This window comes from Strix uralensis, chromosome 2 (assembly GCF_047716275.1).
Source record: "Strix uralensis isolate ZFMK-TIS-50842 chromosome 2, bStrUra1, whole genome shotgun sequence".
Classification (NCBI taxonomy): Eukaryota; Metazoa; Chordata; class Aves; order Strigiformes; family Strigidae; genus Strix; species Strix uralensis.
In genome coordinates this window covers 69146864-69398255 of record NC_133973.1, presented here as the reverse complement: position 1 = coordinate 69398255, position 251392 = coordinate 69146864, and the positions used below count along the sequence as shown (strand labels likewise).

General features: G+C 40.6%; 5 protein-coding genes across 25 annotated transcripts; all 5 read right to left on the bottom strand.

The window, feature by feature from the left end:
- Positions 1–9499: 9499 nt before the first annotated feature.
- CCDC138 (coiled-coil domain containing 138) lies at positions 9500–52089 on the bottom strand. Of its 7 annotated transcripts, none has more exons than XM_074859154.1 (15): positions 51976–52089; positions 49867–49927; positions 49092–49230; positions 48210–48325; positions 45549–45733; positions 44345–44503; positions 39464–39583; positions 37968–38045; positions 37778–37888; positions 35425–35589; positions 34530–34646; positions 33232–33421; positions 29708–29884; positions 11537–11675; positions 9500–10415 (listed from the first exon to the last, which is right to left on the bottom strand). In XM_074859154.1, the coding sequence occupies exons 1-15, from the start codon at positions 52036–52038 to the stop codon at positions 10244–10246; spliced, it is 1992 nt and encodes a 663-aa protein (XP_074715255.1). In that variant the 5' UTR covers positions 52039–52089; the 3' UTR covers positions 9500–10243. The 7 variants fall into 7 exon arrangements, 6 of the variants coding, with proteins under 6 accessions (XP_074715255.1, XP_074715256.1, XP_074715257.1 ...); XM_074859155.1 differs by having other exon boundaries at positions 49092–49173; XM_074859156.1 differs by lacking the exon at positions 51976–52089 and adding an exon at positions 51847–51916.
- Positions 52090–53058: 969 nt separating this feature from the next.
- RGPD4 (RANBP2 like and GRIP domain containing 4) lies at positions 53059–93471 on the bottom strand. 3 transcript variants are annotated; one of them, XM_074859151.1, is made up of 29 exons: positions 93148–93471; positions 90636–90703; positions 90045–90156; positions 88970–89122; positions 87916–88146; positions 87339–87484; positions 85342–85534; positions 84560–84650; positions 83495–83704; positions 82804–82982; positions 82543–82718; positions 82103–82226; positions 81580–81741; positions 81122–81259; positions 80885–81031; positions 80233–80415; positions 80066–80149; positions 79411–79549; positions 79152–79249; positions 74031–78618; positions 68385–68552; positions 66870–66962; positions 65764–65960; positions 58623–58851; positions 58013–58111; positions 57698–57840; positions 55835–56108; positions 55354–55688; positions 53059–53628 (listed from the first exon to the last, which is right to left on the bottom strand). In XM_074859151.1, the coding sequence occupies exons 1-29, from the start codon at positions 93220–93222 to the stop codon at positions 53323–53325; spliced, it is 9141 nt and encodes a 3046-aa protein (XP_074715252.1). In that variant the 5' UTR covers positions 93223–93471; the 3' UTR covers positions 53059–53322. The 3 variants fall into 3 exon arrangements, with proteins under 3 accessions (XP_074715252.1, XP_074715253.1, XP_074715254.1); XM_074859152.1 differs by having other exon boundaries at positions 65764–65957; XM_074859153.1 differs by lacking the exons at positions 87339–87484; positions 87916–88146; positions 88970–89122; ... (1 more) ...; positions 90636–90703; positions 93148–93471 and adding an exon at positions 86682–86840.
- Positions 93472–96687: 3216 nt separating this feature from the next.
- LIMS1 (LIM zinc finger domain containing 1) lies at positions 96688–172721 on the bottom strand. Of its 9 annotated transcripts, none has more exons than XM_074859147.1 (11): positions 172594–172721; positions 114431–114590; positions 108223–108289; positions 106029–106149; positions 105017–105166; positions 103685–103835; positions 102758–102850; positions 101287–101335; positions 99014–99089; positions 98568–98759; positions 96688–98186 (listed from the first exon to the last, which is right to left on the bottom strand). In XM_074859147.1, exons 1-10 carry the CDS (start codon positions 172632–172634, stop codon positions 98612–98614), a joined length of 1056 nt encoding a protein of 351 aa, XP_074715248.1. In that variant the 5' UTR covers positions 172635–172721; the 3' UTR covers positions 96688–98186; positions 98568–98611. The 9 variants fall into 9 exon arrangements, 8 of the variants coding, with proteins under 8 accessions (XP_074715248.1, XP_074715251.1, XP_074715246.1 ...); XM_074859150.1 differs by lacking the exon at positions 172594–172721 and adding an exon at positions 140046–140131; XM_074859145.1 differs by lacking the exon at positions 172594–172721 and adding an exon at positions 132055–132176.
- A 6669-nt stretch (positions 172722–179390) lies between these two features.
- GCC2 (GRIP and coiled-coil domain containing 2) lies at positions 179391–211341 on the bottom strand. Of its 3 annotated transcripts, XM_074859140.1 has the most exons (23): positions 211240–211341; positions 208284–208346; positions 207538–207622; positions 206385–206452; positions 205446–205550; positions 202160–204649; positions 201407–201476; positions 200618–200718; positions 200439–200537; positions 198089–198208; positions 196520–196684; positions 196038–196142; positions 195303–195465; positions 194659–194759; positions 194454–194531; positions 193595–193732; positions 191383–191504; positions 189448–189624; positions 187746–187963; positions 186125–186319; positions 185188–185327; positions 184108–184309; positions 179391–182963 (listed from the first exon to the last, which is right to left on the bottom strand). In XM_074859140.1, exons 1-23 carry the CDS (start codon positions 211339–211341, stop codon positions 182893–182895), a joined length of 5178 nt encoding a protein of 1725 aa, XP_074715241.1. In that variant the 3' UTR covers positions 179391–182892. The 3 variants fall into 3 exon arrangements, 2 of the variants coding, with proteins under 2 accessions (XP_074715241.1, XP_074715242.1); XM_074859141.1 differs by lacking the exons at positions 179391–182963; positions 184108–184309; positions 185188–185327 and having other exon boundaries at positions 186146–186333; XR_012627579.1 differs by lacking the exons at positions 179391–182963; positions 184108–184309; positions 185188–185327 and having other exon boundaries at positions 186182–186319; positions 189443–189624.
- Positions 211342–217879: 6538 nt separating this feature from the next.
- SULT1C4 (sulfotransferase family 1C member 4) lies at positions 217880–225718 on the bottom strand. Of its 3 annotated transcripts, none has more exons than XM_074859136.1 (9): positions 225559–225716; positions 225076–225138; positions 224415–224590; positions 222644–222781; positions 221267–221364; positions 220824–220950; positions 219493–219587; positions 219100–219280; positions 217880–218942 (listed from the first exon to the last, which is right to left on the bottom strand). In XM_074859136.1, exons 3-9 carry the CDS (start codon positions 224584–224586, stop codon positions 218830–218832), a joined length of 924 nt encoding a protein of 307 aa, XP_074715237.1. In that variant the 5' UTR covers positions 224587–224590; positions 225076–225138; positions 225559–225716; the 3' UTR covers positions 217880–218829. The 3 variants fall into 3 exon arrangements, with proteins under 3 accessions (XP_074715237.1, XP_074715238.1, XP_074715239.1); XM_074859137.1 differs by lacking the exon at positions 225559–225716 and adding an exon at positions 225466–225527; XM_074859138.1 differs by lacking the exon at positions 225076–225138 and having other exon boundaries at positions 225466–225718.
- Between the last annotated feature and the right edge of the window lie 25674 nt (positions 225719–251392).

The following is a 251392-nucleotide window of genomic DNA, read 5'->3' as shown; positions in this document are numbered from 1 at the left end:
TCCTCAAACTACAGGCTATAGTGTCTTTAGACTACAGAGAACCTGGAGTGACAAGCTTTGATGTAAACATTTATTCTACAGATGTCAAAAGTTAGATGAGATGAATCTTACCAAGTAACCAATGAATTTCAGGTATGTGACTATATTTCAGTTCAGTAACATCTCTGAAAGAACTGCAGCCAGCAAGCGTGGAATGAAGATGAACCTCAACCTATTAAAAATTATGGTAATTGGTGTTCTGTTTTGGGGAATTATTGGAACAGATGAATGCTTGAGGTGTACATAAGGTTAATTTCTCTGGCACTATGTAATAATATTTTTAGTATTTACAGCGAATTTGGCTCATATAACGTTAAAGTTATGATTGACTCTGCTATCCTAAATATGATAAGGAATTTGCAACAAGAAGTTATACAGAAATTTCTGCATTTTCATGTCAAAACATTAAAGATTTTAATATGTTGCAGTGACTTTATCTCAAGACTTTATCTTACCACACAATCTTAAACCAAACTCACTTCAGTGATCCAAACTCAGTAGAAAACATGACCACCCTTGCTTAGAAGTGGCTCTTCTCCTCTATAGCAAGCAGTTGATCAACTACAGACTGTCTTCTTCAGAGCAAAATATCAATCTTGCTTTTGATGTGGAGAAGCCATGCTGCTTTTAGAAAGGATTTTGTTTTCAGCTCCTGATACCACTTCTTTAGAAAACACTCATCATCTTGGTCTGAGCTTTTAAATCTAATGCTGCAAGACCAAACTGAAGAGGGGGAAAAAAATCATAGAAACATGGAATGGTTTGGGTTGGAAAGGACCTTTCAAGGTCATTTAGTCCTACCCTCTGCAACGAGCAGGGACATCTTCAACTAGATCGGGTTGCTCAGAGCCCTGTTCAACCTGACCTTAAACACTTCCAAGGAGGTGGCATCCACAACTTCTCTGGGCAACCTGTTCCAGTGTTTCACCACCCTCATCATAAAAAAATATCTTCCTTATATCTAGTCTGAATCTACCCTCTTCTAGTTTAAAACCATTACGCCTTGTCATATCACAACAGACCCTACTAAAAAGTCTGTCCCCATCTTTCTTATAAGCCCCCTTTCAGTACTGAAAGGCCACAATAAGGTCTCCCTGGAGCCTTCTCTTCTCCAGGCTGAACAACCTCTCTCAGCCTTTCCTCACAGGAGAGGTGTTCCATCTCTCTGATCATTTCTGTGGCCCTCCTCTGGACCTGCTCCAACAGGTCCATGTCTTTCCTGTACTGGGGACCCCAGAGCTGAACACTGTACTCCAGGTGGGGCCTCATGAGAGCAGAGTAGATGGGCAGAATCACCTCCCTTGACCTGCTGGCTGCGCTGCTTTTGATGCAGCCCAGGATATGGTTGGCCTTCTGGGCTGTGAGCACACATTGCTGGGTCATGTCCAGCTTTTCATCCACCAGTACTCTGAAGTCCTTCTCTGCAGGACTGCTCTCAATCCCTTCATCCTCCAACCTGTATTGATACTGGGGCTGCAGGACCTTGTACTTGGCCTTGTTGAACCTCATGATGTTCACATGGTCACTTCTTGAGCTTGTCTGGGTCCCTCTGGATGGCATCCCGTCCCTCAGGCATGTCAGCTGCACCACACTGCTTGGTGTTGTCTGCAAACTTATTGTGTGTGCACTTAATCATATTATGTCATTGATGAAGATATTAAACAGTACTGGTCCCAATACAGACCCCTGAGGGATACCACTTGTCACCAGTCTCCATCTGAACATTGAGCCATTGACCACTACTCTCCAGATGCAATCGCCCAACCAATTCCTCATCCACCGAACAGTCCACCAATCAAATCCATATCTCTCCAATTTAGAGAGAAGGATGTTGTGGGGGACCATGTCAAAGGCCTTACAGAAGTCCAGATAGATGACATCTGTAGCTCTTCACTTGTCCACTGATGTAGTCACTCCATCAGAGAAGGCCACTAGGTTGGTTAAGCAGGACTTGCTCTTGGTGAAGCCATGCTGGCTGTCTCGAATCACGTCCCTGTCCTCCACATGCCTTAGCATAGCTTCTAGGAGGATCTGTTCCATGATCTTCCCAGGCACAGAGGTGAGGCTGATGGGTCAGTGGTTCCCAGGGTCCTCCTTTCTATCCTTTTAAAAAATGGGTGCAATGTTTCCCTTTTTCCAGTCACCAGGGACTTCACCTGATTGCAATGACTTTTCAAATATGGAGCATGACTTGGTAATCACATCAGCCAGTTCCCTCAGGACTCTGGGATGCATCTCACCAGGTCCCACAGATTTTCCTTACAGAGGGAGGGACTTTGCTTCCCCAGTCCCTGTCTTGGGGTCCATCCACTTGAGAGGTGTGGAAAGAGAGATTGCTAGTGAAGTCTGTGGAAAAAAGTTGTTGAGTACCTCAGCCTTCTCCTTGTCCGTTGTTACCAGTTTGCCAGTTGTGCTCATCAGGGCAAGTATGCTTTCTTTGAGCTTCCTTTTCTGGCTGACATACCTATAGAAGCCCTTCTTATTATTCTTTTGTCTCTTTCCAAGTTCAGCTCCAGCTATGCCTTGGCTGTCCTGACCCCAAAATGGTTACTTATATTAGCGTATGTGTTCAGGTACAGTGATTTTAACTTGACTAACTCATAAAATGTCTTTACACAGCTACAGATCCACTTTGATCATCCATGGAAGTTTGTTGTCTTATTCACCACAGCAAATTCCAAAGTCTAAGCGTGTCCTCGTGATAAAAGAAGATGAAAAAAAAAAAAAAAAAAAGACAGTTACAGTACATTATATTCCTTTATATGCCTTTTTATAGCAGAGTGGAAAGGCCAATTGCCACAAACTGTCTCAGGCTTTTCCTCTGGGCAGAGGAAAAAATTGCACCTTCTTTAAGAGCAAAGGAGCATGCCACCAGCAAGAGGGGCTTCAAGAGGCAAGGTGGGAAAGGTTGTGAGGCAAAGTGAGAAAGGAGAGACTCTGCAGCACAACAGGGAATGTGAGACCACTGGTAAGAGCAGGGGCAGGTACAGGACAAGGACTCAAACAGCTGTGATGTAAAGATTAATGTTTCTGGGAGTTAGAGGAGATGCACAGAATTTGCTGCAAACAGAAAGATATTAAGAGTTGGAATTAAAATTAAGACCCAATCCCTAAGGAAATGAGCAAGTCAGGCAGAAAAATTATCGACAAGACCTTTTATTTCTTTTTTGATGTGCATTTTTCTATTTTCCTCTCTTAAAAGCCAATTGTTCTTCTTTATACTCTGATAAAACCCAGCTTTCAAGTTGAAATGACCCTTTAAGCCCTTGGAAATACTTGCTTAAAATAAAAGACTTAAGAGCTTCATACAAAGCTCTGGTCAGCTCCAGGTTTTGCCACAGGGACTTCTACATCCCATGTCACGGACACTGTAAAAATAGCATTAAGGCTTTTTTCTTGTTTTATATCAGCAGGTCCTACTAGAGAGAGCACTTAACTGTGCATCTACAGATAAACCTAGTCCCAGCTCCATCACTAGCCTTTTGGGTGACTTTGTGGAAAGTTCCTCCCAAGTGAGATTAATACTTACTACCTTGCAAGACCTCTCCTCCCTAATCTCATCTTTCTAGACTGAACAATATCATCCCAGTTTTCCCTTAAAGAAACTTGTTGGACTTTGCAGACTCTCTCTGATCTTAGGCTGAAGTCAGGAACTGCCCTCTACACAGTGTTTGATCTCTGATGGTCCTGGTCTGATGACATCAATAAAAGAAACAACAGAGGTGAGGTGGGCTGAAAAGGATGGGTCTTTGCTTTGCAGCATAAAGCAACAACAGCAGACTGCCTCCATATTCTATAATTTGGGATCATTAATCCATTATCCATGAACAAAAAGATAATGTGCATAAATGCCCAGCAGTAAGGGCTGAAGAACGAGCTGAAAAAGCATGCCAGTTCAATTTCTCCCCATTGAACTCAGTTTAGAAGTCCAGCTTTTTTTGGTAAGGAGGGTGTATTTAAGAGAAAAAAACCCTACGGTTGCAGGTGAAAATCATGACCAGAAGTAAAACAATGCCTTCTGTATACAGAAGTCATTCTTCTGCAACCAACCTCTATACCCCCCTGTGATAATGAAAAGGAGATCTCATGTCCTTACTATGTATTGGATAGGTTTCCTAGTGCATATTCTGGTAAATATATTAATATAAACAGGGTAAGAATGCACTGTCTCAGTCTATATCTAGTTCTAGACACATAATATTGCATATATATTATATTTCCCCCACATCCACATAAGTTCTTTTGATTATTTATTGTGATATGATTTATAATGCATAGCACCTGTTACCTCAGGCATTAATTTATCACTATCAACCACTCTTCAAGGACAGAAAAGTGTTGATTCCTTTTTGCCAGTGTTCTGTGAAACTAGACTATCTGAATAGTTATAGAAGAATGATAAGAAGCCTTTGCATGCTTTGCTGCAGGAGATGTCAGTGATTAGGTGTTATACAGGTCACACACAGGCATCTCATTTGTCCATCACCTTTAAAAAAAAAAAATTCTATTTTTTATAGTTGAGGCTGCTTTAAAAACAAGCTTGTAATAGGATTCAAGTTAGTATCACGAGACAATTCAGGAATACACAATGATTTTTCAATTTAATCCACCACACAGAAGTAAATGAAAAATCAGGAGGAGGTAGCACTGAAGACTGATTAGTAGAAAGACAACTGACAGAGGAAGGAAGCAGAGTTAGGCGTCTGTTTCTGGCATTTGGCCTTGGTGTGCAAGCCTGCTGTGAAAAAATATCGTAGTCACACTTCAGTGTGGAGGAGGACAAACCAGGAGGACATCAAACTGCTACATTGTGGGAAGGACCATGGAACAGAGAAAATCTGTTTATTTACATTTCTTATATAAATAGCTCTTGAATCCACATACTAGAATACTATTTCTTCTGAAGGACAAAACCAGTCTGGCAGCACTAGTTATCTTCGACCTTCTTCAAAGGCATACTACTTTTCCAAAAAGCTGATGTGTGGGTGGAATATTATGCTCCTGTTTGAAACTCTAGCACATGATACTTTTTTTTCCTGTAAGCTAGATAGATTATTTCTTTTCTCCATAACTAACTGCACCAAGGATGCCATTTTATGGAGCTGAAGACAACCTTAAAGTAAACTTATTAATAGCAACGTTATCCTGTGCCGAACTTTCATAGCTACTGTTGTTAGCAGTATCCTGGTCACTGAATTTGCAGCCGTAGTTTGTGTATGTCTACCAGAGCAGTTACTTACCATTAAGTTGCAGTGATCAGAGAGATGTGGTGTATTTCAGGGAATTATTCCTTAGGACTAGCCTAAATATCCTTGAGTAATGGGCACAGAGAGAATTGTTTCTGAAAAAAATAAATATGGCTTCTCAGATCTCTTTTTCTCAGGTAATTCAGTGTGACTTTAGAAACTGGAATGTCTTGTGAGTTATGTCTTGTTAAATTTTGACTCGGGAACATTCACTCAAAAAAGTAGTTACAAGCGAGTAAACAGTAAGTGGTTTTGTTCAAAGTTATCTGTTCTAGTAGCAATCAGGTAGTCATAAATACACAAGACACTTGCTTCCAAAATTATGTGAAAAATGGAAGTCTGATAAACAGGAATGTTCCTAACCATGGTCAGAAGACAGCATTAAAGGCTTTCATCAGCCCAAAACACATCTATTTTTGACGATGGATAGTGGTGGTTTTGACACAGCTCAATACAAGAGTCAGTGTAACACATGAAGATGCCTTTGCACATCACAGCGTTTCTCAAGTGGGATGTCAAAGGTAGGATCACAACACTGCACAGTACCATTACAATAATTTTTGTGAGCCTTAAATACATGTGAACATTATATCATTAAGAGGAGTACAAGGGGTCACTGCTTTGCCACTGCAGTTCCTATAACCATTTAGAAAATAGAAGATTACCAAACTGTTTCATAGATCAAATTTTCAGACTTTCTGGATTACATTTAAATATGTTAACCTGAAGATAAATGTTTTCTATCAGACCATCAATCCCTGAAGTCATCTAAGTTTTAGGTGAAAAATTCAGTATATAATTAACGGATCCAGTGTCATAGCTCTGAGTTATGAGCTCTACTTACAGCTCCTTTTAAATCTGGTCTGGTAAGTTAAATCATGTATTTGAGACATTGATGCTGATCATGAATAAAAGTTCTTCAAAAATATGTTGCCTTCAGCATACTTTCACCTTCCGGATTAATTTATCTGCTACAAGAAATTTTTCCCCATAAGATATTAAATTCAGTCATATAACATTAGAAAAGATGCAAGCCAGTCATGTTCAGGAGAACTGGAAGATAACTGAAATCCCACTTTAAGAGACAGACCTTTTATCAGCTGGTGAAAGTCACAAAGATGAAGACACAGAGCACAACTGTGCAGGCTGGGTAATGTTAGCCTACTTTATTTAGATCTGCCATGCTTCTACAAACACAACTGTCCTCTGTCCAGGGAATGATCTTTCTTACAGAATTGCTAAATCTAGACTTTGTAGATCAGGTCTGAAACATTGTCTTGCCCATTTGTCAGTAGGAAGCCTTTGATAAATAGCAAGGGCGATTACAATTCTGCAATAGATGGATTTGTAAAAAAAATAAAAATATTTCTCTTCAAGTTTGGTAGCCTTTTCTGGGATGAAAACTATCCTAACATGAGCAGATGCAATGTTCTTGACTTTCCCAATGCGGACTCGCACAGCTGTCCCAAAAACCAGCAACATAAAATTGTGGGTCAATTCTTTATCTTCCTTTAAAGTCACAGGTTGTGACTACCAGAAACTTTCTTTGTTTCATGCCAGTGACAGTAGTTGATTGCTTCTGGAGACCTACACACAAGCAAGACATTATAGATTGTAGCTAGTTCAAAGCTACATGTTCTGACTGATCAGCTGACTGCTCCCAGAAAGTGTGAGAGTCCCCACCTTTCTTTGAAGTGCAAGTATTCATAAGGTCTCTCTCTTCTCCTCAAATTCACTCAAAAAATAAGTTGAAAATTAATATTCTCCTGCCTGCTGACAAATCTGACCAGAGGTAGCTGGCATATTCCTTTTCAGGAATGCAGATAGACAGTGATCACATAAACCATGTTTCCTTGGAGAATCAGGAACCACAGGAAATAGCTGGATTTACAGTTAACTTTTTCAAATGTCTCCTGTAGACAATATTCTGAGAGAAGGATAAAGTAGTAGATATTCATACGCATAGTACCCAAATACTACAAAACCAGAAAAATCCCAGGAAATTCTAGGTTCCATCTGAGAAGTAAGACTATATAAAGAGATGCCCAAAGTGTGGCCAACTGACAGAAATCTATCCTTCCTGAACCAAAACCAAACCCTCAAAAGACAGTGGGAAATGCAACTGACTTCCTCTGTTCGCCTTCCCTGCAGAGACTGCCAAGGCCACTCAGGGGAATCATAACAGGATGGGGATGTCTGAGCAAGGCCACAACATGGACTGCTGTGGACAATTGGGGTGGGCTGGCCCCCAAGATTGATGTCCAAGCCAGTGCAACAAGGAGGTGTGTACAAAATTTGGTATACCTAATATTTACAAGCAGAAATATAGAAGTAACTGTGATTTTGGTACAACATTTATCCTAGTACCTACTTCTGCCTGTTAATGACAAAGGCAAGCTAGGTTACCTATGCTTCTAACGTAGACAGTGTTATTAGTTAGCTTAGTTACTCTAGATCATCAATTACAAATTGAAACAGAATAGATCTAAAACCTCTGTTTCAGCTTATTATTTCCAATCATTTTAGTTCCATTCCTGGTAGACAGATATTCTACTTTCCTTGAAGACACTGATCCTGAAATCATATTGTTGTAAGACAATGTTTTCACTTGCATTTATAGGCCACATGTCCCATAAAACTATGCACATTTAAAGATGCAATGCAACACAAACTGAAAATCTAATGGCAAATAAAACCAGTTACAAATTCATCATTGTTTTACCTTTCTAGATATTAGGAGGCTTCATAAATATTTCTGCATTAACAGGATCGATTAGTAATAAATTTGGGAAAAGACATGACATGGTTTATATTCTTTAAAGATCTTACTGAAAAGGTTTATGACAATGCAGTGAGGAACTATACTATAAGCTGGCAACAACTGGCTTCAAAATAATTCCCTTCTGCCATCACAAGTCTAGCCTCCCCATGACTCTACTAGACTATATTTGTGACTCTCATTTTCTACCCAAGAATTATTACTGTGAGTCAAAAATCACATGCATAATTTGGAACTTTAATATAGCTTTTTTATTTGAAGAAGTATCCTTCATAAGACATGTCATATTAATTTGCATAATTCACTTATTTCTGATACTTTTTATGTTTACTGTAATATGAATGCGAAATCAAGCACTTGTATTTTTCTTCAAAGCTCAGATAAAATTTACTTAAGATCAAAACCATCAGTCTGATCCTTAGTTCAACAATCAATTTAATTGCATTAATATTTAACAGATTCAAAAACTTTTTTTTTTTTTTGTTTTAACAGAAACATTCTAGATCATAAAAACTTGAAATTAGCAGTGATTCATCTTTTCAGGGACCGATACTAAAAGCTACACCATACTCTATGCACCTCTTTTACTTCTGCCATTATTAGATGAACACATTGTGTTAAATTGGTACCACAAGGAAGATCAGTAGATTAACAAACAGCGATGAAGGCTGAAAGCCAAGAGCACAGTCAACATTCCTGTGGATATAGGAAACCTAACAATTTCTATAGCATTTTTTGGTTATTAATTTTCTAGTATTTTTAATGACCAAGCAGATGGAGAAGCACGAGGACGGAGAACACGCTTCCTAAATAAGAGGATTTTATCTCCAGCCAAAGACATATACAAGCTTTTGCACTGCTGATAAGTCTGATAGAAAACTGAAACTACTGATGGAGAAATACTTATTCCAAAACATAGTCCATTGTCAGCAAAAGCTTTTAGCTATGATTAGTGTTATTTAAAAATTACCTAGAATTGGTTTCCTGCCCAAAGAGTACACACTGCTTGCTCTCTCTTCTGGACAAACTTGGTGCCAAATCCGGTGTAGACTCCTTTCATAGGAAAGCTTGTCAGAAATGTAAGTCCGATTGCTAGAAAAATATTTGCAGTTAGAATTCAACTTCAAAGACTCAGTTCAAAGTCTTCTGGTAAAAAATACAAAGGAAAACCAAGAAAAAAATGTATGAAAATGAGAAGTAAACCTCTCTGAAGTTTTATACTAACTGCCAGTGTTAGTCAAAGACTAACATACAGCAGATCTTTAAATTTTAACCACAGTTTCAACTTGACAATTAAAGAGTTCCAAAAATTACAGTACAAATCAGAAATAGAAGACTAAGTTGAATTTTTTAAAAGTATCCTATTTCCTATGTGTAAGACCTTCTCAACACTGAACTGTAGGAGACAAAAAAACATATTCGTCACACTCAGAAATGTGGGTACTATGAGGATTGTATTGCAAATTAATACAAAATATAGCAGAAACAATAAAACATAGTAAGTTTACGTTAGGGATTACTATTGCCAGGCATTTTCAGAAATATTTTTATTTACATTTGCAGAGATAAATCAACCCAAAGTTACACTAGAAATTCATACAAAGCAGGATAAAATACTAGATGCTACATAAACACAAGAAAAGATCAAACGTTAAGACATTCTGAAACCAAAACACAACAGAATTTCTCATTCAACACATCTAGTTATGTTAAATCAAAATCTGGTTTTAATCACTAAAACTGTAATTATCTCAAAATATAATTTGATACATGTCTGTTGGTTATCAACCATAAAATATATAAATGAATTTATAAAACTCTCTGAAGAGTCAAAGGTAACTAAGATTCATATCAGTAAGGAAAGGTTGGTATTTCTGATCTGCTTACTCAAGGGATCCAACTCCTTAGATTGCGTGAGTCAATCAGAACAGAAGCATTATTTCACCTTTTTAAAAAGTATTGAAGAAAGCCATTTAGCATATTATGCATTTTTTCATTTTCCTTTTTATTAATGGGGGAAATATCAATGAGATTCCACATGATACAGAGTTACTTATATAGTACTGAGGTTCTGCTTAATTTTTTATATAAAACAGTAAAAAAAAAAATCTCCAAATTTCAAGTAACATAGGCAGTTGGTATAAATTATGCAGAACAATAATTAGATTGAGAGACACTGCTAGTGACTTGTGCTTAGACTGGAGGTAAGAGAGTTACTCCTCGACAATTCCAAATTCGACAGAATTGAATTGAGGTTTATGCACAGGAAAGCATGATCTGGATTTGTAGTCCTATGCAGTTCCTGGATCATTTGGTGAAGAGTAAACAATTCAAACATCTTCCTATTGCTTCTGCAAAAGATTTTACATAAAATAATTGTCAGTTGAAAATTGAGAGGTTTCATCTGAACACAGGATTCTACAGAAAACTATTTTTTTAATGAAGAAAAATGTGTATTATATTGGGATTTTCATATAATTCTTCTATGTTGCATATAATGTCCCTAAGCAGAAGGTTATCAATGTATGGTTAGAAAAATCTTGGCAAAAATCACAAAAAATCATTTCACTTGAGTAAGTGGTATTTACATGTAGTATAATGAAAGCTCAAGGAAAGGCTATAACAGGGTTTCACTCATGTGAAATAAGATTCCAGAAACAATAAATAAAAAATTTTAAATAATTAGGATTCCTGAGCAAATTTTACTTTTAGTATATTTCCAATGTAAGTTATGATTTATATTAAGATTATTTTACAGGAAAACATATTTTTTTTCCTAGAGTTCAATTTTGTTCTTAATAAAGCCAAATGAAAAACTCAATTTTGTCAACAGCTTTATGTCTAATGTAGAAGATGGCTCAGTTCAGATACCTGCTTGTATAAATGAAACAATTCCATTAAGTAATACACTAATGGAGCTCAGCAGCACATTACTAATGATATGATAAAGACCTTTGTTACAATAAACTAATAACCAGTAAGCAGTAAGAACATATTTTATAAAGATTAACATTCCCAAAAGGACTTACATGGCTCAAGACTTTAAATTTTGTTTTTGAAGGAAATGAAAACTGATGAAACTTGAATGCAAGTCACAGATGAGGCTAAATTTTCAAAGATTACTACCAAATACCCAAGTAAAACTGAAGGTCGGGGGAAAAAGAAGGGTTCTCTTCTAAGCATTCTTCTCATCTGCATACATAAGGTTTACTTCCTCTTTAGGCTAGGTTGAGTTTTTTAGTTTGTACTCTGTAAATTAAACTAGATTTATATGCAAACTGAGAGTCTTGTCTTACATATCTGTGACACAAACAGTTTAAATTTAACTGCTAACAAAGAAAGTCCAGCATTGTCTATGGTGGAGCAAATAAACAACAAAATAGAGATGAGTTTTTGAAAAAGGAGAAAGATAAAGGTCCCCAAGTTTGCTGATCTAATAACAACTAACAGAATAGTGGTAATAAAGGATTACTTTATTCGGGAGAGTTTCTGCAGTATAACACAGAGCTTTTCCAGAACCTGAATATCTAGTTTAGAACTTCGAAGCAATACGGAGCAAGTACGGAAGAAGGATTCGTTACTGCAGGCTTCTAGGAAAGGCTGTAAGGAACCTGTAAAAGAAAATAATTTAAAAACTGTGTCACAGAGCGCAGTGCAGGGAAAAGTACAACAGCTATTGATACTTTTAGAGGGCTTTAAATGTCTCATGTTGTGCAACTATTAGAACAATGAAATAACTCAGTTTATGCTAAGCATGTGATGCAAAACTCAGGTAAATCTAGGAACTGAAGAAATGCAAGTTCCTAAGAGTTCTGACACTACTGACCCTTGTATTAAACCAAGGTCTATTCCGTTGAGAACAAAGGAAAACAGGAAACAGAACAATTTCAAACTCAAATAAAAATTCTTATCTTGAACATGTTTATTCAGTGCTCATTTATCATGGTTCTTTCTTTTCGATCATGTGAGGGAACATTAAGCCGTGCAAAAAGACTCACAAGGAAATATTTTAAGCTGCTGCAAAACACATGGACAGGGACAGTACATGTAGAAGCTAATGTGATACCTGACAGCCTTTCATTATAAAAATACAGTCACTGTACTCTGTCTCAAGACAGGCAAAATAATAATTGAGAGGTAGAAGTAAGAGCTAGATAAGAACACTTAAATACCAACAAAACTTCCTTAAAATACTGGATGAGTTTTTAAGTCACATTGTGTAACATTTCCCTCTATCCTGTTCCCCAAAATCTAATGACTTCAGAATAAGGTTAAATCTGTTCCTTTGTTACCTCATTCTTGGTTCTGACATTGCAGATTAATTTATAGCAAAAACGTAAAGAAAATAAGTAACTATTTTTTTGTTAAATTAATAGTCTTTCATATAGCATAGGGCATTTGCATTGGAAGAATACAGATGCGAGGTAAATATTTTAATGTTTACATAATGTTTAAAATATTTAATTCTTAATTAAATTCTTAATAAGAAACTGTAATATGCAAATTACAGCATAAACCAATAAATGCAAACATTAAAAAAATTCTTTGCACATACGCTGAATACCGTAATTTATAAACAGGATGTCAAGATGCTTTTATGAGTACAAAGAGGACTGGATGTGTCTTTTGGTCAAAATTTTCTCTTTCCTTGCCCAAGGACATACAACTTATTAAATATAACAAGTAGCCTTGGAGTGAATTCAAGGTTTTAATTTATTTCAGGAGGCTTACTGATACAAAATCAGAAGAAATGCTACAGAAAACCGTCTGGAATAGGCCTTTTAAAGAAAAAAATCAACTTGGCAATTAAAGTCAGCCTGAGAGCCTAAACAACTAATTTCCTCTGAGCTGGGCATTTATACTGAATATTCAGTAAGGACCCAGTAATTACTAGACCTTACTGTTAGGCAGACCTTTCAAAACCTGTATTTTTTGCAAAACAATGGCATGTCATTAGGTTACACCAACAAATGACCCAGTGCCACCCCGCCGATACTGAGTACATCTTATCATGCCTTATACTATACAGTGAAGTCAAGGAGATTTGTGGGCCTTTGCTGATTTACACCGCCAGATGAAGAGACCACGAAACAGCAAATGCCTTTAGCACAGATCAGAGAAGCTATGGCCATGTAACCCTTCCTCTCTTTTCAGCAGAGGTGCTTTTGGCAGAACTGACTTAAAATGCTGGATTCAACAGGCAGAATCCACAAAATATGTAATTGAATGTGTGGAGGGAAACTATAGGATAATAGACTTTGGTAGCAAGGGGCCAACCTTGCAGCAATAAAAAGCAAGACAACAACCGATGTACTATGAAGTTTAGAAAAGGTAGGCAGATGTTTTGTGGATTGTGCAGCTGAAGCGTCCTCTGTTCTTTACCCAAAGCAACACAAACCAGTAGTTATTCCAAGAGACATATATTATCAAGGCAATAAATGCTTATAAATTATTTTTCTGTTTACTTCTACTTCCATGTTTCTTGCATTCTTTCTACCATGTTCAATCCACCTATGTTTTTATGCATACTGTCCTCTCACTTTCAGTACTATTTCCAGTTATAATTTGCTGTCTCAAAATTGCAACAGTAATATAAAACCAGAATGAAAGTAAAGTAGGAATGTAAGCAGCAATCAGTAGAAAAGATAAGGAAAAAATAAGTACATATACATTTTTATTCTCTGTCAGTAAAGATACTATTTCTCTCTTTTATTTCAGCTTATGATCTTCAATTAAGGATAGAATGCTATGACTGAAGTGATGTATTAAGCACCACTGACAGCTTCTAAGACAAGAAAAACATCATGGATACTGGAATTATGAACTACAACTGCATTTCTATAAACCTGTAGATACCACAATACATTAAAAGAAAATTAATTGAAGATTGGAAGTTACAGAATTCCTAAAAGAAACAAAGAAAAGGGCACAGCCTCCTTAAGATGAAAAATAAGGTTCATGCTGAAGAAATACATTTTATATGTGTGCATAAATACATATTTATATAAAATAGATACATATAAAGAAACCATTTCCCAGATATGTTTGAATTTACCTGAAAATGCCTCTTCATCAAATATCACAAGGGACCAGTAGAATGTTGATTTCCCAAAAAAATAAAAAAACATGAGAAGAATATATTCTCTAAGGAAAAGTTAACTTTGGAATGGGGGAATAGTCTAATGCACAACTCAACAGGTAACAGAACTGAACAAATTTGTTGGGAGTCCAACAAGAGAAGTTACTACTGCCTGCATTCTGCCCTTGCCACGTACAAACACAGTCCCCAGGATATAGTTACTCAGGGCATGCCACTTTTAATATTTCTTTTAATATTTCTCTACATTCACTGCAGAAGGTATTATTTTTCAGAAATTGTGACATCAAAAACTCAGGGCTATCTGTCAATTACAGCAAGTAGAAAATCCTTAGATGGGCTCACAGCATGTGCTAAATTTAGTGGTGCATGACTGACATACAGTCAAGATTCAGTGCTCTTTATTGAGCCACTGCTCCCTAGGACAGAACTTTCAAGTTATTAAGTACATACAGCAGTGTCTTAAACCTGGAAAAATAATTAACCCAGAATTCACTTCTAGTATGATGGTATCATGCCCTAGTGAGTCTAACTTGTTAAAATCCATGAGAAGAGGTGACAAAGCTACAAACAGAAACTACAAATAAGCAAAGCCCAGTGAACACAATCCGACCATCTTAAGACTACTTTGCATCAAAATATTTTCATCACTTAAGAGTGTTTGAAGTAAAAATTTCTGTACATTATAGAAAAAGAGATAACCTTCTCTAAAGCAAGAAGGACTACAAATTATGTTATTATGACTTTCTAGAAATTCCATAGGACTACAATTTTATAGAAATTCTTCTACAATTTGCTAGAGTTCCTACAAACGACTGCTTGTTCCCAGGAAACAGAAATGATCCTATCAATCTGCACTGCACCACTGATGAAGTCTGCTTTAACAGCAAAAACTTGAAACAGTTTCTCTTACTTACAAAGATGTTTATCAGAAAGGTAAGTGTAAATAAATGTGTAAGAACACTGACATTCAAGAAGTAAACTGAGAAGAAAGGTTTTTCTTCTTTCTACTGCCTGTTAAAACAACAAATGGCTTTAGAAACCTCTCATTTGGCATGACTTCTGACTCAGACGAGGTCTGATTCATGAGACATCTGAAGGTAACAAGACTGCTGGGATGAAGAGGGTACTCCTACAATGTATTCTTGTAAATATCCTTGAATAGCCATAAAATGCTTTACATTCCTTTTCTGCAGGGGTAAACAAATACCATATTCAGCTGACCTGGACATTTCTTTGCTGTCTTGCTCTTACTGGTTCCTTAAAAATATTTCATTTAAGAAAAAAATATACACACTAATGCTGTGAGAATGTTTTGACTGTGAGTTTACAAACCAATGTAAAAGATATACATTACTTTTAAGACAGAAGGATTTTTACTATAGAGAAGAGCCAAAATGGAAATAATTTCCAAAAGTTTGCAAACTTCAACTACGTGAAAGCAAATTGATAAAGGCACGTGTTTAAATGGACTTTCTGTACATTGTGCATATATTCACTTCAGATAAGCTTTTGCAGAATATATTCTAAGTAATCAGAAAATGTACAAAACAAGCACATAATTTAAATGCATGTCTAGCTGATGAACTAAAAGAACATAAGCTTTAAATTTTTAAATATTTTGGTGGTTTAGATCTGCATAAATTTTGTTTTTATGAACTATTTTAGAAAAACTAAATTGGAATCCATCCTGACAGGACTTTGGCACAATTCAAAATAATGTGCAAGTGCCTCCACTGGTATCCTTAAAAAACTGCAGCACGTTGTAGTTGCATTAGCTTAAGTTGATTGGTAGACTGCAATGAACAATGAGCAATTTATCACTGTTGACAGGATCCATCTGAAATTTACCCTCAAAGTAATCAGTCACAGCATAAAATCTCACCAGCTATAGTTATCCAGAAAATTCTGGTTTATACCTAAAGCTATGCCAACTCAGAAAATGAAGACTGTCAGGAATGCCAACTTTAAGTTCATGTTTTAACAAATTAACGATTGCAGTTTTGCCTCATTTCTAATTGCATGAGGATCTGCCGAGAGAATGGAGAACACATGACGGCAATGCAGGTCGAGTGATGCACCGTCTACTAGCGCAGAAAAATTAACTGATACAAAAGTTAACTATGAACCACAGCAGAAACACTTAAAAGGAAACAGTAATACCACTTACATGTTGCTAATAACCAATTGTCTATAAAGTCACCTGTAAAATTTAACCATTTGCCAAAGTGTGGGTGCCTACATGGGTGACTCTGAGTTAAGAGAGCCCAAATGGCAATTTCAGCTGGTCACCCAATATGTGTTGACCTTAGTATGATCTGAAATGCTCTTCAGTTTCCTAGGATGTGCAAGACATTCACGCAGACATGAGACAGGTCATTTGGGAGACCAATGTCATTCTTAAATGGCAACTGGAGGTTATACACACAAAAAAAATGTTAAAAATTTAGCAGGAATACTTATGTCACAAGAGATGCTTGGAATGAAAAGAAGCCTACAAGGAAAAGAAAAAAATCAGAAAAGAAAGCTATGCTTTGGAGGTCAGAAACCATCTTTAAAATAAAAAGGATAGTATGAAAAGTCAAGTTAAGTCAGACGTTGTTAAGGAAAAAAAAAGTTCTCCCAGCCATTTAAGTACAAATAGAACAAAAAAGAGGTAGTGAGGTCATCTGTGGTCAGCACAAGAAAGATGGGATAGAAGCTAATGGTAGTTTAGTCTTTTGGTTGCACACTTCGGCTAACACGCTGTTTTTCAGGAGACAGCTCTATCTTGATAAAAGGGACAAAAAAAAGTCCCCCAAACTCGTAATTCCAAAGGAGTCCTTTAGTCAAGGATACCAGAACAGACTTCAAGATTCTGGAAGAAACGTTGCCTCAATTTTATGACAAGAAGAGTTAAACAATTGTTACTAACAAATCAGGAAGCAGCACTTTGTAAAAAGAGAACAGCCAATGCAATATATATATGGGATTTGGACCAAAAAAAAAAGGCAATCTGAACACATGTGCCCTTCAGTAAGACTCTCAAGATATTTTCAGGAACTAAACGAGACAAAAAATGAAATTAAGTATAAAGCTCATCTAGAAGTATGTGTATAGGAACTATAGGTATGCTGTGTCAGAGCAGTCAGATACTTTTGCTTGGTAAATAAATGCTACAGCCATTATAACTCAGCTAGACTTCCAATAACATTTGATAAAGCAACACATGTGATATCATCTTGGAGAAGATGGGGGTTAGTAGAAGGACTGGAAGGTGTGTAGTGTAAGGAATTGGCTAAAAACAAAGCAAATGATTTTGCCTTGAAAAGTGAACTTCAGTTTTAAATACCGATTTTTGCAATTGGGTTTATTTAGTGTATTAATTAATGACTGTGGTATGAAAACTGACCATTAAGAAGGCAACAGGTACAAAATACATGAGAAGTAGGATTATCTTACTTCCTAGAATAGCAGGAGCATAAAGACGATACACTAAAAAACAACAAACATTTTTCCTGGAAAATCAATGATTAGATGAAAACTTTTGGTGTGCTGATTGAACTTGGTATGTCTATGAGCAACCAACATGGTCTAACCATTAAAGACTGATTCTAATAAAGCCTGAGAGAGAACATCATCATTTTACAAATAACCTAGACAGCATTATAAATTGAAGCTATGCACTATTGTGAGTTACTTTGTTCAAGAGAAAGTCTAATGAACTATCAGAATCACTACTCTCCCTTACAGAGGACACCTGAAGAAGCTTTGTTCCAACACTTTTTCTCTCAGAGCTCACCTGCCTTGTTTCCCCTGCTCCCATAACTCCACTCCTGTAATAATCAGATCAGAACTAAGCACAGTATTTCAAACACAATGACAAACTCAAATAAGGAAGCCTTTACATAAATAAATGTAACCTGGCATGACCTGTAATTCTGCATCAGATTGCAAGTAAGCAGGTAAATAAAGTCTGAACTCTGACAATGCATAGATGTTACTCAAACTGCATAAATTGTACTATGTACTTCCAAAAAACCCCTTTCTTGATGAAATTATTTCAGTTTGACATTGCTCTAAATTCACCTTGAAGTTACAGAAAAGTCAGCTAGTGAGTACAGTAGTTCTGCTAGTCTAATAATAAATAGTCTATTAAAAAACATTTTTTCTAATTAAATTGTACTTTGTTCTAAATTAAACCATTTTACAGAAAGCTATAAAACTGTAAACTGTTTATAAAAATACAAGTTTAGTAAATAAGAGCAAACAAGATCCTACTTCAAAAAACTTTACTGTTCTAAAGATTTCATAAATTAAATTGACATGAAAAGGGATGTAAAGTACTGATACAAACAACTCCTTTTTACATCAAATACTTTAAAAAAGTTAGCATTCGCATCTACCTTCAAAATGGTATGCTGCTTACAAAGTACAGTATTACCCTGAATGAACAGTGAAGCTTTATTTACAAAGTGGCTACTTGGCTCTATATAAGTTATATTTAATGCTCCCTTTTATTTCTTACTTTGAAGTGGATGAGACAGGGGTCCAATATTCAGAATGGCTAAGCGTTACACAACCGTTACTAGAACAAGAAGAAAATAATGACAAGAACATTTTTTCTTATTAGAGAGAAGGCTACTATTATTTCAACAGAAATCAATTGACATTATTCCATTTACTGCATGCATTTTTAAAACCTGTAAACATGTATTTTATCAAAATCAAAGTATTCAGACTAAGCTTGCAATTAACAAAAATCTGTGCAAACTTTTAGTGTACTTCACAGAATCACAGAATCGTCTAGGTTGGAAAAGACCTTGAAGATCATCCAGTCCAACCATTAACCTAACACTGACAGATCCCAACTACACCATATCCCTCAGCGCTATGTCAACCCGACTCTTAAACACCTCCAGGGATGGGGACTCCACCACCTCCCTGGGCAGCCCATTCCAACGCCTAACAACCCGTTCTGTAAAGAAATGCTTCCTGATATCTAGTCTAAACCTTCCCTGGCGCAACTTGAGGCCATTCCCTCTTGTCCTATCACTTATTACTTGGTTAAAGAGGCTCATCCCCAGCTCTCTGCAACCTCCTTTCAGGTAGTTGTAGAGGGCGATGAGGTCTCCCCTCAGCCTCCTCTTCTCCAGACTAAACAACCCCAGTTCCCTCAGCCGCTCCTCCTACGACATGTGCTCCAGACCCTTCACCAGCTTCGTTGCCCTTCTCTGGACACGCTCGAGTAATTCAATGTCCTTTTTGTAGTGAGGGGTCCAAAACTGAACACAGTAATCAAGGTGCGGCCTCACCAGTGCCGAGTACAGGGGTAAGATCACTTCCCTGTCCCTGCTGGCCACGCTATTTCTGATGCAAGCCAGGATGCCATTGGCCTTCTTGGCCACCTGGGCACACTGCTGGCTCCTGTTCAGCCGGCTGTCAATCAACACCCCCAGGTCCCTCTCTGACTGGCAGTTCTCCAGCCACTCCTCCCCAAGCCTGTAGCGCTGCTGGGGGTTGTTGTGGCCCAAGTGCAGCACCCGGCATTTGGCCTTATTGAAACTCCTACAGTTGGCCTTAGCCCATCACTCCAGCCTGTCCAGGTCTCTCTGCAGAGCCTCCCTACCCTCAAGCAGATCAACACTCTCACCCAACTTGGTGTCATCTGCAAACTTACTGAGGGTGCACTTGATCCCCTCGTCTAGATCATCAATAAAGATGTTAAACAGGAGTGGCCCCAAAACCGAGCCCTGGGGGACACCACTCGTGACCGGCCGCCAACTGGATTTAACTCCATTCACCACAACTCTTTGGGCCCGGCCATGCAGCCAGTTTTTTACCCAGCGAAGTGTGTGCCCATCCAAGCTGCAAGCAGTCAGTTTCGCCAGGAGAATGCTGTGGGAAACAGTGTCAAAGGCCTTACTGAAGTCAAGGTAGACAACATCCACAGCCTTTCCCTCATCCAACAAGCGGATCGCCCTGTCATAGAAGGAGATCAGGTTTGTCAAGCAGGACCTGCCTTTCATAAACCCATGCTGACTAGGCCTGATCCCCTGGTTGTCCATTATATGACTTGTAATGGCACTCAAGATGATCTGCTCCATGACCCTCCCCGGTACTGAGGTCAGACTGACAGGTCTATAGTTTCCTGGATCCTCCTTTCTGCCTTTCTTGTAGATGGGTGTCACATTTGCCACCCTCTAGTCCATTGGGATGTCCCCAGTTAGCCATGATTTCAGGTAAATCATGGAAAGCAGCTTGGCGAGCACATCTGCCAAGTCTTTCAGCACCCTTGGGTGTAACCCATCCAGCCCCACAGACTTGTGTGCATCCAAGTGGTGTAGCAGGTCTCTGACCACCTCCTCTTCAACTGTGCTGACCTCAATCTGCTTCCCCTCCCCATCTCATGAGGCTGGGTGTCCAGGGAACAGCCAGTTCCACTGCTAAAGACTGAGGCAAAGTAGGCGTTGAGCACCTCAGCCTTTTCCTCATCCTTAGTTACCATGTTTCCCTCTGCATCCAGTAAAGGAGGGAGATTTTCCCTAATCCTCCTTTCGCTGTTAACGAGTTTATAGAAACATTTTTTGTTATCCTTAACAGCTGTAGCCAAGTTGAGCTCTAGCTGTGCTTTGGCTCTCCTAATGCTCTCCCTGCATAACTTCACTACATCTTTATAGTCTTCATGAGAGGCCTGGCCCCTCTTCCAAAGGTGATAGATTCTCCTTTTGTTCTTGAGATCCAGCCAAAGGTCCCTGTTTAGCCAGGCCAGTCTCCTTCCCCGCCTGCTTATTTTTTGGCACACGGGAACAGCCTGCTCCTGTGCCTTTAAGACTTCACTCTTGAAGTATGTCCAGTCTTCCTGGACTCCCATTTCCTTCAAGGCAGCCTCCCAAGGGATTTTGTTAATCAGTCTTTTGAACAGGTCGAAGTTAGCCCTCCGGAAGTCTAAGGTGGCAGTTTCACTAAACCCTCTCTTTGTTTCTCGAAGGATCGAAAATTCGATAATCTCATGATCACTGCACCCTAGACGGCCTCCAACCTTTACTTCCCCCACAAGCTCTTCCCTGTTCACAAGAAGCAGGTCCAGGAGGGCACCTTCCCTGGTCAGCTCACTCACCAGCTGTGTGAGGAAATTATCCTCCACACATTCCAGGAACCTCCTGGATTGTTCCCTCTCTGATGTGTCGTATTCCCAGCAGATATCTGGGAGGTTAAAGTCCCCCACAAGAACAATGGCAAGTGACTGCGAGATTTCTCCCAACTGTTTACAGAAAGCTTCATCCACCTCACTGCTTTGGTTGGGAGGTCTATAGCAGACTCCCACAGCAAGATCTGCTTTATTGGCCCTTAACCTAATCCAAACACTCTCAACCCCATTATCACTATACTTGATTTCTGAGCTCTCATAGCATTCTCTTACATACAGGGCCACTCCACCACCTCTCCTTCCCTGTCTATCCCTCCTGAAGAGCTTGTAGCTTTCAGCAAATATACAGGTTGGTCATAACATTCTCATAGGCTGTATTTAGCAGAGTTAAAGATCTCTATCTGTGGTTAAAATATTAAACGAAAACATCTATTAATCCAACATAATTCTTCACTGTTTTCAGAAGAATGCATAAAAAAATTACAAAGGTAAGACAGGATAATAGAGGAAGGATTTCCTTTTAAACTGTTTGTATTTCAATGTTTATCCCACATAAGCTGTAAATCATTCCTTTTGCTATAGCTTCAAACACAGTTCCTCAGGATAATTTCACATCTGCCTTTTGCACAGGTGAGAGGGAATCCTACCTGAGTATGGTATTCACAGACTTGACATTTTTACCCTTTCAGTACTGCAGAATAAGCTCATTTGAAAAGTTTCAATCCTGCAAAGTTACCAGTAGAGATAATATGCTGAAAAATACTGTTAAATTTTAATCTGTTTAAGCATACAGGCATTTTTTACTCCATACCTTCACTGCTTGTAGTCTTTAAAGTCTCAAAATGCTAAGACTCAAAAAAATAAAGGAGTGGGTTTGGGTTTCCTTGACAGATTCTGACTGACTTTTTAGAAGTATCTGTAGAACAGTGTGAATTGTGGAATACCTAGCTTTAGTTATGGAAGTATTCCAACTCGAAGGAAGAGAGGGAGTGCCCATATAGGCAGTCCACATAAAAAGACTTACAAGTTTACAAGTAAATAATCACAACTTCTTACTATGGAGACAATCTTTTTATCTCCACTGGCTTGATTAACTTCCCTATGAGATGAGTAAATCTGGACACAGACTTGGTTATCCATGACCATAATGTTTTCTTACAAAAAAAAATTTGAAGGTTCAGTGAATGTGTAAATACACCTCAGTTTCGCAGTTACTAAAAATCTTAAGTGATGTTAATATAGTTAAGAAATCATTCTTAAGCCCTAACAGAATGTGCCTAAACTTATAGTAAGCATGAGAGTCATTCAGAGATTTCTTTTTAATATGCGTTCATCTCAATTTGTGAATAAGCACATACTAATGCAAAATATCCTCTCTGTAAAACAAAAGTAAGCTTGAAAACAAAGCAAACAATAGCTTTATTTAAAGCAAAGGCCAGTGCTTTGCAATGTCTAATGAGCAAGTAAGTTTTGATTTCCTTGAATGAACATAAGGTTGGGAAAAGGGAACCTACTAATCTACATGACAGAAGTCAGCTATCACTGCAGGAGGAATTTAAGATGTATGCTGTCTTTGTGTAAAAGTGCACAGGGTGAAACTGAGGCAGGCAGATCTCAAATCAAGCATGAATCAGACTACAGTTGAACAATGGTATTTTTGATAGGTGACTATAAACTCACTACATCCTTTGGAACCATTTTAACTGATTCATAGGTAAAAAAACCACAGCAAGCTGCGTGAGAAGCGAGAAGACAGGAACAACAGTATTCAACAAGATTATATATGACAAGTATTCAACTACAGGGTGATTTAATACTAATGATGTGATGTTCTTCAACACCCACAGAACAAATTTTCTTGCTGAGGTCATGCTACTTATTACTAGATTGTTTCCAGATAACGTTTCATGTCTGGCATCCAGGAGTTCTCTTGAACAGTGTGTTGCAACTACTGTCCTAGAAACAAGATCTGCTGAGAAAAGAAATTTGTAGTCTTAGGAGAAAACTTTGGGGTAGGAAGACGCCCTGGAAGCCACTGGTGTCATACTAGAACAATCTAGATGATTAAAAGTAACTATTACTTTAATTATTAAATATTAATTTTAATAGTAATTTAAATGGGTAATGGTAAGAGCTTTGTTAAGCAATAAATACATTATAAGCCATTCAACTAAATTGAAACCTATCATTATTTAGCAGTTAATACATTTTGCTCCCAAACTTCCAAAGGTGGTCAGAGCACTGCATTTGAGGAAATCTATCACTAGGCACATTCATAGTATATCAAGAAACTGAATCTGCTTTCTGGGACAGTACTATCAGAGTTCTTACTTCTATCTTCAGACAGATTCACAGCTTAGAGATGGGACTAAAAACCAAACATCATGGCTTGGTTGCCTGCTTTCCTTAACTAAGGTAAGAAAACCTTCAAAAGCCTTGGTACTGAAATCTTTCTTCCCTGTCAAATGAGCAGGAATGTATCTCTTCCCCTTTTACTCAATGGGAAGCAAGAAAGACGTCTTTATGGACCACTCATTAGTTTCAAAAGCCAAAGAAGGATCAAGTTGAATTTTATGGCACTCAACTGAAGACGCAGATTTGAGCAAAATACCATCACCATTAAAAAAAGACTGCTGGACTTGCTCCCTTGATTCTGCTTTTATCAGTCAATCTTTGCAGCAAAGGAAAGACGGGCATCCTCCAGAAAACACACATGGATTGAAATCATGGTAATGGGTGTGGAGAGCCAAATAAGAGACTGAAAAGGATAAACCTGAACTGGCACTCATCCCCATTTGACCATGAAACAAAACCAGCACTGATGACATAGCTACAGTGAAAATATAGCTAAACCACTGCTTCAGTGCTGTGTTCACATGTATCAGCTACTGGAAAGTACATTTAAAATAGAAGACTGAACAGGCTGAAATATACTAATCGATGCACCATTACAGACGTTTTTAGACAAAAATATTAGCAGAATGTAGTAAGAGAAAAGGGATAAATATCTCTGCTGAGTTGATTTTCTACTGTCAGGTTCATAACAAGCTGTTAAGTCTCCCAACTGAGGAATTTAAAAGCAACCTATTACTTCCACTGAAGGTCGCAGACTAAACCAACTAGACTTCAACTTAGGCCACTGAGCTCATCCGAAGGAAAAGAATCATTCCAGCATGCAAACACCATGAAATAAAACATAAATTACTTAAAATTATATTATTTATCCTAACAATTACCTATAATTTAATTTCAGCTACTTATTAAGTTTCTAGCGTAGGTTAAATGAAGCAAGTATTTGCTAACAGAAAGCAAATGGTTAGGTAAGGACTCAGTTGCAAAGTTCCTTTCCTCAAATAACAGTAAAAGTAGTGAACAGAATCCACAGAGATACTGGAAGATGGGGGGGAAAAATACTATTATAGTATGAAAGTACGCTGAAACTGATGTTCTCTTGACACAAAGCTCTCTGAAATTACTGCATAACATCTCTGGCAGCTCCTCTCACTCTTACGCCCTGAGGAGCTGGCCAAAACTAACCTCAACTTTTTTCACCCCTGACATTTAAAAGTGAGCCTTTGTTCCAACTATGAATGTTTTTGTACATTAAAAGAACAGTAATCAGTATAACATTCTACCCTCTTCCTTAGGCTTTAACATTTTTGTAAAAGAGGTGAGGCAAACAGGATTGGCACGCATATATATATATTCTGTATCTGTGACATACTGTTACAGTTGCAAAAATGTTAATGATTGGGACAAAATGGTGAGATTATTTTTGTCTGGCACCACACTTCAGAATTATACAATGGCATGAAAACTCACTGATGTCTGGGAAATGCCAGTGCAGTTGGCATACTATCCAAGTTCTGATACCTAAAACATAATGTAGTCTGGTGACATGTATGCAATTTGAGATCCCTATTTGATAAATACACATAACCTGAATCCTTCCGAGAAATAATGTGACTGTATTGTAGACGATAATGTGGGCTCTGGAGCTTTGTATGCTATGATGATGCAACTAAGCTTCAAGAAACATACACAAGTAAGCTTCCCAAGGGTACCAAAAGTCTTAATCATGCCTTCACAAAATTCCTGTTGTGTTAAGATGACCATGTTTCTATGGCCTAGCTGGATGGGTACACTGGTGTTATCCACTCTTGTACAGAATACATGTAAACTCAGACTAATTTTTCATGAAGCTGTGGACCTCAAGCGTATATTTATGTATAGTTTTAAATAAGCTTGCAGCTGGTTTATGAAATCTACCAGACTGGCATAATTCCTGTGGAATATGGAAAAAGGTCACTAACCTCGGAATAAAAAAGATTAAAGAGTAAACCCTGATCCTAGTAATGACCAAAAATGTTCCAACCTTGAATCTGAAGTAATAGAAGAGATGAAACAAAAAGAGCACCTTGAAAGCTGATAGCCCATCTTGTGGCTCCAATGACAAAATGATGACAAATGGTTTTACCATTAACACAAATGGATAGACCTCTTGACACAAAGTGAGTCAAAATGAGCTGATACTCCCCATTTGTCTTTGGAGTAGGAATGAAATGCCTAATCCCCGATTACGAAGGTTACATTTTCCACTCTTCTGTAAGATGTTGCTTCATCAGTACCCTGTCATGAAGGCATGGATGGGAAAAGTAATGCAAGAGTACAAATTCACTGAAACTATCTAATATTCACTTCTCACTTTCTTGCTTTCGTTAGATCTGGGGATTCCAAGTGAGGTTTCCTGGAAGAAAGTCTGTCACTAGAAGTTGTGTAGGGGTCATTTGCTGTAGTAACCAATGCTTCTTCCTTTGTACTTCACACAATCAAGTTGTGCAGTGCAAAAAACTGACATCTGCTTCTTCCTTCACACTGGAATGCATAAGCTCACTGAAAACACAGAGGAGCTCCAAATTCTCAATGAGCAAAGTGTTTCATTAGCCTTTGAACTGAAGCAGTACTGATCTTTAAATGAAGTAATTTTTATAGCTTGAACTCCAACCCTGATATTTATCTTCATCAGCCACAGCCTTAAGGGCATGGATGTGTCCAAACAACCAAAAACATGTGTGGGCACACTGCATACAAAGTGGCATGATACACAAAGGTTTTGGCTATCAGCTGCCTCTCACCATATAGATTTTACTTCTTCCCACTGCTCTGTGTGAGTCTTTTTATAAACAGACAACCTGTTTTATTAAAGTTAGCCTTGTCTTGACAGAAGCAAATGGTGAGTGTCAACACACATTTAGAGAATGACAGAGAAGTAGATCTTGCCAACCAAATCTTGGTTTACTGTCCTTTTCCTTTTTTCTGCCTTTTTTTTTTTTTTTAACTAGACTTATTTTAAGTGATCCTTGTTGCTTTAGTCTTTCCCGGAGAGTAGCCATGAGATGCTGACTAGTGCAAAGCAAGCCATAGAAAGAATCATAGCATCTCTAAAGTGCCCAAAAGGGATGCTGCAGTTCTATTACCAAAAAATTCCTTGTTAAATGTTATTCCCAGCCTACCAGGCAAAAAAGAGTACATAACGTTTAACACACGATTTGGCTTTCTGGCCACAGTTTCCATGAGGAACTGAAGAATCATTCATGCATTTTTTTCAGGCTTTGAAATGCCCTGAAGCCATCCTCTGGACAACCTTGTGATCTAGCAAGCTTTGTCAGACAACTAAATCACTCCTCCACCTCTGCCTGATGATTCTTCTTTTCCTTGTGAAAAAAAGATCTAACAGAAGAAGGCAACAATCAGAACAGTAGAAGATATTGCATATGAATGCATATCCTGAGCTGGCCAGGACTGATGAACACATAATAATGAAGTCACAGGTAGACAGAGAAAGAAATAACTGAGGAATGCTACCCTTCAGTCCTCTACCATTTCCCACTGAAATGGTGGTGTCAGGACTCTCTCAGATCCTTGATGTGAAACTCCCGAACAGAAATGGAGAGGGAGTGCATGAAATGCTGTGTGCCAGTAAGATACACAGCAGTAAGACTATTAATTTTAATTTGCCATTAACTTCTTGTACATAGATAGAAAACAGATAATACCAATGCCTCAACTGTTGCATTTGACATCATGTTTTCAGTAACTGAATGCCTTACCAGCACTGTCAATGTTGTATGAACTTGCAAGGGAAACTTGGATCCTGGACCTGTTGTACTAGATATACTATGAAGCCAAAAGCAATGACACTGATCAAAAATCTGAAAATGTGGATACCAAAACCAAGTCAGTCAATGGGCTTAAGCAGTACTGCAGACTCTCTTGTTGTAATTTCTATTAGCAAAAATACCCATCTTAGACTAGGAGGTACTTTCTTCATATGCAGCTTAAGTAATTTTCCTTAATATATGAGGGAAATCTAGGTTTCATTTCTGGAACATGAGGAAGATCATTTCTTACAGGGAAGAGAACCTACATAAGAACCTCAGACAGGCCTGAACTGTACAGAGCCATTAGCATTCATTGCTTACTATAACAAAAGGCACACACAGTTACAAGGAGTAGTAGTGCAACATAGTAGTTATTTCACATCTGATTCACATCTTTCAGCCTGGACAACTAAAATTTGAATCTGTAAAAATACTTCGCAAAAAAATTAAAACTTAAGAAATGAAAGTTATAGAAAAGAATATCCAGGAAAAAATAGAGCACTGGCTTTTTTTCCAACTTAATTTCTAATCACTTCAGCTCTAAAGGTATACTCCTACAGAGCCAGAAAATTATTGCAGCAAGTTGAAAGAAAGCCTAGGATTGTGTATCTTACAGAAAAAAATAAAAGTCTAGACTTTGCCTCCTTTTGGTCAGATGCTGTCTTTTCGGGCAATATGATTCCCTAATCAAGGCTAACTACCTATGACTTCATACTTAAGTCTGCACATCAATACATCTTTAAAATTGAGCACAAACTTCTGTTTTCATCTAACATAGAAAGCCCTCTTAATATTCACTGCCACCTTCTAGTTTGTCATTTAATGACTTTTTAATAGGAAACTTACAAAGGAATGAAAATATGATTTCCCATCAACAATAACATTTCTCATTGTTAACAATTACTTGCAAAACACTGTGTATTGGAAAAGAGCAGAACATGCCTATAATTGTGTATTGACACTTTATTCTACCAAAGAGAAAGGCTCTGCATAAAGCTTTATATCCAGTTGCCAAGAAATAAATTCTCAATCAAATGTCAATTCAATTAAACATTACTCCTCCTTCCCTGATTTCATATGTATAAATCTTCTCTGAAAAGCAACAAGGCACAATGTGAATCTCTCACAGTGTATCTTCATTATTTTTCAAACTGCAGGCATCTAGTGCATCAGAACGACTACCACTAGGTAATAGAAGATGTACTGTTACTGGCATTATCCAAAGTCATACCAGACACCATCCGTACTACTCAGGTTACTTTTGTGTGTACAACTCTCTCTTTCCCAATCACTTTACCAATCATAGTTATGACTATTAGGAAGAACACTTTAGTGTAAGACCACACTAACTACATGGTCAGAAAAAGAGCCTGCAAAGAAGAATAAAACTTTATTTAAATATTTCTGCCACTTATGTTGCTACAAAATGGCTTTTAACTCAATGCTGTTTCATGCCAAGTCAAACATGCTTTCTATTTTTACCACTACAATGCATGGTAACAAAATACTTCCAAAATAACAATACACATTTCCAAAATAGCAGCAGCCCCTTCCCCTTTTCTGTTCTAAAAGGCAGTGAGTGATTTTTGTCTTTAAAAAAAAACAGTGACAAGATTTATTTAACATGCCTCACTACCTTCATGTCCATCCAGTTGGTTATCAACTGATTCTTAGCGTGTTTCACTTGGAAAAGTGCTGTAATAAATATTAACCCTTTTATGGGGCCACAGCCCAGTAAAATTCAGCAAAACATAACCATCTCTTCTAAAAATGCCATTTCCAATTACTAGAAACTGAAAAATTATTGGGGATGAGCTGTTCATTCAAACTAGAAAAAGAATTTAAATAAAGCCTATTTTTTATCTCCACCTCTGTCAGGTTTTCATGATATGGCTTCCCTGGCACAGCCTGACTTCAAAGAAAAACATCAGCAATGTATTCAGTAGAATAAACTGAAAAGTGAAACCAAAAATAACAACAAAAAAATTCACATAAATAAATAAATAAGAGAGCAGCCAGGACAAACATAAAGCATAGGTGCTGAGAGGGAGAAGAAAAGACAAGAGAACTCAGAAAGAGACAGACAATTCAGAAATACATGTTATGTCTCTAATGAATTTACATGATATGAATGAATGCTAATACTAGAATAGATTACTTATACAGAAGAATCATGCTACTTTTATGTTGTGTTTATGCTTACCTCACCTGTTTTCATCATGATTTTATATTTTTTTTTTAATTACCCAAATTTACCAGATTCCATGGTCATCTGAAGTAATCCATCAAGAGCACTGGAAAGCAGACCTCTACTGGATACTTTTAAGTGACTTAATATGACAGGCATGCATTGGTATTCCAAAAATAAGGCTTTCCCTTCATCTGTCTTCAAGTCTACGCATAGGGAATCAAACGCCTGAGCCAGGTAATCCACTGAAAGATATCAGAATACAGGCAATAAAACTTCTATAACCATAGTTCCATTAAGCAATATGTGAACAACTATCCTGTGAGTTACTGTTGCAGATATATACTTAAAAGTTAAATGGCTGAAAACATTAAATTTCATTTTTATGTAAAGACATCCTCTGCCTGTTTTTATTCCTTAACAATTTGTTGTGAGTGGAGAAGACAACTAACTACAACTCATATGTTGAAGAAAAATATACTTACAAATATAAAGCCCTTCTAATATTTTTCTTAAGAGGAAAGAAATTACAAGCTTGTATAGTTTGAGACAATGTTGGTTGCAACATCTGGGAAACCTCTATTAAAGGACACAAGGGCTGATTTCTCTGAATAAGAGCAATTATTTTCATGAGAGCAACTACTCCCATTCTTTTCTATAAAAAGCTGTAGTTTAAGTTTCAGTGCATACATTTTATATACTAATCCATTGTGCAGTGCACTAAATTATACGAAGAAGGTAGATCAAGTGAATCAATCTAATTTTCTTAATTTCTTGATGTCAAATCTTTCTGAGTATCTTGGAATAGCATTGATCATCTGGAGGGCAAAAAATTAAGTACAAGGAAACAATTTATTCCATAGCAAAAGTTTAACTCTGGTGCCATCTGCTGGATACTGGCATTTTGAAGGAAATGGGATATATGTTCAAACCAAATGTGCTACTTTATCACTAGATCATTAGTGCCATGTGGTCAGAGCAATCAAAATTTATACACAGTGATATGCGACATATGTTTAACAACAGATCATATTTTACATGTTACAGAAGCCGGCAGTAAAAAGCAAACATGAGAAGCTAAACTGATTCATTCTAATCAACAGCGTTCATCTGCTTAGGGTAAGTCTCTACAGTAACTATTTTATGAATCGCTATTCTTTTTGTATCATTTTTATCAAACATTTCTAAACATATGAGTCTCAATTTAAGAGTAATTATCATGCTTCACCAAAATATCTTCACTGAAATAGTTCCCTCCAACAGCTGAAATGCTGTGTTTGTCCATTAATGATGCCAGGGTGGTCTTTTGCCATGTTCAAATCCTGCGTTTACTGTAAATACTCACAATATAAATACTGCACAGGTCAGTTATGCATAAAGACATACTAATCTGCTTAACCATCTAATTCAGAAGGATGACTTCCATGAACAAGAACATTGTTTGTTATATACGGATTTAAAATCTTTGTCATCCCTGTTTAGTGTCAGTCAGGGTGCCAGAGATTGCAGCAATTTTGTGATGTGGATCTCTGCTAAGAAATAGCCCAGAATTCATAACCTATTTCATGCAAGAGACTTGAAAAAAATCAGTTGCCAAAGTAGGCATCTGATTCTGACATTCTGGCATGTTTTTTCAGGATTACCTTGAAAATTAACATCTCTCTAACCTGTCTCCATCTCTCTGGGTTACTAGCAGAGGGGATGTGTTACTAGTAAAGACATTTTAAAACACAAACCATGCTGAAAACAAAAGATTGCAAAAATAGAATCATGGCATAATTTAGGTTTGAATCTAGTCCAACCCTCCTGCCCAAAGTAGGACCATCTCTGAAGTTAGGTTAGATTGCTCAATTGTAACCCCACTGAACAATTATTTGCTATTAAAATGATCTGTACTTTCAAGATGTCTTTGAAAAGGGAAAAATAAGTGGTTAGTATCACAAAGAGTTGGAAAAGGGTTATAGAGACATTCATTCTTATGCTATCCTTGTAAAACTTATTCTTGCAGAAAATCCCAGTTATGCAGCACCACAGTACTCCTGAGCTGCTGCAGGTAGGCAGTAATCAACTCTTACACTTGCTTTTAATGGTATATAGTTAGTGTTTTCTGCCTGATTTCCATAAAAAGGATCTGCAACACCTCTTGTTCCCTTTCTCCCTTGAAGAGAGAAGGCGGCAGTTAACAAACCAGTTGAAGTTTCAAACAAGTCCTATATAAATTAGAAATAGCTAAGAATTTGTTTAAATGACCAAAGTTAATCTGTGAGTTAATTTTAAAATATCTCTATATATCAGATTGATTGAAGGTTTTTCTTTTCTGGCTTCTAACAGAAAAGTGTACGCCAGTCTCTATGTCAAAAGGATAAGGAAGGAAAGCATTAAAAATCTGAGTTTGTGCCTCTTCTCAGTGTGCTCAACACTCAGAGCTCACAAGAAACAGTTCACTTTTGTCATCACTTCAAAGAAAATGTTTTAGTCTTTTCAGATCATACCAGTTTTCAAAGAAGGTCCCACTGAGGAGATTTGCCACAGCATCTTGAAAACTGCACAAGTGGAGTAACCTGTCATGATCTGAAGCAGAAGTCACTATTTTCAGAGCTGTGTTCTCTCCTGATAAAACCTTGTTTGCTTTTGCCTTGTTAACAAAGTATGTTACTATACTACATCAACATAGGAATTTTGGAAGACTTTGGATAAAAAGGCTACTTTTCATGCTAGACAGGTAGTTTTGAAGTCTAAAACATTTTTAGTTAAACAGAACATGGTACCTTTGTAAATTAGTCTATTTAACAGGGAAATCTGAACAGACAATCATATCAAGAACTGACAGTTTCACAGAGTAGCATTTTTCAATGTTGATTATGTTTATGGATAGCCATTTGCAGTGCAAGACTCGGCAGGAGAAGAGGGGAGCATCAGACAGGTAAGGGCTGGAGTATGAACTGTATACTAAACTTAGACCAAGGGAAAGCTATTTCAGGACATATATTGTATCACAATTCAATCTAAGAATTATAATCCACTACACAAGTGGCTTTCTCTAGGTGACTACAGATACATTAGAAATTCCTGTGAACATCAGATTTATCTATAAAGAAAAATGCAGCTAACTTGTAACTAACTATGTCAGAAAAGAAACACTTGACACTGCAGCTGATGAGCCTTTCAGGGGACAGGTAAACAACCTACTAGCTTAAACAGGACAGTGAAATTCTAGAACCATGCAAAATCTGCTACTTATTTCAGTTTGTAAAAGAGCAATTAGATATGCCACTCTATGCAGCTAAGATCTTGGCAATCCAATCACTGCTGTAGTTTGACAGAATTACCAACATCTTTTCCCCTTCTTCAGAAATGTTGATTTGTCTGACAAGAAGTTGTCATATTAAAAGGAACACAAATTCCAACATGAAATGAATAATAGCAAGATTCATATTTGTTTCCAGTATATTTTGCTTCACAAGATAATAAAACTCAACTAAACACACTTTTCACTAATAAAGCATAATAGACTCTACAATATCACTGAAATGTTTTTTGTCCAGGCACATGACTGTAATAAAAAAATAAATATGAAAAAATCAGAACTTGCCTTGTGTCACTGTTTTAAGCACAATTAAAGTTGACAGAAACCTCAAAGGCATACAGGAACTCTTAAAGAAAGCTGCCGATTTCGGTTTACTCTCTGTAGACTGTTCAGAACATTGTGGGTTTCTCTTATTTACTACGCCTTTGAAAATATCTTCGCCAAGTCTCCTCATTGTTGATGTCATTGTTGCATGCTGCTTCAAACAATGCATGCAGTTAGTGTAAACATTAAACCACATTGAAATCCTGTGTACTACATAGAGATACATATGTTCCCCTAGTGATTAAATATTAAGTAGCAAATGGTTTGACCATATATTGGAATGCAATCTGTACAGCTGAACAGAAAGCAGTTGAACAACATTATCACGGTGCCTTATCAACACACACTTCTCAAAGAGACTAGTTAGTGAGGGCCCCTGATATGCTGACATTATTTAAGTTGCTTCTGGTTCCAGAACAAGCTCAGCTTCAGTCAACTCCATTTTGTAAGGTTGCCTGAAGTTATGTCCTGTAAAAGCATTTACAGAATCAAGGTCTAAACATGAGTCTTAAGAACACTGTACAGGTAAGAACTATTAGACTTTTCATCATAAACTATACAGAAACATTACTTCAGAATCAAATTTCACAATATGCTCATTTAACATATAGTTTCTTGTTAACACTGAAACCAACAGCATATTATTCTGTTGAATTTAAACTCAAATATTTACAGTTTCCTACCTTTTGCTTTAACAAAAGCACTGCTGACAGCACTATGCACTATACTGAATCTTTATAGTACAGCTACTGTCTTCTTCTTTATTATACTGCTAAATATTTTCTTATAGCAGTCTAGTCAAAGCAGTAAGGAATATCTGGTTGTTAGACACTGAGCAAAGAACAGAAAAATCAAAATTTCTTACTGCTTTGCCACACATTTCCATCAATTTCAATAAATCTCATGCATAAAGTTAACCTAAAAATATTGCCTTTTCTAGTGCAAAAGTTTTGTAAATACATTTGTAAAAATATAATTTCTGAGATGCTTAGATACCACAACAGAGATCACATACTTACGAAAACTATGTTTAGATACACAATGCAAAATTTAAGCTTAACTTGAAAAAGAATTTATTCTTTTCATTTGCCACCTATGGTAAACACTATAAATTCATGCCTTGCACAGACAGCAGAGTTTCTTTTATATATACTACTTGAAAACATCCACTTTTCACATGTATTTAAAACACAAAATCCATTAATATCTTTTGTGAATTTAGTTTTAAAAAAACCATACTGCAAGTGGACTTGTTTTACCTGAATACCAGTGTCTAGCTGTCTTATAGACCAGTAAATAAATTTAATCACAGGCATGTGTAGTTTAGGATTCACAAATGGCATCCACTGGAGCTGCTCAGAAGCTATAGGCAAAAGCTGTAAAAATATACAAAAGTAAAATTACATGGTGTATCAAACTAATGTATAAGCTAACCATAAATGAAAAATGAACAAACAAAACTCCCAACTTCCACTTGGAGTTTTACAGATTAAATATGCAAATACTCACTGGGCAGATCCAGTACAGGTAACAGAATTACACACATACACAGATTTTAAATTTTACAGAGGTTTACATGTAAAAGTGGAGATAGAACATGTGAGCTCAATCTCAGTAAATCCAATCCCAATACTATAAATCTTTAATATAATGAAGAAAAACAGTAAAAGATTTTCTGAACACCTCACTGACTTCCAAACCTTGGTATCCCCAGAAAGAAAACAATAAAAGCGTTACAAGTATAACATAGTATCACCTTTCATCAGTAATAAATTGAAACTTTAATATAGGCATCAAAATATTTTCAATTAGACATGTTCATCTCCTTAGAAAAAAGGAATTATGCACAGAATTACACATAAAACATAAGACAAATTATCGTCTGACAGAGTGACTTGAAATAAAATGCTGAAACTCTCAAGTTGAGACTGAACGCCACACTCTTCCTTAAAAATGAACTGTATGCTTTACAAATGACAAATTATCTATTATATCTCACTGCCAGAATGGATTTGGACTTATTAGCAGTGATTTTAATTACTGTATCCAAAACACGTATAAAACAGGCTGACTTGTTATATTATCAGAATCATTTTAAAAAACCCATAAATCTGAAAACATATTAACACAAGCAAACAATCCAAACCCATTTACCTTCATACACCTTTCCTGGGTGCAGGTTTTTTTGGAGGTCTGGGTAACCAAAAGTTTATGACTGTCCTCTCTTTCTTCTTGTATTTTTATTTTGCTAAGGTGCTGATCTGAGATCCAATCCATAAGAAAAGTTAAGAGCTCATAAACTTGTGAATTCAATGGTAGCTGTAATACATCCACATCATCAGATATTTCAGCTTTCAAGTTAATGATTTTTCTAAGCCAAAATAGTAACAGACTGAAATATGACAGTACATTAGTTCTGAAATATTATGCATAATTTAAAGGATGATAAAATCTGATGAAATAAAGCCTGATAAAACCTGGGAGGTAAGTTACTGTATTGGGAGCCTGTAGAAAATGGTATATTCAAGGAAATATTGATCTTGAACAGGCTGTGTGTGCTCTGTTGGGCCTTGTGCCTAGGGTTTGAGAATATAATCTCAGTAATAACCTGTAATTTCTAATATCTCTGGGAAAGGTAAACTGTATGTGGATCAAGGGGTGGAAGGTGATGATCCTGACCTGGAGACTACTGTACACCAAAGAATCAAGAGATCCACATCACAGCTAATCTGAGTAGGTGCAGCCTGTGCTGTGCTGCACGGATCAATCAACTGTACAGTTTATCCTGTGCTTGGCTGGAGGATAAACTCAGCCAGCTCACTGTAACAAGAGCCTGGAGGCAGCTCCCACTTGGTACCAGTGATCGTTCCTCCTGCCTGACCTTGCCTTTCTCTAAAAGGGCAATAAGAACTTCTCCTGTGAATGTCCTTCATGAATAGAGTTGTTTCCTTGTAAGAAAATTACATAATAGCTTGAAGGACCAAAATGGAGGAGCTTCTCTCCATGTACAGGACCTGCTCAGCGTGCCCTGGGAAAAACCCATCCGGTTCCCAGCATCTGAAGGGATGTAAGATTTACTTGCTATCTATATTCCTCCTCTTACTCTGTCATATTAAAACAGCTGTTTCATTAAGCCATTAGTTGTCAGACCTTTCTTACAGAGATCTAGAAAGAACCCTGCATCGTTTCGCTCTCTCTCACACACCTCATTCCCCTCCCCACTGCAGAACAGGTACTATTTGTGATGGTTTCTGCGTTTGAAAAACTTATGTACGTAATTTATTTTGTACTTAGACAAATGGTTATAAACGGCCTGAGAAAAAATTTTCACATACACAATCACTCAATTTTATAATTCTGGCCAAAAGAATTACAGGAGAAACCAAAGCTTTAATGTCCTTTGCATGTGGAAATTCTTATCTCAAGGCACTGGACCTCCTTTGCTTTATTTCATACAATCCACTGTTGCTAAAATTTAACAGGGTAACTAGCATTGTTAGAAAAAGAACAAAGACTTCATGAAGCTGTCATTCTGTCCCTGTACTACACTGCAGTGAAATACTCTATGAAAGATATCCAGAGGTACCTGAAGACAGGCTGCACAAACAGTTCCCTAAAGACTTTAAAAGTTTTCCTGTATCTACCTTCGGATAATTGTTTTCCTCTTCACTCAGAAGTATAACTCCTGATACTGTTTACATTTCACTTGCAACCAAAGTACACTAAAACCTATGTAAACAGAGAAATATGATGGCTATATATAGACAGCACAGTTTTAAGGCATCTGATGTAGATTAATTAAGTAGGATGGTGCGAATATCTCTTTCCCATTTCACAGTTTAGCCTCTAGCTGGAGAAAATCATTACCAGTTGGGAGATGTTGGCAAGAGTACTACCAGAGGACTTGTTACTAAATGGAACAACATGGAGACAGAAAGCATTTCATTAAGTGATATAAGAAGATATTTTAAGGAAAACAAGGTGATCGTTTTGGAACTGTGTATGAACACTGCGTTTACTCTCCTTCCCTTATTAAAGACTATTTCTAAAAAAAATAACAGTAGTACAATCACTGTTGTCTTAGAAAATTAAAATTCTTTATCTGATACTTCTGACTGACTACTTCGTAGCTGGTGTTATTCCTAAGAACAGTGCTGTACTGTAGCAGTAACCAGAATGAGTTTAAGATTTGCTCTGACAGAGCAAAAGAAACCAGTTACAGTGTAAGATGGTGACAGATCTGACAGATGATGTGACAGGAAGAGGACATAAATAAAAATATGACCACATAAATAAAAATATGAAATCCAACAGACTTATTTTTAGAAACAAGCTTAATTCTTTGTTAATTGCCTGTTTTCCCTCACTATAATCTGTATCTTTTCTCACTGTAACTAATTCACTCATCAAATTGGAAGTTATATTTTCTAATTTCTAGCAGATACACAGAGAATGTTCCACCGCCTAATGTCTTTTGAACGAGCCTTTTGCTTTGTCCAGTTCTTACCTTAGCAATTTTTGATGTTACCATCACTTTTTCTTGCTTGACAGGTTTACTTTGTTGCACCACTTGACATATGTCCTTAGACTTCTGTACCATTAAAAATTCATGCTTCCTCTACAACAAAATGTAACAATAAATTATATTTCACTTGTTACCTATAAAGGAAGAAGGTACATGTAAGAACAAACCTTACTTGTAGATTCTCTAAACGAGCTTGTACTTTTCTTGCTTGACCTTCCAGCTTCTTGTTCAACTCAGTTACATCAGTTAACTGCAAGAATCGGAAAATATTAAAGTATCTGTAAATTCAAAACTCACTTCTTGACTTGATTATCACATTGAAATAATTTGATATGGTTGCTGAGCAGCTAAACTATTAAAGTTCAAGTTTTTTCTTCTGAGTACATAAAGGGATAGAAACAAAATCATCATCCATCTCCTCAACAAATGACAGAATCACAGACTGGTTGAAATTGGCAGGCACCTCTGGAGGTCACCTGGTCCAAGCCCTCAGCTCAAGCAGGGCCACCAAGAGCCGGCTGCCCAGGACTATGTCCAGACAGCTTTTAAGTATCTCCAAGGTCAGACTCCACCACCTCTCTGGGCAACCTGTTCCAGAAAAAAGAAGACAGCAGTAGTTCTTTGTTGACCTACAGCCCAACCTTTCCGTTTGCAGGGGAAGAATAAGCCCTACAATGCCACTGTAGATACACAGACACTACACATTTAATTACTTTTCATTAGGAAGTGAAATAAAATTGGAGCGCACATTTCAAGAATGGGCCAATAGCCTTGTTAATGGGGAGGGTGAAAGTTTTCTTCTCTGCAGAATGAAACAGTTACTGACCATGCTGAAAATGGTTTGCTCTGTGAGAAAAGATGAGGAACACTTTAACCTCCATTAAAATATGAGAAACATGCTCTATGCATACAACAATGAACAGCATGATTATCACAAAGCCTCCAGTTTGCACAGAAATGCAAAGATTTTATAGTGAGAGGAAATAGAGAGACAGATGGGTTGCACCAGAACCATCAACATTCCAGGAGTTAGGTCTGACCTTCTCTAAAAGAAAGAATAAGGCTCTGCTGTAGATTTTTATTGTACTCAGACTATCAGGACTGTAATTAATTCAATGAATAAACAAAGGTCAAATAGTTTAGATAGCAATTTGTGGGTCAGCATTTTAGGTCAGTCTTAACAATCACGTGAGATGAAAATTCTTACTCTCTGTTATGATGAACCACTGTTTCAGTTTAAGAACTGAGAAAATACTGCCTTAATTAACATTTGTAAAAATAACTGAAAATACTGAGCAAACATGAACTTAGAAATATACATCCTACAGCAATTCAGCACAGGGTGGATTCTATTATGTTGTAAAACACTTTCTCTCCATCTGTTCTCAGTTTGCTTCAGAGAGGACATGGATTTGTCCTTCCTAACAATTAGCTGTTGCTAGTGGGTCAGAGGAGTAAGTCTAACTTTTTTTATACGGTAAAAGATCAGAGAGGCTAAATTTCAAGTACTAGAAAAAGGTGTGCAAAGTACTTTCAGTCACTCATACAATTCTTGTCTTACAGAAACAAAAAATCAGCAATTTTGCAAACTTAAACTGTTCAAACATTTTAAATTGTTTTAAACTGTAACTTGTAAAATTACTGATAATAGGAAATAACTAATTTTACCTGTTTTCTTAAAGAGTCATTCATTTCCTTCAAGGTGCCAAATGACGACTTCAGCCTCCTATTTTCTTTAGTTATTTCTCTCAAGGCTTCTGTCAGCTGTTTAACTTCTGCCTCGTGTTGCTATAGAAATATAAAATTTAAAAATGTGATTTAGAAGACACTATTTTAGAAACAATTTTAAGCTAAGTTCCATTTTAGTATTAAAATAATAGGACAAACTTACAAAGAACAAGTTTGTAATTCTGCATGGCCAAATTTGCACATTCAACAAGTAGTGAGAAAAACAACATCCACACTGCATATTAAGAAGAATCTACAAAGAAACTGAGAGCAACGTGCACAGCCTATTGCTCTTATTCCTTCCAGATTCTAACCAAAACAGATTTTATCATTACACACAGTTCTCAAACAAGTAAGATGTGGGAAATGTTGTGAACTAAAATCAAGCTTTCATTTACAGCTTATTCTTCCGTATAGTTACAAAAAATTGTGATTCTGTTTTCACGGAATCACAGAATGGTTTGGGTTGGAAGGGACCTTAAAGACCATCTAGTTCCAACTCCCCTGTCATGGGCAGGGACACCTTCCACTAGACCAGGTTGCTCAAAGCCACGTCCAACCTGGCCTTGAACACTGTCAGGGAGGGGGCAGCCACAGCTTCTCTGGGCAACCTGTGCCAGTGTCTCACCACCCTCACAGTGAAGAATTTCTTACTTATGTCCAATTGAAATCTACCCTCTTTCAGTTTAAAACTGTTACCCCTTTTCCTGTCACTACAATCCCTGATAGAGTCCCTACCCATCTTTCCTGTAGGCCCCTTTAAGCACTGGAAGGCTGCTATAAGGTCTCCCTGGAGCCTTCTCTTCTCCAGGCTGAACAACCCCAACTCTCAGCCTGTCCTCAAAAGTGAGGTGCTCCAGCACCCTGATCATCATCATGACCCTCCTCTGGACTCACTTGAACAGGTCCATGTTCTTTTTACTTTGGGGGCCCCAGAGCAGACACAGTACTCCAGGTGGGGTCTCACGAGAGTAGAGTAGAGGGGGACAATCACCTCCTTCAGCCAGCTGGCCACACTTCTCTTGATGCAGCCCAGGATACGGTTGGCTTTCTGGGATGCAAGTGCACATTGCTGGCTCATATTCAGTTTTCCATCCATTAATACCCTCAAGTGCTCCTCCTCAGGGCTGCTCTCAATCTACTCTTTGCCCAGCCTGTATTTGTGCTTGGGATTGCCCCGACCCATGTGCAGGATCTTGCACTTGGCCTTGTTGAACTTCATGAGGTTTGCACAGTCCCACGTCTCAAGCCTGTCAAGGTCCCTCTGGATGGCATCCCTTCGCTCCAGCGTGTCAACTGCAGCACACAGCTTGGTGTTGTCAGCAAACAAAGGTGTTGTCTCCAATAAAGGTGTTAAACAGCACCATCCCAACACCAACTCCTGAGGAATGCAACTTGTCACTGGTCTCCACTTGGATATCAAGCCGTTGACCTCAACTCTTTTAAGTGTGACCATCCAGCCAATTCCTTAGCCTCTGAGTGGTGCATCCATCAAATCCAGGTCTCTCCCATTTAGAGACAAGGATGCCGTGTGGGACAGTGTCAAATGCTTTGCACAAGTCCAGGTAGATGACATCAGTTTCTCTTCCCTTATCCACCAACACCGTAAACCCATCATAGAAGGCCACCAGATTTGTCAGGCACTATTTGCCCTTAGTGAAGCCATGTTTGCTGTCACCAATCACCTCCTTATTTTCCATGTCCCCTAGCACAGTTTCCAGGAGGATCTGCTCCACGATCTTGCCAGGCACAAAGATGAGACTGACTGGCCTGTAGTTCCCCAGGTCTTCCTTTTTTCCCCTTTTTAAAAATGGGGGTTGTGTTTCCCCTTTTCCAGTCAGGGGGAACTGCACTGGACTGCCATGACTTCTCAAATATGACGGAGAGTGGCTTAGCCACTTCATCTGCCAGTAGCCTCAGGACCTGTGGATGCATCTCATCAGGTCCCATGGACTTGTGCACCTTCAGGTTCCTTAGATGGTCTTAAACCTGATCTCCTACAGTGGGAGGTTCTTCCTTCTCCCAGTCCCTGCCTTTGCCTTCTGTGGCTTGGGAGGTGTGGCTGAAGCACTTGCCAATGAAGACTGAGGCAAAAAAGTCATTGAGTACCTCAGCCTTCTCCATGTCCCGGGTAACTTGGTCTACCGTTTCCTCATGGAGAAAGCCTACATCTTCCCTAGTCTTCCTTTTATCACCAATGTAACTATAGAAGCTTTTCTTGCTGCCCTTGATGTCCCTGGCCCGATTCTGGCCTTCCTAACCTGATCCCTGGCTGCTCAATTTCTCTGTATTCCTCCCAGGCTATCTGTCCTTGCTTCCACCCTCTGTAGGCCTCCTTTTTGTGTCTGAGCTTATCCAGTGGCTCCTTGTTCATCCATGCTCATGTTTTTGCTTGACTTCCTCCTTGTCGGAATGCATCACTGCTGAGCTTGGAGGAGGTGATCCTTGAGTATTAACCAGACATTACAGGTTGGAAAAGACCTTTAAGAACATCAAGTCCAACTGTTAACCTAGCACTGCCAAGTCCACTGCTAAACCATGTCCCTAAGCGCCACAGCTGCACATCTTTTAAATACCTCCCGGGATGCTGACTCAACCACTTCTCTGGGCAGCCTGTTCCAATGCCTGACAACCCTTTCAGTGAAGAAATTTCTCCTAATACCCAATCTAAAGCACCCCCGGTTTGTATGAAATGACAGATCCCCTTTTCATATCAGTAAACATGCTGATGCTGCCAACATACAATTGAGTGCACCCTAACACATCATATGGAATGTTTCACTTTCATTTTCTACATACACAGTTAAGACCTTTATTTGAAGTTCAGTAGCTCCTCTAGGAAAAATCAGTAGAGAAAAATTAATCTAAAAGGTAAGTAGAACCAATTCATTTGTTAAGCCACAGGGTTGTAGGTGATGCCAGGATGTCTGAGCAATTCACTTCCATATTCAAATCAGGCGGTGTCATCCACATCATAACACACTATACCATTTCACTCCTGCCAGATGTTTGCCTAGTCTGTTCTTAACTCCTCCAATACTGGAAACACTGTAGCCTTACCAATCTACCTGTTTGCATGCTTAACTATTTTTGTTAGATTTAGTTTTTCCTTTAATTTTCCCTTACTACTACTACTACTTCTCTACAACAGACATGAAAAAAATATTAGTTTCTTCCTCTTTGTTGCAGCCTTTTATGTAGCTGAAGATTGGCACATTCACCCTCAATTCATCCTGTATAACCCATGCATCCACTCATCATCCTCTATTTCTGTAGCTGATATTTCTATTCAAATGCAATACTGTACACTCACACCTTCTGAATAGTATACTGTTTTTTTTCAGACCTACCATATCTTCAATTTGTCAACATCAATTTTAACCCTAATGTTCCTTTTCAGCATTCGTGAAATTCCCCCTCACTTGCTATTTTCTTCAAATTTAATAATGTGCTCTTTCTCACCATCAAACTTCTTATTGAAAATACTGAATACTGGACTGAAAAGATATTCCAGAATCCACTATGTACATTCCTTCGACTTTACTGTGAACTACTGTCTCACTACAGCTTTACACCAACCACATTATATTTATGTTATACTTTCCTAATATGATCATGAAAATGGCACGCAAAAGTGTATAAAAAATTTCTAATTGAATCCATATATATATATAAAACTATTACTCCTCTATCAGCAATGCCTGTTACCTTTCTGTAGTAGAAATGAGACTGACTTGAGAATTTATGATTAACATACGCTAGTATTTACTGCATTGGTTTCTGCTTTGTGCTTCCCACGGTTTGATCATAGATTGTTTCAGGATCTATTTACTTATTTAGAGAACTGACATTAAGTTGATGGCTGTACAACTCTTTCCCTCTTGAAAATAAAGGACCACATTTTTTTTAGTCTTCTAATACTCCATTTGACGTCCACAAATTTTCATCAGCCAGTTCTCTAACTGGTGTGACATTCTTACAAGCTCAGAAGATTTGAAACATCTAAATTAACACCTTAACCTATTCCTTCCCTGTTCAAAAGTTGAAGTTCTGCTCCTCTGACACCCTTTTCCCCTTTTTAACATCTAGTCTATCCTCCCTTAACGACTTGTGGGAAAGATTTATCTGCACACTTCAAAGAAATTTAATTTCTCCGCTTATGGTTTTGACACAAAGTACATATATTTAAGGATTTCTCTTGGTGATCTACTGGATAATAACCACAACTTTTCACAAGACTTAAATTCAACACTCAGCAAACACTCACAGGAACATTGTTATGAATTACTACCTCTTCTTATAGCAAAATCATACCATTTCATTTCCTCCTATACCCCCAAAGTTAGGTTGATCTTTTCTTCCTTTGAACTTTTTCAGTGTTTGTTTGCTAATGCTCTCTGCAATAGCTGTTATGTCATAAGATCTCATTGTGTCTTAAAGCCTTCTCAAGCAAATCTACTTCAACTACAGCTAATGCAAAGATACTCATTTAAGTTACATACAATTACAGATAGACCACACTTTCTTTTCTAATACTGGTCATATGGTTTTTGCTATTTTAGAAACGAGTTACTTCTTTTCTAAATTTTAACAGTAAAATGTACCTACCCATCAGCAACTAAATGCACCATTCTGAAATAGAAGCCATACAAAAACCCTACCAATATTGTTTGGTATTTTTTATGTAAACCTTTCATTTGAGGATTTCAAGCACTTTAAAGAAATAAGCATTATATTGACAAACATGTGATGGCTTAAGATAACTACAAACAAGTTAAATGGCATGTAGAGTAATAAAAATCATTAAATAGATTACTGCACCTCTTTTATAATTCCAATTTTTGTGTGAACTTCTTCCTCAACACCTCTTATTTTAGCCAAAGCTGCTTCATGTCTAAAAACCAATGCTTCTCGCTCTGTTAGAAAATGCTCTCGTTTCTGGAGTTGCAGAGCATACTCCTGCTGTGCTGAACTTTCTCTCTATATCAAGAAAAAAAATGTAGAAAATGCTTTAAAACCTGTGAAATTGTCACAATTTATAACTGAATTTGATTATTCTCTCCCAGAGATATGCTTAGCTTTTTGTAAAATTATAGTGTTACACAATAGCTTACTAATTAAAAGTATCCTGATGGCCATCTATGTTCAGTTTCCCCACATGTTAACCCAAAGGACATCAATGTGTGTTGGGATGGCTTGGCCTCCCAAAATACAAAATCTAACTCTCATGACTGTTCAAGTACAAACCTAGACAATTAAACTTGGGCTTCTGCTTCCAAAAGTTTTGGATAATGGTATTAACTGTAAGACAAAACAGAGTCTAATGTGACTGTCTACACTAAACACTAGATTATTATATTGTTTCTTCAATTAGTGGGAAGCATCCCTGAAAAAATGGTGAGGAAAAAGAGATACAAAATTATTTTTATCTCATATGGTACAAAAGACAGTCCTGGCAAGGAACCTAGCAGAAGCACGGGAGCTATTACAGAATAAAACCATATAGGAGGTTCTGTTAGTGGCCTAGGCCTGCTAGGGGATGATCTGTTGGGATTCCCCAGCAGCACAGAAGTAAAGATAAGGCAGAATGGAGGGGTTTCGCAGGAGGCCATGAGGGCAAGCACCCTTGAATGCCTGGAGTCAGGAGAATAGTTTCAGATGCTCTCAGGGGAAGCAATAGTTGCAGGTGTTTCCCTCCATGCCCACAGTGTGCCACAAGACACTCTTGGATGTAGAAGCACTGTGTTCTAACTCCCTCCAGCTAAATTTTATCAGATCTACCCACTATGCAAGTCAAAGCACCACTCTGTGAATAAATTTAGGGGAAGAGGTGGATGATGACAGAGTTTTAGTATCTAAGTAACTGTGATTAGTAGAAGTAAAAGTAACAGTTTCAGTATATAAGTAAGTTTTAGTATGTAAGCAATAGTGATTTAGTATACAAGTAATTTCTGGATTCTCTGTCAGAAGTGAGAATCTTCATAACATTACTCCCCAAAATTTTTAAGGCGATTCCAGTTCCTACCTGGAGCTTCTGATGTATGACAAATAACTCATCATAAATTTGACTGATGTGAGGCGGTATTAAGCCTTGACTAGTGCATGCTTGAGCATCAGTTCCACCCTCAATTTTCCTTACCAAACCATTGGTAATATTTTGGTCACTATTTTCTTGCGTATTTGCAGCAAAATGGGATGGTAAGGCACTCCCTATGGGAGGGAAAAACACATTTTACATTAAAAAAATAGTCCTAAATAATGACATGATTGTTGCTTCAAAACAGCGAAAACTTATTTTAGGCATTTAGAGTGATAGGTATAGAGCAAGAGGTATCAAAATGAGAAAGTAATCTCTTAAAGAATTATGGAGAATTGCTCAAAGCTGTGTTCATGTCTTGTCTGAATTGACCAGTGATCAGTGGAGTTTTCTAAGTAAAACTGTGCCCTCCACTTCAATATAGAAATCCCATAAAAATCTGTATGAAATCTACGTACAGACTGAATCATAATGTAGCCAAAATCTCCTATTATTTTTGGCTTCAGGCAAGTGATTCGCTGCTGACTAGACCTTGGCCTGATATCTAAGTTAATAGAACAAGACTTCAGAAAAACTGGACACAACATGAGAAACTGCTAGACATGACAGATTACAGTGTAAGAAGCTGATGAAAGTTGCAGATAGCACAGTGAGGAATGGCTGAATTTCACAAATAAGTCAAATGGCCAAAATTCACAGATAATTGAAGGGAAGTATTGGGATCTTTTGGGGAAAGACATCTTGCAAGGTCAGCTGCACCTACGTGCATCAGGCGAAGGTTACCTAAGTGATAGTATCAGAAATACAAATTTGGGTACTGTGCTGGTTTTGGCTGGGATAGAGTTAATTTTCTTCACAGTAGCTCATATGCTGCTATGATTTGGATCTGTGATGAAAACAATGTTGATAACACAGGGATGTTTCAGCTGTTGCTGAGTAGTGCTTGCACAGTGTCAAGGCCTCTTCTGTTTCTCACACCACTTTACCAGCGAGCAGGTTGGAGGTGCACAAGAAGTTGGGAGGGGACACAGCCAGGACAACTGACCCCAACTGATCAGAGGGATATCCCACACCATATAACATTGTGCTCAGCAATAAAAGCTGGGGGAATAAGGAGGAAGGGGGGGACTTTCAGAGATGAGGCATTTTTCTTTCCAAGTAACTGTTACGTGTGATGGAGCCCAGCTTTCCTGGAGATGGCTGAGCACCTGCCTGCCCATGGGAAGTAGTGGATGAATTCCTTATTTTGCTTTGCTTACACATGCAAACTTTTGCTTTACCTATTAGTGTCTTTACCTCAACCTGCGAGTTTTCTCACTTCTACCTTTCTGATTCTCTCCCTTCCTACTGCAGGGAGAGAGTGAGCAAGCAGCTGTGCGGGGCTGAGCTGCCCATGGGGGTTAAACCACAACAGATACAGATGTAGCGAAACTCAGGCCAATGAGGAAAAAGTAATTAAGGATAGGTTGTTTATTTGGCAGGCAACTACGGAAGAGACAAGGTCAATGAGAAGGAGCATCAAGAAACAGGAAAAAGGTTACTAGATAAGCAAATGGTGTAATCAGGGCTAACTGGTGGTATGTGTTAGGCAGCCCTGTGGTTGATCACTCATCACAGCTGGAGCAGGACAATAAACCAAACCTGCTGTTCTGCCAGTGTGTCTGCTTCAGGGGTCAGGAAGGAGAGCATAACTAGTACAATGCCACACAAATCATAACAGAATCAGGAAAAAAGGGGAAAAGAAATCAGAAGAAAAAGTAGTCATATCCAAAACAAATGTGTTTGACATTTACCAGAGTTTTGTATTTGTTTTGCCTTTGATCCCAAATACTGTAAACCATGCATTTTTCCTGGTCCAATGAAATTATTATTTTTTTTTTCAGAAAGAATGTGTTTTCAGAAAGCTCTTCTTACACTCTCCCCACCCATTTAATACAACTCTTGGTGAGCATCTATTACAGTTCCATTGATCTGCCTGGCTTCTGAGATTCCTTTTAGCCACTTTGGGGTTGGTTGGCTGGCTGTCTCCACACTTCCAGATACACTTTCAAAAAGAATACATCAATGTTGTTCTAAACCTAAAACTCCACAAGAGGCAGAGCTACACTGATTCACAAACTCCTCCAATTGCGGCAGCATTTTCAAACATTTGCAGTGAATGAATGCCAGCCGGTCGCTGCTACAATCTTTTAGTTAGAATTTCCTGAGTTAACTGAACAACAGATAAAGCTCTCTCTCTCTACCCATTGCCGGTTTTCCATCCTTAAGCTGACAAAAGACATCTGACTTAACAGAATTGTAGTAATACAGCTACTTAAAACAAAATAAAACAAACCAAACAAAAAACCCCAAATCCACCCTCTTTCTTCATTTATATTATGAAGTCACCTGGCAACCGGTTTCATAAAAGGTTGATTTTTCTTTTTAAAATATATGTTAGTATTGCATCAAGTATGTCCAGACTTCCTAAACTAATTCTAAAAGAGTTTCTCATACTTACATGGAAGGTTAAACACCAAATTAAAATAGATTTTAGCTGATTATTGTATTTCTGAACTGAATAGAAATACATCTACTAGCAAGTTTTTTAAATTACATATTATACTCCACACAGTTTTGTAAAACTATTTAAAATTCAACATTTATTACCCGTTTCCATGTATATAGCTGTATTTTGAACTGCATCAGTTTCAGAGCAAGTAATGGTCTTTTCTTCTATTTCTAGACCACTTGAATCATAAAAAGAATCTTGCTCATCATCAAAACTGAAAAAAGACAAAAAAAGCAATAATTTGAAATTACTCATTCTCTTTCTAACATGCTAAATATAGAGCATTGAGAGAAGTCTGTATAAAAATGTAAACATTGCTCAATCTAAGTTTTGGATATTTGACTGATAACAGATCGCATAGTTAATTCATTTGGATGGAAGGCATTATTACTCACAAGATTCTAACCGCAACATTAGTAATGTTGTTGACTTAAAAGTAGTAGCAATAACCAGAATTTTCATGCTGTAAGCACATATATGCAGCAGGTAAAGCCAACACTCTTTTCTCACCTCCAACCACCAAATTCCAGGAAAGCTAAAAATACAAACCCCATTTTTAAATTATTTTTTCGTATTTGGTGTAAAGTACCCCTGAAAAGAGATTTCTTGTCTTTTGGAATCAAATCATCTCTAAATAAACTTGAAGCTGCTCAACAGTCTGACCTATTTGCTTTCCTCCTAGTTCAGTTTATATCACCTAGTTCAGTTTATATCACCTAGTTCAGTTTATGTCATCCCTGCGTCCCATTAGCAATTCCAACATACACAGATTAGATTAGAAAGTGAGTGAGACGATACCCCTCATCAAAAATCAGCATTCACATTATTTCATACATTGGACACAAACAGTTCTTAACAAGAAAACAAGAATCTTAAAACAACTTCTGAATGCAATCTGAACATATTGTTTACTCATGGTTTATCTGGATTATGAGAGATAATAAATGATAAAGGCTATCTGAAGAAAAGACACCTCTTACCAATCCCAGTCTTTAAAACTTTGTAGGAAATCACTAGAAGATCTGATGCTGTTCTCTCTTCCACTTTCAGTAAGTTCTGTCTCTAAAGAACATTTGGATAAAGAAATAGTTGTATTTTCTGGTGAGCTGTCCATGTCACCTGGAATATATAAAATAATAATAAATTCATTTTGCATTTGAGAAGCCGACATTAAGAAATCGACAACGGCTTACTCGAAATGCTTGCCATGTAATCACGTACAAAAAACCCCCCACTGACGCAGCCTGACGAATTAAGAATTATAACAGCTTAAACTATAGGGAAAATGATTTAGTTTTCAAATCAGATTTGCCTTTCTAAAGTTTTACAGCTTGCTTTCATATACTAATTTTTCTATAACCAAAGTCTGATAAATACACGGTTTTACCCTGCTGTCTGTGTTCACCAGCAACATGTGTTTCTCAAGAAGCCCAAAGACATTCTAAATATTAAACGTATACGTATCTTTAAATTAAAGCCAAATGTATGCATTATGAGGTGGACTGCTACCAACTACTTCAAGCAGCACTTAATCATGAAAAGTTGGGAACCATTGTTCTAAAGCATCCTTTGTGCTCTTTATGTGAATGTTAACATTCCCAGGCAGGTTCCCAGATATCACAAAACCCTGATCAAGAATGTCTACCTATTTAAAATGAGAAAATATAAACCTACTTAAAATAAATTTAGGAATGATACAGTTTTAGTATATATTTTCCCCGGAAAACACATCAAAGCACCATTGTTTGGTATTACCTTTGTATATTAGGGAGCTGCCACTCTTATATTCAGTATGTAACGCTCCTGAAAGGTAATCCTACAAGAAAGCACAAAACCACTGTAATATAGCCAGAATTTTCAGGGAAACTGTATATTACAACTTACTTGTTTAACAGCTACAACACCTTGTGACAGAATTCTTACTACAAACTACTGACTTTGAAAAGGGAAGTGTTTTTTTTTCAATATATAAATGTAAATGGCCCTCATATTAATATAAAGAGGCAAACGTTCCCCAGTCGAATAATGAAATATTCATAGTGTTAGACGTTAAAATATTTGAGAAACTATAACACACTATGAAGACAATAACATAAAATAAGGGCATAGAAGTAGGATTAGGTAATCGTGGAAACAGTGCCATCTATCTTTATATCTAGGCTTTTTATGTCAAAGTTTCCTGCTCTACTTTTTCCTACTAACTTGTAACTGCATACTATAAAAACGAATGACAGAAGTGTTAGGCTACAAGCAAAATCAATTAAATGTACTTTAGAAAAGATCAGACTCAGAGCAGTTCTTGTGATCTTAGTTGTGTTTCAATCCATCTCTCTGCTATGCTCTAAATGGAAGGATCAACTGATGTATTTTCTTGTACTTAAATACTGCTTTTTAATGAAATAACAAAATGCACAAACTAATCTAGTATTTCCTTCCTTCAAAGTCTCAGTGAAAGTTTTTTTAAGATAACTTTTGAAAATTACTTTTCTTTTAAGAACAGTTCTGTAATTCAAAGAATATTCCCCAAGAAAAACGTAGCATCTGGAGCACCACAAAATGCTACCCGAGCTGCAAATCGTTCTGGAGAAACTAAGGGCAGACACACCCCAGTTTTAGCTGCTAAAGAACTCAAATCTTCACTTCATATTTGGGATGGTTCCTGATCCTAAAATGGCAAGTCACACTTCCTCAGAAAAAAAGGCTGGTCTCTGTATTCATTTGACAATTCCCAAGACCAACTTGATCTCCCAATCCAACTGTGTGGCCAGTTCAAATCCAGCTTTTAACCTCTCAATCTTTGGCTGCTCACAGGTATTTTTACAACATATTACTTCCCTTGCAGCATGAGTTTGAACACTTAAGGTCTGTTATCCCCTGGTCACACTGGAAGCATCTGACCCATGGAATGCAGATGCAAGAAAGCAACTGCAAGAATTTGTCTCAGTGAAAGACAAACAGACTTCAGCCAAAATAAAAGTGCCTATGTTTGCCAGTGAGTATTCCTTCTACAAAGTGTCAAAGACTTTTGAAACACCAGCATGTGGGAGGTCTTTGCTGCTGGATTTTTAGGCAGATCAACTGTCTAATCCACTGTGCAGACCCATAAATGCTTATACCAGCACAACAGAAACAAGAGGAATCACAATTCAGTCCCTTCAATTCATATCGGTGCAAAGAACCTGGTATTCTCTGGTGTAAAATAACATTGCTTTACCTCATCATAACTTATTGTCTGGCCAGCGTGACAGTCTCTGATTATGGTTTGAGTCTCCTGTGGTTGACTAGATGTGGAACAATTTCCTGCTCCCTGAAAACAGAGCTAATCCCTAGGCTTTAAAAAAATTCACAAACACTCCTAACACATTCTAAATAAGACTAACAATAGCTGTGGTAACAGAAGGTATGAAAGAAATGAGTTCTCCTATTATATATATTTCATACATGCCTACTATACTACTTCTATGAGTATTCACACATTATCTTGCCCAACGGGCAGGCACCAGAAGGTTTTAGGCAAAAACTATGTGCCAAGCTGCTCAGACTGTGGTTGGGGAATGCATAAAATTCGGAATTGCAATTTCCAGGGAAATTTCACGTTCAGACAGGGCTGACCCTTCGGCACTTCCACTGTAAGGCAATCAGAGTAGAGTGACAGCGGTGGGCCTAGAAAGTACAGAGTTTCAATCCCATTTCTGACCCTCAGACTGTACGCGTATGCAATACCCCAGTGCTTACCATGAACCCCGCGGGAGGGGGCACGGACCCCCCTCTCCAAGCACTTCAGGGCTAGGCGCGGAGGAACGGCTCTCCCCTTTCTCCCACCTCCCCACCTGCCGCGCACACCCCCCGGCCCTCCCGTCTCACCCCCGCCGGCCCGCGCAGGTGGCGCCGCTGCAGACGCTGGGCGGAGCGGCCGGGGCCCGCCATGGCGCACGGCCGCGCTCGAAGGAACCGCCGCCACCGGCAGCCGCCGCGCGCAGGCGCGGGAGCGGCGGCGCTTGCGCGCTCCCCGCGCCCGTTGGGGCCGGTCAGGCGCAGGCGCGTGGATTCTCCCGCGGAGGGGGGAAGCGGCGGGTCCCGCCCGGGAGCGGGGCCGGGGGCCGGCCTCAGCCCGGCCGGAGGGTGCCCAGCGCCCCGCCACCGCTGGGCTTCGCGGGACGGGCCCAGCACAGCGGCGGCTGCTTCCCTCCGTGGCGGCGGGACAGCGCTTCCTGCCCGCCCGCGGAGCGAGGGCTGGGCCCCAGCCTCACAGAGCCTGCCGCGGCACGTCTGCTCTACAGTCTGGTGCTCCTACTATCCTTTAAAAAAAAATAAAATCAAAACATAGCTTAAAGCTGAATACAACAGATCACAATGCCAAAGTGTGGTTACCTTGAAGAAAACCCTTGATAATGCCAGCATTTGCTGTAGCGAAGTTTTAAAAAAAACCCCACATTTATTCATGCATATTCACTAAAAGCTAAAACCGACCCTGACATGTAAAATACAGTTACTCAGTTCTGCAGTGAAGTCAGAGAGAAGTCTGCCCCAGGAAAGGGAGCTAATAAACACTGAAAGATAGATGGGACGAGCCAGTCAGAGCAGTAGTAGGGGGTTGTACTACAGCATTTCAGGTGAAATATCAGTGTTAAGTAGACATTTTTCACTAAGTCGGTTAGAAATATTCTACATACACAGAAAAAGTTGGTTACACTTCTCTAGCAAAATATCAAAACGTTTTGATATTCTCTAGCTTTCAAGTATTGAAGTGCAATAAAGAAGCAGCACAAACCACCACCTACCTGCTTCCTGCACATTGGTGTAAGCACTAACTTTCAAAGGCCTTCAAGTTTAGTGACCAGCAATTAGCACCCACAATTTGCATATTCAAAATAAAGATTTACAAGAGCAGGAAGCCAAATTATTCAAGTTGTTCTTTTTTAAACAAATCAAAGTGAAGACAAGACCTTTATTTTAACAAGACTAAGATTTAATTTTTAAAATTTGACATTTAATACAAATATGTCAGGATAACACAAATACACCTGAAATATGCCAGTGTCTGAACTTTTTATTTAACATGCAAAAAAATCAATTAGAACACATAAAAAACCCAACTATAAGCTGTAACTTTACATTTATACATCAGAAGTGTCCATTTTAAGAAGTTGGAATAATTAGTCTGTAACATCTAAATACTGCTAGAACATCTGTATACTCAAAGCAATAATTCTATATTTGCCCACAGTCTGTAATGACAATTCTTCCATTTACTAGCCCTTTAGGAGAACCAAAGGATTCAATCTTTTTCACAACATCCATTCCGTCTTTCACAAACCCAAATACCACATGCTTGAAGTCCAAGTGTTCTGCTTTTTTAAGTGTTATGAAGAACTGAGAATTATTTGTATCCCTGCCCTTATTTGCCATTGACAACAGTCCAGGACCAGTGTGTTTCACTTCAAAATTCTCATCTTCAAATGCTGCTCCATAAATTGACCGTCCACCTGTTCCGTCATGGTTAGTTATATCACCTCCCTTAAAAAAAGAAGGGCAGAGCATTAACTTACAAGTGCCAAAACATAAACCAACAGCACAACTATATTCCCTTTCAACAGCAAAGACTTTGCTTTGAAATAACTCGGTCTTCAGAAGTACTGTATTTACTTAGACATAAGGGTTCCCAGATTCAGCAGCTTTGTTCACAGTAATGGAAACAGTAGTGGAAAGTTTATCCCTTGTTTATTCTGAACACAGCATTTTATCTTCCTGTTCCACACACTGACCACTCCTCTAGGCCCATCTTTCCCACTGCCTGCTTCCTGCATCAGTTGGCCCTGATAGCTGGGACCTGCTGAAGGCCTGTCCTTGCTTAGCCCCTACAAGCATGGAATTATCACATGAAAAAGGTTAAGGTACCAGTGAGCAGTAATGTCTTGCTTCTGTGCAGGCAGCAGCTTTTGCCACATTACTGATTGTTCAGGAGAGCAGCTACTGCTAGTGAGCAATGCCTTTTGTCTTTCTGCAAGGCAGCAAGCTTCTGGCTCCTGATTATTTGACAGTATAGGTTATCATATCTTTGAAGGAAAGCCTTAATTCTCATTAAAAAGCTTCTCACTGTACCTGGAGAAAGTTTAGGCAAACTGAGCAAACTTAGGATATACTAATTTAATGTGATAAAACCTCACTTTTCATCAGGCTATGCATGGTGCAGTTAACTGTTTTAGAAGAAAGTCTGCACCTTATAGGATGTAGAATACACTGAAACAAGCTTAAACCCTAAATGAGCAATGCTGCTTTCCTTATCAGAAAGGCATAAAGTTTTAACAAAAGAGCCATAAAGGGCATACTTCAGACACAGGTGATACCCAATCAGGAGACTGGATACATTTTTTAATTCAAGCCATTCACATATCACTGAGTTTGCAGGTCAATGCCTTGTCTTCAGGGATGTGACATGCAGGAACTTCACAGTGTAGTGTGTAAGGAAGTTGGTTCATTCTGCCTGTTACAAGTCACTAAAACTCACTGAATTATTGATGACAGTTTTAGGAAAGGTTAAGCTATAATCAATCTCCAAAGCCTTCAGCATTTATGAAGAACTTGCCAGCGCTACTGAATGCACAGAGGTTTAAAACCAACACTGTCTACATGGGGGTTCAGATGCACTGCAAGCTGATACTCTTGGGGAAAAATTTGAGTATTTTAAGGAATAATGAGATCTAGAAGACTTATTTTAGATGGAAACTCGAGCATTTAAAATACTTGGAATATCAGTTTTAAAGTGCATGTTATCTGAAATAACAAAGTGCACTTTTTAAAATGTAAGAGAAGCCTGGAAAGTAAGTGCTCCTAGCAGGTGAGCATACAGAAGTTCGCCTCTGTAGGGAAAGAAGGCTGAACAGTAGTTTTGGGAACCCCTACTTTCCTTGGTGTTCTTATTCAGCAGCAGGCCCCTTGCCCATTGTAAGAGGAGATCTCCATCTCGTTTTTTTGCTTCCACACTAACATGGCAGCACAAGGTAACACTAAAGCATAAGGCAGCTGGTAGACACAGGTAAAATCATTTGGTTTAGGGCAGCATGTGCTGCTTGCACCACTTCTCATCTCCTTGTAGGGAAAGGGCAGATGAGAGTATCTTAGCACACTGAATCCATGCTGCCAACAAGAACGTGCTATCCTGTATAAGTGATTTTCTGAAGTGCCATTGGTGGTCAAGATGCATCTCATTATCTTGATGAAGAACCTTCCCGTTATGCTTACCTGACACACAAAGTCAGTGACTATTCTGTGAAAGCTGGAGTTCTTGAAGCCAAATCCTTTCTCTCCTGTGCACAGAGCCCTGAAATTTTCAGCAGTTCGAGGGACAATATTTGAGAACAGCTCCATGGTTATGTGCCCTAAAGGTTCATCATCAGCAGAAACTTCAAAATATACAACGGGGTTGGTGTCCTTTGACAGTCCCGCTGCCAGAGATAAGTGTCCCTTCTGCAGTTCTGACAAACTTTGCTGGCATTCTTCAAACCTCCTCTTGAAAGAATTAGCCATTTCTTGGCTTTTAAATCTGACTGCAAGTTGTTCTACTTTTACTTCACCATCTGAAAATAAATCCGAGAAGAGGTTTCTTTAGTTCTGTTCAGTACAGTCAGAAACAAATAGCTTTTATCTATGATAATCTCCAGGGAAAAACAAAGCCACAGAAACTACCACCTAGAAAAAACCAAAAACCACCTGAAAAACTCACCAGCATAATCTGTGGCTGTCCAAATTAAAGCATTGTTTGATGTATCAGAGGACACCAAATTCATTTCTTTGGTGATGACGTGGTTTGCACAGACTTTAAGAACTTGGTCTCTTCTCATTAGGACTCTATAGTATTTCTTCTGTGTATGGAAGAGGATCTTTATCTCTCCAACACCACGCTCCTTCCACTGAGTAGCATCCCTGTCCCATCTGTAAAGTTTTGCCCTCTCTTTGAAGAGAATTTCTTCATCTTCCTCTCCAGATTTTACCTCCACCTAAAAAAAAAAAAAAGCAATGTACCTGTGATTTCCCAGAGAGCTGCTGTCACCAACGATATTAAATAGTATTACACTTATGATGATTTGACATATTACAATAGAAAATTATTGCATGTGTCGCTTTCTCCACCACCATATTCATCACACACTCAAAATGATTAAAACATCTAGCCTTTTAGAATTTAAGAGGCCAAAAAATTCCACTGTTTGAGATTAATTATAGCACAGCAATACTACTTCACCATGCTGCATATGGTTTTGGTGGGTGTTTGCTGGTTTTTGCTTTGGGGATGGGTTTTTTGTTTGGGTTTTGGGGGGGCTTTGTGTGTGTGTGGTTTGTTGGTAGTTTTCCTTCAAAAAAACACCATCAAGTGTTCTGGCAAGTTTCCCTGGAAAAGTTTCAGGTTTGCTGAATGATGTACACAATGAGAAGTGAAGATACAGTACTATTACCATTCCAGGTGTTACCTTTTGAACCTTGTTAAATAACTTGATACTTGCATTTGAACAGCATAAACACCAACTGAGCATATACACTGAGTAAAACAGAGGCCTGACAGCCATATCTCCTCCTCACTTTATGTATGCATATTACTGACCTCTAACCTCCTTTAGTTAACATATCTTCCAAAGATAAGGAACACTGAAGAGAACTGGAGAAATACATGACAAACAACTATTTGTGGAGGGAGAAATGAGACTGAAGAGAAGCAGCAAGTAAGAGAAGAAAGAAAATCATAAAGTCATAATATGACACACAGATGAGTAAAGGTATACTAAATTTTGCAGAAGGTGGTTGAAGGCATGTTATAAACTACATCAAATTTGTTGTTCAAATTAAAGGACACTGCATATTGTTTATTTGTGCTCTATTTGTCTTGCTTAATAATTATACTGATCTATAATTCAATTATATTATTTATAGGAAAGCCAGACAATGTGTCTACAACATCAGAAAAGTTTGCAATGGTTGTTAGGCACACTACAGCTAAATACCAAATCAAGACATGAACAGCTGTGTGAAGCCTCACTATGTTACAAGGCTATCGACAGTTTGAAGGCTCTCCTACTTCCTGAAAAGCAATTTATTTTTAAACTAAGTTAGTTCCCCTTAGCCTTCATGTGCAGTTAAGTGTACTACATCTTTATTGCTTAGTGACTCTAGGCATCTCTCACCTCGCTTAGAGTACAAATTTTAGTTGCCATGGCTTTCACAGACTGAATCTACAAGTCATTGATACAAAGCCACAGCTGAGGTGTATTCAGTTCCCCATTGGTTTTCACCTGTGCTATAATGAATCAGTTTTAGCTTTTACAAGTTATGTGTACAAATTTGCACACCGATCAACGCTCAGTCAAGGTATAATAAAATAAACATCGAAGATTTTAACTGATGCACCAGACACTTCTCCAGCGCTATGCTGTACTAGGATTTAAAACAGCAGGTGTTGCTACATAGGCAGTGCAAGAAATACAGAACAAAGCACACAACACAAAGGTAGTTAAGCAAAGCATTTTTTAAAAACTTGCTGTGTTATCAGGCCTCCTTATCTTAATGTTGGTTTACATTCCAGAAGTCACCTTACCTCTGGTAAGGACACAATTGGCTCAAAGTGGATATCATCACTATGTACCACCTCATCATCACTACCACCTTCATCTTCATCTGCTTTACGGGCCATCTCTCCAAACACAGCTGCTCCTGTATTCGCCCATTTGAAGTTTTTATCTGTAATTAAAAGAGTTACATTTTAAACTTTGTATAGTTTTTTCTTCCTGACAAGCCTTTGCAAAAACCTGTTGTTAATCAATCAATCAGTAGAAATTTGGTGCACAAAAAGGTGTATTGTATGAAGCAGAAGTTCAGCTGAGTGTCTGTCTCAGAGACTACTTTAACTCACCTTTTGAGCCAAAAGCAAAGTCCCCAGAGTTTTTGGAAGCCAGATCTGCAAATGACAAGCCTGCAGTATTGCCGAAACCAAATGAGATGATTCTGTTTTCTATCAAATAAGAGGGAAAAATCAAAGGTTTTTCTCTGCCTTAAAGAAAATGTGTTTAGTGTTATGTAGTCACAAGAATGAAGTGGAGAAGTCTCTACAGTATTTTTACCTTCCAACAAATTTCAAATTTTCATGACACTCATTCATTTATTATGGTTTAAAAAAAGGGCTCAAGACTGTGTGAAATAGTGTCAGCATGCTACTTCTGTGCAGTTCCACAGAGCTCTAGTAAGCATTCATACGGTATTTAACAGTAAAATATGATATATTTTCATTAAGAGTTACACAACAGACACTAGCATTGCTCTATAGTAGTGCCATTTGAAAACACCAGAATTTGATGTATATAATTATTTTAACCCCTAGTCACATTTTTACTAGATTGGTATTCATGCTTCTAATTCAGTATTGGTACAACTTCTCTCCAAGGCAGCAACTACGTTAGATAAACTAATCTACAGAAAAGCATACTTGGGTTCCTACAAAAACCAGAACATACCTCTGACCTTACCTTGTGATTCAGACTGTTCAGAGTCAACACTTTTTTTAGTTGACAAGTCTACAGGTTTGTCATCAGCTCCTGATAAAGTCTGTGATACATGCACAGTTTCAGTGGTGGAATCTGGTTCTTCATTGTTGGCAGCTGACTGAACAAATACTGTCACCTCACTGGTTGATGGAGTAGGTACTTCTTCCTGACTGGTACACACTAAGCCAGTTGAGCTTGTAATCTCATTCTCCTGAGATTAATAAAAAGGTAAAGTGATAAGCAAATAAACTAGAAAACCCTAGTATTCAAATCATGTAGGGAATGGCACTCGGAAGATCTCGCGATGTACGGAAAGAGTAGTTACAACCTCCCCTCCTTTCCTTTGTTACTAAATAAGGTAATAGGTAAGCCTGTTATGCTGAAGGCACACCCATGGAGGAGGTGCTTAGCGAGCATATATATGCAAGTTGTGCAGTTCAATAAACGGACATTTTGTAACCACCACACTGGTGTCTGTACTGATGTCCCCGAGAACGTCTTAACCCTCTGCGGTATCTGGCCCTGCGACCTGAGCGCCACCAACAGGTGGACAGGCAGGCTTAAAGATGCAGAGCCAGCTACAATAAGTGGTGACCCCGACGTGATCTACAGTCATGGTCGTTGGTTCCCAGGACGGGAGACTCCACAGCGTGCCATGGATGCCATAATTAAGGTACTGAAAAGATGGGGCAAGCAACATAAGACTTCTATGAAGTCGAAGACACTGAAAGCTATGCTACAAAATTTGACAGGGCTCGGCGTGTTGCCGGAGCCAACAGACTGCATGAAGCCGGAGCTCTGGCCACAGATAGAGGCAGTGCTGACAGAGCAGGCGAAGCTAGGAAGGCCAGAGCACTTAGTGGCTTCGGGAAAGGCAAACGCGATGATGATAGCTATCCGGGAGGAGCAACAGGCATGGCGGGATGCGAAGAAGGGTCTGCGGGGTCTCGCGGAAGAGACCACCCAAACGGAGGAGCTCATGGCGAGCTCCGACGATGAGGAGGGGGAAGACATAGTAGGGAAGCTAGAGGCGTGACCCATAGAAGGCAAGCCATCGGGGGGAGACAGGGGCAGAGAACAGGGGAAGAAGGGTGCGATCCCATCTGCGCCCCCAGCACCCCCCCTCCGTGTACCCTTGGGAGGAGATGCAGAGGGTGGAAACCGAGGTGCGTAAACAAGAGTCAGCAGAAAAGGGGCGCGCGAACATGCAGCGTTCGGGGGTGGATATGGGGGCGGTCCAGCAACGACAAGAGCAGGGGCAAGTCGCCCAAGGGCCGGGCCAAGGAGGGCAACCTGGGCAGGACCCGCTCCTTGATCGGTTGCTGGGCGCTCCTCAAACCCCCGTAGGTGCCGTGCCATGGAGTGCAGTGAGGCCGGCAGAGCCTCGCCATATAAGGGAACCGAGTGACCCGTTCGCTCATTGGCGGGAGCCAAGGACCCGGATAAGGCTGGATGGCGAATCAGAGAGCGACGAAGCAGAACATGACCAAAAATGGAAGCATGAGAGAGGTTGGGGGGCGCAGCCCAACCAGCGGGAGGTCCACCCACCGTTAGAGCCGCCTGCGGAGGGAATGAAAGGGCTGATGACTGATGATGGAACTCGCTAGGGCGGTGCAGGAACTATCCGCTGCAGTTAGAGAGAACAGGCAGCTGGTGGGGGGGGGGCTCGATGCCATCCCCTGCGCCGAGGACACCCACAGATTGGCAACTTATAGCCAAGGAGTGCATTATGTCGGGGGTGAAGCTTGAGCCTGCAGCAATACATGCCTACCCAGTCAGGGTTACCCCCACAGGGCAGCAGGAGTGGTATCCACTTGATGCGAAAGCCGTGCAAACCCTATTTAAGGCAGTTGCTGAACACGGCTTAGGACACCCAGAAACAACTTTACTATTAGAAACCATTTTAGCATTGCCACTGACCCCCTCTGACATGCGACAGCTGGCAAAAGTGGTGTTAAAACCAGCAATGTATTTGCTGTGGAAGGAGGCATGGGGAAGCCGAGTTAATGCTGTAGTCCATGTGGCCGCCAATCAACAGCACCCCTTACAAGGGACTACCCATGACCGCCTATTAGGGTGGGGCACCTTTACGACGATGCCGGCTCAGTTACAACTGCAGCCCAGAGAATTCACGGCCACTACCGAAGCTGGCAAACAGGCCTTTATGGACGTAGCCAAATTGGAGAAGAAGGAGCCCGCTTGGACCTCCATCAAGCAGGGGCAGAACGAGCCATTCTTGCAGTTTGTCGACAGGCTTCATGCTGCGGTTTTAGAGTCAGATCTACCCGATGGTGCAAAAGAGGCCGTGCTAGTGGAGTGTATAAGGCAACAATCCAATCTGTTAATCAAAGGCATTGTAAAGGACATTCCCCTAAACACACCCGTCGCCACCCTCCTCCGGCAAGTAGTACAAAAGGAGGCCTTAGTACATTCCCCAGGGGACATTCATTTCACCGAAAGACCCGTATCCCATGGGAAAGGCAATATGCGAGGCACCGATAAGAAGCCTCAGCAGGCAAACCGACAGGGGCAGCGGTCCTCAGGGATTGGGCCATGCTGGGTGTGCGGAAAACCTGGTCACTGGGCACGAGACTGCTGGCATAAGCGGCTACAGCCGGGAAACGGGAGCGGGGGAGCCAGGGATGGGGGCAGGGCTCCTCCTATGCGTTACAGACAGCCCCCACAGAACAAAGGCGACTCCTTTTATACTCCCCGAGTGATGGTGAGATATACCCAGGGATACCCTCCGGAGAGCGACCCAGGGAGGGCCCCTCAAGCGATGGGTACACCAGAGCAGGAACAGTGGCTCCGGTCTTAGACTGTAGTGACAAACCCATGGTCACCGTTTGGATAAGTCAGCCCCGCCCCGAAGGAACCGAAGAGATAGTAGTGCAGGCCATGATTGATTCAGGAGCTGACGTGACAGTTGTGGGCAAGAGATGGTGGCCAGGACAGTGGAAAACCACGTTTGGAGGGTTTGTGACAGGAGTAGGAGGGGAAAAGCCAGTGTACAGAGCCATTACCGTGACAATATTTAAGGTTCGAGACCAGAACAAAGGGACCCTAACCGCGACACTAAAGCCCATTGTATTGACAGAATTCCATGGGGTCCTGCTAGGCTGTGATTGTATGCAGCAAATGAAAATTGGCATCACAAGTTTAGGGTAAGGGCCACTGCCAAGCACATACCGCCTCTAAGGCTTACGTGGTTGACAGCCACACCGGTATGGGTCGAGCAGTGGCCACTTAACTCAGAAAAATTAAATGCACTCTGTCAGTTAGTGGAAAGAGAAGCACAGGCGGGTCACTTAGAACCCTCTACAAGTCCCTGGAATACTCCCGTGTTTGTCATCCAAAAGAACGATAGAACCAAGTGGCGCTTACTTCACGACCTCAGGGCCGTGAACCAACAGATGCAGGCGATGGGTGCCTTACAGCCGGGGTTACCCTGGGGCTCCGCTATACCAAAAGACTGGCCCATTGTGATCATTGATATCAAAGATTGTTTTTTCAGCATTCCCTTACACTCTGCCAACAAACAGAGATTTGCCTTTACCGTGCCATCCGTGAACCTTACTCAACCAGCTCAGCGCTGGCAATGGACCGTGCTACCACAGGGTATGAAGAACTCGCCTGTCATTTGCCAGCTATACGTGGCCAGGGCCATCGCACCCTTAAGAGAAGGTGAGCCTAACCACCATGTAATACACTATATGGACGACATACTACTAGCGGCACCTACAGAACAGCAGGTAGAACACCTGTTTCAACGCGCCAAGGCCTTACTTCAACGACATAATCTGAGCATTGCCGAAGCAAAAATTCAACATGGTATGCGATTACAATACCTGGGCATGACGTTGACAGGGAACAACATAAGTCCGCAGCCAGTGGCTCTCACCCCGAGCGTTGCCACTCTCCATGATGTTCAGAAATTAGTTGGGGCCTTACAGTGGCTCCGCACCTTTGTCTGCATCCCCTTGGGATTTATGAAAGCCTTTTATGAACTACTAAAAGGCGAACACCTGTGGGAGCCCAGAACACTCACGAAAGAGTGTCAAAACAACTTGGAACTCATACAGGCTATCTTACAACAACAGCAGCCGTTGCAGCGATGGGACCCGACACAGTCAGTCGCAGCAGGCTGCTTCATTTCTGAACATGGGACAGTAGGCATCCTGTTCCAAGGCACAGATGGTAAGCCCGTGCCCTTAGCCTGGGCTTACCAAAATACCAACAAAGCTGCTTTTGTCACCATTGTTGCTGTTTTGGCAGACCTCATAGGACACTTATGCAACATGGCTCTGTTACACTTTGGAAAGGAACCTGATATGATCCTCGTCCCCTGGAAGCAACAGGTATGGGAAAATATGGTTGCTCTTTCTGAAGACTTACAATGTGCCATCTTTGACTTTCCGGGCTCCATAACAACAGGAAAAGGCCTACAATGTATTACCCACCTGAAAACGCTCCAATTACAACTTACCCTACCTCTATCAATGCGCCCTCTCCAGGGCACAACATATTTTACAGACACCTCGTCGCCATCTCAGACAGCGCAGTTGTGTGGAAGACTGAGGGACACTGGGAAAAGAGGACGTGGACCCAAACCGACAAGTCTGTACAGTGGCTGGAGGCCAAAGCGGTCCAAATGGCACTCCAACAGGAGCCAGAAAACCCTATTAATGTTGTTACAGACTCTTTGTATGTCTATAAGCTCGTGCACAAAATGACAACAGTGGGATTCGTGCAAACAGAAGCCTCAACTCTACTTTATGAGGCTCTACAACAACGCACAGGACAGGTCTTTATTACCCACATAAACAGTCACCAATCCCTACCGGGTCCAATTATAGAAGGCAACCATCAGGCGGATCAGGCGGCGCAGAGTGTGTGGTCAATAGACGCCACAAAGAACCTACACACCTTCCTACACCTTGGAGCGAAAGCCCTAGCAAAAACATGCCAGATTCCCCTGTCACAAGCAAAGAACATAGTGGCACTTTGCCCCTATTGCCAAAAAGGCCCACTGTGGGAGGCAGGCGTCAACCCGCGAGGCCTCTCCTCTAACCAGATTTGGCAAACCGACATAACGGAATGTGACTTATTAAAGCCAAATAAATACCTTATAGTAACTATTGACACCTTTAGTTCCACAATACTAGCCACGATGAGTCATAAACAGACAGCCAGACACGTCATTGTTCATTGGGAGGGCGTTATTGCATTATTAGGAAAACCACAGGAAATCAAGACAGGCAATGGTCCTTGCTTCATTGCTAAGTGCACAAAAGAATGGTGCGCTTTATGGGACATTAAGTTAGTACATGGCCTCCCTTACAATAGTCAAGGTCAAGCCATAGTGGAGCGTGCACATCGCACCCTAAAAACGAAACTCCAACAGCTTGGGGAGGGGGAAGGCCACGCAGGAACAATACCTGTAGACCGTCAACAAGCTCTCTTGTCACGCACCCTGTATACTCTAAATCATTTCGTTAGGGGTGAGGAATCCACACCTCCCCTGTGGAAACACTTTATGCCAACGCAGGAGACGAAAAACTATCCCTTAGTCCAAATCAGGGAACCAGGCTCGATAACTTGGGAGACGGGGTGGTCGCTGAGAGTGCCTGGGCGTGGGTACACGGCAGTGGAAAAAGATGGTATAATTAAGTGGGTACCTGCATGGTGTGTAAAACCTGATCTAACATGAGATGGAGCTTTGTTTTACAGCATTGGTGGTGAATCACCCTCCTTGGCTGTGCATTGCTGAGTCACGCAGGATACTGGAGGGAGTGGGCGCGAGCACATCACCGCGAAGACGTCTGCTTTCCCTTAGATACGGGAGCGGAATCCTGCTATGTCTTCATCACAGCCGCCTTTCATAACGGGTCTAGAGAGCCAGTGCCCATATCCGAATCTAAGTATGTAACCGAACTCATGCATAAGGATGTACAAGAGCGCTTCCAAAAAACGCAGTATGTCTTAGAGACCATTAACATGCTGATTGACATAACTGCGCAGGGAGGCTATAAAAGTGTGATGTTTAGAAACCTAACCTTTTGTGCATACAAGACAAAGACTATGATAAAATTGGGAGAGAAAATGTACTAATTACGCAGCTGTTGGAGAACATCAAGAAAACAGCTACCTTTACGAACCGGAATGGTTTGGGCAGCTTGACAATGTGTGGGCTTGGTTCACTGGTTGGTTTAGTTGGGATTGGCTCATTTGGGGAGTCACTGGGGTATGTAGCGTACTCCTTGTTATCTGCATTGCTTTTACCTGTATTAGCGCTATGGTTCGTAAGTTGTTTAAGAAGGTTAACGTTTTATTAACAAGATAATGTTATAAAGCATGGCGGGGGGGGAAGTGTAGGGAATGGCACTCGGAAGATCTCGCGATGTACAGAAAGAGTAGTTACAACCTCCCCTCCTTTCCTTTGTTACTAAATAAGGTAATAGGTAAGCCTGTTATGCTGAAGGCACACCCACGGAGGAGGTGCTTAGCGAGCATATATATGCAAGTTGCCCAGTTCAATAAACGGACATTTTGTAACCACCACACTGGTGTCTGTACTGATGTCCCCCAGAAGGTCTTAACCCCCTGTGGTATCTGGCCCTGCGACCTGAGCGCCACCAACAGGTGGATAGGCTGGCTTAAAGATGCAGAGCCAGCTACAATAAAATCATCTCCTCAGGAGACTAAGAATAGTCATTTTAGGGAAAAAACACCAAGAAAAATTGTTGTTGTAAGCTTTCTGACATTTTTCATTACATTTAACACACAAGGATATTAACTTGACAAGAGACTACAGTAACTTTGAAGTACTATGCTTTCAAAAAATTACTATTACGTCCTGAAATTAAATAGTCCTTATATATAGACATGAGGAGTGATTTTACTAGCTAAACCAGTTTATGAGAACAGCTGTCCCTCCTTTCTCTTCCCAAAGAACTTAAGATCTAAGCTTCTGTTTTAGTGTTGGCAAAGACTTGAGGCACAGCCAGAAAAGAGTCATGGTTTTTCCTCACTGGATGTTCTAGTTCTCACAAGGTGAAAAGTATGCGAAGTCTCACATGTACATGAAGTAATTGTACAAGTTTAGTAAAGATTTTGTTCTTACTTTCATTTCTTGACTTTTAACTTCTGTCTGAAAGTCTTCTGGACTGTCATCCTCAGTATCACTGCTGACACCACAGACAGACGTAGGAGGAACCTGCAGAGTTTCTGCTTTAGCGTTCTCCTCAGGAGTTGGTTTCTCTCCCCAAGTAGCAGCACATTCCCCTTCATTGTTGAATTCACTTTTTCCTGTGATGCCTACTGCAAAGAATAAAAGTTAGTGGAAAAGAGCTTGGAAAGCAGCTAAATACTGAAGTAATTTTTGACACCTACATTATAAAATAACCTCATGATAGCCAGAGCAACTTGAAGTAAAACTGCAAGAGTTTCAAATAGTATTACTGTTTAAACACTGGAAGTGAAAACTAACTTACTTAACTCCACTCAGGGTGACTAGAATTGTAAATTCATCATACTTGGTCTTCTGTTGCTATCAGGGAACTTCCATGCAATGATGAAGAGTTCCACCTTGCAGCTGCCACTACTAATAGCTTCCTTCAACATTTACTCACATTTCAGATGGCTCAATATATACTACCTCCTTCTAGCACATATCCTCAAAAAACCCCCAAACTTCACTTCTAGAACTATCTTCTCAGATTTTCAGTTCTGCAATGCTGAAGTCTGAGGCACAGACAAAGTAGACATAAACATAAGCCACAAATTCAATCTTCCACACCAGTATTTTTAGAGTAAAGACCAAATATCTTTTTTTAATTGAACAACAGTAACTCATAAGCTGAACTTAAATTGACTATCTGCAGAAGTAGCAAATATTCACAGGTGTAGACAACTTTTGTCCAGTACCATGTCAAGCTGAATTCTTCATATTCAGAAGGGGCCTAAGGTTGGAAAACACTCTGATGTTCTTGTTTAGAGACAACCTGAAATGTACCTTTCTCATCCAGGTACCACTTTACTTACTAACTAACAGTTCAACACACTGAACTTAAAGCTGTATTTTGAGATGGAGCTTTTCTGCTCCTAGCATCAGTGCCTCTAAAAACTATCTCAGGAAAGAAAATAAATCTCAGTGTCCATGTGCCCTTCAGATTTAGTGCTTATGTTTTAGTATATAAGAAACTTTAAGTATTGTGTTTTAAGACATACCATTTACAGGATCTTGCACTTTCTTTTTCTCTTCTGAATCACTGGGATACAGTTTTCCATTAAGTTTCTTAACAGCTGTTTCATAGTCTTCATCTTGAATACAGGAAACAAGAGTAAGTTCTCAGGCATTCTCAAAGTACAGGGAAGTCAGCTAAGCCCTTCCGACACACAAGCCTAGCAAGCATGCATAATTTTTGCTTATGTTTTAAGAGTTTCATAGCCCAGCCAGTAAGCTTTCACTTCCTATTTTGCATACATGTGCTTCAGTGTGCTACCAACACTTTTCTCAGCCTAGATTGTTACAGATGCATTGCACAGGTTTTGTTTTCAGAAAACATATTTCTTATTGAGTGATTTTATTAAGAGTACCACTAAACAGAACTGGGAAGGAAGACTGAAGATCTTTTATAAAAGAACTAGCAAGCTCAGATATTTGTGGAAGGGGGCTTGTCTTCCATTTTGTTGAATAGAATGCTTCAGAACTTCCATTTAATATATTTGCTGCTGAATAAATTAAGAGTAATTTAATTGCATGCAATAAGATATAAAATATGTCCCATTTTAGTACTAGGAATTTGCTTTACAAGAACAATAAGCCATTAGCACCTAGGGAACCTGAGCCTGTTCCCTTTTGGTAAAGACTACATTGTATTTGTCTCTAAAAATAGTTACAAAAGTAAGCCTCTTGCTCAAATGAGACTAGGCTCTAATATCGGATTACTTAGTCTTACCTAACCAATTGCATTGGTAATGTGAGTGTCAACACCCATAAGACATCAATACAAATTCACTTTAGCCATTCTTGGGCCTCTATTGTACATTCTGTCTTGAAGACCTGAGTGTACATTTTTGGCCATAAGGAAGATGATAGGATTATTTCCTACCAGTTCAAACAAAATATTCAAGTGTCTATAATGGTTCTGGTAGTATTCATAGAATCACACAATATCTCAAGTTGGAAGGGACCTATAAGGATCATCGAGTCCAACTCCCTGCTCCTTGCAGGACTACCTAAAACTAAACCATATGACTAAGAGCATCACCCAGACGCTCCTTGAACTCTGACAGGCTTGGTGCTGTGACCACTGCCCTGGGGAACCTGTTCCAGTAACCGACCACTCTCTCAGTGAAGAACCTTTTTCTTATGTCCGATCTGGACTCTCCCTGGCGCAGCTTCATTCAGTTTCCTCGTGTCCTATCACTGGTCACCAGAGAGAGGAGATCAGCACCCCGCCTCTGCTGCCCCCCTTGAGGAAGTTGCAGACTGCCATGAGGTCACCCCTCAGCCTTCTCTTCTCCAGGCTGAACAAACCAAGTGACCTCAGCAAGTTCCTCGTAATCCTGGCCCTCAAAGTCTTTCACCATCTTGGTCACCCTCCCCCAGACACACTATAATAGTCTGATGTCCTTCTTACATTGAGGCACCCAAAACTGCACACAGTGCCTGAGGTGCAGCTGCACCAGTGCAGTGTATTACACCCTTTCCCCACAAAGATCAACTTTGGCACTCCTTACCATCATCCTCATCACTCACGTATCCAGGCTTATTCTTGTAACAGAAGAATGTTGAAGGTAGCTTGAGAAAGCCAGCGAGAGCTCTCTGTTCAGGGGTAGGTGTTAACTCATAAACTATTATAACCTCATCAGATGGCAGATCATCTTCTGACACCATCGTCTTCTCAGCTTTTTACAGAAATTGAGCAAACCATTAAAACAATCATTTCAGAACAGGGAATAACAATAATCTCATAGTGCCATTATTACAGAACTGAATTAATTCTAAGGCAGTCAGAAATACATTTGGATCCTACATATTTTCCATTGATCCACAGGAAACAAAAATCAAAGATATGGGATGCTAGGACAGAGTATTCTGTTAAAACTTAAAAAATTCTAACCTGCATGCCCAACTACATCCTTTCTATTGACTTTGGAATTTAAGTATCGGAACAGAAAGAAACCTGCGTCTTTATATTGTTACAAGGATTATTTAACTAATGTCCTCATATCAAACAAAATATAACTACGGAGAAGAGGGCTACAGGTGTTATCTAGAGGTAGAGGGGCAAAGTTTAGGCTTGAAAAAAGAAAAAGTGAAGTTGTCTACAGCAATATGTCCTATTGCATTGTTTAAAAGTGCTTTAAGTTCTAGAAAATATTAAACAGCAACTGAATAGACTTATTTCAGATTACCTATGGGAAACCTGAGCTTTTCATTAGCTAATCTCAATGTACCATAATAGCTGTTGCTGAAACTTTTGTTACAAAAGCAAAGTCATTTATAGTTCCAACAACAAAAAAATATTGCTTTCAGCCTATTTAACTAGCTTTTCCAGCAAGGACAAATACCACTATGAATTTTATTATATAGCTTTTTCTCCTCTCTCCTTCAACATTAAGTTGCCCATTCCACTTGTATTGAAAAAACAGTGCAGAATCAAAGGTTAAAGCTGAAAGCACAGCCTAGAGCCAGCTGCAGAAAAACATCTGGCTATAAGAACAACGAGACAGCTTTGGAAACAAAGATTTGAGTTTATTACAAGAATGGAAGCAGAGGGAGGATATACCAGTTTAAGCACATGTACTGTTTGTTTAGGGTTTTGCTTGTTTGGGTTGGGTTTTAGTGTTGTTTTGAGAGAGAAAGTTGGAGGGTAAAAGTGTGAGAAACAAATTTGTTAGCTATTTATAAGAATTACCCCATAAATACATCAATATCCATGCATCAGATGTTTCTAAGAAAAATTTGATTGCTTTAGTCAGTCAACCTATTTATCAGTGTTCTCCATGTTTGAGTCAGCAGAATTTGACTGAAAAGCAAATATTTCAGTAGAAAATATTTGATAAGTTTGTGGCACAGTGTAGTCAGTGGGAACCTAAATCTTCAGCTAGGAACCAGATTACTGATCGGTTCCTGAGGAACAGCAGTTTTCCTGCCCATACAAATTGATATTCATCACTGAAAGAGGAGACAAGGACAGAATAGAAGGGCAATGTTTATAGACATGCCCTCTGATGGTCTGACACACTAAAATAAATCTGCTTTACAAAAGTAGCTTTCCCACTAGTATCTTCCAGTAGAGTAAGAGCAATAAAAAGAATAGTAGAGTAAACGCAAAATCCAAAGTACTAGTTCAATTTAAGGCTTTTTTGAAAAGTGTTCCCTTCCCAAACTCTGCCCCCATTGACTCTCCCTTTGATGACAAGTTAATAATTTCAGGCATTTACATACCAGAGCATAGCTCAAACCCATTACCAGCACATACAGTCTTGCAGATTAATTGTTTTTTGCTTACTTTTTTTATATCTCAATAGCTCTTCTGAGCCTGTATAAAGGAAATGTAGGATAAAATTCCTGAACAGCAAATTTCTAAGTTCATATCATAACAGGAGGCTATAGATGTTTACATATATATTCTCAGAATCTTATGCAAAAAACTCACTAACCCTAGCTGATTTAAGAATTAGGAGTACATCTAGTACCATGTTACGAAGATACGGAGGTATCCTACATATTGCTATGTGTTCTGTTCTCTCAGATTAGTTAAGCAAGTGTCTCAATTGAACTAAGCAAGTTTGCACCAAGTTCATCACAGAGGTTTGAAAGTGTGGAGTATTTAGTCTTACAGCCATTAAAGGTTACAAGAAGAAACAGCTTTCCTTAGGATTAGAGAATTTTCAAAAAATATATCTTCAAAACCAAAACACGTCTTCCAAAGTCGGTCAGATAGATGGTAAAAGTGTGAACTTTCTTTAATCTGAGCAGTATAACGCTAGTTAGAAGACCCTGGCAACAGATGATACAGTCCATCGCACTGGACAGACAGCATTCCCAAAGAATTATCATGCAGTAGTCTTTGTGTAAAGTAGCTGAGTAAGAGAAATACATTAAAAAGTCACTTCAGATTAATCCATGAGTGAAGTTCTCCATGAAGCTCATCTATCAAATACTGGATTAAGATTCTAGTGTTCCAAACATCCACTCAAAGTGACAAAAGGGTTCAACAACAAAGATTAAGATTACAACACGTATTTGCCCTCAGAATACTAAAACGGAACAAGTTGTTCACTGGTTCGGTTAAGTCAGTTTCTACTCACCCTCCCCACAAGAAAGTTAACTTTTCGTATGCAAAAATGCTGCAAACAGCTTAAATATACCTTCACAGGCAGCCATGAAAACAAAAAGCCATGCATATGTACAACATTCTTAAAAGACTGTTGGTTCTGTGATAACAGAACTGTCTACTCAGGGGAAAAAATCCACACAAAACACTGTTAGTCTATAGAAGGAACAAAATAAAGAACAATACCATGCACAACAGTTTTTACTGGTGTATTGTATTTTTGCTTTTGTTTCAACTGACAGTAAGACCACCTAGGCCTAAATACCTAGCTAGTCACCATAACAGTACTTTTTTCTTATCCATACATCAATGAATATCTCCTGGATATAAGAGAAAAGCACCAGTTTAAACCTTAATGCATGTAACTGATACAATAACATGCAATTGACATAACTTTCATTCAAACTTGTAAAGCACTTCTAAAAAGCTCATGACCTGACAAAAACTTAGTAGTTCTGCACCTCCACGAAAAAGTACTTACGAGGTTAAATTTCTTTTGAATGTTGCTTTAGCACAATTCAGAAGCTGCTCCCCAAAAGACGGTCTCCATGAGAAAGTCTCAGACTGTACTAGCATTGGGTAGCTTGAAAACTTAATTTAGAAAGGACTTCTCAAAGTCATTTGCTATTAAGTCAGAGCTCAAAACAAAGCCACCAAAAAGCTATGATGAAGACAATTATCAACTGTAAATATATCACTAAGTATATAATCATATCCTAGTTATCAGAAAAGTAAAAGTGAAGAACAGTCTGAAGTACCAGAATGGCGTATTTTGTTTGTTTTTTTTTTTTTTTTTTAAACGCACACAATCTACACTCACACCCCCCCAATATAAAAACAGAATCAATTTGACGTAGCAAAAGTTCTTGCACGTATGCATTGGCACAGAATGTGTAACCACTTCACATTATGGACATCGAATGATGAAAATAAAACTGAATTGTTAATAAACTCCATGCACAGGGATGCCTAAAAACACAGAACAGTTGACTTTAAATCATATATACATGAGTTCAGTGTTTAAATAAGAACAGCTTCTCTAGAAATACGATTTTGGGAAAATGGTGTTTGGAATGACTTTTTGACATTTTTAAACAATGTAAAACACTAACATCAGAAGACTGTCTTCTGCAGACTAGAATAAAAATTTGCTTTTTAAAATTAAAATGCTATTGAACTGTGTAAATTGAGTATACTTGCAAGAAGCAGTGTTAGTAATGTCTTATAATAACATAGAATCAAACTATAAGCTGTAACAGTTTTAGTTACAGGTTCTGATTGTAAACAAATTGGTTATTCAGCAAAGGTTTCCCGACCAGCTAAGGTGGACTTCATATTATACATGAAGTATATACACATAAGCAGCAGCTAAGAAATTGGCTTTCTCATTTCTGTGCACTCATTGTTTTTAAAAGTGCAGTAGTTAACATTGATAATTGGGAAACCAAATGAAACATTTCCAACAGAGAGTCTAAATACATTCAAGCGCTTTGATGGATAACCTGTCTTGAGATCTTCAAGTATATTTCACTGAAGTGGAAGACCTCAGGCACTAAGACATGTATTCTCTAAAACAACAGGAGAATGTAATTTCTTTAGGAAATGGGGCATTTTAGAGATCCAGTGTGCATGTTCAGTAAAACTGTGATGGAAAACTGCAAGGCAGACACCTTCAGAAAATAAGGCAAACAGAAACCAAAAGCTTAAACAGGGCCATCCATTGTGCTAGCTCATACTAACATACTAAGGGCTAGAGACATTCTCCAATAGGACAAATAACAGTAGACAGACACACAATTTTTAAGTACTCTTCCTCAGCATGCATGTTAATTATAAGGATTACTGAGCCAACTGTTTTGCCACAGTTGAGTTACTGTCCATGCCTGCTAAAGTGTTTTTATCACACATTCAGTGCAGTATGTAAATACCTTTACTATCGGGTTGCAAGGAAGATGTGCTTGTCCAAAAGGCCATTGGATTAGATTTAAAAAGGCTAAAATTAAATCCTAAAAAAATAAATCGTTTGGATAGAAGTGTTTACTTGGAATTTTAAAAGGGTAAAACAGACTTATCTATGTTCTGGAAGCATTCCATACTTCCATTTCACAGTAGGAAATTTCAGCTGTTAATTCTACACAAGCTTCTCCAACCCGTGTGAATAGACTGCAGCTATCATCTTCCACCACATCACTTTATTATACTTTAGTTAATAGACAGACAGTGTGTCTTGATAATTCTGAGACTAATATGTAAATTAAAAACCTGTCATCTGATTAAACAATCTTGCACTGATGGGAAGCGGCTCATGAAGCCTTCAAAGAGAACTACTCTACCGTTAAAACGCTAGTAAACCCCATTCTTCTCACACAGACACTTCAGCACATTATAGTGGTCATGTCGCAGCCACAACTGCTGCAAGTGAATTTTTTTCAATGTCATAAACTGTGTAACTGAGGATGTAATCACATGTTCTCTTTTCAAGGCTAAGGAAAGAGGCTAACATCTGGTGTTAAGCTACACATCTGAAATTGCAGAGGTCAGTAATTAAGACTTCAAACAAACATATAGAGAGCAGTTTAGAATACTGGTCTGTTCAATCATGGGGATAATTCAAATTTTAGCTGAAGCATACATTTGCTGTTCTCACACTTCATCACTGGGAGCAAGGGCTCAGGTACATACACTACCAATCCAACTACCTATTTAAGTCTCAAAAAGTGAATCTACAGCTCCTTCTTTAAGCACTTAAGCCTGAGATTCAGGTACACCACTTCAGAGTTATAGCTCCTACCTGAAATCCCTCTTCTCACTAATTAACAAAACTCTATCCTGTATCATACATTTTCATATGAAAATAATTACGACTTAAAATTCACTCCTGTAGTTGAAACTCTTGAGGATTTGTGAAGATACAGGTAACCCGCATTAAAACCAAAAGGAACTACATATTATCAGGACAACAAAGAGTAATAAATAGCATAGAGATGACTGCTTAGTAAGTTGCACAGTTGAATAAATTACTAGTTCAATTGACACTCACCTTTTTCCAGAATTCTAAATGAGAAGTTAGAGGGTCCATCTTGTGTTGAAGCAGGCAAGTTGTCTACCTTGCTGTCTAGAGGCTTCTGAGCACTAGAGCTTTTTGGTGGTTCAGAGGCTTCCAGTTCTTTCTGTGCTGTGTTCTGAGACACTGGAATATGGTCTTCACTCTTTCTTGGAGGATTAAAGCTGAAGCCAAAGAGAGAACCAGTGGCTGAAGTATTTCCAAATGTGAATGTCTTTGACTTTTCATTACTGAAAATGCTCTTGACAGATTCAGATCCAAATACAAACTTTGGAGGAGAAACCACTGTTTTTGTTGGCGTTTCAGAAGTGTTTGACACCTCTGCGACCTCTACAGTTGCAGCAGAAGTATCATCACCATGGCTGAGGTCAGTTCTTTCTCTGGTGGTTTCTTCTAGTACAGCTACAGCATTTTTACCACATGGAGATTCCTTCGGCGTATTGGCACGAGAGGAAAGAGGCGTTATCAGTGTGTCTCTCTCTTGGGCATGCTTTGCTTCATCAAAAATTTGCTTAAACGAGTCTGCAACATCTTGCAGCTTGAATCGCACAGCTAGAAGTTCTACTTTCCTTTCCCCATCTGCAAAGTCACATGCAGTCCATACCCATGCTCTATCGGATCCTTTCATTTGTTGCATATTCATATCTGGTGTTATTCTATGATTGGCACAGAGTTTTAGTACCTGGTCCCTTCTCATTACTATACGCACTTGTTTGTTGTCGTAGTTCTGTAATATCTTGATATCCCCAATACCTCTCTCCTTCCACTGATTAACATCTTTGTCGTATCTGTAGAGCTTAGCTCTGTGACTGAAGACAACTTGCTCATTTTCCTCACCACTGGTCACTTCCACGAGATCAGGCAGAGGTACCACAGGTTCAAAGTACTGCCCATCTCTCTCTTCTTCTTGAGTAACATCAGAATCTTCATCTGTGCCTACTGATGTTCTACTCTGGTTCTGTTTGGCAGGAGATTTGGAGGGGCTTAAGGCAGATTTAAAGCTGAAACTAAAACCTGTGGTAGACTCTCCAAATCTAAACAGATTTTTCCTTACAGGGCTACTTGCAAGAGGTGATGCATATACAGAACTACTTACACTATCATCCAATGCTTCTTCACGCAAGTCATAGTTATCCCATTCCAGGGTAGGCCCCGTACTTTCAGCATGCGGCTTTATAACCAGATCAGAAGTACTGCTGGCACAAACAGAGTTTACATTTTCCTCTTCTGACAGTTTAGTTTTGTCATCCGTTAGAAATGTTTTGAGATCTTTTAAGCCACACTTCATTTCTTCTGCTTTCTGAATAAGTTGAGCTGTCCTACCTGTATCAACAAGTTTATGGGGTGTCTGCAGTGGTATATCTAGTAGTAGCCTCTGACATTCTTCAAACTTCTGTTTGAACTCCTCAGCCTGCTCTGGCGTCTTGAATTTTGCTGCCAGATGTTCCAGCTTTGCATCACCATCAGAGAAGTCATTGGCCATCCACATCCATGCTTTATCTGAGCCAGACAGCTGTTTCAAGTTCATTGTTGTTGTTATCCAATGATTTGCACACACCTTCAGTACCTGCTCACGCCGCATTAATATTCTTACTTTGCCATTAACTTCGTTTTTAAGAATCTTCAGGTTGCCCACCCCACGTTCTTTCCACTGGCTTGTTTCTGGATCAAACCTGAACAGCTTTACTCTTTGGGAATATAACACTTTCTCATCTTCTTCTCCTGTAAATGGTTCTACTTTTTCAGGCATCTGAACGATAGGTTCAAAATGGATATCATCGCTGTCCTCTGTCTTATACACATCATCATCCTTCTCGCCAAGGTCAGCAGATGTGTTTGCTTTGTGATCTGTTTTAGCATCCTGTGAAGAAAACAGCTTTTCACCTGCACCTGAAAAGCCTTTGAAGTTAGGGTCTTTTTTGCCAAACTGAAAACCTTCTGCAGGAGTACTTTTTGCAAGCTCAGCAAAAGTAGAAGTGCTGCTATTCTGCCCAAAAACGAAGTCACCTTTCTCCTTGTTTGCTGTTTCTTGAAATTGGAACGTAATTCCGCCATCTGAAGGCGGTTCCTTTTTGTCTTTTTCATCAGTGCTTTTTAAGAAGCCAGTTGTACACTCTTTGGATGGCTCATCTTTCTTAGTGGTATTTTTACTAGACTCCTGTATCCCAAATTTAAATCCATCTGCAGGCACTGGTATTGAAAAGCTAAATCCTTCCTTTGCGGACTTAGCTTCAGCATCAGAAGGAATCTGAAATGTAAATGTCGGTGTCTTGCCTTGCTCAGCATGACCAAACTTAAAGCCCTTTTCTAAGAAATCACACTTAAAGCCTGTTCCCAACTGTTCTCTAGCAGGTTCAGATAATTTGCCTTTGAAGCCAAAAGCAGGAGTTGATGAAGCATCACTGGCGGGCTTACCAGATGGATTTGGTGTTTGGCAGGCTACACAGGCTGGTGAAGAACCTTCATTTCTCACAAGACAAGTACTACAATCCCACTGCCCTTCCTTTTTAGCAAAAAGCCCTTCAAATCCATTTTTCTGTGGCTTACTTGCATCAGCAAGGGAACCAAACCTGGGAGCAGCGGATGCCTGAACAGTAGGTATAGGCACATTTGGTTGACTTTGAGAGTTTGGATTCTGACAAGAACGACAGTTCGCATCTTTTGCTTCATTTTGGACTAGGCATACAGAGCAGTCCCACTGACCTTCTTTTTTAGAAAAAGCTGTTCCCAAGTCATTTTGTATAGCCTTTGGAGCAACTGCTTGGCCAAGTTTAGAGGAAGTTTGCTGACCAGATACCGCTGTACTAGTTTTGTTTGGATTCTGGCAGGCAACACACTTGGAGGCAGTGGGTTCATTTCTTACTAAACAGACACTGCAGTCCCATTGACCTTCCTTTTTCACAAAAGCAGACCCAAATTTGTCCTGCACAGTGTTACCGCTGTCTTTGAAACTTGCCGCAGAGTCAGCTAATGGGGTGCCATGTGTTTCCCACACATCTGAATTTGGACTTTGACATGCTACACAATTCTTTGCAGTTGCTTCATTTGGAACTAAACATACTTTACACTCCCACTTATCCTTCTTCAAGAGATGCTGCCCGAACCCACCAGCAGTTTGCGGAGCTTCCTTTCCAAACGAAAAAGTGGTAGGGCCAGACGCAGCTGGTGTGGCTGTAAGGCTGCCTTTGCTGTCAGATTCACTGCTCACCCCATCTTTTGGGAACTGAAAGCCAAAGTTCAGGGTCCCAGAAACGGATCTGCTAGGCTCCTTGATGTCCTGATCTGTCGTTTGTCTTGCAGTCCCACTACTCTGAGTCACCACTGTGTCAACATTTGATCCCAAGGTTTTTAAAATATTCTGTGACTCCTCAAACTTACTTTTGAAAAGCATTGCTTCCTCAGGTGTTTTAAATCTAATTGCAAGCTGTTCTGGTTTTGGCAACTCATCTGCATAATCTAAAGCATGCCATACAAATGATTTATCTGATCCAGCATTTGGAGTTAATTTCATATCAGTATTTATGTAGTGATTTGCACAGATTTTCAGCACTTGGTCCCGTCTCATTAAGAGACGAAATTTGCCAGATACTTTATGTTTCAGTATTTTCACATTTCCAATACCCCTTTCTTTCCATTCTTTAGATTCTGCATCAAAACGAAAGAGCTTGGCTCTGTTGCAGAAGAATTCTTCTTCATCTTCCTCGCCTGTCTTTACTTCAATCTTGTCAGGGAGTGGCACCACAGGATCAAAATGAGGACCATCATCATCCTCATCTCCACCATGAGTGCTTCCTCCCTCTGTTTCATGACTTCTATTGGCCAAATCTGAATTTGAAGTCATGAATACAAGCTTGCTGGGTTCTTGGACACTGAACATATCGCTCTTCTCAAAACCCAGGTTTTTGTGTGCATTTTGTCCCACGCTTTCTCGAAAAGAGATGCCTGAAGTGTGTTTATTGCCAAAATTGAAAATATTTCTTTGACTATTTGTCTGATCGTTAACTGGTTTTTGTTCGATATATCTATCATCCTGTAAAGGTTTATCAGATGTCAGAAGATCAAGGAGGCTTTCGCTGCTGTTAAAAGCTGCATTAGGAGGCTGCGTCGCAACTTGAAGAGAAGGAAAAGTAAAGTCTCCATCGTTGGACTTGAAGTTAGTGTTGAATTTAAAAGTTGTTGGCTGACTCGACTGTGCTGGTGTTGGCAGAGATGTTTTTGATCCTTCTGCTGTTCCTGGCTGTCCGAATTTAGATTTTGGAAATTCTATCACTTTTGATTCTGCAGGCTTTAAAGCTGGTGGTGGGACTGAAGGCTTTGTGAAATAGCCTGGTTCAGGCAACGGTGGATTTGTGCTTGCCTGTGGAACACTATAGTTGTAATAATCGTCACCCCCACGAGGTGAAATGAGTCCAGGAGCAGGAGAATCAAAACGCAGAGGTGTGCCATATATTTCTTGGGAAAACATACAAGCAGAAGTATTTTGCAGTGGCGGTGTATGCATCGGTTGTTGATAAGCATATATATGTTGCTGAGGTGTAAGTCGGTTCATGCCATAGACAGGAGCCTAAACAAAAAGCAGAAAACAATTGCTTTGCTTATTATGGTAACACAGAGGATGAAGTCTTACCGTGCCGAAGCCCATGTAACATGTACTCTTAAAAGCAGGGCATACTTTCAATAGTTTAAATCTAAACTAATTTTAACCTAAACTGATTAGTTTAAATCTTGAAGAGCATCTGAAAACAAACACTGAAAAAGGGACACAAGATGAGTGGGTTGTTTTTAATGAAAAAGCATTGAAAACCCCACTCTCTTTTGTCATACTACTTCAGGGGGAAAAAAAATAAAGTGCTATCATACATACCCTGTAGGGGACACGTACTAACATATTACAGACATGACAGCTTTTCCTCCCAAGCCCCACATGCCAAAAATTAGGCAGAAAAGTAAATTATCAGTTTATCCCTAGAAGTCCAAGTTTACCAAATACTATATAAGGAACTGCAACTATATCCAAATCCAACTACATACAGAATCAAAAGCAGTCATTTTCAGTAGATCATTGTAAGTAGCTTAAGTGGATAGATTTGTTCTCACCTTCGTTGGTGTTACATTGGTTGCGGCAGTTCTGAGAAGATACTGAGAGTTATAAGCAGGTGACTGGCTGTAGTAAACAGATGGGCCAGTGGTAGCAACTAAAAAGTAACAATAGGAACAGTTTATACTTGATTTTTTTGAATGGACTCTCCCCAACAATCAGTTTTTAATTGTGAATCATTAAAACATTTCTGCCTTATTTTGAAAAGTCTTACTTGGTTTAGCTAAGCATTTAGATAAAAATTCAGCAACAACTTACCTGTTAATGGAGCTTCATGAAGATTTTGGGCTCTCTGATAACCCTCTGACATTGTATCTGTTCCATAGCTTTCTGCAGGCCACCGATGAGATGATGCATTTGAGTTGGAATTATTAAGTTTCATTTCTTGCATTTCATTCTGTCAAGACAGTGTGCCAATCAAGAGCGTAAGTATATATGATAAAGGTATTTGTAGAAGAAAACATAAGGAATCATCCCTACCCTCTTGCTATTTAAAAGCATGTTCAACCTCCGGGAAAAAAACCAAACAACTAAAAATTACCAAGTACCTGCCAGAATCATCCAAGATCTGCCCATGCAGTACAAATACTAAGATTGTTTTCTAAAGCCAGAAACAAGAAAAATGAGCCAAGTGGATGAGAAGCAAGCTAGCAAGCTGATAAAAGCAGAACTCTTTCTGCATGAAGTCCTTAGACAGGTTTGCCTTTGCACTCCTGCCCAAATCCCAAATAAGAGTTTTTTAGCAAAAAGATTTACTCTTGCACTCAATTTAGTCAGATGTTTACAGAAGATAATTCCACCAATTTAAGTAGTAGTCTAGGAACTGTAAGTTGCCCATACTATTATCACTAAATCCTTACCATAACTAAAAGGCCAACTATGCTTCACTGAATATGGTGACAAAATTGTTTACCTTTAAAGCTTCCACTTGCTGACAGATCATTTGAAGTATAGATCTGTGATCTTCTGCCCACTGAGGAGGAGTTTTAGGAGAAAACTAGGAAAAAAAAAAGTTAATTGACTCTTGTGTATTTTTCTTCAAACATAACAATACCCTGAAATACCAGCTGGCTAATATACCTTGTAGCTCTTAGTCGGTGAAAGACAGAACTTTGTTGGTGATGGAGTAGAATGTTTCATCTCTGAATCTACAGCTCGTGACAGACCATTTCTGAAGGCAGGATTTCCCTCTTCTCCATTCTCACCAAGTTCCTGGATCACTGTATCTAGCATTTCCCTCACAGTTTCAATAGACACCGGCAGCTAGAAAGTTATTTGAAACAGGAGCCACAATTACAATTCTCTCTCAGAACAAAAACAGATGACATTCAGAATTCTACCTGAACAATTCACAAGGCTTTCATTACACAAATACTGTTTTTTCAGCAAAGCTCTTAATCTGTTAAGATTATTGCAAGAAAACAATTCACACAAACATTAATTCTATTTTTTCAAACTATTGACTTCTATAAAAAGGCAGTGGCAAAAACTATTTGTTTCCATTAAAGTCTTCATCCACAAAGTAGTTGGAATACTGCATGATCTGGTAGGTTACAGAAGTTACCCAGAGTTTATCAGCCCACTGGTGCTAAAAAGGTTATTTGCCTTAAGAAATAAGTTTAACTTGCCTTAATGCAAAGCCTGGTCTAAAAAAGCTAACAGAAATGCAAACGGTTTCATTTTGAAACAGTAATCAAAGCCACCAAATCTTTTTAAAGCAAGAATTACTTACTTTCTCAGCTACTAACATATCTGAGGAGCTTTCCTCAATGATCTTCATTAGATAATGCTTGCTTTTAAGAAGATAGGTTTTATGTTCTTCTTGTTCTTCTGGCAGTATGGCATCATTTTCAGCATCTTCTGCCTTTCTTTGGAAGATCTAAAAAACAGGATGCAGATTAATTAGGATCAGTCAGAAGGCAACTGAATAAAGGAAAGCATTTCAGGGTAATGCTATTTATAAACTTACCATGGCAAGATTCCAGTATGAAACCACATTCTTAATAGCTTCAAATGCTAATAAAGCATCATCAGTTTTGCCATCAACTGCATCCAATATTGCAAATGCTATACGTGCCTCTTCTTCATACGCCGCAACCTGAAAGACCTACGAAGAAAGTGAAAGACAACTCATACTTAACAATGGAATAATGCAACCGTTATTTTTTTTTCCTGTAATACAGGGAAAATGCTTTTTAAAGGAAGTTGGTACTAAGGGTGTTCAGTGTCTTCAAATCATATACACAGGCAAAAATAAAGTTGTAAGGAGATATTTTTCCCCCCTTTATCAGAGACTGATATTACCAAACCATTAAGTTTTATAGTAGTAACAGCATGAGCTGTACAACACAGAGAGAAATCCCACAACTATGTAAGTTTCTGACATAGACCTTCTCTTACTTCAGCTTTGGCTTATTCAATCTGTACCTGAATGTCTACACTATGGAAGTGTTTGAAAAGAGGATCGATAGGTTCAGGAATACTCCTCTTCTTTTTTATAGTCTCCAGCATAGGCAAAACTTTCTTCCAGTAGTAGACACTTCGTCCAATGTATTCCTTCTGATCATAGAAGGAGTTAAGGTTAATGCCCTGGTGAAAAAGGAACAGAAGCACACATAATTTCAACAAATTCAAGTCAAAATGCTATTCATACGTATCCTTCCCCTGTTTTCTTGAAAAGTTTTGAGTGCTTCTCCGACACTTGAGATAAACCTTAGGGAGGTTTATCTCAAGAACTACGTACAGTAACATACATGTAGACAATAACAATACAGTTTAAGACAGAGTACTTCATAGGGTGACTAGAGCAACTAATCTGCCTGACAAAATAAACAGCAGTTCTCAATAATACTTTCTCATCTGATTCCACCTCCCCAGTCTGTTTATAGTTTGGAAAATAAGGGAGAAAAACACTTCAGCATCTACATATTTAAAAACAATCTCAGCTTACTGTTTTTTGCAGGCTTTTTGCCCAGTGTATAATTAAGGCAGGTTGAAGGCCATGCTTCTCCAGTGTTCGCAGAGTACTTATTCCACGCTGTACGGTAAGCCTCAGTTTTGCTGCTGTTCCTGGTCTAAATATCAGAAGAAATATTCCTTGATTAGCATTCTCTACTTTTCATCTGTTCACATGTCATTTGCTTGATGAATATAACCTGCAGTTTTAGTCCTAACCTGCCTCTAGTTTAAAAATGCATTGTTCGAAATGAAAATTCCATTTTTAGAAGTCTTTCAAGTATATCAAGTCCCTACTGTAACAAAGCTTCATAGTCCAAAATATGTCAAAAAAGAAATTTAACTTTACAAGTATCTATCAGGACAAATCCAAGCCGCTGTAGCAGAAGCTGCCTAAAGGCTTGGTCAAACATTTCCAAACTGAAAAAGCCTTACATTGTTTTTCTCTGAGTAAGAGTACGAACGGCATCCCACCAGGATCTTTGATTTTCCGTATAGAGCTGTTTGCACACTTGCAACAATAAGAATTGAGGCTGATGCACGCCGTAGTGAGAATTAAAGTTCTCTTGCAATTGCAAGTTGCTAGTGAATACCACCCCAAGTAGGAATACCTGTTTTTGTAAAAATAAATAAAAGGTATTAAAAACCAAAAAAAACCTTAAATCATACACTTAAGAACTTGTGAAGTTTACTTACTTCAAGGTCCAAAAGGCAAATGGATTCAGGAGCATCTGTCTCAAGTCTCGATGTTTCTTGGGGCAAATGAAAGAGCTGTTTTAACCATTTGCGCATTGGGGGTAAGACTGACATGGAGTTCCACTGCAAGCCAAGCCACACAAGGTGCTGAAGACTGCCATTGTGCATTTGAACAGCACCTGTGCAAAAACAAAGTTGGATGCAGATGTCAACTTCCTACAAGTCAGCAGGACTTGAATCTGATCAAAGCTGGGTTTCACATATCACTGTCAGAGCAGCTGAAGATACTTTGCAGATCAATGAGCAATTCAGATTCCAATTTTCACTTGTGGAAGATTACGAATTTCAAATTAGCCAAACATATTAAATAGACAGTTCATCTGAGTGCTCAAGCCATCAAACCGTTAAGCTTCTAAGGGTTGAGTCTCAGATTTCCCTTCGCTTCCATCCTCATGGTATTCAGTCCAATAGGTGGCTATTTTTAGCAAACCTATTTACTTCTCCAAAATATTTAAGGTATTATTCAATAAACTTAATGCAAAGTAAAGAAGTGGTTAAGTCTTGCCTAGGCCATTAGGGCAACTTTGGACAGTTACTTCAGATATTTGTCTTCTGTTGCAATATGAAGTATTTGTAGAAGAGCTTCTGGTACAGAAAGTTGTGTTGAGTTTCAGAAATTAACACCTCTTACCAATATCGTATTTATTAAGTTCCGCTTGCACTGGTGCTTGTGTACTGACATTTCCAATATCATCTGTGCCAATAAAAGATCTCTCTCTAGAAGCTCCACTCTCAAACAGGCTATCAAACAACGTAAATGAACCACTCTTGTTTGCAAATGATTCCACAATCTCTTTAAAGAAGTCTTGCTTGCCATGGCTTAAGTTCAGCAGCATATGACCTAGAAAACAAAAATCATCACTTCACATAAATAAAGCAGTGAACATAAGGAAAGTAATATTTGATACACTGGTCTGCTTTTGCTACTGAAGGCTGGGCAGGAATCAGGATTTCCCCTTATGAAACCTACAGATTGTTATGTTCTCTCTGTAATTAGGTCAGTGTTTCAGCACATAGGCTTTCCAAGCTTTTAGTGACAACAATCCCAAGGCATCTGTAAATCCAGTTCTTCAGGAAAACAAAACCATCTTCTTATTATTACTACTCTAGGGGCATTGCAACTGTCCTTAAAGGAAGTAGCTGTAATACAAGTAGAAGTCTGTCTTAACAAAATCCATTTTGAAAAAACTGAACGTGATGTCTAGTGGGTTCATTTGTTTTCACCTAGGTCCTGCAAGAGTTTGTAAACAGAAAAACTGTCTATTCTCAGCAGCAAGAAGAGCAAAGATGATGAGTAAGTAAGAGGATGGAAAGGACAGGGAAACAGTCATGTTTTCTTTTCCTCTTGGAGCTAACAATACTTGCAAAATAGTATCAGCAGGCAGAAGCCTGTAGATTAAGAGACCATAAAAGTTAAATTCTATCTTAGTGTGGTAGAGAGGCAAAAGGAGGAAAAAAATACACTTGAAAAAAGACAATACACTCTACTAGCATGCAAAAGAGAAAAAAACTTTAGGTGTCAGGATCAAACTACTGTTTTGTTTCACATATGTAATCAGAATCTAGAAGGTTTTATTGCATATTGAAGTGTTAACGTCACATTTCAAGGTAACGAATGTGTTCTTTAACAAGCCACTCAGCCTTTAAAGTAACTATCCATAACACTAAAATGGAACTATGTAGCTATTTTTATTACCAGACTGGCTTTTGCGATCACAGGCCAACATTTCTAGCACATCTTTTCCAGTTTGATCCCCCTTTATTAGTTTTGACTTCGGTTTAGGAACCTGGTGAAGGAGAAAATTGTTACAGCTTTTTCACAATAAGAATGGATCATTTAAATTAGTTTTAAGAATTAGGAAACGAGCTTCTTTTTAACATTAGAAAGCTATAGAAAAAAAAATACATTATTCATTCTGAAGGTACTATGTCACATATCCCAGGGAGTGGGGAAGGGAACAGGGAACCCACCCAAAACACACAAAACCCCGAGGTGGGCAATTATAACTATTGCAAGTAACATTAAGCACGCACAGACGAAGTAACACCTGGGATGCAAGTAGCTGCATAAAAAGGACAATTTTACTTCGTAAGGCAAAGAATTAAGCTTGACTTCTTAGTTCTGTTGTCTATGCAACAAGTATATGGGAACTATTCGGTTCATCCCCTTCGCTCCCTATAGCAACAAGCCTAATATTGTATGTGCACAGAAAAGGAATATACTGTAGGAAACAAACTCACTAGCCTTTAAGAATCAAGGCACTTGGACAAGGGAAACAGCTGAAGATACACTTTTACCCTATTCATGTCATTTGAAAACTTTTAAAGAATTGTGAAAGAGTAGGGTTTGGTGAGTGAGGAGGGAGTCTTTCCTTCAGCACACTAACACTAGTTCATCTCAGGAACGCAGGAGTGCAACACAGCAAGAACATTTCAAGAACTGCATCAACTAAAGGCTTAAACTGAAAAATTACTTACCTGGAAACTTATCAGATAACACAATGCTGCTAGTTCACACACAGCTCTCCACTGTGCCTCATTGTGGTGGGCCATTTTCAGTAGCAAAGTTCCAGCATGCATGTACAGCTGTCCTTTCATTTCCACAAAGGTACGAGACAACTCATCAGCCCCATTCACATATGGTTTCACTGACTGAAGCACACGATCAAAACTAAAATGTAGAGAAGATTAATTCTAAAGAGAGTCCTGGTAAAAGCTACAGCAGATGGTTTTGGTTCATGTTATTTAACTGTGAATCAAGTAACTTCATGAATCAATGATTAGTACTGTCTCTGTTGCTTAAACCCAAGTTGCACTAGAAAGTACAATAATGGTCTCAAACTCCAAAAGCTCCCAACTTCTGTTTATTGAAGTAAAACATATTAAGTATTACCTAGATATTTACAGTGTTTTTTCAGCACATCTTCGCACAGCTGCTTTCAAAACCATTCTCCCAAACCCCGTGGATAAACCTATTCACTACTGCAGATTTAGAGACACACAGGAGGCACCAGTCACCCTGCTCTTCCCTTTCCTTCCTTTATCAGAAAGGCCTAAAATACAGCTAGACAGGTTCTTCAAAAATAGAAGGTACTGTAGAAATCTGAGTAGCTGCAGGCTAGTATACAACCTCCACTCAGGAGAGGCTTTCCAGAAAACAGTTAAAAACACTCTTTCAATTACCTGACAAAACTATAATGGCTGTAAGCACTGCCATGACCTGGAAGTGCTTCAGATGAAATCACCTTAAAAAGCTCTAATAAAATGGCTGCAGAAAACCCAAGATGGTTCTGGTCAATGTTAGAGAAGAAAAAGAAAATAAAACATACTTGGGCATTAAGTATTCCTCCATTGTCTGTATTGCTTCAAATACTCAAGATTAACAGACTGAAGACAATTTAACAGCCATTGTGTAATTGGGGAACAAAGCTAAGTCAATAAAAGCCAGTAAGAAAGATAACAAAGAAAGGAACACAGATCTTACTCAATATATTGACTACAAACACTGTTTCGTACTACTCTAGGTGTGCCACAGATGATATGCCTTAAAGTCAGCTGGCTTAGCTGGCTCTGCAACACCACCAGTTTCCCATGAAGGAGAGTCTTCTTACTGCAAGTGTCTTCCTCCCTCCCAATTATACTATACACCTAAAGTTCCTAACTATTCCACTATGTGTTGCGTTACTTTAGACCAAAATGACCAGGACAAAGCTGATACACAAGCGGTGGTTTTGGCTTTTTATTGTTATTGTTGGGTGGGGTTTTTTTTAAATTGCCTGGGAAGTCTGGATGACTGAATTGCCAAAGTACAGACCTACATTCTCTTACAGAAGTAAAAGAAGGTACAAAGTTAATTGACCCAGGATATCAATGAGTCTTCTCCATGGCTGTGTGCTGACTACTCAAACAAGGCTTGCATCTCCATCAAAAGATAGCCTGGGGCTCAAACCCAGTAAGAACCATTACAAAGTGTCCTGGTTTAACCAGGATAGGGTTAAGTTTCCCCAGCAGTGGGGGGGAGCTCTAGCCGGGTTATTCAGATACCATGCGGACGTCACATCCTGGCAGGTCACATTTTCCTGGCGCTGAGCGCGGTGCACTCGTGGTTTTGTACATCGTGCTTCAAACTGCTGTATTTGGTAGCTATTTTGCTCTGTTCACTGCTATCACTATTACTGTTACTGTTATTGTTGTTGTTGGTTGTGTTGCTATTGCACTGTTGTATTAAACCTTTCCTTATTTCAGTCTTGGGGCTTTGTATTTCACTCCCTTTGTGGGGGAGGGGCAGCGGCCGCGTGGTCTCAGACCCCGGCAGGGGCTAAACCACCACACAAAGCCAGCACAAAGAATCCCCTCTCACATCCGCAAACAAGTTAAGAAGTGACACAGAAGTTTGGTAGATGTTCTGTGACCCGGAAAAAAAAGGGAATTCTTAGAGAATTTTCTTTTTTACTATGGGGAAGTTAAAACAGTACCTTTCAAGTGCCTCTCTGCATTCCTGAACATCTCTAGAAGAAAGTGTCATTTTGACAAAGCTGGTATAGGCCAGCAGATGATCTTTCTTGATGGCTCTCCAGTTATTTTTATCAGACTCCAAGTCTTGTACAGATTCCAGATATTCCTAAAGAAGAAAGTTCATCACAGGATAAGGAACAGTCATCTTTCCATGAAGGCAAGGGCAGTACTTCTCCAAAACATACTAGTAGCATTTACTGCATAATCCAGTTTCACAGGTGAGACCTTAACATACTCTTCAGCAGCAAAGTTCCAGGGAACTGTTTGCCCAAGCAATTTTATCCCTAATGGAACTGCTGTATCTAACTCAGCTTTTAAAGTTAGAAACTCAATAGCTCTATAAGGCTTAATTTTGGGGAGAAAATTCCAATTAAAAAAAACCCAAGAAGTATTTTGTAATTCCACTGGTTTCAGTAGACTTGCATTTGAAGGAGTTAAATCACTTGAGAAATAGCTGTCAGAGTAATGGCACTAAGAGAAACAGACCGGTTAAAAAGATATGGAAGACTATCACAGGATCAAAACATGATTAAACACCTCAAATGTCTCTACAACACAGGAACACCATTCCAAGCTTGACTGCAAAGGTATTTTCTTCTCTGCCTCCTGACAATGGAGCACAGCATCTCTTAATCTATTATTTGAACGGTAGAGTGCAACAAGTCTGATGTTTATGTAGACATCATCTGGTCTTGCATAAAGCTCTGCTTGAATCAAGTCAAAAAGCTGATTCCATCCATCTTCACCTTTACAATCTAATAACTGCTCCTGTTAAACATGAAGACAACATGTTAATATTTCATTTCCCACGAGTCTTTTCAGCAGCTACAGTACCGGTTTTCTTTCCTCCACTACACAGACTACACCACTCGAACTACACTACTCTTAATAGCTTTCAGGCATTACATCAAGCTTGATGAAATACTCAAATATTTTAAAATGGAGGTAACTATCATAGAAGAAAATCGTCAGAAGAATTTGCCTCTTACCAACGGTAAGTGCTTGTCAGACCAGTGCTGTTCAGTGACAGCATACCCTGCCATAGACTACCTTGCTTAAAAACAACAGACATCTTAAGACTTCAATATGGTTGCTGCCTAACTACACAAAATTAATATACTTGTGCAAAAGACAGACTGCATGACAAAGCATTTACACAGTACTTGAAAATTACAGCATTTCTCACACTCTGCAGAGTTGGCCATAATACAGATTTAAAACCAAAAAAGCAGTGTAGAGCAAGAAAGTCTGAGTTCACGGGCCTGCTACCTTCCTGCAGGTGACAAAACAGAAATATCATGCAGTGCCTATCTAGTCTCAACTTCTCAGATGTGATAACCAACACAGTTCCTCAGCATTTTTGAAGAGGATTAACCTTGAAACACTAAAAAGAGTATGAAAGCCTGTAGCTGCAGCTTTCTTGAAAGCTAGATAAAAATGTCAGACTGCAAAGAAAGTAACATCTAATAGATTTAATATTAAAGATTCTAAAACAATTTAGCCAGGAAGTTTTGTGGGAGGTGACATGCAAAAAGCACTCCAGTCAGATGCTGAAAGTTTCTTTGAGCCACAGAAGTAATTTGGAATTTACCTTCAGCCTGTAAACAGCGGGACTCCCAGGGAAGAGCTTAGCAGCTCTGTCAACCCAGTATTTTGCTCTTCCATCAGTAATGTCGTTATTGCATAGTAACTCTGCAATCTTCAATACAAGATCTTTCTGTGTTGGGTTCAACTCCACTGAACGCTAGTTTTCACCACAGAGAAGGAAAAAAAAAAAGTAACTTGATCTTACGATCCACACAGAACAGGAAAGAATTATACCCCCACAGACTCAGCTATTCAAATTAGTTAGATCTATCAATACAGAATACATTAAGAAGGCCTTTCTAAATGCCAGCATTAGGTTACAGCATCCAGATACAACTGCTGGAATTCAGAAGGGCATAAGAGAAATAATGCAAAAGCTAGCTCCTCTGCATCTACCAGCAGCTACTGTAATACACAGGCAGTAAGATTACATGGCCCTCTAGTCTAGCCAGATGTGGATACTTTTGGAAAAAAAACCAAAACAAAACAGTTAAGGTACACAGTTTAAGAAGTGTGACAGTACTTCATGGAGCTGTGTTGGCAACCAGACTTTTGTGCACATCATCTTCCTCCCCAAAAGCAGAACAAAGACATTTCAATTGGGAATTTGACATTTATACGCTTGCCTAATCAAAATTAATTTGCCCCTCCCTTCTGCTCCACCCCCTCCAAAACCAACCGAAAAAACCACACTAGGCCTACAGTCTTCTAGTAGCAACTAGATTCCTATTGTCATCACAGTCCACATTAAGGAATTCTACAACAGTTACAGATCCTTAGTCCAAAAGGCAATGTATGGCACGGGAAGAATTTAACAGCACGTAGCACAAAGATCAAGTCCAGAAAAAAAAACCAACAAAGAATCAACTTAAAATATACTACTGAAGCAAGTGATATCAAGTGAAGAGTCTCTTCTGCAGTGCTTCACATGCCTTCCATTGCCAAATGTTTATACATAATACATTTTCCCCAGGAACATTTTTCCTTCTGTGGGTTTGAGAATGTCCAGCACAAAAGGATTTTAAAAGTCCATTTATAAAGGAATAAAGCAGGACATTATGGGTCAGCGTAGTACTCACCTTGTAACACCCAAAAGCTTTTTCTATGTTATCCTCAGCTTCGTAAATCTGTCCAAGAAATCTGTGTGCTTTGGGATCTCTCTCTTGTACATTGAGGTATGTAGATATATACCTATGGAAAGGAAAAAAGTCAGTTACCTGACCAATACTTTTCAATAATACTCCCCACCCCCCAAGCTATAATGATAACTTAATCTGCCATACAGAAAGTATAAACATATTTTGTTCCAGATAGTTTGTCTGGACCTGAAAGTAAGAAACAACATTGTTTTACATGTCCAGATGCTAGTTACTGCCAGCGTATTTCTCTTTGTTAAAAAAAAAAAAAAGCAGCAGTTTGCAGAAACAGTAAGAACTACATAATGCAATGAGACAAAAAAGCCATTTGACCCAGGTAAGTTTTTCAGCACGACATAATTAATCTACTTTTAAGTTGTTTTATAAAGATTGAAATGGCACTTAATACCCACATTTACTGCTACCTTAAAACAGCATGATATTGATCTTGGTTTCTCTGGTCTACTTCATAGTAATTTAACTTTTCTCTTACACTTTAGAGAACAGAAAAACAAACATACATCAACACATTACCTTTTAGCAAGTTCATATTCTTTTATTTCAAAATACAGCTTAGCAAAGAGGAATCCTTTCATCGATTTCTGAAGGAAAAAAAAAACCATGACAGACATACTTTAGACATATGGTACTTTAAAAATAATTCAATAGGGTGACCCTTCTTTTCAGCAGTGCATAATACTTTTAAATGACTGAATTTGACAACTAGTTATCAGCTCAAACCTACCTCACATTTAAGAGTTTGGTTTTGAGAGATGTAGGATTAAGAATGAAAACAGTAAGAGTTTTAATTGGGAAAGGCTACTAGACAAAATAGAGATTACAAGCGAAGCAAGCAACAAGCCCTTACACCTGTGGCATTTCATAAACACTTCTGATTAAAGAGAGGGGAAGAATCGGGTCAGCTACATTTAATCTCTTTTGTTGCAATGTAGCAAAGAAAAAAAAAATCCTATAAACTAAGAAAGACCTGTCATCTAGCCCTGCTGTAATACACTGTCATCAGACACTACTGTTTTAATATGTTTGAGGAAAAAGTCATTTCTACCCAAGTCATTCTCAGTTTGGGTAAAAGATATTTATGCAGTAGTTTATTTCTGATGTTGTCAGCCTAAGATAACTTGACCATACGCACTCTATGGGCAAAAGGTGAAACATCTCCAGAGGTATTTTTTGGGGGGGTAGAACAAGGAAGCAACAAAGGCAAAACTAAAAGAATCAGGCAGAGAGCAAGATGGCAGAAGCATGGACAGGAGGAAAAGCATGAAAGGAATGAATGCAAGAACTAAGTCACAAGCAAAAACCTCAAGGTAAAAGTCAACTGGACAGAAATTTAAAGCTTGAGCTCCCAGTAGCAGTTCAAAAGCAGATTTTACATGTGAACCAATATATGCTGGAACGAGTTACATCTATGATTCCAAACAAGCGTGTACATTTTGAATACACCTGAATTACTAGCCTCCTTCCATCTTCCATACCCGCTATTCATGCAAAATTTTAAGAAGTGGTTTAGAACGAAAGCAGGCTTCCTAAGATACTTCAAGGTTTCAGTCTGTATTTTTCAAGCATATTATAAAAAGGAAACATTGACACATGTCAGAGTAGAGTCACACTTGGCATCTCCTTTTAAACACTGATGAAAAGAAACCTCAAAATAAATGCTTTGCAGCCCTGTAAGTCCCCCCAAATCAACACAACAAGAAAACCAGTAATGATTGCCACCACTGACTGTGCTATACAATTAGTTGTAAGCATTACTTAAAAAAACAAAACAAAAACCCTCCACCCTAAATATGCATCAGTTGGCCTTAAGCACAACAGAAGAGTAATAATTTGTTGTTGTTGTTGTTCAGTGTGAATATCAAAACGATTAAAGAGCATCTCTGATTCTGGCAGTGATGTATTTGACAGTGTCTGGTCTAAGCAGCACCCAAGTCAATTAAACAAAGTCACCGGACAACTTTGTTGCCACTGGGAAAGATACAAATGATGATGATATATGCAGGCCCTGCATAAAGACCCTACTGCATAATGGTGAACATGGATGCATTCACACTATACAACACACTGCTGAATATTCTACCTCTGCAATAAAATCAATTCAGAGCAGCAGACAGGATCTTTCAGGATTAAATAGCTCCCATGAATTGCATCAGACTGCTTACTGTGACCTGTACACCATTTTCCAGATATAATAGAAAATAGTAACCAATCATGCAGTTCCTCATCCCTCTGTCCAGTTACTAAAATACATTAGGAAAATTATTTTCTCCCAGCTCTCCCTCTCTTAATACTGTTACTTCACAAAGCAGTCATACAGACAAAAATATCAACCACATGGCACATAAAAGAAAACTGAAAGTCTCGCATATTCCCTATTTGAGTTTCTTATTTCTGCAAAAAGAAATTCAGGAAACTTAGCAACCATGCTCTCACAAAACTGAAGAAATTCTGTACTCATACTTAAGAGAGCTAGTGGACTCTTTAAAACTACTCTAGGACCTACCAGGTGTAAAAGGCAGGTGCACAGCTCTGGTAAACCACTGCTCCTGCCTAGGGGAAGCACCTCTAGCAAGCGAAACCCCATACACACCCTTCCTCACAGCAGCTTCCCCCACCTCACCGGACTTCAAGAACCCCTGAACAAATACGGACTCAGAAATACACCCAGAGACACCACAACCCCCCTTCCCGCCGGGGATGAGGAAGGACAGACCGAGCCCGAGCGCCGCAACGCCCGTAACGGCGCGGGGAGCCGCAGTACACGCGGAAAGCGGCCGCCCCCTCCCCGGCAGGGCAGGAGCAGCGAGGCCTCCCAGGAGGCCGCCGCCGCCCCACGCGAGCCGCCGCTCAGGCCTGGCGCCACGCGAGGCGGGAAGGGGCCCCACCACGGGCCGCACCGAGCCGGGCCGGGCCGGGCGGCCGCCAGCAGCCGCAACGCCCCCCGGAGCCGGCGCGGGGGAGAAAGACGAGGCCGCGGAAGGTCCGCTGGCGGCCCCCGCCGGGGCCGGCCGCCGGCAGCGCTCACCTCTCTGGGGGAAGGCGCGGCAGCCTGCACGGAGGCGACGTACCGCTCCACTTCGGGCTTCGTGCGTCTCATCATGGCGCCGCGGCGGGGGCCGCACCGCGGCGGGGGCCGTGGCGGGGGCCGTGGCGGAGCGGGAGCCGCGCCCGGGCTCCCTCAAGGCGGAACAGCTCCGCCGCTGGCCTTCGCGCGGCACCTTCGGAGGGGAAGGAGGAGGGGAAAGAAGGAGGAAGCGACGGAGGACGCGGCGACGGCGGCCGCGCGTGTTACGCAAGTTCCCGCGCAACCGTCCGGGACGAGACGCACCCCGCTCCGCGCCCTCCCCCCGTCTCGCGCCACCAACAGCCGCGGGGGTGGGCGGGGCCTCGGCTGGCCCCGCTCTCTGCGCGTGCGCCTGCCCCGCGCATGCGCCCTTGGAGACGGTGAGTGCCGGGGGACGACAGGGCCCTGACCTGCGCCCGCGCCATCACGAGTGCATCGCGGTGTCGGGGGTTAATCCCGGTGTCGGCTGAGGGGGCCGGGCCGGTGAGGGGAGGGTGGATCTCCTCGCCCCCCCCAGGCCGTTGGCCAGCCCGCGGTGAGGGGCGCGGGGCCGGGGTAACGGCTGCCCGGCTCCCCGGGAAGCCAGGCTGGCTGCCTTGTCTTTGTATCCTCCTACATTTTAAGGGGCAACTGATTTTTGCTCCGTTGTTACTAGATCAGTTCCATTCGTGCGTGGGCCTTAGGCCGTCACAGAAAATCTTTACGTGTTGTGGATCCAAGCTTTAGTTTTTCTCACCTAAAACTGGACCTTGTGGTTCACAGCAACTGTAAATTTGATCCATAAGCATGGGCCTTATCACCCAGACCCAGTGCTCTAGAAAATGAGTTTCCAAATACTGTAGCAGCTATGGGAAGAAGCTTTATTTTACAGGTACTGTGAATAGCATAATTACACTCTGTTATCATCCTGAAGTACAGCTGGGAACATGGGTCAGACAATGATGAGATCAGCAGCCCTCAAGGTGGGAGAAATGTGCAAGTTGCAGCTGTAAAGAGTGTGGTGGTTCTGAGCACCAGTGGTGACCCCACGGTGCCGTTCCCAGCTGGCAGCCTCAGATTCTGCTCGCTGGAATTGCCCATCTTGTCTCTCTTCTGACAGTTCAGGCACTCTGGTCAAAATGAGGCCACTGGGCTCTGTCTCTGAAGAAGCATCATCAAAAACTTGTCCCGTTCTTGATCTCAAGCAACCCATTGACAGCCGTATGATTCCTGCTACACCTCAAAAATACTGACATCCCCAGAGTTCCTACCATCTTTGCCAGAAAAATAAAAAACGTAACCCAACTTGTTCCTGTAAGGAGGCCAGCAGCATCCATGTAACACCCTGACTGAAAGAATTAACCCTCTCTTATTATTTCTTCTATTAATGGTGATTTATTTAGACATTGGATTTAATTCCCTAAGAAGAAAGAGGATCTTTTTCCACTGTACTTTTTAATGGTATGTCTACAAATGGGGTTACTGAACAATTTATCAGCACCTGCCAGACTAATAAAACTCTTGGTGCTGGTGCAGAGGAGAACGCTGGAGTTGGCGCACTGGAGGAAGTTACTGCTCTACAGCTGATGGGGAGGCACGGGAAATTGCCTTCATACAGACAAAGTCCAGCACCGTGACACTGGTTGCTGTTTCTTGCCCATCCCTGTGGAAGTGGCACCCATGTTGTCCCTGGTGGGTGGTTGCAACACCAGGAAGGCAGTTGACGAGGCAGGACAGTGTTGACTCTAGCGCTGTCCCTGCAAGCTGGCCGTGCTCAGTTTGGCTCACTACCTATCCCTTGGAACAGAGCACTGGGCTTGCCGCTGCCAGCAGCAGAAAAGGCTTTAGGCTCAGTTTTTTCCCCCTACAGCTACATCCACTGGGCTTTCTGAAGTGCTCCCTAATGTTAGTCTAAGCAGGGGCTTCAACAGGAATCTCTCATGCCATGCATGATTGATCCCATGCAGCAGAAGGGGGCAAAGCTTCTGAGGCCACCATTCCAAAATCCCAGGCTCATAGCCTTTTTGAGAGACCTAGTAGGAGTCATGGGTAGAAAAGCAATAATAAACTCTGCCTCTTTCAGGAAAGTATGTTTAGCTATGCAAAATATTTGTAATACTGACAGGCCAGGAAGTGAGCTTCAACACCAGCTGTGTAATTGTCCAGGCTGCCTAACTGCTAGCTTGCTCTCTGGCTCTGTTTTGCAACTGCTTTTAATTAATCCTCTTCGTGACAATGTCCAGGGGTATTATTTCAGCGACAGTTCACTCCAAAGACAGCTCCCAAGAGAGCAGTGTGGCTTTGGGGAACCCTACACTCAAGATAGGACTCCAATAATAATAAATATTCACCATGAGGGTGATTAAGCACTGGAACATATTGCCCACAAAGGTCCCTGAAATCTCCTTGCATGGAGATACTCGCAGCTTGGCTGAGCAAGACCTTCAGTACTGATCCAACTTTGAAGTTAGACCTTCTCTGAGCAGATGGCTGGGCTAGCTGACCAGCAGTCCCTCCCCACCAACATTCTTCCATGATTCATCAGGCTTTCAACCCTCAAGTACCCACAGCTGCTCTCAGCACTGCATCGTGGGGTCTGGGGTACACACGCTCATGTTCATGAAATAGAAACTGCTGCCTTGGTGAACTGTAGCACAGTGTTCACTGCCAGGAACGTGGAAACAGAAAAAAAAAAACCACCCCGTGTTAGGGCCACAGGGCTACCACAGAGTCGAGGGGAGGCCCATGGCTGCACAGTGCAAACAAGGCCACTGTGTTGTAGATGGATGTAATCCCCGAGCAATGTGGATGTGAGCCAGGTCTGGCCGTTCAGCCTCAGGGTTAGGGACCCTTCCTGACCCTTTGAGCAGTAAGGCTGGGCATACATAGGCTGAAGGAAAAGATGTACAGTCAGTGTAACATGAAAAACCTAGAACAAGAAGTGAATTACAATTTAAAGGAAGCATTGCTGAGTATGGTCTGCTGAATCCATGGTACAGTCCGAAATCCCAACAGGATTAGTTTACATGCTAGTCATGTAAACCTTTTTGGGGGACATTTTAAGCTTTTCTAGTCTTGAACACAGTTAGGACTACATTCAGTTACTGAACTGTTATGGCATTCAATAACTACCTAGGATAAAATAGTCAAAAAATATCCTACCTAGCACTAAACTGGAAGTTTGGGGTGACAGTTTCATTACAGTGAAAGGAGGAGAGAAAAAAATTGATAGGAAGGTGTACATTTTAAACTCAGACAAGATATTTTCTGTAGGAAAGCCTCGTGACTGTGCCACTTCAGAAAATATCCAGAAGAATCAAGGTGTTCTTTATGAAACAAACTGCGGTTTCTTTCTCAAATCTAAGAATTAACTACAGTGGGATATTTAGGAAAGGCATATGTCTCCTTTAAATGAGGATTATAGGGAAGTATTTACATACAGTCACAGGTAAAAGCATAGCGAACCAAGAGAGCCTAGTTGCTTTCCCACCCTTCTCAGGCACTCACTTAACAGAGGTGATACAAGGTTTAATAACATAGCCTTTATTGATGACACTGGAAAGCAGACCTTTTAAAGCAACTAATTTTTCATAAACAGGAAAGAAAATTTTACTTCCTATGATGTAATTACATAGAATCTGTTTAAGTCATTAATATAAAAAAAATCTTAAAATGTTTGCATACTTCATAATGTAGTACCATCAAGAAGTCCTAGGTAACTGTATTTTCTATAAGAAAGGGAAAAATAAAGTAGATTTGCACGGATAGAAGTCAACAGTATAAAACAATTAAATGTATGTTATAAGAAATTCTGATGATTTGTGAGCTCAATTCTTGAGGATGGCTAAACAAATAGATCCTAGCAGGATCAAACCTTGTATATTTACACTCATAGGTGTAAAAGTAATATTGCCAGTTAATTGAAATACGCATTTTCAGTATTGTTCTGAAAATTAACGAGGTCTAGAAGCTAAATTTTAAGCTCAGGTGTTCACATTTGAAATAAAATACTTCTTGCATCCTGTATAATTAAGGCAAAGTATGTTATCTTTCGAAAATACCTTGTATAGAGTTTCTGCATAAAAATATGAAATAAAAAATAAAACTATATATATATTTAATGGAACACTGTTATGTATGGTCCAGCAGAATAAGGCACAAAAAGTAAATAGATTGCAAAAGCATATATAAAAGTTAATGTGTTATTTTGAGTGGAATATAGCAAAATTCAAGTAGTTCTGAGTATGCTCGTTTCTTGCAATAGGAATACATATTTTATATAGGTACTTCATGCTAAGCCTGATGTACAAAGATGCATCCTGTAAGCATAATCTATCAGAAGTAGGTCATTTGTACAGTGACTGTGTTTAGAAACCTGATACTTTTCACACCATCTGAAACAAGGCTCCTTAATGAGATGACTTGACCTGAAATCCAAGCATGAATTCTTCCACGAGGCAAGGTATGTTGCTTTCTTGCCCAAGTCACTTGGGCAAGTTTTGTGTGCATGCTTAATATGAAGGTTAATACTCTCATTAATATAAATGACAATACATGCCCCTAAAGTTGGATACCTTTGCACAGTTTGTTTTCACAGGTATTCACAAGCAAATTTTATCTCTCTAAAATTCTGCAGAGACTACTGTGCAGAATGGGCCACCTGCATTATCAGGGTCAGAAACCTTTCAGGTGAGCTGGTATCTAATTTAGTTTGGAAGTATGGTCTGTTTATCGACAAATAAGCATACATGTAGAAAGAACAGAGAATCTTAAGATATTTCGACTTGATAGAAGGCATACACCACCATTTGTTGCCTGATTGAAGCCTCAAAGCAGCACCACCCCCCCCCACCCCAAGTAATATATGTAAGATATTCACAAAGGAATGGGAAAGCAGATGAAGTCTTTACTTCCTTCCCAAAGTTTCAGCTAGTTTCTTCAGTCTTTTCTTCAGTTCTAGAGGAAACTTCTCGTAACACTTTTTGCAGACAGGCTTCATATCAAACTCAACAAATTTATTCCTAAAAAGACAAAGCAAAAACCAGACAAAGTTTTAGCAGGAGGGATAGTGAAAAAAAATTTTTTAAAAGTATCCTATTAGATGTGCACAGGCAAAAAATGACAACTGCAATTTTTACATATATATGAAATTGCTTTTACAAGGTTATACACTGTAGACAGTAACTACAGCACCCTGTTGAGTAAGTTACCCAAATGTCTGTATTTATTAACCATGTCATTTAAAAAGCCTTTCAAACCTAATTATAGAACTAAACAGACTGAACATAAGATAATGGAATAACAGATTAGTATTTCAAGTTGCAGTTGTGTGAAAAATATTTTGGTTTTGATTGCCATAAATTCATGCAAAAACTTAAAATAAAAGCATCCTTAGAACTGACCAAAGAAGAAAGGAGCAGAGGTGGTGGTAAGAAGGAAAAAAAGTTTACAAACAGATTGGCTTTTTCTTTTTCTGCTTCTCTTTATCCTTTGCTTCCCGTTCCCGTTTGGCAAGTCGTCGCTTAAATTCATCTGGCATTTTCTCATAACAATGTTTGCAGACAGGTTTTAGATCAATTTCAACAAACTTATCCCTTTAGAGTTAAACACAGAAAAAATAAAGGACAGAAAAGGAGGAGAGTTAAGAAGACTAACTGGAGGAAGACCTGAACAGACAGTTCAAAGAGATCTAAACTAGTAAGTGGAGCAAGAGGAAGAAAGATGGACATATTTTCTCAGTGTTGCTTATATGTTTTTCATACCATAACAGTTACACTATAGCAACATCTACACTTTGACGATAACCACTGATACGTTTTGAAGACATCACACTTAGCGATAAACTTACTTGAGTGTTAACTTAGTGTTGCAAGTTGAACAAGCGAAACAGTTTACACACCATGCCTTATTCAGAGCAGACACAACTAGGGCAATGGGAAAAAAAAGAAATCATTAGTATTAAAAAAAAAAAATAAATTACAGAAATGTTAAGCTCATACGTTCATGAGGCATGAAGAACAGTCACTTGATTCTTGTATCAAGTCTTAAGAACCATAACAATAACAAGGCAAGATTAGGGAGGCACACATGAAGGCAGTGTAGCAGGACTGTGATGCGCTGATAAAGCTGCCTCTGAGGCAAGACCAGTTTAACCTATTTCTGCCTCCTGTTTCATGCTTCCAAGTCATCCCATAGCATCTATGAGGCCATGTTTCCAACTTAATTAGGAAACTTTTTCAGCTGAAGAGCAATCTGGCAAAACTGTGTTTATGTTTTTATTTGGTTTCATCTCTTGGATCCAGTTCAGACTGCAGTGCCATCAAGAGTAGCACTTGCCCAGCCAAAGAGAATGTGAAGTGAAGCTGGCAGTCAGGATGCTGCCAGTAGATCGGGTCTACTAAGGTCAAAAAATTTATGGACTCATGGGATAAATTACTTGATGAATACAAACTTGAATTAGTTTTAATCTTTGCTTTGGAGAGAAAGTAACTATTTTCTCTTTGTTCTGTATCTCAATCCATTTTTTGTTCTTCCTCTCTTTCAATGTACCTTCTCAGTTTTCCCTGCCAAAATTTGCCTCTTCTTTAAGTTAGAGGATGCAGGACAATGGTTTTCTCATAGAGTATTTTGTCAACAACAAACAGAACCAAAGCATTGTCATGCAGAGCTTTTTTGCTGCACTATGGGGCAAGCATGTCCACAGATGCAGTTATACCACTCCGTGCCAAAATAATACTAGTCAGATGAAAAGTCTTCGCTCCCAGGCAACCTCTGTAATACAGTCATAGACACCCTCCTGAAGAACTTTTGCCACAGATGTTTGTTTCACCAGACAGAGAGACAGAGAAAGCACAATACTGGATACTCATAATTTGTGACAGCAGTGTCAAATTTGTGTGCAGAAGTGAAAGAAGAAATGTAACTGAAGACATACATCGAAAATAAAGAAATTACTGTATTACACTATATTCTGTTCAGTTCAGAGACTAAAACATACAATATGGGTGTCAGATTATACAGTGGAAGGTTAGAATCATACAGAGGTGTAGCTATCAGACAAGGCTGAATTTATTCATTCACCTCAAGCTCCAGTTCTGCTCAATCTAGTAGGATTTTACTGAAGAGGAGGACACTGTTTCCTCTTAAACCATTCTGGATTGCCATTCTGCAGGTATAGTCCAGTCCAGAAAATGTGGGAAAGCACATCTCTGGAATGTAGGTCTCACCCTATAGTTACATGACTATAAACTAGTTTATGTCTTTTTTTTTTTTTTTTTTTTTTTACACACAGGAGGCTTCCTCCTACTTTGTTAATGGCTTTGGCTTCAGTGAGGCTAACATTGGTATTATAGTATTTACTTCAGGCAGGGGTAAGTAGGCACATAATGTTGCATTATTTCGGGTAGAATAATTTGCTTTTGGCATTTTATCATAGCTGGTCGTCCAAAAAAACCCTCAAAACCACCACCTCGCCCACAAAAAAACCCAACAACCCAACAACCAAACAACAAAAAAACAAACTTAAACCACTTGCTTCCAATTCTGCCTTTACAGGACACATCTTTCCAAGTATGATCTTTCCTGGCTTTGTGACATTATCATCAGCCTAGATTTTCAACAGGTGCCTGTGATAGGTAAATATCTCTAGGAACTAAACTGACCTAATGGAAACTAGGTGCTTTTGAATGCCCACTCATGTCTTTCAGTATCTAAATACTTTTTCAAATTTGGTTCATGATCCAGTCATTTGAGAAGATGCCTGTGTGGTCATTCTCACCCTTGCATGTGTTGTTTTTCGAAGCTGGTGAGGTGGGAAGCCAATTCTGTGCATCTCCCAGCTCCCTAGCCTTTGCATGTCACTAAGGAGTTTCCAACTGACCACAGTTCTCTTCAGCCACTGGGTCATCTTCTACCATTATTAAACGCTTGCTGTAAGGTTTTCTTACCATTTGGTCTCTTAATAATCAGCTCTAACCTCATTTCTGATCAACAGAATGGCTGGTTTTGTGTTAATGAGAACAATCAAGTATTCAACAGGGGGCTGCTTTCCCTTTACTTCCACTTTTCAAGTGAATTTCCATCAGAAAGGAACATTAAGGAAACAGTTAGAAAAGTGCTTACCATCTCCTTCGATCACACGGTTGCAATGGAAACAAACATCACCGAAGAGCTGAAGAGGAAAGAGAAGTAATTAAATTTTAATGTAATGATTTTCTAGTGGGTAACTTCTCAAACTATCAAAATAACTATATTTCAGCGAATGGTCACAATAGTTTTTCTGTTTATTTCAGTAAATTAAAGAGAATGCTGGCAAGTCTGGTTTGGTTTTCCAAGTCATTTTGCATCATCTCATCACAAAAAGTCATTATAATATTAAAGCTGAAAACATTTGTTTACATCTGTTTGATCCTCTGTAAATACGATTTTGTTTTGTTTTAACATTTCTCTAATCCTGAACATTTGAAATACAGCAGCTGGTGTCACATACAGATCATTACTAATCAGCCAATTTAACATTTGGACTTACATGCATGACTAGAACAACATATTGCTGTTTCTGGCAAAAACTGTAAGGAAATGCTATTTTTATTTAAACAAAAAAATCAGGAAAATTTAGACAAAAAATTATTCATTCTATTTCCAGAATTAACATTTGTCCACAATTAAGAAGTGCCCAAAATTTCATGTATTTTTTCCAACTGTAGTAGTTAACCTAGTAAAAGACATCCAGTCTACATACAGCTCCTGTCTGATATATGTACTTGCTCCATCACAGCTGCAACACTATTACTACTTATGTCATGGCTTTTGTTGTGTACAAGTATGCCAGCAACATTTCAGTCATCAGCCTTTCATCACCAACAAATTAAGAATCCTTCTGTAATTAGCAGATGCCTTACAACTCCCATATGTAACCCCTACTCTTCTATTTATATAAGCAAAGAGGTGGATATGACACAACACTGATGACTTCCAAATAAAAGAGGTCTATCCATTGTGGTGCCGGACTACATAGTCAAGGGAGTCTGGAGAGAGACCTTACCACTATATAACTCCTATATAAATGCAAGTGGTCACTAGGTGGTGTTCTCTGACAAATTTAGTCTCCACAGTCTTCAGCAACCCAATGAACCAGCTGGGTGGTGCAGTGTATGTTAACACAGTCACCTTAGAGTAGCAGCTGTAGGGAAAACCACGCTACTCACAAGGGCCTGGTCTTAAACTGCAACTACTGAGTGGCAAATCTTCTTTAGCTTCTTGGGAAAGATTGGGTGTCATTAGCTGCCCTGACCTCACAAACATGTAACAGCTCATAAAAGCTCTACTTAACTACCACTAAGCTTGAAGAACAACTCAATACTGATTGTCCTGGCTGCCTTTGTGAAATACCTGCAGTTTTCTTTTTCAATACCAGATCAATGTGTAGAGAAACCCGTATAAATTAACTGCAACAGAACATCTGCTAATTGGCATTACACCCACAGGTGCCTATCAGAAAACCAAAGAATGTCCATGGTATTCCATCTCTATCTAATAAAACCAATTCATGAGTTTACCAATTAACACCACTTTTAAAAATATGCAACCTTACCTGATTGTAGTGGGTTTCACAATATGCCAAGCCTTTTCTCTCATAATGACGGTGACCCAGAAATGGCTTTTCACATTTTGCACAAACAAAATGCTACAAAGAAAGTTACATACATTTTTTTTGATTATTAGGAAGTAATGGTATTTTTTCTGGAAAACAAACCAAGCAAGCCCAGTATTGAACATGACTGGAGTCTACTGAACTAGCTGTGCCATCTTGAAAAGGAGGGTTAAAACTTTTTTGTTTCTACATTTAGACCACTAAAATAATGTTCCTTTTAATGTCGTCAACATTTCAATCCAAAGGTTACAAAAAAAAATCAAGCAAAGGGATTCCCATATGTTATTAATGAACAGAATGAAGAGATATTAAGTAATTTGCACCATCATTACATTCTTGTGAAGAAAGCGTTTGCTGGAGGAGATTTTCAAAACAACAAAGGGAATAAACTGTTTATCTTTCTAATTTAAATGGAAGATGTGGAATGAAATCTTGTACATGGCCTTGAAATATGAACTAAATAATATGAACACATAAAGTGCTTTAGAGATATTTACGTGGCAGGTGACTATGGAAGACATAAGGGTGTTATGATGCTCAGTAACTTATGGTTACCACAGAATTTTCCTGCCTTTCCACATGTACTGCTTTGCACTCTGAAATTTTATTTTGTAAAAACCTCACAGTGCTTCCCTTGATTACTGAATTTAATTTCACAGTCAAAGCTCCTTGTAAAGTAGGAAATAACTCCTATTTCACAGTGGAAGACCAGCCACAAGAATGCTAAAGATGGGATTAGGAGACCGCATTTAGTAATCATTGCTGCATACTTTGCTAATCTTTTCATTGAAATTGATCAGCAAAATCACAGGTAAGTATGTTAACGTTTATGCTTGTAAAAGACAATATATATCATCTGATATTTACCTCCACATGCCATTGTTTGCCCATAGCATTCACCACACGGCCTTCAATTGGTCTTCTACATGCCCCACAGATGGGGACACCCATTTTGTCATGGCAGGGTAAGCAGTATAATTCTCCCTTCAACTCACGAGCATCAGCAGTAAGTTCCTTCCTGTTCAAAAGTTAATGAATTGAGAGCATAAATAAAGGCACTGAACCATGTCAACTCTTGAGAGTTTCTGAAAACAAAAAAAAATAATTTTTAGCATTTGTTTTTAAAATTGTATTTGTACTACAGTAATGCAGCAGCATTATACGACATAGTTCGACATAGTTCAAGACTGATCACAGTAAACTGAGAACAGGCTGCTAAGTGAGACACAGTAAGTCTCTGAAAACAGGTACTAAGCTGTTGTTATTCTGCATTCTGATTATGTAGCACAAATGTGTGTGTGAAAGCTGTAGACATGTTTGGTTTATATTCTGGCATTCTTACCAGTTTATTTTAGATTTGCATAACTGTAAGTGAAAGTAAAATGTAGTCTTCTACATCTAGGTACCTTTTCCTTGTTGTTTCAAACCCACATGTGCTAGCTACATTTATTCATTGCCAGTTGCATAATCTCATATACTCTACTTTTCAGTAATTTGCATGGTTAGAATACTGAGACTAGCTAAATTTTAAACATGACCGTACTAACTAATGCTCTCAACTGGTTGCCACTGACACAACGCTACGTGTTGTTACTCAGATCAGCCTTTGCTATGGCACTGAAATGGTAGCTTCCTTTGCACCAGAAATAAACAACTAATAATCCATGCTATATCCTACAATGTTCCATGGTTTGTGTATCAGTGCAAGATGTAGACATGTGCAGCTTCATGTACTGCAGTTGCAGAAGCTGATAAATGAGGTGGGAGAAAGCTTCTAAGAAAAAGATAGGCTTTAAAAGGAGAGAACAAAGTTTGCATGCCACTCAACTAAAAAGAAATAACATAGGCAAGATAGTAACTCAAGCAGTCAAAGAGGACCATTCTTCCTCTCATAGCAGAATAACAAGCTATCATTTCGCTGCTACAGAAACTGTTATCTGTGTCCATACTTCTATTGTGTAAGGTACCATCTTGTCCTGCAGAGTCCAATTTTTCTTTACTCCCCGACAGGTCAGCTGCTGTTTGAACTCAAATGTCCAACTCCACCATCCCAAAAGCAGTAACACACATCTAGCTGCAAGGTAGCCAAACCCCACCCCTCTTGCCAGTTGTACAGGACAGGTTTTCACTTTAAGATGTAAATTGACGAAGCAAATACACCCAGCATTTTCCTGTTCTCCTTTGCAGAACTCAAGTTACCCGCAGTTTGCACAGTTGAAATGATCAGGGTGATAAGGATCATTTTTGAATATGAGAGGCTGTTCGTCAATAATGGCATGACACTTCTGGCAAATGTACTTTCCCAGGCCTCTGGCTTTTTCCCTGTTATGGCAAGGACGGCAGAGATGTCTAAAACAGCATAAAAAAAGAGAAGTAAGTACTGGTACCAGGTACTACAGTGTAAAATATAAACCAAAAATCTATTAGAAGCTCATTTCAGTCAGCCCTTTTTGGAGGGAAAATAGTCTTTAAAACAATTTCCTTGTTACGCAAACCAAGTTCAGAAGAGGCAGGGTGATCATTTTATTTTCTGTCACCGCAGGAATATAATTTCTTCAGCACATTTGAGTTTAAGCTGTGTTGAAACACAGAAAACAAAGTTTGCTATAGATTCTCATTGCTGAATGTTTTAACCCTCAGAATCTTAAAAATTTAGATTGGAAGCTGGACGAGCACAGAGGTCCTAATTCTGTAGATATCTCTGTATATCATATTATACATATGAAGCCAGTGGCCATAGAATCCACTTGTAAAACATTCTTCTGATCACAGCTGGTAAATATCCTACTCTGTGAAGGATCCCACTGAACTTAACGCAATTAGTAAATAAGGTGCTAAACTAGACCAAAATTGGAAACCCAAGCTGGAAAAAGAAAGTAAAAATTTCTATTAAAAAAATAAAGACAGTGCTTCTGTATCTGAATGTTTTCTCTCTTATTATGTATAACAATGGCCCTGAAATGTCACCAGGTAGAGAACAAGTTTGCGAAGAAACCCGATGCTGAAGTAGCTAAACTGCTAATATTTTAAGTGTATATTTTAAGATACCCATTCTTAGATTTGTGATGCACTCTTACACCTTTTCCCCACAAAAGACACTTCCATTGCTCCACCTCAGCAAGAAAGCTTCATGAGCCAAAACCTCTCAGTCTCTCCCCTCTTAGTTAATTTTATTCAAGGTCAGTTAACAGAAAGAAGGGTGAAGATCTACCTGCCAGCATTCTTGACAAATCCAATATCGGCCAATACTTGTTGGCAGATATCACAGCAGAAGCACTCTGGATGCCAGCTATTGTTCATAGCTTTAATAACACGACCAATAATGAACTCACCTGTAAGAAACACAACACCGGGATATAAAATACCATGCTAGACCAAGTTAAAAGCAACCCACAATGGAATCACTATGACAACATCATCATCCTCTTTCTCCAAAGAAAGCTGGTAGGATACATTGCTGTCAGTATCACAGTTCTGGTTCTAAACTCTGGAATTTGGGTTTGTTTGGGTTTTTTTGTTATGGGTCAGAAGAAGACGTCCTTGCTGATGGAGGATCTTCTGTTCTTTACACACAATGTGCACTCCACCTTCTCACTGTAATCACCCTTTTTCAGTCCCTTTCCTGTTTTTACTTATCTGTTCTCAAGCTGTTAAGAAATATATGGAGCTCTTTATATAATATGGCTTTCTTGTGTCCTAATCATCCTTCTCCTTCTTTTCTTTAAGAAGATAACAATTTTAACTTGTCATGTAAATAGCAGTGGTTTCTACTCCACTAGGACCAAGCCTTGAGGGGCTCTATACTCAAAGCACCACACAACTGAGCTTGGGTGGCTGTGGACGTCCTGCAAAAAAATTCCCACGGAGTCAAAACACAAAGCTGCAGTGAAGCTGCAGAACAGTCAATCCAACACACACAACTTCTGACCTACTATGAGGAGTCCTGTCCTGTGAGGCATTTAAAAAAGAGTGTGAGAACCACTGTTTTGCATGCATGGTGTGACTGTACTGCACAGGTGGTGGAGCCATGTCCACCACACACATGATTTAGTCGCTCTCTACGTGGATGTTGTGGCCAAGGCCCCTGACCAGTGCAAAGGCTCTGCCTAAAATGTGTTGGGAGCTCAGCTTCCCAGTGCTGTGGGAGGCTGAGTTCTGGCTTTGGAGAATGTACAACTCAAACAGCTGCCAAAAGAGAGCGATTGGGCAGGTAACTGATGCGGATGATAACATCTAGCGTGTGACTCTATGGCATTCCCATGAAGTCATAGTTTTTCAAGAACAAAACCTGATGAACTCCAGAAATGTCAGGAATGCTTGAGGCCTCATCGCTAACTGCTCTGTCGATTTTGGATGTGCTTACTAAATCCAAGCAGTGGCAAAGCCCAGCTCTGTGCAGGACCTTGATGAGGTTTTAAGGGAGCTGGCACTACAAGGAGCCAGGGCAGGACAAGTGGGAGCTGTACTGGCTGGGCAGGAGAAATCCTAGAGATAGGCAGCGTAGCTCCTCAGAAATTGCCACTGAGACATTTCTTCCTCTTTCTCTGTTTGTTCACATCTGCAGCTTTAAATTCAAAGGTCTATAACATCTGCTTCCCTCTCTCAGTGTTCAACCCCTCCTTTCACATGGGGAAAAGCCTCACTGAGATAAGTGAAAGCCATAGCACCTTGCCAAGGTGCCACAGAAACGTGAGAGCTTCCAGGCCACTTTAAGCAACAGTCAGGTAATGTAATGACTTCCCAGCCCTGCCCAAGCATGATGTGTCACGCACAGGGGGAAAAAAATTTGCAAATGATTACGGTGCAGCAGACACACAAGTATTTACATCAACAGTGGCAAATAAAAAGTAGCCCTCAGTGTTATGTAGGATGGATATTAGACACTGAAGCCTTAAAGGTATTTGTTCCAAAAATACAATGAGGGACCAGCTGACCATCAGTTGATTATAACACTAGATGATGATGAAGAATGCCCCCATTTCTGTGGAGCAGGACAGTATGGGTGGGTTACAATAGCTGAGCAGATGACAAAGACTTGTTGCAAGGTTTCAGCTGCATGAGAAGGGCCAAATATGAGCACATGCAGATGTAAAGATATATATAATCAGTAGTTATGAATGGTATACATAATCAGGAGTTCATGGATGGTCCATTCATTGGATCCCTGGATCAACAGCTAAACTACTCAAATAATGCAAACTTTTTTTTTTTTAATCCTACTGTTTGATGACTTTTAGGAAAAGCAGCTCCCCAAATTCTCTGAAGTCTAGTTCATTCTGGAAGTTCAGATGATCAGCTACACAGGGCCACCTCCTAGGCAGCATACACAAGGGTTGCACATCTTCCCCCAATGACATTCCCACTTGTGATCAGTGTGAAGTGCTTCACCTCGATGTAAAACTTACCACATTGATGGCAGCAAGGGGCAAAAAGCATCTGAAAATCATGTTCGCAGTACTTCCTCCCTTCAAACTATAAATGGAAAAAAATCTGAGAGTTAGAGGGATGAGGAGCATGCCCTTAACACAAATGCTATAACACACCAGTTTGTTTCCAGATGCAATTAGGTAGTAAAACATGAGAGGCTACACAAAACAAAAGACCATGTGCTAGGCATTAAATCCACCCACCTTAATTCAGCTACTAGTTAGCATGTGGCATTCACAGCACACCATTGTTCTAATACTGCTGAGATCGTAAGGCATTTTCCATCACCATTTACATCACAAGAGCTGTCTAAATTTTGACAGACTGCTGAAATTCTGATGCAACTGAGCAAATTCTGGGCAGGAAATTAGCTAATGAAAACCCTTCCTGGGGTGGGGGGAAGCATTTTCCCTGAACCCATTTGATCCCTTCCCCACTCTATATTTCCTGCAAGAATGACCCAGCATACTGGAGGAAGTAAGTATGGGGGGAGGAAGAACACCCACGGGCAGAAATCTTTGCAATTTATGGAGCAGTACAGCCAAAACATGAAGGGAAATAAGTCTTATTTCATAGAATCATAGAATCATTTAGGTTGGAAAAGACCCTTAAGATCATTGAGTCCAAATTTTAAGGAACAAAGTTCACTACATTGACCAGATGAAATAGGGAACCAGTCTTAAGGGATTTGGATTTGGATCTGAAATTTCTCACAGCTTAGAGAAGTTCAGCTGCAGTTCAAGCTTGCATAGAAAAAAAAACTTATGGAAAAAAAAAAAAACCTTCTACAGCCCTGCATTAGCAACTTAGCTGAAGAATATGTAAAAACACGTACGCAAATATGTCCTGAAATGAAGGGAACGACGTGCCTTCAGGCACATCATTACTAGACACAAATGCCAACTGGCATGTCAAAACCAGATAGACAATATTAGGTATGCTATAAAATGTTTGGATTTGAATGTCTCAGTTTAAAACAGTGGAAAAAGGGGGACAGGAGGAAACCCCACTCTTTTTTACTGGGTCTAAAACAAAACAAAGTGAGTAATATAAAATACTGTCCACAAATTAAGTTTTGGTGCACAGACAGAAAATACAGCAACTGCTTTCAAGATTACCTGCTTTATACTATGAAATTCCAAGGATTAAATACAATAGAAATATAGTAATTACTCGTGCAATATATAGAACCACTGGCAGGATGGGGATCTAATGAAACACTCTAGAAGTCACTGGATACCTGAAATCAGAAACTTAATTCCTGTGCCCAACCTGAATTGCACCTACTAGAAACACAAAGACACGTGCTCCATTCAGAATCTTTCAGAAGTCTCTGCTAGCAATTTATCAGGTGTTTTTCCAGTGTAATACTCTAAAACAGATGAATTTTTAAACTGGAGCTTTTTTTAAAAAATTGAGAGACAGAGGGCTATTACTGTCTCAAGGAATAATGGAAATTATTGGTTCATTGTGAATTGCGCTTGCTTCCTGCTGGATAAAATCCTTTTTAAACTGAAAAAAATCCAAAAGCTTCCTGTTTTGTGTAAACAGGTGATCCAATGGGAGATGCTTAGGTTTGCTTGGATTTCAGAGCCACCACATGTTGATCTGGGCAGACCAAACAGGTTTTCTTCCCCTCTGGTTTGCATCAGGCAGGTTGGTTACCATTCAGTCTTGTTTATCTTTTCAACCTTCTCAGCTCATTTGTGCTGCCTTTTGTGGATGACCCAGCAGTTCATCCACCAGAGAAAGTCTTGAGCTTCTGTAACAAATTCCACAGCACATATTTTAAAACCAGGGTCATTTGACTGTTATATACTGGAGGTCCATGAGTTAAATGGCTCTACGTCGAACATTTCACCATGACATAATGTCCAGCTGATCTCTATGGTTTTAGCTAACTTTGTGGAAAGACATGCACAAAACCTGAGTCTTTAAAGACCCTTTCTCTAAGGTAGTTTCTGGTAAAGCCCATTTTAAGAAAACACTTGAGGTGCAACTGGAACAGAAACAAGTCTGATAGGTTATTATATTATAGGAAACATATCCTATAGGTTATTACAAACATCTTAGAAAAACCCACAAACTTAAAGAAACTCCCTCTCATTTAGAAGACAAAAGTCATGTGCCACTCAATTTTATTTTACTATTATTATAAGGTAATAACAACAACAACAACAGAGATACAGATTCCTCAATTATAGCTCTTGGGAGTAGTCCATAAAGATTTTGCTCTATTTCTTCTATTGTGGGATGCACCCCTCTAAGCCCTTCCATCTCCCCCACCTCAGCACAGTGCAGAGCAGGTTGGGCTGCTTCTGAAAGCACCCAGCAAGAGACTCTTAATGAACAGCTGGATCAGGGGGTAGGACTCATCTCTCCTAAGCTCCCCTGTCTGAAGGTGAGGTGCCTACACTCCCCAGTGGGAGATGTGGGCAACCTCTAGTAAGGAGGAGCCATTCTTGGACCCGAGAGTAATGTGGGCTGAAGGAAATGCCTGCTGACTGATTACAGTGGGGCCAACCTGTCCCTCTGAGCATGCTGCCACCAAAACTCTCCATTTCAGCCAGCTGTTCTGCTATTAGTATAGGACAGTGTGCTGCTACCTGTTGTAAGACTCTGCAACAGCACCTCTAGGGAATACACGGCTTCCAGGCAGTGGAGTAAAAGCAGACCAGAATTGCTACCACTTCGCATCTGACAGTAAAGTACAGTGAGTTTGGAAACTCTACTGATATGTGCTTGTGCTCATTTGTTTAGGTTGAGTGCATAAGAAAATGTGCTAAACTGATGATACTGAGCAAACTGGAACACAAATATACCCTAGCAGGTCCTAAACCCACAGTTCCCATGCAACATTAGGCACACAGCTCTCATTTACACCCTTATGCAACAAGGCCAACATCGGCTGGTTACAAATCCATATTGTCATTTCTAACACAGGCTCATGAGGACATCAACAAAATTCCTGCTGTGCTGTGCAACCTCCAAGCTGCAAATGGGCACTGCTCTGGCATGGCACCGCTTGTGCCTGCAAGTGGCTCGGCTCCAGTGCCAGCCCACAGCGAGCTCTGCTGATCGGGGTCCCTACAAGCAGCCTTGAGACATGTGCCACGGCACAGGAGAGCTCCATCGGCCTGACCTCCCAGTTCAGCCCCCGCCCACGGAACACAGCGTGAAAGCTTATCACGGCAGCATTTGACGGCAAACGTGATAAGCAACTTAATGACTAACTGGTGGAACTCTGCAAGGCTTGCGATAGGCAGGGAAAGAATATTTGACTTCCCGATTGCTAAGAGCTGGAACTAATTTCCAAGAAACACTAGCTTAGTTAACCAGGCACAGAATAAACACAAACTCATCCCGGGCAACCAACAATGCCTGTGCTTACCCATGGGGAACCTGCTCAGAAAAACATGTTACCTGGCCACACCTCCAAACGCATCCATCTTCTCAAAGAGTGCATTAAGCCAGTCAGAGGAAGATCTCCTTTCTGCCTGTCTTCTCTAGTCACTTTTTCTTGACAGTGATACAGATCATCTCAAGTCCTCAGAGCACTATCAGCCATCTCGGGAGCACTGGCCAACCTAAGCCTACCCTCTGCCTGGCTGAGGGCTGTCCCTCCCTCTCCCCCAAACGCTGTCACCCAGTATGTTCTCATCTCTAGTACCAAGGTGCCAAATGAAAGAAGAGCAAGCTGTGCCCTTGTCCGCCCTTCTCCCTGAGCAGCACCACCAGGAAACATGTTGGGGTTCAGTCATCTCACTGGCCACTTCAGTGGTAAGTGAGAACCTTTATGGCAGCACAGGACACACGTGGACACCCTAAAGGGTGCAGAGACAGAGAAGAAGGCCCTGCCAAAGATTTTCCAGCTGAAACAGCCCCAAAGGCACAAGGACTGGGACAGCATGGATATCCACTGACCTCACCAGTGTCTAGAAGATGTCCAGGACAGGCCAGTATAGACAGGGGAGGAAACCTGGGTAAGATTTATAAGCCATCACCTGAAGGCTGTCAGAGGGCTTAAAGAGACCAAAAAGTACCTCTCTTCAACAGCAGCAGACAGACTTGCTCGTGTGGAGAGAAACTGCAAGAACTTGTGCTGGACACTAGAAGGGCTAGAGGCAGAAGGGTGATGCAAAGTTCATGCCACACACAAGTCTTTATGTATTAATTTATCCTCATCACAATTATTTTACCTTTGTAATGGCTGGAGCAAAAAGTGTCTATTCTTAACTGAAACTTTCCACTTTCTGTGTAACATTTCTCAAGAACAAAGCTTCTACCCAGTCTGAAAAACACCCTAGCAACATTAACCAAAACATGTTTAGTACATGGAGCTATTTTCATTCCCGGGACAATCTGCTGACACTCACTTCTGACTTACTGTCTTTAACAGGGAGTATCACTGCAGTAAGAGAGTGCTCAGACCAACCGTAATAAATATGAATATTAACATGGTAGCAGTAGGAAGCAAAATACCTACATCCCATATATCTAAATACCACCAGGATACTTGCCCCTGCCAAAGAGATTCAGGAATGGCCACCCATGAGCAACAGAGAGGTTGTAATATTCCTGGACTAGGTGCAAAAGCAAGACTTTTTTTCCATTGCAGTCCTTGTCCATCCCCTACGAGATATAGACTGCCTAGAGCAGGATTTCTCAAACTTTCATCTTTAAGAAAGACCATTCAACTTTCTGAAAGAGGTCCCTGGAATGTCTCACTGTTTTTTGAGTCAGAAAAAGGATCAATAAAATACTCATTATTTAGAGAAAATACATTTTATTGTTTTAAGACAATTTTATTAACACAATTACAAATATTTTAGTTTTAAAACATTCAAATCACTATGGTTGCCTCAGGTCTTAACACGTCAGGATGGACTCCCCTACCGTGCCTGCAAGCAGGCAGCAGCTCAGTATGTATTAACAACTGTAATGCAACATGTAAGTATCTAGGGGGTGGGTTTTTTTATTTAATTGCTACTGCCTTGCAGCTCACCTTTTGATGTCTTATGGAACACTAGTGGCTCATTTACCACAATTTGTGCAACAGAAATCCCTACAGCACTGAAAAGTCTTTTGATCCTCAAAGAAGTTGAGAGAAAGCAAACCCCAGGAATCCCCTTTGCCAGTCTCTTTTCCAATCCACACTCCTCCCTCAGCCTCTCATCACCACATAACGTGGCTCTGTAAAATCAGAAATACTACTGTGGAAGATAAACTGTTGTGCTCTTGCCACAAGGATGGCACACTGTATGTGAGAGCACACATTGTGCTTTTAACACACTGCTCACCTTCCTTTTCAGATCACAGTATGACATAAACCCTGTAACCATTACTGTAAGTTGGACTACAAGCTACTTGAGCGGGACCTTATCTCTCAGACAGCAATTCCCCGTCTCACATTATCTACCCTTCCTTATACCAATCACTTCATATTTTATGAACTAGTCTAAAGCTTTCACTAAAGCCACTTTGTGCTTGAGATAGCTGAGGCATATCTTGAATCTCCACTATAGGGGAAGGCAAAAGAAAATGACACTGATACCAAAATACCCATCTGAGCTGAGGGTAATCTACCTGGGGCTGAGAAATATGAGTGAGAGCAGATTTTAACCCTTGAAAGCATGTAGAATTGCTAATTTTGAATGCTCCAGTTCATTAAACCTAGAGCTGACCTTACATAGGCCCCATCTTGGTTTGGGCTCCCTGCACACCCTGATCTCAGCATGCGCACTTACAGGTCATCTCCACAAGAAACTTTTCACATGCCATGCTGGTCTCACTCAACTCAGCAATAAACCTCTTATGGACTGCAGGATGATGGGGTTTCCCTCTATATGTCTGTTCTCCAAGAAGTATGCTTTCTCTGTATTTCTGGTATGATATATCTGAGGCACAGACTTCAGGGAAAAAATCTGCACTGAGAAAAAAATCTCCAGCAGTTTTTTTCTGATAACATTTAGCTACACATTTAAATAAGGTTATACACACTCATGTCCTCCAAATTAGCACAGGAATGCTTCTGCTTTTTTCTCCCTCTACTGGGTATATCCTTTCAGAGCCCAGTTCTTGCCATGGGACTTTCTAAGCTATTGACCTGCCTGTAGCTACTTCTGGTATGGGAATGAAGGCATACGGCAAAGGCTGGGGGTGAGAGGGGCACTCTGCCCTGCTTACCTCGTAGAAGAGCCCTTCGGGAAACTGCTGAAAGCACTGGGCACAGACGAAACACTGCTCGTGGTACAGCTCACCGTTGCTGTTGACAATTTTCTCAGCAGGGGCAAAGCCACCCCTGCAGCGCTCACAGATGGCATTTGCAAGTGCGTTCGCCATGTTGCTGTTGTAAAAAAAAAAAAGAAACAGAAAGAAAATTAGGCCAAATAGCCAATACCACTGGTTGTGGGTCTCTTTTCTTTCCTCAAAGTCAACTGCATCAGCTTAACACTAGGCTGCTCAACACAAGTTTTTCAGCGGACATAATGACTTATGGCATCCCCTCAGAAATAAAACTGCCATTTCCCCCTGCTCCCAAACTCTTCAGAAACAAAACCCCTGCAATGTACTCCCATAATTATTAATTCAAAAAACCAATAAAACATCATTATTACAGATACATTTACAGACTTTTTATGATGAGAAAAGGCAAGCAATTTGCAGAAGTACTAAAAAAATGATGAAAAGCATTAGAATTACAGAAAACAAGGGCAAATATTAACAATAATTGCAGACTGACATCAGATAGGAAAACATAAATGATAATTCCAAAATAATTCTTATTTCTAAAATATATATAACAGCATTGGCTCAAAAGCTCTAAATAAGCAATGTGAAAGAGTGTATGGTATCTAGTCTGGCAGATATTACTGAAAATCAGAGCAGGTAAACAATTATTCCCTATATAAGCTCTGCACAGCTTCAAGTCATTTTACAAATTTAGTTTGAAGTCATGGGATTTTTGATTGGTTTGTTAGGGTTCATCTCAGGGAGCTCAGCTCACGGTGTGCCGGTGTTGGTCCAGGGCCAAGGTGGGAATGCTCTGGCTGCCCCACTGCGATCCACACAAGCTGGCAAGCCCATGCTGGGGATGCAAAAAAATACTCAAATAGCAACCCTGGCTGCTTCTCAAAGGCACACAACCATAAAATGACTGTGGTAGCTGCAAAATATCAGAGGAATTAGCTACTTCCACAGGACTGTGTCCATATCTGCATAAGACAGTACAGCTGTGTTTCAGTTAATTAAGGCCAGAAAAAGGCTCACTTGATTTTTCCTTCACAAACATTTTTTTACTCATGTCTAGACTCTCAAAGCTATGCCTTTCAGGATCATCTCTCTGCCCTAGTACCATTTGATAGCGGAGAGAAAATACAGGGCCATGGTCTAGTTTCATTACAGTCTGACCGTGGCTGGCAAAGCCACTGACTCAAACGTCTATCTGGAAGCATATTAAACAACTGACATTATTTTAAACACATGCACATGCATGCACACATTTTGATACAGCTATCATGCTGCACCTGTAAGTGCAGAGCCCTCAGTTCTCTGCAAGATGCCAAGCCTTTCCCCCAAAGGGGATGAGACCTCTTGACACCCACCACCTTCAACAGGAATTGAATTAATTCCTTGCACAGTATCCAAGGGAGCAAGCAAACACCTAGCACGTGGTTCAAAAAGGAATGTGCTTTATCTATTTCTTACACTGTTTCACAGAAGAGCCCTATGCAAGGCCACATCCTACCAGTTATTATTAGCTGTCTTTTTTCTTTTTTTCCTTTCTCTCTAGAGATCTTTGCAGAAGAGGAAAACAGTAACCACTATCCAAATATTCACTGCCCTCCTGATGAAACAAGTGGGCAAATTTCACAAGGAGATCAGATGGAGGATGGTCTATCCCATACATAACAGACAAGCCCATGGACAAACCATTGTGAATATGCATATAAAGCTCACCGATGGTCTCCATGGATTGTGTATACCTTCTGGGGCAGAAAGCCTCAATCACTTTCCCCATCCTCCTTATCAATATAAATGAAGAATAATCACAGCAGAAACAGGGATCTTTCATCATCACCTCAACAGTTCTCAAGCACTAAGGATGTTAAGTGCTGCCACACACAAAGTATAATCCAGGCAAAAACATGAAACAAAGTTCAAAACCAAATGAAAACATAAAGCATTCCTCCTCAATATACGAAAGTACTTCATTTTGAAACACATCATACATTTAAAACCAGCAATGTACGTAATGCTTCTGCATAAGGGAAGCAGTTTATCCATTTGCCCAAAATAACAGGCAAACAACCTAAAGTCAGAGAGACTACTTGACAAATTCCAATCCCATTTCAACTGCTGATAAAAATTTCTCATGCAATTAACGATGAAGTTTAAAGCAACAGATCAAATTTTAGTTGACGATTACAACTGGCAATGTATCAAGCAGAACAGTGGCAAAGGTTGCCAAAGAGAATGACTTGCACAGCCTGCCTGAAGCTCAGATAATAAAATACATATGTACAATACACGAATAATGTCACCATAGTTACACCCCGAAGCCGAACAGAATGAACTTACAATCTTGCATAAAAGTCACAAAACTCTTTGTAGAGTTTTATGTCACTGTGCCTACGTTGCAATTTTGACACCGGTTTTTCGCCTTCGTTTCCTGTGGAGTTGTGAGCATCAGGAGCGACACTGTGTGCAACCTCTTCATCCTCTGGGATGGGGTAAGGGTGAGCTCTGTGCTGGAAGTCCATCTCTCTCTAATGGCTTTCCCAGGTGTATATATTCTATGCTTATACTGCAAAGAAGCTGTAGGCAAAGTCTGCAAAACAATATGCTAGACTTCCCCTTGTTCCCAGCGAAGTGATTTACTTTCACAGCTCCGTGTCATATAGCTGGAGCTACTCAGCGCCCTGCTAGAGCTTCAAGTTAAAAGTTCAGCAGCAGGGCGGTGAGCCCGTCAAGCTGTGATTTACCGACACTGGCTGCGAGCGGAGGAGCACATTCCCCTGCCAGGTCCTCGTGCAAACTCGGATGCTGGAAAGGGGCTTCGCTGCCGGCTGCTGATAGAAGCTGCCCAGGGCATCTGTGGTGTGAGTAACCTATGTGAGCAAATATGTTCACCACCAAACTTGTCCGCAGCTACTTTCTGCTGAGGGGGGGTGGAGGCGGATTCCAACAATATTTTATCGTGGGCAAACCAGCAGTGGAAAGCACAAAGAGAAGACTTCTGTCATTAGATAAATACTGCTTTAATGCTATGGTATATTAATGACATTGTAAAAATGGCCTTTAATGTTCCACTTGTGTCTTCTAAATCATATGTGCTGAATTTATCTATAGGCATCTTTCTTCCTGTCAGTAGTTCAGAGAAGGGGTAGGTACAGATGGAGAGTTTGATTTCTGTTGTGCTTCACAGGCCATTAACTGAACTGCCAGGTATGCTATAATGGGCAATATACGAAGGAGGAAAATGAAGCTTGATTTCCAGTGATGTGCCACGTTTAGAACAATCATCTAACATAGTAACACTTACTGAAGTAATTTACTGTGGATATTAGGGAACTGAAACAGCAAGACCAGGAAGAAAGAATGAAAATTAATCATTCCTTCACCACAGACTGTCCTCCTAATGTTGCAATTACTTCATGGTTATATTCTATTTAAAAAACCTGTTGTACACTGCTTACTAGGGAAGGCAGGGTCGATTAGCTGCAGATTTACAGCTAATAATTCCACACTTGCAAGCTCTCTGCTTGAAGCACAGGGGATACTTGGCTTCCAGCAGCTCGTAACTGCAGGCAAAGCAGGCTTTTGGGAAGCTGTCCTGAGTAACTACCTCTTGTGTTGAACTGGCTCAGCCTTGTTAGCAATCAACTGCACTGCAGAACCACATGCACTTTGTGCTCATGACACACAGCACCTTGGTATCTGAAGAATCTGCTAGTCTGTGAGGAGGCATAAAAAAGCAGAGGAGGACAGGAAGGAGACAAACAGAGGGAACAAGTAGAGAAATTAGGACTAGAAGATGACAATGGATATGACAAAGTCCAGTCAAGGCTGCTCCTTCTAAATATGCCTTCCTAGGTCCTACTGCAGAGGGTCTGGTTTATGATGGTTTGGGGCCATATCTCTCACCACTAGTTGCGATAGCTTGCTCAGTAAGCGCACAGCAGCACACACGCCACTCTCCATGCAGGCCTGGGCTCGCACGTAGCCATCTTCCCGCAGCCTGGCCAACAGAGCACTACACTTCTGCTGCTGCCAAATTTGTGGGATGGGTTTGGTCAGGTGCCTCTCCTTCACCTCCTCTCGGCAGAAAGCAACCCCTTGGGCAAGCTATTCCCCTGTGCCACAGGGCATCACGGTAGGTGGGACCCAGGCAGCATGACCCTGCTCATTCACCCGTCTGTAGGTGATTATCCATCTCACACCAGACCTACTGAGAGTCACAAGCTAAGGAGGCTGCACCCTCATCACTGACACGGCTTGGCTGGAGCTCAAGCCCTATTTTTATCTGTCATGGAGCAAGCTGCATATCAAGCAATGCTCAGGTTGTAGCCCTAGGCCACAGTGATCTTGCCGGCGCACCGTTGCAAGAAACAGCGCTGGAACAAAAGGTTTCTGCATCCACTGGAGCACCAGTGATGAAAACAAGCACTGTTTGCCATCAGAACTGCAGGCATAACGATAACAGATCTTATTCTCCATCCTTCTTCCCAACATTTCCTGCACAGGTCAATGCTGAGCTTTTATGGGTATGAAAACTCCAGGGAGGCTGACTGCAATGGACTAACCGTGCTGATTCATCCAGGACTAGTGCAGGTGCACCAAGCCACTAAGATAAGAAACAGCAAGTCAGTCTGTCTCTTCCCCTTACCACTGACCACCTCCTCAATTGTTTTCTTGTATTTTGTCCCAGATCACAGGCAATTCTCCTGAGAGGCTGCTGCTGCAAATCAGAGCCCTGAAGAGGTTCTTTCTCCCTGTGGACTACTTCAGTCCTTGCAGTAACTCAAAATCCACAGGCTACACCAAGGTGGCTGGAAGCCACTCCTGCTGCCTTGCATCTTCTGTGGTCAAGAGGAAAATATTTGCTTGCTTCTTTGGCTTGCTACTGTGCAGTCTTCTACACGGCTGTAGAAAAGCAAGTAGTATAGCAAGTCAGTGAAGTAAGACGTCCATCCAAAAAGCCTGTTTTAATCTTCCTAGCTTTTTTCAAGAAGCACTCCTACAAGGTAATAGGACTCCATATGTGCAATAAGTAGAAGCTGCCTGGTTCCTGAGGTCTATTGCCATCGATGCTGGTGGAATTTACTCCCAATTTGTTTTCCATTAAGCAAGAAAGGAGCTTGCCAGGAGTTTAAAAAGGGCCTTTCTGCTACTGAAGCAAAACACAGTTTCTACTGTGAAGGTTTGGTAATCCACAAATCCAGAGCAGCTGGCCATCTTTCTCTTTTCTGTCATTTGCTGGAGGCGTGCCGCCAAGATCTGAAATGCGTTGTTAAAAATATATGGCATTTTCATTAGGGAATTCTAGGTTACTCTGAGGTGAAGTCCATGGGGAATGAGAAGCGTGTAGGGAGTTGTTGATTTGCAGCAGCAGCAGCTTCCCAAGGGCATTCCCAGCCTGCTATTAAAGAAGCGGTGATAAGGAGAAGAGAAAAGGGTGAAGTTGAGTATTTAACTGGAAAAGGTATGTAGGAAGGAAGAAGACGGAGAGGCTCCTCCTGGCACACTGAGGACCTTATCAGAAGTCAAAGCTGATGGTGGAGAAAGTGCTAAAGGAAACGGCAGAAGAATGGAAGTGTTCCACTGCAGCTATGGAGAAGGGCTTCGGAAAACAAGAGCAAAAATAGTCACACTGCTTTATCATCGCTGATGGATGACTGCTGCCCTACTCACACACTGCTTTCTCTGGAGAGCTTTCAAATCTGGCTGCCCGTGCTGGCAGCTGCCAGAGGCAGACAGGGACTCTTACAGAGAAGGCTCGGTGGCCGACCAGCCCCGCTGAGCTTTTCACTCCATGCCACAAATAGACGTTCCGAGCAGTCACGGCTCCAAACAAGGTGCTTGGCAAAAGCAGCTGCTGCTTGGCAACCTACTCATGCCACTATGAAATATCACTGCGTCACTGGTGCTGTTGGGAGGCCATGTGCCCATCGGGTTATGCAGGGGGGAGGGATACGTCATCACAGTGCATCCCTCCCCTTCCCGCATAGGTAAGGGTGACTTCATTTTAATGACACTTGACACAGATGCTATGCAATGGCCCTCACACTCAAAATACAGAACAACTAGAACATAAGTTTTGCTGCAAAATATGTGTAGACTTGCAGTGCCCTGTGCTGATTTCTGCACCAACCCTTTAAAGCACTAATTGACCTTTTGCATCTTTTTTTCATTGAAATTAAAAACACTCTTGGGTTCTGGTTGCTGCAATTGTTCATCTCTTAAGCAATAAAATACTTCCCATGTTAAGCTGGTCTCCTAAGGCAATTTGAAATTAGTTATAAATCTTTTTTATAATAAAAATGCACATTACTGGTAGGATTTTCACATGTGCCCAGCACTGCTCTAACTTCTGTTTCTATTAAAAAGGATGGAAAACCATCTCAAAACCACTACAATAAAAACCAGGTGAATTCTGAGTGCTCCTAGAAGTTTCATCCTCTAGTTTTCACCACAAAAAGCATGATTAAGCTTATGTGGTGGGAGTTTAAACAGGGCAAACAAAAAGGCAACTCTAGCTGTTTCATATAATTCAACATAAATTTATTCTAGTATAAACATGTCCAAAAAATGCTTTGGTCTCCACAAACAGAGAAGGTTCACATTCCATCTCTCCATAAGGAAATGAATATAACTGGAATAAACAGGTAAGCAGCACCTTCCCACACAACATTTTATCAGCTGTACAAGAACAGTGAAAAATCAGTCTCTGACAGAATTTGTAGAACGGGAGAGCAATATTTAGCTATAACACTTTCCTGTTGTAAGTAATATTTCAAATAACTATTGTATTTTCTTCCTCCTGGTTAGAAACATGACCAAATGAAGCCATGCTTCATGTAAAACAAGAAATTACTTCTGTGTACAGATATTTGATACTCTTTAAAAAAGCCATCTCTTCCTCCCCCACTACTATTTCTCGAATCCTATGCAGACAGAAAAAACAAAACAACAAAAAGACACGGTATTACAAATGAGAAGCTACAAGAGCTCTAATAAATCTGTGTTGTATGAGATACAGCATACTATGAGTTATTCTTAAAATCTGCACCCTGTATAGTTGACTGCATGTATGCTTCACTATGGTAAAAATACTGTATCCAAACTCTTCCAACTCAATACATTTTCAAGATGCATTTGCACTAATGCATTTCATACAATAACATTTATATCCCCATTTCCAATTTAAGAATAATAAAAAAGGTCAGCTACTCAATACTAGGGGCTGCACATCCAATGTCTCTGAGATACTCACTCTGAAAAGAACCATCTTTTCAAGACCAATGAGACAAGATCAGGCCCACCAAGCTCAAAAGCATCCTTCTGTTTGGACACACACAGAGTGAACTTTACAACATCAAGGTCACTCAGTTCTAAGGTTTGAAAGTGTTTGGGAAGAATAATATTTATACTAGTGGAAATCAAACCACTGGAAAGTCAAGGGACGTACAATAGAGTGTGATCAGGCAATTGCAAGCAAATCACAACTCAGTGTACGTGTGCTCCTCTTGCATTGATTAAGGAACAGATTTAAAGTTCAAATATGGAGAAATGTATGAGGTTGATCTTTGCGTTTTCTGACATTTCAGGAAAATACCATCCTGGCTTGTATCAGAAATAGCGTGGCCAGCAGGACTAGCAAAGTGATTGTCCCCCTGTACTCGGCACTGGTGAGGCCGCACCTCGAATACTGTGTTCAGTTTTGGGCCCCTCACTACAAAAAGAACATTGAATTACTCGAGCGTGTCCAGAGAAAGGCAATGAAGCTGGTGAAGGGTCTGGAGCACATGTCGCATGAGGAGCTGCTGAGGGAACTGGGGTTGTTTAGTCTGGAGAAAAGGAGGCTCAGGGGAGACATTATCGCCCTCTACAACTACCTGAAAGGAGGTTGTAGCAAGGTGGATGTCCATCTCTTCTCCCAAGTAACAAGAGACAGGACAAGAAGAAAAGGCCTCAAGTTGTGTCAGGGGAGGTTTAGACTGGATATTAGGAAAAATTTCCTCACCAAAAGGGTTGTCAAGCATTGGAACAGGCTGCCCATGGAAGTGGTGGAGTCACCATCGTGGAGGTATTTAAAAGACATGCTGATGTGGCACTTAGGGGCATGGTTTAGTGGAACTTGGCAGTGTTACGTTAACGGTTGGACTCGATAATCTTACGGGTCTTTTCCAACCTAAATGATTCTATGATTCTAAAATGCTTCACTACCGTATTTCTCTTCAGAGTAACAATTTCCTAGCACCAATATTCATTTCTTGTCATCTGTCACTGAAATCCACGAAAAATCCTTCACCGAATCCTTAGTGTAAAGGCAAATGACAGCCTTTGCTGCTGCCTGAGCTATCTGCCCATGCTAACTGGAACTGATGTTTTCACAAGCTAACACCATGACCTAAGTGGCTCACAGGAGCTATAATTAATGCCATGACTCAACATAACAGCCCAGCTACCAGGAGAGACTTCCAGTACATCCACGCAGTTCCTTGTAGGGCAGAGATAACTGCAACACCAGTCTTGACGGCTCACAGCAACATCCTTAGTATAGTAATGTCTCCACTGGAGACCCCATGCTGAGGACTGACCTTTGGCTTTACTAACCAGCACATCACTTCCACACATGTCTCCTCTCGAATATTACTATTAATCTACACCTCCAGCAACATAACCTCTTAAACGATTTTTCACCTTCATTAAGTTTGTTTTTCTGTTCTATATGAGAAAGTGCAAAGTTTTTCATTGCCTGAATTAATTTCTTTTGGGCAGAAGTAGAATGTGGTAAAGAAAACATCTCCTCAGCTGTTGCTCTTTCCTCACCCATATTAAATTGTAATTATTAGTCACTCTAGGTTTTGGTTTCACATTTTTCTCTTCCCACATTCACTGCAGCATCACCAAGCTCTAAAACTAGCAGAGGATGGCAGACAGCTGAGCCATCTGCAGTTAACACTGTGAAATTAAATAATGGCCCTAATATTCAACAGCCAAAAGAGAATAACCAGAAGCAATTTATGTTCCTAAGAGTCAAGCGTGAGTAATGTATCGACAAATAAGGCTAATACAAAATAGCATTACTTTCATAATTTATTATGATGGTCTTAACATTTTGGGTAATACAAACTGAAGGTCTGCGTCTTGTACTTTTTATTTATTAGCTATTCAATACTAGTAGCAGACCTATCAAGTAAGCACGAATGAATTTCAGTAGCAGTCAGTACAAAGTAACACTTCCATGCATTTTTCAAACCAAAGGCTCTGGTAACTATTGCAAGGGGTTTTTTTAAAGTTATGGTTTCCACCCCAACAACTGACTAATCCTGAACGAGCAAAGCAGGAGTGAATGGTTATAGTATGTATTATAAGACTTGTGAGGGAAGATGTAGAAGTTACCCCTCGCAACAGCATATTGCTGGGATTATCTGAAGGAGCGGTGCAGGTTATTTGCTTGGTAGAACAGAAGTGAGGGGAAAAGGGAAGAAAATGGGATTTTGTGCTTGGGATCAGAGGGGTTCGAGCCCTGCCAAACCTCCTTCCCCTTTGCTATGTACCATGGAGAAGTGGGTGTAATTCGAGGATTAGCTTTAGAAAGGAATGTAGTTTAAAACTAAGCAATTACTTGTACACTTCGGGCAAAATTCATGACCTGGTAACTCATGGAGCTATCCTGTCCTCAAGCTGCACTGCTACTGTGCCCTTTTAAAAAAAGAAATAAAAATAAAAGGAGCAGCCTTTTTAACATATCAGAAATATAGTGTATGCTTTAGTTTCTGAAGTCATTGAGGAGAAACGTACAAAACAATAACTGAAATGCCAAACGTGAAGCAAGACAAACAGTTTTCAATGCAAACTTTCCATACCGGAACAAGAGGGGGACTAGTCAGAGCAGTTTTGAGTCATGACTCCGAGTGGGTAACATTTTTCCAATAGCTGCATAGAAACAGAGTTCAAAAGGTAGACTCAATGCTGGATCAAGAACTTTATGATCTATGAAGAGCATGGCACGCGTGGATTTAACATGCTGGAAAAGATAAATGCCATTTCACATCCGCTTCACCTTTGTCCATTCATTCCTTGTTGGAACAGCTTGAATCTTTTGCATCTTTCATTTAAAAACGCAGAGCTGAGAAATGCTGCCAAGTATTGCTAGCTGTGTCTGCCAATACGTTACTTCCTTTGAGGCTAATAGCTAATAGTTTTTAATTAATTTTCTTTTAGTTCTATCATGGCCATTAAAGGAGACAGAAAAAGCAGAAAAGCTACAGGGAAATATGTCACAAAAGTCACAAACCAAATTCCTCTTGTTGCACAGAAGGCTCCAGAAGATCACAAAGCTTCATCTCCTTGATATATAGATGCATCACAAGACAACTTGTAATCTGCTGGCAAAGCTGAGCATTATCATCCAAAAACACTGCTCACAGACCATTATATATGAAACCAACATTTCAGAATGCTACCGGGAACTATCTAAAATCAGAAGTTTCTACAAAGCTGGCAGATAGAAAGATGAAAACTGAATACTGCCTAAAGCTGCTATGACAAATCAAGCAGAGAAAAAATGGAACGTGCAACCGTGTGCACTACAGTATCAGATAATACACATGAAAATTCAGAGTGTCACTCCTGTTTGGGAAATGCCTCAAGATTCCTGGGTGCGAGCAGAAACCAGAGGAGTTAACCGAAGGGAAAAACACTGAATGTCACAAACTCTGTAGGAAGTCCCTGAGCCACAGCTGGCGGCAAGCTGGGATTACTACCAAGGGGAATCCCATAAAAGGCCCGTTTTCTCCTTCTACCTCCCTCCACAGGCATCAGCTTTTGGCCACCATCAGAAGCAACATAGTTGGCTAGCTGGAGCTGTTCCCATGTCTGGAGAGCATCATGTAAAAGGCTCATGGTCCTCCTGAGGACACTGTGTCTGTTAGCTTTGCATTTCCAAGAACAGCTCAGAGACCACAGGGAAACAAAATAAACAGAAAAGGAACCCAAACTTACAGTCTTTAAACTTGTTCTCCCAGATGCCTGCAAGTTGGTAATTTTTATTAAGTGGTGACATTGACATAATTTAGTTTTTCTCTCCTCTGCAGAACACTTTTGAGTGTAAATTCACTTCAGGGTGACAGACTGCGTTTAAAGGAGAGCTTAATTATAATGAAGAATAATGAGCAATCACAGTACATTTTCTGTAGAGAGAACCTCTGATTAGGTGTTATCAAAACACATGAAAACAAGAGCGAAAAAAGAAACCTACAACTTATCTTTAGCCACCTAATCCTGTAAGAAAGAGCAATGAAAGTCCTAATTGTTATAATTACTGAAGCTTAATGATTTACTGAAATCATAGATTATTACAAAGAGGCAAGTGTAAGAGGAACAGTAGTAATTGCTTGGGTTTCTGTTACACAAGCCGTTAGCTCCGGTCATTTGGAGTCACAGGAGGTGATAGTCAGGGTGAGCAAGTCAAATAAAATTGCTTAGGAGTTGTTATGCAATGCAGGAGACAAGGGGTAAGGGAGAAGGCAAGAAAAAAAAGGGTGTGTTCCTCATGAGTTATTTTAACCCCTAGAGCAATGAAAAGTACAGCGCAAATGAAAAGTAAAGCCTCTAGTCATTTGGATACCTCAAACTAAGGCTCAACACAAATTCTAAGTATCACAATATTAACATATAACCATGAAGCGTATTTTTGCTGGCTGGAGGTTACTATAATTAATAATTGAGTGTTACGTTTACATGGACAAATCCTCTCTTCAATTAGAGCAGCTAGCAGATGAGCCAAAGTGTTTTTTAATCAAGAGTTCCCAAGCATCTAATTCAAATGAGTATTTCTAGGTCCCAACTCTCTACTATTCCAGCAGTTTCTAACCACAACAAATGAAAAAGTGTAATTTTTTTTGTGGCTTAACATTTATTTTCAAGCTCTTCCTAGTTTAATAAATTAATCTCTTTTTTTATCAATGTATCGAATAATTACGGCTTTACCTGCTGACACTGGCACTGTGAGCAAGTGAAACATCTGCTTACACAAAGCAGCTATATAAGTATTAACAATTGTGATGCTAGTGAGAAATGTTACCAGTGGAAATCAAATTTTACAACGCTTCCAGGTGCAGAGAGATCTTTTCTTTCTGCCTTCCTCTGTCCTCAGTACCCTAATGCGTCTAAAAGCTCACAGGCTCCCTGGTTCCTCTGACAATCCCCAACCAGCATCTTCTTCTCTCCCTCCTAGGAAGAGCAGGAGGTCTTCAGGGAGGACGTGCGGCTGGAAACAGCTGCACAGCTCAGCTGGCTGTTACACATGGGTTTTTGATGGCAGGCTGAGGTGATCTGCGACCTCATAAGGAAGGCATCCAGCCCTACTACACTGCTGATGTTTGGGGGATTTTATTCGTTTCATTTTATACTTACCTACAAGCTTTGCTGTGCAGAGCCTATCCCCCCAAGGCTCAGTGGGATGTAAGAATGTGCTTATGTCTCCTATTTCATCTGCAATGGAGTCTTTGTGCATGAAATTTTGGGGCACATCCACATGCCTCCCAGCCTGGAGTCAGTGTGCAGAGGCAGGTGGGAGCCTGAACGGACCCAGCAGAAGATTGCCTGCACCTACTCACGCAGATGTACCCATCAGCTTCAGCAGCAGAGAGCAAAGGGAAGGCAGATACTTTAAAGCTATTATTGTGGAAAACATCTATGCTGCTTTCCTCCACAAGAGAACTGAGCAGTGAACTATGCGAGTAACTGATAGCCACCGACTGAAGCTTGCCAATGATTATTTGTTGCAAATGCTGAAGTTCACTGCTTGGTAAAAACCTGAGACTAACCTCTTCAAACTTTTAATTGCATTTGAACCCATATGAACTTAGAAAAGAGTGCTATGGACAACAGCGATCAAATTCACCTTAACTGTCAAAAAAAAAAAGAGAACTGCCCCTACTTTTTCCAGTACCTCGCACTGAGCTTTGGAAATCAATATTATCATATTTTTTTAGAGAAACCATTCTATTTTTACAAAGGCCATGGGATGAGAAGAGGAAAGAGCAAAAATAGCAAGCATACTGCTACTGTTAACTGACTCCTAGTGATTAATCATAGATGTATGCATACAATTTCTTTTGCTGAGAAAAGCAAGAAAGAATAGCTCAGTATACAGTCATAATTTTTTACATGCCATTTCTAAGGACAAGGCAAGACAAGATTTATCAGAGATGTCTTTTTTTTTCCACCTAATCAATATAGCTGGAAAAGAACAAGTCTTCCCCTCCATTTTGAAAAGTGGATCTCAGGTTGCATTTAGTTCAATGACTGTTGCATCTGTTGCAGAGAGGGGAGAGGTGAAGGTGCCAGGCAGCCTCTGCCCTTTGAGCTCTGCTGCTGGAGAGCACCCTGCGTGGTTAAGGTCTATGCATTGGTGAGCCTCGCTCAAGCAGGGGAAGAGAGGGCTGCATTCAGCTACTCCAGCAGAGGTCTAAACCAAGCACATTTTTGTACTGTGCAAGTTCAAGAAAAGGATGAGCTATCCAGACCACCTTTTACTTGGGCAGGCAGGTTCCAGCTCCCTATAAGGTCAGTAAAGCACCAGTGACATCGATAGCAGCAGATTAAAAGGCTCCCAGAGAGGATACGGGGTTTGTTAAGTGATACATGGAGTGGGAGAGGTAGGAAGAGAAGCCACATTTCCCATCCCCATCAATGTGCTGTGCTGTCAGGACAAGGGCTGGGACTCTTTCCACCTCACCACAGCTGATGGGGTAACCTGGGCATGGGTTACGCCAGGAGGAGGTGGGGTGGAGGGGATGAGAGAGGTTCTCTGGGAAGGCAACTCATGCCATCATAGGATAGGTTTCTAAAAGTTGGGATGAGTCCTACCTTCCCACCCTGGTCCTGACCTCAGTTGAGCTTAGGGCTTGCTCTTTATGGCTATGGGTGGCTTCCCTTGAAATGCCCTCAACTGGATGGGCTCTGGTGGTCCTTCCCACCTCAGCTCCTCACTGCTGCCAGTGGGACAGCTCAGCTGCTCAGCCACTGCACCGTATCACCTGCAGCATTGAGGCAGCTGGGGCAGATTTTGACCTGGCACCAAGCACCAGCCTGTAAACTGCAGCAGGGCAGTGGGTGCAATGCGAGGTGCTGAACTCCGTCCACAGCAGGATGAGGAATCACAGCGACTGGGTGGGCAAAATGAGCAAAACCATGTGTGAAAGCTCTGCTGCTTGCGAATCAGGCCCTGCAGATAGCCACAACTGCATGAGATGACTTCCCCTCAAAACGACCTGGCACCTACTTGTTAGAGCAGAGGCATTTGGAGAGACTCTGTTAAGTTTAACCATTTATTTAGGAGCTTCTACTGTAAACGGAAATCTGACAGGCTGCAAAACTTAATGGAAAGAGCCAAAATATATTCCTACCATCTTTCCCGCAAAAGACTGAGGGAAAAGTGCGTAGAGACTGACTCATCATAAACTGAAGAGCAGATCTGGAAGACAATGGTGGGGGTCAAACCTCTGGGTGAAGTGACATCAGTGGACACAGATGCAGGAGCTAAAGCTTGCCTTCCTGTTGTGGAGCTCAGAGTCCCACAGCACACGACCTATCAAGAAGCTATGTCAACATAGGAAACTATTTTTATACTGTAAAGAGAATTGTTTCAAGAAATTTTGGTTCCTGGAAAATAAAATGTATGTGATACATTATATGATAAACATATGCTCTGTACATATTTAGGAGTTCCAGTACATTGTTTCACAGTGCCCTAATTATTTGTAATCTCAGGTGTTTTAAGTACACATGACACCGATGTTCCCAGGAAAGAGGAAAGGCAGATTTTCAGCACCAAGCTCCCCCGAGCTGCTTTGCAGTGCTGACACTGCCAACACTTGGCTAGGTCTCGGCCACAGCTTGCAGGCACACAAGTCCCCGTCCTACAGAGTAGCATCCAGCTCCTGTTGCGATGGCCGGACTCAGGAGCCGCAATTACGGTGGCACTTGCAGCAGCAGAGCAGAGGCAGTCCGAGACACCTTGCAGCCAAAGCGAAGGGGTGGGAATGGCTGTCTGCTGCATTACTTACTGCTGGTTTGTGCCTCACCAGAGGAACACCCCAACCTGGATCCCGGGAAACGGCTACCAAAGGAGACACAGACCTCAAAAAGGGCAGGAGAGAGAAATTTCACACTGGGGTAAGGTGTAAAGGGTTGTAAAATAAAAAGTGGCAGATACCATGTATGACTTTAACAAAGGGTGATTTTTTTTTTTTTTTTTTTTTTTTAAATACAGAAATTCTCACAGGATACCTTGAGGACATTGGCATCTCAAGTACGTTTTGGCCCGGGATTAAAAAAATACAGTACTTGAACTGATAAAGCAGCTTTCAGTGAACTGTTCCTCGAGGGCTGATACTATTTAAAACATGTGGATTAATATGTATGTAAAACGAAAAACAAAGGCACTAGAACAAAAAACTGGAGAGAGAAACTACAGGATAGCATTGCAAAGCCATGGAGGATGGCAGGCTATATTTAGCAGACATGAAAGAAACCTCTTGTCTTTCTTATGGACTCTAGATACTCTGAAAGTATTTGCTAAGGACAGGCATCCTAGTGTCACTGGGGAGAGTACATGAAAAAAACTAAAGGTTTCCAGTTTTAGAAAACAAAAGAACTTCTCGGTTTGTTTGTTTGTTTTTTTTCATTCCTCCTCTTTGCCCTGTTGTTATGTCATTATTTTGTATCTACAACACCATAGCCTTTTGTCATGGAGAATGCAGTAAAAATGACAAATAAGGCTGCCTAGCAACATACTGAAATATCACAAAATGGGTTATGAAGGAGCAAGGTTTAGTTTGAATAAGAACCAGCTTAAGCTATTAGCAAATATAAGAGAAGCTCTGTCTTTAGGTATGGGTTGCCCCCCTGCTCTAGGAGCATCATTTGACCATGCTCTATTCACCTTCTTGTATCTCTAATACTCCGCTCTGAGCTGATTCAGAAGTCCCCTGATTTGCTACTTCCTCCAACTTGGATTTTATCTCTCAAGACCGATCCCTGTTTCACATATTTGTTGTCTTTAACCGGAAGAGGCTCAGGAAAGGATCAAAACACCTAGACTTAATACTGGTACAGACAACCCCTTTCCCCCATCCAGCCCAAAAAGGGTCTCATTCCCATCTTGGACAAATGTATAAATAAAAGAAACAGCAACACAACTGTAGAGAGCTAGCACTCATTTTTATGTATATGCTTTAAAAAGCAGCTGTCTCTTCCCCAGAAAGATCTATTCTTCCGCATTGCTAGTTTTGTATAAAAGAAACTAAACATAAAAACTCAAGAATCTCTGCACATCTCTTACTCTACTGAGTCTGATTATTCTTCCACCTGTAGTCATATGAATAGAATATATACTGCTAATGCTATTAGAAATCCATCTAGGAAATCAGAAATAATACTAGAAATGGATACCAAGCAAGTTAACATATTCCTAGAACTGATCTGGTACTTCTGATACCTCATGGCAAATAATCTCAGTAGGTTGCAATCATCCATTTTGCCACAATAATTTTTACTTAAGGTGCTTAGCTATAACAAAAGGGTAAATCCCCCAAATCTGAATACCCATCCTTCTGAAACTGCTAACTCAGGCAATGAAAGTGCATTTACAAAAACCTTTAAATTACACAGCACTCCAACCTGATGCACAACCACCAACAACGAAAAATAATCTAAAAATACAACTAGAGAATAGACATTAGGAGATAGGAAGTACTTCCTCTCCACCGAGGCTTTTGTTAGCATTTACACAAGAACCCTTTTCCAAGGAGCTTGAAGAGGGAACAGATTGCTTTCACACTGAGCACACTTAGAAAAAAACCTTTACATTTTCACTTTTTTTTTTTGGTGTCTGGTCTTACTCAGGTTACAAACAATTCTTTAATCTCCCTGTTCCAAACAGAGGCTTTTTTAAAATTCACTGTTACTCCTTCAAAAGTAGCATCAGGAAGATAACCCTGGACATTAAATGGCTTTCCAATTTTTGGTCACCCTTCCTGGGTAAGGTCAGGCTAAGTGGTCCTGCTGCATTCTTTTGTCTATAGTCCTTTCCACAACAAAGAACCCCCCATGAAGAAAGCCAGAGCCCAGGAGCTGCCCCAGCCCCTCCGCAACAAAACCAGCCCGGCGGAGGGGCTGTGCCAAGAGCCCCGGGAAGCAGCACAACCGACAGCACCCGGGTGACCCAAAACTGACTTCAAAGACCAAGAAAAGTTGTCAGGCTGCAGAAAGTTATTTACTTGCAAGTGCTGGTTGTCAGAAGGGATCCAGAAGCAACCACTGCCTAACATTTGCCCTTCCCAGAGCTGGGGAAGGGAGTCACACCATTGCCAAAACACACAAGATCACCGTATGGCTCCTGTTATCCCTCCTTCGGGGTTTCTTCTGTAGTGCTTCGGGACTGCTTCTTGATGCATGTGTTTTGCAGTGACTTTCCAGAGCCATGTTTGCATTTTGCTTGCTAAAACCACCGAAGCAAGCAGGCTGCTGAGAAGGGCTCGGCACCCCGGCCGTACCCGTCAATTTGCACTCACCTCAGCTTCTCTTCGTGTGACCCGGGCAGTCCCACGCTATCAGGACGATCCCGTCTCCTCCTGTACAGACCTGAGTGTGACAACTCTTTCAGCTGCAAATCCGTCATATTTCTCTACCTGGAGGGTTGGTTTTTTTAGGGGTGGGGGGGGTGGGGGGGTGTTTTGGCTTTGGGTTGGGTTTCTCCCCCCCTCCCCACCGCCTCTTCCAGATGTTGCTGCCGAGGAGCGTGCCTGCCAAGACGCCTGGAGAGAAGAGGCCAAGATGCCTGGAGAGAAGCAGCTCGGCGGCGTGTCGGCACACCTGCGCCCGCCCGAGCTACCAACCTCTGCAGGCAGGCAGGCAGGCAGGCAGCCGCTGCTCGGCTTCCTGTTTCTCATAGGTACACACCCTCCCGAAGGGCACCACATTTCCTTTATCACTGGATCACACCTAAGGGATGTCTGCGACCAGCTCACCGCCTTCCCTCCAGCTTTCTTCTAACTCTCGCTGCCCCGTGTGCTGGGCAAAGCGTGCAGCTCTCCCAGCATCTGCTGCCATGAGCTAAAAATCTCCAGGGCTGCAATGAGCTATAATTTATGACAAAAAGAAAGGCATTAGAGCTTTGAAAATTCAGAGTTACTCAAGCATTTGAGCAAACTCTGACAGGGAGATTAATGCAGCAAAGTGTGCAGCAAAGTAACCTCAGTAACCAGCATTAAAATACTCTTTTGGAAACACAATAGCACTGTGCTTGTCAGAAATTGCTCTTTTCCACACATCTTGAAAATCAGAAGAAAACCACAATGTATTTTTCTTCCTGCTCTCAGCTATCAAAACATAACCACCATAACTATTTGTCACATTTTCTAGTGATGGAGTGTCCTGTGTAATTGTAAAACAGGAATGAAAGTACTTAAGGTTTCCTGTAAGACAGGAAGGTGACTAGCAGGGATTTGCAAGCTCTGCATCTCATTTACTAATTTTTTAGTAATAAAACTCTTCAACTTAAAAGGAGGCTTCAAAAAAGCTTACAACTTTTTGAAAAATTTTTACAGTTTCTTTGACATTATCCTTGGCATATATAAACAAAAACTTAATTCTGAGTTTTTACTTCTACGTTGAGAGGTGGGGAGGGTGTGCTTTCTAAATGAACTTGCATTTAATAAAAGCCAAGAAATCTAACAATTTGTAAGGAGTGTTTTGACTAGGATAGGAAACAAGTTCTTTGTGGTATGAATTTCACAGATCATTATTAAAGTGTTTATTTTGTAGCAGAATACATATAAGACTATTTTTGAATGCTGGTAACAAAGGAGAGCATAACATATAATACTGGGTACATCCCATGATACCAATTTTGTCAGGATTACCAGACTGAACACAGGCACACTAATTTTATATAATTGATAATTATATCAGTGTGCTTCAGTCTGGAATGTCATCAACATATAATATAAAACATCACACAATGGAAAAATAACATAAATTATTTTGGAAAAGGAATCAATAGATATGATAAACAGATAATGACTGGAGAAATTCAAAGTGATTTATATGATGTCAGAAGGTTGCACACACTTAAATGTCAACAAGAGCTATACATCTGAACTCCTGTCCTCAGAAAATAAGAGAGAACGGTCACAATATTTGCCTAAACACGCTGCATTCCAGATTCAAATGAAGTATTTAAAATTGTTTCTCAATATGCAGTAGGATAAGCTTAAACATAATTAAATGCCAATTCCCTGCGGTCAATCAGTGATTCAATGAAAAGTTAATGCTGTTACTAGTGGAGGTTAAGGGTGGCAGATGACAGATGCTCATGGCACAGCAGCTTTTATACATTAACAACATTTTTTACTGTGCTTTAAATATCAGTGTACCAATGATTTATCTTTACCCAAACAATTTTAGATAATAATCTAAAACGTGAAGACAGAGTACATTTTTTGCTTGAAGAAGCTCTTCGTAAACTAATGAAATTGAACTATTACCTACAAATTTGTTCATAAATTTTTATTCACTACAGTAGCAATCTCTTCAGCATATACTGAATCCTTCTGTATCAATCATGACACAAGCCTATCAAAAATTAAAGGACAACTCCTTCACCCACTTTGCTGCAAATTGCATTAGTGTGAAGTACATAGCATTAAAATTCATGTTTATCTGCATGAACAGCTGCTGTGCTTGGACAGCCTATTGGACAACAGCTTTTACTAAAAAGTACTTGGAAATCAGATCTGCACCAAACCAGTATTATTAAAACAAAATCAACGCCACCAGACAGAGCATGTAAATTGAAGGAATACAAGAAGTCCAGACACAAAAATGAGTTGTTTGTTATAAAGATCAAATCCACCTCAATATAAAGGAGGGCAAGATCATTAGCTTTTTAAAATAGACCTGGGAGTCAGCTCCTGCATCATTATTTCACAGGCTTCTTCAGCAAACCCCAACAGGGGCCTAAGCTGATTTAGAAAATACCTTCTTGGAGGACTTGAGAACAAGCTAAAAGCTTTCTACAAGAAGATCCAAACCAGACTCCTTTTCTGCCCTGTGGGATCCTCCACCAATCCTCATGAGAGATGAGGTTTCAAATTTGAAATTACTCCAACAGCCAAACCTTAAATTCTGAGTATCAAATACATGTTGTAAGGGCATTTCTGGAGAGATGTTGGAGAATGCAAATGATACTTCTCCACTAACTTGCTTAAAGGTTGCCAGAAAGCAACTCAGATGGACCTCGTTCTGCAGAAAGAACTTTCCCAGCGAGTGCCTCCTGCTCTCCACACCCCCTTTTACCTTCCAGCCCCTATCTGCTGTTTATAATTCCTTTTTTGAAAGATTACATTCTTCTCGTGTGGGACGGGGCCACTTGGACCTTTCACATTCCGTCAGAATTTTTGAGGGCCAGCCAAGTTACCACAGTTTTCCTTATTACCGGTAAGATGCAGCCTTCTTTTACGTCCTGTACTTTGAAGGTTCACTCTTCATTTTCCAGTGCGTGCCTCTTCACTCATGCAACCGACCTTCCTCCCGCCCCCAGAGAAAGCTAATGTTTCTACCGCAATCTGATGGATAAGCATGGTATTATCAGTATTTTATTAGAGGAAAATACTCTCCTATGTCTAAGCAGCAAAATACAGAACCTAGACAGAAACTATGCAGTCCTTCATTCATCCTATGCAATAAATAACTTTTTATTATGTGGGACAAGGCTCATGCTTGAGTTTTCACTGCAGTCCTATGAAGCATTTATCTTGATATACGAGGCCTGAAGTGCTCTCAAATTTGCGTGAAACTACTGTTGTCCTGATGACTGTACATATTCAGCAGAATTTTGAAATTTAAAAAATCTTTTAAGACAGACAGATTATGTCTGGTTACTTTTTACTATGTTCAAAGGGATGTGAACAGTAATCCACAATGCTGGAAACCATGTTGTTGAATTTAGGAATAACAAAAAATGCCAAGTACTTCAAATGCAGTACATTTCTTCATGAGTCTGTATTTACAGAAAATGCACGTTAACTACAAAAACCAGAAAAGACAAAGTTTTAGCTCTCATTCCACACAGAGAAGCCTTTATTGATGTGATTGATCCTTTTTCCACTACAGTGGCACGTTCTTGTTTTGGTTTTTTAAAACTCTGAAGAAATTACCAAATTTCAATTAAATTTAGTTAAAGATTTTCAAAGCAATAGAAGAAGCTGTTTTCAGGGCAGCATAAATGGTCAAAAAAAAGAATCAGAAGAGCGTTATAAGAACAGTATAGGAGTGCCCATAGCATGCACACAGTTAAAAGGTGGTTGCAAGTGGGGTAGCACGTCTTTCCATCCCCTATTGCTCATCCACCTTATCACTGGGATGAGTCTCCATAGGAACATGTCCAAGAGCATTGGTTTTCTACTATTTCTTGCAAGGTCTGGAAGAAAAACACTCTTTAAAACCAAGGAAAAGGCTTGTCAGTCAGCGGAAACACACAGGACTTGCTGGAGCAAGCAAAGGAAAGTGGCAATAACCCTTCCAGAACCCCCAAAGTGCGCAAGTGATGCGCACCACAAATGAAGCTTTAAACCTCTCTGAATTAGGCTGCTGAGGCGAGTCCCCACTGATGGCTTTGGGTGTCAAGGAATACCATACCAATCCTTGGGTCCCTGCTAGGGCAGGTGGTAATAAAAGGAAATGAGCAGAGAGAAATCAAACCACAAATCTAAGGATGCGAACCTTGAAAAAAGGTTCAAAGCTTCACAGGAGTGTAAACTGCTGATACAAGGAGTTAAATAATTAATTAATTACACATTTCCTTCCTTGTCTAATGTGACTCCCAACATCTGTTTTGATGTTTCTTGCCCTGTTCCACTTAGCGATCAATCAATCCCGAAGCATGCATATTTAATCTGTGGATTAGGCCAAGTAGTGAGGCACTTGAACAATCTATGTGAACACTGCAAAGCAGCACTATGGATTTATGTCCATGCTCCAGCTGACCAAGCACGTTTGCTGCAATTTAATGGTAGCTGCTGCATTTTTTTAAACCTCTTCTATGGATGCACGTCCCTGCCATACAATGTAAAGTCAAAACACTACATGATGGTGTGCTCAACACCCTTCACAGCAGTGACACACTCAACCCACCAAAGTCCTTTGGGATTTGAGGGGGCAAAGGGAAGGCAGGGTGGCTGCTGCAGTGAGCATGAGGGGGTCCCTCCTTGCTCTGGCACTACCAAAGGCATCTCCACCTCCACCTCAGGTGGCCCATGAGGTTTTGGTGAGGCAATGTAGAGGTCGCTGCTCTCACTCCAACTATTCTATTCCATTAATAATAATAAAAATATAAAAGCAAGCACAGGGAAATCTTCTGACTACCCAAACGTGAGGCAAAGTCTTTTGGCTGCCTCCTCCAAGCTCTGTGCACACGGTGCCCCACGAATTCGTAAAATTCAGGAAAAAAACCCCAAACCTGCAAAAGGCACGTTTTTCTCCAGCAAGTGAAACCCTACTTTGGCTGAGCTTTACAATACCTCCCTCTACTGGGAGAATGCTGCCTTATTTTTCAGTGCCAGTATTTCTCTCTACAGCCAGAGGGAGGTATGGATTAACTCACACATGCTTTAATAATTCAGACTGGGACCAAGCTGAGAGCAGAGAGGAATGACAGACCAGCAGCTGAAGATGGAGGTTAGCATTGTAGCTAGAAATTTATGCTGTTAATCAGTGGATGATCAATGCATGAGTAGGTGTGCAAAGAAGAAACCATGTGACACAGCATGAATCAGTTTTGTCCTGCCATTTGTAAACAAACCTCTTTTTTAAAGAGCGATAAACAAGCTGGCAAGCAGTTGAAGCTTTAAGATGGGTACAATTACTCATATGGACCCTGAACTCCATCTGACAAGCATCTTAAAAAAAGAAAAAAAAAAAATCACACCAAAAAGATGGGGGAAAGGGAGGGTTTAAAGCCAGCAAATTCAGAGTTTAGGTTAATCTTCACAGGCTAGAACATGTGGAAAAACACAGGTAAGGCATACAATCAATTCCTGATCTGCATGTCCAGATACAGGACCTTCCCTTCAGAATAATGTTTACTGTCTTGGAATTAAAAGCCTCTTCCCAAAAGAGATTTTCAAACTGAGTCAGAAATACACTTTTTACATTTAAACACTTTGTTTATGATGCATGAAGATCCTAAGTCTGAAAAAGAAGACTGAAAAGTCTTATCTTTAAACAAGTTGATTTCAACTTGCTCCCTACTACTGTAGATATATCCAGAATGTTTACTGTACTGTAATGGGATAAAATACCTTTGGAAATGGGGGTAAAAGGCCCCTGGTACCAGCTGGCTTACTGGGTGATTAAAAGTTCCCCAGTAGCTTCTATGAAAGACTAAGGAAGGCTCCAAAGAAAAAAACCAAAGACAGAAGCAGAACCTGAAAATGGGTGGCAAATGAAGGAAACTGTCTGGAGAACTGCTGCCCCAGGTACTCTGGGGAATTACCTGCTCTGACGGCTGAGCTTGTGCCCTGAAAGCCAGGGAGCCCTTCCAGGGCTGCAGAAAGGCCAGCTGAGCCGTTCCAGATGGGCAACTGCTGAGACCTGGTTTTGCTGGAGAGCTAGGGGGAGATCTCAAAACAGGCCCCAGACTGACTCTGCCCTTTCGCTGATGGAAAGGGAGTATTAGGAAGTCTTCGTTTTTCTCTAAAAATCACTCATCAGGGTTAAATAAATGCAAACAAAAACAGCCTATAAACTGCTTCCTCTGTTGACTGCCAAGCAATTACTCTCTTGGCCCCTTTCTTTTCCATCTCACAAATGATTTTCAAATGAATAACACTACAAGTAGAAAAAGAAAATCCTCTCATCAAGGTTTTGCATTCTTTACACTGAAATGAAATTAAACTGCCAAGGAGAGAAGATGGCACACTCCCCTTGAGAAGGATGGAAGAGGTGTCAGTGACCCTGACAACGCGCACATGCTTGAAGGCACCACCACCTCATGGCACACAACCAAATCTGACGGCCAAAGCAGTAGGTGGCTACTCTGTGGCTGCAAGTGCTGAGATTTTAGAAGGACAAGCCACCCCTGAGCTCCCAAGAAGGTACCGGAGCGTGTGAATGCTGCTGGCTATAAGAACAATTTCCTGAATGGCGAGGGACGGTCAATTTAGCAGCCCAGAAGAAGCAATGATCCTGGCTGTACATCTGTGAACTTAGAGCCACCCCACATGGTCCCTACTGGCCAGAAAACAAGGCAGGGGAAACACATTACAAAAAAAAGGGGGAGAGACAGTGGGGGCACAGAGAACACACTTGAGATAACACAGAAGACCAGATATACTGAAAAGTGACCCTATACTCTAATCAGCATTTCTAAGCAAGGTAGAAAGCAGTGGTTGCCTAGAGATCATCACCTTTAAAAGGTCAGAGACCAGTAGTATGATGGTTTCCAGTGTAAGAACTAATGTACTCTCTAAATTAGAATATACAAAGTAGCTCATGTGCCTAGAAAAAAAAAGCTGAATACATGTAAATGCTCAAGAAACACAGGCAAGGTGCAATTTTCAGTCACCCCCAAAAAATCTTACTTTTTAAGTATATACATTTTGGTTTCAAAGTTATTAAAACTTGTAATCCATATCCATGCGGAAATATCCACACTGAGAAAGAAATTCAGAGTGCAAAAGAAATGAAACTAATTCATCCTGAAACTTCAGAATAACGTAAGACAGAAACACTGCCACCCCTCCCCTTAACATTGTAAAAATTACTTTTGGATTCAGCACAACAAATAAAAATACAATCTCATGTGGATTTTTCATAATATTTTAGCACATGAAAAACGCACTTAAGAGTCTTAAATTAGAACAAAAGCCTTAAACCAAAAAACCACAGCTGCCCTACCATAGAAGGTATACTTCACTGGAAAAGTGCCTGACTTCTGAACATAAAGGCTCCCTCAAATCGTACCAGCAGTGATACAATTTCTGTAACAGGTGGAACAAAACTATTCCTTTCACTGGAATTACATTTTTGGGTTTAACTACTCCATCACAGTGTCTTATTCCTCAGCCACTGCTGAATATCCCATTGGTCAAAAGAACCCATCAGCAACGGGGTATTTTCAAACTGATCACGAATCCTCTGTTCTGGTGGGGACAAAATAGTGTCCCTAAAAACACCCCAGATGAGCAGTGGATAAAAAACTACTGGGAATGCCAGGACACCTCTACACATGTCAACTACGAAGCACTTTGCTCAAAGCTCTGTCACCAGCACTGCTTGCTTTTAGTAGTAATAAAACCCAGCAAGCTAAACTATTATCCATCCTCTTCCTAACTCCATTTATCACCGTTCCCATGTGTGGCTCCTGCTCGTAAGAATTTCCCTGCAAAGCACTAAAAGACCGTACAATTCGTTGCCAGGCTGTTGGCTTGGAAAGCAGCACAATGTGCAAAAAGGCAGACGCGACAGACAGACCCTCAGCCCAAGCAGTCGTGTGGACACTTACTGTCAGGGTGTAGCCTTGCTGGCAGCAGGTTCCCAATGAGCAGCCTTTCCCATATATAGCTTTACACTGAATACTCACTCTTTTGCATGTTTTCCCCGTGGTTATTACTGGTAGTTGTGATAAAACAAGAAAAAAAAAAAAGTGACTTAGCAAACCACTTCCTTCTTTCACCCTGTAAAATTCTGATACTCTAAAGAAGAGGGCAAATTCATCAAAGTTCTCAGTTCAGCTCCACAAATTGTGTCACACCAATTCCCAATTCTCCATCCCAAAACCACCAAGGAGAGAGAAGGAAGCAAATCCTCCTCACTGCAGGAAAGGGCATAGCTTTAGTTATACCATGAGTATTTTTTAAATTACAAAAGTACAAAAACCTGGTAGAGGGAATAGCCAACAGCTGTAGATCCACTTCTTGGGATCACTGAGGTGTTTTCATCTCGCAAATCTCCTGATATTCCAGGGACTGAAGAAGATTCTGACAACTTCAGTCCCCCCAGAGGTACACCTTAATTTGTGGTTTTTTAAACTGTTATTCTGGGGACAAAGAGAAAAGGAACAGGCAAGAACTCTGTGCGCATAACCCCAGACATCTCAATGAGCATGACAGGGTCCCAGGCCCCTACCTGGGAAAAGCAACACTTGGAGTCACTCGTGAGCAGTGAACAGCCACGCAGGGCCACCCTACCCCCCTGCAAGTACTTCTGTCAATGCCAAGGGGAGTGGGAAAACCCTCTCTCCCCACCTTCCCACCTGCTGAGAAAGGAGGAATAGCTTCTGATTTTCTCCTTTTCTGAGATGGAGGCAGACAGTTTCATTCTCAATCTGCTGGAAGACCACTGCCATCTCTGACAACCTCAGCACAGGGCAAGGACTAACTGGGAACAGAAAATAACTACCACCTCCTAGAACAGGTCAGGGTGATCAACCTGCACAACCGAACAAGAGCTGAGCTGCATCTCTCTTGTGTGGAGAGAGGCTCAAACTCAGTTTTCCTAAAGCAATCTGAATCTGTTGTGCACCTCTTCAAAGGCTCCAGGCAATCCTTTTCAGGTTAAAGCCGCAATATCCTCAAGATTGACAATGTCCCCACCACCACTACTTGCTACACAATCACAGCTGTATCAAGTGGAACCTAAAACCTTACCACCTGTGACGGGGACAGAGAAACAAGGCCACAATCTGACCTCTACAGAGCACACACAGGACATGCCTCCAGGCAGAACTTGTCCCCAGCTCTGCTCATACAGCAGTACGGCTCCCGGACATGTACAAGTGTCAATCTACCCATCAGCATTTTCCCCTGCATGCTCTTAATAATGTGCCTTTTGGCCTGCTACTAGTTACAGAGAAAGATTATAAAGATACAGTTTTCATATATCATGCAATCCATTTAAAGGCAGCTTTCTTCCATGTAAATATTGGCTTGGACAGAGCAAGCCAAACAATTTTTAAAGGTTTAATATTTTTAATCTCAAATATCTAACCCTCATAACGCTATTTTACCACTCATTGACACTAATTGTTACGAGCTATGCCTGTAGAGTTTATAAAGGAATTCAAGACAATTGTTATTTTTTTATTAGTCACTCAGATGGGTATTTATTAATTTGTCTGTTTATGGATGGAGATAACTTAAAAGCAAATACATCATGTGAAAACATGACCACTTGCCCTCCGTGCTTTCAAACTGTGAAACTGAGTAGGGCCACACCCAGTGCTACAGCAGCATTTAACGGAGAAACTGATGTGCTGTTTTCAGACATCGCATTTGTGCTGGCATTTGACAGTGACCCTAAAGGCAACGCAGAAATCTTCTCTATTCAGATGTTTAAAACTGTACTTAGTGCACTGTAATATCTGCAACATTCAATGCATTTTGGTGAAGTCTGGTGCACAATACCTTGCCTTCTTACAATACTTTTGGCAGACAATGCACATGCATCTCATTAATCCTTTTCACCTGCTTTCACCATATGCATTAAATAATGCCTCATTTTGCTTTCCCTTCTCCACCATGGCATTCTACATTCTGCTTCTTGCTCCTTCTATTTCTGTCTTCAGGCCACTTAACATTATCGCTAACCCTTTGCTGTGGACAAATTAACAATGTAAGTTATCTTTCCAAGCCGCTGTTTCCCATACTGCCACATAGCGCTTCCTCGTTTGAACTTCTTATCTCTTCCTGCAAAAAAGGCCCTTCAAGTACAAAAACAGCAGCAAAGTTGTATTAAACTTATCACTGGACAGTTACTAACCTAGAAGAAAGAATGCGCTACAGCTTGGTCTCTCAGAATAACATGGCAAATGTCAAGGTAAAAGTAGTTTGTTCTCAAGGATGAAGAAAATCACAATAAACCAGTTGCCATACAGAATGAAGAAAGGCCTTGCTTGGTATTGCAATGCGTGTTATTTCATAGATTGCTCATATGCCAGCAGTTCCACTTCTATAGGAAGGCAAGGACAGTTTGTTGATTCATGATGACTGTAAAAGCTGCAAGACTTCAAGGAGAATGCCAATAAGCATCTGTTAAAAGGGAACTAGGAAAACAAGCATTAACTCCAATTAACACTTTTTAAAACAGGTTTGAGTCACTTACTAACCAGTTTGGCCTGGCTAAAATAAGTTTTTCAGTTTTGTTCACTTCACAGTAGTTGACCCTACTGTATCACCAACCCATTTTCCAAAAGGGCTGTGCTAGAAGAGAACTTGTGAACAAAATTACAGCCGAAGAGAGCAGGACAAGGCCAGCCCTGCAGAGACCATGCTCACAAGCACTGCCAGATCATTGCGGTCTGCGGTCGCCTGGAGCAGGCGTTAGGGGAAGTGCAGCACAGAGCCACATCAACAGCGCTAGACAAAGTCCCACGGGCCTGCCAAGCCCATTAGCTTGGTCCTGGCGCCAGGGCTTCCAGCACCAGCAGAAGATGGGAGCAGCAGCCATGGCTCTGTGGTGATGATCAAGCTCCTGAGGTAGAGAAGAGGGGCTGGACCTGGGCTAGGGATGAAATTAGACCAGCACTGTCAAGCAAAGGTTGACTACAGGAGGGAACCATTTCTTCAGACCCACATTTCCCATAGTACTTTTTTTTGCTCCTCTAGCAAGACACCATGAACAGGTGGAGGCAGATCCCCAGGGCTGCTCCAGGATGCTCAACTCCCTCCAGCTCCTGGCCAGGTCTATGTCCTTCTCCCTGCTTCACACAGCTTGGGTAACCCTCTGCAAGAAGAGCTTTGAGGTGCCCGCAATGCCAGGAGCTGGCAGAGAAGCCAGACAGTCACACCCGGCAGCTGTCTGCCTCGCCACTCTGTGAGATCACCATTCTCGGAGCAAAATAAGCAGAAGGAAACACATACGCATGCCTCAGCTGTTCCAGTTTGCTGAGGGTGTACACATGAGATGACTGAGCTGATCTAGGAGCTCTCAACCACCACCAAAAGGGCAAAGTCTAGTTCCTTCTCTCTCCTTCTGCTGCTCTTCCTTCCCCCACGACTACACTCCTTCCTCCCCTCACCTCCACCCCAGCCGCAAGAAGTAGCACACTCCTTTAAACCAACTCTTGCTCTCACAAGAGCCCTCTCCCAGCCAATGCAGCCTGGCAGATCAGTAGAAACCTGGGGTTTGGGGGGTGGGTTAGTGAATGCGACTGGTACAGGGAAAAGGACCAGTGAGCGCCATACCCAGCACAAGGGAGCAAGATGCAGAAAGCACCTCTCCATTTCAGCAAAAGTGAGATGTTCCCTCAGTGTGGGCATGCTGTGCTGGGACAACTGGCACAGGACTGGCCGGCAGGTTTGCAGCAGCAGGTAACCCTGCAGGCTAGGGAGGAGGGAGGGAGACAGGGGAGAGGGTGAGTGGGGGGCAGCAGGCCATGGCCACGGGTGCACTGGAATGGAGGGGAACTTTGTGAAAACTGTATTTATCATCTTTTTGGGATGTTGTGATCCCAGCCTTCTCAAGGTTTGCAATCATCTCTCCCACTGAACTGGAATCAGTAAAGCACTTGTAAATAGAAGATGGCGCTCATACATTTCAGAAGTCATCCGCGTGTGAACTCCGTGCTTCACCCTGCAAAGACCAACTTAATTAAGACCCTTGGCTCATGCTGTGGTGCAGAGATGAGCCACAGCTCTGAATCACCATTTCACACCTCCCTCACTTTCCTTCTTCACACCAAATGCTCCCAGCAGCTTTGGCAGCTGCTGCCCTCGAAGCAATCATCCACCAACAGCCCAAGAGCATCAACCTGCAGGAGGAACCCCTGACTGCTGCTGCCCGCAGGCCCAAGGGCCGTGCCCAGGCCCCACGCCGGGGAGCAGGGACCCACGGGCCGTGCCCGGGCCCCACACCGGGGAGCCGGCCCTGTTCTCATCAGCAGGCAGAGCAGGAGAATTGCGATCCCTGCTCCATCAAGAGCCTCTTCACAACACTCCATCTCTCCCAAAGGTGTGGCTGCCGCCTGCCCTCACTGCCCTCCTGCCAGGCTCTCCCCACGCAGCCCCACATGTTGTAAAGGTGCAGCCTGTTCAGAAGGAAGGGGGGGTGGAAAGGCCCCTGGGGTTTCCCTTGCAGTCCTTCCTTTCAGCGTCATCACAGCTGCCATTCCAAGCAGCTAATCCCAGGTCACCAAAGGCTAACAGCAAATTCACTGAAACCAAAGCTGGACCTCGGAACCAGCCTCAGGTCCAGGCAAGAAGTCAAAATTGCAGCCATTCAAATAAGGAAGAAATTTTCCACAATGAGGGTGGTGAGACACTGGAACACTGGAAATTGCCCAGAGATAGATGCCCCATCCCTGGAAACATTCAAGGTCAAGTTGGATGGGGCTCTGAGCAACCTGATCAACTTGAAGATGTCCCTGCTTATTGCAGGGGGATTGGACTAGATGACCTTGAAAGGTCCCTTCCAACCCAAACTATTTGTGGTGGTTTAGCCCCTGCCGGGGTCTGAGACCACGCGGCCGCTGCCCCTCCCCCACAAAGGGAGTGAAATACAAAGCCCCAAGACTGAAATAAGGAAAGGTTTAATACAACAATGCAATAGCAACACAACAAACCACAACAATAACAGTAACAGTAATAGTGATAGCAATGAACAGAGCAAAATAGCTACCAAATACAGCAGTTTGAAGCACGATGTACAAAACCACGAGTGCACCGCAGCTCCCGCGCCAGGAAAATGTGACCTGCCAGGATGTGACGTCCCATGGTATCTGAATAACCCGGCTAGAGCTCCCCCCCACTGCTGGGGAAACTTAACCCTATCCTGGTTAAACCAGGACACTATTCTATGATTATATGAAAGCAATAAAAAAAAAATCTGCTCTCTACTGATGAGAGGACAGTCATTTCTCTCCTCTTGAACTCTCTACAATATTTAAATGCAACTTTTTCAAAAGTGCTATTGCTGCACCTGGGACAGGCTTGGAGCGATGCTCTGGGATAAACAGTGCTGCTTGGCTGAGGGCCTCTCACCAAGATGTGATGGGAAACACCAGCTCCACTGCAGACCTGCTCTCCTTGCCGAGCGTCCTCTCCCGGGCCCAGTGGCGTCTGCAGGCTGAGCGGAGCAGGAGCAGAGCACAGGGACTCGAGTGCTAGGCACAAGCAGACAGCACACCTACTGTGCTGCGGGACTGGAATCGCAGCAGCTGATCGAAGGAAGTATTTGATGTTGGGAACTGTCAAAAGCTTCCTTTCCTCTAACATGCTTACAAGTAACAGCAGAAAGGCTTGACCTTTCTGTCAGTGTACTGCTGGAAGAAGTGAAAGCAGTGTTTCTCTTGTTTAGCAGTTAAACAACAGAATCTGCTCCAAAAACAATACACACTACTGTGCTGGATTTGTGTGGTAGCGGGGGAGGGGGCTACAGTGGTGGGCCCCAGTGAGAAGCTTCTCCAAAGTTCCCCCAGCTCCAAGTTGGACCAGCCTCTGGCCAAGGCCAAGCCAATTAGCAATGGCAGCTGTGCCTCTGTGATAATGTATTTAAGAAAGGAAGCTTGAGGTTGCGGGGGGAGACAACAACTCTGAGGACAAGTTACAAGAAGGACACTGAGGTCAGTGGAAGGAAGGAGGAGGAAGGGGGGGAGGTGCACCAACCCGAGCAGAGAGCCCCCCTGTATCCCGTGGCAAGACAGCAGGGCCGCCCTCCCTGCCACCCATGGAGATCACCAGAGGAGCAGTGGAGGACTCTGTGCAAAGAAGCAGCCACTGCTGTTGTAGTTTGACGCTGAGAGAGCTGCAACACGTGGAAGTGACCCCCGCCAGAGTATCTTGAGAAGAATGCATCCTGTGGGGACTGCTCACGCTGGTGAAAGTTTGTGGAGGACTGTCTTCTGTGAGAGGGTCGCCACGTGGAGCAGGAGGAAGAATGCAGAAGAGTGCTTTCCCCCTCCTTGGAGGAAGAAGCTGCGGGACTGACTGCACCCCCATCCCCTGCGCCGCAGGAGGAGGAGGTAGAGATGTCGGGAACAAAGCTGAGCCCAGGAAGAAGGGAGAGGTGAGGGGAGGTGTTTTTTAAGATAGGGTAAGGCTTCTCACTGTCCCATTCTGTCTGTTAAGTGCCATTATCTTAGTGTTTTGAATTAAAGTGACAGTCCTTTTTCTTCCCCTATTAAGCCTGTCTTTTGCCTGTGACCGTTAATGGGTCAGTGACCCCTCCCTATCCTTATCTCCATTCCTGAGACTTTAGAGTCTTTTTTCTCCTTCCCCCATGCTGGGGGGGAACAGGTGAGTGAACAGCTGCATGGTGCTCAGTTGCCCTCTGGGCTCAAACCACAACTACTCACCGGTTACTTTTTGAATCCCAAAGACATTAATGTTCATGTAATTTGAGTCTGCCCATGGTCCTGTTTACTGTTATAATTTTATCTGCAGAGTCCAAAGCTGCACTGACCAGATCCTAACACCAGGATCCTCATGGCCAGAAAGGGAAGACATCACCCCTGCCGTTCTCCCCAGCCTCCTCCTCTGCAGTTCCCATGATGGGGGAAGACAAACAGGAGGGCTACATATTGCCCAGCGTGGCTGGATGGTTCCTTGCGGTCTGCATCCTGACATGCGGAGAGACTCCCATGCAGACAGCACAGCCATGGGCACTTATCCCAAACTGACACACATTCATCAAGGATAATATATCAAGGCATGGGTCTCATTTCAGGACCTCTGACTTCACCTACCTACCCTGCTGTACCCATCTCCTTTCTGGCAGAAGAGCACATGGAAGGAGGAAATGCTGTTTCAGAGAAAAAAGTGATCCAAATTCCTGGGTAGGGCTATCATATTTCTCCTGTTTCCCTTACAGAGCCTACAGACGCATTAACTCACAAGCAAAATAGATTTGCCATCCATGGATGCAACCCTGTTCCTAGATTTCAAGTAAAGCAGCACACAGCAGCTAGCGGCTGCTGCACTCTTTCCAATCTTCTTCAAGTAGTTTGGCTTTAACAAGGCCTCTCTGTTACCCTCCTCTGGCAGGACAATGGCGCTCAGGCTTTTTCAGTAATGAATACACAGTCTCTTCAAAAAAAATCTAGGTCAACCCTTTCCAAAATAAGATCTGTTTTTCTCTGCAAGCACAACATAAGGCATGCTGTCTTTTCAACACATCCTCCAAAAGGCCCAGCCCACAACCGTTTGGATTCTCCTTCATGAGTACAACTTCTAGCACTTCTCTCTGTGAAATTTCAACTTCATCATGGACCCTCGCTCCAGCCTGCCAAGATCATTTTAAATTCATCTCCTCTGTCCACCAAGGTTCCTCCAAGTCCAGGACACCCGCAAACTTCATAAGCCAACTTTCAGCTCCAGCATCCAGGTCACTGATCAAGTTATTGAATGTAAGTAGGAAAGGAGGAACTCCTGTAAGTTGCTGTCAGGAAGGTCCTGGTAGGGGCTCTGTGTCAAAACAAGAATTCCTGCCGAAATGCTTCTTTTCAAGCAGCTGCACACCTCCCTTCTGGTGATTTCACCTAGACTATTATTTCCAAACTGCTATGTGCTTCTCTCGAACAAGGCCAACAGCAGTGAAACCTAGCACTGAGTCCAAATTAATACATCTTGCAAGGGAATGATGAAGGAATGGGAGGACGTAGGAGCAGCACTTCTGTGAATGGTCTAGGACAGCAACAAATCAAGGGAGCAAGAGAGGTGGGGTGGATACACCAAGGAAGAGAAGCTGCAAGACTTGTGCTCCAACAAAGTTAATTACCATGGCTCTAATTCTAGAGCCTCTTTCTCTTCTTTGCCTATGAAATTTTGTGCGAGACAGCATCAGCAAATACACCTCATTTATTCCCTCCCTTCTGTTCATGAGACACGCTCATCTGTCAGAGTTGGAAAATAGGCTGTTTTGAAACGATCTGTTCTCAGAAATGCACACGGCTTTTTAATGCTGTACTACTCAGTAAGTGCTTATATATTGACTGTTAGTTGCATTCATGCCTTGCTAGGGCTCAGAGTTAGGCTGACTGAGCTTTAATTCTCCAGCAGCCTATTTTTGCCACCGTTCTCAAATATAAATACTGTGTTCACTCTTCTGCACGTCTTCTGGGGCTTCTTACGTGAGCTCTGAAAAAGCATCCCTAATGAGCATTACAGCAGTCTCTGAACCATTCAGTACTACTGCTGGCACCATGTGCATAGTATTAAGCCAAAATTACAGAAACTGTATCACACTATGTTTAACGTTAATGTTAAGAAAAGCATTCTTCCTCACCATTATTACTGCATATTATGATCTTTAAGGATTAAACAGGAACAGTGACAACCAGGGGAAAATAAACAACATGCAAACTGGAAGGTTATGCCTGTGGAATGGTACAAAAGGACTGAAAGACAAATCTCCTGTGAGAAATTATTTACACATTTCAGCCTGGTTCTGGCTCTGTTCACTGCCACGGTTTCATTAATGGTCTCCCTCCTCCCCGGGGTTACGTGAAAAGGGAAATGAGATAAAGCCCAACCCGTCATTCTTACAGCACGCCAGTGCTCTGAACAGCACTCAGCAGCCTCATTCTGACTAACACCATTGGTAGCCGTTTTCCTACCAAACTCGATGGCAGCAGACCAGGGATCTCCCTCCCAGGCACGCTGCCACAGACCCGGGGCCAGCTGGCTACCGCTGGCCGCCCTGCCTCCATCTGAGCCCCTGCCTCCCTCCTGTCTCACCTCCTTCCCTTTTTCTCCCCACTGTCTCACCCATCAGGAGTCAGGGATATAAATTATTACTTTTCCCCTCTCCTCCCAGTGCTACCGAAAAATTTTTGCTTGCCATTGTCTCATCAGGGCACTGCAAGGGCTTGCCCTGCTCCCCAGCCTTTGCAAGATGACGGCAGCGGCTCAGCTTGTGAAGAAAGCCCACCCACGGCATTGGGGGACATTTACCCAAGATAACGCTAGTCTGGACTTGCCCACCCGGTCAGGGCTGGACCACAGAGCAGAAGAGAAAGTTGGGGCATAAACGCCTGCCCCAACCTGAGTGAAAATTCAGAAAAACCTACCTGCTGCACAGACTGGATTTCTTTCAAGAGTGATTCGCTTGATGCCCAGATTAAGAAGCGGCACAGAATTACCTGTGGCAATCCTCCATGCAGCTATGAACTTCTAGGTTACTCACTGACTGTAGCATTAACAAAAATGTCATTAAAAAGGTTCACATTTAACAACACTGCTAGAGGAATAAATCTAGGCAGCAGCAGAGGGAAAAACAAGTTATTACATATCAGACCAGTGAAGATGAGCTCAGTGAAATAGCTTAATTGTTTGGAGGGGAAAATACAGTGAGTCACCCTTCAAAATTTCAAGTGCTCTCAATACAATCTCTCACAAGACTGCAAGTACTTTAAAGACTCAGAAAGAGACTGTGGGCTCTCTGAAATATCCTACCTATGAATAACTGTTTTGATTACTGGACTTCATTCACATGATCAGCTGGTCCCTCGTTTGAATAAATCTGTGTTTCAACATGAAACTGCCTTGAAGTTTTTTATTACATACTGGTTGGCGTATTTGCATACCTCACAAGCAGCAGAAATTATTACCACACATGTGTGGCACTGACAACTTCTGTGCTCACCATTCACCCTCCCACCTCACACACCATGCTGCTTTCCTCTCCTGTCCTTGTCCCACCCTATTCTGGGAGACTGAAAAAATGAAGAGTGCAAAGACTTCTATAAGAATTCATCTCCTCCAAGCAGAGGGACTTTATAACCAACTGGATATACATGCAACATTGCTTTCTGAAGGCCATAATAGCCTGAAGTAGTTTTATTCACAGGACAGACCTTTCTAGTCCACATGTCTGTCTTGCATGTCAGTGCAGTAACCCTCAAGAACTTCTCCACCCCTTCAGATCAACAGCACTGGGCTTATTCATCTGCAGGAATCATCCCAGCATCTCATCCAGCTCCCCTTCTGTCACCCAGGTGTATTGCTGGTCCCTTCCCACCTTCCTCAGCACCCTCCTCCTCTCACCCAACCGCCTATCCAGGGACTTACTTTCTGTATCAGTGCTTTTACAGCAGCACAGCAGGAAGGTGCAGCATTACATGCAGCAACAGAGGCAGAAGAGTGTGCTGCATGTTTAAGCCGGTAAGGAGCAAAAGGATACCCTTCAGAAGATAAAACCAAAAAAACTTACCTGTAATCATTCACCATTAAAGTCTTGTGTTTGACCTCACAAGCATAAAGCTCTGGCATAATTACTACCAGCAATTGCTAAGAGTGCCAGTTAGTAGAAATTCAGTACACTTATTGCATATATTTTAAAGCTCTTGCAATTAATACTGCTTTATGTGACAGCAGCTATGCAATAACCTTCCAAGCTGGCACCATCATCTGATTCTCTTTTTTTTCTGTCTGAAAAATGGGGACACCTTACAGCAAAGCAGGGCAGTTATATCTGCAGGATAAGCTAAGGTACTACTCCATTCTGCTGGCTGTAACAAAAGCAGTCATTATGGGGAAACAAAAATATATTAATTATAAATCAAGGTCATTCACCCCACTGCTTACTATTGAATAATAAATTATGATGAATTTAGCACCAATGCTTTTTTTTTTTGGCAATTCCACCTGTGGAATAGTAAACCCACTGTAATCCCAGCATTTTATTCCTCTTGCGTTTTACCTGATTTTGCTTATTTTAGGCAGGAAGAAGGGGGTATCAAGGCAGGGACCCATTCCCCAGATGACTAACCTCTTTACACACCAGTCCTCCACTGGCTGCTTCCCTCTACTGTGTACAGATTTGACTCTAGTGTTTGAGCATCTCATGGTCCTTAAACTATTTGCCTTCAAGCACTCCCATAAGACAGGGAGGTGGTGCAGAGCTCAGCTGGCAGCTGTGGAGCTGGGACAGAGGCAACAACACTTATCAAAGGTCCAGGAGCAGGAGATGGTGCAGCGCAGGGGACCAAATCCTGCTCTGGGCTTGCATCCTCACCTCAGACCACCCGCAGCCCGGATGTAGGCTCTAGAAGAAAGGCTGTTGAGTTAAAAAGAAAGGAAAACAAAACGGAATAGTTTAACTTGAGCAAAAGGGAAGGACTTCAATGCTCTCAAGCTCATGAGCAAAGTGCTCATTAGCGGCACAGTCCCACCTCAGCTGGATTTGAAGCCTGTCTGCCAGCTGGGCTGGGGGACTCTGGCATTTAAGAGCTGGCTCTGAAAGTGCTGGCTGGGGCCACAGCTAGACATGGGATGTCCATCTGTCCATCCGTCTGTTCCACTCCTTTTCCCTACCCCTTTGCCTGAGTTTTTACACCAGGCGGTGCAAAGAAAAGCGAATCGCTTCTGCTGTGCTGGCCGCCCACTTGGGCACCCACGTGTTGGCCATTAGCACAAACCCACGTTCATAACTCCAAATGGGGTTCACCCAAAGCTTGTCCAGCTGCCACCAGGAGCAAGATCCTGCTCCCGCTGCTGCACCCCACTGGATGCCGTCCTCCAAAGCACCTTGGCAGGCTCCTGCTTTTTCATTTTTGGAGAGGGCGGGGAAGCACTGCTCCGAGAGAAAAGGAGCGGCGGGACGGGAGGAATCCAGGCCCAGAGGCACAGCAGGGCGGACTCGTAGGGATGCTGCCTGAGTCACCTCACCTCCACGCTTGCTGCACCCTGCCAGCCCTGCAAATTTCGGCACTGCACTCGCTCCCCTCTGCCTCAGTCACTTCGCTGCCTGCCCCTTGGCCTTTTCTTCCCTCAAATGGCCTTGGTAAACTGAGCATCAGATATCAGCCATTTCACTTTAGAAGAAAACAACTCTTTTGCCTGTCCTGGGAAACCAACCAGGTCTCATTCAAATCAAAAGGAAGAGATCACATCGATGCATTTCAATTAATTGCACTGGAGAGGCAGGCTGCAAGCATGCTTCCCTTTCAGCCTGACCCTTTCATTCATGTCCTCTGTTGGAGAAGAGGTGATATTCAGCCAAATTACCTGGGGGATTCATTTCAGTACACAGTGTCTAAAAGCTGGGAGGAGGCTGTATTTGGGGTGGGCTGAATTTAGCAGAGCCATAATCAGGTGGCAAATAAGGGGAAAAAAACACCCTGATTTACCATCTGCTAGAGCTGTGGTCTCCAAACTATTTTGATCACGTACCTCTACCAGAAAAAAAATTTTGAGCATGCACCCCCAATATACGTACACTTACTTATTTATAAATTATGTGCATGTACTACTGGCCTCCTCATATTTTCTTCCCATACTCCAATGCATCGCCCTGTGCACGCACCCCCCTTTGGAGACGGCTGTGCCAGATAACATGGTGACAGTGGCCACTTGGTGCTAGAAGCAGGACACGTATCAACAACCAGCAGACAACTGCTGAAACCCAAGCGCTCTGTCTAATGTCAGCTGAAGAGATTCACAGACGAATGGTGAAGCGGACAGGAAATGAAGACCAGAGCAGGGTAGCAAGAGGTCATATCTCTGCACGCCCCCTATTCCCTTTTTTATTTCAGCTAGTGTTCTCCAAAATGCTCATCCAAGAAAAGTTGTCCTCAGACAGCCCCTCTACAGCCTGCTCTCCTTGGCCGAGACTAAAATAAGGACCACATCAAGTTCTAAGCCTTCTGCAGTTGTACCTGCTCAGGAAGCCACCACAAGCAAAAATGCTGCTTGTGGGGTCTGCAAAAGTGAAGGGCACATGAACAACCAGAGAAAAAGTGCATTTGTTCACACATGAAGACTGCAGTGGTTGAAGAGCTGTTTCAATTTGACTTGGATAAACTGGGATAACCATCCTTGTTTAGATTTAAAGATAATTTTTGAGCTTTAACTTTAAGGATAATCCCATGCACAACTCACCACTGATTCAAGAGGGATATGGATATATCAACTGTCATCTGTTCCCTGCTACTGGCCCATCATGCAGGCTCTTAGGCCAGTATCACCATCAAATACTCCAGGGCAACTTTCAGGTAGCATGCATCTTGGGAAGGATAAAGAAAACAAAAGGAAACATAACCAGAAGAAAAACAGCACAAGGCTTCTTTGGAGCAAGAAGGGGTGGTATTTCTCAGAAATGTTTTCCCTTAAAAGTAATTTTTAAAGCCTCTGTGGACACACACCCTTCATCAAAGAATGTGAAGAAGGAACATTCACAGAGATCCTAACAGCAATCTAAATATCAGTCGTATATGAAGTGTGTAATGCCTATAAATAATCATGTTTACTATCATGGTGTACCCTTAACAAGCACTTAAAAACAGAGGTTTAAAGTCAGTACTAATCTGCAGTGGCATCTGTGCTTTCTCTGACAACACCCATTTCTATTCCCATTTACTTTACCTGCTAGAAAAATTGCGTATCACAAAGTTCGGCAGCACATCAAATACTCAGCATATAAATAAATATAAACATTAACTTAACATCAAGTGTGAGATAAGGTACAGGTCACTTTTATTTTTGTGGAAAATGGGGCAAACGTAGAAGAATAAGGGCAGTACCAGAACTCATATTAGAATTATATGCTTATTTTTCCCCTTAATTCATTCCCTTATGTTAAGTTACATGTTTATAATAATGATAGGAATAGATGAGGAAAATACAAGCCCTAGAAGGAAATGTGCTTTAACCTGGAACTTCCATAAACACTCAAAACTTACAAAGAACTCATCTGAAAATATGCTGCCATACAGCTCAAAAAAACCCTGATGTACTTCAATAACCATCACCACCCTAATTTGAACATAAGATTTAGCAGAAGAAACCAAAATCCCCAGATGTTGCGACTAACAAAAAGTAAACACTTATTTTGTGTACTAGATATTCCAATAATAGAAAGAAGTTACTTCCAAAATTTACTTCCTTGCTTTCTAAGTAATGCAGAGCTGCAAGGATGCCAAGTTATTCTGAACACAGCCCGCAACAGAATTCATTCAGGACTGCAAAAAAGTGCAAGCCCAAAGCATCTTTATTTTACTACCATTTTTAGATCATGGAAATGCCAATAACATACAATTATCAATCTTGATGTATGAAAAGAGTACCAAACAAATTTTTAAAAAGTTACTTTGCTTGTCTAACAGACATGTTTTTTGGTAGATCTGATCTGCTACTGAAAAATGAGGCATCAGTCCAAAATAAAGAGTAAGCCTAGGGGAAAAAAAAATAAAGGGCTTTGAATAATACTCCAAAAATTTTCCACTAGTTCTTCTGACAGAAAGAAAAAGAGGAAGGAAGAAAACTATTTTCATCTGAAACCACACATGGAAAAACAATTTGGGTTCCCTCAACTTCAGGGAAAAAAAAAAGCAGAGGAAGTTTTTATTAAAAAAAAAAAAACAACAACCCTCGGCAGCTGGGAGCTCGGCTGTGGGAGTCCACCTCCCCGCAGCATCTCCCATGTGCTCCCCATCTCACTCCAGGTACCACCCCATCGCTGCGGGGGGTTACAGCTCTGCCATGCTGCAACCTGTGAGCAGGGGCAACTGGGAGAAAAGCAGAAGCTTTTTGACATCTTTTGTTCCCACATGACTGTGAACATAAAGCCGGGGAAGAGACAGTCAGCCAGAGTGCAGCCAACAAAACCGACTACTTAATGCTGGTGTCCGAGACAACTGGAGATTTAAGGGACATATTTTTTACTACTTTTTGTTTATGTAAGAGCTTCAAAATATACTGGGCAGTTACAGAAATGTGAAAAGACACTCCCCATCCTAAATGCTTAAAATGAAAAAAGATGGATGAAAACAAGAATTCAGTAAAAGATGTGATGTCAGGCGTGTACTCTGATTCATTTCAAATCTTATCTTTCAGGCTGGGCCTCTGGCTTCTCTTTTGATCCATTTCAAGTTACTTAAACTTTTTACAGTCATTGCAGATGAAGCAGTTCATATGGAATTTGCAGGAGCCTATGCTAGGAGCCTTCTGCCCTCCACACAGGAGCAAGTGTGGGCACGTCTTCCAGCAGGACCACCCTGGGAAGAGACACCCGCAGGAAGGGGGGACAAAGGCAGCAGTGAGAAGAGACAGCTTGTGCAGAAAAAGCTGGTGCAGAAGAGAAGACTTCAGATGACCGAGGGTGGGAGGGAAGGGAAGGCAATTGCCAGCCGCAGCCTGTAATGGGAAACAATGAAGTTTCATCCTGGAAAGCCCAACATCCCACCAAGTCCCCATATGTTCCAGATTTATTAGTGGTTAGCAGTAAATGCTTGAAAAGAAAGCACAGGAATTCCAGTAAATGGATTCAAGACAGTAATACAGCCAGAGAAGATGATATATACCAGTATTACATGAAATATGTGAATGGAAGCGAGACCAAGGGGAGCACCTTCAAAAAGATGGTTGGAGAAATATATCTGAACTTCTGCTGAAATGAATGAGAATGGCTTCAGATACTCAGTGGTTCCCAAAATGGGACTCGTAACCCAGTGCCTTCTCCTCCTGGAATCATTCCAGAAAAGCAGCTTTTAAATTATCTTAAACTATCCTTTACCTGAAACTTGAAATTAAATCTGATCTCCACAAAGAACACGCTCAAAGGGGCCCAAAGTTCCTTTAAATTCTGGTCTTTCCATGCCCTGACTTTCAGCCTATAGAAGCCAAAAGATATTAAAAATAAAAATAATAATGAAATCAGCCCTCAGCTTTAACCACCAGTGCCAGGAACCATGGAACAGCAATCAGATACTGGGAGTAAGAGGCAAAAGGGAAGAACAACAAATGAAGATAAAACTTTCCCTGTGGTCAGATCAGCCACAGGATTTCCTGCTGAATTCCTTTCAGCTATGGAGACCTTCATTAATACATTATTTGTACTTGGATAAAGTACAACAGAAATGCATATTTTTAATAAAAATTTAAGGAATGTATATAGGTCAACCATGCCAAATAGCACATACCTACCCAAAGGGAGGGATGAATGTTCCTGCGGGGACTGAGCTATGCTACTGTCACAATCCTTTACGGAGGGTGGAGTAGGTTGCTTTATTCTCAGGACAATTATTAGTGTATGTTTAGATCGCTCAAAGCCACCTTCCCAAATACAGAATAATCGGTCCAATCAACCTATAACTGAGGGCACAAAAACAAAGGATTTGTAAAACAGGCACCACTAAGGAACAACAGAGACTGTTTTTCCCCCCTAAGGCAGGAGATGGGTGCCAGTTCAAGAGCATCTCATTGCTGATGTTCTTAGAAGCAAGACACTTTGCAAAACAAAGGCTTCCTTTGGTTGCTGCTTGTGTTTGTTTGCTTTTAAGCTCTCTTTTTCCCAAACAAACAACAATAACAAAAAAATCTGTATACCATTCCTGGCCCTGCTGTCTGACCTTCAGCAAGCTCCAATCTCCTTGAAATCGCAGTTCAGAGGCAGTTTATGGACTGCCCGTTTCCCAGCTTCTCAGGTGGGATTAAACATGCTGTGGCATCATGGTGCTGAGTACCAATCCACTATAAACTCTCCTACCCAGTTCAGATATTTTTTTTTAAATATTGGCAGGTGATCTGTCCTGGTATAAAACCTACTAACATGAAGTTATCACCAGACTTCCCACAGCTAGCATAAATTCCATTAACTCTGGGCTGTGTGCTCTGCCCAATTCTACACACATACTGTTAGCACCTGTGCCTGACCACGTTTGTCCCACTGAGCAGCATCGTACATGGGTGTAAGCCCAGCGCCAAGCTACACTTATCTAACATATAATGTGTGTCTCTGAATATCACCAGCAACTTTTTCTTTCAGAAACTGGGATAGGAATCACAGTTGCTTATAGCATAAATGAAATCTGCCAATACTGTTAACTGGAATAAAACATACCTAAAAATGCTAGCTTGTAGTCTTATAGCAACATTTCAAATGTCAAGGCCACACACAATATGCTCTAGAAATTTAAAAGTCTGGATTCCCACCTGGATGACCCATCAGAGAGCATCACCATTGTAACCCTCCCTCAGAAAAAGATTTAGAGGACAGATAACTTGTAATATACATGAAGCTAGGCATTTTTTCCAATTACTGGGCAAAACCCAAGTTTTTAAAATTCTCACATAGACACCACTTTTTTGCAGTCAGTCATCTTTCACTCTTTGGAAGTGTTTGGGGAGAGGCCAAGCGAGATCTAGCATCCCTCCAGAAGAGCAGTTAGTCCTGGATTTCCACCCAATCCTCTGACTAGCGATGCAGCTGAAACACCAATCAGCATACGGACTCTACTGTCAAGTAACTTTTCAGAAGATCCTTTCCTCCTTTGCTCCACATTTAAACCTTGCTGCCGCTGCCACACTTGCGAGGCTGGACCGCAAGAGCAGCCCAGTGTGGAGGTTGGATCCACCACTGCCCCTTCTGAGGCAGCACGACCCTGAGCAAAGAGCAGAGACCAGGATGGACCAAGGCACTTCTGCTCAAGACTGCATGGCCACAAAACAAGCCTGGGGATGGAGACCTTCCTGAAAATCCCCTTGCAGTGGACATCCTCCTCATTTTATTGGCTTTTAGCAATCCTTGCAATCAAAGTGCTCCCTCTCCCACCCCCTTGCCTTTGAGGATGCTACAACGGGAATACTGCAGAGAGGAAGGAAAAGTAGTCCAAGTATCTGCTTAATATCACATCTGGTTGCCACTGTTGCTGTCAGGGCAGCAAATCTTCCATTCTAACATTGCCTTACAATATCCCCTTTCAGAAATTGGCTTTTCCACACATATCTATAAAGGAGATAATAACAGGTAGCTCCAAGCAGCCCGACCTGGTGCTCAGCATTCAGGAGAAATCACCGGCATAAATTACTTAGGAACACAAACACAATGCAACACACACTGAGATTATGGTTTCAGCAACTTAACGGATAAATCATTACAGTTGTTGAGAATCAAATCTGGTTCACAGGGGAGTGGGGGATAATACCAAATGAACAGAAATCCTGGTTTTACCATTAAATCCCAGTGTGCTGTTTCAAAGTCATTGAAAAGTACTGGTACAATGCCAAGTAAGAGAAGAAACATTGATCAAACAGTACAAATACACCAGGCACCTTAGAAACCACAGTGACTTGGTCATTAGAAGTGTTATCTTCTCCTTCCTTTCTTCCCTCCTTCCCTCCTTCCTTCCTCCCTCCCTCCCTCCCTCCCTTCCCTCTTCAGTACCAAAGTGCCCAGCCACAGGCATTTCAGAGCCCTGCAGCTTGTGGGTTGCACTGTAAGTGATTAAAATCCCGCTGACCAAGCTGATGTATAAATGCCATCTTCCTGCTGCTGTTTTATTCATGTACACCATTTGCTAACCACTGCTACAAGGCGCAGCACCTCTCCCCTGCTTTCCCCTTCTTGAAGGGGAGTTCTGGCTTTGTCAAGATTTAACTACTGTAAAACACCGCCAGTCCGTGGCACAGGCAGCTGCTCCTCAGACCGGACCCACGTGTGCCCAGGGATCACCTGGACTCCACCTCTGCCAGAGGCAGAGTCTGGCTCACAGGCAGGTCACCAGGAGCCCCACAGCCTGCAGTCCCACTGGCTCCAACCCCACCCCACTCCCACCCACTTGCAGTAGTAACTACATTGCCAAGGCAAACCTCCGCTCCCTTTCACAAAGGCAACATGCTTGCTGTAAAATTCACTCCCCAGAGCTCATCTGAGGATCCCCGAAGGCTCGCGTGAACAGACACCTCCTTCTTGCTTACCTATTCGTGACCGTTTCATTTGAACCAAAGCCGAAAGAATGACGCTCAGGTCATCAGCCAAGTGGCTACTGGGCTAAAAATGTAAATTAAATTATACCAGTTAGCGCTACGCTGAGTTAATACACAACCTCTTAATACTTCTCTGTGTAAGCCAAACCGAACTGTCATTTGGGTGCCAACCTTCTGAGCAAGCAGACCTGTGCTGACTTGCTTTTTGTAGCCTGCGGGTCTGTGCTTTCTTTTTCTTTCTCGCATTTACATTTGCACGACCGTTTGCCAACTATGCAAACCCAATTATGGCAACAAAAGGGCACTGCCAAGATCTGTTGAAAAACGCTGTAAATAAAACTATAGGGTCATATAGCACAATGATCACTTTTTAATCAAATTCAGGTTTTTCTGGAAAAAAAGATGAAATGGCCTTAGTTACCACTTATAAGCAAGACATAAATTTTAGAAAATGTACTTTGCTAGGTGTAAAACCCAACCTATGACAACTTCAACTAAAAGCATTTATCTGTGGGCACCGGAATGTAACACTGGGCAGGCATGCCATACCCATTTATCTAACGAGCAGCTGCTCTTCTTTAAGTATGAGAAACAATAGATTAGGAAAATATCCTCCTGAGCTGTAACTGTTACGAGATTGACCTTATTGTACCATCCAGACAAAACTGAGTCAAAACAAAGATAGTTTTGTTTCTGTATCTGAGACACAGAAGCAAGGTTTAAAAAACGACATAATTATTTCCCAAGTATTAGCAGGTATTTTGTCTTATTTGGCCATTGATGTTCCACTTACCGACCCCTGACTCTAAACCAAGCCCCATTAAACAGAACAAGAGAATTTCAATTGGCTTCAAGAAGAATTGGGAAAGACTTGTTGTAATCCATCAGCACCGAATCAGTTAATCACACTAATCTCTAGCATTTGCATGTTATCAGAAATGTTAAACAATGAATGATCAAACATACGGCTTGAAGTACTTCTGTGTTCCTAACGGCATGCAGAAAATTATCAAATATTACCTTAATCTGGTGCAGAATTCTCTATTTATATACATGCAGTCTTGAGGCGTTGTCACAAAGCTCCACTAATCTATTTTTATTGAAGTTAATGATACACCCCCTGCAGAACTGAAAGGAACTTGATTCTCAGTAAGGAAAAATCATCTGTATTTCTGACAGGTAATCATTTCAACCTTTATTATAGAGACTGGCAAAAAGATAAATCAGACAACCATTTTTTAATCAAAACTACTTTTTTTTCTTTTTGGGGGGTTTATTTTCTCCATTACAAATTCAGTTCCTGTCTTAGCTACAGAACTCTCATCTGACTGAAAAGCTATTAACATGACAACAGCAACAGCAAGTGGAATGTCACAGTAAAACCTTAGTGCTCGTTCGATTTTGTACTAGGACAATGATACCTGGACAACTGATACCTGTTCCCAACAAGCATGTCCCAAATATTGCAGATATAGGAGTCAGGAAAGACTAAATTGACATTTTTAGAGTGAAAAATAAAAAAGAACTAAAAAGGGGCAGAGGGGGAATATTCTTAAAACCTGTTCCTCAGGTATCTTCACATCACTGTCAAGTAGCAAAAAAGGAAGTAACCCCCCACATTTTAAAATACCTCTGCAAAAGCTGTTCTATTTTAAAAAATGCTAAATGCGGCTGGTGGTCCATCTCACTTCCCTCTTGACATGGAAATGCAGAAAAACCCTTCTGGAGTCATGCTCCTCCAACTTTGAGAGGTGGACACATTTCTTCCCCTGTAGAAGACACTTCTGTATTCTTAGAAAACACTCCTGTATTCCTGGAAAAAATGTGGGCAATTTAATCTTCATCCTCCCTGGGTTGCTGGCCTCACCTCCCAAAAGACACAGCCAGAGGGATGATGCAGACAGCAACTCTGCAGAGAGAGCTCAAGAGAAGCAAGCAGTAGCACCTTGGCCAGCTAGCTAGAAATGACCTCAGTTTGGGTCTTCGTAACTAATGAATAAACAAACAATTCCTGACTTCAGCTGCAGTCTCCCCTCTTGTCCCCTCGTACATAAGTTATGAGTGCAATCAGTTCATAGTGCAGCCTCATGCCCACGTGCTAAAGAGGAAGAGAAAGCCACTGCTGTGGTTCAGCTTGATGAAGCACTGAAGACATGCTCTGTAAAAGCACACATTTGTTAGCACAGAAAATGCATATTTACAGAAGCAAAGAAACAGGATAAACCTGAGCTGTTAGAAAATGAAATATCTCAGCATGCCACATTAAGGTACTAAAAAATGCTAAGGTACGTAAGAAAAAAAAATTCATTCACATCATGCCACGCCACCAGCTTTCCCTCAGGTACGGGCAGCATCATCCTACCGAGGGGCAGCTGCAACTCTCCAGCATCCAGAGAGAAAAATGCCAGCAATGAAAATTTGTGAAGGCGACAGGCAAAACTGATGCAGTACTTGCCACAGTGCTTTTGATGCCATAACATCATCCTTTAAAATGTTAGCAATTCTTGTTGACACACTTCTTGCTTCAGAAGAAAGGCTTCAGTAAGGGCATCCTGTGTTTGTTTATATACCTGACCAGGCAATTGCTAGTAGTATTCTGGAGACAACATCCTATTGCAACACCTGCTTGTACACAATGAACAGAGTTACGGAATAATTTATGGCAGAATCATGTTAAAAAAAAAATCTACATTTTCTCCTGCCACTCACTCTTCTTACCTATTTGGTTGGTTTAAATACTTCATGTGCTAAGATATGTACATCTTGTAAGAAGGCTTATAAAGAGAATACAGTAGCACAGATTCAGTTTAATCCTTGTGTGAGCCACAGACAGTGAGGGTGAACCCAGGCGCTGTTACTGGGGATGTGTGTCGTGCCAGCTCCGCACACTTGAGCTCTCGGCTCCAAGGAAATGAAAATTTGAACTTGTACCTTGACCCAAGTGAACTCAGAATTTAACTCAAGTGCTCTGTGTGATCACGACTATTTTGTCTTCAGACTAAATAAATGAATCCACTTACTTTTACTTAGATACATTTCACTGTTTATGGATTTCCAAAAAACAAGTATGTCCTTTCTGTAAATTTTTAATGTTCACTTTAAGATATGAATACTTGAGACATATTATGAGCTCCTTGTCTTTCCTGACTTCTACTGATATCACAGGAAAGAAGTAAATGAAACAGTTTTCAGTAAATGCAGTTCTGTTAACATCCTTGCAACACTTCCACTCAAGCATTAACAAAACATTCAGCACTACAATCTGAAATATTAGATACCAATGGCACAAACACTTTTTTTTTGGCTTATTGAACTTTAGATCAACATGAACTTTAGATGAACTTTAGATATTTCCGTAGAATGCAGAACAATGTATTTTTAGTGTGATGAACTAAGAGTATCCTTCTAACTGTTTCAGGTAGACACTGCCTCTCTCTTGCATCCCCAAGACCAACTACAAGAACATTATTTTTTAAACCATGAACACAGAATGTATAACTTAGATTTTCCAAGTTTGATGGAAAACTTTTTGATCTGGAGCTAAGGCCCTGTTCATTCTGCACACACTTTCACAAAAAGGGATTAATGATGTGTTAGAAAATCTGGACTCAGCAGTTTTTCATTATATTCTCCCACCACTGTGGCAGGGAGAACTGGTAAATATCTGTAATGTAAACCAAACAAGGAGCATTACTTGACATAGGAGAGAAAAATCCTCCACTTAACATTAGTACCATCAACATCCTTCATGCCTACACGGGTGGGACATCAGAAGACAGCTTTCCGTGGCGTGGTTTCTCCTCCATCAGGAAGGAGCCCTTCTCCCCCCAGAAGACCTCCCGACACCATGTTGCCACCACCAAACTCATCCAAGTGATGGCTGTGATGGCCGTGGTGGCTCTGCTGGGCACACAGTGACTTACAACCCAGCGTCTTCCCCATCACTTCCCTGCTGCAGACTACAGCGCTTATTTTTGTATGTGCATGGAAGTAACACTTTTTACAGACTTAACAGAAAATCTATTATGTCAATCAAGCTACTACACAGCTACACGTTATCAAAATCCACTGGGTAGAAACAACTAAACCAATTTTACCTCAGATGACACAAAACACTCATTTCGTAATTCTGCCTACCTTGGGAATTTGCCCATGCTGAAACTGCTCTGAAAAGACGTCGATATCATGCAACAGCATTAAACTCGAGTGCCTTTCTTAAATACAGGTTCATAAAGCTATTTATAAATGAATAAATAGCCCAAGGTGAGCAGAAAGCTTTCTCTTGAAACCTGAGCAATAACACACCATTACTGTTCCTGGATCCTCTGCCATTTTATCATGTTCTGGCGATTTTCCCAAGAGCGATGTCAAGGATCCTCTTAACCGTACTGTTTGCCCATCTCTGCATGGTAATGATAAAAATATTGATTTTCACATTTGTGACTCATGCATTTCGACACAACAAATCCAAATTATTTCCCCCTTGCAGTGTATCAGCTAAGCAATCGCAAGCACAAAGAGCTTCACTCACGTCGAACGTCATTTATATGTGACACTTAAAATAGCACTTCACTTTCTCTGTACTTTTCAAAACGAAGCCCCAGTCTAGCAGTAGATTTAGCGCAGGCTGGGGAAGGGATGGGTCTGAAGAGCAGCGTTTGCTGCCTTTCCTTGAGAACAACGCTGGGATCTGTCCTGACCCAGCCAGAGCCATGCACATCAAACACCCACCACCACTGAAAACCTTCAGACTCTCTCCAGGTCCCACTGGACAGGTCGGGGCGATCGTTCCCAGCCTGCATGAGACAATGAGGAAAATATAGCTTTCAGTCTTCGACGAAGATTGGAAACTCTGACCTTTGGGCTTACATCATACGTAGCCACTGACGATATTTTATCCCTCCTCCCTTGCTTCATCTGACTGCAAAGCTGTGGCACAACTCAACCTCCCACCACCCCAGCCACACTCCAAAGCTAAACTGAGCCTGGCGACCGGATGGCTTCATGCCACCGCCTGAAGACATCCAGCTCCCAGCGTGGCATCGAGCGGGGTTGAACGACACCATTTCACAGGGGCTGTCACATGAGCGGGATGCCTGAGGAGAAGGGCAGCTTTTTCTCTTTGAAAAAAGAGAAGTTGTAACTGCTGGAGATTTCAACAGAGGGGGATTCATCCCCCGGCTGCGAGCCCATCAGTTCCTGCCAGAGACTGTCCTGGCTCTGTACATTTCTTTTATATTTTTTTAAAAACGTGAACCTGAAACAGTTCTTCAGTGTTTGAATGAGCAGGAAATCAGCCAAAAGAATAGGCCCCACTGGCCTTTAGATTATTTCAAACAATTAACAATAAGCTGCTATTCTTTGATATAATTACAGAAATCACACTTCTTTGATGCACGATGGCAAATGAGCATGCTGAAGGGGCAAAAGGAGGTAGATTTATATCCGGGAGATAAGTACTTTTCTAAATAACACCTACCTAAGGACCATATTTATGTAACTGTTTCAACAATCAAGACTTTTTAAAATCTACTATAATCCACTGACGAGAAAAGATCAAAGAAGCTAACAGGAAGGCCAGGATGCAATCAAAATATTTGATCAGTGAGAGGTTTCTTAACAGAGTCATAAACTCGAGGGCATTTCAGTGGGAGCTGTGGGAGGAGAAGCCGCCGTGAACACCCAGACGCTGTGTGACCGCAGCGGAAGGAGCCCCTTGGGACAATCTTCCCCTCATGCCCCGCCGCCATCCCACCAGCCATCCCTCCCTGCATGGGACACCGCCGGCGCCCGCCGGCCCTGGTCTCCCATCATTTTCGGTGCAGCTAGGTTAAACAACCAAGGGTGGAAATTTTATTTGTTCTCCTAAATCCCACCACCTCCCCCGCCAAAGTTAAATATTCGGCCTTCAGTTAAACTAAATGGATTTTTTTTTTTCCTTTTAAAGTGAAGTCTCACGATCCCCGTGTGACCCCGGTGGGAGGACAGAGGGAGGCTAAGAGACCCTGCCGCGCACCCAGAGCACTGCCAGAGCCCAGTGTCAGCTCCCTGAACGGCACAGATGGGAGTAATGAGCTTTTAATTACTTCCTTTTCCTTTTTTTAAAAAAAACCAAGAGAAGAGCTACTGGGATTTTCCGATTTTCCTCCTCACACTTTTTTTTAAAAAAAAATACATACTTGGCAAACATTAAAGAGCTACATATTTGCATGAAACTCATATTAAAATCGACTGCTTCTATAGTTTAATTTTTGAAAAAAGCAGCAAATTCTCACTTTCTTTAAAGGCTTTACCATATTCCCTAGGCTATCAGAACATTTCCCTTGGATTTTCTGACTGCAATATACATATCCTTGTAACCAGAGAAGTATGGGAAACTCTGGAAACATCCAACTGTGTACAAACATTTAAAGCTCAGATACCCTAATACAAAACAAGTACCTCTCTGAAACAAACATCTCCAGATGTTTTCACATATTTTTATATATAGACAGAGTTATATATATAAGATGTGACTCAGGCACGGAAAGCCAGAAGAATGTTCTCATTTCCTGATGCTGGCTAACAAAAAGGAAAAAATGTGAATGAAGGAACAAAGATTTCGGCACTTGGCTTTTTCTTAACAGCAGCAGTTTTAAAATGACCTGCTTTGATTCCTTTCTCATGTTATCAGAATATTGCCTCTCTCTTGCAACTGCATATACTTACAAAAGGAAAAAAACCTTTGTTTTCTGAAATGTTTACAAGTACTACGGAAATGTTGCACATGCAGAGGTTCCTGCCCTTCTCCTTTCAGCCCCACTGAAGCTCACCAACAGGTCCCATCAAGCCCCCTTTCCCACAGCAGCTTGCCTTGTCTCCCAGTACAGCGCTTGAGAAAAACAAGCAAGGCGCCACGTGCACCGCGGCTGTCCCACACCTGTGTCTCCGTATGGTGGGACTCAGCCCAAAAGACCTCACAGGCACAGCTCTTGCTCCATTTTTTTTTTTTCTCGACAGTACAAGCAGGTATAAACAGCATGCAGTTCCTCTGGGACCTGAAAGCGATGGGTGAAGCAAGCCCCTGGGCACCTCCAGATAATGAAGTTGTGTCATGCCAACAAATATCAGGTAGATTTAAACAGGCACTGATGTGTCGCTATTCTCCACGCCCTTTCTAACCATAACCTATGTGTCAAGGCGACAGGACACAGGGTCTCCTTCGTCCGAATCCTCTGAAGGTGAACTTCTGCAAACTAGGTCTGTGACAACCATGACAAAACCACTGCTGGGGTGGTTTCCCTTCAGGCAGGGCTGTAGGAATGGACAACAACCTGCACAAAGAATGTATTCAAGAGTGCTTTCAACAGAAAGCGATCCTCCTTAACCTTCAGGCAGGAGATGTCTCTTCCAGTGCAACAGCATGGACGTGCCCCTTTCCGACATCGTACCCAGGACGGCCGCAAGCAGTCCCCAGCCCTGACCCAGACCACCAACAAACACTGCTCCCTCCTTCTTTAGATCTCCAGCAGCTTCTCACAGGACCCCCACCTTTAACACTGGTTTCTGGGCCACAGCTACGTGACCCAGGCACAAATCCATGCTTCTGCTGAAACGGGTATTTCCACTTTTCCCACGTCCCTTCCCACCCCCTGGCCCAACATCACCGTCACTCACAAGATCGAGGAATCGATCCAGATCAAGACAAACTCAGTTTTAAATCTACATATCTACCAATCTCTCTCGTCATGGGTTTTCAGCTGGCTCAGCTCCCCAGTGCTGGCATGAGAGTTGTTTGGGGATGGGAGCGTGCGGGTCACCCCGGTCAGCTGCAGTGCAACGCATGCTTAATTAAAATGTCTCTGTAATTGCCGCCTGTGGGAAGAGCAGCTGCCCTGGCATGGCCCAGAGACGCTCTGTCCTGCTTTGTGACACCAGCCAGAGCTGGGTCTGGGAGATGATCGCTGCTGAGTGCATCTCTGCTCACTTACCACCAGACCCTGGCAAAAATAAATGACTTAATCCAGCACAAATGTTGGTCTCTCTGCCACAAAACACAAGTCTGTCCTGCTACCAACACAGTTCAGAAGCGCAGGGTGTTCATCTGCAAAGCTACAGACCGAAATATGCGCCTATTTGCATGCATTTCCTCACGATGGAGGATTCACCAAAACCAGAGGGTTTTGCAAACGGAGGCTGTTGTGCTGATTCAGCCCTGAATCTGAAGGGGCCGCCTTCCCCCGACAGCGCTGGCTGGCAGCCGGTGCTGCCCCGCCTGCCAAACTGTATTTTTCATTCCCAAATCAGAGGTGGAGCGCACCAGGAGGCACCGAGCAAGGACTCGGGGATGCTGCAGCTCCGGAAGCCGAGAAGCTGACAGCCGGTCCCTCGCCCCTGCCTGGCAGCACCCAGCCCCCAGTGGGGATGGCCAAGCCCCCTCAAAGAGTCCTTGCAAAGCTTCAAGGCCCCCTTCCCCCTGTCCCAGGGCGGATTTGAAACTATTTCTCTGCGCGGTTTTGCCTCCTCACATCAATCCCACAGCTGTTGCACGTCAGCGTGGGGTCTGGACGGGAGCCACTCTGCCATGTTGTTGCCTCCCAGATATTTGCTGGCGTTACTGCATTGCTTTGCTGTGGTCTTTCCCAGTGCCCCAACTACACTAAAACAATGTATTAATACAGAAAACCCTTATAATTGTGAGAACGGCAGCTTCTCCATGCTGCTCTGGCAGCATTCATGAAATCATTACACTGCCTTAGTTTCTCAGATGATCCACACGGACTCCCCATCCACGATGCGAGCAATAAACCCCAAGGTTTTAACTCTATTGTTCCCATCAGTTTCAGTTTTACTCAATTGAAAGCCCATCCACCGGTGTATTCTCAGTTCTTCAAACTATTTAATGCAAGCAGTGATTGAAACAATTCTAAATGCACCAAGTGACTTAGGACTCATTTTTTATGAGTTAAAAAGCGATGAAGAAAAAAAGGGTGATCAGAGCTGGAATTCAAGGACTTCTTATTTAAAATACAAGGAAAAGCAACTAATATGAAAAATACAGGGCATAAAACCTCATCCTGGGTGCTGGCCTTGTTGTAGCACTGTTTTTCATGCACCCTAGGATACTCCAGACTACGCCGTTTTTGCACAGGAACGTGGTTTCAGACTGCAGACAAGAGGTCCACTTTGCCTATGGTTTGTCACTGGGTACAACATCACCTTCTGCTCCCTGGACCTCACCGACTGTCTTCCATGCGCTGAGACGAATTCATGAAACTGTTTCACATAAAGGGTTATTAGGGTACACAAAACCAGCCAAGGAAATTACAGTATTTTGGCTTCCTTTTTTTTTCCTTTTATCTGCTTAAAAAACATAAGTAAGCATTTTCATAAAGACTTGGACACCACAGGAAGGGAAATGCTGAAGTAATTGCAAAGGAGTGCCCTAATTTGAAGGAAACTATTAACCCCAGGGCACAGTCCCCTGCTAAGTTTTCTCTAATTGTCAGATTGAATTAGGACCTTCCCATCCTTTCACCCTTTCTGCCTCAACACCAGCACTTCTGCACAAGCTGTAAGGGTGACATGCACTGTAACACATCGCTAAAACGGCATGAACAGCAGACCACATAAACGGCTGCTTGATTCATGCTATGGATACCTTATACAAGGCAAGGCTCTGGTGACCGTCAGTTTGATTTTCCTTGTCATCAGCATCTGTCATCATGGAAAGAGCTGACATGAGTAATTTTCCCCAACAACTATCAAGTTGCTTTTAACACAGCTAATAGTTAAAGTCTCCCTATACTGAAAAGTAATAAGAGACTGCATTATGCTACAGAGTGAAAAACCTTTAAACGGGGCTTTGGAAGAGAACAAAACACAGATGAATCAGGGTATCTAACCTAACACACTTAGCACGCAGCCACAATTGCAGGACCTGAAAAACCTGACTTAAGTGCTTCAATAATAAATATTTTATTGCAACTTAAAAACCAATTTGTTAACTATGCAAACCGTCCTCCGTATATTGCGGGCCATTAACGGTTCTTTTGCAATAACTGCATGGAGCCAGTTCTAAGACCTGTGCGTTACAACTGAGATCAAACTGCAGCATCACATTTAGCTTCTTATCTACGGAGTCCCCTTTCAAATCCAGTAACACTACGAAGTGCTCACACTTTTGAGCTTCATCGTTTACAGTGGAACAAGAGCTATAAAACCAATGAGTCTATGTTAATTTTCCAAGTGTAGTTATGCTTTGAATAAAGAGGAACTTGCTTTGTTCAGCATCTTACTGCATGCTCGCCTGTATTTATTGCTACAAAGAAAAACTTAGATCGTGTTAGGAAACAAAAGCTTAAGATAATAACGGTTCTGAACTGCAAGCTAATGTTTTACTCTGAACCACGCAAGAAACTTATTCCAACGATAACACATCAAGACGAGTTCAGCACAACCAGCTGGAAAAGCTGCCCACAAAACTCAAAGGACATTTATAAAGCAAGCGAGAGTTGTGACCGCTTGCTACCCAGCTCCAAGCAGCACGCGCAGCAATCCTGAATGACAGACCACTACCCAGCACTGACCCAGCAACAGGGCGCACTGTTATCCCTCCCTGCCCAAACCCCTCTCCTCCAGAGCAGGGTCTGGTCTCCCATCGTGATGCTGCGTGAGATGGCTGTGCCTCGGGTAACCCGCGTTCAGGTTACAGAGCCAGCCTGCAAGTTCCTTTCACTGCAAAACAAAAGCCACAGTGGCGACTTGAGTTCAAAAAGCCTCCATAAAGTGGAGAGGGGAAAAAAAAAAAAGTTAAAAAGTATTTCCTAAGATGAAAACAAACCCCATGCATGTACCTGCTGACCAGATGTCTGCTGCTCTTCCATGTACCGAATCTGGAGAGAGACCTCAAGTCATTCTTTCCTTTTCTGTATTCTTCCCCAAAACTCAGATTACTTAAACTCTCTCAATCAGAGCAAAAAGTTAAATTCCAAAATCCCTTAGGAGTCTCAGCCTGCAGAAGCCTTTCAGATCACCTTATGTTTTGTTAAAAAGTGATTCTGAATGAAACATTTGCATTTTCAGTGTTTTTTTCCCCAAAGAATCAAAACAAGAAAACACACCAATTTTTAATTTCCTCTCCTTGCATTTTACCAAATCAAAATGCATCTTCCACAAACCTTGACCTTTTGTTTTATTTTGACCTCAATGGACTGGAATCATCTAAACAAAACCCCCTCAGACAGAAGTCCTGCAACCAGCTCCCCCAAAAGGAGCAGACCCCGCAGCCTCTCCCCGCTGTGCCACCCTGTCAGGCGAGCAGTGCTCCCTGCCCCGGCCGGCAGCTCCCTCCAGCCACACTTCTGCCACAATCCACTGCACGGCACCTTCACCTCCTTAATCACAGCACAGCCTCTGGTCCTCGATATGCCGATTCACCCTGAAAAAAGTGTCGAAAAGAGAGAGGCACAGAGTGGGTAGGCCAATTTAGGCAAGGGGCCCCACGTCCAGCCCTTGTTGGGTGAGCAGGGCATATTCAGAGCGCATCAGCAGCGGCGAGATCCCAGGTTGACTCTCAGCCACTGGAGGATTTGCTTGGCCAGGAGGCAGCAGGGCTCGTCCCTGCTGCTGGGGAAGAATGCTCGAGCCACTGGCTGTACCCCAGGATGGCTGTCGCCTCCCTGGATGTGACCGTCATCTGCCTGCCCACTGCAGGATGCACCGTGTGCATTCTGCTCTGAAGAAGCTCCCCCCCAAACAGCTTTGAGTGAGGTGGGCTCCCACCAGAGCGCTCTGCTACTTCATCTCATCAAGCTTCTGCAAGTGTAGGTTCTAGCCTGACTTTGTCCCAAAATTTTTTGCTGTGCCAGGGGTGTAGCCTAGCTCGTATCCTGGGAAGCGTGTCCAAGCAGGGATGCTGGCCCGCTCCCTGACAACTTCAGCAGAACAGATGCCAAATATGTAATTGCTCTATTTACCCGGAGAGACGGGCTCCATACCTGAGCCGAAGCACCTGTGCAGGGCTGAACGATGCACAGAACCTCACAGTCCCGAGAGACTGATGCTCGCAGCACAAATAATGACAACTCAGCCACTTTCAGGAATGCAGAAAGAAGTCCGGCCTGGAAGCACCCCTCACCCTCTAGGAAAACAAGCGGCTTTTGGAACGACTGAAGAAAAAACAAGTTACCTTAATAGACATGAACATCTGAATCACGTTATCGCCTTTTTCTCAGCACAGGGTGTCCAGCTAAACCTGGTCAAGGCTGGCGAGATCCTGCCGCCTCTGCTCCCTTGCTCCGGAGCCGCCGGGGCGCTGACCCTGGGAGCAGAGCTGGCTCAGCAGCCCACCCCGCTGCATGCCGGCACCGGGTCCCACCACGGTAGCCCCGGCGCGGCTTGACTTTGCTGCTGCCACAGCTTTCCTCAGAAGGCTTGGTGCAGAGCGGGAGGAACTCTCGGAAGAAATCAGGCGCGGAAAAGATAAGGCGGTCTTTAGCCAGGCTAAAGTCTGTGCGTGCCAGCAGCCGTCCTGAACCCACAGCCCAAACCAGGTACGAAATTGCTCTTTCCCCTTCCCTCAACCCCAGATTTCGACGAATTAGTGGAACATTTGCCATGTGCTTTAATTAGGGACATTTCTTCCCAAGAAGCAACTACAAAGGGTGAGGCTTTGAAACGCCAGGCTATTAGTAGAGCAGCCTTTGCTTTCCGCAACACATCCCCACCAACCCAAGACAGGACTACTCAGAAATTGTGGGATATGCAGAAAAGGACACGAATCTCACCACATAAGCACCCCAGGATATTCTGGACCGCGCTTTTAAAACCCCCCACCTCCCTCGGGAAAGGACGCCTTTTAACGCACGGGGCATTAAACAGCCCTCACGCCCTGTTCAAACCGTGTCAGGCTCGAGCTTTGTGTATTATTCCCAGTTTGCTGTAACACGGACGCACGAGCCACCCCACTGCTCCCCGCATGACCGTGACCCCGAAGGGGCGATGCGAGGGCGAAGGGATCTCTGCCGTGCCCGCCGCTGCCGGCGGGAAGGGGAGAGTTCCCCCGTGAAGCGGAGACTTCGCGGGGCGAGGAGGAGGCGCACCTCCACCCCCCAGCCTCCTCGGCGGGACCCCATCCCCTGCACCAGCCCCCCCAGGGACCATCCCCGCGCCTTCCCCACTGGGGCCGCCGCCCTCCGCCCCACAGGGCACAGCCCCGCCGCCCGCCTGCCTCACGGCGGAGCGGTGGCGGGGGGGAAGCACCTTCCCCGGGGCACCGGGCGGGGCGAGGAGGGACTGAGGCGGGGGGTGTTCAAGCAAGCGGGCAGCCGCCGGTGACAGCGGCCCGGCCGCGCCGCACCGAGACAAAGCGCCGCCCTCCGCAGCCGCCCGCCGCGGGAGGCGGGACGGGGCGGGCGGCCCCCGCGCCTCTCCTACCTGTTACAGCTCATCCCCGCCGCCGCCGCCACCCCCAGCATCCCGCCGGCGGCCGCTACCCCGCCGCTCCCGCGGAGCGCCCGCCGCCGCCGCCGCCGCCGGGAGGAGGCAGGGCCGGGCGCCGGTAATGGCGCTGGGCGGCAGCTCCGCCGGCACCCGCCCGCCGCCGCCGCTGGGGGGCGCGCTCCGCACGCGCCGCCGCCGGGCCCGCCGCCGCCAGCCGCAGGCCCCGCCCCGCCCCGCGCGCGCCGCGCGGGCAGCCCCCGCCCCCCCGGTGGAGGAGGGAAACCCCCCCGGCGGCCGCGGGGGCGCGGGTGCCGCTGCCCCCCCCAGCGACCTCCCGGCGGGCCGGGTCACCTGCACCTCCTGCCAGCCCCTCGGGAGCCGTCACCGGCGGGCAGCCCGGCACAGCTGCGCACAGCCGATGCTGGAGGGCGTCTGTTGCTGGATTTTTTTTCCAGAACAGAAAATTGCTGTCAAAACAATTCCAAGTATTTTTGCTATTTCTTACCTGTGCTTGTGTAGCACGGTATTATTTCTAGCAAGAGAGCTGTCGCCTCACCTTAAGACGCCAAATATGTTTAGGCGAGTACTTGCTGGAGTAAGGTTCAATTTTTAATCAGTGTTGTTTAAAAATCCAACAGTATCAATAAGCAGTCGCTTGGGAGAAGGCCAGCGCCTCGCTCAGGTTCAGCTACCTTTTTTAGGAAGTAAATACAAATAAATAACCTTCAACAGCAGAGCTGCCAAACCTGCAGGCCCTGCTTTCCTTGGAAAAGCAATCTCACCCCAAACCGTACAAGTTTAGAGACGTATGGGCAAATGAAAAGGCTGCTATAGAAAATTAAGAGGATTATTAAGCCACCAGTATCACCGCCCATTGCCATCCTTAGTATCAGAACAAGGAAGTGGTGTGGTGAAATAAAAAATGCAAATATTTGACTGCCAGGACTAAGGAGTTCTCTGTATGGCTCCAAAAAGACCATACGCTCAGGGAATATGTTAACCCAGTGAAAATCAGCACGGGCACGTACAAGTGAACACACATCAGAAAGAGTAATTTGAACTACGTTTACATGGAGTACATCTACTTCAGTATCCATGAGGACCAGGAAAAGAATGTAAACTTTTGGGACTATAATTCACAAAAGATATCTGATGGCTGTGCCACAAGCATGGTTCTGAACAGAACTACAACTGTGAAAACACAGAAAGATCAGACCATCTGTCAGATTTTTGTTTATTTGTTTGTTTGCCCCTTGGCAGGGTTCAGTTTTGCTTGCCAAGTTTAATCCAAACACAGCAAAATTTTAGCATCACAGGGAATATGTTTCTGCACAAAAAGGGAAATAAAGTATATGGATGGAAAAGGGAAGGAAGGGATGGTACGCCAGAAGAGGGGCAGGTGATCCTTCCCCTCTACTCGGCACTTGGTGAGGCCACACCTGGAGTGCTGGGTCCAGGTCTGGGCTCCCCAGTACAAGATGCATGGTCATACTGGAGAGAGTCCAACGAATGGCCACCAGCACAACTAAGGGACTGGAGCATGTCTCCTATGAGGAGAGGCTGAGAGAGCTGGGGCTGTTCGGCCTGGAGAAGAGAAAGCTCAGAGGGATCTTATCAATTAATATAAATACCTGAAAAGGGAGGGTCCAAAGGAGATGGAGTCAGGCTCTTTTCAGAGGTGCCCAGTGACAGGACCAGAGGTGATGGGCACAACCTGAAACACAGGAGGTTCCCTCTGAATATCAGGAAACACTTTTTCACTGTGAGGGTGACTGAGCACTGGCACAGGTTGCCCAGAGAGGTTGTGGAGTCTCTGTCCTTGAAGATAATCAGCTGGGTGGCTGAATCCAGGCTGTCTAGACATGGTCCTGGGCAACTAGCTCTAGGTGGCCCTGCTTGAGCAGGGAGGTTGGGCAAGTGACCTCCAGAGGTGCCTGCCAACCTCAACCAGTCTGTGATTCTGTTAAAGAATGAAACAGACACACACACCCAGCCAAAAAAACACCCCAAACCCAAAACACCCACTCATTTTCATGAGTGTGTCAGCAGAGCTTCCTTATATTATCTAAATAGGTAAGTACCCATTCTCTGCCACATGAAAGTAATACTACCCTTTTGTTTTTTTCTAATCAACTTTGGGCAGTCCGCCATTACTTATAAGCAGTTTTTTTCTAATCAACTTTGGGCAGACCTGCGACTACCAGGGCAGCAAACTCCAAAACAGTAAACTCTGGAAATAATTGACAGGCAGTGCCAGCCAACAAGTGCAGCCATTACATTACTTCCTTTAGAGAGTTAATTAATAGATTTAATGGCAAGTGAATTGCACCATGAGCAGTTTTCCAGTGCTTTTAAAGATGACATCCCTAGAGTCTAGTCTGCTAGCAATATAATCTCAAAGTAGCAAAGGTATTCATGGAGAGTGGGAGAGCCTCCCCCAAACATGTACGTATGCCAAACACTAAGTACTAGCAGCTTTTGGAAACGCCGTACCAAGAAAAGCCAGGAATTCAGTCTCACAGATTGCCTCCCTAGGCCTTGTGTACTTTGCAGCAAGTTTGTGCCTTGGTTTTGGGGTCCGATTTAAATTTTAGTTGTGTCTTCCTGTACAACAGAAATAACAATTCTTAATTGTTACTAATTCTCCATTACACAGTATTAGACCATGCTGGTATTCTAATTAACTTGTAAAATTCAGTCCAGAATACCTAGGCAAATAATTTCATAGGATTCACACCGCAAACACAAGAGACACCCACACACCACAAACTCAAAAGTAAAGGTCCCTCCTTCCAGTCCAGTATAATGAAAGGCTATGACCATTTTCTTCCTATGAAGTTTTTAAAAAACATAGCATTCTGACTATATATTTCTGCTTATAAACCCATCAAAATATTAAACATTCTACTGCTAATGTACTTGGCATCAGGAGGAGAAGTGCCATTATCCCCAGCAGATGAGCGAGGAAACAGAGAAATTGAAATTAAATTCACAAAGGAAGCATGTGGCAAAGCAGAGACCTTGGACTCCATGTCTCCAGACCAGCATATTAATCACAAAATTGAGGTTTTTTTTTTTTTTTTTAATCTTCCCATCTGTCCCTGCTAGAGTAACAAGCAGTTTTTAGTAGACATTGGCTTTTGATGTTCTGTTTCCAGAGCACTTTAAGTCTTCCATCACTGTTGAAATGCCAACGGCTGGCAGCAGTAGAAGTGACAGCGCAGAACCTTTATCTATTCAGAGCTATACACATTATCAGCTTCGTTCACACCAAACCACACTGTTATTGTGGGCCTGGGGAAGAAGTAAGGAAGGAAGGGTTATTGGGGAGACAGACGAGAAGAAGGCTGCTTGGTGAAAGAATCTGCCTGTCTCTGATCACAAATATTAGCATCTTTACACCAAGTTCTTTTTCATTTCTGGAAAAAGTGTTTTACAGTCTTGCCATAGTGGTATGAAGAGACTTGAATAAGTAAATTCCAACTGTAGTATTTGGTCTAGCTTTTGTTTTCTCCCAGAACTTCATGCAACCACAGATGGTATATTCTTCCTCATGTTGTTACTGACTCGGAGGGCCTGTTAACACAACAGCCCCATGGTTGTTTACCTTAATATAATCAATGGATTTCAACTGTAAACTGTGTCAGTGTTCTTTGTGTCATACCCCCAAAGCTATGAAGTTAAAGCAACAGCAAAGGAAAGTTTGACCTTTAAGTATGAATAATTTTTGAACACAGGGTGTCCAGCTAAACTTTCCTAGCAAAACTGTTAATAAATTCACAAGTAACAAATTATTTCGGTTTCACGTTCTTGCTCAGCATCAATAACTTTTCACAACTCTGTTGTAGAAACAAATAAATTTTGACCACTATTTGATCTCTATAAAAATCTTTGCTATTTTTAAAAAGAGTATATACTTTATTCAAAATACTAAGACTTTAGTGATCATTCTGACATCCTTATAAAAGCCAAGGCAAATTTCTGTTTCATGCATTTTAGACATGTCTAGTATATTTGGCTTCACCTTTTCTTGGAAGATGGAAGGAGGTTGTGCAAGAACAGGGATATAACTTTTATAGATCAATCTCAAAACCCTGCAAAATTGATCATTAAAATTCCATATTTAGCAGCATAAATTTCTGCTTCAGGACAAGGTCAGTAATTGGATGGACACACTAATGGCTAAAGAAAAAGCTTATGGCAGCTCCACTTTAAAAAGTAACAATGACTTTTAGTGATCACGCTAACATTTTATTTAAGCTTGTATACCACTTGCATATAACAGAGAAATATGGAGATTTGTCCACAGTGATGTGTTTTGTTAGTGCTGCTTTAGAAACATCCAGGGTGTCTATTCCAAACTGAAAGCTTAGTCTATATTGATAGATAAAGCTATAAAAAAGAGTTAATACACAGTCATCCTTTCTGTTTACCAGGCTATCCTCATTATGTTCCACCTATCATAAAAAATAAACCACTCCCTGAGCTACCTCAAATTCCTGACCCACCCATCAGAAATAGTTTTCCAAAGTTATGACTGTTAAAATGCCAAAGATAGGGAACAAGTCTGATGGCAAATCCTGCTGACAGGCCCCATCCTTCTTTACCGCATATGGACTAGTATCCCTGGCTATTGCAAGATCAGTGCTATCACCATTAGTTTTAAAAAAAAAAAAAAAAAGTCATTGCTTGATGTCAACAATTTGATGCAACTAGTTGTAATTACCTGTTTATTATTTTGTATGGTTATTTGGATGGTTTTGCTAATGCCAGAATTCATAGCTCCTCCAAAGAGGTGAAATGTAGCTCAAGAGTCAAGCAGCACAGAAGTCAGTCAAATACCTCAGGATAACTAGAGGCAGGGGAAAACAAGTTCCAACCCAAAGTAATTTAAGTCTGTCATTTTTCTATTTTACGCTTTTTGTCACTGCAATTTCTATCCCTCACAAAATGTTACAAAAATTATCATTAGCTTTTCTATGTTTTCTGAAAATCCTCCTCCTGCAAGAAAAGTATATCTACTGTCCCTGACTGCTCTGCAAACTGGTTTAACCAGTTTCCAAGAGGAAGACTGGTGGGGAACATTAGGGCAGGGACAGAGAGCCACCACATCAACAACAGGAGCTGTTTTTATTGCATCCAGCTGCTTCTCTCTCCACTCTTCCAAAGGCAGTAGCCCCCTGCCCATGGAGTGACCACCCATCTGTCCTCGGCAAAGGCTGGCAGCTTCACCTAGATTGATGTTGCTGCAGGTTTCAGTAAATAGTGTGAGTACTCGTGAGAGGAACATTAACTAGTCTGTATAAATATTTAGATGCTAAAAGCCAAAATGGTATGATTGGCTGTCTCCCTTGCCAAAAGCAATGCTGAGCATCAGCAACTTAACTCTGCAAGGGGGAATAATGACAGTAAAACTACTTAAGTAAAAGCCTTTTTCTGGAGTTCTGTAATTGTTTCCATGGTTTTTACTTTTGAGATGTTCTGCATGCTGTAAATGGCAAGAGATCCAAGAACTAATACGTACCTCCGGTCCGGAAACGGTCTGAGTGTTCTCAGAACAAGCTTCGATTTTCAAGCAATTAAGCTTCCAGATGAAAAAATAAAAACCCCCTTAACTCCTGTACTCATATACAGCTGCTATCCAAAGCCTATCAATTTAAAACACTCTCAAAGGCCATTGTAAGAAGACAGGGACTGTGCCTGTACACAAAATAGCACATTGGTTTTTACAGTTTTTTTACCTTTTTTACACTAATTCTTAAGAAGCCTACAGGCATTCAACTGACAGCAAAAAGAATAAATGATTCACTAATACCAAAGTGGATTGAAATGTTGGGAGCACTAATTGATGTGCACTTTTCTGCTTTGTTTTACTATCCTCAGTCTTCATTATTCAGTCCAGCCTTGATTCTCAGGATGAGCCAGAGAACACAGGATGGGAAAGAAGCTCTTGAAACCAAGCAGCACCTTCTCATCCTTGCAAGACAATATTATAAATTTTAGATCAAGTTCAGTTTGAAAAGTAGTCAGATTATTATTTCCTTTCCCCTACGTGTACATACATCTATGTGAAGTAGAAGTTGACTTTAAATATCAGGCTTTTTAAACTGTTTTATATCTGTTTGTTATATCAGCTTCTTTTCCCACCTTATGATCCCCTCTCTGACCATGTATTTGTATAGTAAGCATAGCCTAACAAAAAATGGATGGCAAGAATATAAACACACCAAGCTCTCACTTAAACCAAACAAACCAACCACCTCTTCATCCATAGAACATCTGATCTTTGCACTAGGACAACTGTGCAGATACAGAAGAATTACCACAGGGAATTAGGGAAGCAGCTGTTATTTCCAGTCCAAAGTTGAGTGCTGTTAAGGAGGAGCGCTGATTTATAAAGGTGGCTAACACTTAAAAAACAGTACTAAGTGCAGTCCTTCTAACAAGCACATTAATACCTTCTGCATACCTCCTCTCCCTCATGTCAGGTATTGTCAGGTTGTTGGTGAAAATCTAGTAAGACATTTGAAGTAATTTAAGTGAGCCTTGTTTTTCAAAACTTATTTTTCTAAAAAAAACCCATAACAAACCAATTTCTTTTCCTCTTCCATTCATCCAGAAGTATCCATCACTGTTATTGTGTTCCCAAGTAAAGACTGCAGCTACCATACCAGATCCATAAAATCTTCTCTTTAATACTACAGTAAACAATCCCCTTGTTTTCTACCCTGCACCTGAGTAGCATTTTCTCAGGTTAGAACATGCATTCAGGGAAAAAGAAAGACACTCTGTTGGGTAAAGGTGAATTTTATTGAAGTGATGGCCACATGAGAAGGCCAAAGACGTATTTCCAACCAAAACACTTATCTATTCAGACTAGCAATTCTGAAGTTACTACAACAAATATATTTTTACCTCTTCATACATTTGGTTTCTCAGCTTGTGGATGGTAACTGCTATTTGCAAGGCTCCTAAAGGAGATATTTTCACAGTACCAGTTATAGCAGAACTAGCAAGTAGTTGACGAATTATTGGTGCACTGGGTGAAGCCAAGGCATAAGCCAAATGAAGCACAGGTAGTTAAGCTGCCCTCAAAGCCACTTAGTACAAACTAAGGAGAGTTTAAGTATTCCTTCACAATTTCAGGATATATTGTCTGTTAGCAAAGCAAAAGGATGGAGGGTGATAGCCAAAGGAAGATTTAAACTTAGAAAATAATCTACCCATGTATACTCTCAGTAATATTTTGGGGAAGGAGGGTCATGAAAGAAAAAAAACTACTCTCCCATGTATCACTTCTAACATGAGTTCTCTTTGGCCATCCCAAACCCCAAATCCAACTGCCCACATCTACACTACAGCCTGACCAGTTCTGGTCTTTGAGTCTTTCAACTGGAGCATGTTTCACCTGCACAGATGAGTCTCCCTCCTGGGTAAAGGGAACATGAAAGGCATATAGTCTGTTTCTAAGTCAGCACAGGCAGTTAAAAATCCAGCCACTCCCATTTTGTTTTTTAATATATACTCCTTAGGCTTGGGCTGAAGGCAGGCTGATAGGAGAGTAAAAATTGGTCCTAAGCTTGTAAACTCTTGGGGCAAGGGCACTGTAAAAAAAACCAAACCAACCAACCAAAAGAACCAGAAAGCAAAGTCAACACAGTGCTCTTCCAAAAAAGAGCACCACAGTATATCAGAAGCAACAGTACTAGTTAAACTTTAAATTGCTTTTTGAAAGCAGATCACAGCTACAATGCTGTACATTACAAATGCAAATATATGACATATAAAAAGTTTTCTATGCTTCCAGTCCACACTCTTCTATGCCATTTACTGCAAGTGTATATTAAACTTTGATATATTTGCTTATAGACACTTTATTGCCACAAAGGTAAGTTCTGGCAATCTTAGCAACAGAACACAGTTTAGTAGCAGTTAATAAAATACTTTTACATTAAGATCTTAATCTTCCATTGTAAAAAAAAAATATAGTAATGCAAGTTGTCCACTACATTCGTTAAGTACAATACTTGAGTTTTACTAAAAACAGTGAGCATGCAACTCAGACTTGAAAGAAGTCAATAAGCAACTGGTATTTAATATGGCCAGTGATATATGTTACTTGCATACATTTATTCACAGCTTACAATGTAAAATAATCTACAGTTCTGAAATATGTGCACTTTAAAAGGAACTTGTCACAGATCTTTAGCGATAGCTGAGCAGACATCGTGCAGAACAGACTACATCAGGTCAGCTGCAAACTGAGTTTGAACTAAGTAAGCAAAGTCATAGCCTTCCACTCATGTGCTTCCATTGTTAAAATCACAGCAGGAGAATGACTTGCACTTATTTTTATGCATATTTCAAATCTCTCCTGTCACTCTCTTTTGGCATTCTTTTGAGTGACATTAACCAAATCCAGCTGTGAATAAGGACTTTGAATTCAACGTCCGAGATCTGGAGCAAATCGTGAATGTTGGAGATGGTAATCATTTCAAAAGCAAATGCAAGAAAGCGTAAACATAGCCTCGCATTTACCATCTACATTTCCAAGCTACAGACACCTAAAAGACTGGTCCCCACGCTACTACTTATCAGTTCGATGATCTGAAAGTACACAGAGAATGTTTTCACCGGTAGCATGAAGACTCCAGTTAAAACACATATTGGAAGGGGAAAGGGCTTCGTTGATTGTGTACTGAAATATATACATGAAGCAAAAAATTAAACCGAAAGCACACTTACTGAACAGTTTATTCGCAATGTGTGCTGCTTTTCTGCTGTTCTTATGTCCAGATTAATCTCAGCCCTGAATAAGGCAATATTAAAGGAATGAGCATAATTTCCTCAGGGCCTCAACTAAGACAGATAGGAAAGGAAGACTACTATTTAGTATTGACATGTATACGACGGAATGATTCTTTGTAAAACAGTACAGGGAGCATGACGAGTGAAAAGGAGTGAAAAAGATGGAAAGACTCTGGCTGAAAGGTAATCAGGGTTTAAAAACGTGTTCACATTTTAATAACTTACAAATAAATTAGGATGGTGACTGGGAAGGGGAAAGAAGACTGAAGCTAAGGAGAGGTGCTGTGTTGATAATACAAGTAGTAATTCTATGGCAGAGATTTATTTTTCTTGAAGAAAACCAAACATTCTGTTGAATAACCTGGAACAGAAATTATCTTGTCTGTGCAAAAGATTTGTGCAAAGGACGTGTGCTAACACAGAGAAGGGGGGGAAAGGTGTAACATCTTCAATCATTAGAACATTTTAAAAGATGCATCTATCAACACAAGTTCTGTCCTTTTCTCTCGTAAGTTATTGTTAGGAGTCTGACCTACAGACTCAGATTCTTCCTTTAGTGTCCTCAATATGACTAAGTCGGTATGAGTAGTCTTTTCATTTAAGTACAACCATCCCTACAGTAATGAAACATTCCTTCTTGGTCTTAACACAGGCTTCCAACCTCAGGGTAAAAAGCCATAGCTTAAGCCCTTTCTCCCAAAGCTTCAGGTCACTTATGACCTCTGATTCTTGAAGCACTATCCCAAGACTTCCATAGATGCCATTAACCTCTACTAAAGTGCCATGCCCCAGATGTGCCAAGCATTGTATTTCACACAGTTTTAGGCACCCTCTACATTTTGTGGACCGTTGCCTTCGTATTTTCAATCCAGCTTTTGCAAAAAAAAAAAAAAAAAAAAAAAAAGAAAAAATATAACCAAGGCTAAAAATTTAGTCAAGTCAAAGCAGAAAAAGGTATTTCTGTTTCTTAATGGTCTCACATTTTGTAAGCATCACCAGAAAGGAAATAATTCAATTTTAATTTCTTCAACGTGCAGAGAATAACACTAACCATATAGATTAGCAAGCTGACAAAAATTCATGAAAGAAACTGTAAACAATTTAAAATGCTTTAAGTCTAAAGTCTAGTTATTCCAGTTACTATATTAGATCAAGTTTTTAAATCAATGTCAAAAGAGCCATCACAGGTTTGTCAAATTGTTTCCAAGCAGTCTGCAATTAATTTGTCACTTCTCATTATATTTCTGAGCATCAGCTTTAACATTTACAAGATTAATAGTTCACTGCTCTCAGAGCATAATACAGGACAGTCTTCCAGAGCTACTGAGGGATTCTTTCTTAGAAGAGCCTAAAAAGCTGAAAATAACACACACAAATAAAAACCTGTAGTTCAACGCTACAACACCAACAGATTGTTCTTCTACATGAAGATTTCTCTTTTTTTCAACTGTGGAATGTGTTTAAAGATTCAGTGTTTCTACTGTCTCATCGAAGTCCCGACCAGCTGTGGAGGTACGAAGCCCACCCAGAGGGCCGTGAGGTACTCTCTTCCTCACCTGAAGGAGGAAGAAAAACATACTTCAAACTAAGTTTATTATCTTAGACAATGCATCATTTGGTTACATGACCTTGTCGTGTGTCGTGTCCCCCCCCCCCCCCCCCCGACCCCCACCCTGTTTTTCAAGTGCTGTCCTTGTAAACTTGTTGAGGAGGTAACATTCAATATTCACTCGGGCTGCCATAGTTATATCCATTAATTTTATCACCATGTCCACTTTACTTTGGGTACTTAAGGATGTTTTAAAGAGGCTATTTACCACCCTTCTCCAGAAAAATTCAATCAGTGTTCAGAGTGCCAGAACAACGTCAAAATGCTATGTCCTTAATTTACATCCCATTTTCCAAATGCAAAGCCTATCATGGAATGCAGTACTTTGCCACTTCCCTTATTCGTGTGATTTTGTTCACAAGTTTTAAGTGATTATATATACACATGGTACTTACTCTTTATATTAATTTAAAAATAAAGTATAGGTCTGTTGCTAATGAAGTACAAGAAGCTACAGGTTGTTATTGAGAAATGACAAACAGTATCTTAAAAAGTGTTTTTAAGGGGACAAACACTCAAGAGTATTCAAAGTGGAGCAAGAACATTATTACACAGTCAGCTCTTGGGATAATTTCTTGCAAAGGCTTAATTCTTTTTCTTTCTTCCCCTAGTTCATTTATTTCCTAAAAAATATTTTCTTGAAGAGATTTTTAAAGTTAATATATTGAAACTACTATTAGATCTGCAGTACTGCCTTGAGAGGACCACTTAAATTTTTATAACATCTGCCAAGAAAGTAAGTAATTTATATTAATCTCTATTTTAAGGTCTTTTTGACAAAAATCTGTAACTCTACTCAAAACATGAACATATTATGTTTTTGCAACTTATTATCATCTTCCTAAAATATGTACATTTCAGAAGAAGTTATATTTTACCTTAATTTTATTTATATTTTTGGGTATTTGTTCTGTTTTCTGGAAACTGAATAGTAACTTCCCACAGCAAAATGGTTTTATTGCTAGCTCACTGGCATTATGCTGCTAAGCTTTGTTTTTCCTCAAAGGTTTACATAAAAGAAAGCACAGAATTTCAGTTGCCTTTATTTCCACTTTTCCTTTTTTTGTGATGATGTTTTGAACACCACTTACCTTGGGCAATTGCAACAAGCTTCCCCTTCTCTTCAGGGCTGAGCTGCAACATGGTGTCTATTACTGGGAGCAGCCTTTCTTTCTCACTTCCTGATTTTAGAAATATGAACTGCAATAGAACATTCTTCAGGTATTCTAGATTAGCCACAGACTTTTCTCTCTCTTGATTTCTTTCCAGTCTTCTTATTTCATTCTTAAGAAGCTGCGGATGGGGAAAAAAATATGCCATATTGTTTGCTTCATATAATGAGCTATTGAACAAAGGTCTTTTGAAGAGCTAAAAAGCAAACTATGCAGCTTACTTCAAAAAGAATAATGTGTGCATAGCAACATATTCTGGACAAAAATGCAACGAAATGGAACATGTGATAATGTCCAGAAATAACTTTTTATGGATGAAAAATAACATTTTTTGATAAAATCTGTGGAGTATTTATAATGATGTATATCACTAACTATTCAGTTTCAGTGATAAAGAGTTGAATAGTTAAATAAGCAACATGGATCAAAGATCTGAAAATATTATCAGTCATTAAGAAACATTTTATAAAAGAAAGTGTAACATGTTTAAAGAATATATTAACTTCAAAATTGTTTTCAAAAAACTCAGGGAGGTACAATCAAATCAAACCAAACTCTGTTAGTACATGTATCTCTAAATATGTATCTTCTTTTAACTTAAAACAGCTAAAAGGGGTTACAGGAAGAGAAACCAGACAATGCTTCCCTTGGGATTTACTGCTTTTATCTAAGTGAAAACAGTAAAGGCACTTTACTAAACATTAAACTTTCAAACTCTCCAAACTCTTGAGTTGTCTTTTTTTCTGTAGCAGCTTTTACTCCCCTCCCCTGCCCCCACCTGGCCTAGAAACTGTGGGGAAAAAACCCCAAAAAACTGAAGTCAACTCTGGAAGTGCTAATTAGTCCTGTGGAATGAAAGCCCTTCCAAAATTAAGTTTTGCATCACCAGATTTTTATAGACTGGGATTTTCTGAAACGCATTTGGTGTTAAAACATTTGGTCTAATAAATAGACCATAGAAATTAGAGCTGTCTCCACATTTCCTGCATGTGTGCTAACCTTTATTTGTTCCATTAGGATTGCATTGGTTGCTTCTGATTCACGAAGTAATTCATTCAAGTGATCAGCACTCTTCGCTGTTGTGTTTAGTTTCTGAACCAGTTCATCCTTGGTGAGTTCTGTTTGCCACTGAGATGGTTCTGCAATTAATTGGAAAAGAAAACTGGTAGAAGGAAAAAGCACTTGCATCTACTTTACACTAATTTATTATTAGGACTTGATTAATGTAGTTTCTTAGAAACAAAATCCACGTAAAGTCAGGCTGCAAAATTAACAGGCATCATTGCTGCTGCATACTTGTTTTGTCATCTATTTTTGTATATATATTAGGAGATTGGCATGTTCTATGTACATCAAAATACATGGTTATAATTTACCCTTGTTTCCTACCCATAGATGGAGATTTTCAACAGTTCTCCACAAAGCGTTCAGTAGACTTTTACAACATGATTATATACTAACATGTATTTTTTTTACTTTTTTGGGGACTCCTAGAATATTGTTCAAGCTGGCTTTCATTTTCATAGGAAAAAAACTATGAATAAATTTGTGTTCTAATAAGCCACATTAAGATGAACAGACATTTTATCCTTTCATTAATGAGTTGAATCAGCACTTAATTGTCTCTAGTAGAGAGTAGTCCAGAATACAAAAAGTTCCGTAACTATTCCCTGACTTGCTCATCCAGTCTCTTCCCTTTAGAAAGTCACAAATATGACACCTTCAAATCACTAAAACCTGTATCAATGTTTTACTTTTAGTCCTTACTCAAGGACAAAATTACTGAAATTCAGGGTAGTGTAAACTCAGCAGCACTTACAGACACTTGTGTCTTCCACCTAAAAACATGAAAGCAGAACTTCTCCGCTATTTTGAGGGCACAAACTTCTGCAACTTATGTAGGCAAGTGCTTCAAAAAGCCACATGTTCTACCTACCAAGTTTTGCTTCTGGGGAGTTCAGAAGTTGTTCCAAGGATGGTACATAGGTGCTTGCTGAAGAGACAGACTCTGTGTCTGTTGTTTCCATACCTTCTCCCTCTTCCCTAGCTACAGTGTGCACATCAAGTACAGGAAGGTCAGTGTTTCGCCGTTCTCTCAAGTTCTTCGTTGCTGGATTTGAAACAGTTGGACCTGAAAGATACTTACTGATGTTTGTCATCAGAATTAAATTGGTAGGGCTATTTCATAGGTGTGACTGCCTCAGATAGGAGAGCAGTACATAAAATAGTCTTCAAAAAGCATGGGGAGGAAAGGGGAATAAAAGGGAGAAAGCCAGATACATAACATTTATGATAGAAAATACAGCCTTTCACCCCCAAATGACCATTCTAATGAAAGCCTATTTCTAAAGCCAAACTTGATTGGAAATTTTTATTTCAGTGACTGAAACCTTCATGCAATTCTTCCTGAAGATGTGTGGTAACTATGAGTGTCAAAGGTTTTTAATGCGGAACAGAATTAGCTTTTCTTTCAACCAGTCCTGTGGGAGGTGTAAATTGTTGTGTTTTAATACTGTGTGCATTATCTGCTGCTTCAGTAACATATGGAAAGAGTAACTTCTTAAACTGTTACGGATGCTTGGCAAATGTCCAACTACATCCTAATTAGTAACTTTAGAGATATAAAAATAGCACTTCAGTTTGAACACAGTAAAATCTTAAATTAGAAGAGGGATCAAATACCAAGTATACCAATAGCAGTGTTAAAACAGCTTTCAATACACTTTTCTTTAGCTTTACCCCTCATACTGGAGGCAGAGGTCCAGTATGCTCCAAAATATGAGACAAGCTGATAGGAAGAGCACTGAATATTTATTTACAAAGTAATTTCCCTCCATCTGTCTGACAATGCAGATACTGCAGAAGAGGTAACAGTGATACAGATTCTAGAACAGAACAGAATAGTTGCAGCAGAAAGGGACCTACAATGATCATCTAGTCCAACTCCCTGACCATTTCAGGGCTGAGCAGAAAGTTCAAGCATGTTGTTAAGGGCATTGTCCAAATGCTTTTTAAACACTGACAGGCTTGGGGCATCGATCACCTCTCTAGGAAGCCTGTTCCAGGGTTTGACCACCCCCTCCATAAAGAAATGTTTCCTCATGCCCAATCTGAACCTCCCCTGGTGCAGCTTTGAACCATTCCCATGTGTCCAGACCCTGGATCCCAGGGAGAAGAGCTCAGCACCTCCCTCTCCACTTCCCCTCCTCAGGGAGCTGCAGAGCACAATGAGGTCGCCCCTCAGCCTCCTTTTCTCCAAATTAGACAAACCGAGAGTCCTCAGCCACTCCTCTCCGGACATGTCCTCCAGTCCCTTCACCAGCTTTGTTGCCTTCCTCTGGACACATTCAAGAACTTTAAGATTCTACAGGCACAGCAATGACAAAGACATGCTCCTTACTTGGTATCAGTGGATTGATATGGCATGCTGCAGATTCTCCAGAAAAAGTTTCTGGTGTATTACAGAAGCACACACTATAAGCATTGCTTAGATTCAGACTCAGGTACACAAATTTGTATCTAACCCAAGAAAACCTGGCATTATGACTGAAAGTTACCTCTAGTGCTTGATTCACTCTTCAGTTGGAAGAGCTGAGCTTCTACTCTGGACAGTTGTTGCTGAAGTGTCTCTACTGTCTTCCTGTGCTCTTCTTGCAGGTTTCTGACTTGATCTCTGAAATTGTTCCGGAGAGCTTCATTCTGGGCTGTCAGCTGACTCAAAGTCTGGGCATGCTCTGTTTTCATGACCATGTTCTCAGACTGTATTGTGCAGAGCCTGAAAACACCGTATACACAAACCGTAAGAAACAAGTGGCAAAACACTCATTTTTACATTTCAAAATTTTTAGAGTATAAAGTAGTGTTCAATTTTCATGTATATGATTATCTTAGAATGACTGTGCAACTTTTTTCCATTTGAATTCCTCTTCTTACAAGGAAAATCTAAGACTGAAAAAGTTACACTTATTACCTATCATATGAATGCACCGTGTTATATAAACTTGATTTCTATTTTGGAACACAGAATTTAGACATCTTTGGGAAAAAATTGAAGTATTAGAGACACTGTGGTCTAAACATTCTGAAATTCTAAAAGAGCAACATGACTCTTTATAGTGTCATACAGGGCATGTAACTTATACCCCACTTCCTTTAGTATTTATTTATCTATCAACCACTTATGCAGGACTTCTGAAAACCTAAGTTTCTAAGAAGCTAAGTTTAATTTTTTTAAGCTTTAACTTTCAGCACAGAAGAGGGTAGAAGAGTGCAGTTGTTAGCAAGAAAAATGGCAGTAACACATCAATTGTACTGGGTTTGGAGGTACTCCAGAAGCACGACAAAATTGTCAAAAGCAATTAAACAAATGCATGTATGGAAAGACTAAGCATAGGACTTGCCCTTATAAGCATACAAACTTAAATATAGCCAGAGTAGCAAAGAGCTTGTCTCTCTGGGTACAAAGGGAACCTACTGTGATATGGGTTGTTTCCAGAAAAATGCAGAAGGACATAATTTAGTTGATTACAATGAATCATCAAGCGGCTATCAGGAATAGATAAAACAGTACAAGGATAGAGACAAGAAGTCAACGGTTCCTAATACTAAGTTCCTAATACTAAGCTGTAATTTCTAACGAATATTTCATGTGAACTTCTTTGTACCCTAAATAGAGAAGACAAGGAAAGACTCTTTTTGAAGAGCTCAAGTATTAGGAAGTCATGTGATTTTTCAAGAAATTATATAGATTAAACAGATTCCTTTCTCTTTGAAAGGAATAGCAAATTAAGATTGTGGCAAGCAGAGACTTAAACCCCAGAACTTTCTGTAAGAAAGGCACTTGGTGGACACAGGACTGGATATTTCGTCAGTGAAATAATTCGTTCTGCACTTAACTACCTTATTTTTCTAATAGGAAACATCCATAAAATTTAGTTGAGCAGTCCAACATAAACGTAGTGCTGAGCACTGGACTAAAATAGTCAGCGTGCTTAAAAAAAAGTTAATTTTTAAATCTGATAGTTAGCAGGTAGGAAGCGCGCAGAAACCTCCAATTCCCTGATCAGCTACTACTTCATTTTCATTGCTGAAACTTCTGAAGGCTTATGAAAAATAGCAAACGATCATTTTGAAAATTCCTTTAACTTTCTCAACAATCATGCCCTTTTGTTGGGAAGTACAGTTATAGGCCACTACATGCCCAGTCCTTAAAATTCACACAAAATAAAATATCAGTATCTATTCATCAGCAGACCATACTTTTCACGGAGTTCTGCCTCTTTTGCAACAGTCTCTTGCAGCATCTTATTGTGTCTTTCCAGCAGGGTGTCGTGTTCAGACTGCAATGCTTGGAGTTCAGACGCATTCATCTGTGAATTATGCTGAGCATCTTGCAGCTTAACTTTAAGTTGATCTATTGCTATTTCCAACTGTTCTCTACAAGGGGAAAAAAAGAAATAAACAATGTATATTTAAAAGATTTATATTATTTAAGAATCTATATTATATCCACAATATTTTGGATAGCTGATCCAAATTGCTTATTTATTAATTAAAACAATACAGCACCATGACCAAAATAATCTTTGTATCTACTGCAGTCACATTCTATTAGAAAAGTTCTGATCCTGTTTCAATACAAGTACAAATAGGTTTAATCACATCCCATCTGAACTGCTGGGAATGTAACTATTGGGGTAGAAAGTGTTACTGATACCACTTTCTACTTCAAGCTGGTTTGAAGGAACAAGACAGAAGAATAGTATGTGGGATGCAGATGGAAGAAACAATTTCTTCTTAAAAGTGGTGGAGGTTTTTGTTTGTTTAATAAATGCACATCAGTTCAATGAGACCAACACAGGAGACAAATGGTTGGAGCAGATTTCGAGCAAAGGACTAGAAAGCAACATCGATCAATAAACTGTTGGTCAGAAATAAATCAAAATCAAATACACCAGCATCAGACATTCTCCTTTTATGCTTTCTGTATTTATATATGCAGAAATCTCCATTATCTCATGAACTGTAACTGTATATCTCATTAATCCTTAGTTGATACTGTAAATCATTTCTTTGAAAACTATTTATCTGTTTATTGCTTGATTACTTGTCCACTTTGTTTCCAAAGTGACCCTCTTTCATAAGAACCTAATAACACCAGAACTTCTTAAAATTCTGCAAAAACGGAAAGACAAAGAAATGCAACCCTTGCAGTTTGCTTGCTTCAAAAGAGGTTTTTAAACAAAAAGCCCCTAACAAACCATAAAACAAAAGTCCTCTATCAGAGCACAAGTCTCCCTCTGGTGGATCTGCAGCCGCAACTGCATGTATTGTTTTAAGATCTGGGTCAGAAATGAATCTTGACATCTCACCCATAAATGCCCAGTCTGTCACCAAGGGCAGCTATCAATAACTTATAAAAATAACTTACAGAAACTGATCTACTTTTGCAGTGGGTTCAGACATTTTCTGAAGTGAATCTGAATTTACCTGGTTTATGACTATACGTAAATGATTTTCAGGGAACTTTTGGCAGTGTAACTTTTTTTTTCAAGTCTTTCCTCATAACAGCTGGTAAGTCAACAGTATTTTGTAGATCTGCTGGAACTGATGACTGAATTGGCAGCCAGAGCTTTACCTACACTAAACCATTCCTTCCTGAAAAAGTTCGAAGTGAGCTCAGCCGAACAGTTACTGATCTGCTCTTTTCTTCTTAGTTGGAAATGGCACTTTGCTACAATACTTTATGTCAGAGATGACATGTCAAGTCTACACAGAGTATGCTGGCTAATTTCTTCTTATGAGAATCATAAGAATCTTCCTAACACCTTACTCCTCCCTCTGACTGTAACAATGGGTAATCTACACCAATAAAAAAATGTGAAAAGAAACAAATCAAAGTGAAACTGACATAGTACCACCATGGTACAAATTGATGATCTTTCTCCCGTTCAGATAGGCAGAACCACAGTTAGATTACAGAACAGATAAAGTTTACAGAAGTAAAAAGCTTTTTTTAAGAGAAACGCCACAACAAAGGAACTGGGGAAGCAAACTGTCTCCCTTCTGATATTTTACTTATTGAAGCAAAGAGTTACAGTCGAAGTCTCCTGTTGGTCAGTGATTAGCACAGGCAAGCTCAGTAACTTGAGTTATCAGTATTTTTCTGTATGCATATAAAAATTTTAGCTTTACCTTTCTTGTTTGGCTCCCTCAGATTCTGTCTGAGAAGCAGATTTATTCTTTTGCTGTTTTAGAACATTATGAACACGGACTTTGTAGCTCTCGAATTCAGATGTAACAGATGCTTGTTCAGCCTATCACATAGAAAAGAAACCCTTAATAAGTTATGCTATTAACTATTGCTCCCTTATTTCCTCTAAAATGAAATTCATCTTACATTGGGGAAAAAAAAAAAAAGAACCACTTGTTGCATTTTCTTCTTTGAAATGGATAATTAAGATAGTGACTACCATAACAGATCATGTTTCTTTAGACTTTAATTGAATATCATAAAACGTGAAACTTAAAGAGACATATTGATTTTCAACATACCAGTATTACAGAAAAGAAAGAATACTTGCAAATTCAAAAATTGCATTCAACGGAGGTTCACAAATGGGGTTCTATGAAACAGCTTTAAATGAAGGTAAAGGTGAAGGAAAAAAAGGATAGCTCTGTTTTCCTTTTATACTATTCAGGCGACAAAAATCTAATATGCCTTAAAGTTATCCATAATTTTGAAGAGTTAAGTCAGTCTTGTAATGTTAATACACAGCACAAGACATAATATTCTAGTTGATTGTAAGGGTGTTTGGTCTGTCTTCTCTTCTAAATTCAGCTGATACACAAGTTTCTGTGGACATACAGAAAATTACCTCACAACTTAGTAGCTTCATCCTTGACTGTACACTATACAGCAAGAATTATTCCCATCCTTCACGTTGTATATTCCTCTAAGAAAACACAGATACAGGTTTTCATTCTTGGATCTTAGGAGAAGCTCATGGATTCATTAGCCATCCTTGAGATGACTAAAAAGCTCTCATCTCCAAGAGAAGGATTTTGGAAAGTTTCTCTTCAGCTGAACTGGTGAGTGAAATTCCACAGTGCTGACCCAGATTAGCCACTGCCCTAGCTTTTCTGGAATCTGTGAGATTTGTGGGCATTTTTTTAAATTAATCCTTCTCTTTTCTTCCTGTCAAACTATGTGAGCTAGAATATTCCTAAATCCTCAGGTACATGGGCTTAAATGTCAGCATGACTTTTGCCTTCTACCCTACTATCTGCTTTGGTGTCCACCTTTCCTTTAGGCAGATTTTTTCTTTGTTAACAGCCTTGTAATAATATCTATTTTCTAGATGTAGGGCACCTAAAGAGGAAGGCTAATCTTCCAACAGCTTCAAGCCATGCCATCATGGAAGATCCCTTACTGGTTCCCTTACCCCCTTACTGGTTTCACAACATCAAGGAGCTAGGCACCATAGATAGGTACAGCAAGTCCCCACTTATGAAGAATGCATTTGTAAAACCACGATCCATCCATATCTACCAGTGCAACTCAGGCAAGCCTCCTGTAGCAGCAGCCACAAAGTGCAGCCATTTCAGTTCACATTTTTAAAATGTATAAGTTTTTTTGAGAGGCTGTATTCAACTGTTAATTAACTGCAGGATGAACACCTATCATACAAAAGGGACCATAGTGTGGAGCAGTAATCTCCATAAAGATAGCTTGAACATAACAATCCTACTGCATTCTGAATCTGTCTGTCTCCAATGCAAAGAGTAGATTCCAGGAACATCTAATACAGTCTCATAAGGACAAAAAAAACATAAATAATTAAAAAAAAATAAAACCCGCATCAATAGCGTCAGTTTCACATGTAGCTCAGCTGCCAATTAAGAAGCTGCTCATATAGCAGCATATTAAAAGGTGTTTGCAAATACATTTTTCACAGTTTTGTTGGGTTTGGGGTTTTTTTGGTTTTATTTTTTTATTTTTTTTTGTTTGGTTGGTTTTTTTTAAAGTGGTATCTATGTTAACTGGTTTTATATGGAGCAAACTATATTCCTTTTTTGTTTGTTCTTCTCCTCTTTTCTTTAAAGAATTGTCTTTTTCCCGCAGCGTATACTTGCTGATCATCTTAAATAAACTCTGCCTCCTCACTACCACCACAAAGGTTCTCCCTACTGGAAATGTAAGAGTTCCACCACAAGTGATACACGACAACCAGGACAGTGTGGCTTGTCCTCCATACCACCACTCAAATACATTAAGCACTGGGGTAATTCCCAATTCCTGACAGACAAAAAGAGTGTAAGACCTGCAAATACTTTTAGAGAAGCAGAGAGAGTGCAGTAAATATCCCTTCTAAAATCTCTGACATTAATTCTTCCACTAGAGTACCTGGGCTGCTCTGCACTCTTCTTGCAAGGTTGCAATTTTTTGCTGGTAAGAACTCAACGTACGCTGGTGTTGCTCTGAAGAAGTTCGCAGGTGTTCCTGAACTTTATGCTTTTCTGATGTTAGTACAGCCACTTGAATCTGAAAAAGTCAGTTGAAAACTTCACTATGACAAAATTTTTTTCTTTCCTCTCAAGGGGATACTTCCCTCTCCACAGAGAACACAGGATTCTACTACAGTAATTCCTATACAGAACTGGTGCATATAAAATTAAGATCCAATAAAAATAGAATAAAAAAAATAGACACGGGTTACCATGTACTTAATTAAAAAAAACATATGACGCTGTTTAAAGACAGAATTGAAAATACAATTACAGTGGTGGGGTGACAGTGTTTAAGAAAGCCAACTCCTCTCCCTTCCTTTCCCTGCTACCTTTTGTTACATTCAACTCCTATTCTGCCCAACCAACAAAATTTATACAGATGGACAACACTTAAGATTTTTGCTGACACCGTTGCATTCTTTTGTTTTTAAACTGAGTAACTCCCATTTTTAAAGAAATTATTTTAAAACATATCCCAGTTACAAGCTTCAAACTACAGAGTCTTCTCTTTTTGTGGAAAGGGAAAGGAAAGAGGAACAAGAAAGGGTAAATCCGTTTAAAGAATGTTACAGGGGAAATACTTGGTGAAAGCAGCAAACAGACAAAACTCATTTAAGAAAAAGAACCAGTAACCTACTAGTAGTAAAAATAACACCTTTTCATTCTTCAGCCTATATTCCATCTGCCCAGTCCAAATCACACCCTTATTACTTAAATAAGAAACCTTGTACTAACAAAGAAGTGAAGTTTCTTGCCTTATAGGCTTCCACTTGTTGTTGACTGGCTTCCAGTTCCCCTTTTAATGATGCCTGCAACATTAGGTGGTCATTTTCCTGCATGATAAAATTATCTGGTTATTAAAAAAACCCAAACCTCAGCAACTTAATAATTCAGCTACCAGCCCATTTTTTAAAAGTTACTTTAAAAATGGAATATACAGTCATTAACATCTGGACTTACAGCTTGTTTTGAATCAGCCAGTTCTTTTTTGGTTTTCACCAGAAGTTGTTTTATCTTGGCATTTCTTTCCTCATCCTGTTGCATAGTTGATTGAAGTGACTCTAATGCAGAAAACAGCAGTTATATGCAAAGGAAACTGCCCCTCCTATATTTCCTTAAAAGTATCAGAAAATATTTAGGCAAAAATCATAAAGAGCTGCAAACAAGTAGCTTACAGTAAGCTTAGTAACCTATTTCTAAGTATCACAAAGATCTTCAAATAAATGAAATTGTTTTAAGACTTACACTTAAGGATAGGAAGAAATGAAATTTTTTAACCACATGCTAACTAGCAGTAAAGTTTTTATGAGTGTGGTATGTCAGAATGAAAACCCCTGTCAGTCACCGACTTTCAGAACTTATGGTGAACTTAATCAGGTAAGAAATTTATCAGGCAGGCAATTTGGCTTTTATTTGCTGAATACTAAAGTGACTGATAACCTAGTAAAGTTTCCTTTATAGAAAAGTAATTTTGACTACGTAACTGTTCAGTATTCCCTGGAAACCTTATTCTCACTCACTGACTTGAAAACTTGTTTCTGATTTATAATTTTTACCATTACTAACTATACCATAGTGACTCTTGCTGTTTATAGTTTACTCACTTATTTCTTCCTGGAGGGTCTCTTGCTTCTGTTTCTGAATCCCCGTCTCTTGCTCAAGATCTTCTATTCTGCTGTCTTTATCAGTAATCTTCTGATTAAGTTCTTTTACTAGCCTTTCATAATCGGCTATTTCCATATCCATCAGTGTACTCTTTTGAGCGTCCTGCAAGTTACACACAATGAAGTTACAGCTTACAATCTGCCTTGGCTGCTACGAATATAATTTTAAAAAATTGTATTAAAAAACTATATTGCCCATCTAACAGAAACCTTATAACTATCCATATCCACAAGCAATACCCATCCATCAGGTTTCCATATCCTTAGTAAATAATCTGTTTTCAAACAAGAACCAGAAGCTTTGAAAATCCTGTGGCTGCTTTCAACAGTTTTACCAACAGGCATTTTGTGGATACTAGTTTCTATCATCTTCAGTCGTTACAACAAGGGCAGCTTCTGAATAGTGCACCATACAAGTAGTCCAGACATCTGAATTCTATTCCTATTTCTACTGATGACAGACCACATAACCCAAGCTAAAACAAACAAACAAAACAAACCCAAAAGTACACACCAGTTTTCCAAACACAAAACCAGGGGTAAAAACCCTTATGTCTTCCCTTTTGCAAACCCTGGGTTTTAAAATCCTCAGCACGGAGGGAGGCATTCAACACAACAAGATGGGCCAAAAATTTTTAGTAGTCCATTAAGCACTAACATGAACAGCAACTCTACCTTTCTGGCCAGCTCTAGTTCTTGCATAGTTTTCTGCAGATGTTTCTTTTCCTTCTGAAGTTGCATCTGAAGCTCCTCCATTTCTCGAAGAGCACCAGTATGCTCCTGAAATTTAAATATTTCTCAATTATGCAATCCAATTTCAAAATAGATGTCAGCATCTATTTACACTTACACACACACACTTAGGTGATACAAAGATAACTGAATCCTTTTTTACGAAACCACCAGGAACCAAAGAAAAATGCAGAAGATTATGAAGTGTTTTTCACATTCTGTAACAATCCCCAATCTACTCTAAGTGACAGCCTTGCAAAGTTCTTTCCATGAACAGACCAAGCCTTCAAAACGGCTGAGTCAAGTAACAAGAAGAGAAAGTATGGAACTTGTTCTATAAAAAACACAGTTTACAAAGGTCCAACAGAAGTCACATCCAGTGAAAGTAATGCTTCAGTCCATTCACCATCTCTACAGAGCACTACCTTTGTTTTCTGTTCTTTCAGAAGCTTTTCGGCTTCTAGTTCTTTGTCAGCCTTTGCCTTGGCTCTTTGCATCTCCAGTATCTGAGCTTCCAGCAGCTTAGCATTACATTGAAGTGTTTCAACACGAGCCAGGAGGTCTTCATTAGCAGAGTGTAACTGATCATGCTGAAATGATCACAGTGGAAAGATTAAAATGAAAGCTGAATTTGCACGTGACTTTGACAGACAAGATATTGTCTGTATTTAAAAAAAAAAAAACAAACACCAATTTCTATCCAACTCCCTTACAAACAGCACTCCTACAGATGAGTCTTGTCCATCTTAATGAATCTTTTAAAACAGATTAAGAAATAGGCTAAATTAAAGTCATTAGCACAGTTTGATTATTCTGTTTAGAGTTCATTTGCCCAGCTTTCTGTAAGATGAAGTAACAAGAAATCTGAAAAAAATACCGACATTTATGCTTTTTGCAACAATCACCTTCCTCCCACAATAATACGCAACATTCGAGTACTTATCGCCCCGCTTCAAATACAGCTGCTGCATTTATAAATAAATAATCATACTACTAATTCCTAAAAAAGATTTAACTGCAGCACCACCAAGACTTCAATGAGATCATACCAGTACATAGTAAAAATTCCTCCTGTATCGGGACTATCTTTGCAATGATTTTATGATTTAATTTTGACATCTTCAGTGTTTTATCTCAGTCTCTACTATGCAGATTAAGAATGAAGTACAAGTGAGAGAAGCTGCCAATTACCTGAACAGTGGTTTTATTTACCAAATACTTCATAACAAACTCGAAAAATTAAACACCTGCATAATCAGCAGAATATATGCTACTATTTGTCATTTCTTCCTAAGCTATTCACTACTAGCTTCCGTTTATAAGGAAATGGTGGCCTAGGTGGATCCTCAGTGTAATTATGTATGGGGTTTGGGAATTTAAATCCTAAGTCCCAAACCCACTGCAGTTCGCTTTGCAAAAATGTGTCTCACAGCTGCTTAATTACCATCTTAGGCTCTTCTGCATGCCACTATAGTATTCTAAAGTCTCCTCCTTTGTGAAAGATGCAAAAAACCATAATTAGCATGTTTAAACACTCAGTTAAATAATAAAACCACATTTTGTCTAAGAAACCAAAGAAAAAAATTTAACAGTTAAAGGTTACTGTAATTCATGAGAAGTGCAGGTGTGAAATCAGAGAAATAGTGCAAGTTTGATCCTTTGTTTTTACATCTGGTAGGTGCAGCAGAGTTCCATGTCCAAACCAAGCCAGAGGTGATCACCTGCTCTTTTCTGTGAGTTGACCTGGTGTAAATGAAACCCTTTCTATTGAAAAAGCCAGACATTCTAGATGTATTTACCTTATCTGGGCTATGACAAAGGTATCAGTATGTTGAAAAAAAACCCCAAACCCCTGAATTTCAAGTCACTATCCAAAATGCACTTAGGTTACGAAACTATATATAGTAACAATCGCATGAATAAAACTTACACTTAATAGGTAAAGTTTTTTTTACTGTAATTATCAATAGATCAGACACACATACAGAACTGACCTGCTGGGATGACACCTGTAGCTGTCTGGTGAGGTCATCTATCTGACGTTCAAGATTATTTGCTCTGCCTTTTTCAGAATCCAGCTGTTCTCCTTGTTTATCGTATTCCATCAAAAGATTCTTAACACATACAAACACAAACCATTTTTACAATATACATTGCATAAGCACATTCTATACCTCAGGTGCTTACTCATCTTCCTAATAATTCAGCATATGAGTTGTCTTACTGTAACATCAGAAATATCAGAATTAAATTAAAGCTATTGTTCCATTACAGGCTCTGGGAGAAACCCTTTTCAGTTGCTGAAATTCTAGAATAATTCAGGTTGGAAGAGACCTCTTGAGGTCTACATTCAACCTTCTGCTTAAAGCAGGGTCAGCAGTGAGATAGGACCAGGTTGCTCAGAGCTTTGTCCAGTCAGGTCTTCCCAAGGACCTGCCTCCAAGGATGGAGATGACACTACACCTCTGGGCAACCTGTTCTAAAGCTCTAACATCCTTAGTAGGGTAAAAATGTTTATCCATATATCTCATTTTAATTTAGGACTACTGTCTCTCATCTTGCCATTAATAACCTGACTCTACTTCCTTGATAATACCTTTGTAGGTACTGAAGGCTGCTATTAGGTCCCTTTGAAGTCTTCTCCAGGCTGAGCAATTTCTCAGCCTTGTACATTGCTTATTCCAGTTCCTTGACCATCCTGGTCACCCTCCACTGAAATCACTTCAGGTTATCAATGTCTTCTCTCATATGTGGGCGGAGAAGGAGTGACAAGACTGGTTGCAATACTCTCAATGATGTTATAGAATTGTTTAGGTTGGAAAAGCCCTTTAAAACCATTGAGTGCAACCGTGAATCTAATACTGGCAACACCACTAAACCATGTCCCTAAGTGCCACATCAACACATCTTTTAGATACCTCCAGGGATGCTGACTCCACCACTTCCATAGGCAGCCTGTTCCAATGCTTGACAACCCTTTTAGTGAAGAAATATTTCCTAATATCCAATCTAAACCTCCCCTGGTGCAACTTGAGGCCTCTTCCTCTTGTCCTATCGCTTGTTACTTGGAAGAAGAGACCAACACCCACCTCGCTACAACCTCCTTTACAGTAGTTTCTGAGAGCAATAATGCCTCCCCTGAGCCTCCTTTTCTCCAGGCTAAACAACCCCAGTTCCCTCAGCTGCTCCTCAGAGGTCTTGTGCTCTAGACCCTTCACCTTCATGGGAGTGCTGAGCAAAGAGGGACAATAACTTCCCTTGACCTACTAGCTGTACTCTTGTTCTTGGAGCCCAGGATGCTGCGGCCACCTTTGGTACCAGAACACACTTTTCTCATTCTCAGTATACTGCCTACCAAAACCCTGAAATTCTTTTCAGCAGCCACACAGTCCCCAGTTTGTATCGAGGAGTTCCTCTCTCCCACACAAAGAACTTTGCATCCATCTTTGTAGAACTCCGAAAGGTTTCTGTCAGCCCATTCCTCACACCAGTCTAGGTCTCTTTGAATGGAAGCCCTACCTTCAAATCTATTGACTGTTCCCAATTAGGAATAATCTGAGAACTTGATCAATGTGAACTCCATCACCTTCTTCAGGTCACTGTTAAACACACCCCTTTGGTACATCATTTGTTAGTGGCATCTAGTATAAGCTATTAATTGCTACTCTCTGAGCCAAACCATGCAACTATTTTTTTTATTTTCTAAGCATTCATTCAGTTGTTTACCCATTTAGATCATAATATCCTAGCACGGATACAAGACTACCGTGAGAGAGCATCAAAAGCTTTTCTAATGTCAAGATAAGTGACATCCACTGTTCTCTCATCCACAACTCCAACTGTTTTATCATGGCAGACAATCAGACTAATCAGACACAATTCACTCTTGGAGAATCAAAGCTGACTGTCCCCAGTCACCTGCTTCTGCTTCATGTGTCCAGAGACATGCTCTGAGAAGACTCAGTCCCAGGGAATTTGTCAGTTTATATCTTTATCACTTAAGGACTTTCTAAACGATCCCCAGTTTAATGTACTTTGAAGATTTCATAAGAATTTATGTTTTGCCTCAGCAACACATTCGTTGATACGTATGATGTTAGATTTAAAGGGTTTAAAAACACCATCCAGTAGAAAGGAAGTGCCTTATTTTCTTCTGACAGTAGCCATGCAGTTCTATTACTATAACCTTACGTTCCATGATTTGGGTACTCAACTGCACTGATATAATTTCTTTTGCCAAACATACTTGTGCAATTAAGTAGCAATGTATATTCAGGCTAGGCTTCAAAAGCAAAGTATTTTCTGACAGAGAACTGTCTTTTGTAAATATAGTACTATTCTTACCTTATAGCTTTCAGCTCCTTGAATGACATCTTTCATTGAAGCAGACAACTGATCTTTTTCTGATCGAACCAACTCCAATTCTTCCCTCAGAGTCTGCATCTTATTATAAAGAAGTATGTGTCATTAAAACAGAACCCCACATACAGAATGTTCTTCATACTAAGCAGCAGTCAGAGTACCTCTTTTCGGCTGGCATCTAATTCTTTCTTTGCTTTCACAGCAACAACCTTGATTTTATTTAGCTTCTCTCCTTTTTCTGCAGATTCTTTTTCCAGCCTTCCTAAAACAAATAAATAAGAAAGTGAAAAAATATGCCTCACCTCCCCCCCAAGAAACAAAATGAAATGAAATTCAATTACAGCACAAATACCAGCATGACTTTGAAACAAAACAAAATATAGATCGGGGGAGATGTTCAAATGTTTTATTCAGTTAAGCATTTAAATTTAATTTGAATGCTAGGACATCCAGCTGCACAGAGAGCTTAGGGACAATCTTCCCATTTCAGAGGCTTCCATCACAATTAACATTAAAAGCCGTATTCCTGTCTACTTCTACATACAGTTGTAACAACTCGGAAACATTTTCCTTCTAATGCAGTAGGATAACTGCAATGAGGCAACAGTAGTTTTGGCAAAGTGTTGCTTTCCTCTCCTCTTGGCAGCCTTAGGGATTCTTACTGACACAATTATTTTCCATATTTAAAAAAGCAAGGATGAAATCCACTACACTGTCTATAGCCAAATGTACACAGGAAGAAAAAACCTTAAGAAATATCAAATGATAACTAACTTAAGATTGCTAACAATATTTTAACTCCCTAATGGAAGGAATATTGTAGAAAGTTGCATTGATAACTACTTCCCCACCTTCCCTGGCTTGTAGGAAATACGGGACAGTTATGCAGAGAAACTAACAATCCAAAAACCCCAATCTGTTTACATAAAAGAGAATGGCAAGAAAGATACCAATTTTTTCTTGAAGCTCTGCTGCTGAAGACTGCTGATCAGTTTTCTCAGACAGTGTCTCCATTAAATTCTGTATTATAAACAAAGATATAAGTATTACAAAAATTTCTTTTGTGATATCTGTTCTTCCCCTAACAAGCTACCAGAATTTTCAGCTACAGCTGGACTGTGTTTACATTCTTACTACCAAGAAAGTCTTTATGTGCAATTTCATATCAGCTTTGTAACCGAAAAGCATACTTATGTTGAAAGAAAAACACTTCAACCTTTTAACAGCTGCTTTCCATCCTGTCCAAGGACAAAAAATGGGAGACCATTAATTCTGCAGCTGTTAGTTTTACATAATCATCAATTCCCAAGACCTTAAGTTAGGAGTAGCTAATGCAGATCAAGCAGTTTTGTTTGAGATAGAGATCACAAAGTTAGATGTGAAAGATTATGAGGTCAGTTAGTCTATCTAGTTAAATGATCACTTTGAGGGGTATTGATAGGAAGAGAGGTTCAAGTACCAAGAAACTTCTGTCAAAATAGCACTGTGACTGGTTTCATTTGGTTCTTTTTTTTACCCTGGGGGGAGGGAGGGGTTTCTGAGGTGCTAGGAAACTCAGAAACATGTGCTTTCTAGAAGGGAAACTCACTTTGAGGCCAAGGAAAAAAAAAAAAAAAAAAAAGAGAGAATTGAAAGTATTTTTTGAACCTTAATTCTGAAGACTTTAGAGGTTTAGTCTGTATACTTCAATAACAAAATATAACCTTTAGAGAACTCAGTTCGTCTTTCACATTTCTAAGTTCAGTTTCCTTTTGTTCCAGAATGAAATTTAAGTTGTCTTGTTTTTCTGATCCTTTTTGCTGTTCTTGTATTTGACTTTCACAAAAAGCAAGTTTTTGAGTGATCTCTTCAATATTAGCTAAAAGATCTTGATTTTCAATCCTTGTTTTTTCACTGGCATTCTTCAGCTCCTGGATATCATGTTGAAGTGCTTCTTTTTCAGACAACACTCCTTCCAGTTCTTCTCTCAAGAGATCCTTTTCTTTTTCAAAATCCTTAATCAGGGATCTATGTTCTGTATATTGAGCTGCATTTTCTTCTTCTAGTCTCTCAACTTCCCGCTGCAAACGAAGAACATTCTCCTCGTTCTGTAGAGCAAGGCACAGCTCTTCCTTCATTCTTGCCAAGTATTCATCTGCAATTTGTAACAAGTTAAGAGAATCATATTGCTCATTTGAATCTGAAACGCTGGACCCCACTTGCTCAAGTAAGTGGTACAGCTGAGTTCTTACAAGGGATCTGTGTGCTTGCTCACTTTCAAGTAATGTTGATACATGGTCTTTTTCTGCAGTCATCATTTTTAGTTTCTTTTCTAAGTTTTCAGACTGCTCTTTCAACACTAACCAACCATCTTTTTCAGATGTAATCTTTTCCAGCTCTTCACTTAATTCGCATTTTTCCTGAATGATTTTCTTATTTTCCTCACGAAGAGTATATGCTTCAGATGAAAGGTTCTCTCTTTCATGCACCAGAGATTCAATCTGGTTTTCCAGTTGCTCTAGCGTTTGAGCATTTTCACTCTTTCTAGTTAAAGCTTCATTCAGTCTCTCTGTTAATTCCTCCACCTTCTTCTTCAGGTCGCTACTGTACTGGTTAGCAACACCTACTTCTTGCTGAAGTTCCTGAACTTTGCCTTGTTCTTGCTTGCATCTTTCCTGAAGAGTTTCTCTCTCTTCACCCAAGCATTTTACTTCATTTAAAATATCCCTGTTTTGATCAGTAAGAGCAATGATTTTCTCTTCCAGTTCTTTCATAGCAGTCTCTTTTTGGTTGATGGTGCTTGTTATTATGTTATTCTCCTCCTGAAGACTAACCATTTTATATTTAAGTTCTTCTATCTCTAGGTGACTGGATGACAATTTTTCTGTTTCTTCCTGGAGGCGATTCACAGTTTCAAGAAGAACATCCTTTTCATTGAAAGCAGCTCGGAGTTTCTGCTGCAGTTCACTGACATCAGAAGCTTGCTGTTGTCTCATTGATTCAAACTCCTGGCTGATCTTTCCAGCAGATTCCCCTAGCTCAGTCTGTAGAGTTTCCATTGTTTCTCTCAGGCTGTTGTAATTGGACACTGCTTCTTCTTTCTCCTGAGTTAGCTTTTCAAGTTGTTCTCCAAGTTCCTGCATTTCAAAAACTAATGCCATCTTTTCTTTTTCAGAACCAGATAATAAAGTTTCATTTAGTTCAGAAATTTCTCTCTTATGTTGCTCTTTCAGAGTTTGAGTCTCTAACTCATGCTCTTTTACAGCGGTTTCACAGTGCTGTCTTGCTGCTTGAAGTTCCAATTTTAGCTTTTCAATTACACAACAGTAATCTTCTTTAGTAAGCTGCAATTCATTTATCTTAAAGTCCAAGTCTTCCCGCTCATGAAAGTACTCATCCTTTATGCGATGAATTTCCTCCTCCAGTTTTAGTTTAACATTACTCATGTAAGTTAACTCATCTTTTAATATACTATGTTGGGACTGGAGCTCTTCTAAACTATGCTCCAGGTGCCTAACCTTTTCTTCCACTTTTGCTTCTATACAAGGTTCTTCTTGTGCATCTACAACATCTATCTTTTTTTCTACATTTTTATTTAAGACTTCTCTCAGCTGCTCCAAGTCATATTCACGCTGGTCAGTACAAGCACACGTTTCATCCTTTGCATTTTTCTCTTCTACTAATCTCCTCTCTGCCAAATTGTGCTGTAACTGATTTATCTGATTTTGCTTTTCTTCATTTTCTTTAGATGATATTTCAATACGATGCATCAACTCTGACACCTCTTCCTGATGGGCAATTTTTAATTTTTTAAGCTCTTCATTCAGATTTTTTATTTCATTATGGTAACACTGAGAGTTGCTTTTAATAGTTTCCTGCAGATTTGTCACTTCTCTGTTTTTGTCTTCATTCATAGTTTCCAACTGCTTGCTCAGACACAAAATTTGCTCCTCATAAGTAGATTTAATTCTCTGGACATCATCTTGTAATCTTTTAACTTCTTTTTGACTATCACTATGACATTCAATCTGTTCCACCAGCCCCATTTGTTTCTTCACTTGTTCCTCTAATTCCATTTTCAGCTTTGTTAAGTCCTCATTGTGTTTGCATTGTGCATTTGCTAATTCACTCTTCAGAGCTTTTATTTCTTTCAGAGAGTCAATACTTGATTGCTCCAGTTGCTTCTGCAATTCTTCTGTCTTAGCCACTGCAGCCTAAACAAACATGCAAGTTATTATATACCAGTAATCTAGCACACAGAATTTCCAAATAAACTGTTTACAATAATGACTTAGAAAATTTAGGAGTCCTTAGTTTTAAAAACTACAGTAATTTTTAAATATCTAACTATATTAGGACAAGTCAGTTTATAAGACACCACAGAGAGTACAAAACGATTTGCAGAATGAGAAAGGAAAACTAAGTCTTAAATCATGTTTACCAGCATAATGTCACAAAACGGTCGTGATAAGCTTCAGCTTTAGCAACTATGCTGATAATGCATTAAAGACCAAGTTACTTTTAGTGCATCAAATTCAAGTATCTGGAATATAACAATGTTCATCAATTGCAAGCGATCCACTCTTCACTTTATTATTAATTGAGATTACTGACATAATATAGATGCCTTGGCTGACAGGCTCCTTCCTGTGAATATCTGAATGTAAACCTCCTATTTCCCACAGAAAGACAGAGCTGATTGATTGAAGCCATCACGTATGTAGGCTACTAATGCACAGACTGAATCACTTCAGAACAGCTATGGATCTAGTTGGTGCATATAAGAATTTTATATTTATCGTCAGTCCTATAAAAACTATAAATTAGGGGGTACAGAGAAATATGCTTTAACATATGAAGTCTTTAGATTTTTTTTTTTAAAGTAAAACAGAACACAGGCAAGTGAAGATGAAAAAATGGAAGTGAAATACACAACAAAAAACCCTAGAAAACAAAGATAAAACATAATTCTGAAATAGTTTAGTAACGTTCCGTTGCGCATATCAGTACCTCTGCTTCTTGCTTTCTTTGAATATTTTCTTTTTTCAGAGCTATGCACTGCTGCTGACTTTCAGCTTTTTCCAGAAGTACAACATCCAGTCTTTCTGTGAGAGCCTGATTTTAAGGGGAAAAGATCACTGGAAAAAGGGTTTCTTAACAATGGAAGTGTGAACAATTTTTGTAAACCATAAGTACTCACATATTGGTCATGACTTTTTTTGTCAATTAAACACATCAGTCTGATTTGAACAGTTACTTTCAGCCCGAATATGGCAGAGGTGGAATATGCAGACTAAAACAATGATGATGAGTAATAGATCCTGTTCAGAATCGTATTTCCAATCAGTTAATTTTTCATCATAGGTTAGGGAGGAGCTCCCCTTCCATAGAATAGAAATTTCCATCCAAATTATTAAAAACAATTTTCCAATTGATAAATTCCTCCTCACTACCAATTTTAACTTTCATGCTGTCTATGACCCTTACTTTGAGAAAGACAGATATTCTTGCCACTTAAAAAAAAAAATCCAGTTACTTTCCTGAAAGCATTTCTTGTGACATGCAACTTTAATTACGTGTTTCTGATCTCATCAAATGACTGTCTCGGAAGTTTTCTAAATGGCTGAGGTCTTTCTGCAGTAGTCACTCTAAAATAAACAAAAGCCTCTCTAACCAGCTGTGCAAGGAAAAGGTCTTGCTGAGAGAATAGTACTATTCCGTGCTATTCCTCACAGAACTGATAGTGTTTTCTTTCTCCACTTCTGAGTGGAGTAAGGATGTAAGGGGAGTAGGAAAAAAGGTTTTAGGAAGTATCCTGAATTCCTGGAAATTTATTACATTCAATTTGAATAACAGTTTTAAAGCTATTTACTATTTACCAAATTATTTCTGTAGATTTATTTCAGCTAACATTACATAATATATTAGAAACCCATTACATATTCCTACCTGAATAATATCATCAGCTCCTCCAGTAGCTGCTTTAGATCTGAGTTCTTCAATCTCTTTCTCTAGCTCTTAAAGAATATAGAAATTTCACAGCATGAATTGATGCTTCATCACAGTAGAAAATTACTAGTAAATCCAGTAACTAGCAACACTCCTATTCGAATCAGAGATGTCTTTTACTTCATCAATTTTTGTTTGTTACTGAGTGATAGAAAGGGCTAATGGAAAAAGAACAAACATTCAGTACTACTTCTCCAGTCCTGACATTTAGCATGGTTTCCTGAGGAAGCAAAGCTTCCTTGTTTGGGTAGAGGGACAACAGATAGAGATTTTTTTTTTTATGATTGTCTTCCCTTATGGTTAATGATCAATTTAAGACAGAGAAAAGATACTCAGTTCCTACTGGTTCTCTAAAAATAGGCAGCAGGTAGGAGAACAAGATCTTATGAATAACCCCACTGAGGAAAAGCCTAGTATAGCCCATCCCCATCCTTATCGTTTCGCTGGGCAGCTGCCAGCATTCAGCATAACTGTAACTCCAAACGAGAAGAAGTGACAAGAGTCCAAGCAGTGGGCCACTGGAGAAAAAGGGACAGCAGAGAGGAGAGGGACAGCACATGAGAGCACAGATTTACACAGGATACTTTTGGGTAGTTAACATAAAATTTTGTTTGGTATATTTTATGTCTTGTTAAAGAAGCAAATAATCAAATATAAAGTAGCTAAGTATTTTAAAGAGGCCATTGTACTCTACAACACCAGTAATTATGCAAAAAAAAAAAAAAATCTATCAGAGCCATTCCCCCTCTCATCTGCTTCCTGAAAAGCAACAGGTATCCCTGCAAGCAATATGGGGAACAGACGATGACAAGTCCCACTTCAACTCTTGCACAAGCTACATTGTTCCATCATGTCATACTGCCAGACCAAAATTAATTTAATACCTGACAAAAGCAATGCTTCTTCCCTTCCTTGCTGTAAGGACTTTAGTCCTTATCCTCCCACAAAAAAACCCCCGGTGAAACTGTAGATAAAAAAAAAATCTAGGATATTTGCCTGGAATTTAAATCTAGCAAAAATATGCAGTGATATCAGGAAAGGTCTGATAGTACCAAGCATTAAGGCAGAAATTGTTCTCTTTCCAGTAAGGTACCTGTACATCTTGACTTCACTTTCTGTATAAGCATTACTTGCTTTTTTGCAAACTTGATGAGATCTTCTCTGGGCAATGTGTCCAGCTGTAAAAAAGCACGTATTAGAGAAACTAACTTCCTCTAACCCAGGGAAAACAGAGTAGTTTAGCATCCGACTTCTAAGAAGTTAAGTTTTAGGGCATGAAACTGTCTTATCACACATTTTCAAGAACAGTAGCAGTTCAAGTTACTGCTGTTCTGCTATCCAAATCTGTTATTTCAAGCGCAATAACAGAAAGTACTCCTAATTCTGCACTTTTCTGAAATCATCCTAGAGCACACAACTGGGCAGCATCAGTTAGACAGGAAAACTCAGTTGGGAAGGGTTACAATTCAGTAACATAATTTGAACAATGTTTTGAAAATAGCACTGCTGACCTAACATTGGCACTTTTTAAATTTACTTCCAACATATGCAAAGAAGTCTGTTGTACATCATGAAACAGACTATTAATCAAAAATGGATGGTACTAATATTTTATCAAATTATAACAAGTGAACATATCAATGAGATTTTTTTCCCCCAGTGTTTCCCAAAACACCTTAGCCTAGTGTTTATAAATCAATTTTCCAAGAAGTCTAGAAGACAGGAAACTGTTTAAAAATATCTTTATGTCTTCCTATTAGTCACAGCTTGCACGCTAAGCTTACATAACCTTTTCAACTACTGCTACCCAAATAAATCAGATTTGTGAGGACTGATTACCTTTGATTTGCCTGATCCTGGTGTGACAGAAGACGCCACCATCTCTTGCCCAGCATCTTGAACCTACAACAAAACAAAGCACAATCTGTGGATGAACTTCTTGCTGTAAGACTACCAAAGGAACTAACTGAAAGTCTCCAAACGCTGAGAATAACTGAATATAGTGACAGCTCAAGAGAAAAAATAAAAATACATTTGTAGGACTAGTCAGAAGGATAATGGAAAAAAATTTGAGAGATCTATTGTGATTGGTACAATACAACTGCAGAATAGAAAACTCCAGATTTCCAAACAAGTATGATCTGACTCCATTACTGAATTGACATCTAGAGTTGATACGCTACTAAAAAATCATTTTATTTACAAGAAATCACAAAGACATGACTCACTATCTTGTGCTTAAAAGACTCATTAAAAAAAGGCATGAACAAAAAAAATATAGGAGTAGCAGTTAAATAAAACTTTGGGAACTTTTGAACCACATATACTCCTCAACTTTTTTTTCTTCCTTTCTTAAACACATCACTAAAATTGTTGGCATAACAAATATATTTGAAAAGACTTTGCAAAGCCAGGGCTCTTTTGAACAAAATATAACCCTCCCTCCCCCCCCACGCCTTTCTTTTTTTTTTTTTTTCTTTCCCCCAAACACACTGGTTCACACTAGAAGTGCTGGCCTGACAAACATACTTGAAAAAGCTCTGCAAATTCTGGGCTCCCTATTCCTAACATACACGCATAATTCCTTCTACTGTAAACTTCCACAGATCTAATCTGGGAGACCCTATGTTACTTTACAGTGGTTTATATGAGATACACTTACTTATACTCGGGAACATGAAGAAACATACATATAACTAAGATGGGGCAAAGGAAAATGGAACAGACACTTCCAATATATTAAGGGTAGCATTTCCAAGCTTTAACTTTTACGCTGCTTTTTCCTTCATACTATCATATGTCTGTGTGTGTGTGTGTATAAAAGTGGAGGAATATATATATAAATATTTGTAGTCTTATATATCTATGTGTTTGTGCATGTGTATATATATACACATACCTTCACTTTTATTTTGCTAGTCTCTTTATGCTGACAAAAAACCCCTTACAACAGAAACTAAGGAAAAAACAATCGGGATCTAAACACTACTAGAACAGAGAATCACTAATAATTTGGAGGAAACAGCTGATACAGGTAATACGGAAGGCCATCATTAGAAATATGACTTCAAGTACAGAACAAGGACAAAGGCAGATACAGTTATCTTTGTATCACATGGGCTAGAGTTTGGTTCTGAGATGGTAAAAGCAAACTTATTAGAAAGTAACGTGCGTGTTAAACATAAATACAGCATTTTTTTAAAAAAGCTATAAAGTTTCACATTTTCTTGGTACACAAAACTTTGTCAACTTTTACATTCTTAATATTTCAGCACTGCAATTAGCAAAACACTGTCACTACAAGCAATATGCTTACACAGTATAATTAAGTACAACAAATTGTATGTAATGTTTAGAAAATGATAGCACACGTCTCTCCATACTACAGTAAGGTCAGATGAAACTACACATTACTTTTACTTTCCTTTAAGCCAATACACAGAGAAGCAGAACCATGTATCACGTAATACAACACATCCAGCTTTGCTGTTCTGGTAACAGAAACCAGAAGCAGCTTGTGTAGAGGGCTTCACCCATTTGAATTAGAAGAACAACCAGGAAGATGAGTTACTAAAAACCCCTAAACTTGTCATTGATCAGGTGCATCCAGGCTGTGAGCCAGCAAACAGTAAGCACACTTCGAAGCACAACACTGAATCCTGCAAGGATTCTCAAGCTTCTATTCCACCATTCTGAAACCAGTGTATGCTTTCAAATACATAATTATTTTCTAATTTAAAGCCTACTTTATCTACACTAAGGTGTTTCCAAGCCAGTTTAGCATGTTTTATACATTTCAATTGCTATCTATGCCTTACTTTTGCAATAGCTAAACACTCTCTGAGAAAGCCTAAACAATGTATAAATGCAGTATATTAAACTTTGATGTGAGCTGTGGCAGCAATGACCATTACAAAGAACGATTTTCTGAGCAGTGGGCAAAAAGACGTCACCCATCCTAATCATACCAAGTCACATCAAAACACGTTTTGAGCTGTGATTGCTTCAGCAAACAGAGGCATATTTAGAATGTGCACAGCTCTGAAACTACCAGGAGAGTTAATTTCATGTATGAATTTTGAACTCTTCGGTGTTGCCTTTGAATTTGCCTTGGTGGTTATGAAAGCTGCACTAGATACATACACTTCAGTGGTTTTATTTGCTTGTGTTGGTAGGTGTTTCACAGTTGGCATACCTGATAACACATCAGGTCATCCCAGTAGGAAAGGAATGCTTGTTCGCCCGGGGGTCCTTTGCAAGAGTAACCACTCTACACATCCCTGTATGTCACCTGAGTGTCTCCCCCCTGAGTCAGCCCCGGCTGATCTCCCCCAGCCCGTGCAAACACGATGACACCCCCACCTTCCGGCAGACACCAACCTCCGGAGCCCGCACCGGCGCTTTCACGCGGCCGCAGGGCAGGACCAGAGCACCCACTCCCACCCCCGGGGGCCGGTGGGGAAGAGGCGAAGGGGCGCGCAACGGCCCGAGGATACCCCGCTCGCCACGCTGGCCTCCGGGCGGGCAGCAGCCGGCGGCGGGCCCTGAGGCGAGCGGCGCCGCCCGCCCGGCGCGACCGCCCCGCTCGTTGACAGCCGCCTGCCAACGGCCGCCGGCGGCGCGCGGACGGGGCCCCGCACGCGGGGGAGGCGGCGCGCGGCCCGCGCGCACCTCCCCCCGCCGCGCGTGCTGCAGCCCAAGGTCACGCGCCCCCCACCCCCCCGCCGCCGCCGCCGCCAACGAACGCCCCCCCGCCGCGGGCTCCGCGTCCCCTCCTCCCCGGCCCCGCCGTTACCTCCATGGCGGGGCCGGCTGGCCGCAGGGGCGGGGAGATCACGGCACCACAGCCGCTGTCAGCGCCGCTACATCCTCCCCGAGCCACTTCCGCCTCCGTCATCCCCCCTCCCGCACGCCGGTAACGCAACACCGCCCCTCCCCCGAGCCGGCTGAGGGTTCGGCAACGTCCGTCACCTGAGCCCCGCCCCCGGGACCCGGCCCCGCCCCTGGCACGCGGCGCGGGCGGTTGGCCGGCGGAGCTGCGCGGGGGAGGGGGAACGGGGCGGGCTGTGGGACCGGGCGGGCTGTGGGGACCGGGTGGGCTGTGGGACGGTCCTGCTCGGCAAACGCCGCCCGAGGCGGCAAAACCGACCTGAACGGTGGCTTCAGGCAAGAGGTGCGGGTCGCGCTGCCTGCCGCACGCTCTAAGAAAAACGGCCCCGGGGAAGGGGTACGGTTACGGCAGGACTGCACCCCAGCATTTCCCCTTCCTGAAGGGCTGAGGGGTACTCACTGCTGCGAGGGCACCTTAGGGTGAGGGGAGCCTGTTACTAGGCCAGTCTGTATGAGGTGAACTGTGCTCGGGTACTTGAGGATTTAGGATCCTCTTTTTAATAACCCAATGGAAGCACAGAATGATTAAGTTATTTATCAAATGTCGGGTATGAAGGACTGTACCGGAGCAAATAGCAGAAGCCAAGTATTATGGCTTGTAGTTCTGTTTTTTTAATTAAGAGCCATCTTTATGGCCAGTTGGGTGGGTGCTTGAGGGGAGCAATACCTACTTTAAAGTGCACATTTTTTTTATTTCAGTCATGCATGCACTTTGATGGTGCCTGAATTATTTTTGACATTTTGTGATAATTGATTTTTAATGAGAAGTTGCCTGGGAGAAACAATTTAGGCATATTATTCTATTTACAGTTCACTGGATAAATATTGAATATCACTGAATTAATTATGGTGTCACGAGAGATTATCTATTATTTTAATAAAAAGTCAAGTTAGACAAAATGCTGCTCCCGGAAGAATAATTTGCATTTTTCCAAGTCCGCTTATTGTCATTCTTCTTTTAAAATTCAAATGACAAATAGTGACAGAAGTCAGAAAGGTACTTCACATATACCTCAGAAATTCTTTCCTTGTCTTTCCCCCCTCCCAGTGCATTCACTGTTATATATATTGTATATTGTAATGCATGCAGGTACACAACTGCAGCAGGAGCATATGGTTCCATGCTCTGACAGAGGTTGCTGGCAAGGAACAGATCTCCCTAACCAAACTGCAAGAAGCTCTTTTTCCATTACTTCTATTCTTACACTTTTTAGAAGCCCTGCAGGGTAGATAAACAGATTAAATCTTTCTTTCCCCACCCACTTTGGGGGACTCTGAACTGGGTACCTACCCCTGCACTCCCGTGGTCTAACATGGGGGTTTCACACTGCTTCAAGAAGAGCCTTTCTAGATACAGTCCTTCCAGAACCATCCTGTGGCAAAAGCTTCTGACCCTAAACTATGCCACAGTGCACTGCTTTGTCCTTCCAGGTCAGCCTCCAATTGAAGTTGGATGTTTGGGGAGAACACTGTAGGAAAGCTTACCTTCTCTTCTGGAAAACCCCAGGGAAAACAACGTTTCCTGTGAATTTTTTCCTTCTGTCTATCCTCAGAAAATACAGGTTATGATCCGACTCTTGGATCATCTCATGATTTAGCCCTGAGGAAATTGATTTTGGAGACCGTCCAAGGCAGACACACAAAGGGTTTTCAGATGTGTTTGTACTGAAGACAATGAACTACCAGCTCACTCGTCGTAGGCTTTCTGAAACTGATTCTGGCTAGAGAGCACTCAGCCCCCTCACAGAGCTCCCTGCTCCTGTATTTGACAGAGACGGGCCAGTTCTCCCCACCCCCCTCCATTTTATGCAACAGAATTTGGGTATATTTTACAGTTGAGATTGTCTTGGCAGTCTTTCATTCTGGTCCTGAATTGCAACAGCAATTGCAAAGCATCCTGGTTAGGGAATGGTAGAAGAGTTAAAGAAGTTTCTAGAATAACTAGAAGAAAACAGACTGAGGATTTTGACTGTTGATTGTTTCAGTTTGTTACAATAAAGTACAAGTTGCTCTATATTTTGTGGGGAAAATAGTCTTACATAATTTTCTTAAATAGTTTGTGAATTGTATGTCTTACCTATGCAGAAGGAGCCAGTAAATTGATATATATTGCATGCAGCTAATTTGAGACAAGTGAGAAAAACAAGAATAATTTATACGCTCCATATATTCTATGATTTTATTATCTTTGTAAAAGATAATTAGTTCATCTTTTTAAATAGCGTTGTTTATGTAAAACAAGATTGTCAAGACTATGAGTTGTGTGGGGGCAGAGCATAACAAACTTTAAATCCTGCTTTTGTTGGGAAGCCAAGTCCCACAGGGCTGTGATTAGCCCTTACATCAAGGCAGGGTACAAATGCTTGTTCACTGTCACTGGAATTATTAGACCTGCAAGAATTTTCTGAAGAGCACAGAATGAGAAAATTACTGTAATTTTGCAACTGAAGAATGTGTTTCCAGCATACAAGAACTGATGCTTTAAATACTTGACGCTGCAGAATCTGCCTTTCCGACAGGTTCTGAAGATCACAAACTCTTTTGCTTGTGAGCCATGCCAGGGTCGTCAGCATTCTTGCTTTGAGATACTTTTATGGCTTTTCTACATGCCACATTAGTATAAAGGAAGGTAGGGTATGAATTTACAGTATGTTAACTATTCTTTGGAAACTTATTCTCCCTGCCCCATGCAAATGAACCGTAAAGTCTTTGGCTGACCATGGCCATTTTGTTGTGTTGGGTTCAGGTTCAGTAGGTTCCCACTGGAGTGGAATGGTAGAGGCTAAAGGTACAGTGAAAAACTTAAGAAAGTGTAAAAGGGGAGGCTAATCTGAATGTTTATGTGAGTAATAAGATGCAAGGGCAGTACTGTCATTTGTATTTATCTCAATACTACTTTGTGTGTGAAGGATTTGCTTAAGTATTAAGAAATTGTATACATAGTCCTTAATTCTGGTCTTAAATTGCAATAGGAAACTGAGAGGTAAGAAGTTTGATGTTCTATTACTCGTCTGCAAAGCCCACCAAGCCTGTTGAAAGATTAACGTGAAACTGAAACAAGGAAACTAACATTTTGTTTGAGCACTTAGGGTTGGGTCTGGCTATAAAAGACTGTTCCATTGTTAACAGAACATGAAAGCCCTTTTAAACTGCACGCAGAGATAGTAGCAAATGTAGATCAGTGAGGGTTATTGGTACAATAACAAGTTACTGTGAATCAAGAGGCCCAATTTGAACAATTTAAAAAAAATAGTTACCTTCATTTTTAGGTGTCTAAACTAAGACTCTGCCTGTATCTATATTGCCTGCACCAGAGCAGGACCCTGCGTGCCTTGCTTTTGACATAAACCCTCTGTCTCCATGGTCATGGTAGATGCCCATAATTCAACTGTGAGCCTTCACACAGTCTTAAAGGCAGTCTGTGCTCATGCTGCTGGTAAATAACAACTGCCCTCGCAGCAGGCTGTGCTGAAGCCCTTCTGCAAAATAATCTGTGAGTAATTTGCCACTTCAACATTAACCATGGGACACTGCTGCATGACAACATTCCTGGTCCACCTACACAGTGCCTGAGCCTGTGCTTGGTCTGGAGGGCAGGCAGAGCCTTGTTATCCTGCCTAAGCCCGTGGCTTTAGGTCTGGGAGCACAGTTTGGTTGCATCCTGTGAATATGAAGGGCTTAACTTTCTCTCTCTCAGTGTGCCTCTAGGCTCACCTACAGCTTACACTGAGACAGGGCTTGCACCACTCATCGAGGACATGAGGGAAATGGAAGCTTCAGTCCAGGCTTAAAATATAATGGTAACACACCTCTGGAAAATTCCAGAATTAATAATTAACCTTGTTGTAAAGATAAGTCTCTTTGTGGCCATGTTGGCATAAATCATTATAAAAAAAATATGATGTGTATATTACAGGATAGTATATCCATATCCTATATGGATAGGACAAATTAAATAGAAACTACTTCCTGTCTGAAGTCTGTTTCCTAACTGGAGAAACAGTGACTTTCAATCCGAGCATGAAGCAGATCATCAACACTAAAATTAGTGGAAAGAAAAGCAGTGTCCCTCCTTCTTTGAATGCTAGCTAAGAAGACAGAACAGCTCCCTTCTCTGTTTCTTTCTTTAATTTTTTGAAGCTTGGTGCTTCTTCCATTCTGTTTCATAAATGGTTGCATTCCCTGTGTGAAAGTAAAATGGCTCCCCTAGTTGCTATCGACAGTCAAGCTAAAGGATGATCGTGACTACCCTAGAATTAATACAGCAGTTCCCATTGAAAAGTCTGTATTGAAGCAGGAATCTTCAGTCATTTCTGTGGGAGGATTTGTTTTGGTAGTTGTTAATGCAGCACTACAAAACCGAACCATGTGAATGGTTAGCGTGTATTAATCAACACTGATCTTCAAACATTTGTTAGAGATGAACAGCAAAGTTTCTCAGCTATCAAAACTGCAGGTACACTTTCTTATAAAAGAAGAGACAAGCAGCATTGAAGAAGTTGCTGTGGGACTGCATTAGCTAAACTGATGCAAGTCCTTTTTAAACTGACATAGAAGAAGTTGCTCCTGTGTAGGAAGCTTAGTAAAATCATGCATCTAGGTAACTGTATGAAAATAAAGCATAGGTGTATATTCAGGGCATATGTGTAATAGAGCTTTGTATGGAGCTCTGTCACCATAGTAAACGGAGTCACTTGTTTGCACCAGAAGCTTGACAATAGTTTAAATTTTTTGGAAATAATTTAGCTGAACATGTACAATCTCCTTCCGCAGCTGTTCAAGATCTTACGTAAAAATAGATTAACCCTCTTACCAACTTATGTCAAATGTATACAAACACATCATTTAGAGCTCTTCTGTACATAACAACAACCTAAAGATACGTAAGTTAAAGGCACTCTAGATGTAGGCACCCTCCAGTCATCTACCCAGAGCATACGCACATCTCTACTGACATACTGTCATAATAGACACCAAAGCACGGTAGTCCCAGGCCCACTGGGGCATGCATACAGCCTGTTAACCCCTTTCCCAAATGTTCCTGGTAACTACAGATCCAGTCTTTTTCAGTGGTAACAATTCAGTGTTCATAGTTTTACACTGGTATAATAATTTTGCAAATTATAACTGAATCCACAGGCTGATCTCTCTCAGCTGTGGTGACTTGAGAGGGCATAAAACGCAGAAACATCCCACTTTTCTATCCCCCTGCCAGCCATATTTTGTCATAAAAGTTAACATATCTGTCTTTGAATATATATAAGGATAATATCAATAGATTAAGAAAAGCCAGTTTTTATGTAATCACACATCCAGTGTTTGCTTCCCCCATTTTTTTTCTAGGACTGCACTGGTGATCTCTGTTACTTTTTATCTGTTTTTCAGAGCAGCTGAATTGCAGCTGGGTGAAGATTTACCTATGGAAGTGAGAGCAAAGGTGACTTTCCCAATGTGATATGAGGACCCTTATTATATGGTGCCTCTATCCTTGCAGTGGCTGTGCAACTCCCTTTTTGACCAGGCTTCAGCCACTGTCAGCATTTTACACTTCTGATGGATTCAGAGATTTCAAAGGAGGAACAAACAGGTCATCTGTGCAACCTTTTGTACAGTACCGCTCAGAAAATGTCACCAAGCTACTGAGATAAGCATGTTTTCCATTTACTGATGGCTCTTATGACACTGAGGATTAGATTGACAAACTGAGCTGACTCATGTTGTTTCGTGGAGCAATCCAAGAGGATGGAAATATGTCAGAGAGCAGGCAACGCCTTTTCCTCATACTGGCAATGGTAAGATAGCAAATCAAGTTAATCATAAACAAAACTCAAGCAAGTAGCAGAAAGCTCTCCAGGCTGATATTTAACCCTGATGTGATGAACAGCAGCACCTCTGCCAGATGAATTTTTTTCTCAGAGAGTCAATTTACTGAGGCATCCTTTATTTGTGGGCAGGAATCTCTGTTGACTTAAAGCCCTTCAATTGCATATGTTTGCACTAAGGTAGCAAATGCATGTTTCTGTTTTTGGTGTTTCCTGCATTTTGGGGGGAAACTTGGTGAGCCAGGAACTGACAGTATAGCTTCTACTTTTAACAGGAAGCTTTTCATTTGTTTTCAAGCTTGATGCAAGATATTGCTGCCCTTTAGAGAATTGCATTCATTTTAGACATTTGGATTAAATCGGTAGCCTGAAATGGACGGTGCATATTGACAGCTGCTCCTATTACTAAATCCTTGGAACTCTTCACAGGACAAAGAGAAAATACCCCCAGCAAACATTTTCTGTGTTAAAGTAGACTAAAGTAGATTAAAAGACTAAGAAAGTATTTTCCTCCAGCTGCTGTCATCTATGTTGTTTTCCCTCTGACATTCAGAGTACAAACCCAGTTAAGCAAGAACTCTTTGGGGCCTTTTTTGTGTGCCAAGCTCAATGGTGGCACTTTAAAACCAAAAGTGGATTGGTAACAGTTGTCTATAATTAAATGGGCTATGAATCGCTTTAGTTAATTTCCCACAATCTCAAAACTATAGTGGCTATAGTGCTGGTACTAATGCTAAAGCAGAACTGGTCTTTATTTGATAATATCAACCAGGCCCTATTGCAACTAAGAGCCCTCAGTGGGATGTTTGTATGTTCAGTTAACAAGAGAAGAGTGAAGAAAAGAAGGAGGTAATAACGTCATGTGTCTGATGAACACTCTTACAATAGAGGAGAAGAGGGAGATGGTGTATGTAGCAATGACTCTTGACCTGGTTCATACCCACTTTCAGAATTCTCCAAATATTAACAGAAGATTATGCTATCCATTTCAAAAGTCAACAGTGAGAAAATCTTCTTGTCTTGATGCAGTAGGGACTACTGCCTCCACAGATGAGTTGTAGATGAATGCTTCTGTGTAGCCCTTAAGTTTTATCAAAGGCAGTAATGGGTGTTCGGTGTTTTTGGAAATGCAGCTTTCATCTCAATGGCATTTATGATGTCCAGCTTGGAACAAGAGAAAAAGAAAATTATTCTACTTTGTGCACTTCTGTTGCTTTGTTTATACTTGACCACCTTTAAGTTTGTTTATTGTTATTTACTGATTAATGTTCATACAATATGTGAGTAACAGATAATGCCCACACCTGTTGCACTCTTTTAACACCTTTTTTCCTACTGGTTCCTAATTTCTGTTAGAGGTTGATTTGAAAATGCCAACAATATCAACTGCGGTTTTACAAAGACAAAAACTCAAAGCATGCTGAAATATTTTTGTTAATGCTGAAAGTTACTGTGGGAGGGATGAATGAGATGTATCCAGTGGGATTATTTTCTTCAGGGAGACCAACCTAAACTTCCACATAATTTGGGCACTTTCACAATAATGAAAAATCAGTGGTGTGTTAAAGAGAGATGTTGAAATCTTAGAGACACAGGCATTTTGTGAAGGAAAAGCAAAATATGTAAAATGGAAAAGGCTGAAGATCATAGAGAATAATTCCCATTGTTAATAATCACAATTCTGTGCGAAAAACAAGAGAGGTATCAGCCATTTTCTTCTTATAATCTTCATCAAATTTCTTATTCTGTGCCACAGTGAAATAATTCTTCCAGTCCCCGACAACCCCTAGAAACAGCAAAGCAAAAAAAGAAAAAAGATCAATTACCAGGATTTCCTGAAGCCCATTAACCATGACTCACTAGATACTTACACCTCAAGGCTTATTTCAAAACAGAATGACAACCAGGAAGACAGAGTTGATTCCAGTTACAAAGCTCAGTACCTTTTCTCATGAATGGGGAAACGGAGTGATCCATTATTCCCTGAAACTCCTTAGTGTAGTTTGTCATGGGATTTTCTTTCATTATCTCAAATGAAGTGTTATGGAGTATCTTGTTTAGAACTTCCTGACTCATGTCCTTCTCCAGGAACTTCAGGATCTTCTGAATTTCTTGCTTTGGATTCTGCAGAGAGAGTACCATGGGATAAGGTACAGAGCCAGGAAAAGCAAAGAAATCATCGTGTTAAAGTTGCAGTTGTTGTCAGGGTGAGACAATCAGGTTAACTGAAGATTTACTGATACAGTTGGCATTATAATAGAAAACTGTTGATTGTAGGTAGTATCTACTGGACTTCCAGATTTCAGAGCTCTATAAACATACATTCAGCCTTTTACCTCCTTCATATCTTCATAGAAGAGGTAGAGAATACGGTGCTTATCTTTTGCCTTCCACCATCCTTTTACATGATCATACCAGGAACCCCAGAGCACTGAAAAAGGAGTAACATCATCAGCAGCTATAAATGCTCAAACTGCCTTTAGGTATCTGTGACACTCATGTTTCCCTCATAACCAGTGCCTGGGCATTTCCCAGCTGGTTTTGAATCACTGTGGCCATGACTGCTGTCCTCTGTGCTTATCACAGAATTTGTGCTTTTAATCCCTCAAGTGTATGGATGCTCAGAGTGGGATTCACGTGTAACTTTAGAGGGCAACAAATGTGGATGCTTACCTCTGAATGAAAAATCCAGGCTGCCTCTATGGTTGATGGACAGAAACAGACATTTCCAGAATGATTAATCTGATCAGCTGGACAAGACTGGTCTTAATCAGCCCTGCTTTGAGCAGGGTGTTGGACCAGATGGACACCAAAGGTCCCTTCCAACTTGCATTATTGTGTGATTCTATCTGGTTTAAATATTTGGTATACTATCAGAAGTGCCTGTTTCTCTCCAACAAGTATCCAGATGACTAGTTTGGACAGAGGTAGCTATGTTCTTGATGTCTGCACTGGGACAGATGGCTCCCAAGCTGAGCTGGTCAAACACAAGACACAAGATCTCCTTTAGACATGAGACTCTTATGCTGATCCAAACAGTGGTGTTTCTAGGCCTACATGGTGGCAAAAATATTATGGACATATGAAAGCTTTACTGACCAAAATTGCAGATTGTCATCCAACTGAGCAGGTTTTCTTTCTTGAATATGAGAACCTTTTTTAGAAAGGGAAGAATCAGCTTCTGGCGTTGCCTGTCTTTAGCTAGATAACTGGCTTTGTTCACATGCCTGACTTTTATACAGATGAGTTTAGGTAAAAAGATTCCTTTAACACAAATTCACACTGCACATTTCTACACAAAATTAAACCTTGGTTTCTTGTATATCAGGCTGGAGTAAAACCAATTAAACCACTGTTCCTTACCAGCTGGCTTCCAAGCAGGCTTCATTTAACCTCAGAGAGAAGAGGTAAAGCCTGAAAATTGTCACATATGTTTCTGAATGATAATAGAATAAAGAGCAGCTTTTTTTTTCTTTTTTTCCAAAATGGGAATGTAAAGTGACTCCTTTAGGTACTAATAAAAACCCATGAATGAAGATAATTTACTACTGCAACACTTTCAGTAGATATCCTTCTGTGGAGTGTCAGCACTGGAATTCAAACCATAACTGAAATAAATAATATTATGTATTTTTTAAATGAACACAATCTCTTTGCAGTTCATCACCTTTTCCAGTCATGAATTTCTCCATGAACTCCTCCCAGGTTCCTGGGTCAGGCAGTCCTTTATTCATTCTGTGGAAATGGTAGTATGACACCAGGTTGTCTTTTGCATTTCTCGCCACATAGATTATCTTTATTGATATGAAAACAGAGAGAAAAATTAACTTACACATGGTTATATAGATATTGATCACCTCCTGGAGTTTTCTCTTGGAGCCTGATGACAGAGGCTTAAGAGAATTTGCTTTGAAGCTGCCATTTTCTGAAATCCAACTCGGGTAACTTAGTCATGACTTCTTTAGTTTCACACAGGCTTTGCACATTAAAGGGAAAATATCTGGGGAGACCTTTTGGCTTCATAAAGATTCTGGAAACCATATTCAGTCCTGGTTTATGTCACTTTCTTTGCAGGTGAAGTATAATTGAGTCCTACCTCCTCAGACTTACCTTACAGTTTTGTTCCCAGAAGGAGGGAGGCACCAGCTGCACGGGGAGATGAGTTTTTATTGTTCGTGGAGAAGGCATAGCTTCAGCTAACTCCAGGCCTGTGGGATGTTTCATTATGAGATGTGACTTGTTCTCTAAATTGCACTAGCACTTCTTTACTATTCTCATATGTGGGATTTTGACCATGACTTTTCAGCAGTTCACCTTGCAACGATCATTCGTCTCCAGAGCAATTACGTAGCAGTGTAACATATACAACATTGCATAAGCATCTTTGGTGTTTCTAGAGAAATTTTTACCTATGTATTCAAGGAGGAAAGGGGGAACACTAATTCATATCTTGCTTTCTAGGGCCCACATCTAACCCCTGCATTCCAAGGGATAATGATGAATACTAATTTATATTTACCCAACCAAAGTTTTTCCTTCGCAATATTTAGTGATCTCCTTTCACTTTGCAGGTAAGAAATTTTTGGTTCTTTCTAGGATACAAGAAGAATAGACTGGATGACTAGACTTTCTGTATAGCATGTAAAAAGAAACTAGGAGAAAGATGGACAGTAGATTTTGAGTAGCTATGGATATATGGGAATATTTGGGAATATCTGGTGATACATGGAGATGTGTTATCGACCCCTCCCTTTTTAAACATCTATCATGACCTCTATCATTCTTTTTTCCCTATCATTGTCTATCATCCTCTGTCACCGTTTATAATTTTTTGGTCTCTCTCTCTGTCAACCGTCTAGCTTAGAAGAGAAAAAGTAGCACTTCTGCTGCAGTTAGTCCAGCTCTTTAGCTTCCAATGTGAAGAGAGTCTGGCTTAAAGATTTATGTGGAGTGGGAGCCCTTGCTGGAGGAAGACTCGTAGGAAACTGTCTTTGCAAAACAGCCAGGCCTGCTGGTTGTCTGAATGCCCCATAGCTCGTTTAGATGACTAGACCCTAGAATTTAACAGCAGTTACTCAAAACAGTAGCAAGACCACTGAAAACATCATCCACCTTTTGGGAATACATCCATGACATAGGTTTCTCTTCCATACAGCCCCTAATCAGAGAGTGGGATTCAGTTGCTCCCATGTTGCCATTTTACGCATATCTGCTGGTTTAGGTACTGAGGAGTATCACACGCAGCTTTCAGATGCCACTCCAAAACAGCATGGTCTTCAGTAGTCCCTGAGTTACATCTGCCAACCTTGCATCAGCTTGAGCAGCACTAGATGTCTATGTTAAAGCAATTGAACTGATCCCTAATACCCAACATGGCGCATAGCTCAAAGCAAGTGGGACCTTTCCCAGGAAACCTGTGGCATCCACCCTGGATGCTTGTTTTGTTTCATTTTGTCTAAAATACAAACATATTTATATAATATTCACCTGAGTAATTCAAGTCTGAAGATCCTTGGATAGACCACTCAAGGAAAGGATGACGTCTGTAAGTAGTGGCGCGTCTACATTTCTCAGCATCTCCATTTTGTTGAATCATATCCACTATCTCCTGTGTCCATGTGGTACCTGAAAATGTCAGTGTTTAGAGGTTTCCCTCAGGGATAGCCAAGAGTTTCTTCTGCTAAGGAACTGAAAGCCGGAAGGGTGGACTCTGTATTAACAGAGGAAGGAACAGCACAGAAGATGATGGACAAAGTGGAAAGAGAGGATAATGGAGGAAAAATGCATAATTTAGAATACAAAGGTAATTCCCAAAGCACAGTTTCAGGGATTCCATTTTAGACAGGCTTCTTCTTGCCAACAGAAACAGTCTCCACCCCCATGCCAGTAATGGAAAACGCTCTGGGATAATCTCACTATTATTTGGAGATTGTATCATTTGTAGAGAGTAATGAAATACCCCTTCCCAATTTTCATGCTTCACAAAAATTCAGGGATTTCAACATTTGTTTCCATCCTGAATTTGAATGAAAAAATGAAATACCTGAACTTTGAGTGAGTAAAAATTTAGTACAGTTTGAAAAAAAGTTGCAGTATTTTCAATGTTCCCATTTGAAATGCTTTAATGAAGGTCAGTACATTTCATCTGCCTGAGCTGCTGCAACATCTTGTAAAAGTTATAGTATTGTATCTCTCATGTGCCTCTTTCCCCTTATAACCATGATCACTGGGTTAACCACATCACCTTCGAGGTACTGTGGCAGGCCGGCTAGAGAACAAGATAAGGGATAACTCGGAAAGCAATGTGGGCAGGAAACTCAACCCTTCTTAAGATGCTTGAATGGTGCAGCTCTGACAGATACAACAATTTCAACTGGACTCCTAACTTTATTTCTTTTCAGTTGACTGAGAGGATTTAATCCAGGCTGGATAAAATAACATGTTTTCACTTTCAGTATACAGGAAATAAATTAAAAGCTTCCAGGTTTTACAAAAATAATGTGGGGTTTTTTTTTGTAATACTGTTTTTTTTTTTCCCCACTGAAAAAAAACCTTTAAAAATCTTGCTAATTCAAGTAATTATTTTTTTATGATCATCAAATGTTCCCGAATCTGTTCCTGAATCCCCTAAACTCTAAATATTTTTATTCATCCAGGATTAATATTGATGCTTGTTATTCATTGTTTTTCTGTGTAATAAGTATAAAGGTTGTCTGATCAAGAGGAGAAATAGTAATGAACTAAGTGGCCAATCACTGAATAAAATACCAGATGGCTAATATTAATGGTAGATCTTTTATTGGCTGAAATTATTAAGTGAATTTGGTTATTTCCTTAAAATAATTAACCCATTTCCAGAAATCAGTACTGGTTTACACACCAAGTCATTCCCCAAATACACAGTACATAGTTGTTCAGTCAGTTTCTATTATTTCTTAGTAATGATGACTTTTTACTAGGCTTTGTTAAATCATTACCTATTGGTGGAAAACCTCTGTTGTTGCCATTAATATATAAGTATATAATCTAAATCAAAGGAATTAGACTTTGACCATCTGAACTTCAATAATAATAGATGGCTGTTACTTCTGCCAAAGAAGTCAGAAGTTACTAGTCACAGCTGGCAGAGCTTCACGTCTTTAAAATATGTCTGGTTTGGGATTAAACAGATATTGGTCACAATGAAAAAACATAATTTTTGATTCCAACAAGAAACATTATCCCAAACTTTTCTATTCTGTTTCCTACCCACACCAACCTGCTTTTGCATACGTTGCGATGAGCAGATCATCGGGTCTGGCTTTGAATTTCCACACTTGGTCCCACGTGCTGCGTATTGATTCTGTGAAGGGAATGCCTTCCACTTCAACTATCTCAGCTCGGGGCACTGTCTCTTTCAGACTCAAATCTCCCATTTTATCCAGGGCCATTGCACTGTATGAAGAAAGAAAGGCTTCAAATTAACATGGTTGCTCCAAAAAAGAATCTAAATTTACTCATCCACTCTTGAGGTCTCTTTTATTAACTGAATTCCATGTCCTCTGATTTCTTTGGCTATGATTTGGCCTGTCTGGATCCATATATAGGCTCCTTAAAGCTGGATCTAATTTTCAGAAATGCTTGATATATTGCTGGTGGTGGTTCTCAGCATCTCTAAAAATCACTTTGTTTACTCAGATACAAAAAGAGAAAAAAAGACATTATTCCCATCTTTAAACATTTTATCAATCATATTTATGCAAAATTCTGACTATAAATATGTGGCTTTTGAAAGGCAAGAACAAAGTAATCAGAGGTGTGATTCAAAAGACGGCAGAGCATAACAGCTCTCACTGAAGTCAGCGTACAGGACCCAACCCTTCCTCCTTAATGAAAATAAACAGAAACAGCTGCTAACACCCTTTGGGCCTCATACTTACAAAAATATTTGCAGACCTCTTCTGTGTTTCGTTCCTGGAGCTTTTCACTCTTAGAGCTCTTTCCTGTATATTGAAATTTGTTGGAGATAAATAACCTGAACTAGATAGATCATTAACTAAAGTTTGTTAGACTTTAATTATTTAAATCGATCTAGTTACATCTACTGCTTATTGTACAGTTTTACAGTAACTAGTTATTAATTTCTGGATTTCTCTCAAGGAGGCCTCTTCTTAGTCATAACCTTCAGAGCTCCAGAATCTGGTCAGAGGAAAGTCCTGCTTAAAGGGAGGCTACAGAAATCATCTCAATTAAAAATATCAGCCAGAAAAGAGAAAAGACATTTCAATTCCAACAGCAAAATTTACTTTCGTTTCCTTGTTTACTCTCACCTGATTTTACACAGATTCAGTTGAGCAGAGCAAGAGGTTGGTGGCTGGACAGTCACCCAAGAAATTTAAAAAAAGAAGGAAAAAGAAACTTGCCAGAACGTCTGCTTGAACGTCTTCAATTCTTGGCTGTATTGGTGACTGTGCACCCACTTAGATCTTCAGGCAGAAGTAGAACGAAAGCTTGGGTGGAGTTTATATTCCTCCTGTGATTGTGAGGAGAGCAAAGGAGGAGATACAGCAGCAGCCAACAGCTGAACAGTTTTTCTGGGTTGGTTTATGAATTCCTTTTTAATCCTGTGAAGGAAAAATACTTTGAATTCTCATCTAGTGAAAAGTGTTCCTGCCCATGGTAGGAGGAGTTGGAACTAGATGATATTTAAGGTCCCTTCCAACACAAACCATTCTGTGATCTATCATCTAAAATGTGATTCTTTACTGGCAACAACATTAAATGTCAATCAGTAGTAGCTCCAGCAAGATGATTTTAACTTGTCCCTGCCATTGTCAACAGTCTTGGAATAATTTATTTTCTTACTAATATTTAATGTAAATTGCAAAATAGTTCATTATTTGTTAATACCCAAGATCAACAGAACCGAAAGTTATGTGGTTGCTTTTTCATCATGTACTGCACCATCCTCATTTAATAGATGTCTAAGGGTCTGTTTCATTGCTGGGGCCAGCCGTTTATGTTTTATAGCACTTTCTAGACAGGTTCACATCTTAACTAGCCTGGCATTAAAAGGTTAGGGATCACTGTGTGGAGGTAATGTTTCTTGATAAGATTTAAGTCCCTATCTGTTTTTAAATCTATATGAGATACTGGGAGAGATATTGACATACCCTGGACTAGACACAAACAGGATAGTAACATTGGCTGCTAAAAGTATGCCAATGACACCTTTATATTTGGTTCCCAGCTGTTGCAATCATGCTGCAATGTTTGGTTGCATCAGGAAAAGCTGTTCTTGGGCAAAATGTAGGTCACTCCAGCTGAACTCAAGCAAGTTTGAATAGATTGTGTTCATAAAGGAAAATTATTTTGAGACAGTACTGCTATCAGGCATTGCCTCTGTCTTCTGAAGGCATGCAAGCACTGTGAGTACTCAAGGTCCTTTTTGGTCATCCTTTGGATGGTCTGGCAATGTTTGTATCTAAAAAGGCTTTCTGTTACTTTGATTTTTTGAAGACATTTCATACATACTAATCAAATGAGGATGTGGCCATCGTTGCAGTAATTCTACCCTTGTATGGAAGGCTAGTCAACATGGCCAGTAGTGTCTAGAGTGATTCAGCTGACCAAACATGAGCTGACTTGCTTTGCAGAATCCATGAACTGTACGGATTAGCTCTTCATTGACTGGGAGGAGTGTAGTGATCTAGGTTGCAAAGAGTCACTTATATTTTAAGGCACAGGTGGGAATTGCAGATATTCTGCTCTGGAGGTGGGGAGTGAGGTGAGAGTGAGCTGGTGCAGGGCTCTTCTGGGTATCAGTAAGAAAGGCCTGACAACAAACGACTTAAAGATAACTGCTTTAATAAGACAGAATAATAAGAAGAATATAGTTAGTGAGTAAATTTTATGTCCCTTCAGATGCTTGAGAACCTTGCATTTGTGCAGCATCAGATGGAGCCCAGGTGGGTTTTTCCCAGGGCATGATGATCAGGTCCTGTCCACAGAAAGAAGCTCCTCCTTTTTGGTCATTCAAGCTATAAAATAGTTTTCTCATAAGAAAACAACTCTGTTCATGAAGGACATTCACAGAAGAACTTCTTGTTGCCCTTTTAGACAAAGGCAAGGCCAGGCAGGAGGCATGATTACTGGTTCCAAGTGGGAGCTGCCTGCAGGCTCCTGTTACAGGCTGAGTTTATCCTGCAGTGAAGGGATCTGTGCAGCACAAAACAGGCTGCGTGTGCTCAGGTTAGCTGTGATGCGAATCGCCGACTCCTTGTTGTGCAGTGGTCTCTGGGTCAGGATCACCACCTTCCACCTCTTGATCCACATACAGGAAGAGACTTTTCTCACACAACTCACAGCACAGAGGTAGTGAGTCCCTGCTGCGGGGCTGTGAGAGTCAGTGAATTTGTTCAGCGTTCCTTGTACGATTTCAGCAAAAGTTTCTAAAGAATCGGGAAAAAAACCCCAAGAAACTGAGAGGACTGCTCGATTGGCTTTAAGCCAACCACTTGATCTTTTTCTGGCTCTGATATTGGGTTTTTCTTCTGAAAGGCTGGCAACGCCAGAACTAACAAACAACAGAGACAAGAAAAGAATATTCTATTAAGATATAATAATTATGTTTCTGTTTTTTTTGAATGTGACCATAACTTTCAAGTTTTGTCATGGGAGGATTTTCCATTTTCCTCTCTGTGTTAAGCCGGTGCTGATTCTCTGTCCTTCTTACACCTGCACCTGGCAGTTCATTTGCTGCTTTGAAATGGTATTCACGCCCCTTTCAGTTACACAACCATCCTGATAATGCAGTAATCCCCAAAGCACATCAGCTGGTGTGTCTGAACAAAGAAAAACCCAAGAGCTGCTTATCGAGTGGTTCTCTTTTATTGCAGTTGTGAATCTGAGTAGCCTGTGAACATTACACTGTGCCAGATAGCTGGAGTGAGGTCAAAAAATGCTGCCTGCAGCTTTAAAACTGCTTTCGAAGTAGGCAATGGGTAGTGGATTTCTCCTGTTGTGAAATACGGAGTTAGAGGTGAACTGGTCAGCCCAGGGACTGGACTGGAATCATGGTTTATTGGGCCACTGCAAAAAAAGACCAGGCACTCTTTGCAAAGTTTCCTCCAGGTTTCCACTGACCTTTTCTTGAGTGCAAACTGCTGGCAGGTGTTTCTTCATGTAACATACACTGGGTTTATTTTATTTTATTTTATTTATTTTATTTTTTTAAATTTATTTTATTTTTTTATTTATTTTATTTTTTATTTTGTACTGTATTTTATATTTTATTTTAGCTTGGCTGAAAACACCTAGATCTTTACCTGGAGTGGAAAGCTACAGGCCACTCAACAGAGATAATAATGGGAAGAGACTGCTGGGTGCTCACAGCATGGAGACAAGTGACTGTGAATCAGGAATATGTTTATCTATCCTTGGAAGTATCCTTGCTGTATAGCACTGTGACTTGGGGTTGTTAGTGTTGGGTTTCATAGTCACTAAGCTTAGAGAAATCTGCATCAGATAGCAAAGAAAGTACAAAGGGAGAGCAGAGGTACCTTTATCTTACTTTTGTCCTCATCTCACATTCTTAAATCTACACATGTTAAGCCAACAAATTTTCATTTATCACAGTGTGATAATTGTCCATGAGTCTCTCATTTAGTTCTAGCTAAAATTCTCTTTTCAACACACAGCAGTTTGTAACAGCGACAGAGAGGTTCAGGAATATTATTGCACAAGGTAACCCAGTTGCTGAGGTGTCTGCTCAGAGTGCTGACTGCTGGCTTGGGCTGGACTGGACTGCCTCCTCTTCTGGTCTGTGTCAGGATACAGCTTCCCTTTGGCACAGTGTCAACAGAGTTGTTTTGAGGATAATGACATGTTTGCACTATTTACTTAGTTTTATTCAGGCATAGATTTATTACCATTTCTTCTAATTTTTCCTTGGTGTGGACTGAAAAACAGAAGTGTATGTCCTGGGGACCCTTGGGTATTTGACGGATTCAGGATCCCATTAATACATGCTACTGCTATGCTTCAGGGCTATCCATACCCACACCATGCTGTTCTTGACATTAATGTGACTAGTTATATGAGCAGAGATATTCAAATGTTACTGACTAGAACATCTGAAGGGAGTTAAGCAAAGCTAAACAGCACTACAGTGGAGTCAAAACTAGAAGAAAGCAGATGAATAGAGTCATAGTTTTCTTCTGTTAGCCCTCCAGAGTCTGGAGTCGGGTCTATATTGGTTTTTGCTGTTCTTCAGGTGAGATCTCCTTTAAAATATCTTCTTTTGCTCCTATTAAATTTAAGAGTTTTATGTTGTCTAGCTTGAAAAAAAAAAGCTATTATCTAAGAAATATAATATGTTTCCAATTACTATCTGAAGCTTTTTTTTTCTTAAATCATTAGTGGAGCATTTCTTATTGAAGATAATTCCACAGCGAGATCTGTTTTATTAACTAATGGAAAGTTCTAACATTGCTATATTAGCTCTTTTTACTCTCTATGCAATGAGTGTTTCAGGGATTGTTTGTATACAGAGAAAGAACATTTGAAAGAATGTGGGTAACTCAAAAACTCACTGAATGAATTACATCAGATTTTAAAAACAACTGACAGAAATGTGCCTTGGATAAGGACTGTGTCTCAGGCTAGTGGACATGAATAATACTCAAACAATTTCAAGGCAGAGGAGGCATTTTTTGTTCTAATTTTTAAGTTGGATTTGAATATTTTTGCATTTAAAATTTAATCAAGAATCACAGTAGGACCTTCAAATCATGTTAGAAGAAGTGTGTTTTCTTGTTATTTGTACAGGATCAGACAAAGTGGGAGGAAGGCTACAAATCCTACATCAGTATCAAGGACCTTAATATGGTTTTAAGTCTGCTTTTCATCAGATTTTGCCTATATTTAGCAGTCTATATGATCTAGGGTACTATATCTTATAAATCAAAATCTATATTAAAATCTATAGCTGATACATTTGAGTTAAAGAATTTTTTTCCTTGTTAGTGTTTGTATTACATTTCTCTAAAACTCTAGTCTCCCTCTGCTGGACAAAACACAATCTTTATTCCAAAAGATATTAAAATCTTTTAAATTTAACATTACATTTGAAAGCTACTGAAATCCTTAGATACTAACCTGTATTCCTCATTCAGAAAAATGCATTCTCTGGAGAAACAAAAGAGCACTCTGGACTGGCCAAGGCTTCACTTTCAGGTTTCTTGAATTTTAAAGCTGGTTGTCTGCATTTGTCTCTTGATGACTGAATTAAACTGACCTGGCTATCAGTCGGTGAGCAACCTTAGGCAATGAAAGATTTTGATATTGTGGGATGCATCTAGAGTTAATCACAAATATGTCCTATCATAGACGCCTGGCTTTCACAGCCCATATGTTGTCAAGAACAATCCTGTAGGTATCTGTAAAATAGGAACAGTACTAATGTGATGTACTTGTGATGGTTATTTAATGAATCTCTGGGTTGCAGCCAGATACAGTTGAGATAATCATCACATATATTTATGTAATAGCCAAAAAAATACTAAGGGAAATGTTAAATGTAAACATGGATTGAAAAGTCCTAAGGCAACCCATTTAAGCACAGTACCTAAGTGCAGTCCTTATCAGTAAAGCACTTATGTTCCATTACCATCACACTCTAGAAATTGCTTTGCTTTAAGTATCCTCTCTGCAGCAGTTTCCTGCTAGAGGAAGTGTTGGAGCCCACAGTTTGTATAACTCTGACCATCTCTGCATGTGTTCGTGTCACAATCATATTAATATACAAACTTGTTATTGTGAGTGTGCATAGTCAGGTGATAAAGTTTAATTGGACTCCTGCAGCTTTTTCCAAACACTTTCCTAAGAAAATATGCATATGAAATGCTGCAGTGTCACCCTGTCAGTGGCACTACATGCTTTTGGCATTGTTTCTGGAAATCGCTTTGTAGAAATAAAAGGTCAGGTATTCACTCCGCAGAATAACACGTTCCCGCTTGTAAATGAGATTTGGTTTAGAGCCACAGGGGGAAAACAGAAACTTGTAATAAACAGTCACAGAGCTTGGTGCCCTTTATATATATGAAATGATGGAATTTACTTACAAACATTACTTAACACGTTACTACATGATTCACAGTTGGCTGCAGACTCCACTTTACTAGCAATCTCAGTGTGGACAATGTTAATGCAGGCAGCATTGCTCGATATAGATGGAATAGAAGCTGTTGATGTTCTCAGGCTTAAACATGGGTGTAGCGAAAGTCTACTGCTAGTTTTAGGTGCCTGACACAGCTGCATCCTTGTTTCTTCCCAAAGGAAGCCCCAGGATTTGTGCCGAATGCTATGGGGGACTGGTGCACCAAGACCCCAGTTCATGATGTGATAAGCAACCAGAGGTGAAGACAGATGTGGCCCAAAAGTAAATGTACCTCAAGAGCCTATGGATCACGGGCGAAGGGTATGTGTCCAAGCTTCGAGGCAGCAGACATGCATGGCTTGATGAGCAAGTGCTAACTGAACACTTATGGTCCTTTTTCTTGAAGCAGTGCTAAGTGGAAAAGTATTTTATTTTCTCCATGCTTTTCTGTCAACCTGTCCTGCAACTGCCAAATTATAGTAGGAAAGAAATGCTTTTTAAAATATGCACTCCAAAAAATAATGTAAGTTGTCCACAGCTCTCTGTTGATTCCTTTGTATCAACAGATGACTGTTGTTCTTAAAGCTGGATTCTAGTTCTCCTAAACAGAATAAGTTGTCATGTATTGCATTTATGGATCCAAATACAAACTTTGTGCTGCAGTAATAGCAGAGGTTCTTTTAGCAACTGTCTTGATGAACTGATGTGAAAATCCTTCCATTCTAGCAAAACATCTACTTTGTAGTACAGCTTCTTGTGAACATCTACTTGCATTAAGTGAAGTTATTCAACAGGCTATTTGTGTGATCACTTTATTGAGCGTTTTTTATGGATGTAAGCAAACCTTCATTGAAGGGAACTTTGTGAACTGACATAATTTCATATCTGCCTTCTTTCAACTGGCATTTCTTTCTGAGGCCTCAGTTTGACCATTTATTGAGTGTTTGTACCATGGCAGCAGAACAAAACATCCTGCAAGCCAGGGAGAATGCATTTGCTCTTAAACTCCTGTATACACCTATATATATCTTCTATACTCCTTTACACAGGATGTGATTGAGACAAAATAGCTTCACTGCTTTGGATTCACTACTGTCATATGGATCCCCTGGGGCTACTGGCAACTGCAGCCTCCCCCTGAGGCTATAGGAAATTAGGAAGCTAGATCAGAGCAAAACACAATCATACTTGTGCAATTATTTTTACAATTATTTCCTGAGAAAAAACATGCACTTTTTCATTACAGCTGAAGACTGGAGATTGAAAATTTAATTCTTGGCTCTACTGGTAGTATAGCAGGATGCTCAAGTACTACCCTGTACTACTTCAGGCACTAAAACATCTTGACCTTTCATCTGGAACAATTAAATGGAGTTTTGCTTAAGTGGCACATCTGCTGTTCAAGCTGGGACTTTGTTCCATGAAGACTGACATTCCCAGTTCAGAAGACATTTGCTTATCCAACCAAATTATAACTCCAGTTTCCTTTATACAAACATCTGTTTGGAGACAGGAAAATCTCTCTGGATGTGAAGCTTCAGAAAGCAGCTTCAGAAATTTTCATGCAATGTTGAACTTGTGATCATTAGCCAAATTCTTCTCTGAAATTCTGCAAGCCCAACAATATTCTTCAGCCTAGTGCTGCTTGGTTCTGGGAAATCTGGGAAATCACTATTTCATAACTTAAAGAAAGGAATCTAGATACTACAAACAAGCAAAATTCAAACATATATGCTATAATTTTTTTCAGTACAATAGGTCTGTGTGTCACGATTCTTATTAAGTAGCAGAAAGAACCATAGTATGTGAAATACCTGAGCAATAAGAAACTCCTACTAATGAGGCTTATAAAAATTTCTCTCTTGACAGTGGCTGTCTTTATGCATAGTTGTAAAAACACCTTACTCAGTTAAACACAGTGCAGTGAGGGAAACCAAAGCTGTAAAAATTATTAGTAGGTTTTCTTGTGAGTATAAAAATTAAATTATTACCACCAACATTTTAACAGGAACATTCATTAACAGCATAAAATCTGATATTTTCAGAAGTAAAGGAGTCTATGTGTTTCACTTGCCTGTCTGCTCTGATACAGGAAGCCAGCTTTAATTTACAGTGGTGGATCCTTAATGGTAGACATTTTTAAGGTATTTTATGTATTTATTTTGAAAAGTCTGTTCACATATTAAATCACAAAGACATTTTGAGTGCTTGAAAATTCCCAGAGCTTCCATTGAAACAGATTGAAATCTGCACCCCTTCCCAGCCCTATAATAAAAGAGCACTTTAACAGCTGGACGAGTACCAGGATGAGGTTACCTGGTGTTAGCAACAGCTGGTGTCCAGATGCCTCACTGTCCTACCGAGCTTGCCTGTTGTGATTTTAGTGGAACTGATGCAGGTGGGAATATTTAAGTGGGAAGTTTGTCCTCTCCCTTTTAAAATATTCTTTTAGGTTTTTTCATCTTATTGATAAAAGTCTACCCAGAGTTTAGTGGATGTGTTTCTCTGCTCATTTGGGCACTCTTTTGGGGACTATGCCATTCACATCAACAGAATGGCACCAGTATATAACCAGGAGGAGAGGAGTCAATCTAGGATTCATAAAGTCTGTTGATGTTGCCAAGTATTTTTCTTCCCATAGGTCAACAAATCTGTTAACCTGTTTCCTTCAGGCCACTGGCATAAAACCAAATAGCAGTGTTCACATTTTCTGAAGAATTAACACCATTCTGAAACAAATGACCCATGTTTCAGTGTTACACAGCCAGCTGGGGACTATGCTATTCCTTGTGGCAGCTTTAAATGGGAAGATGCTTCCATGCTTTAAGACATAACTTTTGGGCTTAAAATGTCTGTTACCTTTCCCGCAAGATGCAATGGCAACAAAAACAAATACTGAGGTGTTGAAGGCTGAATTTATACAGCCTGTGGGTCCATTTCTTCTGTTCTTGTGTAACTTTTGTATAGTGGAAAGATAATTAGAAAAACCTTTTCTGAAAAGCCATTTTGTATCAGTCAAGTCTGACAACCTGTCTTCTCACATCAGGGTACTACAGATGGGAGACACCTATCAGGGACTAATATGGTTGAGTATCACACAGTTAAAGTTTGTATTAAATGACTGAGACGTGTTGGGCAGAACTTTCTCCATATTTTAGTAACAACTGGTTGCTTTACCAGATGTAATGTCTCCCTTTGTGTGTGTAAAACTGCATATGCATGGTACCAGCAGTCTTAGATGCAGCTGAATTGCCTTGGTGGATGTCTACCTCTCTTCATTGACATCTGGGGCAGCTAAAGAAGATAGACTCCTAATTTAGGTGCTTTTTCAAGCCTACCAAAATGCATTCAGAAGTGTACATTTTAAGTAATCTCACCCACAAGTCCATATATGAGGAATAGTGACCTATATATGAAGAAGCTTATGTATATATAGAAACAAAGAAAATTCTTTAGTCTAAATATTTGTTGTCCAACCAAATGTTGAATAGAAGATTTGAAAAAACCCTGCATAAATAGCCTCATTTCTAAAGTGCATGGCTAATCCTGCTTCCATAAAAATGTACTGTAACGTATCTATTAATTTAATGGGAGAAGAGATAGATTGTGATGGTGGAGTATTCAATTATTGTAATACAAATGTATTTTAATGTATAAGGCTTAAAAGAAATCTTAGAAGCATCTGAAAATTCTATAGTAAACAGATACTTTTTCCACTCTACTTAACAGTATATTTCATAGAGGACAATCCTCTTGTCCAGAGACTGTAAAGGAGGCACATGGCATTGTGGTTCTCTGTGCACTTTGTGTCATACTTTCTGTTCTGGTAGCTCCAGCCTTGTTCCTTGGGATGCTGAGGTACACGATTGTACCTGTCACCTGCAAGCCAGAAGGACAGGATGTTGCTGTCAGTTTTTCCCAACCAGAAAAATAGAGTTTAAAGTCAAAACAGATACGAAGCGAGAACACTATAGGAATAAAAAAATGACCACTCAGGTGTTTGTGCTTTGACCTTAATTGTATGAATGACAAAAGTATGACAGCATGGTTTCTAAGTTATGAGAAATTTCTTACCTTTTAAGAAAGTTCATTCTTTACTCTTCTAATTGTCTTGAAAAGTCACTACTAACCGTTAAATCTCAGTTAAAATCTTTTTGTGTACCTTCAGCACAAAATTAAGAAAATTATGGTCACTTATTCTTTTATCATTTCTGATAGGTATCTTTCCTTAGGTTACTTATGTCTGACCTAAATCTCTTCTGTTGAATTTGGTGGGAGTTCATAAACCCTTTGCAGCTTTCCAAATGGTGAAAAGTTCAGCAAAATATTAATAATCCAAATTCATGGGATTTTTCTTTTTCAACAGGAATGATGTAACACAGAAGGATTCCTAATGGAATTAAAGAATAGAAGATTGCAAATCAAAAGCAATGTCCTTACAACAACCATGGCTGAATTTGAAGGACTGGGTAATTATGACCATTAATATAATACGTTTCATTTTGCATGTTGAGAAAAATGCCTTCTGTCACAATAAATGACACTCCTAATACAGGATGAACACACCTGATATTTGTATGCTTAAAAGACAGCTAGTTTTCAGTTAATGTATGCCGTTCATCAGTGTCATTAAAGTATTGGCATACTTCTGCACCATATGTAAGGACAGCTTCTAATGCTACCCAATATAAGAAGAGTAGTTTATTTTTGTTTGCTTTGATGAACACGTTTCTTCTATAGAACATCCAAGAGAGGGACACCTACATAAAAGACATGTATGAATTATTTAAGGATAATATCCCAGATTAGGGATTTTTAATGTCAAAGAAATATTCTGGATGCTTTGTCTGCATTCATTCAGGCTCGCTTTTGCATGCATTGAATATGGAAGCTGTCAAAAGTGTTAAAAGTCTGACAGATTTTTTTGAGCTAAGTATTTTATTTTTTGACAGAACAGTTTGGTTTCTGAGTCCTGCATCCTTGCTTCACTGAGCAAAGGATGCTGTTATGTTTGGCTGAGTTCATTTTGAAGTCTCCAGTGGTCATAACCCATAAACCAGAGTGACACAGGGCCATCAATCAACATGTGATAACTCTTGTCTAAGCTTTGAATTCTTGAGGCTATCTTTGCACATGATGTTCAGAGTGCAACTTGTAGAATATCAATCATTTTTATAATGTGATAGTGGAGCTCTGAGATTGGAGTTCCTGCCCATATCTCCAGGTTCTGAACATTTAACTGCTGGGTAACCTACCTGATAGCACTGTTTCTTCAGGTGTGGTGTTTTCATGTGTAAGAATGCCTCTAAACGTTTTTGAGTTGTGCTGTAATGACATGACGTTACCCAATGAGCCATGACCATTCCTGGGTTTTGGTGGCTAAATGGCTGCACTCTGAAGATGATTTTCTTCAGGCTCAGCATTAATTTTTTTCTTTGTACTGTAATACTAACTAGGAGTTACAAGGTGAGTATTGGCATATATGCCAAATTTAAAATCTGGCAAATTAAAATAGTGATATAATCTGCTTACTATTTATATGTATCTATGCTCCAGGTTTTACATAAGGCTGACCATGTCTCTTGCACTCTTCCCATACAGTTAGCTACACAGATTTTCTAAGTTAATTGAAGGAAAACAGAATCTCTTAGCTCAATAAACCATTAAAAAACCTAACCTAAACAATACAGGTAATACTGTTCTAGTCCAAAAACTGGACCTGGAGTTTGCCAACATGCTGAATTGTGATGTTATCATACCAGAAGGTTTGTGACTTTTACTCAGTTTAGGGAATTCTGCAAATACATATTTTACAAGAAATTTGTTAAGTACCAAAAGCAGTTAAAAACTCTCCCCCATGACCTTCATATTTTATGATGAAATATAATTGAAATAGGATCCAGGAGAGAAATTAATATGTGGCTGATTTGTAACACTCTGAAATACCATTATTTTTTATTTCATTGATTCTGGAAACTTTAGCATATGGTTGAAGTCAAGCATTTGTGTAAGTGCTTTGTTGTTTTGGGGCCAAAAGTTTGAGGATAAAACTAATTTTTTCCCTTTCCTGCATAGCCCAACTGTGAGTTTTAATTAATCTTTCATTGCAAGTAGCCTGCTGAACATGACCAATAAGCACACCTTTCTATTAAAAAGTATTCCTATTTTTAAACCACAAAGACATACCTCTATATAACTGCAGCTACTCCTTTAGCTTGTCTGTCATCACCTGAATGATTTTTTTATCTGTGCTCCTTGTGCTCTCCTAGTCCTGGCCTTGCTGTAAACCTTGTAACAAACTGGAAAATTCTGGGACAAATTTACAGGGATTTCCAGTGACTTGCTAAGGCTGGCACGGCTGTTTGAAGGTGACAGCTTCTGCTGGCTCCAGGGAGTTTTGTGATTGGTAGTGAAGCTGTGGAGGGGCTGTACAACATCCAGCTATTCTTGGGTTGTAGTGATGAGCTAATCTGGGGCCAACATAACATAAGGGTTACGTGGCTTTAGTTGCATAAACACAGGAGTCGAGTCATCTTGGACAGCCCAATCTGGTCTCCAGCTACCTCTTCAGAAGGGCAGAAATCTACAGGTCATAGCTGTCAGCCATGGGCAAACATCTTGGAAATATGCTAAATTAGCATCTGACTTGCTTGAAGGACTCTGTGTTTGTAACTCAGCCATCCCTTAGTGTGCAAAGACAGTAGATACATCCCAATGCATGTAGGCATGACATGTAAGCTCTGACAACTTAATGCAATTCTGTGTGATAAAGTTATAGATATACAATGTAATAAAAACCCTCCATCATCTTCAAGAGCTGCAGGGAACTGATCTCAGGACTTAGCACCTGAGGCTGCTGGCCCAGAACTGCGTATGCAGGAACTGATTGGTTTCACTTCTCATTTACCAGCTGGCAGCTAACGCTTAGCAAATCTAATGCAGAAAGTAAGGTCAAGAAACACTCATATGAGGAACCTTCTCACGCTTGTCAGAAGTGTGAGCACTCTGTGATACAACCAGTGCAGAAGTGGGTCAGAAATTAAGATTTTTTTCTACGTTAACACCCCCTCAAAATTGGAAGCAAATTATCTCCTCTTTAAGTGTTTGGTGTTGGCAGGGCTTCCACCAGCATTTTCACAGGGATGAATACTTGGAATTAGTTGCTGTACAGCAGGGTTGTGTACTATATACTACTTCTTTAATTTTTCAGCATATAAAGGCAGCCAGCATTGCCTTATGAAGAAGACTGCCAGCGTGTCTCTAGCATGTACCACATGTCAGCAAGCAGGTAGCTGTGGGTTGGAGAACTCTCAGGGGGACTGTCCGGGAGGACACATTCTGGCTACATCAAATCAAAGAGCTCTAGCTCTTGCCTGACACTGTCTTAATGACCTGGGCATCCACCAGCTCCCTGGTGTCTGCAAGAAGCAAACCCAGCTGCAGGCTTCTGAAAGGACCAGGATTCTGCAATATATTGCAATGGATATGGGATGCTAAATCCATAAGTGTTTTTTGTTGCTACGTTTATGTTGTGTTTTGATTGTAGACCCACTCAAAATCCAGTGCAGAGGTAGTACAGGAGCTATATATTTATAAGTAAAAGAGAACCAGAGAGTGATTCCTAGCCCAGCAAATACAAGCCTGCACTCAGGGCATGGGTTATACTCAGGGACTACCATGGGGTGAAGCCGAGTCTGCAGTACCCCAGCTTCAGCAACTAAAGGACCTGAACCCGTGCAGTTTGCTTTGGGAACAAGCAGCTTAGAAGTCCTCTGGGCCTGTGAACAGTCAGTTCTCCTCCAGTTAGTGAACCACCATTCTCACTACATGTTCACTTATGATAAAACCTAATTTTGTATTACCTCCCACATCAGCCAGTCACTCATCCAGCTTTCTTAATGCCACACAACAGTGGTAGCAAACCACGGGAGCAATCACGTTCTCCAAGGCTGAAACGAGATATTTTTTTCTCCAGTAAGAAAGACTGGCTGGTCTCCAAAGCTTGTCTGTTGCTATCTGATTTTCCACCAAAGTCTTCTCATGCTTGTGGTCCTGCTCTGCTCTTAGAAGATCAGTACAGATACCTTCATAACCCTGGAGCTGCTTTTCATGCCCTATTATTTCTTCATTAAATTCAGCCTTTTGTGTTTATGCCCCCACTTCTTTAACAAGCTCTTAAATCACTGACATAGGATACTGGGAGAATTGATGTAGGAACTTGATTATGAAATGAAAGCTTCCAATTCCAGAAATGGCAATGTTGCACCCAAACTCACTGGATCTGGTAGAGATAAGAAGTGCTGTTGGGTGGCTCTTGTGTGGCTGGAAATAGGTGTTTGTGGGCCTGCTCACAGCCAGGGTGGATATTAGATGCTCCTTATCTTATTATCAGCTGTAGCCACTCATCAGGTCCTGAATTAACCGACCTAGTTTTAGAAGGTTTTTTTTCTTCTAAAGCAATGGTTTCCTCTGAAGCATGAAGCTTCTCTTAGAAGCGTGCTCTGATGCTCTCTGTGGATTAGATGTTTGAGGGATCACCAGCATTTTAGGAAATCCCATCCTAGTGGAGTTTAGGCAAATGTGCTGGCAAAAATTGGATACCAGGGATGTAAGCAGCTTCTACTGCTCCGAATGAGCTGACTGGCTCTTCTGAGACTCTCTGGCTGCCTACAGAAGCGATCACACTGCACATAGGTGCTTAAAGCCTTTCTGTGGATGTGACAGTAAGCTGCAAGACAAAATCATCACAGTTTGCCACTAATGGTGTGTATCACATTGCCTGGAGAACAGTATGAAAGATCTAGGGATAGATTTGTGGTGGTGCTGAGCACACTCACAACTGATTCAGGAGCTGACTGAAAATGTGCTTTGAATATACATAAGACTAAAACAAGACTATAGCATTATAGCTCTTTGATGGAGTTATCATCCATGAATTTAGATAATCCTTTTGGAACATATTTTTGTACTTTTCATATGCCTAACAAAATGTAGCACTGAAGTCCACAATTTAATTACAAGTTGTTCTAAAAATATATTTCTTTAAAAAAACCTCAGCATGATAATTTCATTAGAGGTCCTTTATTTTTCCTTTGAAAATTATTCCCTCTTCAGCTTTTTTGTACAGTCCATAAAGTGATAAGGCAAACATCTTTTATATCTGAGACAGACTCCATTGGTAGCTCAGGTTGGTCACCCAAGATTGATAAGCACAGCTTAAATTCTAGCTTTAGACACTCTCAGGTTTCTCAAGTGTAAAACTAGAGCTGGTATAAAGGTTGTAAAATTAGCATTATTATTGCTCTTGATGCTCTTAGACACACAAGTAGAGAAAGATTTTTAGTATATTAAACAGTCCAGGAGGGGTTTGAGGTTATAAGCATCAGTTCTGTAAAGTCTATAAATAATTTAAACAGATAATATAAGAATTTTTTAACTGCTGAATATTAACTTGCTAATGACTTTAAATGATCCATTTCCTTTTAGTTCTAATTCAAGCAGTGAAGTGATTTTACAATATATATCTTCTTCACATAAGACTAAATTTTTTGCTTCACATACTCTTCTCATTGCTTTTTTTCATGCATGATTCTGAATCTAGAATGCGGCTGTGTGACTCCTTGGTAAGTAAGAGACAGACAGTTTTATAAGAATATTCTTTTTCTTTTTTACCCTGATCTCACGTCTTGCTCTACAGGACTTTGAGCAAATGCAATTATTTCCACCACCACCAGAGAAGCCACTTAGATGCTTAAAGGTGAGCATTTGCTTAAGTGTCTTACTGATTGAGCTTTTATTGCACTGGAGAGTATCAATTAAAAAAAAAAATCTCCCTTGTCTCCCTCATGATTCAAAAAATCTAAAGAAACTGAGCACCATAGGGAGCAGTTTGACCTTTAGAAAACATTCTGTAAGGCATTTTAATGAAATGCAGAGGGTACTTCTAAAATCTTTAGCATTCATCAGCCGTTGCCTCGCCTATCAAAACACCGGAGTTAATTACGACAGGGACTAAAACCCAACTCTCAGACCTTTGAGGGAGGCTCCAGCCCGCAGCCAGTCCCAGCAGATGGCACTGTTTGGAATAAATCGAGCCAGTTTGCTGCTAGTGAGGGAAAATAATCGCTACCCCGCTGCTGGAATTGTGATTTTTCTGTCTGCTGCTGGTACCTGTTGCTTCACTTCACGATAACGTTCCCTCCTCCTTCACTTTGTAACAGATATTGCCCCCCGCACCCCCCCTTATGTTTTTCAGCAAATTCATTTACAAAGTCACAGCAGAATCTGCTGCTGGTGTTGATGATAAGAAATATCCCTTCCTGATAACTTTTGAGGTGTTCTGGAGAGACTATGTCTCTGCTGCGGGCTGAATTCACGCCGTACGTATATGGATCTGCTTCCACAGAGGGAAGCAGGGACCAAAGTAGGGACAAAAGAACTCAGGGACTGGAAAATTTAACTTTCAGGTACCCTATTGTCTAATAAAATTCTCTGTCCTGATAGAAGTTCAGGCTTCCCTGAGGCGGAGGAGTTTGGTATCAAACTGGACTTGGTGTTCACGTTTGGGGTAGACAAAGTTCCTTTTCAGATTTTACTTGCTATGTGTATTTGTGAATTCTCTTCTGAAGTTTGGTGCTTAAATCATGCCACTGGTGAAAAAACAGGGATTTTTTTGGTTCTGGGCACACTTTTGGCAGCTGGCTTTGGATATTGACCTGGCCTTACTCTGATTCCTGGGAGGGGAAATGTGAGTACCCTTCCTACCGCTGAGCTGTAGGGAAAGTAGACATGAGCAGGGGGAACAGCTTTAATATAAAGTACTGAAGGGAGCACATGGCTTCGTTTCTAGGTTTCTGGGTTTCAGGGAACCTGTCTTTTAGTTTATGCTTGTTATCAAGCAGATGGGAACTCTGAAAATAGATCCTTTCCCTCTTGTGTCACTGGGTATAGCAAACCACAAAATTTCTGGATCCTTGTGCTGGAAAAACCTGCAACTTCTCTGCAAGTTGCCACAATCATCTGGGATGAGCCTTCTCTATAGGGTAGATCATCCTCTCTAGTCTGAGAACAGCACAAGGAATTCTTGGTTTTGGTCTTTTCTTCTGGACCCAGTCCTCCTCAGCTGAGAAACAAGTGCTGCTTTAACATGTTTTGTTCTGAGGTACTCATTGACATGTGGACTAGAAACTGGAGCTGGGTGACTGCTGTAATCACTAGCTTATTGCACAGATTACTCTCTCCAACACTTGGCCTAAGATAAATTATATAAAGTGGAACCAGTAGGCTAGGAGGATCACAACCATACAGCCTTGTTGAAATTTCCATTGAATGGTTGGAGAGGTAGGAAGAAATCTCCCCAGACAACTGTGGAACTGGATTTGGTGCTCCTAGCAAGTGGAAAGAGCATTTGTTTAGAGGTGGGGGCAGCCCCTTCTCTCGTAGTCTAGGCTGATGCCTCGTTCCAGGCGAGAGCAAGGCTGCTGGCAGCAGAGTAGACTTCAGCCCTACCTTCCTCCTTGGAGCCCCTGTTGTGCAGTCAGGCAGCTCCCTGCTCAGCATGAAGGTTTTCATAGTTCCTACTTTAGGCCTGTTTGAGCTCCAGCCCTCTTTCCTTCTGCAGGTCCAAACCTTCATCATATCCTTTTACCTCCAAGCACTGATTTTGCATCTTCTTTTTTTTTTTTTTTTTTCTCTTCTCTCCACTATCTGGTTTTGTTTGTCGTCTTGGGTGGAAGACACAGAGAGATTATCTGTCTTCAGAAATCCCAGTTTCCTCATTTTTTCCCTTTGATCCTCTTCTATCAGCAAACCCCAGGGACAACTTGCAAGCAGTGTGCAGTGCAAGTGGGCAGGCTCTGGAAGGAAACAACATTTCTTCTCCTGATCGGTTTGGGTGCTAAGGAAACCAAAATGGAGTGAAATAATTCCTCTTACATAGAAATCTGAAGGAAAAATACTCTTTGAAGGACTCATCCCCTGACTGTGAGGTCCTGGGGATTATATCCATAACAGGAGAAACCTGGTAACCATGTCTGTTATTTCTTTGATATAACCCTACTCAGTTATTTGTAAATTATGCTCCATTTTGATGGTGCTGGCCAGACATGGAGGGTTGCCTTCATCAACTGTGCTCAGGGCAACTACATGGCCTAAATTGGGTAAAGCGTGGGCTTTAGCAGAGGAAAATTATGATATAGGCATGTTTTCCTTAGAGCTTTCTAAGGCCTCAAGAAAAATAGCCTTCACTGAGCAGTCTTAGCTCCTGCAACATTTCTATTTTTAAAACTTTCAGTGGGAATTTGAGTTGGTGTTTTCCCAATGCATGCAATGGCTGGCTCATTGTGCTGTGTGTCACCCTTCAAAAACACCAAACTAAGGCCAGTCAGAGACCAGGAAACACTGTATTCTTCCCCACCTCTTTCCCCAGGCAAACAATTCCCTAAACACAACATTTCAAACAAGTAAACCTGAATATTGTTCACTGCCGTTTCCTACTGTGATAAGTAGTTTAAGGTCATCTTTTCTGTATTTACAATGTATGGCTTAAAATACAAACACCCTTTGTTTGTGCTTTGTTATTGTCTGCACCACTGAACGCTTTCACAGATACACGCTGCAATAAAGGATGGCTTAGAAATTCAATGTAAAAAGGCAGCCAGTGCCACTGGGGAATAGAGTACTCTTCCGATCAAGACACACAGCTTGCATTGACCAGGTTCACAATGTAATGCTCTTTCTAAAATGTATTTAGTGCAGAGCTGAAATTTATGCATCATAAAGGGACAAGACAAAAACCACCTTCAAGTCCTTTTCAGCCTTTGGTAGAAACTTTGATCAGCAACTTAATTAAATATTTAGTTGTCTAAATTTGTAAGGTCTGCTGCCATTTTGCCTGAAAGTGAAAACAGACCTTTCTTAACATCCTGTTCTTACTTTTCTTCATGTACAAGAATGTAATGACATTTTAAAACCTACAGGCACTTTCTACTCCTTAATTCAACAGTGTGATACATTTTGAACTGCTCCTTCACTGTGGTTCCCAAGTCTGAAACATGCCCAACATACCTGTCTCGCTTTTGTCATTCCTTTCCTTTTAAAAATTTGATCTCCTAGACAAACAGGTGAAGCTGGAAAGCATTTTTCTTCAAAGCAGATTTAAATTCTTGTATCTGTGATTGCCAGTTGCAAAACATGATAAATGTGATTGCCTCTGGGCTTGAGAGTAAGCCTCAGCTATCCATTCTGGAACACTTTCAGAGCTACTATGCTGCAATTATAGTTGTGTTAGCAGGTGGGAATTATTTAGTTGAGGTCAGGAACCAGTCTCCTTTAGAAGCAGCAGGTTTCAGATGCAGTTTTGTTTTGCTGATTAGGGATACCAATTAAACTCAGACACCAGGGTGAAAAGAGCAGGCATATTTTACTAGAAATAACTAAGTAATATAACAGAATAATACAGAAAACATACAGTAAGAAAAGACAGAATAGTGCACTTAAACATATAGGAAAATACAGGGTAATGCATCAAATCATTACTACCTGAGAGAGAATAGTGATTAAGAAAGATATCACCACTTGCATATGTTACCATCATCCAGATCCGCAGTCGCTGGGGAGCCCCGGTTACAGCGAGGATTTGGAGAGCCTGTCCCAGCAAATGGGAAATCCTACGTGATGCATCCATCCATAGGTGAGGCATCTAAAGTCACTGTAAGTGGGTCCAGCCTTATATACCAAAAATCACCAAGCCAGAATAACTGGCACCTTTGTTTTCAGCGGAACATCTGGTTTCAATCTCATATTAGATTCCCCCCCAGAGCCTGGCCAGGGCTCAAGGGAGAAGCTAAGGGAGTTTCCCTGCTTATCTAATTTATTTATGTTCTTTTTAGAACAAGGCCACATGTCTGATCCCAAGGCTGGACAGCTGGGTTCATGGCTTTGTTAACTTGCCTCTATGCAAAGAAGAAGAAAGATACATTCAGGATAGACATGTTTTCATTACATTCATCATCAGTAATGAGTATATGATATCTAAGCTACATCTTTCATTAATGAGCATACATATTTTGCTAATGATTACATACTAAGTTAGCAGCTTTGGCTCGGGGCCTGTTGTTCAGGCTTCAATACTTCAACGTTTTAGCACTTTTTACATCAGTATAGGTGGTTTGTTATAACCTAGTACAATACCTACTAGCCCAATGGTTATCAGTTATAAAATATACAGGATTCATCTATAGGTCAACTCTGGCTTGGGCCTATTGTCCAAGCCTTAGCACTTCAACTCTGACCATTTAAAATGTGTTAATTGCTTAACAGAGTAGGTTATCTCATTATGGGTTGGATTAAATTTTGTTGAAATGAGTAGATCCTTCATTAAGAATGTTTTATGAAGTACTGGAACATACATTTCTGCCCCAAGCAGAGGCAATGCAAGGCAGCTTGTAAATGTAAGTGATATGCGTGCATGATCTGGGCCTATGTATTATTTTGGCAAGACAGGGTATGTGGATGAGATAATAACACTAAATGATAAAGGAAAAGATCACAATGCATACTGTATAGCATCTGTGTGTGGTCATGACAGGAGTGTGCAGTGTTGAGGTACCAGATTGAAAGAGTAGGAAAACCCCCGTCAGTGTTCAGTCCACCTGACTTTCAGGAGAGTAGGATGTTGTACATCACTGTGAACATACAAAATTAACCCAGAGTTCCCTGATTCAATCATTGAGTTTTGCATGAAGCAGACTGTCATATCTGTTCAACAGGATCCTGGTGGCCTGGGCCTTTTGGTCCAGGGCTCAAATGCCTTTTCATAGCCTGTATACTTTTTGTAGTTGAGTTTTGCATGCACGTAATGCCCATGTTTCTGTTAATATCTGGTGTGTGTCCAAACTGTCCTGGTGCCACAAAAAGCACAAAATAACCCGGTATGGTTGGGGCCAGCCGTAAGTGTGGGAGTGGTGGAGTTTGAGGGTACAGAGCACTAGACATGAGACGAACAGGCTGAAGCTTTGTGGCTGACTGAACTTATTCTCCACAGCTCTCCCCTGCTTTAGAAAAATGGTCTCTGCACTGATAGTCATGTCCCTTTCACCTGTGTGTTTGGTAAATATCTATGAGATGGGTTTGCTGAGAGAAGCCTAGAGGGTGGTAAAGGAAGGGAAAATAACAAGGAGTTATGAACACTGAACAGGTAAATGTTGGAATTTGAACCTAAAACTTCAGCAGAGGAAGTTGCCCTGGCAACTGAAGTGCAGGGGTGGAGAGCGGGAGAGAGACCCCATCCTGGGACCGAACCAGCCAGCTGCCAAAGCTTAGTGAGGTGCCTAATCAGGGCTAATCAACATCAGGGAAACTGCTTGGGGATGAACTGCTTCTCTGAAGCTGCTGCTGAGCAGCCCAACTGTCGCACATTATTCATTGCTAAGCTGGTTAGTAAATAATTTTCAGTAGTCCAAGAGGGGCTCTAATCAGGTGTGATGGAAGTCTTTCTCCTGATTTTGCCTCTCTGCAAAGATAAGGCCCTTGAATGATATACTACTGGCAGGAAATTCTCAGAAGAAGGAAGAAGCTGCATTGGTTGCTATTTTTCTGGTTCTTGCAGCCAGCAGAGCAGAGACATTGTGTATCAACTTCTTTGGACCTGGAAATGGGAAAGTTAAAATAAGTGAGCTGGACAGGATGCAAATAGCAGTAATATTTATAAAGGAAGAGTATTTAGAGTATAGTATAGTCAGGTCCATGTTACTTATGTAAAGGAGGAAAGATGAAACCAGAAACCTAGACAAATCTTTTCTTTCTGATTTGGCATTCTTCTAAATAAACAGTTATACCGATGATGGCTAACTACTTCACTGGCTTCTCCTTACTGGAATCACTTATAAAACCCCAGCTCTTGATTTGTCACTCAAAAGATCAGAAGATGTAACAGCATAAAGGGAAAGGAAAAAAGGTCAAATGCAAGAGCTGGAACATGAATGAAATGTTGCTGAGTGGAGCTAACTTGCCATCTCTATTCTGTCCTCTCTAACATATTCAGACCCGTGCCAACTTTGTGCACTGCTGCAGCATGGTGTCTGACTGACTATATTGCTCCAAAACCAAGTTCACCAGGCTCATAGGGTCTCCATGAATGCCACCATGTCCAGCACTCTGTATCCGTGTGATGGATTATCCACCAACATCTGGTGGCTATATGACTGTTGTCAGCAATTTACCAGATACTTGGCTGAGATACTATTAAAAGTGGTGGTAAGGGAGTTTGGTTTTCCTCAGTAGACCAAAGCACTTCGTAACTTTGTTAATAGAGCCTGCTGAGGCAAGACTATTCATGGTGCCAATAGAAAAGCATCTCTGGGTAATAAACAAAAAACCTAAACATTAAAACCAAGAGAGCTACATGTCTCAGCTTCATGGATATGATGCAGGGATTGTTGCAAAATGATGTTGGAACTGAAGGAGCTAAGGAAATTTGTGATTTAAAATTCAGCCTTAGTCAGCACTAATGACCAGAAATTTGTTACCAGCTGGTGGCTGTTCCAGTTTATTCCTTATGAAAGACACATTCATGAGTGTGAGATGAAAGAGGAGAAACACTTCCCTATTGCCATTTCTAATAAAGCAACAAACATCACCGAATGCCAGAATAAAGAGTATGAATTTGATTTTTCCTGCTGGAGCTTTCTGATGCAGAATCGGATCTGCCTGGTGGCTAAATTATTGATGAAGGTTGCTGGTTTTAACCCTACTGTATTGCCTGTGATGTGGTAAACATAACTTCTCCACAGGTTCTCACCCTGACTGCTGGCCAAATTTTATTTTTGATTGTCCATCTGTGACTGCTATTAACTTAGGTAAGAGACACAGCCATGGCTCTGCAGGTAGTAATTAGGCACCATTTATTTTTGTCCTAGGTACATCCTGAGTGGTGAATATGAAAATTTGCATAGAATAATTTTTCATCCTTAAATGTCAATTCTTCTCATAGTTTCTAATCAATAGATTGTGACTTGCACACAGTTCATGCAACAAAGGATCAAAGTAAGTCTTCCCGCCTTCCCTGTCTTCTTAACCTTTGACGCAGTTATTTGTTGTACAGAGGCATCAGAAGTATACCTTGTGTCTGTCTTCCTTAGTCTTTGCCTATACAGCTGAATAAGTATGTCAGGGGTAATTGCAAAGGTATGGATTTATTGCACACATAGGACAGCAGTAATCTAAATACAATTATGCCATTAGTGAGCCTTGAGACACGACCAGGATGGAGCTGTGACTGCTTAAGACACATTTCTTAGGTGTTTAGCTGCATCCTCAGATCAGAGATCCATCCTCGACCATTCAGCCTGCTAGAGATGAGCTGTTTTCTCTCACTGTTACATCTCCCAGAGCTTTATTGCAAACTTGTACAAAGTCCATATTCTTTGTTTGACCTACCACGGTACATTTAACAAAATAATAACTTTTACTGATGATGCCAAAAGGGAGGTTTTTTTCAACGAAGCCTTTGCCATGGAAGCCTTTGGACACATTCATAAGAAGAGGAAACCCAAGTGTATGCAGCCATATGTAGGGTACAAGGTGAAATGAATGGGAATGTGGAGATTACTACCATAAAATTCACAGCTTGCTTTCCAGAAAAGAATTCTGGTAAGAAAATCTGCATCCTCTGTGGCAGAAAGCACTTGACATCCTGTTTCTGAATACAGGTTTGCATCACCTTTCTGATACAGTGTCTGCATTGACTGCCTTGAAGATGCTCTTGTTTTACTCCAGGCCAAAGTCTGCCCCAGAGCAACAGTTTATAGAGCAAATGACTGACATAAAGGCTCTTTTTGGTGTTTTAAACAACAGGAAAGTTTTTTTTTTAAAGTCAGGCTTGTAGTTGATGAATAAAACATTGCTCAATGTGATGCCATTCAGCAAGGGAAGCTGTGGAATAATTTAAATTTTCTTACACGTGGGTTTTGTACACTGGTAAGGACTCATGGTCGCATTGCTGTAAGTGTTGAAATCTATTATAAAATTGTGAGAATAACAGGGCACATAAGAAGTAACTATCATTAAAAATGAGAATGAATTGTTCCTGTGAGAGGAACACAAGCACACTTATTAGGTATACTTGCTGCCTGTGGGAGATATTTCTTTCTCTTTTACCCCTCTCCAAGCTCATCAGAGGACAAAAGCAGAAAAAAATGAGTGTAATGGGTTTATTCTTTCTTTGTGCAGTGTTTGTGGAAGCTAACAGCAATAAAAACCCATTGTAGGTTAAAATAATAGTTCTTTAGAAAGCTGTTAAAGAGAGGTACATTGGCAGCATCAGAAAAAAATAGGTTGCATGTCATTTATAGATTGATTGGGTTTCAGTGGGCTCCCAGTGTGTTTCTGAAACATATGTTTTAATCTGTCACATACCCTCAACTGATAGGAAGATAGTCTTTATTAGAATATCTATTTCAGCAGGAAATGCTTTAGATGTTCCTCAGAGTCACATTTTTCTCTTTTGTTTTTAATTTTACAGAAGTCGTGGATAGCATCTCATTGTCCTGGAAGACAACCTTTGTTGTGCCACTACTTCAATGACCTGTTAACTCAGCCACAGCCGCTAAAGGTACCCTGCAACCCTTTTTTCCCCAAATCGAGCCAATTGTAGCACTGCATTGAACAGACTGGGCGGTGATGTCAGCACATGCTTAAAACTAGCGATGGCCTCGGGTGGTTAGCTCTGCTTGCTCATTCAAGTGTAGCCAAAATAGTTGATGTTAAATAATGTTGTCTTCTTCCCCTTCTTCCTTTTCTTCTTTTTTTTTTTTTTTATGAGTACCTCTGCTTAAACCTTGCTCATTCTGCCTTTTAAATATAGCCTTTAGGTCACTAGTGACTCAGTTACGGGAGACATTCAGTATGCTTATTATTTAGTTGAGGTGGTTTGTGATCTTTTCTGGATGCTAGTATAACTGGCAAAGTATTTATGAATTATCTAGACTCCACCTGTGCAACTAAAGGTCAGCTACGCAAAGTTCCTCACAGCTTTTCAAAAGTATGCTAAAAAAAATTTAAGTGTATTGGTAACCCCAAGATCAAATAATCAATAAAGAAATGGCACAATTCAATACTGCCATTTTTAAAGAGCTGCATGTCTTTATCACAGTTGTGAGGAAGAAAAAAGATGTAGCCAGACAAAGGGTTCATTGCTTTGTGAGCACTGGGTGAAGCTGAAGACAGTGCGATTGGTTTTAACTAGTACAATTTATTCTGGTTAAAGTGATTGCAAGATGGGACCTAAGGGATCATTTTCTGTACATGAAAGAAGACCCTTTCTAAATAAGGTCAAGTTGTGTCTGGTCTTTCCAAAGCAGTAGCATATATGGTGACTCCAAAGAGTCCTGACAATTGCTTTTACCTCTACAAGAGCTTTTTTTGCCTGTTTGATCTCTGAATCCTTGTCTGGTCTCAGAATACTCATTGCATTGAAATTTAACATTTACTATCTAATTTAAATGGTCAGAAGTATTAAGTAGATTTATATGATCTTCAAGTTTCAGTCCAGAGTAGTTTGCCACCAGTTAAGTATTAATTTCCCCCTAAATAGTGTCAGAGGTGGTACAGCACAAATGTAGTTGAATCTAGCACAAGCCCTGTTTTTGTAATTTTTTTTTTAAAATAAAGCTCTAGTGACCATGAGTAAAAAATACTTGTTATTTCTTTAACAGAAAAATAGCTTTTGAAATGATAGATTACTTGTGCAAGAGAGCCAGATGTTAAATATCTGCTAGTTTCTTGTTGGATTCAAAATGTGGAGATGTGCAGATTTCTTTTGTTACCAACAACTAGTGATGGCCATCACAGATTGACAGAAGTGGTATCAGTGCCACCTGCCACCTGAAAGGGACTTAGAGGGCAAGTTACTTCACAAGCGTTGCCAACACACGTTCCTGAAACACAGGGGTGTCTATCTGTGGGAGCTTGCAAGCTACTTACTTCATTCCCTTCTAGATGAACACTCATTGGACCTCAAGGTTTGAGACTTTTAAAACCCTCCCCTCCCTGCAGCCCACAAATATGTATATATTTGCAAAGCATGCACACACACAGAGATA

Excerpts from the sequence above, each read along its gene's own strand:
- CCDC138 (XM_074859154.1), bottom strand. The coding sequence starts at position 52,038 with ATGGCGGGCCCCGGCCGCTCCGCCCAGCGTCTGCAGCGGCGCCACCTG. Across the intron at positions 49,231-49,866 it reads CAGCTCCCTAATATACAAAG|GTGACATGGACAGCTCACCA; the intron begins GTAATACCAAAC and ends TATATATTCCAG. Across the intron at positions 29,885-33,231 it reads GCTTAAAACAGTGACACAAG|TGGATTACCTGGCTCAGGCG; the intron begins GCAAGTTCTGAT and ends GATATCTTTCAG.
- RGPD4 (XM_074859151.1), bottom strand. The coding sequence starts at position 93,222 with ATGATGAGACGCACGAAGCCCGAAGTGGAGCGGTACGTCGCCTCCGTG. Across the intron at positions 57,841-58,012 it reads CTTTGCTTTTGGCTCAAAAG|ATAAAAACTTCAAATGGGCG; the intron begins GTGAGTTAAAGT and ends TTTTAATTACAG. Across the intron at positions 55,689-55,834 it reads GACAGCCACAGATTATGCTG|ATGGTGAAGTAAAAGTAGAA; the intron begins GTGAGTTTTTCA and ends ATTTATTTTCAG.
- LIMS1 (XM_074859142.1), bottom strand. The coding sequence starts at position 117,006 with ATGGACTTCCAGCACAGAGCTCACCCTTACCCCATCCCAGAGGATGAA. Across the intron at positions 114,591-116,824 it reads TGTGACTTTTATGCAAGATT|CAACATGGCGAACGCACTTG; the intron begins GTAAGTTCATTC and ends TTTTTACAACAG. Across the intron at positions 102,851-103,684 it reads GCAAACAATGGCATGTGGAG|CATTTTGTTTGTGCAAAATG; the intron begins GTAAATATCAGA and ends CTTTCTTTGTAG.
- GCC2 (XM_074859140.1), bottom strand. The coding sequence starts at position 211,341 with ATGACGGAGGCGGAAGTGGCTCGGGGAGGATGTAGCGGCGCTGACAGC. Across the intron at positions 200,719-201,406 it reads AGAGCTTCAAGAAAAAATTG|GAAGGCTGGAAAAAGAATCT; the intron begins GTATCTTTCTTG and ends TATTTGTTTTAG. Across the intron at positions 185,328-186,124 it reads CTCCCCAGAAGCAAAACTTG|AACCATCTCAGTGGCAAACA; the intron begins GTAGGTAGAACA and ends AATTAATTGCAG.
- SULT1C4 (XM_074859138.1), bottom strand. The coding sequence starts at position 224,586 with ATGGCCCTGGATAAAATGGGAGATTTGAGTCTGAAAGAGACAGTGCCC. Across the intron at positions 219,588-220,823 it reads GAAATTCATGACTGGAAAAG|TGCTCTGGGGTTCCTGGTAT; the intron begins GTGATGAACTGC and ends CTCCTTTTTCAG. Across the intron at positions 219,281-219,492 it reads TCTATGAAGATATGAAGGAG|AATCCAAAGCAAGAAATTCA; the intron begins GTAAAAGGCTGA and ends CTCTCTCTGCAG.